Below are 288,358 nucleotides of genomic sequence, written 5' to 3'. Positions count from 1 at the left end.
GGCAGGGGTGGGGGATTGTCAGTGCCCTATTTAGCTGTGGACTGAAACAAATCCTAAGACAATGGTTTTTCAAACAAGGGTGCATTTGAATCTCAGTGCTTAATTATGATACAGCTGGGCCACACCCCCATAATTGGAATGAGTAGGTTTGGAGTGGGCCCCAAGAATTTGCATCTTCATCTTAAGTTCAGAGTTGCTGCTGGTGCTGCTGGTCCAGAGGGCCATACTTAGAGAATTACTGTCCTCAGTTACCACGGTGAAGCTCTCTGATGATTGCCTTGGGCTCCAGAAATTCAACAACTGGACCATTAATCTACCAACAAATTCTTCTTTTTCTAGACCTAAGACTTGATTGAATATTGAGCTGTTCAATCTGATAAGGAATACCAGACATGAATAAACAAGTAATTTTGAACACTACTACTTCTGAAGGATCAGCTAATAATATTTCCTTTGAAACAGTTATTGTAAAAGCCAAAATATCTGATTTGAAATGGCAGTAATATTAGAAGAGATTGAAAATGGGAACTTTGAGATGAGGGAAAATTGGTTTCAGATTGAAATATCAACATACAATGAATGTGGTATAATCAGTGGTCAAATCAGTCTGATAATTGAGCATAAACTTTACAAATTACTGGGGCACTGGAAGTTTATGAGGGACATAATGAAAAATAAATCCTGTAAGGAACAAGTAGTACAGTCCAATTTTTTCTTGATTATGTAAAATATGGATCATGTTACTGCAAAGTTAATTAAATGAAAGGATGAGTCCATTGCTGATGGGAGCCAGTTGCACTATATCTGAATTTATATAATCACACTGGGTTTCTTTTCATCTAAGAAAGGAAAAGAATGGAGTGCCAGAATGCAAAAGTAAATTGCCCAGAGCTGAAGAAAGATTCGAGTAGTAAGATGGGTAAAATTTACCAAACAAAAATGATTTTTCAAGTCACAGTGGCTGAACTAGAGTATAATTTTTTTTCTTTTCTACTAAGCATATTTCCCTAATAATTATGCTGAGTTTAAAATACTACTTTGTAATGTTGAAGCTTATGGACTGTGGCTCCTGTAAACCCCAGGTTATTTCCTACTGTTATGAATTCTGTGGTCTATAAGTACATTCTGCTTTTTGTTAGGCCATTGATGCTTCTTTTAACCTGTATGTTCTATATGTATAATACTGTTCTTGGTGCTAAATATACTTTCTTTTCTCTGATATTCAGGGTAATTTTTTTCTCTACATTTACAACTATTCACTTTCTTGAAGTTATCTGATTGTCACTTTATTAAAAATGTTCAATGTGTAATACAGAAAGGTAACCACTGAATATAAAGCAACACTAGTGAGGAATGACTATTGAAAGAAATGCCAGACATTTCCCACCCTACTTATTACATTACCTGTTAGAATCCAAAGACTTTTAAGGCCTGGCTTTAAAAATCAAAAACAAAACAAAACAAAAAAACCCTTGGCTAGTCACTTTGAAATAAGTTGTCACAAAGAAAATTTCTGGCTGGGGGAATTGGAAGTTCATGTAGACTCAAGGCTGATTACTACGATTGGCATCATGGAGCTTAATATAAGAGGAAGCAGCCAGTAGAAAAAGAGGATATAGGAACACATTCAGGAGAGAAAGAGCACAGAGCCACCTCAGTCCCTGCCATTTCTAAGACCTAGTTCTACTTTTCCCAGTTGGCATTTGTGAATAAAACCCAATTTGTCAGGCTCAGGATATAGCTCAGTTGGTAGAGTGTGTGCCTCATGTACACAAAAGGCCCTGGGTTCAGTCCCCAGCACGAGACACAACAAACACATACACAAACAAAAAAGCCCAATTTGTTCCTGGAGTAACCTGAAACTTAATAGAAAACCTCATTTAGATGCATCTTAGTGAGTCTTTAAGTTTCGAGATAGAGGAAAACTATTTTTTTGTTTTGTTTACTTCAGGGGGTTGTTTTGGCACCAAGGATTGAACTCAGGGACCACTGAACTACATCCCATGCCCTTTTGCCCTTTTAATTTATTTTTTTCTGGGGTGGGGGAATGAGAAAGGGTCTTAATAAATAACTTAATGCCTCATTAAAGTTGCTGAGGCTGGCCTCAAACTTGCAGTCCTCCTGCCTCAGCTTCCCCAGTCACAGAGATTACAGTTATGTACCACTATGCCCAGCTAGAGAAAAATGTAAAAATATTAGTGAAAATAGGTTGTCTTTCAAAAAAAAAAAAAAAAATCAGATTTCTGCAACACCAAATGGCAAAGAAGCACCACAAAACAGTGAAACAACATATGCAGCATTCAGAAACAAACAAAGTCTACCTAAGAATTCTGAGGCAAGCCAAACATTTCATTTAAATGAAGTACTTTTTTCATTTAGGATTCCTAAAGTTATTGGGGATGGAGAGGAAGATCTCTAAATGACAGGACACTTATTTAAAGAATATTAGGGGCTGAAGTTGTAGCTCAGAGGTAGAGTGCTTGCCTAGCACGTGTGAGGTACTGGGTTCAATCCTCAGCACCACATAAAAATAAATTAAAAAATAAAGGTATTGTGACCATATACAACTAAAAAAATTTTTATAAAAAAAATTAGGTAGCTCTCGGGATCTGTCTGAGGGCTAGGTAAGTCTTGAAAACTACATGGGAAACAATATCCATACTCTTGAGACTGCTTCAGTAAAATCCCACTTGCTGCTCCCAAACTCTGGTACCCTCTTGACATCAGTTCAATAAGACTACATGAGGTGGGCTGGGGATATAGCTCAGTTGGTAGAGTGCTTGCCTTGCAAGCACAAGGCCCTGGGTTCAATCACCAGCACCACAAAAAAAAAAAAAAAAAAGATTACATGAGGCAGTTCTGTCCTCTTACTGCTTGCTTCTAAAGTGAAGTCTTACTTGGTTTGGCGTAAAGGATACATTACATCCCTCTGTAGTCTGAGAAAGCCTATTATTGGTTTTTGAGTTTTGATTTGGTTTCTCCATTAAGGAGGCTGGATTCATAAAACATCAATTCCCCAAATCTTCAAGGGGCAAAGGCACTGGGCAACCAGAAACCAAGACATGTTTCTGTACCACTATCTCAGCTGCCCCAGCAATTAAAAATAAATGTAAAGGTATTAAGGAAACTGAGCAATAAAATTTCTAAACTTGAAAAAAAAAAGTGTAAATAATTGTGGTCATTCTGATAATGAATTGCACTGTAAATGTCCAACTAAAACAAAATTAAATGCTTAATAATTTTAATCTTAACTTCAAAATCATTCCAACACAAATAAGGAAACAAGTTAGAAGGTAGGGAAGTGGTGAAAACATGCTAAATAAGAAATGTCAATAGACACTATGTTATTTTTAACTTGGAAAAATATGAATTTATTTTTTTTCAATTTAGTGGTAACCCCAATGTTAAAAAGAAGTGGATTTCTTGGGCTGGGGTTGTGACTCAGTGGTAGCATGCTTGTCTAGCACACAGGATGCCCTGGGTTCCATCCTTAGCACTGCATAAAAATAAAGGTCCACCTATGACTAAATACATATATATATATATATATATATATATATATATATAAAGAAGTCAATATCTCCATCTATTAGCTAGTAAATCATTAACTAAAGATACTCAAATAAGATACTAAAGAACAAAGGGGAATTCAGGGAGAGTTAATCAAAGCATAAAGTTGAGGAACAGTACCAAATTATTAATCACATAATGTTTATATTTCATATCTTTGATTTTCTTTAGTTTATGTTAATTTAGCTTGGCTGAAGTGTTTCCTGTTATTTTTTCAGAAAAGCTAAGTTGGGGATATACTTTCTAAATCTATTCTTGGTTTAAAATTTCTTTTGCCTCCACACTAGGTATAATTTTGGTCACAATTTCTTTTCTGCAGAACTCTTGGCTTCTGATGTTTACTATTGCTGAAAAGTTTCAACCTTGGTCTGAGTTTTTAAATTATATATAAACTTGTGTTTCCTATTTGTATGTTTATAGGGTTTTGTTCTTAATCCTTGTAAAAAATAAATTTTCCTAAGTCTAGCTGTTTGAGGTTGTTTTTCCCACAATCCTGTCTTTTAATAGTAAATACTTTTAAGTCTTCAGCAAAAGTTTTATGTTATCTCTTTTATTATGGCTGCCCCTCCATCACGTTCTTTCTCTCACAAATCAAGCCTCTCTCCTTGTACAATATTTCAGCAATAGTGTAGGGTTAAATAGGAGAGTGGATCTGGCATAGAATTGGCACTAAATAACATTAGCTCCATCACCTCTGTGATTAATACCCCTAATGTGTATAAACCAGACAATGTAACCACCAATATTGCTCTTTTGTCCCCAATTATTTACATGGCTCTAAGAAAACAACTCCATGGTAATAAGGCTACTGCACCAAATCTCAAATAAATAAATATATATATATATATATATATCTCAATCATACACACACATATATAAATACACATATATGTATATATAGAGAGAACAAGAGAGCACTATATAGCGATATCAGTATACAGATAGATATAAAGATATACAGATAGAAAGGGAGAGAGACTGATGATGCCTTGAGCCATTATTAGTGCAAATGGGCAAATTATTCAACCTCACTGAGACTCCGCTTTTGGGGAGATTTCTATTTGTTTTTTCAGTTTGTTTGTTTGTTTCATCTATAAAAGTGAATGTCTTGGGGCTGGGTTGTGGCTCAGTGGCAGAGCACTTGCCTAGCATGTGTGAAGCACTAGGTTCGATTCTCAGTACCACAAATAAATAAACAAATAAAGGTCCATCAACAACTAAAAAATATTTTTTAAAAACGTTAATGTCTTACTTTGCCTGTTTCTTTGAAAAGCTCCATTATGGATATGGATTAAACAGCCACTGCTAATATAGGAATGAAGGTATGTTTAGTTTAATAGAAATGCTGTGAAGTAATGCTTTGCAACTGAAGAGGTTAAAATATGCTATTCTGACTAAGCTAGATACTTGAAAAATAGCATGTTCAAAACGATCACTTTCACCTATTTCTTAAAAGATAAAATTGCCATGTGAAAGACACTGTCCTTATCCTCAAGGATGAGAAGTTGAAACCAAGAGAATTCCATACAGATCTTGATAAAATAACTCATCTTTTAAGCCTACCCAAATGATTTAGTTACTTCTTCACAGTAACTAATCCAGTATATAAGTAAATGGCCCTGCTTCTTTGGGTCCTTATTTCCCTGTTAGTTTCCAGTACCACATTTGCACTATCCATTTCTCCTGTTAATCTATCTTTATGTCACTTTAATTCTAGGACCCAGCTGGAACCCTAAGAAAATGGAGGAGGAAGTTTTCCTCTTCCTAAACATCAACGAAGCATGTAAAATCATGATTTATTTTATATTATAAGGTGTCCTTCAGACGTTTTTAAAGGTGGGTAGTCAAGTTTCTAACATGCAGTACACTGAAACACAACTGCCAAAAATTTTCCTAATTCCATCACTTTAAAAAGTTCAATCTTGCCAAATTGAAAACAAGCTGTCCAGAAGCCTTCGGTTTCGGACTAGGGTGGCATCGCTGATCTCTCTTGTTCTGATTGTGCTGCTCCTGGTTCCTCCAGCTCTCCAGCCTGCAGATGGCCATTGTGGACTATCCTGATTGTGTAAGCCAACCTAATAAATCCCCTTTTTATAATCATAAAAAAAAAGCTGCAGGAGCCAGGAATGGATACAAAATTAAACATAAGGACATTTCCTTGCCTGCTCTAACCTATATTTCCACTTCAAACTACACTGACGCCCCTCAGCATACAGCCTTCACCCGCGGGCGAGCGTAAACAGTACCACCCAACTTTGGTGTGAAACGGGGAACAAGGAAACGTTAACTAACTAATTAATTAAACGACGGTGCACACTCCTGAAGCGCTCGAATGTGAGAAAAGTGGAAAAGAACCGTTCGTAGTCTTCTCGCGAGAATAAAGGTTAACAAGCCACGTCAGAGTCTAAACATCACGGCTTCGAGCGACAGGTGCTGGAACAAACCGGTGTTGAAAGACTGCCGGCGCGGGCCACTTTGGTGGGCAGGAGCTCCGCCGGAAGAGCGGTTGGTTTCGTAACTTCCGGCTGGTTTCCTGTGGGCGGGGTCCGCGCTGTGCGAGAACTCGAGTGGAAATGGCTTGCGCCGCTGCACGGTCTCCGGCAGACCAAGACCGGTGAGTCCTGAGGCGGGTAGAAAGGTGGGGGCTGCTTGCGATACCGCAGATGCTGTGCCGCCATTCCCCACCGTTAGGCCTAAAGAACCGCTTCGCCCCTTGCGCTCGGCGTGAGCCTCAGACTCCGCGCCTCTCCCGGGCCGGGAAGCCTGCAGTCCCAAGCTTTTCGCTGAAATCCCGAGCTTAGCTCAATCTTTGTATCTGAAAAAAAGGATTTAGGGTGCCTCGAGAACATGAGATAACAACGTTTTTAGTACTCCGACGCCGTGCTTTCGTGCAGTGGGTGGGTTCCACCCTCAGGAACTTCTGACAGGCCTCTGTGCCTAACGTAACAGTTACCGCATCCTTTTTGTTTTCGTTGTTGTTTTTAACCTTCCCAAACCAGTTATATTTTGTTTTTCCGTAAGGTAACCAATAGTTTTCTCTTTAGGTGAATTAAGTAAAAGGCAGTTTATACTATTACTATTAAGTAATAGTATAGACGTACCTGCCACGAAGATGCTGGCTGGATGCATGTTTTGAAACACTGCTCTAGTTATAACAGCTGTGCTTTCTGTGTGTCAGGTTTATTTGTATATATCCTGCTTACTTAAATAACAAGAAGACCATCGCGGAGGGAAGGAGGATCCCCATAAGTAAGGTGAGCGGTGGCTGGTACCTAGGATGGGGGAGGTTGTCCTCACAGGCCACAAAGTCGTCTTCTACTTCATTGCGTTTCTTAAAGGCCTGAGGAGAACAGCAACCAAAATTTGAGTGCTTTCCTTAATACTGGTGAAACCAGAGAGACGCCATTGCATAGGTTGAAGGGTTCTTTTTTTTTTTTTTTTTTTTTTTTTTTTCTGGTGTACCCAGGGCCAAGGCAAGCACTCTACTGACTGAGCTATCTCCCTAGCGGTTGAAGGGGTTTTTGAAATGGTTCATAATGAAGCTATGTTTGTAAAGAATAAAGTGGCGTGGGGGGTGTCTGGAGCATTTACACTTTTTTTTAACCATAATTATGACAACATTCTCCATTCTCCTTAATAAAGAAAATCAAAATTACTTCATTGTACAATAAAATGCCTTTGCAGTTGAGTTGGTGTTTTTTTGTTCTATTTTGGCCTCAGGGATTGAACCCAGGGTTTCTTAGCCACTGAGCCACATCCCAGCCCTATTTTTATTTTTTATTTTGAGACAGGGTCTAATTAGGGCCTCCCTCAGTTGCTGAGGCTGGCTTTATACCTTTGATCCTCCTGCTTCAGCCTCCCTAGTGGCTGCGATTACAGGCATATGCCAGTACAATCAGCTCTACAGTTGAGTTTCTTTAAATATGTGAATAAAGGCTTGTAGAAAATGCAGCCTTATTGAGTGTAGTCTTCATTATCTTTTTTCATTTAAAGGGGTAAATTCACTTTAAAATTAATACTTTTTAAAGGTAAGAAGCAGGAACTGGGGTTGTAGCTCAGTAGTAGAGTGCTTGCAACAGGGGGCGGAAAGGAAAGGAGGGAGTTATGAAGTCTTCATACTTTTTGAATAGGGAACTCAAGTTTTCAGGTGGTCTGTTGGCTTAAATTTGGAAAGTGCCTAATCCCAAATGAAAGACATATTCTTTTTTGTTTTGTTATGTTATGTTGTTTGTAATGGATATTGAACCTAGAGGTGCTTTACCACTAGTAAAAATTATTTTTAAAAAAATTATTTTTAATTTTGAGGCAGGGTCTCACTAAGTTTCTGAGGCTGGCCTCAAACATGGGATCCTCCTGCCTCAGCCTCCCCCGTTGCTGAGATTACAGGCCTGTACCACCATGCCCAGTGTGTCATATTCTATATTTATTTATTTATTGGTGGGGGGGGGGGTACCTGGGATTGAACTAAGGGGCACTCGACCACCGAGCCACATCTCCAGCCCTATTTTTTATTTTATTTAGAGATATCGAGTCTCACCAAGTTACTTAGCACTTTACTCTTGCTGAGGCTGGCTTTGAACTCACGATCCTCCTGCCTCAGCCCCCCCACACCCCCAGCCACTCGTATTACAGTCATGTGCTGCCGCGCCCAGCCATATTCTACATTTAAAGAGTCATTTACATTTTATAATCTAATGACAAGTTTAAGGCAACTTGGTCTGAAGCAATGAATTAAATATTTTTATATTATTTAATATCTCTCATTTTGCTGCTGCTTCAATATGTATAGTCTGCTTTGCTGCCTCAGGTGAGAAGAAAGATACTTTGGCACTTGTTCAGAACAATGCCAAACGTCAAGCCACTGTGACAGATTCTCTCTGAAGAATGACTGAATTTTTTTAAACTTTATATATAACATATAAACTTAATAGTTCAATTAATTTTCACAGTGGGAGGGTATCCAGTCCACAAACTTTAAAAACATTATCAGCTTATAGGAAGATTCTTTATGTCCCTTCTCACTCACTGTACCCTCCACATATGTTCACTTATATAAGTATAACCACTATCCTGATTTCTAGCATGGTATATTATACTTGTTTGTTCTTGAATTTTATGTAAATAGGATTATTCACTATGTACTTTTATGTCTTTTTATCACTGAACTTTAAGCTTATAAGATTGGTCCACATTTTTGAGTGTTGCCTTTTATTTTGATGTTTTATTGCTGGTGATTGAACCCAGGGCCTTGGGCATGCTTAAGCATGTGTTCTCTCATTGAGCTAACTCCTAAACCTTTGAGTGTAGTTTAATTCCCATTGCTCTATAGCAGTTTCTCAACAGCAGCATCATTGACACTTTGAGCCTGATAATTCTTTTTATAGCAGTGTGTCCTGTGCATTTTTTAATGTTTAGCAGCATCCCTGGCTTCTACCTACTAGATGATGGATACACCTCTCCCACAGTTATCTCCAAGCATTGCCAATTGTCTGTCTTTTGAAAGAAAGACACACAAGTATGAATCAGTGTAATTCCCAGGAATTTTTAAAATTAAAATTGAAGGGCCAGACAGCAGTGTTTATAGCAGCTTTATGCATAGTAGCTAACCTGTGTAATCAACCTAGATGCCCTTCAACAGATGAATGAATAAAGAAAATGTGGTACATATACACAGTGGAATATTGCTCAGCCTTAAAGAATGAAATTATGGCATTTGAAAGTAAAAGGATGGAACTAGAGAATATCATGCTAAGTGGAATAAGCCAATCCCAAAAAACCAAAGACCAAATGTTTGCTCTGATAAGCAGATGCTGATCCATAGTGGGGACATGCGGGGTAGGGAAGAATAAAGGAACTTGGGATTGTGCAGAGGGGAGTGATGAGTGGTTGGGGTGGTAGGGATGGGAAGGGTAGTAGAATGAGACAGACATTATTACCCTGTATACATGTAATGATTACTGGTGTGACTCAGCACCATATATAGTCAGAGGAATGAGAAGTTATGCTCCATTTGTGTACAGTGTGTCAAAATGCATTCTACTGTCATGAATAACCAGTTAAAACAAAAAAAAATTGAGGGCTGGGGTTTATAGCTCAGTGGTAGACCACTTGCCTAGCATGTGTGAAGCACTGGTTCAACTCGATTCTCAGCATCACATATAAATAAATATATAAAGTTCCATTAACAACTAAAATTATTTGAAAAAAAAATTTGAAAATGTTGTACCTACTAAGAAAAGATAGGGTTTAGGTACATATTTTGATCATAGTATTTTAAGTGATATACACAGTTGTATAGCAGTATTCTCTTAAAGCTAAACTATTTCGTGTTTTTGTTTTTATCTGTTCAGGCTGTTGAAAATCCTACAGCTACAGAGATTCAAGATGTATGCTCAGCAGTTGGACTTAATGTGTTTGTTGAGGTATGATGTGATTCTTCCTTCACTATTTTCTGTATTCATTTATATGATAATTTTCTTAAAAGCCTGTTTTTGTTTTATTTACATTAGAAAAATAAAATGTACTCTAGAGAATGGAATCGTGATGCTCAATACAGAGGCAGAGTCCGGGTCCAGCTCAGACAGGAAGACGGCAGCCTCTGTCTTGTACAGTTCCCATCACGTAAGCTTTTTTTAATGAATTCACTTTAGGAATGTGTTTTTTGTCTATGACACCAGAAGTTCTAAAACTGACCTTTTGAAAGATATAAAAGAATTTACATTCTACAAATTAATTTAGAGAAAGACTGCCACTGATGGAAAGAGGTATAACAGTAGTTTTAATTTCTTTTAGGTTAAAAACCTCTGAGAATGTGATGAAACTTTTTCTGAGCATTTTATAAACTTCTGAAAGACCATCACTGTTCCCAGGTTAAAAGTATAAAGTTAATAAATGGATGAATGTTAGTAGTTATTCCAGATCTTAGAGACCCTTGAAGTCTGTTGTTAATTTCTCTCATTAATAAATCTAAAGAGCAAGATTGAGTGAACAAACAGATAGTCATAGTATGGTATCACTCAGGTAAATTTAAAGATAAAATATTGCAGTTTATTGAAGATGAATATGTATGTTGCTTATAGAAATGTTTTTACAATATACTGGAGTGACTGGAGTTGTGGCTCAAAGGTAGAGTGCTTGCCTGGCATGTGTGAGGCACTAGATTCAATTCTCAGCACCACATAAAAATAAATAAACAAATAAAATAAAGGTCTATTGATAGCTAAAAAATGTATTTAAAAATGTACTGGAAAGAGCCCACTTTTAAAACTGTGAGCAATGGGAGTGGGGAGTGGAGACCTCAAGGGACTGTTAGCATCATGTCCAATACTTTATTTTTTGAAAAACAAAACAAAATAAACTAGACACCAGTATAACAAAATATTAGTTCTAGATATTGGTAAGGTAAGTGTTTATATGTTATTTATTTTTTTGAAATTTTTTTAGTTTTAAAACATACATTTTAATTTGAAGAAAGAGCTGTTTATTTTTTTTCCTTCAGTTTAATTAAACTGTTTAATTCAACTAAATACACTTTAGCAGGCAAATTGACAGTGTGATTGTTTTTAGTCAAACTCAGATAGATTAGTTCTCATAAACCAAATTCTGTCAGGATTGGTAGGTGTTGCTACATTTTAAGATTCTGACTCAAATGTGACAGATAATCTGATGTATTATTTTCTTCTCTTTGACATTTTCTTATACTGTCTCAAAAGACCAAAAGCAAAAATAGTTTTTGATTTAAAAATAGAGGTAAAAGTTTTGATTGAGGAAAAGGTTGCTTGTGGTTTCTAATTAGAAAATAGTAAGTCACTAAAAAGAGCAAAACTGAGGAGCTTGGTTTGTTGGAGTAGGGAAAGTACCTGGTTGGAGTGGGCATAGCAGTGGTGCATGTATGCATACATTGATTGGGCATGTGAGTCAGATCTGTTGAGCTTAATGACATTTGGGTTTTTGTTAAAAGGCTGAGAGACCCTGTGTCTTTAGAAGCTTAGATTACAATGGTAGTCTGACTCTTGTTTCCAGTTTGTTATATTTACATATATTCTTGATTGATCTTTCAGCCAATTACTAGAACCAAGACCATAATTTTTTTGTTTGTTGGGTTTTTCTTTTTGTTTTTTTGGTTGTGGGGTTGAACCCAGGAGCACTTTACCGCTGAGTTACATCCCCAGTCCTTTTAATTTTATATTTTTATAAAATAAAATAAGAAAGGGTCTTATTTGAGAAAGGGTCTCACTAAGTTTCTGAGGCTGGTCTCAAACTAGTGATCCTCCTGCCTCATCAGCCTCTCAGGTTGCTGGGATTATAGGTATGCATTACTACACCCAGCAAAACAGAATTTTTGTTTCAAACTTAATGTTTTATATTTTCATTTTGTTCACTTAATTATTTTTTTTGTTCTCAGTACATTTTCTCTAGCAGAAGCACTGATTTGAGCAACTTACTAACTTTATAATCATTTGATTATTTAAAATTATTCCCATTTTCTTGGACTTTATGATACTCAAGTTAATGATCTTTTATGTTTTATTTCTTAGTTTGTACACTAAACCTAACTTCTGATTCCTAGGTAAATCAGTAATGTTGTATGCAGCAGAAATGATACCGAAACTAAAAACAAGGACACAAAAAACAGGAGGTGGTGACCCAAGTCTTCAACAAGGAGAGGGAAGTAAAAAAGGGAAAGGAAAGAAGAAGAAGTGATCTGGTACGAGCAGCAAGTATATGGTCCTACTGTAAGAGATGTGAATGGAGACTTCTTTGTATCTGAGGGAAACAGCTTTTTGTTTGCATCATTTGACTGAATTGGGAACATTTATGCCTCCCATCTTCATCATCAGAGTTGACAATGAAATAAATCAGAAGTTTGCATCTAGCATTTATGCAGTATACAAGACAAGATTTTTTGTTGCTTTAGAGGTTTTGTTTTGTGTTTCAATGAAGAGGTTTTATGGAAGAAAGAATATTTTTAAATGAACAGTGGACTGTCTCATAATTTACTTGAAATCCTGTTTGTCCTCTATGTAAACGTATTATGTCGGATAAATGTTTAATAAGATTTGAAATACACATTTTGTTCTCCTTTTAAGTTAATGAAATAAAATTTTCAAAATGACTTTTGTAACTTTTGCCTATGAAACAATTAATGCCAGTAGATGAGGCATTAAAGGAGAGTAAAATAGGTAGTGTAAACTTGGACAGTGTGAACCTACAAGAGAAGAAAATGGTAACTCTTCTTATAAGAGTTTGGAGATCGTACTCTTTGAATAAGTTACAGTAATCAAATTGTTCAATTGCTGGAGTTTGTCATATGGAAAGTCCCTAAGCTTTAAATTTGCTGATTTTTTTAGGTTTAAAAATGTTTACACTGGAGTCCTAAAAATTATCTTGAAGTAACTGAATTGGAAAGGTCCTTCAGAATTTCAGAGTACTTCTCTAAAAGTGATGATTTTAAGCTATGCCAGTTCCTATTCTTCCTGAGGGAGAAGGAGCTCTTCCTTGATTTCTATGAGCTACTGCATCTACTTCCAGCACATCCATTTTCTGTGATTTTTATAACTTGTGATCAAACAATCCCAACTGATTCTGAAACAAGCAAACCCCAAGATTCCAGTTGCTCAGAATCCTGAACCCGGGCTATATAGCAAGATTCTGTCTAAAAAAACAAAAAAGTGTTTTCATTTGTTTAATATTTTGCTCCTTAAAAAATTATAGTGAAGATAATGTAGCAGATTACATAACTATATAAGTACTGGAGTTGGGGGGTATGTGTAAAACACGATTCGGGGCTTCCCTCTGTGGAAAGGTAGATCTCAGGAATATGATTGGCTGTGAAGTAGAAAACAATGAGTGGATGAGGAACATAAGCAGCACTTTTTTGGGAGGAGGTGGCAGCCGGAGGAGGGAGGCGCAACCACTGAGCTACATCCCCAGCCCTTTTTATTTCTGATTTTGAGACAGAATCTCACTAAGTTTCTGAGGATGGCCTCAGGTTTGCCATCCTGCCTCCACCTCCTAGGTTGCTGGGGTTACAGGCATGCACCACCACACCCAGCTGCTACCTTTTTTTTTGGATAACATAAACCCAAAGGAGGTTATTATAGTTGTTGGTTCAGCTCTTGGTGATGCCCTTTGTGTCTTTCCACTTTACTGTCAATGGCATGTTTCTGACATTCTTATGCTTGTCATTTTAAGCTTATGAAAGGGCTGACATGGCACCAAACTTTTACATGAGAGTGTAAGGCACGAAAAAAGAGCTATGCTAGCAACTTCTGGACCCCTTTAAAAAGAAGGCAAGCCAGGAACAATGGTACACCTGTAATCCCAGTGATGTGGGAGCCTGAGGCAGGAGAACAGCAAGTTCAAGGCCAGTCTCAGCAAGTTAGCGAGACCCTGGCTCAAGAAATAAAAAGGGTTGGGGATGTAGGTCAGTAGTAAAACTCTCCTGGGTTCAATTCTCAGTACCATAAATAAATAATAAATAGAATCAGGTGCAGTGGCACATCAGCAACTCAGGAAGATGAGTCAGGAGGATGGCAATTTCAAGGCCAGTTTCATTGACTTATTCAGACCGTCTCAAAATGTTTAAAAAAAATGGGGGGGGGGGTTGCTGCAGATATAGCTCAGTGATGAAGCACCCCAGGGTTCAACCCCCAGTACCAAATAAAAGGAAAGAAAGCCAAAAAATATTTAAAGTCCTTCCCAGAAGTCTTAAGTCTCAAGAGCTGTGGCACATGTCTATCTCTAGCTTCAAGGAAGGCTGGGAAAGTGAATATATAGCTTTTTCAACCCTATTAGTAGAGGCATCTAAGGAAGAAAGTAGTTGATGAATACTGAAGCAGCAAACTTGAAAATTGTCTCACAGAAAGATGACTGGAATCTAAACTTGTGGAGTAATAATATTTCCAAGTTTTAGAACTACTTCTGTAGCAATATATTGCTGTTACTTATGCAATTGGCACAGAAAGGAACTTTTCTCATTTGCCAATAGTAAGTTAAAAATGGGAGTCTTTTTTCCAATGAGCAAGGTTGAGCATTTGCTCATATGTTGAGATGCTGTTTGTATTTATTTCACTGTTATTATCCTTTGCCCACTTCTTAAGGATTTTATTATGAAAATTGTACAGAATTTGAAGAGCTAGCTAGTTTTCAGTTTTAGGCATTAACTTCCATCTGTACAAAAAGTTTTCCTTTCTCTCTTTTCTCCCATCACACATTTCCCATCTTACCTATATATTTCATAATTTTAGTTACTAGTCATAGTTTACATTCTTATCATACATTTCATTAATAGCCATACTTTTGCTACTCAAAAGTATGTTAAGGACTGGAGATGTAACTCAGTTGCGTGGTAGAGCACTTGCCTAGCATTCATAAAGACCTAGGTTTGATTCCCAACACCATCAAAAAAAAAAAAGAAAAAAAGAGATGGTCACGGGTCCAGCAGGACTGGGCTCCCTCGGGTACTTGTAAAAAATGCAATCTCTGGGCCAGCCCACAATTCAGATATATGTAGAGGGACCCCAGGTGATCCTTAGGCACATTAAACAGAAGAAGTATGCTAGGTTTGTTTCCTGGACTTACTTTTTCTTTTGAACTAGTTATTGGTTGTTCTTTCATTTGCTTAGTTTTAAAAATATTTTGTCACTAATTACAAATTGTCAATTATAAAAATGTCCTTTCAAAAAGTTTGTTCACATTAGGTAGTTTATTAATTTCATCTTTTTAAAGCTTCAGGAGCCCTTTGCCTGGCTCTGATCTCTTACCTTTCTGACCTAGTGCACAGCTGCTCTCAGGGTTCGCTCTCTGCCATCTTCTGGAATATGACTCATGTCACTGTGTTTTGGAAGTTAGTATATTCCTTGTATTCCTCTTTCTTCTATTATTGTGTTTGTGTGTAGCTTACCTTCATGATCTTCCTGAGGGGGAAAAATGGAAGGGAGATAACTGTTCCTAGACCTTGCATGTATGGAAATGCCATCCAAGCTAGTCATTTTATTTCAGAAAGTCAAAAGAATTTCTTTATGGTCTTCTGACCTCTGCTGTAGGTAAAGGGAAGTTCAAGCCATTCTAGTTCATGATCTTTTGTGACCCATGAAACTCATATCTGGGTCTCAGTATTCTGAAACGACAGGGTGCTTTGGGTCGTTTTTTTTTGTTTGTTTGTTTGTTTTTGTTTGTTTGTTTTTTGTCCATTGTTCTGAGTTAGCTAGCCAACCCTTTGAATTTGGAAACTTGGGTTCTTCAGTTCTGGGAAATTTTCTTGAAAATCTTGCTGATGATTTTTCTCTCATTTTTTACTCTTTTTTTGGAACTTATTTGAAACATTAGGCCTGCTGGACTAGTCCTCAAATTTTCCTTTTTTCCTCTTCCCTTTCTTTGCTTTTAAGTTCTACTACCTATATCTTCTCAGCTAATCTTTCAACCTTTCTTATTGAATTTTTCATTTATCTTTTCAATTTCTCTAAGCTCTTTTGGCATCTGCAAGTTTCCCTTTTCTAGCATTCTATTCTTATATATGTAATTCTTATTTCTCATGGTATAATTTATAGCCTTATGAAATTCCTTTTTTTGTTGTTTTTATTTTGATCCCTTTCATATTAAGTGACCTTTTTTCTTGGATTGCTGAGGTTATTTTAAGAGTGAAAGACCTTTTGGAACACTGAAGCAGGAAGATTGCAGATTTGAGGCCAGCCTGGGCAACTTAGTGAGACCATGTCTCAAAAAAGGCTAGGGATGTAGCTCAGTGGTAGAAAACTTATGTGTGAGGCCCTGAGTTCTATCCCCAGTTCAGCAAAAAAAATGACCAGAAGAAAAAGAGGAAGTTCTGAACACATATGCAGTTTTGCAGCCTATGAGCTTCACTAAGGCGATATCTTGCTCCTTTGCTATTGGAAGAATTTCCAGTATCAGAGATTGTAATTGACTTTTTCAGAAAGAAGTATTAAAGTATTTCATTAAGATGAAGGCCTGCTTGGATTCTAGTGAAAGAAAAAGCTGGGGAGGGAAAGTCAGTCTCAGCATTTAGCCATTCATTTAATACAATAGCTCTCCCTTAGCTCTGCCTGTGTCTCTCCTATTCTTATGGTCTCCAGAGGATAAACCTCCATTCTTTTACCTAGATGGGGAAAGGGTAGAGTTTCACCAATCCTCCTTATTTTAGCTCCCTCTTAAGATTACTTTGTGCAGTTAGTTTTTAATTTGTTCTAATTAGTTATCCATAACAGTAGAATGCACTTTTGACACATTGTGCACAAATGGAGCATAACTTCTCATTCCTCTGGTTAACAGACGCAGAGCCACAACAGTAGTGTAATCATACCTATATATATAGGGTAATTATGTCCATCTCATTTTTCCCATTCCACCACCCCACCCCCTCACTTCCCTCTGCACAATCCAAAGTTCCTTCATTCTTCCCTACCCACCCCCCACTAGGAATCACATCTGCTTATCAGAGAAAACATTTGGCCTTTGGGTTTTTTTACGATTGGCTTAATTTACTTAGCATGATATTCCCTAGTTCCATCCATTTACTTGCAAATGCCATAGTTTCATTCTTCTTTAAGGCTGAGTAATATTCCACTATGTATATGCCACATTTTCTTTATCCATTCATCTATTGAAGGGCATCTAGGTTGGTTCCATAGTTTAGCTATTGTGAATTGAGCTGCTATAAACATTGATGGGGCTATGTCACTGTAGTTTGGTGATTTTAAGTCCTTTGGGTATAGACCAATGAGTGGAATAGCTGAATCAAATGGTGTTTCCATTCCAAGTTTTCTAAGGAATCTCCATCCTGCTTTCCATAGTGGTTGCATCAATCTGCAATCCCACCAATAATGTATGAGTGTACCTTTCCCCCACATCCTCACCAACACTTATTATTGCTTATATTCTAGATAATTGCCATTCTGACTGGAGTGAGATGAAATCTTAGAGTAGTTTTGATTTGCATTTCTCTAATTGCTAGAGATGATGAACATTTTTTCATATGTTTATTGATCGATTGTATTTCTTCTGCAAAGTGTCCGTTCAGTTCCTTAGCCCATTTATTGATTGGATTATTTGGGTTCGTGTTAAGTTTTTTGAGTTCTTTATATATCCTGGAGATTAGTGCTCTATCTGAGGTGCGTGTGGTAAATATTCTCTCCCATTCTGCAGGCTCTCTCTTCACATTATTGTTTCCTTGCTGAGAAGAAGCTTTTTAGTTTGAAAACACCCATTTATTGATTCTTAATTTTATATGGTGTGCTTTAGGAGTCTTGTTAAGGAAATCAGGTCCTAAATGAATATGATGAAGATTTGGGCCTACTTTTTCTTCTGTTAGGTGCAGGGTCTCTGTTTCATTGCCTAAGCCTTTGATCCACTCTGAGTTGATTTTTGTGTAGGGGGAGAGATAGAGGTTTAGTTTCATTTTGTTACATATGGATTTCCAGTTTTCCCAGCACCATTTTTTGAACAGGCTATCTTTGCTCCAATGTATATTCTTGGCATCTTTGTCTAGTATGAGATACTGTATTTTTGTGGGTTTGTCTCTGTGTCTTCTATTTTATACCATTGGTCTACATGTCTATTTTGGTGCCAATACCGTGCTGTTTTTGTTACTATGGCTCTGTAGTGTAACTTAAGGTCTGGTAGTGTGATGCCTCCTGCTTCACTCTTCTTGCTAAGGATTGTCTTGGCTATTCTGGGTCTCATTTTTCCAAATGAATTTCATGATTGGTTTTTCAGTTTCTATGAAGAATGTCATTGGGATTTTAATAGGAATTGCATTGAATCTGTATAACACTTTTGTAGTATGGCCATTTTGACAGTATTAATTCTGCCTATCCAAGAGCATGGGAGATCTTTCCATCTTCTAAGGTCTTCAGTTTCTCTTGAGTGTCCTGTAGTTCCATTGTAGAGGTCTTCACCTCTTTTGTTAGATTGATTCCTGAGTTTTTTTTTTTTTTTTTTTTTTTTTTTTATTGTTGTTGTTGTTGTTGTTCAGTCTACTGTGAATGGGTAGTTTTCCTAATTTCTTTTGCAGTGGATTCATTCACTTATGTATAGAGATGCATTTGATTTATGGGTATTGATTTCATATCCTACTACTTTGCTGAATTCATTTATGAGTTCTAAAAGTTTTGGGTGGCATTTTTTGGATCTTCTAAATATAGAATCATGTTGTCAGCAAATAGTGATCGTTTGAGTTCTTTTCCTATTGGTATCCCTTCAATTTCTTTCATCTGTGTGGCAGGAGTTTCAAAGACTATGTTGAATAGAAGTGGTGAAAGAGGGCATCTCTGTCTTGTTCCAGTTCTTAGAGGGAATGCTTTCAATTTTTCTCTATTTAGAATGATGTTAGCTTTGGGCTTAGCAAAGATAGCTTTTATAATGTTGAGGTATGTTCCTACTATCCCTAGTTTCTCCAGTGTTTTGAACATGAAGAGGTGCTATATTTTGTCAAATGCATCTATTGAGAAAATCACATGATTCTCGCCTTTAAGTCTGTTAATGTGATGTTACTATGTTTATTGATTTCCATATGTTGAACCAACCTTGCATCCCAGAGATGAACCCCACTTGGTTGTGGTGAACTATCTTTTTAATATGTTTTTATATACAGTTTGCCAGAATTTTATTGAGAATTTTTGCATCTATGTTCATGAGGAATATTGGTCTGAAGTTTGCTTTCCTTGATGTGTCTTTGTTTGGTTTTGGTGTCAGGGTGATACTAGCCTCATAGAATGAATTTGGAAGGGTTCCTGCCTTTTCTGTTCCATGGAATAATTTGAGGAGTCTTGGTGTTCATTCTTGTTTGAAGGTCTTGTAGAACTCGACTGAGAATCCGTCTGGTCCTGGGCTTTTTTGGTTGGTAGGCTTTTGATGGCATCTTCTACTTCATTGCTTGAAATTGATCGGTTTAAATTGTGTGTGTCCTCCTGAATCAGTTTGGGTAGATCATATGTCTCTAGAAATTTGTCGATGTCTTCAAGTGTTTCTATTTTATTTGAGTATAACTTTTCAAAATAGTTTCTAATTATCGTCTTTCTTTCAGTAGTGTGTCTTGATATTTCCTTTTTCATCACAAATTTTAGTAATTTGAGCGTTCTTTCTTTCTCTTTGTTAGTGTGACTAAGGGCTTATCAATTTTGTTTATTTTTTCAAAGAATCAACTTTTTGTTTTGTCAATTTTTTCAGTTGTTTCTTTTGTTTCAATTTTATTGATTTCAGCTCTGATTTTAATTATTTTCTGTCTTCTAATTCTTTGGGTGTTGATTTGTTCTTTTTCTGGGGTCTTGAGATGTAATGTTAGGTCATTTATTTGTTGACTTTTTATTCTTTTAATGTATGAGATCAATGCAGTGAACATTCCTCTTAGCACTGCACTTCATAGTGTCCCAGAGATTTTGATATGTTGTATCAGTGTTCTCATTTACCTGTAAGTATTTTTTTAATTTCCTCCCTGATTTCTTGTGCTATCCATTCATCATTCAGTAGCATGCTTTTATTCTCCAGGTACTGGAGTATCTTCTATTTTTTTTTATTTTATTGTGGGTTTCTACTTTCATTCCATTATGGTCTGATAGAATGTAGGGTAAGATTTCTATTTTTTTATTTGCTGAGAGTTGGTTTGTGGCATAACATATGGTCTGTTTTAGAGAAGGATTCATGTGCTACTGAGAAGAAAGTTTAATGTGCTCGATGATGGATGAAATGCTCATGATGGATGAAATACTCTATATGTCTGTTAAGTCTAAAACACTGATTATATTATTTAGTGCTATAGTTTCTTTATTTAGTTTTTGCTTGAAAGATTTATCCAGTAGTGAGAGAGGTGTGTTAAAGTCACATAGTATTATTGTGTTGTGGTCTATTTAATTCTCAAAATTGAGAAAGGTTTGTTTAATGTACATAGATGCCCCATTGTTTGGGGCATATATATTTATGATTGTTATGTTTTGTTGATGTATGATTCCCTTAAGCAGTATGAAATGACCTTCTTTATCCCTTCTGACTAACTTTGGTTTGAAATCCACTTTGTCTGATGTGAGGATGGAAACCCCTTTTTGTTTACATAGTCCATGTGAGAGACATTTTTTTTTTCCCCAACCTTTCACCTTCAGTCTATGGATGTCTTTTCCTAGTGAGTCTCTTAAAGACAGCATATTATTAGGGTTTTTTTTTTTTTTTTAAATCCAATCTGCCAGTCTGTTTCTTCTGATTGATGAGTTTAGGCCATTACCATTCAGGGTTATAATGGAGATAGGACTTGTATTCCTGGTCATTTTATTTTATTTCTGTCTTTTAACTTAGTTTCTTCTTTGATTAAACTTTCCTTTAGTGTAGTTCATTCCTTTACTGGTTTTCAGTTTTGTTTTGTTTTGGTTTTTTCATTTCCTCATGGAATATTTTGCTGAGAATGTTCTGTAGTGCAGTCTTTCTAATTGTGAATTCTTTTAACTTTTGTTTATCATGGAAGGTTTTTATTTCATTTTCAAATCTGAAGCTTAATTTTGCTGGATATAAAATTATTGGTTGGCATCCATTTTTCTTTTAGAGCTTGTTATAGTTATTCCTCCTGGCATTGAGGGTCTGGGTTGAAAAATCAGCTAAGATCCAAATTGGTTTCCCCCATATGTAATTTGACTTTTTTCTCTCACAGTCTCTAACATTCTATCCTTATTTTGTATGTTAGTCATTCTCATATAATGTGCCTTGGTGTGGGTTTGATGTAATTTCGTACATTTGGGGTCCTGTAAGCCTCTTGTAGTTGATTTTCCATTTCATTCTTTAGATTTGGGAAGTTTTCTGATATTACATCATTGAAAAGATTGTGCTTTCCTTTGGTTTGTTTCCCCATGCCTTTGTCTATTCTGATAAATCTTAATTGTGGTCTTTTCATATTATCCCTCATTTCTTGGAAGTTCTGTTCATGTTTTCTTGCCACTTTCTCTATGAGGTCACCTTTATTTTCAAGAATGTATATTTTGTCTTCATTGTCTTAGATTCTGTCTTCCAAGTAGTCTAGTCTGTTGATGATACTTTTCATTGAATTTTTAATTCAGTTTATTGTTTCCTTCATTTTGATGATTTCTACTTGATTCTTTATAATCTCTTCCTCTTTATTGAAGTGATTTTCACTTCCTGTATTTTCTTTCCAAAACCATCTTTTATTTCAAAGATCAATCTGTGTATTTTCTAAACTCCATCTCTGACATATCTTCTACTGTGTTGGCTGGATTCTATTGTTGGAACATCTTGGTCTGTTTGAGGCACTCAGTTCCCTTGTTTTTTCACGTTATTTGTGTGCCTTCTCATCTAGCAGTATGGAGCTGAGGCAGTACAGATTCTACCCGGTAGTCTTATGGTGTCCCTAAAGGCTTCCAGCACCTCACATTTAAGAGGGTGATCAGTATTAGCAGCACCCAATGCAAATGATATACCACCTTAAACCAAATGACTCCCAGTAAGGCATTTACAGTTTTGTCACAATAGACAGAAATGAAGTGCTCAATTTTTGTCTAAAATATAAACAGTAAGTTTGCTAAAAGGGCTTACCATTTCAAATGATGGACAATGAAAGAACAGAAGTAGTGTAAGATGTGATGTTTGTGAGCGAGAGGGAGAGAAGATAGAGGTAAAAATTTATAGTAAGAGTGAGGGAGGAATTAATAGAGGTTGGCTTGTTAGTATGAGAGAAGTGAGAAAGAGAATCGAGGAAGATAGGTAGGTAAGACAAAAAAAATGTACATATTTTTTTAAAACAAATATAAGAATATACAACAAAACTAATGTACTATTTAGACATCCCATTTCTCAATAAATTGATGCATAAAAAATTTTGGATTCAAAGATTGTAGAGGTGTAAGACAGGGCAAAAAAAAAAAAAAAAAAAAAGAAGGAAAGTCACAATGGAAAATTGAATGATTGTTTCCATTGGCTTTCAAAATTTTCTCAGCTTCCCTTCTCCACCAATTGGTGGGATTGTCTGAAGTTTGATGTTAGCTCCAGTCCATTGGGTGCTGGACAGCAGATAGCAACATGCCTTCACACTCCCTTACAGTCTTCCCACGCGTTGTAGCTGGCCCCTTCCATCCCTGCACACTTCAGGACTCACTGAGCTGGAGGGAGCCCAGTTTTCTCCAGTTTCTTCAACTTGTGCTCCTCACAGGGAACTGCCCCTATTCTCCAGCTTACCACTGTCTTGCCAGTTGTTTGCAAACCCAGCTGCAATCTGATGGACCTGTCTTCAGTTTCCCCAGATTCTGCCTTGCTGCTGTCCCAAGATCTCAATGCCCTTTCAACTTGCAGAGACCACTACATAAAGGAGCAACCCTGCAAAAAGACAGCCAGAAGGCAACCACTACCACATGGAGCAGAAGAACCTCAGGTACAACTAGATCTGCAGGTACCCCAATATATCTCCAGACCATGGTGGCCATGCCCTGAGATGGCAGCAGCAAACCTGCAGGCCCTGACTGTTGTCCCAAGGTGGTGGCAGCTGCATGTAACCAAACCTGCTGATACTGTGACTATGGACTTCCTGGCAACAGCGGGCAGTGGGCAGTAGGTGATCTACTGGCAGTCTGCAGGCAATCTGCAGTTTAACAGCTGGTGGACATTTGTCAGTGGGTGACGGGCAGGCAAATGGCAGATGATAGGCTGTGATCAGCGAGTAATTGCGCTCGAAGGGCCAGGGATCACTGTGAATGAATGGGAGTAAATGCAGGGGATTGGTGGGCAGAGACAGTTGCCTTGCAGAGAAACTATTTCCTCTGCTTCAATCCTGAGTCACGGAGTGATAAGGAATGCAGGCTTCTTCTAGTTTGCCATCTTGGATCTACCCGGTTATGTTTTTTTCAAGTACATGAAATTTCCACTTTACTATACAGTTCCCACTAGTTCAAATGACTTTCTCTACAACTATTCTAATAAAGCTCCTTTAGAATTTTTTGAGTCATCCCTAACAGTGTGGCTTTACCATTGACCTTGAAGCTAAACAACAATAACAAAAAATTCCAAATGGCTAAACTTCTAAATGAATGGGATAAGAAATGGTCCTCAGATAATTAGGGGTGTTGATCTCCATCAAGTCAGAATCTTCAAAGAAAGAAGGGCAGAACAAAAATATAAAGAAGCTTATGCAGCTTAAACCTGCCATAGTCCTAAACCCAAGAGATGCAAGGTAAAGCAACTTGCCTGCAAGCTAAATGAGTCTCAAGTATTTTCATCTAGTTGAGCTTTCAGAGACACCTAAGACCTATCATTATTAATATGTTTACCATCTTAGCTGTTGTTGCATTATGTCTGAAGAGTTTAACACCTACTTCAAGTGAAAGGTAAAAGAACACTTGCATGAGTGTGGTTTTCAGCAAGAGCATATTATAAAAGCAAAGGCTAGCTGTACTAGTGCAGCCTTGAGGGAAGTTTCTCCCACGGAGCCAGAGTAGAACAGTCCTGCTAAAAAGAGCAGTGCAGCCGGACATAATGGCACATATGTGTAGTCCCAGCGACTCCAGAGACTGAGGTAGGAGGATCACAAATTAAGGGCTGGGGTTGTGGCTCAGTGATAAAGCACCCCTGGGTTAAATCCCTGGTACCTCCCAGTCTCCCAAAAAAGGTGGAATCCAAATAGTTAACGTAGGCAGAGACAGAAACATTCTTCCCCATTTACTAACTGCCTGCTTAAAAAGGTAGTATTAAAATTTGTTATTTTTTAAAATTATTAGTTGATGTTGATGTGTTGTCCTAGCTGCCTGTGGTATCATATTAGGAATCTCATCAGAAATTGTACTCAACTCTTCCTTAATCAATTCGTCTGTTGAGGCTTCACATCTGAGCAGCTTCTTGCAGAATGGGCACACCAGGAATTCCTGCAGCGCTGTGTGGAAGGTGCGGGGCAACTCTTTGGCCCTCCAGCTCTGATTTGCCAGCCCTATGCAGGTCAGTATAGGTCAACGAGGATGGCGACTAGTGAATGGCTGAGATGAGGCTGCAGCTGTGGTGTGCAGTCAGCAAACCGACCTCCCTGCGCCCTCCTCCGGCCAGCACACCTGCCACCCCTACCTGGTAATCCCCGGACAGTTATTTTCTGATATTTGGGGTGACTCTGTATGTCCTGAGACCAGGTATGGTAGGCAGACCACTGCCTTTCCCCAAAATATTAACATCCTAATCCCCACAACCTGTAAATAGGCTGGTTTGCTTGGCAAAACGGGCTTTGCAAATGTGATTTAAATTAAGAATCCTGAAGTATCCTGGAGTATCCAGGTGGACCCAATGTAATAAGGGTCATTATGGAGGGAGGCAGGAATGTCAGTTTAGAAGCAGCAGTGAAACCCAGTGCATGCCTGTAATTCTAGCAACACGGAGGCTGAGGCAGGTAGGAGGATCACAATTTCAAAGCCAGCTTCAGCAACTCAAATGCTGTTTCAAATAAATATTTTTCAAAGAGGAGGAAGGGGGACTGGAGATGTAGCTCAGTAATAAAGCTCTCGTGGGTTAACTCTCCAGTGCACCACCCCGCGCCCCCACCAAAAAGCAGCGGTGATGTTAGAAGCAGAGGTCACAATAAGAGAGACCCACAAGCCAAGGAATTCAGGCAACACCTAGAACCTGGAAAAAGGAAATGCAGGGCTGGGGTTGTACTCATGATGGAGTGCTCACCTAGCATGTGTGGGACCCTTGGTTCGATCCTCAGCACCACATAAAAGTAAAATAAAGGTATTGTGTCCACCTACCAAAAAAAAAAAACCCAAAATATTAAAAACAAACAAACAAACAAACTCCTCTGCAGTCTCCAGGAGGAATGCAGCCTAGTCAACTTACTTTGGACCTCCAGAACTGTAAGGTTATAAATATGTGTGGTTTTAAGCCACTAAATGTGGGTGTTTTGTTACAGCAGCAATGAGCAACTGATAAACCAGGTGAACTAACTAACTGGGATGAACTCTAACTTGGAATTCTTGGCATTTTCAGGTGTTGGGGATGGAACCCAGGGCCTTGTGCTTGTGAGGCAAACACTCTACCAACTGAGCTGTATACCCAGCCCTTTTTCAGTGATTTCTGTTAGTGGTTCTCAACACAGTTTTTATTTTTATGGATATATTTATTTATTTTACCCTGGATTGAAGCCAGGGGCATTTAGTCACTGATCCACATATCCAGACCTTTTTTATTTTTATCTTTATTTTATTTTTGAGAAGTGTCTTGCTAAGTTGTTGAGACGGCTTTAAACTTGAAATCCTCCTGCCTCGGCCTCCCAATTCTCTAGGGTTACAGGTGTGCACTGCCCACACCCAGCCAACACAAGTAGTTTTTAAAGCATATTGGTACTTGAGTACCATAGTAGATTAATTAAATGTGAATTACTGTTAGTGAAGGCAAATACTAGTATTTTTGGAAAGATTAGGTGATGATGATGATGGGTCTTGTTTTGTTACCCAGGCTGATCTCTTAACTCCTGGGCTAAGGCAAGCCTCCCACTTTAGCCTCCCAAGTAGTTGGGACTACAAGCATGCCTAACCCCTGACTCCTCAGGTCGCAGGTGATTCTTTTTTTTTTTTTTTTATACTGGGGATTGAACCCTGGGGCTCTCGGCCACTGAGCCACATCCCCAGCCCTGTTTTGTATTTTTATTTAGAGACAGGGTCTCACTGAGTTGCTTAGCGCCTCATTCTTGCTGAGGCTGGCTTTCACTTGTGATCCTCCTGCCTTGGCCTCCTGAGCCACTGGGATTACAGGCCTGCACCACCGCCTCACCTAGCACCTCAGTTGATTCTAATATTCATCCAGGTCTGAAAAGCTCTGTGCAAAGTGTAAAGATAGCATTTACCCAACCTAGTGTTTTTATGTCAGCACAGTCCCGGGGCTATGCACATTGCCTCAGACATTGGAATTAAAAAACATTTTGGGCCCCACCCCAGACTACTGAATCAGAAACTGGCCATAGGGCCCAGCCATATGTTTTAACAACAATCCCCTGCCTTGAAATGTGTTGCACACTAAGTTTGAGAACTACTGATCCAATCAAATAAACTTCTTATTGCTCTTGATTTGTTTTATTAGCACATATAAATTGTACATAGTAATGGGTTCAGTGTGATATTTGCATACATACATACAGCATGCACTGATCAAATCCAACCCACCTCACCACTCTTCCTTACTAATCCCTAGTATTCACTATTCTACTTTCAGTTTTTTTTTTTAATCTTCCACATATGTAAGGAATCTTTCCATGTAAGGTTTATTTCATTTGACATAGAATCCTCCATTTTCAACGATTTTACTGTAAATAACAATTCTTCTTTATGGCCGTATTTTCTTTATCCATCCTAGGCTCATTCCGTATCTTAACTATTGTGAATAGCGTAGCAATAATATGGGCATGCAGGTATTGCTTTGGTATGCTGACTCATGTCCTTTGGATATATGACCAGAAGTGGGAGAGCTAGATCATATAGTAGATCTATTTTTTGTTTTTTGAGAAAACTCCATACTTTTCTCTATAATGGCTATACTAATTTACATTCCCACCAACAGTTTATGAGTTCCTTTTTCTCCATATCCTTGGCAGCATATGTGATTTTTGTTTTTTTACTTTTTTATAACAGCAATTCTAACTGGGAGAGATGGTCTCTCTTGTAGTTTTTAAAAAAAATTTTTTAGTCGTTAATGAACATTTATTTATTTATTTATTTTTATTTATATGTGGTGCTGAGAATTGAACCCAGTGCCACACACCTGCTAGGCAAGTGCTCTACCACTGAGTGACAGCCCCAGTCCTCTTCGTAGTTTTTTTTTTTTTCTCTTTGTAGTTTTGATTTGCATTTTTCTTATGGTTGCACATTTCTTCATACACTTGTTGGCCATCTGTATTTCTTCTTTTTCCATATCTGCCCCCCAACCCCAACCCCACCCCAGTACTGGGGCCTCTTACATTCTAGGCAAGCACTTTGCCACTGATTTATGTCTACAGTCCTTGAGATGTGTCTATTGAGAGCATTTGCACATATTTAAAAAAAAATTTTTTTAAATTGTAGGTGGACACAGTATCTTTATTTTGTGTGTGTGTGGTGCTGAGGATCAAACCCAGTCCCTCACATATGCGGCAAGCACTTTACCACTGAGCTACAACACCAGTCCCTGAACATATTTTAATTGGATTGGTTTCTTTGTTAAGTGTTTTGGATTCTAATATAATCTGGATATTAACCCTCAGTCAGTCAAACAGTTGGTAAATATTTTCTCTTCACTCTTGATTTTCTGCATTGCTATGCAGAAGCTCTTCAGTTTGACGTAATCTCATTTGTCAATTTTTGCTTGTTTCCTGTGCTTTGGGGATTATACCCAGAAAATCATTGCCTGGACCAATGTCTTGAAGTTTTGAAGTTTCCCTCATTTTCTTTTAGTAGTTTCAGTTTTTGTTTTTGTTTTGTTTTTGTTTTGTACCAGGGATTGAATCCAGGAACATCTAACCACTGAGCCACATCCCTAGCCCTTTTTATTTTTTATTTTGAGACAGGGTCTTTCTGAGTTGTTGAGGTTGGCTTTAAACTTCCTATTTTTTTTGCCTCAGCCTCCTAAATCACTGGAATTACAGGTATTCAGTTTAGAGTTTCAGTTCTTACCTGTAGGTTTTTGGTCCACTCTGAGTTGATGTTTTATACAGGGTGACAGATAATGGTCAAGTTTCAGGCTTCTCTATATGGATATCCAAATTTCTCACTTATTGAAGAGGCTGTCCTTTCTCTAGTTTGTTTTTGGTGCCTTTGTTGATAATCAGTTATAGATGTATGGGGTTTATTTCTAGAACCTCTCTTCTGTTCCTTTGGTCTGTGTCTGTTTTTATGTGATACAATGTTGTCTGAGTTACTATAGCTCTGTACAATGTTTAGAAATCAGATATTGTGATGCCTGAGCTTTTTTTTGTTCAAGACTGATTTAGCTATTTGAAGCTTTTTGTGTTTCCATATGAACTTTAGGGTTGTTTTTTCTAGTTCTGTGAAGAATGTCCTTGATATTTTGATGGGAACTGCATTGAATCTGTAGATCACTTTGGATAGTATGGGTATTTAACAACATTAATCATTTAAATCCATGAACATGGGAGGTCTTTACATTTTTCTGTCTTTAGTTTCTTTTATCTGTTTCATCATTTTCATCATAGGGGTCTTTTACTTCCTTGTTTATTTCTAGGGTTGTTTTGTATTGATTTTTTATTGTAACTATTGAGAATGATCTCATTGCTTTCATGATTTCTTCCTCAACAAATTCATTATTGGTGTATAGAAAAGTTGCTAGGGTGTTTTTTTGTTTTTCTTTTTGCAACTGAACTTGGTAAAGTTGGTGGGGTTTGGGAGGGTGGTTGTACTGGGGATTGAATCCAGGGGTGCTTTACCATTGAGTCACATTCCCAGGCCTTTTAATTCTGAGATAGGTTCTCACTAAGTTACCTAGGATCTCATTAAACTGCTGAGGCAGGCTTTGAATTCGCAATCCTCCTGCTTCAATCTCCCAAATTGTTGGGATTACAGAACTATGCCACCGGGCCCAGTCAACACGGGTGATTTTTATATGTTGATTTTGTATGCTGCGACTTTTCTAAATTTGTTTATCAGTTCTAATAGTCTCTTGGTGGAGTCTTCATGTTTTCCTATATAGAGAGTTGTACTATCTGCAAACAGATACCATTTGATTTCCTTCCTTCCCATTTGTATGCCTTTTATTTTCCTTCTCTTGCCTAATTACTCTGGATAAAACTTCTGATACTACATTGATTAAGAGCAGTGAAAGTGGACCCGCTTGTCTTATTCCTGATGTTAGAAGAAATCTTTCAGCTTTTCCCCATTCCATGTGTTGACTGTGGGCTTGCCTTATATAGGCCTTATTAATTTGATGTATGATCTTTCTATACCTAATTTGTGTAGGGAGTCTTATCTTGAAGATATGTTGAATTTTATTAAATGTTCTTTCTACACATAAAAATCATAAGAAAATCTCAATATCCTTCAATCCATTATTGCTTTTACTGATTTGCACAAGTTGAACCCTCCTTGAGTCCCTGGATGAAACCAACTTGATCATAATGAATGGTCTTTTGAATGTGTTTTTGAATTCAATTTGCTCGTATTTTGTTGAGAATTTTTGCTTTTATGTTCATTGGGGACATTAATATATGCTTTCTTTTTTGGTTGAGTCATTGGTTTTATTAACAGGGTAATGCTGGCCTCCCAGGAGGAATTTGGAAAGTATCCCTCCTTTTTCATTATTTGGGAATATTTTGAGAAGAATTGGCTTTAGTTCTTCTTTAAAAATTTGGTAAAATTCACCAGTGAAGACATCTAGACCAGGGCTTGTCTTCACTGGGAGTATTTTATTACTAATTCAGCTTCATTACTTGTTATTGGTATTTAGGTTTAGTATGTCCTCATACTTCAATTTTGATTGGTCATATGTGTTCAGAAACTTGTCCCTTTCTTCAAGATTTTCCAATTTGTTAGCATATAGTTTTTCATCATACTCTTTAATAACCCTCTGTATTTTTGGTGGTATCAGTTTCTGGTGGTATTACTTCATATCTCTCTCTCTCTCTCTCTCTCTCTCTCTCTCCCCCCCCCCTTTTTTCTTTAGATTGAACCCAAGGCCTCGCACATGCTAGACAAGCACTCAACACTGATCTACACTTCCAGCCCTTTTATCTCTAATTTTATTTATTTGGTTCTCTGCCTCTGTCTCTGTCTCTCTCTTTCTCTCCTTTCTTTGTCGGTCTAAAGATTTGTCAATTTTATTCATCTTCACAAAAAAGCAACTTAGTTTCATTAATCTTTTGTGTTTTTCTTTTTCTTTTTTTTTTTTGGATTTTTTTATTGTAAACAAATGGGATACATGTTTCTCTGTTTGTACATGGCGTAAAGGCATACCATTTGTGTAATCATACATTTACACAGGGTATTGTTGTTTGATTCATTCTGTTATTTTTTCCCTTCCCCGCTCCCCTCTCACCCCTCTTTTCCCTCTATACAGACCTTCCTTCCTCCATTCTTGCCCACCTCCCTAACCCTAACTCTAACCCTAACACTAACCCCTTCCTCCCCCCATTATGTGTCCTCATCCACTTATTAGCGATATCATTCAACCTTTGGTTTTTTGAGATTGGCTTATCTCACTTAGCATGATATTCTCCAGTTTCATCCATTTGCCTGCAAGTGCCATAATTTTATCATTCTTTATGGCTGAGTAATATTCCATTGTATATATATATACCACAGTTGTGTTTTTCTTTTTCTAGTCTCAATTTTATTTATTTCTGCTCTGATTTTTGTTATTTTCTTTTAATAATCTTGGGTTTGGTTTGTTCTTGCTTTTCTAAGTCCTTAAGGTATATTTTTAGTTTATTTAATTTTTTTTTTCTTTTTGGTACTGTGAATTGAACCCAGGGGTGCTCTACCTTGATCTTACATCCACAAACCGTTTTTGTTTGTTTGGGGATTTGTTTCTTTGTTGATCCAACGTCTCACCAAGTTGCCCAGGCTTACCTTGTACTTGCAATCCTCCTGACTCAACCTCCCGTCGTGCCAACATGCCTAGCCAGTCTGTATCTTTTGTTTCTGTGCTAGGGATTGGGTCCAGGGCTTCATGTATACTGGTCACATGCTCTACCACTGAGCTACATTCCCAGCCCTATTTATTTATTTATTTATTTGTTTATTTATTTATTTATTTTTATTTTGAGACAGGTCTTGCTAAATTGCTGAAGCTGGCCTTGAACTTGTGATCCTCCTGCCTCAGAGGATAACAGACATGTGGTACCATACCCAAACTGTTTTATACTTTTAACAGCTGTGGTGAAGATCTTTTTTGGTCAGGTTTATTTGGGACATGTACAAGCCTTTTATGCATGTGTTGCCATATCTTTCCCAAGATTAGGGAAGTTTTCTGCTATTGTTTCATTGAATAGGTTTTCTATGCCCTTAGTAATTTTCTCCTCACCTTCAGGTATTCTGAAAATGTGGATGTTTGTTCATTAAATGGCATCCCAAAGGACTTGAATGCTCTCTTCTCTTTCTTTTTCTTTCCTTCCTTTCTCCCCACTTCTTTGTTTCATTCCTGGGATATTTCAGAAGACTGGTCTTCAAGTTCAGATATTCTTTCTTTGCTTGATCTATTCTTGTTGTTTAGGCTGTCATCTGTATTTTGTTGTTGTTTAAAGTACTTGGGATCAAACCCTAGACCTTACACATAATAGACAAGAGCTCTACCACTGAGCTATCACCCTGGTCCTTAAATTATATTATATTTAAATTATATTTTATTTTACTTGAACTTTTCATTTCCAAGATTTGTTTTATTGTTTTCCAAGTCCCTATGTCCTTGCTGAATTTCTCATTCACATCCTATATTATCTTCCTAATTTCATTTAACTGTTTATTTGTATTATCTTGGATTTCATTTATTTGTAAATAATCACTCTTTAAATTCCTTTTTTTAAAAAAAGACAGGGTCTCACTATGTTGCCCAGACTGACTTTGAACTCACTATCCTCCTGCCTCAGCCTCCAGAGTAAGCTGGGATTATAGGACTGTGCCACTGTACTCAGCTTCTTTCTTTTAAATTTTGTATCAAACATTTCATCCATTTCCCTTTCTTTGAATATGTTGCTATAGAGTTACTATGTCTTTTCAAGTGTCATGTGGCCTTATTTATTTCATATTCCTTGTGCTACTATGTTGAGTTGCACATTTATTGCGTCAGATATCTCTACCACTTTTATGGGGTGGCTTTCTTAGAAGGCAGCTTTCTCCTGAAGATGAGCTTAGAATATTGTTTTGTTATACAGTGTTGGCTTTGATTCTAGCTGGGCACGGTAGTGTAGTCTGCCTATAACCTCTTTGGCTTCAATGATGTTGAGCACAGTGCAAACTGTGGCACTCAGACCTGCTCTATCTTTGGGCCACACAAGGGTGAGGAAACTAGAAATTCAGGCAGGTGTGGTGTAGATAACAGTAATTGTGATATACTTGCAGTGTGACTCCTTCTACCATGGGAATGGCAGCCCCTGTTAGAAGATGCAGGTTTCCTCAGACACTGTTAATGTTAGTTCAGCTGCTAGCAAGTTCTTCCAGCACTGACAAGCCCAGAAGTGCTAAAGCACTCATCCTTTGATCAGTGGTACTGCTGCAGAGAGGGGATACCAAGGCTTTTAGCAGGAAGCAGCATTTATTAGTGCCCACACTGACTCAGGGAATTTGCATTCAAAGGCCGAGCCCTGAGCACAGCTGGGGCACTGCCTTATCTACCCTTGTTAGTTTCTTTTACTTGTTAGCCCCTTTGTCTCCCATTTATGTAATATACAGTTTGATTAGGTATCCTAGGCTACAGAGTTGCAACAAGTTGTGACAGAGTTACACTTGCACACATAGATACTGAATATGGTTGCCTTGTCCTTTGTTTTAGGCGCACCCTTTATTCTGGGAGCTGTTGCCACATTCCCCCTTTGATGGTCAGATCTTCTCAGGATCAAAGAGCATCATCCTGATTTAATGGCTTATATTTCCATAACATCATGACATGTGTGGCCATCTTTTTTTTTTTAAACGATAGCCTTCATGAGACTGTCTTACAACCAAGGGTAACAGGCAAGGTAGGAGTAAGCAAGGCCTCAGCATTAAAACCACAGCACCTGGGCTAGGCTGTGGCTCAGTGGTAAAGCTCTTGCCTAGCCTATAAGGCACTGAGTTCAATCCTCAGCACCACATAAAAATATAAATGAATAGAGTCAAAGAAAGAAAGAAAGAAAGCCCACAACACCTATAAAAGTTTTGAATTCCCAAAAAGTTGAAAACCATCCTCCAAATAATTCCCCAGGGTTCAATCTTTCCAGGTCTGGACCCAGACATGGGTGACCTTTCTATCCAAGCTGTAGTTTCCTGAGGCTGTTCCCTGGTAGAGACATGGGCATGACGAAGCAGGGTCGTCCCGATTGAGTCATATGAAGACACGGGCTACACGGTGAGGAGCTCAAGTCCACAAACGGGAGCCAGATCAAGCACAACCTATAATTATGAAGCATCCTGCAAAAGGAGGTAAAGACTGCCAATAGAAGTTTTTTAACCTAGTGCCAGCCAGTTGAATTAAATTCTTATGGCAAAAATTAAGGCTGATTTCAACAATAGAGAGGGGTAAGGGGCAACAGTGCCAAGGCATTGCAGTAAGGAGGCCAGTATAGGAAACAGTAAGTCCATTTATCTTGGCAGGTGGTTGATTCCTCAAGCTTCTGCCATGTGTAGCTTAATCAGCTCTCAGAATGACGAAAGCAAAGCTGTTGTCCTCAGTCTCTTGGGGTATGATTCACTGGTTTCAGATAGTCAGCCTGCATGGTGCACCTGGATCAGGAACACACTCCCAGTCATGAGAAGCTAGTTTCACTCTGCTGTTGTGAATTTGGGGGACTACCTCGGCCACCTTCACTACAGTAGGAGTTGATAAAATGACAGTGAATAGACTCCTCCAAAGAGGTCTTTAGGGTTGGACATTCCAGTCCTTTACCAAAATAGCATCTCCTGGTTTAAAGGGTGAGCATCTGTAGTCAGGCTCATAGGTAGCCAGGTGTTCCCTAACCCTGTAGTGTATAGTGGTCAGGGTCACGCCAAGAGCCTGCATCTGTCATCCCAGAATAACGTTTCCCAATTCATTTAGATCTCTTCGTATATCCCTTATAATGGGAGGAGAGCATCCATAAAGAATCTCTTAAGGGGAGAACCCTGTCTGTCTAGTAGAGTTAGACCCAGTCCTTAACAAAGCAGTTGGTGGTACTTGGTCCCAGTGTCTGTGGATTTCCTGACAGTTTACTTAGTGTAACTTCCATATGATCTTCAACCCCTTTGGTCACCAATTGCACAACCTCAGCCATGAACGCTGGCCCATGTATGACTGTGCTTTTGTTACAACTCTCCTGCCAGGTGTTTAAGACCAAGTTGGTCAGATTTGACCTTGTTCCTATCTACTGTGAAGTGTCAGCTGAGATTCCTCAGGGGGTTACTCTAAGGGATTAGTGAGAAGCCTCTTAGCTCCTCTAGCTTCTTCTACCAGTTGTGCCATCTGTCTGGATGTGTCAGTCTCCTGATCATTTGTGGCTTCCCTCTCCAGTGACCTTCCTCTCTGCAGCATGTTCATTGGTTGGCTTTCTGTTCTCTAGAGTCTTCTTGATTCCCGTGAGCGGGAGTTCAGAGTGACTCATCAGAGGTGCAAGGCCCACAGAAAGGTCCCCAAATTCCCTGGGTTCTGGCTGACCTTAAAGGAAAAGTGCCAAAATATTGGCTGTTTTTTCCTTGACCCTTTTACTTCCTCAGTTTTAGTCTCCATGTTTTGGGTTTAAATATCCAGCAGGCCAATTTCACCAGTCTTGGAGCAGGAATATGGGGTTTGAACTTTATTGTCTATAATTTTTCAGTTACTTAACACTTCCATTTAATTGGGGTTAGAGTAGTTCTGAAAGTCAGCATTATATCCTATCTTTTGTTTTTGAACCCAGGGGCACTTAACCACTGAGCCACATCCCCAGGGCTTTCATATATTTTATTTAGAGACAGGTCCTTGCTGAGTTGCTTAGGGCCTCGCTAAGTTGTTGAGGTTAGCTTCATCTATCTTATAGATGAAGGCTTATCATCTCAAATTAACTCAGGTTGTTATATTGGAAGTTGTAGTTCTGCAAACCACTAAAAGACAGCAGTTATAAAGTTTAAAAGGAAAATATAAAATGGAATTAATAAGAGAAAAACCATTTCAGTTTGTATAATAGCTATGAACCAAGAAACATAATTTCTATAATTCTAAACCTTTATTTAGTTAGATATTATATCCCCTATTTATTTTGAGATCACAGTAATCTTCACAACAAAAATCTACATTTTGAACTTTAAATGAACTTCAGTCTAACCTACTTTGGAGTCATCCATTATGGAATAACGTGAGAGGCAGAGTCTTGACTTGGGTGAGGTCACCTCTTGACAACTCTTAGGTAAAGTGTTTTATTTCTGAAATGGACCTTTGCCTCTTTTTTTATTTTTAGATTTTTTTTTAGATGTTAATGGACTTTATTTTATTCACTTATGTACATGCGGTGCTGAGAATTGAACTCAGTGCCTCACACATGCTAGGCAAGTGCTCTACCACGGAGCCATGACCCCAGCATGCCTTTTTTTTTTTTTTTTTTTTTTTGGTGCTGGGAATCAAACCCACGGCCATGTGCTTGCAAGGCAAGCACTTTACTGACTGAGCTATCTCCCCAGCCCGCCTTTTTTTTCTTTTAATGAACACAATACTTTTATTTATTTTATGTGGTGCTGAGGTTCAAACCCAATGCCTCCCGGGTGCAAGGCAAACACACCACTTCTGAGCCACAACCCCAGCCCCGATCTTTGCTTCTTGAATATTATTTTACAAAGTTCTCATATGTTGTTTTCTGAGTCTATATGAATATTAACACACTACACCATTTCATTGGAAACATGAATCAAACAAAAGCTAAGACAGCTTTTGCTTTTGTGGCAAAATAGCAAAATGCTTTTATGTTCCACATTGTCGACTTTTAAGCAAACCAGGCTCTCCTTATTATCTTCCAAAACTGCATTTAAATTCCTATTCCAGTGTAAAGAGTAACACAAAATTATATATAAGTCTGAAAGAGACTACTGCTACAGATGACTTTAGTTTGGAGAACCACCAGCTTAGAAAAGTGCTCTAAAAACACTTGTATATTTGGAAGACATGAATACATCTAATACACAAAGAAGCCAGTAACAGAATCACAATTACACTGATATCCTTATATTAACCAAGTTTGACTTTTAAAGAAAAATTTAGAATCCATAGTGTAGTGGAATAGCCTAAAATTTATTTGTTTAACCAGAGTTGTACAAACTCTAATTCCTTTAAGATTGCTCTGGTAAATAACAAAAACTAACAGGCAAGAAATTATCTTGAAAGATGTTTTAGTCAGCTTTTTTGCTGCTGTGACTAAAGGATCCAACCTGCACAATGGTTAAGGAGGAAAAGTTTACTTGGGGACTCATGGTTTCAGAGGTCTTAGTCCATAGAAGGCTGGCCACATTCCTCAGGGTGTGAGGTGAGGCTGAACAGCATGGTAGGAGAGTGTGACAGAGGGAAGCAGCTCACATCATGGTGATCAGGAAGCAGAAAGAGGTCTCTGCTTGCCAGATACAAATAGATACCCCAAAGCCATGCTCCAATTTCCACCTCCTCCAGCCACACCCTACCACTTTAGTTACCACTCAGTTAATCCCACCAGGGATTAATTCACTCATTAGTTGAAGGCTCTCATAACCTAATCATTTTCCCCTGAACCCTTTCACATTGTCTCACACATGAGCTTTTGGGGGACACCATATCTAAACCATAACAATAGATAAGATCAATGTTTGAAGAAATCCTTATTATTCTTTTTTTTATTTATTTATTTTTTAGTTCTCAATGGACCTTTATTTATTTATATGTGGTGCTGAGATTTGAACCCAGTGCCTCACACATGCTAGGCAAGCACTCTGCCACTGAGCTACAACTCTAGCACTTAAATTTATATTTTTTAAACAATGCTTGGAAATCTGAAATTAGACAAATTACTCCATTTTACTCCATTTTAATTTAACACAGCTAAAACCTTTGTATTCTTTGCATATAAATTTTATACCTGTTAGAATCTTAACTTTTAGTAACTAGTTTTAGTGAAGACCCAGAAACAAAGCAATCTTAAACTCCTTTTTCCATTTAATAATGTATAAAAACACATTTAATACTCAAATATATATTTACCTTAAGGAATTCAAGAAGTCAGGAGTACTTGAATTTGTATTTAGCAGTTGGTGTTTTGTATTTTAACTTTGTAAATTAATCAAACATCTCCTCTAACAAACACATTTATAAAGACTAATCCCATTTATGTTCAATCTAAATTACTCATTTTTAACCATTAACTTTAGGTTACCCATAAAAAACCAAGGTATCAGACAAGTGTAGTGAATAATATAAGCCATTCATTCCTGCTAAAGAAAAATCCTAGAAACAACGGATGTTACACTTTAAACATTTTATAGAAACCAACAATCAATTGCCTGACTGCCTAGAAATTTTAAAGACAGCTTTAATTTTATCTGCTCAACCAATTTAAACTTTTTCTTACATGTTTAAGTCACATGAATGAAAAGGTAGTTGGATCCATTTATTAAATTCATGAGTACCCCTTTATCTATAAGCCAGTTTTTTTTAATTGTAAACAAATGGGATACATGTTGTTTCTCTGTTTGTACACAGAGTCAAGGCATACCATTTGTGTAATCATAAACTTACATAAGATAATGTTGTTTGATTCATTCTGTTATTTTTTCCATTCCCCCTACCCCTCCTACCCCTCTTTTTCCCACTATACAGTCCTTTCTCTCCTCCATTCTTACCACCCACCTTATCCCAACCCTAACTTAACCCTAACCCTAACACTAATCCCTCCTAACCCCCCATGATATGTCCTCATTGGCTTATCAGCGAGATCATTTGTCCTTAGTTTTTTTGAGATTGGCTTATCTCACTTAACATGATATTCTCCAATTTCATCCATTGCCTGCAAATGCCATAATTTATCATTCTCTTATGGCTGAGTAATATTCCATTGTATATGCCACAGTTCTTTATCCATTCATCAACTGAAGGACATCTAGGTTGGTTCTATAATCTGGCTATGTGAATAAGCAGCTATGAACATTGATATGGCTGTTCTCTGTAGTATGCTGATTTATTTAAGTCCTTTGGGTATAGCCAAGGAGTGGGATAGCTGGGTCAAAGGTGGCTCCATTCCAGCTTTCTAAGGAATCTCCATACTGCTTTTCCAGAGTGGCTTGCACTAATTTGCAACTCCACCAGCAATATATGAGTGTAACCTTTTTCCCCACATCCTCTCAACACCTGTTGTTGCTTGTATTCTTGATAATCGCCATTCTATTTGGAGTGAGATGGAATCTTAGGGTAGTTTTGATTTGCATTTCTCTTATTACTAGAGACGTTGAACATTTTTCCATATATCTGTTGCTTGCTTGTATATCTTATTCGTGAAGTGTGTGTTTCATTTCCTTAAGCCCATTTGTTGATTGGATTATTTGTATTCTTGGTGTTAGAGGTTTTTTGAGTTCTTAGTAGATTCGGAAATTAGCGCTCTATCTGAAGTATGATGGCAAAGATTTCTCCCACTCTATAGCTCTCTCTTCACATACTGATAGTTTCCTTTGCTGAGAGAAAGCTTTTTATTTGAATCTATCCCAGTTGTTGATCTTGCTTTTATTTCTTGTGCTATGGGAGTCCCTATAAGGAAGTCTGATCCTAAGCCAAACAGTTGAAGATTTGGACCTACTTTTTCTTCTATAAGATGCAGGGTCTCTAGTCTGATTTCAAGGTCCTTGATCCATTTTGAGTTGAGTTTTGTGCAGGGTGAGAGATAGGGGTTTAATTTCATCTGTTGCATATGGTTTTCCAGTTTTCCCAGCACCATTTGTTGAAGAGGCTATCTTTCCTCCATTGCCATATTTTTGGCACCTTTGTCTAGTATGAGAAAATTGTATTTATTTAGGTTTGTGTTCATATCCTCTATTCTGTACCACTGCTTCTACCTGTCTATTTGGACCAATACCATGCCGTTTTTGTTACTATTGCTTTGTAGTGTAGTCGAAGATCTGTATTGCGATACTCTGCTTTGCTCTCTTTTACTGAGGATTGCTTTACGCTATTCTGGGTTTTTTATTCTTCCAGATGAATTTCACAATTGCTTGCTCTATTTCTGTAAAGTACATCATTGGGATTTTAATTGGAATTGCATTGAATCTGTATAGCACTTTAGGTAGTATGGCCATTTTGACAATATTAGTTCTGCCTATCCAAGAACATGGGAGATCTTCCATCTTCTAAGGTTTTCTTTAATTTCTTTCTTTAGTGTTCTGTAGTTCTCATTGTAGAGGTCTTTCACCTCTTTTGTCAGATTGATTCCCAAGTATTTTATTTTATTTTATTTTTATTTTTTTTTATTTTATTGTAAACAAATGGGATACATGTTTGCCTCTCTGTACATGGCGCAAAGGCATACCATTTGTGTAATCATAAATCCACATACAGTAATGTTGTTTGATTCATTCTGTTATTTTTTCCCCTTCCCCCCACCCCTCCCACCCCTCTTTACCCTCTATACAGTACTTTCTTCCTCCATACTTGCCCCCCTCCCTAACCCTAACTCTAACCCTAACACTAACCCTTCCCTCCCCCCAATTATGTGTCATCCTCCACTTATTAGCGATATCATTCGTCCCTTGTCTTTTTGAGATTGGCTTATCTCACTTAGCATGATATTCTCCAATTTCATCCATTTGCCTGCAAATGCCATAATTTTGTCATTCTTTATGGCTGAGTAATATTTCCATTGTGTATATATACCACAGTTTCTTTATCCACTAGTCAATTGAAGGGCATCTAGGTTGGTTCCATAGTCTGGCTATGTGAATTGAGCAGCTATGAACATTGATGTGGCTGTGTCTCTGTAGTATGCTGATTTTAGATCCTTTGGGTATAGGCCAAGGAGTGGGATAGCTGGGTCAAATGGAGGGTCCATTCCAAGTTTTCTAAGGAATCTCCATACTGCTTCCATGAGTGGCTGCACTAATTTGACAGCCCCACCAGCAATGTATGAGTGTACCTTTCTCCCCACATCCTCGCCAACACCTGTTGTTGCTCGTATTCTTGATAATCGCCATTCTAATTGGGGTGAGATGGAATCTTAGGGTGGTTTTGATTTGCATTTCTCTTATTACTAGAGATGTTGAACATTTTTTCATATGTTTATTGATTGCTTGTACATCTTCTTCTGTGAAGTGTCTGTTCATTTCCTTAGCCCATTTGTCGATTGGATTATTTGTATTCTTGGTGTAGAGTTTTTTGAGTTCTTTATAGATTCTGGAGATTAGTGCTCTATCTGAGTATGATTGGCAAAGATATTCTCCCACTCTGTAGGCTCTTTCTTCACATTACTGATAGTTTCCTTTGCTGAGAGAAAGCTTTTTAGTTTGAATCTATCCCAGTTATTGATTCTTGCTTTTATTTCTTGTGCTATGGGAGTCCTGTTGAGGAAGTCTGGTCCTAGGCCGACATGTTGAAGATCGGGACCTACTTTTTTCTTCTATAATCTGCAGAGTCTCTGGTCTGATTCCAAGGTCCTTAATCCATTTTGAGTTGAGTTTTGTGCAGGGTGAGACATAGGGGTTTAGTTTCATTCTGTTGCATATGGATTTCCAATTCTCCCAGCACCATTTGCTGAAGAGGCTATCTTTTCTCCATTGCATATTTTTGGCGCCTTTGTCTAGTATTAGAAAGTTGTATTTATTTGGGTTTGTGTCCGTGTCCTCTATTCTGTACCATTGATCTACCTGTCTATTTTTGGTACCGTACCATGCCGTCTTTGTTACTATTGCTTTGTAATAAAGTTGAAGTTCGGGTATTGTGATACCCCCTGCTTCATTTTTCCTGCGAAGGATTGCTTTAGCTATTCTGGGTTTCTTATTCTTCCAGATGAATTTCATGATTGCTTGCTCTATTTCTGTAAGGTACGTCATTGAGATTTTAATTGGGATTGCATTGAATCTGTATGTATTTTATTTTTTTCAATGCTATTGTGAATGGGGTAGTTTTCCTAATTTCTCTTTCTGAAGATTCATCACTTATGTATAAAAATGCATTGGATTTATGAGCATTGATCTTGTAACCGGCTACTTTACTGAATTCACTTATGAGTTCTAAAAGTTTTCTGGTGGAATTTCCAGGTTCCTCTAAATATATAATCATGTCATCAGCGAACAGGGATAGTTTGAGTTCTTCTTTTCCTATTTGTATCCCTTTAATTTCTTTGGTTTGTCAAATTGCTCTGGCTAGAGTTTCAAGGACAATGTTGAATAGAAGTGGTGAAAGAGGCATCCCTGCCTTGTTCCAGTTTTTAGGGGGAATGCTTTCAATTTTTCACCGTTTAGAATGATATTGGCCATGGGCTTAGCGTAGATGGCCTTTACAATGTATAGGAATGTTCCCATTACCCCAATTTTTTCTAGTGTTTTGAGCATGAAGGGATGCTGTATTTTATCGAATGCTTTTTCTGCATCTATTGAAATAATCATGTGATTCTTAACTTTAAGTCTATTGATATGGTAAATGACATTTATTGATTTCTGGATGTTGAACCAACCTTGCATCCCTGGGATAAAACTCAGGGATCGCGGTGCACTATATCTTTTTAATATATTTTTGTATGCGATTTGCTAAAACTTTGTTGAGAATTTTTGCGTCGATGTTTATTAAGGATATTGGTCAGAAATTTTCTTTCCTCGATGTGTCTCTGTCTGGTTTAGGTATCAGGGTGATATTGGCTTTATAGAATGAGTTTGGGAGGGTTCCCTCCTCTTCTATTTCATGGAATACTCTGAGGAGTATTGGAATGAGCTCTTCTTTAAAGGTTTTGTAGAACTCAGCTGAGAACCCATCTGGTCCCGGACTTTTCTTTGTTGGTAGGCTTTTGATGACCTCTTCTATTTCATTGCTTGAAATTGATTTATTTAAGTTGTGTATGTCCTCCTCGTTCAGTTTAGATAATTCGTATGTCTCTAGAAACTTGTAGATGTCTTCGAGGTTTTCTATTTTGATCGAGTATAGATTTTCAAAATAGCTTCTAATTATGTTTTGTATTTCACTCGTGTCTGTTGTGATATTTCCTTGTTCATTCCGAATTTTAGTAATTTGAGTTTTCTCCCTCTTTGTTAGTGTGGCTAAGGGTTTATCAATTTTGTTAATTTTTTCAAAGAACCAACTCTTTATTTTGTTAATTTTTTCAAGTGTTTCAATTTCATTGATTTCAGCTTTGATTTTAACTATTTCCTGTCTTCTACTACTTTTGGTGTTGGTCTGCTCTTCTTTTTCTAGGGCTTTGAGCTGTAGTGTTAAGTCGTTTATTTGTTGATTTCTACTTCTTTTGTTGAATGCGCCCCATGAAATAAATCTTCCTCTAAGTACTGCTTTCAAAGATATCAAAATCCAGAGATTTTGATATGATGTGTCTTTGTTCTCGTTTACTTCTAAGAATTTTTTTATTTCCCTCCTGATGTCTTCTGTTATCCATTCATCATATAATAGTGTATTATTTAATCTCCAGGTATTGTAGAAGTTTCTGTTTTTTATTCTGTCATTTATTTCTAATTTCAGTCCATTATGATCTGATAGAGTACAAGGTAGTATCTCTAACTTCTTATATTTGCTAACTAACTTTGTGGCATAAAATATGGTCTATTTTAGAGAAGGATCCATGTGCTGCTGAGAAGAAAGTGTATTCGTTCTTTGTTCTATATATATCCGTTAAGTCTAAACTGTTGATTGTGTTTTTGAGATCTATGGTTTCTTTATTCAATTTTTGTTTGGAAGATCTATCCAGTGGTGAGAGAGGTGTGTTAAAGTCACCTAGTATTATTGTGTTGTGGTCTATTTGATTTCTGGAATTGAGAAGGATTTGTTTGACATACATGGATGAGCCAATGTTCAGGGCATAGATATATGATTGTTATGTCTTGCTGATTTATGCTTCCCTTAAGCAGTATGTAATGTCCTTCTTTATCCCTTCTGACTAGTTTTGGCTTGAAGTCCACATTATCTGAAATGAGGATGGATACTCCAGCTTTTTTGCTGTGTCCATGTGCATGGTAAGTTTTTCCCATCCTTTCACCTTTAGTCTGTGGGTATCTCTCTCTATGAGATGAGTCTCTTGCAGGCAGCATATTGTTGGATTTTTCTTTTTAATCCAATCTGCCAGTCTATGTCTTTTGATTGATGAGGTTAGGACATTAACATTCAGGGTTATTATTGTGATATGATTTGTATTCCCAGTCATTGACTCATTTTTGTTTTTTGACATGATTTGGTTTCTCCTTTATTTGGCTATACCTTTAGGCTAGTTCTTCCCGTTGCTGATTTGCATCATTGTTTTTCATCTCTTCCTCATGGAATATTTTGCTGAGAATGTTCTGTAACGCCGGCTTTCTTTTTGTAAATTCCTTTAGCTTTTGTTTATCATGGAAGGATCTTATTTTGTCGTCAAATCTGAAAGTAAGTTTTGCTGGGTATAAGATTCTTGGTTGGCATCCGTTTTCTTTCAGGGCTTGGTAAATGTTGTTCCAGGCCCTTCTAGCTTTTAGGGTCTGGATTGAAAAATCTGATGATATTCTTATGGGTTTCCTTCTGAATGTAATTTGATTCTTTTCTCTAGTGGCCTTTAAAATTCTGTCTTTATTTTGTATGTTAAGTATTTTCATAATAATGTGCTTTGGTGTGGGTCTGTTGTAATTTTGTATATTTGGAGTCCTATAAGCCTCTTGTACTTGGTTTTCCATTTCATTCTTCAGATTTGGGAAATTTTCTTATAATATTTCATTGAATAGATTGTTCATTCCTTTGGTTTGTTTCTCTAAGCCTTCCTCAATCCCAATAATTCTTAAATTTGGCCTCTTCATGATATCCCATAATTCTTGTAGATTCTGTGCATGATTTCTTACCATCTTCTCTGTTTGTTCAACTTTGTTTTCAAGATTAGATTAAATATTTTATCTTCAATGTCTGAGGTTCTGTCTTCCAAGTCTTCTATCCTATTGGTTATGCTTTCTATGGAGTTTTTAATTTGTTTTATTGTTTCCTTCATTTCAAGGATTTCTGTTTGTTTGTTTTCAGTATCTCTAACTCTTTATTGAAATGATCTCTTGCTTCCCGTATTTGCTCTTTTTTTTTTTTTTGCTGCTATTGCAGTTTTTATTCATCACACCATTTTTTTAAAAGGAAAATCCCCTTTCAAATTGTAATAATATTCTATTGGATTATTTCCTGTAACCTTAAAACATATCTACTCGTTGGTTCATGTTTTCTTTATCTTTGTTATTGCTTCTGCACATTCCATATGTTCTATTGCATATGTAACTGGAATGCATATGCATTCCACTCTATCCATTTTGGATCACTCTTCACATTACTATGGTCATTTTATTTTTTATTTATTTTTATTGTAAACAAATGGGGTACATGTTGTTTCTCTGTTTGTACATGGCGTAAAGCCATACCATTTGTGTAGTCATAAATTTACATAGGGTAATGTTGTTTGATTCAAAAATATGGAACGCTTCACGAATTTGCGTATCATCCTTGCGCAGGGGCCATGCTAATCTTCTCTGTATCGTTCCAATTTTAGTATATGTGCTGCCGAAGCGAGCACCCATATTTGCTCTTTTAACTGTTGATTGGTGCGATCATTTAATGCCTGCATTTGCTCTTTCATCTCCTCCTTCAATGCCTGCATTTGCTCTTTCATCTCCTTGTTTTGCTTCCCTGATTGTTTTTAATTATGTACATTCTGAACTCCCTTTCTGACATTTCTTCTGCTGTGCTATCATTGGGTTTTATTGATATAGTATCTAAGTTTGTTGGGACATTTTTCTTCCCTTGTTTTCTCATATTGGTCAGATGTCAGTGGGACCTCTGAGATATTGAAGATTTCCTCTATGGTTTATAGTGTCCCTGTAGATTTCCAGTATATCTCCTCCCAGCCTTCAATAGCCTGAAGTCTTGGAGTAACTTGATAATGCAGTGCTTCCGAAGAAAGCTGCCCCTAGCTGCTACTGATTCCAGGGCTTGGAGCTGGCTCTGTGCGGAAAGGCTCTCACTGTGCAATCTGCTCCAAGAAGCTGGCTGTGAAAGGAACCTGCTGCCGGAGGGAGCAGGGCTGCTTGGGGAAGTCCCTGGCTGCCCTGTCCTGGTCCCTGAAGCTGCCTGAGAGCCGGAGCTCGCCGCTGGCTCCAGGACTTGGAGCTGGTTCTGTGCAGAAAGGCTCTCACTGGGTGGCCTGCTCCGAGAAGCTGGCCGTGTGGGAGGAGCCCACCACCAGAGGGAGCAGGGCTACCTGGGGAAGACTCTAGCTGCCCTGCCCTGCTCTGATAAGCCACCCCTATCCGGGTCTGCCGCCCAGGCTGAGCTTAACCGGTGGGGAAGACTCACCCCGTGGCTCTATTTTAGTCCAAGTCTCTCAATGCCTCCCTTCTTGAATCCTGGGTTCTGGAGTGACTGGAGATGCAGTCACCCTCTAGTCCGCCATCTTGGATCCCAGGTTTTTTTTATTGTAAACAAACGGGATACATGTTGTTTCTCTGTTTGTACACGGAGTCAAGGCATACCATTTGTGTAGTCATAAATTTACATAGGGTAATGTTGTTTGATTCATTGTTATTTTTTCCCTTCCCCCCACCCCTTCCACCCCTCTTTTCCCTCTATACAATCATTCCTTCCTCTATTCTTGCCACCCTCCTTAACCCTAACCCTAAACCTAACCCTAACCCTAACACTAACCCCTCCCACCCCCCATTATGTGTCATTATCTGCTATAAGCCAGTTTGGATACCATGCACATGATATAAACACAAGCATGTATATAGATGCATGACATACAATACACAGGTGTGCATACATACATAAAACAGGAAATGAAGATACTGTAGCTTTTTAGTAGGTACCAGATCTCCACAGGTAGGAGAAAAGAGCTATAAATGTTTATTAAAGTCTCTATTAGACTGTAAACACTTTAGAAATTAAAGCCTATCACAGATTTTTAAAGTATGACCCAGATATAAAAGAGGCCTGTGCAGTTGGCAACATTAGAAATAGAGTCTGCCAGCCATGGTGGACCCTGAAATCAAGGGTTCCAGTCATTCTTCATGGAGCAGATTTACTCCCACCATCACTGTTTATTTTTCCCTGCTTAGGACTCCTCAAAGGAGAACTTTCTTTTTCTAGTATATTTTAGAGTTAACTCTAAACAAATGGACTCTGAATAAAGATAGGAGAACGAAAAAGAGGGCAATAAACTTCAGCTAGATAAAGCAAGACTAATTGGTACAGAAGCAAAGGTGAATTTATCATTAAAAAAAAAAAAAACGAGCTCAAAAAGACAAAAACTGGGGGAAAAAAATGACATGGTCTTAATTATTCTACAAAAGGAGTGCATAGAAACACTTTAGTGGACCAGAGTGTACTTTTGGATCATATTAGAGTCATCCCAGATATTTAAAGAATGTGGGAGCCTGTGAAGTCCTCAGAAAAAGGTTTTTAAGAAAAAGAAAACTTGTACTTATGGAATCTTTCCATTATCCACCCCCCCTTATGGAGAAGAGAGGAAAATCGCAGAAAGTAGGGTGTCCCCTGGTATTCCCAGGTCCATCACTTTCTTATTAGGCATTTGCAGAAAATTGCAGAGCTGACCCCTACAGATTGGGGCACAGCCTGTATTGTCCCAAGGTACCATGCAGACCTCTTAAGCATCCTTAAAAGGTCCAGGACCTGGTCGGGTTGGCCTTTCCAGATCCCCTCTGTCTTTCCTGTTTTCTAGCGTTAGGAAGGCACTTAGCAGAATCCCAGAGTACAAGAGCAGATAAAACAATCATTTTTGTCCCATAGCAGTTTGGATTTAAAAATGACACTTTTCTTCTCTGGTCTCAAACTAATTTGGGCACTCGTTTATGTAGCTCTTTATCTAATGACCTCATGGAGGGCCAAGCTACTCTGAATGAAAACCAATCTATTTCACAGGAGGTCCGGGTTTTCTGGAAGTCAACTTAACTCCATAATCTCCAGAATATCCCTTTTGAAAAAAAAAATTTTAACATACACTCTTATGGGAGGGGGTAAGTTTATTCTGTTTGCCACCCAATTCCTCCCCCTAAAAGACAACAATCACAGGAAGGAGAAGGGAAAAGGGAAGGGTAAGCAATTCCTTTGTCTGTCTGCGGCCGCTCTCCTGGAGATATTCAGACGCCTCATCATGGCAGGTGGGTATAAACCCCAGACCTGGACCAGGTTCATAGACCTGGAGGAAAGCCTGGAGCTGCCCTAAGCCATAGGAGGATCACCATGGACCCGTGGAATAGGACTCTGCATTCACTCCAGGCTCAGCCAGTCTCTTTCAGTCACCATTCACTCACATTTAAACTGCATCTCCAGCCTGCCTAGTACCTTTAGAGTCTCGGTTTCATCTTATGCAGTCAAGACTACTTGGGGCAACTCTGGGAAGCCATCAGGCTCCCCTTCTGCCACTTAGGGGCAGGTCTACCTCTTGAATCCAGGTTTCTACCTGTCCAAAGGGCAGTCGGTACTCCCTGCACTGGTCCCTGAACTCCATCAGGTTCTTTTGTGTCCTGGGGTCCTTGCCCCAGCATGCCAGGAGAGCTAGTCCCCTATGGATCTACTGATGCCAGATGAGGTCACTTCTAGCATCCTAGTGCCCAAACCCGGGCAACAAGGGAGGTGAAATCACCATCTCGGAATCCCAGACTGAGCCCTCAAGAAATGTTGCAGGATTCTCACACAAACAACATAGAGGCTCTTAGCAGGAAGCAGTGTTTATTAGTGCAGGCACTGGCTCAGCAGATTTGCATCCAAAGGCTGAGCCAGAGCACAGCTGGGGCATTGCCTTACATACCCTTTGTTAGTTACTTCTACATGTTAGCCCCTTTGTCTCCCTTATAGTAACATAGTTTAATTAGGCTACAGAGTTGCAACAAAGTTGCAAGTTACAAATGTGCACATGTGCCATGTTGCCTTGTCCTTTATCTTAAGAGAGCCCCTTTATTCTGGGAGGGCTGTTTACCACAGTATGGGCCCAAATGCTGCAAAGGGAGAGGCTTAGTATTGGTTACTTCGGCACCCCTCAGTGACACTGGACACCCATCCTGACACCTCAGGACAAGGTGTATAGGTGGGCCTGTGGTGGGAACCACGTAGGTAGAGTCGGCAAGCAGCCTTTATCTCTGCATGCTTGGATGGCAGTGCTTGACTGGAACAGGACCTCAGCCAGAACCAAGCAAAGTTCTCTGGCGCCTCCTAACTGCGCCTGTGAAGGCACTGAGTTGCTCAGGGTTCTCTCCTTGCCCTTAGGCAGTAATGGGAACCAGTGTCTCCCTTTCTCCCATTTTATAGGGTCCTAAGCTGGGAGCAGAAAGGCAGGAGGAATCCGTGGGTCCCTGCCCTAGTCCTGGCACTGGGCTGAATTCACGTAGGACTGGTCATGCCCTTGTCTCAGAGGGCAAGTTCCCCGGGTCTCTATGACTCTTCAGGCTGTGTCCTCGTCTTCTACAAAAACTTTCTCCAAACACTGCAGAGCACCAGTGGCCTTGGGTCACAGTCACTCTGATGCACCAAATTGGCATCATGAGGCAGCTTCTTCCTGGCCCCTAGGGCAGTTTAAATTTAGATACTAGCTCCCTTTCAAGATGGTTCCTGGCTACAGCACCTTTGGGGTTTTGCTAGGAGATGCACAGTCCTTTCCCAAAGCCAGGCTACCATGCAGATTGCAGGTACTTATCTAAGTGGACTTCAGTCTGTGAGGATGTGAAACTTTCCGGTGTGCAGGATTGCTGGATCAGTTCTTGCCTGTATTACTCTCCCTCCCGGCAGCAGTGGAAACCGAGGTAGCAGATGCTGTGGAATTTTTTTTTTCTGTGCTGTTGGCCCAGTCTCTCTCATGCTGGATTTCCAGGGTTCTCCTATGGTCACTCATTTCAAAATGCAACTATGTATCTGTTAATTTGGTTTTTCTTTGGGGAAGATGGTGAGTGCTAAACCTATTCAGTCATCTGGTTCTCTTGCTCTTTGTGAATTGAGGTGCTACAACATTTGATGTTAATATTATAGTCAGGACCAGACAAACTTTAATTTTCAAATATATTTATTTTCCTGCATACTATATAGAACTATAAAATTTGTTGGCTAAGATTTGAATTGCCCCTGTTACCCTAAATGCCCATGATTACAGTACTAAAATCATGAACTATGACAACAGATGTAGGCAGACCATGACCTCCAGAAGTAGGCTGTGTTTAAGGTGCTAGGGATTAAAACCAGGGCCTCACACATGCCTGAGCACTGTGCTCTACCACAGAGCTACACCCCAGCCCAGCAGGTCTTTTAAATAACATTTTAAGTCCCTTCCCAACTTGGTCTCTTCATCTTAAAAGATACGGAATGATTTTTGGAGGCACATATTAGAAGTGCTATATGCAGGGAGAAAGCAGTTGGCTTGGGTTTCCTTATATCTAGTGCTAATATAGGTGTAAACTCTTTTGGTGTATCATGTCTTTGGAGAAAGTCTTCCTTGAGGTCAGTGTAATAGGTAAGTGAGGAAATGAGGTTAATAAAATTCAGTTCTCATTTAACTATTATATTTCATTTTATTTTGTGTGGCTTTTCACCTGTAACCCAACTTGAGCAAAAATTTAACACAGATAAATGAACATTATATACAGCAGTTCCCCCCCTTATCCATGGTTCCCTCAGTTTGTTACTCAAGATCAACCAGTCTGAAAACAGTACAGCAAATATTTTGATACCACATTCACATAACTTTTATTACAGTATAATTGTCCTATTTTATTACTTTACCTTATAAACTTTTGTCATAGGTATGTATATATAGGGTTCAGTACTATTTGAGGTTTCAGACATCCACTTGGGGTCTTGGAAACATATCCCTCTTAGATAGAGTAGGGAATATTAGGGCTGGAGAGAGAGCTCAGTTGGTAGAGTCCCTGCCTTGCAAACACAAAGCCCTGGGTTCAATCCCCAGCACCACACACAAAAAAGTGGGGGAGTATTGTACGTCTCTTTCTATTCTGTGGCACCTTCAGGATAGATGATAACTTATAAAAAGGGTGATTTTGTTGTTGTTTATTTTTCTTTATTTTTTGGTACCAAGGATTGAATCCAGGTACCACTGAGTTAAATTCCCAGCCCTTATTTTTTATTTTGAGACAGGGTCTTGCTAAGTTTCCCAGGCTGACCTTAAACTTATGATTTTCCTACTGCTAGCCTCCTGAGTTGCTGGGATTACAGGTGTGTGCCACCACATCCAGCAAGCTATGTTCATTTTCTGTAGGCTGTGGATAGAAGATTCTTCTCAGAATAGCAGTTATTTTGTTGATCTGAATGCTTGAAGCTTTCCAGTAAAGAAAGAATTACAGAATGAATTATTTTCTTCATCTTGAAGAATTTCAAATGTTTATTAGGAATTCTGTTACTTTATATGCTCCTAAATGCCCATTCAATAGTATAAATAAATGCTTTGTCTTCTAGCCAGAGATAGGCTTAATTAGTTTTCAAACACTCTAGTCATGGCAATATTTTATTTGGGAAGACAGAATTGTTTGACTTATAACTTCTGCCATTAATACACATTTCAAACTGCCCAAAACAAATTTCTTGCAGAGTACATTGTAGGAGAAAGGTATAGTATCAAGACAAACAAAAAAATTGCATTTAGAATACACTTTAATAGTTTTTTACATTGATATTCTTACATAATTTGTAATTATGAGCAATGTTTTCCCCATCTTGTCCTGATAATATTTTGTACACTAACAATCCGATTATATATTCTATGTGGTAGAAGTTGCTAGTTTTTCATTCCTCTGTCACCAAGGAAAGTGTTCCTTTATTTATGGGAATGGTTTTAAATTACTCTGAAATTTCTTTTTCATGGAGGCTTGATTTTTCTCATAATAAAAATTTACTTGGTTTTCTAAAAACGTTCATTTTTTTCTTTAAATTTAAGTAATAAGATGCCTAATAATCAATATTTTTCCCAGGAAAATAAATGCTCTGATCTATATTATTAGGGTGATAATTTTTTATATCATAATATATCATGATGAGAGCTATTCATATTTATTTGCTTTAAAAAATATTTAGTAGGCCAGGCACACTGATGCACACCTGGAATCTGGTGACTAGGGAGGCTGAAGCAGGAGGACTGCATGTTCAAGGTCAGCCTCAGCAACTTAATAAGACTGTCTCAAAATAAAAAGGGCTGAGGATGTAGCTCAGCTGTGAAGTGCTCCAGTTTAAAAAAAAAAAAAAAAGTTTACTGGCTGCATATTTAATCTTATTTTGTTATACATGTGTTTAAGTCTAGCTTAGTCTTAATTCAGAAGCATCCTAACAGAATGATGTGAAGTTCAGATTTTCTGCTCCAGAGCTCTATAAGCTGTTTGGCCATTCAAGTTGGAAGCATTCATTTAAACTTTTTTATTCTGTACTTAAACTATGTAGTCATAAGTCATTTATCATGAAGAAATTTAAATGGACAACAAATAATTCTGACTTGTCAACTTAAGAGGACTCTTAAGTTTGACCTCCAAAGCCAGAGAAAAAGTTAAAGGCAGTTAAATTTAAGCACTGCCAACCAGATTACAGGTTGCATACTTCCTTTTCATTCCACAGAACTGCTCTTAGAGCTAAGTGTCATCGCTGGTACATTGCTGCTCATGATATAAACAAGAACACAGTAACTCGGGGAAAGAAAAGACTAGACCAACTGTTACTCACCTCTGAGGTAAAACCAGGAATAGTTTTCACTTAAGCATCTTAAAACAGACAAATCTAAAGCTATTAGGCAGATAAGACAGTATTATTATTTCTATAGAAAACTGGGCATTACGGGTTACTAATGTACTATCACCAGTGACTGACTGCTCTGCAAAACTCCTGGTGGTATTCAGGGCTACAATATTAGGAAAATAACCAGGCTGACCTCCATTCAACCTCATTTCTCACTATTTTTAAAAAATATAACTGATGTGTATTCATTTTCTGAAGTATGTTTAACAGATCCAGCTTGTGGCAGGTGGTCTTACTGTACAGAAATTATAAACAGCATGTACAACCTCTTGACCCCTTCCCCATAAGCACTATGCATGTCATAGTCAGTAATGCTTCTGTCTATATATACATGTAAATACACTAAAAACATTTACATGAAGTAGAACCACGATGATTTCCTAAATGTTTAGAGAAAATGCATGCAGAGTGAGCCCAGTAAAGTACAGAGGCCTGTGGGATATATAAATTTTATTTTTAGTTTACATTTCCTGCAGGATAGTAACATACAAGTCTTTTCCTACCTAGAGGCAAAATATATTTTCAAAAATTAGATACTGCCACTACATTAAATTTAAATTAAATGCTCCCTATGTAATGTATATAGACAATAAAAGCAAAAAAAATCTTATAACACATTCCATTTTTTTAATATATCAAAAATGTTTCCAAGGCAACATTATTAAAATGATTATACCACAGTCCCTAAAATAAAGTCAAGCTCTAAGAGGAAGGTACAGGAGGCGGGGCAGGAAAGTTCCATCCATTCCAGGGTTAGGAACTCTTCTTTTTCTTCACCCAGTAAATTCACTGTAGCTTTCTTGGCTGTTAAAATGGTAAGAAAATGTTATTAAAACTTTTTGTAATAAAGATCTCTGCCTCAGGAGCTACTAAATAACCAAACCCAGATGACTCCTATGCACACTGAGGTTTGTGGTCAGGACTGGGGGTTTCCATGAAACAGACAAGGCCCTCTTCTGAGCACAAATCCTGAAGATGTAAGCAAAATACTTGAAGTCCATCTAGCCTTGCCTCTTTTTGTGTGACAGTGTCACCCACACTGTCCTCTGTCCTCCTTTCTGCATCTAAAGAAGCAGAGATTCCTTAGTAGTGTTCTTTGTATATTCAAATTCTCATTTGCATTTGGTACTTGTCTTTAAGATTTCACTAGTCATTAATCTGATAAGAACAAAGTTGTGGGCTGGGGCTGGGGCTCAGTGGCAGAGCACCTGCCTAGCACCTGTGAGGCCCTGGGTTCGTCCCTCAGCACCACATAAAGATAAATGAACTAAAGGTATCATGTCCACATACAACTAAAAATACACATTAAAAAAAACAAAACTAAGTTGTGTTATCTCATGATGACGAAAACTAGAATGTCTTCATTCCAGTACTACAAATATTTATACTAACCATGCCACCCCCCCCCCCATAATGGGAAGTGGCCTATAGGAAACCAGTGTGGTATGTGAGATGGAGGTGGGGGAGGCTTGTCTGAAGCCTCCAGTGAGATTCTAAACTGCAGCTGTTTTAGATGGAGCCCAGGGTCCTCTTAACTGCCCTGACTGCTGCTCTCCATTACTCAAATTGCTAAACAAAATTAAGAACTGCAGCCTCTTTCTTAATAGCCCTGTGTAAAAAGTAATAGTGAACTCAAAATCTGAAACACCTAAAGGTATCAAACATATAATTAATAATTCTTATGCCCCTGATTTGCATGTGTCATATCAAATTAAACTGAATTTTGGAGTACTGATATACTATATGAGCCAAGAGGCAATAAAATTGGTGAACTAGGCAGAAATGATATTACCCAGGTTGCCAACTCGCTATGGGCAAGGAAGAACAGAAGAGAAAGCTCTTAAAAACTGATGCCAGACTCCATGAGGCACTCCTGTAATCCCAGCTACTCAGGAGGCTGAAGTGGGTGGAATTGCAAGTTTGAGGCCAGTCTTAGCAATGAGCAAGACCCTGTCTCAAAATTTAAAAAAAATAGAAATAAAAAGGGCTGGGCTGGGGCTGGGGCTAACTGGTAAGGCACTTGCCTAGCATGTATAAGGCACTGGGTTCGATCCTCAGCACCACATAAAAATAAATAAAGGCATTCTGTCCATTTACAACTGCCTAAAAATAAAAAAATTAAAAAAATAGGGCTGAGGGGGTAGTTCAGTGGTAGAGCACCCCAGGGATTTTTCAACCCCCAGTACTGAAAAAGAGTAAAAATTGGCAATCTGCAAGTGAGAGGACATCAAGGCTGCAAGTTAGAACATACTTAAAATCACAGAAAATGTATTGAAGTAGAGTGTAGTTGTATGCTCAGAAACAGGAAACCAAAGAGAGAGGTCTGGGAGGGAGAAATGGGGTACAACCATCTTTGGGGCACGAGTGCTGTCTGGTGTGAAATCCGACTCCCTAGTTAGTGGTCAGGCCACCTCATCTCCCAGTCTACCAGAGAGCTCTGGAATGACTCCCTTAGACAACACCCACTGTCCACCTTTCTCCAGTTTCTCTGGAGGGGATGCTGGGATGGACCCCAGGGCCTTGAACGTGCTAGGCAAGAGCTCTACCACCGAACAATCCCCCAGCCCCGCTTCCTCCATTTCTAAAACTCTTGCTTGGCAAGAGTTAAGACTTAAGATTCATCAATAAAATCTCTCTTCCCCTCCTTTTCTCCAAGTGCTTCCTCTACCTTCCTGTCTTAGAACTGCTTTTTCAAGTGGTGGCTGATTTTCTTCCATACCCTGGTACCACTGCGTCTGGAGACCTGGTAGCTTCTGTCTTTGTTCTTCATTGCCACTTTCAGAATCTCGTGCCTTTGGATTACATCGCCCACTACCTTTCTTTTCCCAGTTGTCTCTGACTCTTGGGCCACTCTGCCTCAGTTCTTGAAGATTTTAGCTCCTAACCTCATGGCACTCTCCCATTTTAGTGATTTTAATGTAATTCATGCAGAAATCCTTCTAATATCCTAATATCTTAAATTTCTCCCCTCCAGTAACTTTTATGTTCCATCCTACGGCACTCACACCCATGATCCTTGTCACTACCAAAAACTGCAGTTCTTTCATGATCCTTTTAAGAATTTAACCTTATTTATTTGTTTTTTATGTGGTGCTGAGGCTCGAACCCAGTGCCTTATACATGCTAGGCAAGCGCTCTACCAGTGAGCCACAGCCCCAGCCCTCCCTCCATGATCTTATGCCAAGATCCCACTCTCCATCACCTTTTTAAAAAAAGTTTTATACATATATGTATATATTTTTTAGTTGTTGATGGACCTTTATTTACTTATTTGTGGTGCTGAGAATCAAACCCAGTGCCTCACACATGCTCTACCACTGAGCTACAACCCCAGCCCGCTCCATCACCTCATCTCTGCAGCTCACTCCCTCTACTGTCCTCACTCAGAGTCCCTCTCCCACCATTTCCCTCTTTCCCCAGTTTAACTGTCAGCATCCAACTTAGCCACAGTCCCACTCTGACTCACAAGTCTTGCTTAAATCATGCCTCTTGGGCTGGAGTTGTAGCTCTGCGATAAGAGCACTTGCCTATGTGAAAGGCACTGGGTTTGATCCTTAGCACTGCATAAAAATAAACAAAAGTATTGTGTCCATCTCTAAATTTTTTTCTAAAATCACACCTCTCCACCAACTCTGCAGATGAGCATGGCTATAGAAAAGCAAACATGAACTGCTCTCACTCTCAATTCATAATACAAATCTCGGGTGAGCCTTTGACACTGCCTGGAACCACATGACAGTGTCCATTTACTCTACCACTGTCCTAGAGGGGCCATCAAACTGCAGCCACACTCCAAAGTATTGTCTTGGGCTGCTGTCACATTACCATGGCAGAGCTGAGTACTGCCAACACAGACCCGATGGCCCATAAAACCTGAAATGTTTATTATGTAGCCCTTTACAGAAAGTCTGTCGGCCCTATCCTACATGACCATTCACACCTCTCCTCTTTTCCATCATCTTCCCCAACATCTCTCAGTTGGCCTTCTTTCTCCTCTTTACTGCGGAAGTTGAAGTAATCAGAAAACCACTTCTCGAAGCTCTCAGTCACACATACCCACCCCTACTAGCACCTCTACCAAAACCTTGATTTCTGTTATTGTAAAATGTTCCAGCTCTCTGCCAATGCCTCTATTTGTACACTCAATCCTATTTCTGGTCCAGTCAAGGACAGCAATTGCTCTCTACGCATCATTCCCATTAATTTTCAAACATGCTTCATTTTCTCCTACCTTACCAAGTTCTAACATTCTCAGGACCCTTGTTACTTATTCCAGTTACAGCCCCATGCTCCTCCCGGGTGCAGTAACTGTCTCAGGAGTTGTCCACGTTCTTCATGCCTTTTCCCATCTCTTTCAATCAGCATGCTGCAAAATCTGTTTTCCTCAAGATCACTAGTGTCTTTCCTCATTGCTAAGTACAATGGTTCCTCTCATCTTATTTTAACTTGGTCTACAGCACATGACAATGATCACTTCCTCCTTTGAAACATTGTTTTTACTTTGCCCCAAGGACCCTACCTCATCTTCCCTTTCCCTGTGAGTCTATTTAGCTGATTGCTTCTCAGCTCCCTTCTACTCACAATCCTCACCTGTCTTCTGAACTCTCAACATCTACATCCATCTGGCTGGCTGACTACTCCATATAGGTATCTAACAAACACAGCTCCAGAACAGAATCCTTACTTCCCCCACCTAAATCTGTACTATCCAGTCTTTCCCAGCTCAGTGGCAATCCTCTCCTTCCACCTGAGCAGGCTGAAATGTTTGTCCTTGAATTCTGACTCCATGCCTGATCTTTAAGCAAATCCTGCTGGCTCTAGCTTAGAAGTGAGTTGCTTCTTACCCCCTACTGCTCCTAGTACAAACCAAGGTGCTACCCTCATCTCTAAACAGGTCACTGCAGCGACCTTTTAACTATCTCCCAGTTTCCTTCCCTGCCTCCCTCCAGTCCATTCTTAATGCAGTCGCCAGTCATCTTGTTAATGCACAGGCCAGATCACGTTGCTCTTCTGCTCAAAATTTCCCGACAGTACCTTATCTTGCATGGAGTAAGAACCAAAGCCTTCCCGCTGACCTATAGGCATTATGTGATCTGTCTCCATGATGATCGTGCTGACCTTTCTCCTCCTGCTACCCTCGAGGTCACTTCCTTTCCTACAGCTCCTTCTGGGGCACTTGTTCCCATGGTTCCCTCCTTTACTATCTTCAAGTCTGACCCATACGGCCCTCTTGGTAAAGGTTTCCGGACTTTCCTTCTTAAAATCGTAATTATCCCTCCAGTCCCTGTCACTCCCTATCTTTCTAGCTGCTTAATTTTTCTCTACATTATCATATAACCTTTTAAATTGGGGGGCGGAGGTGGGTAACAGGGATTGAACTTGGGGGCACTCGACCACTGAGCAACATCCCCAGCTCTATGTTGTGTTTTATTTAGAGACAGGGTCTCCCTGAGTTACTTAGCACCTCGCCGTTGTTGAACTCACCACTTTGAACTTGTGATCCTCCTGCCTCAGCCTCCTGAGCTGCTGGGATTACAGGCATGCACCACTATGCCTGGCTAACCTTTTAATTTCATTGTCTCTTTCAACGAGACTGTAAGATTCAAGGAGTACGGTCTCTGGTTCACTGGTTCATTGCTAGTGCTATGGACATGTTTGGCACATACTAAACATCTCGATAAATAAGCATTTGAATAAATCAATCAGGGGAGCTGAGAAAAGGCATTCTCTGGGACCTAGAATAAAAATGATTTGAACAGCACACTTAGCAGGTCAGCTAGAACTGAATTAAAGAGACTATATATAAATGAATCTAAAATCTCTGCCTATTGTAGGCTGACTGAATGCTGCATTGAATGTGTCATGAGGAATCCTGGGAACAGTAAAGGGAAGCCCAGGAATAGTGGTACATGTCTGTAATCCCAGCAACTCAGGAGGTTGAGGCAGGAAGACTGCAAATTGGAGGCCACCCTCAACAGGGTGGGACAGGGAAAACCTGTCTCGAAACAGGCTGGGGATGTGGCTCAGTGGTTAAGCATCCCTAGGTTCAATCCTGGTCCAAAAATAAAATAGGCAAACTCTTCATAAGGAAATCCATTTAGTGGTCTTTGCATTTGGCTAAGGAAAGCTGGGAGGACAAGGCCATTAAGCCCATTATTTGACCCAGTGTATCACATCTCCTCCCTGTGTGGAACCAAGTTGTCCCTGACTCTTACCTTCTTTAGTGATGGCATCTGCAGTCTCTTTGGCTTTGTCCTTCAGGTCCTTCATCACACTGTCTACCTGAGACTGGTGCTTCAGGAAGAATGGACGAATGATGCGCTTGTAGAGCAGTTCAGCCCCATTAGAAGGACTTGGGGCCATGCACCACAACAGGAAGCCACACTGCGCAGAATGAGAAGCAGCATGGTAAGACGAGGGTGGGCATTCTGAGAACACACTCCCCCTCACCACCCCCGAGGTGTGTGCTGCCTGCCATTTTTGCCAGTGGTGTTCCCAGTATTTTCTGCAGGCTAATGGTAGGCTCTTTTCAGATGGAAAAACATGACGAGTAATGAGCTAGTAAGGAAAAGCTGAGACTGAAAAAGAAGGGTAAAACACACCAGATTTGGGAGCTTTTTAGTTTATAGCTATAAGAAAATTTATTATGTAACTTTTTTTTTTTTCAATATTTTTTAGTTGTAGATGGACACATACCTTTATTTTATTTACTTATTTCTATGTGGTGCTGAGAATTGAACCCAGTGCCTCACATGTGCAAGGCAAACACTCTACCACTGAGCTACAACCCCAGCCCTATTATGTAACTCTTAAAAATCAATGTAAGAAAATGTAGTATTTATCTGCATGTGTCAAGCCCTGTATAGATAAGCTTAATATCCATGAAGTTTGTTCTCCCTAGGCTTGTCTTGCTAAGTTTGTTACATTAATCTATTCCACCCACAGAATACATACTCTGGATAATCTTAGTTTTTAGATGTCAATGGACCTTTATTTTATTTTATTTATATGGGATGCTGAGAATTGAGCCCAGTGCCTCACATGTGCTAGGTAAGCGCACTACCACTGAGTCACACCCTAGCCCGAAACCTCTGTTTCTGGTAGAACTTTAGGCTTCAAGGATCTCTGTAGACAGTGTTAATCATTATTCCTGTTTCTTTAGGCTCTACTGAGATAAAAGTAGACAAGACTTTACCCTAAGAACTTAAAAAAAAATGTTTACCACTTATTTAAGTAAATACCAGCTGGGCACTTCAAGACATTCAAGCAATTTATCATCCTTCTATAAGAGTGAGCAAAAAAAAAAAAGGAAATATTCAGAAATATTCAGATTTGCTAATTTTCCTAGAAAGTTTAACAAACAACATACTGGTTATTTTAGTTAAAAGATTCTGACCATATTATATTCCACATAGTCCAGGTGACTCATCATAAAACAGAAATCACTTCCAGGGGTTCCAAAATCTGTATTTTTATCAGTTTTCTTAAAGTAAAAACCTTCTCAACTTCATACGCTTTAAATCAGAATCTATGGCTTAGTCATCATTATTCCAAACCAATGAATGCATTCAAACAATCAAGAAGTTGCAATGCCTTTCTAAAATAGTGTTTTAAAATTTGCTCTAGAGATGAAGAACTGGCAGCTCACAATGAGAACAGAGAGCTTGAACTCAGATGTACAAACAGCTCACTCCATTAGCAACATGTTGGCTCTGAAAAATTTCTACTACTTCTTTAAGTTGTATCACACTCAAAATATGAAACAAAACCTGGGCACAATGGGGGCACCTGGACTGCCAGCTATTTGGAGGCTGAAGTGGTGGAGGATAGCTCAGGAGTTGTAGACCAGCCTAGGTAACGTAGTGAGACTTGGTTTCAAAAAAAAAAAAAAAAAAAAAAACTTCAGGTTTTCAACAGATTAATCTCTGGATTTTCTCAACTATAAGACTCTGGAAAACTAATACTCATTAATTAAAATTTGTTATAGATACACAAGAGCTTTTAGAAGATAGAGGTTGACGCTTGTCAGTCTGTGAACATCCTAACTAGCTATTGGTTCATCAGTCAGCTTGCACGAATCCTTCTCAGTTATTGGTCCCCTGTTAGCCCGGCAGAATTCAACTGCTTCATGATAGCTACCCCGCCATCTTTTCTCATGCTTCTCTCTCTCCTACTTACTTTCTCTATCCTCTTCACTCTTCCACTCTCTCTAGCGCGTGCCCTTTCCCATTCCCTTTCTTTTCCTCTCATTTTCTCTCTTACCCTACAGGGAGATACTTTGTTTGCTTAATAAACTCCCTTATGTGAAAAAAAAAAAAAAAAGAGGAGGTTGAATTTTAAAAACATATATACAAAATAACTATACACTTCTTATAATAAACAAAACCAATCAGAAACAATGAAAATAAAGGTAAGAGAAAACATGTATCCAAGAGTGGGGTGCTGTAATGTCAGCTACTCAAGAGGCTGGGGCAGGAGACTGCAAGTATGAAGCAGCCTGGGCACCCCTGTCTCACAATAAAAAGGGCTGGGGACATAGCTGAGTGGCAGAGCACTTGCCTAGCGTGTGACAGGCTCCGAGTTTGATCCCTAGTGCCCCCCCCCACACACACACACACAAACACACACACACACAAACACACACACACACGCAAAATCAAATAATGCCCCAAATAGCTCGATACTAATATTAATAAACATGAACTTAAGGCAAAATAAGTAAACAGAATAAGGAAAACAATTCAAGAAGATTAGAATTCCTGAATTTATAAATTTATCTGAAATATGTTATAATTTTATATATACTTATAATTTTATAATTACCTTTATAATTCATATTTTATGATTATGTATCTTTCAAATTATTCTTAAAACAAATTAAAGTCAGAATTATATATAAATAGACTAAATCAGCATAGATATTAATACCTCCATCAGAAACTGAGATGTCAAAAAGAAGAACAAATCAATACCCAAAGCAGCAGAAGACAGGAAATGATTAAAATCAGAGCTGAAATCAATAAAACTGGAACAAAAGAAACAACTGAAAAAATTGACAAAACAAAAAGTTTGTTCTTAAAAAACAAATAAAATTGATAAAACCTTAGCCACACTAACAAAGAGAAAACTGAAATTACTTAAATTTGTGATGAAAAAGGAAATGTTGCGACAGACACTACTGAAATACAGATGATAATTAGGCATTATTTTGAAAATTTATACTCAAATGAAATAGAACAACTTGAAGACACTGACAAATTTCCAGAGGCATATGATCTACCCAAACTGATTCAGGAGGACACACACAATTTAAACCGATCAATTTCAAGCAATGAAGTAGAAGATGCCATCAAAAGCCTACCAACCAAGAAAAGCCCAGGACCAGACGGATTCTCAGTCGAGTTCTACAAGACCTTCACATAAGAATGAACACCAAGACGCCTCAAATTATTCCATGGAACAGAAAAGGCTGGAACCCTTCCAAATTCATTCTATGAAGCTAGTATCATCCTGATACCAAAACCAGACAAAGACACATCAAGGAAAGAAAACTTCAGACCAATATTCCTCATGAACATAGATGCAAAAATTCTCAATAAAATTCTGGCAAACTGTATATAAAATCATATTAAAAAGATAGTTCACCACAACCAAGTGGGGTTCATCTCTGGGATGCAAGGTTGGTTCAACATATGGAAATCAATAAACCTAGTAACATCACATTAACAGACTTAAAGGCGAGAATCATGTGATTTTCTCAATAGATGCATTTGACAAAATATAGCACCTCTTCATGTTCAAAACACTGGAGAAACTAGGAATAGTAGGAACATACCTCATCATTGTAAAAGCTATCTTTGCTAAGCCCAAAGCTAACATCATTCTAAATAGAGAAAAATTGAAAGCATTCCCTCTAAGAACTGGAACAAGACAGAGATGCCCTCTTTCACCACTTCTATTCAACATAGTCTTTGAAACTCCTGCCACACAGATGAAAGAAATTGAAGGGATACCAATAGGAAAAGAACTCAAACGATCACTATTTGCTGACAACATGATTCTATATTTAGAAGATCCAAAAAATTCCACCAAAAACTTTTAGAACTCATAAATGAATTCAGCAAAGTAGCAGGATATGAAATCAATACCCATAAATCAAATGCATCTCTATACATAAGTGATGAATCCACTGCAAAAGAAATTAGGAAAACTACCCATTCACAGTAGACTGAACAACAACAACAACAACAATAAAAAAAAAAAAAAAAAAAAAAAACTCAGGAATCAATCTAACAAAAGAGGTGAAAGACCTCTACAATGGAAACTACAGGACACTCAAGAGAAACTGAAGACCTTAGAAGATGGAAAGATCTCCCATGCTCTTGGATAGGCAGAATTAATACTGTCAAAATGGCCATACTACAAAAGTGTTATACAGATTCAATGCAATTCCTATTAAAATCCCAATGACATTCTTCATAGAAACTGAAAAACCAATCATGAAATTCATTTGGAAAAATGAGACCCAGAATAGCCAAGACAATCCTTAGCAAGAAGAGTGAAGCAGGAGGCATCACACTACCAGACCTTAAGTTACACTACAGAGCCATAGTAACAAAAACAGCACGGTATTGGCACCAAAATAGACATGTAGACCAATGGTATAAAATAGAAGACACAGAGACAAACCCACAAAAATACAGTTATCTCATACTAGACAAAGATGCCAAGAATATACATTGGAGCAAAGATAGCCTGTTCAAAAAATGGTGCTGGGAAAACTGGAAATCCATATGTAACAAAATGAAACTAAACCTCTATCTCTCCCCCTACACAAAAATCAACTCAGAGTGGATCAAAGGCTTAGGCAATGAAACAGAGACCCTGCACCTAACAGAAGAAAAAGTAGGCCCAAATCTTCATCATATTCATTTAGGACCTGATTTCCTTAACAAGACTCCTAAAGCACACCATATAAAATTAAGAATCAATAAATGGGGTGTTTTCAAACTAAAAAGCTTCTTCTCAGCAAAGGAAACAATAATGTGAAGAGAGAGCCTGCAGAATGGGAGAGAATATTTACCACATGCACCTCAGATAGAGCACTAATCTCCAGGATATATAAAGAACTCAAAAAACTTAACACGAACCCAAATAATCCAATCAATAAATGGGCTAAGGAACTGAACGGACACTTTGCAGAAGAAATACAATCGATCAATAAACATATGAAAAAATGTTCATCATCTCTAGCAATTAGAGAAATGCAAATCAAAACTACTCTAAGATTTCATCTCACTCCAGTCAGAATGGCAATTATCTAGAATACAAGCAATAATAAGTGTTGGTGAGGATGTGGGGGAAAGGTACACTCATACATTATTGGTGGGATTGCAGATTGATGCAACCACTATAGAAAGCAGGATGGAGATTTCTTAGAAAACATGGAATGGAACCACCATTTGACTCAGCTATCTCAGTCCTCAATTTAGAACCTAAGGACTTAAAATCAGCATGCTACAGTGATATAGCCACGTCAATGTTTATAGCAGCTCAAGTCACAATAGCTGAACTATGGAATCAACCTAGATGCCCTTCAATAGATGAATGGATAAACAAAATGTGGTACATATACACAATAGAATATTACTCAGCCTTAAAGAAGAATGAAACTACGACATTTGCAGATAAATGGGTGGAGTTAGAGAATATCATGCTAAGTGAAATAAGCCAATCGTAAAAAAGCCAAAAGGCCAAATGTTTTCTCTGATAAGCAGATGCTGATCCATAGTGGGGGATGGGTAGGGAAGAATGAAGGAACTGTGGATTTGCAGAGGGGAGTGAGGGGAATGGCACAGCTGTGGGGATAGGAAGGACAATAAAATGAGATGGATATTATTACATGTATGAAAACATTTTTTTTTTAATTTCCCTATTAAAAAAAGAAAAGAAATTGACATGTCAGCCAGGTGTGGTTGCACACACCTCTAATCCAGCAACTCAGGAGGCTGAGGCAGGAGGACTGCAAATTTCAGGTCAGCCTTGGCAACCTAGTGAGAACTTGTCACAAAAAATAAAGATTGAGGATGAAGCTCAGTGGTAAAGTGCCCTTGGGTTTAATATTCAGTAACACCAACAACAAAACAATTGATATATCAAACAGACTAGAAATTGGTAAGAATACAGAAGAACACAAAATTTAAATCTTATCTAAAGATATATCAGATCCCTTCAGCTAACAGATTTTTGTTTAATAGGTGGGGTCTTGCTATGTTATCCAGGCAGGTGAAGCAAACCTCCTGGCTCATGCAATCTTCCTGCCTTGGTTTCCCAAGGAGCTAGGACTACAGGCACACACAGATAGCACTGTGTCAAGGTACAAATAGGGATTCTACAAGTTGTGTAGTATCCAGTGGATAAGAGGATAGGCTCAGAGAAAGTGAGTTCTAATCCTGGTTGTACCACTTTTGCGCCTGACAAACTTTGTGCAAGTTACTTAATTGCTCAAGTCTGCTTTTTCCTGTATAAAGCAAGTATTGAAATTAAAAAAATCTATCTATTATAAGAGAAGGCTATGCTCTAAAATGGTCCACACATAGGAGTGGAAAAGAAATTCAACACAGAAATACAGAAAATATGAAGAAAACAAGATAATATGACACCTCCTGAAGTTCATAATTCACTAACAACTGACTACATAGATAACTGAAGTGAACGAAATACCAAATAAAGAATTCAAAATAATGATTATGTAAATGATCAATGAATTCCAAGAGAACACAGAAAAACAATGGAATGAATTAAGTCAGTCAGTATAGGATATGAAGGAGAAATTCAATAAGGAGATAGAGATATTGAAAAAGAACCAAACAAATCTTGGAAATGAAAGACACAATAAATCAAAAAGTTCAAATAAAAGTCTGACAGAGAGTAGACCATTCAGAAGGAATCTCAGAACTAGAAGAACAAGTGGCTGGCCTTAAAAATTCAGTATTAAAGAAAAAGAAGTAACCACAATCAGAATATGCAAGAACTCCAGGACAACATTAAGAGGCCAAATTTAAGAATCATTGGAATTGAAGAAGGTTGTGAGATGAATACAGGTTAATGGAATGCATAAACTCTTCAGGGAAGTAGTAAGAGAAAAATTTCTAAGCCTTGAGAATAAGGTAGAAATCCAGATACAGGAGGCATTCAGAACCCCAAATAGACAAGATCAAAAAGAACCTCTCTGTGACACAATATAATGAAAATATCTAACATACAGAACAAGGACAGTATTTAAAAAGTCTCAAGAGAAAAACATTGGGTCACATTTAGAGGCAAGACAATCAGAATTACTTTTGATTTCTCAGCACAAACTAAGGAGGGCTTAGAATGATTTGTTCCAAACCCTGAAGGAAAATAACTATTAACCAAGATTGTTATGTTAAGCAAAGCTATCCCTCAGAATCAAGGAAATAAAAACCTTCCGAGATAGGCAGAAACTAAAAGACCACATGACTATTAAGCTAGCCTATAGAAAATACTTAAGGTAATACTACATACAGAAGAAATAAAAGAGGATTCAAGATGGCGGACTAGAGGGTGGCTGCGTTTCGTGTTGCTCCAGGACTCAGGACTCAAGAAGAGGAGATATAGAGAGCCTTGGGACCAACTCAAAGCAGCCGGGCGAGAGTCCCCCACTGGGCAGGCGTCCCGGATGGGGCAGGAGTCCTGGACGGGGCGGTAGCCCCAAAAGCAGGGATCTTTGCAAAGTAGAACGGCCGGCGAGGCGCCCCTCCCCCCCGCCGGAGCAGTGATCGCAGACAGCTGGGAGCATTGAAGAGGGGGCTGCCCAGAGGAGAAGGAGAAATACGGGCTCCGCACGTCGCTTGGAATTGGATCAGCTGCGCCAGGGCTCCGGGCGGCTATCCGGAGGAGCAGCGTGGACTCAGGACTCAAGAAAAGGAGATATTGAGAGACTTGGGACCAACTCAAAGCAGCCGGGTGAGTGTTTCCCACTGGGCAGGCATCCCGGACGGGGCGGTAGCCCCCGGACAGGGCGGTAGCCCCGAAAGCAGGGATCTTTGCAAAGTAGAACTGCCGGCGAGGCGCCCCTCCCCCCGCCGAAGCAGTGATCGCACACAGCTGGGAGCATTGGAGAGGTGGCTGTTCACCACAGCGCTTGGACTCGGCGCAACCCACCTGGGCTCTGGGAGGCTGCCCAAAGGAGAAGGTGCTTGGTGAGCTGTTTGGACTGAATGTGACCACCCCTGAACACAGGGGGCTGCCCAGAGGAGAAGGAGAAATACGGGCTCCGCACGTCGCTTGGAATTGGAGCAGCTGCGCCAGGGCTCTGGGCGGCTATCCGGTGGAACAGCGTGGTGAGTGGTTTGGTCCCAGAGCATCCGCTCCTGAACATAGGGGGGTTGTCTGGAGAAGGAGGAGGAGCGCGGCGGGGTGCTTGGGCTCGAAGTGACTGCACCAGGGCTATGGGAGGCAGTAGGGACAAGAAGGTGCACAGTGAGTTCTTGGGACTCGTGATGCACCAGATCTCTGGGTGACTGCCTGGTGGAGAAAGTGGTGCGTGGTGGGTCACTTGGTCTTAGAGCGACCGCACGGAACAACAGGTGGCTGCCGGAGGAAAAGGCGTGTGGCGGATCACTGGGACTCGGAGCGATTGTAAGGGGCTCCAGGTGGCTGCTCAGAGGAGGGGCCGCATAGCCAGGCGAAAAGTGCAGAACAGGGTCCTAGACGGCTTCTTGGTGGAAGGGCCCCACAGACAAACTGAGGGGCAGAGCGAAGGCTCCAGGACTGCAGGCAGCTTCTCTGAGGAGAGGCACCTGAAGGAGATTCGTTTGCGAAGGGTGAGGCTTCCAGGCCCAGGAGGTAGGTCCGGGTCCCTGGGAACATTGCAGAAGAAGGCTGCCCAGCCCAGGCGGTAGTTGTGAATTGAACGGAACTTCTGGGAGGAAAACCGACCAGCGAGACCTCCCCACCGGGTGACTCCTCCCTGTTGGGTGAGGTTCTCCCAAAAGGACCGTAAAATCAGAGACACAGGCCCAAACTGGTCTTGCATCAGCCCATAACCTACTTCCCTTCTGGATGACCATTCATCAGCAAGTGAAGGTACCTCTGCCCACTAGCAGGGAATATACCCCACCAGAAGGCCACCACCCCTAGGGAGTCAGCTCCCTTGTGGAGCACTGCATTATCAACTTCCTCCAAGATTTCAGGCTACTGAAGACTAAGAGGGGATATAATAGAAATCTTCAGGGATATTATAAGACAATAGAGGAAATCTGCAATATCACAGCGGTCAACTGATACCTGAACAATATGAGAAAAACAAGGAAAGAAAATGCTGCAACAAATCTAGATGTTACATCAATGAAACCCAACGACAGCATGGCAGAAGAAATGACAGAAAGGGAGTTCAGAATGTACATAATTAAAATGCTCAGGGAAGCAAATGACGAGATGCAAGAGCAAATGCAGGCACTGAATGATCGCACCAATCGACAGTTAAAAGAGCAAATACAGGAAGCAAAAGATCACTTCAATAAAGAGTTAGAGATATTGAAAAAAAAACAAACAGAAATCCTTGAAATGAAGGAAACAATAAACCAAATTAAGAACTCCATAGAAAGCATAACCAATAGATAGAACACCTGGAAGACAGAACATCAGACATTGAAGATAAAATATTTAACCTTGAAAACAAAGTTGAACAAACAGAGAAGATGGTAAGAAATCATGAACAGAATCTCCAAGAACTATGGGATATCATGAAGAGGCCAAATTTGAGAATTATTGGAATTGAGGAAGGCTTAGAGAAACAGACCAAAGGAATGAACAATCTATTCAATGAAATACTATCAGAAAATTTCTCAAATCTGAAGAATGAAATGGAAGATCAAGTACAAGAGGCTTATAGGACTCCAAATATACAAAATTACAACAGACCCACACCAAGGCACATTATAATGAAAATGCCCAACATACAAATAAAGACAGAATTTTAAAGGCCGCAAGAGAGAGGAATCAAATTACATTCAGGGGGAAACCAATACGGATATCAGCAGATTTTTCAATCCAGACCCTAAAAGCTAGAAGGGCCTGGAACAACATTTTTCAAGCCCTGAAAGAAAATGGATGCCAACCAAGAATCTTATACCCAGCAAAACTTACCTTCAAATTTGATGATGAAATAAAATCCTTCCATGATAAACAAAAGCTAAAAGAATTTACAAAAAGAAAGCCAGCATTACAGAACATTCTCAGCAAAATATTCCATGAGGAAGAGATGAAAAACAAAGAACAAATCAGCAATGGGAGGAACCATCCTAAAGGAATTGTCAAATAAAGGAAGAACCAAGTCGTCTCAAAATAAATAAATAAATAAATAAATAAATAAATAAATAAATAAATAAAATGAACCAAACGACCGGGAATACTAATCATATCTCAATAATAACCCTGAATATTAATGGCCTGAACTCATCAATCAAAAGACATAGACTGGCAGATTGGATCAAAAAGAAAGATCCAACAATATGTTGCCTGCAAGAGACTCACCTCGTAGAAAGAGATACACATAGACTAAAGGTGAAAGGATGGGGGAAAACATATCATGCACATGGACTCAGCAAAAAAGCTGGGGTATCCATCCTCATTTCAGATAAGGTGGACTTCAAGTCAAAACTAGTCAAAAGGGATAAAGGAGGACATTACATACTGCTTAAGGGAACCATTAATCAGCAAGACATAACAATCATAAACATCTATGCCCCAAACAGTGGCTCATCCATGTATGTCAAACAAATCCTTCTCAATTTCAGAAACCAAATAGACCATAACACAATAATACTAGGTGATTTTAACACGCCTCTCTCACCACTGGACAGATCTTCCACACAAAAATTGAACAAAGAAACCATAGATCTCAATAACACAATCAATAATTTAGACTTAACGGACATTTATAGAATATATCATCCAACCAAGAGCGAATACACTTTCTTCTCAGCAGCACATGGATCCTTCTCTAAAATAGACCATATATTATGCCACAAAGCTAATGTAAGCAAATACAAGAAGATAGAGACACTACCTTGTATTCTATCAGATCATAATGGTTTGAAGGTAGAAATAAATGAAAGAGTAAAAAACAGAAGCTACTCCAACACCTGGAGATTAAACAATATGCTATTACATGATGAATGGATAACAGAAGATATTAGGAAGGAAATTAAAAAATTCCTAGAGGTAAATGAGAACAAAGAAACATCATATCAAAATCTTTGGGACACTATGAAAGCAGTACTTAGAGGAAAATTTATTTCATGGAGCGCATTCAATAAAAGAAGTAAAAATCAACAAATAAACAACCTAACACTTCAGCTCAAAGCCCTAGAAAAAGAAGAACAGACCAACACCAAAAGTAGTAGAAGACAGGAAATAGTTAAACTCAGAGCTGAAATCAACGAAACTGAAACAAAAGAAACTATACAAAAAATTGACAAAATAAATAGTTGGTTCTTTGAAAAAATAAACAAAATTGATAAACCCTTAGCCACTCTAACAAAGAGAAGACGAGAGAAAACACAAATCACCAAAATTCGGAATGAACAAGGAAATATCACAACAGACACGATTGAAATACAAAACATAATTAGAAGCTATTTTGAAAATCTATATTCTAACCAAATAGAAAATTTTGAAGACATCAACAGGTTTCTAGAGACATATGAATTGCCTAAATTGAACGAGGAGGACATACAAAATTTAAATAGATCAATTTCAAGTAATGAAGTAGAAGAGGTCATCAAAAGCCTACCAACAAAGAAAAGTCCAGGACCAGATGGGTTCTCAGCCGAGTTCTACAAAATCTTTAAAGAAGAGCTCATTCCAATACTTCTCAAAGTATTCCATGAAATAGAAGAGGAGGGTACCCTCCCAAACTCATTCTATGAAACCAATATTACCCTGATACCCAAGCCAGACAGAGATAATCGAGGAAAGAAAATTTCAGACCGATATCATTAATGAACATTGACGCAAAAATTCTCAATAAAATTTTAGCAAATCGCATACAAAAACATATTAAAAAGATAGTGCACCACGATCAAGTGGGTTTTATCCCAGGGATGCAAGGTTGGTTCAACATCCGGAAATCAATAAATGTAATTCACCATATCAATAGACTTAAAGTCAAGAACCACATGATTATTTCAATAGATGCAGAAAAAGCATTTGATAAAATACAACACCCCTTCATGCTCAAAACACTAGAAAAAATAGGGATAGTGGGAACATTCCTTAACATTGTAAAGGCCATCTATGCTAAGCCCATGGCTAATATCATTCTAAACGGTGAAAAACTGAAAGCATTCCCCCTAAAAACTGGAACAAGACAGGGATGCCCTCTTTCACCACTCCTATTCAATATCGTTCTTGAGACTCTAGCCAGAGCAATTAGACAGACCAAGGAAATTAAAGGAATACGAATAGGAAAAGAAGAACTCAAACTATCCCTATTTGCAGATGATATGATTATATACTTAGAGGAACCAGGAAATTCCACCAGAAAACTGTTAGAACTCATAAGTGAATTCAGTAAAGTAGCAGGTTACAAGATCAATGCTCATAAATCCAACGCATTTTTATACATAAGTGAGGAATCCTCAGAAAGAGAAATTATGAAAACTACCCCATTCACCATAGCATCAAAAAAAATAAAATACTTGGGAATCAATCTCACAAAAGAGGTAAAAGACCTCTACAATGAGAACTACAGGACACTAAAGAAAGAAATTAAAGAACACCTTAGAAGATGGAAAGATCTTCCATGTTCTTGGATAGGAAGAATTAATATTGTCAAAATGGCCATACTACCAAAAGTGCTATACAGATTCAATGCAATCCCAATTAAAATCCCAATGACGTACCTCACAGAAATAGAGCAAGCAATCATGAAATTCATCTGGAAGAATAAGAAACCCAGAATAGCTAAAGCAATCCTTCGCAGGAAAAATGAAGCAGGGGGTATCGCAATACCCGAACTTCAACTTTATTACAAAGCAATAGTAACAAAGACGGCATGGTACTGGTACCAAAATAGACAGGTAGATCAATGGTACAGAATAGAGGACACGGACACAAACCCAAATAAATACAACTTTCTAATACTAGACAAAGGCGCCAAAAATATGCAATGGAGAAAAGATAGCCTCTTCAACAAATGGTGCTGGGAGAATTGGAAATCCATATGCAACAGAATGAAACTAAACCCATATCTCTCACCCTGCACAAAACTCAACTCAAAATGGATTAAGGACCTTGGAATCAGACCAGAGACTCTGCAGATTATAGAAGAAAAAGTAGGTCCCGATCTTCAACATGTCGGCCTAGGACCAGACTTCCTCAACAGGACTCCCATAGCACAAGAAATAAAAGCAAGAATCAATAACTGGGATAGATTCAAACTAAAAAGCTTTCTCTCAGCAAAGGAAACTATCAGTAATGTGAAGAAAGAGCCTACAGAGTGGGAGAATATCTTTGCAATCATACTTCAGATAGAGCACTAATCTCCAGAATCTATAAAGAACTCAAAAAACTTACTCCAAGAATTCAAATAATCCAGTCGACAAATGGGCTAAGGAAATGAATAGACACTTCACAGAAGAAGATGTACAAGCAATCAATAAACATATGAAAAAATGTTCAACATCTCTAGTAATAAGAGAAATGCAAATCAAAACCACCCTAAGATTCCATCCCACCCCAATTAGAATGGCGATTATCAAGAATATGAGCAACAACAGGTGTTGGCGAGGATGTGGGGAGAAAGGTACACTCATACATTGCTGGTGGGGCTGCAAATTAGTGCAGCCACTCTGGAAAGCAGTGTGGAGATTCCTTAGAAAACTTGGAATGGACCCTCCATTTGACCCAGCTATCCCACTCCTTGGCCTATACCCAAAGGATCTAAAATCAGCATACTACAGAGATACAGCCACATCAATGTTCATAGCTGCTCAATTCACAATAGCCAGACTATGGAACCAACCTAGATGCCCTTCAATTGACGAGTGGATAAAGAAACTGTGGTATATATACACAATGGAATATTACTTAGCCATAAAGAATGACAAAATTATGGCATTTGCAGGCAAATGGATGAAATTGGAGAATATCATGCTAAGTGAGATAAGCCAATCTCAAAAAGACAAGGGACGAATGATATCGCTAATAAGTGGAGGATGACACATAATGGGGGGGAGGGAAGGGTTAGTGTTAGGGTTAGAGTTATTGTTAGGGAGGGGGGCAAGTATGGAGGAAGAAAGTACTGTATAGAGGGTAAAGAGGGGTGGGAGGGGTGGGGGGAAGGGGAAAAAAAATAACAGAATGAATCAAACAACATTACTGTATGTGGATTTATGATTACACAAATGGTATGCCTTTGCGCCATGTACAGAGAGGCAACATGTATCCCATTTGTTTACAATAAAATAAAAAAAAAAAGAAGAAATAAAAAACAAATGCCAGAGCTTAAATCTCATTTACAGATTAGCTAATCAAAAGAGAAAAAGGACCAAATTAAACATTAGAAATAAGTCAAATGGCAGATATTAATAAATCTCAATAAAAATGCTGAATGTAAGTAGTCTTAACTCTTCAACTAAAAGGCATAGGCTGGCAGAATGGATTGAAAAAGACCCAACTACATTATTTGCAAGAGACTCACAAAGAGCCGTAGACTGAAAGCAAAAGGATGGAAAATGATAGTCTATGTAAATGGAGTCCCCAAAACAAGCAGGATTAGTTACTCTCATATCCAACAAAGAAAATTTCAAGCCAAAATTAATAAGAGACAAAGAAGGTCACATCCTACTGGTAAAAGGAAGAGTTCAACAAGAAGACACAATGATAGTATTTATGCCCCAAACATGTTACACCTAGTTACATAAAACAGACACTACTCAAAGACTCAGACAGACCCCAGTACAATAATCCTGGGTAATTGTGACACATCTTTCTCACCAACAGATAGGTTATCTAGATGAAGTAATGACTCTTCAGACCTAAAAAATATTACAAATCAAAAGGACTTAACAGATACCTATAGAGTATTTCATCCAACAATAGCCAGGTTTACTTTCTTCTCAGCTGTACATAAAACCTTCTCCAAAACACACATCTTAGGCCACAAAGCAACTCTCAGCAAATTAAAAAAAAAAAAAAAATTAATGTAATTTCTTGAATATTATCAGATCCCAATGGAATAAAATTAAAAATCAACACCAAGAAATACTACAGAAACTATATAAACATATGGAGATTGAATAATATAATTCTGAATGATGAATGAGTGATAGAAAAATTAGGGAAAAAATTTTTTTAATTCTTCAAATCAAATAAGAATAGTGATACAACATACCAGAACCTCTGGACACTATGAAAATAGTTCTAAGAAGAAAGTTTGTAGCTATGAGCGCCTATATAAGAAAATCAGAAAGACACGCCCTCCCCAAATAACCTAAAGATGCATCTCAAGGTGCATCATAGAAAACCAAGAACAAACCAATTCCAAAACCAGTAGAAGGAAAGAAATAAGTAACATTAGAGCCAAAATTAATAAGATAATTAAAAAATACAAAGGATCAATGAAATGAAGAGCTGATTCTTTTGAAAAGATAAACAAAATTAATAAACCTACAGTCAACTTAACCAAAAGAAAAAGAAGATCCAACTCAATACAATTAGAGATGAAAAGGAGATATCACCACAGATATTACAGAAATTCCAGAGGATAATTATGGAGTATTTTGAAAACTTATACTCCACTAAATTGGAAAATCTAGAAGAAATGGATACATATTTCTAGACACATATGACCTGCCAAAATTGAACCAAGAGGATATAGAAAAACCTAAACAAAGAACAGGCAATGAGACTGAAGCAATAAGAAAAATCCTTCCAAAAAAGAAAATTGTGGGATCAGATGGATTCTCAGCTGAATTCTAAGACCTTTAAACTAGAACTAATGCCAATGCTCCTCATATTGTTCCATGAAATAGAAAGGGGTGGAACACTTCAGAATTCATTCTATGAAGTCATTATCACTCTGATACCAAAACCAGGCAAGGATAAATCAAGGAAAGAAAACTACAGACCAATACCTTCATGAACATTGATGGAAACTCTTTAATAAAATATTATAAATCTTATTCTACAACATATTAAGATTTTTACATCATGACTAAGTTGGCTTCATTCCAGGGATGCAAGGATGGTTTAATGTATGCAAATCAATTAATGTAATTCACCACATAAATAGAATTAAAGACAAAAATCACAAGTCATTTCAATATATGCAGAGGAAGTCTTCAGCAAAATTCAGTACCCATTCATGATGAAAATACTGAAGAAACTAGGGACAAATGGGACTTACCACAACATCATAAAGGTTATGTATGACAAACCTAAAGCCAACATTATAGTGAATGAGGAAAGACTGGAAACATTTTCCTTAAAATCTGGAACAAGACAAGGATGTCCATTCTTACCACTTTTATTCAATATAGTACTAGAAATTCTAGCCAAAGCAATTAGGCAAGAGAAAGAAGTAAGAGGGATAAAAATAGAAAAGGAAGAAGTCAAATCATCACTTTTTACAGATGATACAATCCTATATTAGAAGACCAAAAAAGCTCCACTAGAAGACTGCGAGAGCTAATAAATTCAACGAAGTAGCAGGATACAAAATTGACATATAAAAATTAATAGCTTTCCTATACACCAGTAACGAATCTGCTAAGGAAAGAACTCAGGAAAATAATTCCATTTGAAAGGAAGGGAATGGAAGAAAGAAACAATAAATGGATAAAAGGAAAGGAAGAAAGCAAAGGGAAAGGAGGGGAAAAGAAGGACATAGAGCTGACTGACAGGGCAAATGAATAACAAAGAATTGATAAAAAAAAAAAAAAAAAGTGGTGTCAGATTAGGTGTGGTGGTGCGTGCCTATAATCCTAGAACTTGGAAGGGAGAGGCAGGAGGATTGTAAGTTTGAGGCCAGGCTCAGCAACTTAGCAAGATCCTAAATTACTTAGCAAGACACTGTCTCAAAAGAAAAAAGTAAGGGCTGGGGATGTAACTTAGTTGTAAGCACCCCGGGTTCAATCCCTGGTACTGAAAAAAAAAAAAAAAAAAAAAAAAACCTGGTGATGTCAGGATATAAAATTAACATACAAAAATCAATTGTTTCCTATACATCAATAACAAATTTGCTGAAAAAGAAATCAGGAAAATAATTTCATTCACAATAGCCCCCCAAAATAAAATGCCTAGGAATAAACCTTACTAAGGAGGTGAAAGACCTCTACAATGAAAATTCAGAACACTGAAGAAAGAAATTGAAGAAGATATTAGAAGATAGAAAGGCCTCCCATGTTCATGCATAGGTAAAATTAATGTTAAAATGACCAAATTATCAAAAGCAAAGTACAGATTCAATGTACTTCCCATCAAAATACCAATGACATTCTTCATAGAACTAGAAAACAGTCCTAAAATCCATTTGGAAAAATAAAAGACCCAGAATACTCAAGGCACTTCTAAGCCAAAAAAATAATGCTAGAGTTATCATAATATCTCACTTCAAATTGTATTACAGAGCTATATAACACAAACTGCATGGTACTGTCATAAAAACATACATAGACCAATAGTACAAAATAGGAGACTCAGACAAACCCACACAGATTCAGTCATTTGATCCTTAACAAAGGTGTCAAAAATACACATTGGAGAAAAGACAGCCTTTTTAACAAATGGTTCTAGGAAAACTGGCTATCCATATGTAGAAGAATGAAACTAGATCCCTATTGCTCACTCTGCACAAATGTTAACTCAAAATGGATCAAAGACCTAAGAAAACATAGGGCCAACACTTCAACATATAAGCACAGACAATGACTTCCTCAATTCCCTAATCCTCAGGAAATAATACCAAGAATTAATAAATGAGATGTGATCAAATTAGAAAGCTTCTGCACAGCAAAGGAAATAAGAGTGTGAAGAGAGAACCTATAGAATAGGAGAAAATCCTCGCTAGCTACACTTCTGACAGAGTATTAATATCCAAAACACAAAAAGAACTCTCAAAAAACCCACAAAAACCAAATAACACAATCAGTAAATGGGCAAATGAACTAAACCAAGAGTTCTCAAAAGAAGAAATAGAACCAGGCATGGTGGCACATGCCTATAATCCCAGAGACTCAGAGGGTTGAGGCAGGAGGATCACAGATTCAAGGCCAGCCTCAGCAACTTAGAGAGGCCCTATCTCAAAACAAAAAATAAAAAGAAGGGCTGGGGATATGGCCCAGTGGTTAAGTGCCCCTGAGTTCAGTCCTTGTTACCACAAAAGAAGAAATAGAAATAGCCAACAAATATATGAAAAATTGTTCTATATCTTTAGCAATTAGGGAAATGCAAATCAAAACTACACAGCTTTTATCTCATTCCAGTAAGAATGACAACCATCAGCAATTCAAATAACAATAAGTAATGGCAAGGATGTGGGGGATACAGGAACACTTTCACATTGTTGGTGGGATTGTAAATTAGTACAACCACTATGGAACTCAATATGAAGGTTCCTCAAAAGACTAGGAATGGAACTGCCATACAACCCAGCTATATTACTCCTTGATAATTATCCTAAGTCTTGTGGTTGTATACAGACATTTGCCAGTAAATGGATGGATCTAGAGACTATCGTGCTAAGTGAAATAGAGAATCCCAAAAAACCAGTGGGTGAATGTTTTCTCTGACATGTAGATGCTAACACACAAGTGTGTGTGGGCAGGGATAGAAGTTCAGTGGATTAGATGGAAGGGGAATGAAGGGAAGAGAGGGGACAGGAATAGGAAAGACAGTGGAATGAATCTGACACAACTTTCCTATGTACATATACAAACACACCACAGGGAATCTCCACATCATATACAACCACAAGACTGGGATCCTAATTAGAATAAGATATACTCCATGTTTGTATAAATATATCAAAATATACTCGACTGTCATGTATATCTAAAGAGAACAAATAAAATTTAAAAAAAGAAAATGTCCTTTTTAATAAACATTGGAGCTTTATTCAGCCATAAAGAAGAATAAAATGTCATTTTCTGGTAAACAGATGGAACTAGAGAACATCCTAAGAAAAATAAGCCAAACTCAGAAAGTCAAGGTTGTATGTTTTTTCTCATATGTGGAAGCTAGAGAGCAAAAGGGGGAGAAAAAAAGTATGAAAGGGGAAATCCCATGAAAACAGAAGGGAGATCAGTAGAGGAGAGGACAGGAACCAGGGAGTGGGAGGAGCAAAGGGAAAGGGGATAATTTGGGAATGTTACTGACCAAATGATATTATATCTAGGACATGTACAAATATGTGACAACAAATCCCATTAAGCATGATTATAAAGCACCAATAAAAAATATGGGAAAAAATGCCAATTTGCCCTCATACTCAATGACCTGTTGTTAAAGGTCCAGCATTTTCATGACGCCATGGGTAGTTCCACGTTCACTGCTTTTTCTAGCAACTCTGCTCCAGCAGCCCTGGGCTTGGCCAGCAGCAGATCTCAGAGAATTATAAGAATTCTGCCAGGAAAAAAACCCTGTTTTTATGAAATACACATTTGCATTAAGCCAAAATGGAGAACTAAGTGACTACTTCCCCACCACCCCGTCCCTCAGGGCCTCACACATGCCAGGCAAGCCCTCTACCACTGGCCTACGCCCCCAGCTTTTTTTTTTTTTTTTTTTTTTTTTTTTTTAAAGACAGAGTTTTACTGGCCTTGAACTTGCAATCCTTCTGTCTCAGTCTCCCAAACAGCTGGAATCAGGGGCAGGCACTGTTGCACCAGACAAGTAACTGCATTTTTCCCTGGCTATAGGTTTCATTTCTGTGGCTTAGTGCTAGGTTAATCACAGCACACCTTGAAGACCATCTCTCCAGATAACATTTCCCTGTAGAGGCCTTTAGATTTTCAATGTCCAAGCTTCATATGACATTATTGTGTGCTTATATAGAAAACCCTAGTACATACATAAGCAAAACTCAATACGATATTCTAAACAAAATGGTGTACAATGTAAGTCCTGAGCTGTGTGTCTGACAGAATGTTAGAATTTCTTGTGAACATTTTAAAGAGCACACAGGTATCAAAGGGGATGTGCTACACAGTATTAATACACCAAGCAATTGTTTCTTACCAACTATATTAACTATTTGAAAAAAAGAAAGTATTTTTGGCATCTAATATTATAATATGATATTTGCTACTTATAGGTAGATATTTTGCTACTTTAATAGGCTGGAAATTGGTTGAGTTTTAGATGACATGTAATACATTTAAATATTTCTCAATTAAAATAATGAAATCAAGTTGAGTGATGTTGGCCTGTGGTCCCAGCTACTCCAGAGGCTGAGGCAAGAGGATTGCTTGAGCCCAGGAGTGTGATGCCAGCATGGGCAACACAGCAAGACCACATGTCAAAAAAGAAAGAAAATAGGCTTCTGGCTGGCATTCCTACATAGAATGTCTGATTTTCAGGAATGAATTATGCCCACATCAGAACCACAGCTTCATGGTGAAGTGAAAATGACTTCCTGGTTTAAGAATCAGGAGGGGCAAGGTTTTTTTGTTTTTCGTTTTTATTTTTTGGTCAAATTTCTCTTCTGTAGGGTTTTAGGAAAGTCACAAACTGATGTACTTGAAGAAAGCATATTAGATAGGAGTAGTATTACCAAGTAGTAAAGTTCTTACTATGGTTGAATATCTCTGAAACACTATCTACCTATGCAGCAGACGCCAATGCTTCAGCAATCCAGCCAGGCTGATTATCTTACCTGAGTAAAATAAAGCAAGACTACCAGCATTAAGTTTCTGCATTGTTGTACCTCTTCAATGTGATTACTTTGTAGGTTACAGTCCAGATTTAATTTAGTACTTTCTGGTTCCCTCTAGGTATCCTCTAGAGATAGTAAAATAATTACTGCCCTCTACCTACATCCTTAACATTATCCAGTTCTCAACTGAAATCATATTAAAAATAAAGTTAATTACCAGAAAACTCTCAAAGTGATACTCAGAGGCCAGTTTTTATGACTCCCTTTTCTTAATCTATATGACTCTTCTACAGCCCAGGAACACCCTGAGTTTATTAAAATCGCTCACATAGATTGCAGATCTGGCTGTTCTTTTCACCAAGCTTCCCCAGAGCACCAGCCCACTCTTGCCTGAAGCTCAGACAAAAAGCACATGTGATTTTAACTGGACCCTTCTGATTATCAACACTGACACAATGCACTCATAAAGTACAAGCCAGACGATTATGTCTGTGATTCCAATGCTATCTCCATCCAGTTTTCCTCCAGAAGAAATATTTCCAAGGTAGAGATATACTTATCACTAAGTATATCTTAGTGGGAATCTTAATGTGATATCTTAGTGGGAATATCCTGGTTAGAACTGAGAGTTCATGTCAGAAAAAATATATCACAACATTTATTTCCTAATATTTTGCAATGACTAGATCAGAAACCTGAATCTTAGAAAGCCTCTGCAATGTTGTCAACCAGAATAGCAACAGGCTAAATTTAAAAGCAATTGCTCAAGGTGAGAGAGGAGCTGCATTTCTATAATCCCAGCCTAATCAGGAAGGGCTAAGGTAGGAAACCAATTGAGCTCAAGAGTTCTAGTCCAGGGCTTGTAGCTCAATGGTAGAATGCTTGCCTAGCATGTTTGGGGCACTGGATTAAAATATATAAATATAAAAACAGAAAAATACATATATATTTTTAGTTCTTGATGTTATAGATATAGATAATAAGAGTTCCAGGTCAGGCCTGGGCAACATAGCAAAAACCCCATCTCGAGAGGGAGAATAATTGCTCAGCTGCATAAATAAAAGCAAAAAAAGAAAATGTTAAGGGGAAGGGGAAGTTTTCCCTTTATGGTCTCTCACAAAGACTAAAAAGAGAGTCAGTGGGAGGAACAGCAAAGGCGACTATCTGGATTAAGACTTAATTAGGACTAAACCTGCCTGAGTTTACTTGGATATGAGGTATTCCCCCAAAGCTCTGTGTTAATGCAGCAACGTTCAGAGGTAAGTGATTGGATTGTGGAGAGCTGTGACCCTAATTAGTCCACCTTAATTTGAACAGACTGAGTAGGTGGTGACTGTGGGCAGGTGGGTATGGCTGGAGGAGATGGGTCACTGGTGGTATGCCTTAGAAGTGCTGTTCTTCCCCCTGGCTCCACCCTCTCTCTCTTGGCTTCCTGACCCTGCCATGAGCTGAGGAGTTTTCCCCCGGTTGGACATTTCCACTATGATGTGCTGCCTTACCTTGGGCCCAAAGCAATGGAGTCAGCCATTTATGGACCCAGACATCTGAAACTGTGAGCCCCAAATAAAGTTTTCCTCCTCTAAGTTGTTCTTGTTGGGTATTTTGGTCATAACACATAAAGCTGACTAACATATTACTCAATCTTGTTTCTAGAAATAAATCTAGAAATAATTTAAGTGGGTAAACATGAGGCACAAGGATATTCATTGCAACATTATTTATAATGGCAAGATAAATGTCCTAAATGTTTCTCATTAAGGAAATGAGTAAATTATCTATAATAAATTACACAGCTATGTCAAAGAATATTGAATAACATGAAAAAAACTCAATACTGCATCAATTGAAAAATGAGAGATGCAGAATCATGTGTCATATATGGTCTCAATCATATGTGCATGGTTAAGACAAATATGTTTCTGAGTATAAACTTACATACCCAGATCAATATACATGTACACTAAAAAAAATAGGAAGACTATCCTAAGACATTAATAGTGATAAGATTACATGTTATTTTCTTCCCTAAAACATGCCCCTGCTCAATGAAATAATACGGCAGCAAGGACTTTGTTTTAGTCACCAAGTGTCCCCTAGACCTAGCACAGACTCTGGCACGTAGAGATTCTAAATAAATATCTGCTGAATAAAAGAATAAGCATATACAAATTTCCTAATCAGAGAAAAGAGAACTTTAAATTTATTTTTCACTGGGCATGGTGGCACACCCCTGTAATCCCAGCAACTCAGGAGGCCGAGGCAGGAAGATTGCAAGTTCAAGGCCTTGTCTCAAAATAAAAAATAAAAAGGGCTGAAGATTTAGCTCAGTAGTAGAACACCCCTGGGTTCAATCCCCAGCACCATCAAAGTGTGTGCACGTGCATGCGAGTGTGTGTGTGTGTGTGTGTGTGTGTGTGTGTGCATTTTCAACACTCCTGCTTAAGGACAAATCTCACAGCAAAGCTTGGGACATGCATGATCTAGTTTCTAACTATATATATTATATATTATTTCTTCAAACAAGCTTTTATGCCTAGTATTTGATTCCTCCTATTTTCATCCAATCTTATAAAAGGCCGTTTTATAAAAATGAAAAAAGCCAACAATATTAATTCTGCAAAAGATAAAATATTAAATATCCTCATTTGAAGGTCTCTTTCTCATGTGGTAATTGTTGCATGGCATAGTAAGATATATGCTAGTCCTTAAAATGTGAAATTGTCCAAAAACTTCTATAGACTTTGCAATTCAGGCCCATTTTTTTCTCAATCTGTTCACTGAAGCTATTCAGAATATGCCCATTAACACAGGAAGAAAGCATTTTTATTGCCTGCATCAATTTTTAATCATCTCAACTATATTATCTACTTGGAACATGCAGTAAATTCACTCTCATTGACACCATAATGCTAGGCAGCTGGAGACTAATGGGTGCACATTCATTTTACTATTAGGGAAGAAAATTTGCTACAAAGCAACTTTTTAAATGTACTTCAAAACCAAATATAAATGACTCAGTGATTGTCTCTTTTTTAGGGGGGTTGGATGGAAGGATTGAACCCAGGGCCTTTTGCATGCTACGCAAGCACTCTGCTACTGAGCTACTCCACAGTGCTCTAGTGACTATCTTATTCTGGACTCTGTCCCTATCTCTGTGGTTTCCATTAGCAGAGGTGATGAGGAGCAGGTTAGAAGTAAGACTTGTTTGTGTTTTGGAAGCTTGAGGTCAGATACTGCTGGAGGTGGTTCTGCAGACAGGATCCTATTTGTTGCAGCAAGTAGGTAGGCGTCAGAAAAAGTTTCTTTCCAATGCCATGAGATGGATCTTATTAAAGGCCTCAAAATTATCCGAAGTTTAAAATATGCTGCATGTAAATTAAAGATTATAAATATATACTCACATTTTTTTGGTATCAGGGATTAAACTCAGAGGCACTTAACCATGAGCCACATCCCCAGCCTTTTTTCTTTATTGTTTGAAACAGGGTTTCTCTAAGTCCCTAAGTTGCTGAGGCTGGCTTTGAATTTGCAATCTTCCTGCCTCAGCCTCCAAAGCTGCTGGGATTACAAATGTGTGCCACCACATCAGGTTTATAAAAATATTTTTACAAATGCTAAGTATCTTCGAATAACAAAAAACACAAAAATCCAGCAATCTTTGAAATCTTCAATCTTTCCACAGACCAATTTTCTTGTTTCTTTTGAGAGGAAATTCTTTGTCTTATAAGGTATTCTATGGTGACATCATTTAAATGAAAACAATCTATATAGATATGTTTTCATTTAATCTTTTAAACTTTATTTACCACCTTGTCTTTTTTAACCAGTGTTGCACTATATGTAAGTCTTATAATTTTTCATTAAGAATGAATTATGTAGAACTTTCTATATTTATACATATGTATCTATTTCAGTCTACATTATTCCACTTAACTGTATAGATATTCTATTAATCATTTACCTATTGATGGACTTGACAGTTCACAATTTTTAATTATGACAAAAGTGTCTACAATTAATATCTATGTGCAGTCCTTATGCACTATGAATATTTCCTTAGGATTGAATGGTTAGAGTATCATTTTTTAATTCAACAAAAAACTGTCAAGTGGTTTCATAAAAAGGTCATTCTAAGCCAGTTGTGGTACCAACACCTATGATGCCAGCTACTTGGGAGACTGAGAAAGGAGGATCGCAAACAATTTAGCAAGACCCTCAGCAACTGAGTGAGACCCTGTCTCAAAATTTTTAAAAAAAGGGGGGCTATGAATATAGCTCAGTTGTAGTGTGTTCGCCTCACACGTACAAGGTCACAAGTTCAATCCCCAGCACCATAAAAAAAAAAAAAAAAAAAAAAATTGAAAAAATTGAAAAAAAGGCTAAAAAGTGTTGGAGATGTACCTCTATGATAAAGTACCCCAGGGTTCAGTCCCCAGTACAAAAAAAAAAACACAAGAAAAAACTATTGTAATTTATACCACTACCCATTAACCAGAACCACTATTATTGAAGCTGCACCCTGATTAAGTGTTTTTCCTCTCTTCCTTCTTTTCAAGCATGACAGCTTTCATCCTGCATCCTGCTCCACATCTTAAAGGCTAACTGTAGAGTTAGTTAAAAGAGTAACCCTCTCACGCGTGCTCCCCCTTCCCAGGTAACAGTAATGGTCCCAATTAAAAGGTAGTTGTACAAGGCAGAGCAGACTGGCTGTGACGGAGAGCAGGTATACAGACCTTCAAGTAGCAAACCTCAAAACAACCTTACGCCTTAGAGTCACAGGTCCAGGACGACTCGGTGACCTCAAAACCATATGAATCACTCACAACACACGTTCCAGAGCTGCCTCATTTCTCAAGACTAGTGAACTACCCTGGCACCCACCTGTCTGAAACTGAGGTAACATTCCCACAAAAAGAGCTACATAAACTTTGTCTTGATGCTAGATAAGAACCCAGCAGCTAGCTGGTCATCTTCCAGCATTCCAGCTTGTTGCTAAAAACCTCTTCTCCCTCCACTGTCTCTCACATTATTGGCTCTCTCAGGCAGCAAAAGAAAATTGGACTGTTCAGAATAACACAACCATGTCCATTTCCCTATACACTCGTCAATATCAGGTATTTTCAATCTTTAAAATATCTGCCAACTTAATAACAAAATATGGATTTCCCTAATGTAAGTCACACTTCCTAGATCACTAGTTACACGTTCCCTTGGCAAATCTTATTTTTTCTTTATAAAAATATCTATATAGAAACTTTGTCCATTCTTCTTTTTACTTGTAGAAATTTTTATATACTCTGGGTATAAGAGTTCCTTACTTGGTGTATATGTTGTGAATACATCCTCCTAACCTATCATTATTTTAACTTTGTTTATGCTGGCCACTTCATAAAGAAATTTAATTTTTAAAAATTTTAGTCAAATTTGTCAATCTTTTTCTTTGTGATCTTTGCATTTTATCTAGATTCCATACCTTGAAGTTAAAAAAATAATAATAATATCCTATACTTTTTTATAACTCCAAGGTTTTAGAATAGATGACCTGTGAGGTACTAAGGAAAACAGGTAGAGACTAACCAAGGGCAGCAGCTGCACCACCCCTCCTGCTCCAATGCCTGGACCTGTGAATTACCATTCAGGACTATCTCCAATGTTACTGCAGGATGGCAGCGGGAGGGTGAAGCCTACGCTGAGGAGCTGCCCTGTGAGTAAAGAGTCATTAAGTGTTCTTCTGTTGCCTGAGGCCCCAATCCCAGGACTCATCCATCCCCTACCCAGAGCTGACTAAGACCAGCAACGACTGGGTATGGCCTTCCTCCCATGCCTGACAGAGTATCTGAAAGCCCAGGAGGAAAATGAGTTTGCAATCCAAGATAATATGGTATTTTGATAAATACAACCATTTCAAAAGAAAAACAACATAATCAACTACAGATTCTGTCAGGAACAAAATATAACAATGAACCAAGAATTTTAAAATAGATTTCTAACTATAGTAAATGAAACAAAAGAAAACACTAACAACATAAAATAAGAACAAAAAAACAATGAAAAGAACCAAGTGAAAATATTAGGTTTGGGGCTGGGGTTGTGGCTCAGTGGTAGGGCACTTGCCTCACATGTTTGATGTTCTGGGCTCGATCCTCAGTACCACATAAAATAAATGAATAAAATAAAGGTAATTGTGTCCATAAAAAAAAAAAAAATAGATTTGAAAAATATAGTAGTTGAAACAAAAATCACAATATGTGGCATCAATTGGAGAATGGTTGTAGTATAACCGTGGAATAAATGTGAAAATTGCAAGGTCAGATTGAGAAATCTCCCAGGAAGAAGGAAAGCACAAACAGATTTAAAACACACACAGACACACACACACAGACACACACACACACCCCTACCAAGTATTAAAAATCAAGATAATTTCAATGCAATGGTGAGGGAGATTATAGAATGAGACTAAAAATTGGGTGTGGTGGCACATGCCTATAATCTCAGCCACCTGGGAAACTGAGGCAGGAGTCACAAGTTTCAAACCAGCCTCTAACTTGACAAGACCCTGTCTCAAAATAAAAAAAATAAAAAGGTATGGGGTTATAGCTCAGAGCTAAAGCATTAGCACTAAAAAGCTAATGTATAAAACAGTAAAAGGTAACTAAACCAAGCATATTCTTTAAAAACACAGAGGTAAGTGACAAATTGCCACAAGTAAAGTAACAGTGACTGCTTTTAAAATCTTACAGAACTATTTGAACCTTTAAGTATGTCATGTGTAGCTTTTATTAAAATGAATACTAATAAAAAGAAGACAACCCAGAAATCCTATGGGCTCAACACACTACCTCTCCTGCTTGTTCAGTTTGTGAGTCTGGCTCTGAGGATTGGAGGCAGTGCTTATATCACATCCACAAGCTGGAAATAGGGCCTCTTCTTGTGGAAGACACCTGAAGAATCATCTGAAGACAAACTGTCCCTTTCAGTGAAAAAGAACCACTCTACTTATTAAAAGTGTGAAGTTTTTAATTTTCACCCACCTCTAGTGCAAGTCAGGAGTTCACAGAAGTCTTACAGGAATAAGTTACAACATCCAACCTCTTTTCCCCAATCCTATGCCCCACACAAGGTTTGGCAGGGCTGACTCCTGACTACCTCACTTGCCCACATCATTAAAGTGACTTTCTCAGAAAGCCAACTTCACATCTTCTCCAAACCTATAATAAGCATTTTTTCCTTTAAGAAAAAAATGACTCCTGCTTGCCAACGTAAATAATTGATGACCTGCTAAAATTTGCAACACTTCCACATTGAACGTCAACAATACTGCATGAAGACAGGATCTTAGCAAATCAACAGCAATACTTGTGCTAAGTTATAGTATTTCTATCCTTTGTCATTACTGCTCTGGCTGTTTCCAAGACAAAGGAAGTCACAAGTTGAATCTTGTCTTCTTATTTGTAATCTGAGACACAGCCACAGATATGCAACATTAAAGCATTTGTTCCTATATTTCGTTTACAGGTACTGGGGCTTTAGTGGAAGGAAACAGAGAGGTCTAGAAGCCAACATACCTTAAGCATGTAGTAGAAGGGGAACCATGACAGGAAGAGGTCGGAGAAGAATTCAGCAATGCTGAACACACCATACACTACCCAGTAGGTCAGCCACTGGGTATCATCATCCTTGTTAGGACTCTCTATGGCTTTCATTCTGCAAGGCAATACAAGAGAAAGCAACATTTAGTAAGATCTCAAAGAAACACAAATATTACACTTTTTACAGCCTGCTCTCCAATACTGAGAAACTCAGGCAAATGTATGTATATGCACTGTGGCACCAACTGCAAGAGTACACTATAAAGACAATGTGAAGACATGAGAACAAACTGTTATCACCACTTGTTCCCAGTCTTCTGGTCACTGGAGAAATCAGCACGAGCTGTTACTGCCCACACATATCCAGTCTGCTAGAGCTGCCACCCAGGCCCTGGGAGGTACTGTCAGTGATTGGCTACTAAAGCAACACCCACTCCCAGGTTGGCTTCTGCCACCAGGGATAAATCAGGAAGAATTCCCTCATGGTAACTAAGTTCTTAAGCTGAAGTACATCACAGGTAGTAGGAGTTTCTCATAAAGAAACTCATGGAACACGTGTTAGGCACTGTTCCACGTCCACAGCGCAGACCATAACAAATAGGTGAAAACCACCATCGCAGTGTCCATTTGGTTCAGACTGACTTGGGTGATCCCCAGGCTGTGGCTCCTCCCCTTGTCAGTTAATAACATTTCCAGTCCTAACTACTACTTAGACAAAATTCAGCAAACGGATGGAAAAATTTTAAAAATAATAATCTTCTTTTACTTCTGTATCACAGGAATTCCCTTCAGTTTAGGAGTCTCTGTACTCTAAACCTGAAGCTCCAGAACACCTTATCCTATCCTAACATATACCTGTACATTTATCATAACTGAGCTGGACTAAAACCATAAATTGAAAGAAATCTGAATTCCGTTTAGCCTTTAAGAGAGATTAATTACTAAAAGTATACTGGTTATGCTGCAAAATTCAGCTCCCCAAAGACAGGCTGCTGAATCATGCTGAGTCATCCACTAAGAAAGCCTGGTGAAGTTAATCAGGAGCAGTTGTGCGTGTGCACATGGTTGTATTTTAAAAAAGGGGAAAGGTTATAGCTGAGCAAGATGATTACTAATGATATATGGAAAAGATGAAGAGGCAGAAGCGATGAAGTAAGTGCTGCTTTGAACTTCAAGACTGCAAAAGTCGGACCCAGTGGTGCATACCTATAATCCCAGCACTTCAGGAGGCTAAGCGAGCTTCACAAGGCCAGCCTCAACAAGTTAGCGAGACCTGTCTCAAAAATTAAAAATAAAAAAGGGCTGGGGATGTAGATCAGTGGTTAAGCACCCCTGGGTTCAATCCCTGGTACCAAAAGAGATTTTCACTTTATCCACTTTAAGCAGAAGAATCATATTAAATGAATTTAAGAAAGCTGCTTATAGAATGACTTCTAACATGTGAACTAAGTCTGTTTTAGTCCACAGACAGAACCCAGCTAATACAATAGGAAGGAAAAGTGTAGGCAAGCAGGTTAACCAAAGAATGAATATACATAAGATTTTTTTTTCCTTTGTGCTTTATTTGGTTTTGTTTGGCTTATCTATTTATATTTAGGTGGATTTTAAAGTCATTACTATAATAAAAATTTGTTTCTTACATATTCATCCTGGGCAGAGGGGATAATTCTATTTCACTTAAGGTTTTAAGCTATTCCATGATTAAACTATCAACAAAATGAATTCAAAAGTTTCTGTGTGAGTACATTGAAAGACTATATAGGAAAACCACAGAATGGAAATAAAATACCTCAAAATTGAACACACATTGATCATAACTGTCGAAATCCAAAGAACATGAAAGAACTGAGGAAAAGAAGAGTCTTACTAAGCTAAAAAATTTTTCACAGAACTTCATATTATTGAAGCATTTAGTTGTTGTTTAAAACAAGACAGTACAAAATGTTTTTAAAATATATCTCCGGTCTCCTAACATCATAAGCCACTTAAAACAAGAAAGACACTAAGAGATAGTCTAGCCATTCAGGAACCTGAGTTGCAGAAAGGGGAGGTGCTGGGCTAGGGGGGCCTTGCCTAGCATGTTTGAATTCCTGGATTCAATAATCACATCACATCACCTCATCTCACCTCACCACACACACACAAGACAATAAGGTGCTCCAACACAGTCATGGTGAAAGAACTAGAGAGGTTAAAAATGGAGTTACCCAAATGCTATTTACTTAACTAGATTCTGAACAGATTTCCCTGTCCACGTGAATGGACAGAAGTGATTCTCCAACAATACATTCTACTGCCTGGTACATATACAGAATCATATATTTTTTACTACCTTTCCTAGGTGGATGTGAATGATCCACGTTCTCCAACAGACGTGTGCTCTTAGAAAGTTGTACAGATGATCCTAATGCAGAACCAAACTTGAGAACCATCAGCTCAAATTTCAGTCTTAGCAGCACCAACTCTACTACTCATTACTAGGAAAGAAAATCTAAATGACCCATATGGGTTCAATGGGCTGCAGTCAGGAGACAAGCTAACCCTTTCCAACAATGAGTGAGAGGTGGGGAGAGAAAAGTTATGTGTACAGAGCAAACTGAATGATGTCTCTACTACAAATAGAATAAGCCAACTCTCTACTACAATTAGAATAAGTCAATATGACCTAGAACATTCATGTGAACATTCAGAATAAAAACACTTTTTTTAAATTCTGGGGTTTTTTTAAATTGTAGATGGACACAATACCTTTATTTTATTATTTATGTGGTGCTGAGGATTGAACCCAGTGCCTCATGCATGCAAGGCAAGTACTCAAAATATAGTGTTGAGTGTAACAGATTCTTATATACAATGAAGTACCACTGAGCTACAACCCTAGCCCAAGATAAAAACATTTAAACAAATTTTTTGTTGTTGTCAAGAACTGCACCTAAAAGACCTATACTTGTGTTGCTGAACATCAACCTCTCCAGTCCTCAGGCCTGGACTACTATGATATGGGCTCCTCTCCCTCTAGTACTATCTCCTCCTCAAGCGGCAGGCACTGATCCTTAGCTCTGAACTCCAGGGGTACACATCCACATACTGCTTCTCTGGACAAACACCACGGTTTACAAGTCCATTTTTCTTTGCAGAACCTTACTGCCATATTTTCACCACTGACCCAAAGCCTGACCACCTAGGCAATGTTTCCTTGCTCTCTTTCCTGAGCCACCTACCAGGGCTTCACTTCTCTGTAGAGATGGTCAGTTCTAAAATTTCACGGAGCAGAATTAGGAATCACAGAAAGCTGAGTTGGAGATATTGCAGAGATGAACAAGTTCAAAGAAAGTGGTGTCAAATTCTAATTCATCAAACTACAAGATTATAGAGGTCATATATTTATACATTTCAAAGGCATATACTATTTAAATATTCTGAAGCTTTTCAAAGTGATAACAGGGAAAGATAACCAAAATATAGTGTTGAGTATAACAGATTCTTATACACAACGAAGTTCTATTCAGTCATAAAGAAGAATGAAATTATGGCATTTGCTGATAAATGGATGGAACTGGGGAACATCACACTAAGTGAAATAAGCCAGACTGAGCAAGTCATAGTCAAATGTTTTTCATATGCAGAAACTAGAGAGAAAAAAAGGGAAAAAGGGGGAATCCTGTGAAAATAGAAGGAAGATCAGAAAGCAGAAGCAGGGGACCAAGAGGAAAGGAGTCGGGGAGGGAAAGGGAAAAATACTAAGAAATAAAGTTGACCAAGTTATACCAGGAGCATGTATGACTCTGCCATAATGCATTCCAATTTTATATATAACCATAATGCATCAATTAAAAAGTAAATAAATAGAAGGAAGACCAAGACAGTAGAGGAAGAGGATCAGGGGGCGGGGGAGAAAGAGGAGAGGGAAGTGGGTAGTACTGGGCAATGAAATGGAGAAAACTACATTATATGCATTTATGAATATGTCAAAATGAATCCCACTATTATGTATAACTAAAATGAATTAAATTTTTTAAAAGAAAGGTAGATTCTAATTTTGTGTTAAAGAAAAAAAAGAGGCAGATGTGTTTGTGTAGAAAGATCAAGAATTGTATTCAGAAGATATATTTCAAAGTTAATCCTGGATACTAGGATGATGGAAGTTTTTTAAGGTCTTGGCATTGAGCATGTACTATTTTTCAATAATGAAAGAACAGGGGAGATTTATATTTAGAAAGAAAAAAAGGGCACTAAACTTTCTATAACTACTTCCTCCTATGAGACTAGCTCTCTCTTTAGGGCTTTGTTAAACACTAAATGAACATCAGACAATTTCATTTAATTTCTCTCTTGAGGAAACTAGTGATTTTCTTACAAACAAACTTCTCTAACAATAGTCAGAAAGAATCTGTTGTGTTTCAGAGTTTCAAAGGTTTTCAAAGGCTGGGAACTGTGACAGATACCTGTAATCCCAGTAAAAGGCTGAGGCAAGAAGATCTAGGTTCGAGGTCAGCCTCAGCAACTTAGAAAGACCTGTCTCGAAAAATAAAAAGGGGGTGCTGGGGTTGTAGTTCAGTGGTAGAGCACTTGACCAGCACATGGGAGGCACTGGGTTCAATCCTCAGCACCACATAAAAATAAATAAATAAAATAAAGGTATAGTGTCTATCTACAACTAAAAAAAAAAAAAAAATTTAATAAAAATTAAAAAATAAAAAGGGGCTGGAGATGTAACTTGGTGGTAAAGCAAGCACCCCTAGGTTTAATTACCAGTTAAAAAAAGAAAATAAAAGGAAAAAAAATTATCAAGGGTTGGGCATACGGCTCAATGGTAGAACACCTGCCTGCATATGCGAGGCCCTGGGTTCATCCCAAGTACTGCAGGGAGCAGGGAGCTTTCAAGAGCCAGGTGCAGTGGCATGCACCTATAAACCCCAGATGTTCAGGAGCCTGAGGCATGAGAATTGCAAGTTTGAGACCAGTCTGGGCATTTAGCCAGACCCTACAACAAAATAAAAATTAAAAAGGGCTGGGGTGTAGCTCAGTGGTAGAGTACCCTGGGTTCAATTCCCAGAACCACACAAAAATAAGTAAATAATTAAAATTCTTTTTTAAATTTAAAAAAAGAAAAATAAATAAATAATATTGGGTAAGTTATTCAATCTCTCTAGGCCTTAGCTTGCTCATCTGTCAAGTAGGATTATAAAACTCATTATGCTTATATGAAGATTAAAGTAGTTAATACATGTAAAGCACTTAGAAACACTGAATGGCATAAAGTAAGCACTTGGTAAATATTTTATTAATAGGTCATAATTATAGTATGGTAACAATTTATTATTAAAGGAAGGTAAGAGATTAAAAAGAAAAGAGGAAAAAGACTCTAGTCTGTCTGCTAAGCAGAGCTGGTATAGGCTTCATTATCAGTTAATATGACTAAAAAGGGATTAGAGCATTAGCCATGGATTTTAACTATACCCTAAATCTCAGATGTTTCAAATCCCAAATGCTACAATAGTAAGAGCTGAAATCCAAAAAAATCCTCCATGCAGGTTAATAGGAAAAAAATCTGGATACTGGTGAAAACATTTTTGGGGCCCACCCTAAAAGATGTACTGGCAAGAAGTCTTTTCTTTGGTACTGAATTGTTACTGATATACCCATGACTCACTGGCCAACCCTCTTCCAGTCACTGGACCCCAGTAATTGGTACCAGCTGACTCTGCTTTGGTTGACTCATCTGCTTGTTCACATCTTGGCTGCTATTTTCCAACAGAGGCAAGAACCAACGATGGTCAAAGGATAGCACTGAACATACATGAAGAAAACAGGTTGAACAGAGATGCCCTGGGCTACCAATATTCACCTAAGGACTTTAGGTGATATGCAAGTTCATCAACTGAACAAATACCACTCTGGTAGGGATGGTAATAGGAGAGGCCATGCAAGGGTGGGCAAGGGGCATACAAAAAAATCTTTGTACCTTCTACTCAATTTTGCTGTGAATCTAAAATTGCTTTAAATAATAATCTACTTTAAAAAACACTTTACTGCTGGGGATATAGCTCAGTTGGTAGAGTGCTTGCCTTGCATGCACAAGGCCCTGGGGTCAATCCCCAGCACCACCAAAAAAAAACAAAAAACAAAACAAAACAAAAAAAAACTTTACTTAGCAATTAGGCATCCTATAAGACCAGATTTTTTAAATTCTTATATTATCATTGTGCCCGGTTGTTTTGATAGGAACAGAGTATATCTCTTCCCATTAACCTAGACACTATTTATATACTAACAACTTCCAAATTTGTTTCTGCAGCTCAAACTCTCCTTAGCACACAGGTGCTCAGTTAAGTATTCACTGATAAATGACAATCCCCTTCCTCATCTGATTTTTGCAGTAACATTGCTGCTTCGGGAATACTAATAAAGCAGTGAGTCACTATCATTGCCCAATGAAGGCTCACTTCACATGCAGTGGACACTGTTCACTACCAATCAGCCATTCCTTCCTCTTTTTACTCTCAGGGCTCTGATTATGTGTGTATGTACCTAGTGGTGATGCCTTGACTCAGAGAAGCTAGGCTCCTGCCTCAGGCAATGAACTAAGGTTTATCTAAACCTGTCATGGTAATCCTAATGTCTTTGCCTAATACTAACTTTTATAGACCTCTGCTATTAAGGATGTCCATGCAGTAAAGTTCTCCAATGAAACACAGATGGAAATAGGCAGGAACACTTTGGTATATATTTTTCTTTTGTTGATAAAATTAAAGAACCTTACAAGTAAAATATTTTGTAAATGTTTTTCTTGTTGTTTTGTTTGTTTTGTTCTTGATATTCCAGCTTCCAGCTCCCCAAAGCCTTGGAGCACCAGGCATGGTGGTGCACACCTGTAATCCTAGCCGTTCAGGAGGCTGAGGCAGGAGGACTGCAAGTTCAAAGTCAGCCTCAGCAACTTAGCAAGGCCCTAAGTAACTTAGAGAAACTCTGTCTCAAAATAAAAAATAAAAAGGGGGCTGGCGAGAGAGCTCAGTTGATAGAGTGCTTGCCTTGCAAGCATAAAGCCCTAGGTTTGATCCCCAGCAACACACACACAAAAAAACAAACAAACAAAAAAAAACAAATAAATAAATAAAAAGGGCTGAGTATGTGACTCAGTGGTTAAGTATTGTTGGGTTCAATCCCTAGTACCAAGGAAAAAAAAAAAGTACAAAGACAGAGCTACACAGTCACAGACCATGCTGAGCACTGAGGCAACAGAATGAGAAAAGCAAGCACTCCACAGCTGCTGGAAAAGAGCCTGGATCTCTGCTGCACCAGCCCTATAATACCAACCTCCAGACTTCTTACACTAGACAATTCAAGGTCATTACTACTTAGGCCACTCTTAATGACTTCTGGTATGAATGGTGTGCACTGTCCCCAAAGGTTTTCTAAACCAAGCTGTTGCTTCTTGCTACAGTTTCTTCTCAGAACAGCTCTTCTATTGCTAAGGCTTCACCTACCAGTTACAATATCTGGGTGTTTACAACTATTGCTCTCACGTGGGGAACCAGAAAGACAACAACCCTTCATATTTCAAAGAGTATTTCAGACACAACAGATCCATCTGAGAAACTATGCATTTCTACATGCTCTTAATGCAGATCTACTTTGTTCTTGGTAAGAAATATAGATAAAAATGCTTTCCATACATGTACTGTACAACCTATTTGAATTTCTGCGCTGAGTTCTTATCTTTTTTTAGGACAGAGTCTCTCTTTCTAAAGTGTAACAACAGCATTCAAAAGTTTAAGCAGGGGCTGAAGATGTAGAGTACAGCAATTCCCCAGCATGCACAAAGCCCTGGGTTCCATCTCCAGCACAGCAAAAAGAAAAAACGAAGTTGTTTAAGTAATTTAGAAAGTATCATAAATAACATACTAAATAATATACTACTCAACTTTTATATTGATTACTCTAAGTATTCTATTGTTACAGCATTGAAAAATGAAAACTAGCAAATAGGAAAAGCAGATGTGGGAGGAAAAAAATCTTATCCCTTTTTTTTTTTTGGTACAGGGAATTGCACTCAGGGACACTCGACCACTGAGCCACATCCCCAGCCCTATTTTGTTTATTAGTTAGAGACAGGGTCTCACTGAGTTGCTTAGTGCCTCACTTTTGCTGAGGCTGGCTTTGAACTCTCAATCCTCCTGCCTCAGCTTCCCAGACCCCAGGATTACAGGTGTGCGCCACTGTGCCCAGAAAAACTGAAATGTCTTTAAGCTATTTCTGTCTAGTTTCAACTGAGATTTTCTTCTTCCAACAATGATGATTCAATTAAATTGCATTTTGGGGACAGACATTACATTGTCTTACTTATACATAGCTATAAATTAAGCATTTCTGACACTGCATTAACTCAGACTCAAAAGGTTACTCCTGCTTAGTAGACATTTCAACAACTTCCTTTTTGTCATTAAATTTGAAAATGTCAATTTCCTGCATTAGAATGAAGTATTTATGTGTGTGTATGTCCATGTATTTATATATATATATATATACACACACACACACACGTTATACACAATGAAAGGTGATCACATAGAAGACCCTTCCAAAAAATTCATTTTAGAAGTTTTATAAATATTCATTCTACATTCTGTATTCCAAATGATACACTTGAAAGGTAGTTCCTCAAGATTCTTTTCCAGAGAGAAACAGGATCTCTGTCTGGGTGATTCACCACAAAACATCAGTACTGGCACATATCCAGCACTTACAGCACCCCTGACACTATACTTAACCCATGGTTCCAAGGACCTAAATGACACTCAAGGGCCTAAATTCTAGTTTTAAAAAAAAAAAAAGTTTCACTCCTAACTCACCAGCACCTGAGTGCTTGGGGATGGAGCCCTACAAAGAAGAGTTAACAGAGTTAAGAAAACTACAAACCTTCATGGAAACAAAACTAAGTAAAAAATTTTAAAAAAGGATTCAATATTAAAAAATCATTAGTCTAAATTATACCCAGTGCTTAGGAACATGTACTCTGTTGTACAAAAACAAGAAATCCACTAACCGAACAACATACTTGCAACTTTGAAGAATAAACTTTGTTGTTTTATTGTTCTTTGAATAATAATGCTTTAAGCTACTGATTTTAATACAGAAAAAAAAAAAAAAAAAAAAAAAACAGGACAAGGAACAACAACAAAAAAGAGTGAGGGGAAAATAAAGAAAATACTGAGCGTGAGGGATATAGCTCAGTTTGTAGAGTGCTTGCCTCAAACGTACTAGACCCTGGGTTCAATCCCCAGCACCACAAAAATAAATAAATAAAATCTCCTTTGGGGCTGGGGTTGTGGCTCAGTAGTGGAGCATTTTCCTGCCATGTGTGAGGCCCTGAGTTCAATCCTCTGCACCACATGAAAATAAACAGAGCTGGAGCTGGAGCTCAGTGGCAGAGCACTTGCCTAGCATGTGTGAGGCCCTGGGTTCGATCCTAGCACCATATAAAATTAACAAATAAAATAAAGGCACACTGTCCACCTACAACTACAAAAAAAAAAAATTAAAAAATAAATAAACAAAATAAAGGCAGCTTGTCCACCTACAAACTAAAAATAAATTTAAAAAAAATACTGTTTGGGAAAATTTTTCTTTATGTCCTTTAAAAGCTCAATGACATAAAGTTAGACAATCATGACTATGATTATGTTCATTTTCCTTCATCCGTTAATGAAAATAACCACACTTAATTAAGCACTTAAAGAACACCTGATTTTGTATAGTTAAACATGCTATCCTCCCTGCTATAATATATGAGAAATGGAGTTTTATAAAAGTTATTTGCTCAAGGGGTGATAAAACTAGTAATTATCAGCTCCATATAAATATGCTTCTGAACACTCAAACCCAAGATAGTTAGATACATACTACATGTACTGTATGTGGTTCATCAACAACTCAGTTCCTGTAATTCACATAAAACTAAGTAATTTGTCTTCAAAGCACTGACTTTATTATTAAAACCAAATGTACCCATCAATAAGGACTTTAATTTTTTTTAATATTTGTTTGTAGGTGGACACATACCTTTATTTTATTTATTTATATATGGTATTGAGCATTGAACCCAGTGCCTCACACATACTAGGTAAGCATTCTAGCACTGAGTCACAACCCCAACCTCAGATTTTAATTTTAACAAGTCAATTATATTACCAGAGAATGACAGTATTTCCAAAATAGCAGTTCGTTAAAAAAAAAAGAAGAAGAAGAAGATAAGTTTGTGCTGTTGGTAGAGAACAGAAAGAAATCTACTTCCCGTCCATCTGCTTTGTTTTATTTTAATGTGATAAGTAATGTTTAAATAACAAATACTCCTGAGTTCAAGGTAGAGTCTTTGAAGTATGTGGATCATGTTTATTATCCTTTTGTTATAGCAGATATGTAACACAACCACCCATGCCGCCCACCATGTACAGGACTGTTTTTGCCTGAATTTTTCAGAGAATGATGTAGGAATTCTTGATAATTAAAAATGGTTTTCCTATTATCAGTGCTTTACACAAGAAGAGGGGGAATCACACACATTTTAAGACATAAATGCTAGTTTGTTTCTATGTCAATAAATTTCTTCTTCATAGAAAACAAAGGCAGAAAAGTATGGATAATCAGAAAGTTACATGTATTTTTTTCACTGTAAAGTATGTGTGCTTTCAATGCAACGGAGAAGACCAATAGAGCAAGAGAGACTAAGGAAAGAATAGGATGGCTGGGGATATAGCTCAGCTGGTAGAGTGCCTGCTTTGCTTGCACAAGGCCCTGGGTTCAATCCCCAGTACCACAAGAAAAAAAAAAAAAAAAAAAAAAAAAAAAGGAAAGAATAGGAATCATAACACTTAAACAACGCTTATTTACTGTTTACACCATGGGCTTCCACACCAAACAAAACTAAACCCATGAGATATCTAGAGGTCAATATGATTTTTCACTATCTAGAAAATAATAGCCAGACACAGTGATGAACACTTGTAACCCCAGCAACTTGGGAGGCTGAGGCAAGATCATAAGTACAAGACCAGCCTCCACAAATTTAGCAAGACCCTGTCTCAAAATTTAAAAATTTAAAAATGGACTGGGGATATAGCTCAGTGGTTAAGCACCCCTGGGTTTAATTCCCAGTAAAAAAAAAAAAAAAACAAAAAAAAAACAATAAATAGAAAATATCTTCTAAGATGACTATGCAAACACAAGGAGCATATACCATGCTCCTTTGCTTTTTTTTTTTTTTTTGTAGTTGTAGATAGACAGCATGCCTTTATTTTATTTGTTTATTTTTATGCAGTGTGAAGGATTGAACCCAGTGCCTCACATATGCTAGGCAAGTGCTCTGCCACAGAGCTACAGCCCCAGCCCCTCCTTCACTTTTTAATTTTTTAAATATTTTTTAGTTGCCAATGGATATTTATTTATTTATTTGCTTATTTATTTATTTGTGTTGCTGAGAATTGAACCCAGTGCCTCACACATGCTAGGCAAACACTCTACCACCCTCTCCTTTGCTTTTTAATATAGTATTTTCCTATAGTATCAAATGACCAATGTAATAACAAGCATACTACACAATAAGTTAAATTCACAGGCAAATTCTACTAAGACAACCTAGTTAGTAGAATTCCACTAGAACAACCCTATGTCAATAAAGTTAATTACTCTATAAATATATTATCTATGTTAAGTATGGTATCATAAAGTATAACTTGCTTAAGTATCTTACAACTTAGATAGGAAACAACCTACTCCATCCTTTCCTACATGAGAGGGCCACATCAAGAGGCAGCCTAGAGTTACCTCTAATATGTAAGTGATCCCTTAACTAGATCACCCAGCCTAACTATCAGAAGCTGCAGGATATATATATATATATAGCAGCTGTGTGACTGAGAGGGATGATGATAAGCTCTACACCCAGGAATCAGAAGAATGACCTAGTGACAGAATGAACTCAGGGCAGGTTTCTGTTTTTTAACTGCTACAAAAATTGATTTCATTAGCAATTCTGAAATTGTTTTTAAATTTGTTATAATCTCTAAATACCTTAAGATCATATTTGTACTTATACTTGTTTTAAATACTATATGATGAGACTAAGTTGAAAACTGAATTCTCAAGCAAAGTCAGTCCTGAGAAAGATATTTTCAGGACAGAGAAGAAATGAGAAGATGGAAAGGTGGACAAATAAACCAAATTCCCAGGTCCTTCATCAAGAGGCAGGAAGAGTTCATAAAAGTTCATAGGGGGGCTGGGGTTGTGGCTCAGTGGTAGAGCACTTGCCTAGCATGTGTGAGACAATGGGTTTGATTCTCAGCACCACATAAAAGTAAATAAAGATCCATCAACAACTAAAAAAAAAAAAAATTGTTTTTTTTAAATGTTCATAGGGAACATTCTAGAATATAGTTCATAGGGAATATTTTAGAAAAAATGGGATCCCTTCCACACCTTCTTTAGAATGCAGAAACTCAGATCATGAATAAATAATTTAAGTCATTCATTTTACTTGCTTCTCAAACTTCCTTTTTTTTTTATGACACAGGGAGAAAAAAAGCCCCTAATTACTGACTACAATTAATAAAAAAAAAAGTCACAAATTATTATAGGAACATTTTATTATATTTTAAGTTTTCTCCATACCACCTTTATCCTAAAATAGTTCAGCAATATTAGCAGTAGTACCAAGTGAAAACACAGCCAGTAGGAAAATGGCAAAAGTGAAATGTTTAGAATTTCAGTATTAAGGGTACAATTTGCAGAATACCAAAAATCAATTTTTGATCAAAGTGCACAGTCAGCAGAAGGCCACATTTGCTTGTGCTTCGTAATGGGCAGAGAAGACAAAGCATGGACATGCTTTGCTCTGCTTTTAAGCAGTTTAACAAAAGACTATAGAGAGAAAAGTTAATGTAAAAGGAACATAAGCAACTTAGTAGAAAATATATTTGATCCTAAGTTCTCAAGAGAGAAAAAGAAGAAAATGTAAGATAATTACAGGTTCTCAGAAAACACAAGAAAACAAACACACCCCTTACTAATGACTCCAAGAAAAAAGCTACAAATGCACACCCTCCAGTACCAGGAAGAAGGCTTAGTTCTGCTTCAGAGGACCAGCTGCAAACAAAGTATCTGGTTCACAACTGTCAGTCATACCACTGTGCTGGCATCTCAAACACTCCTCTGGGTAATGAACCTCTAGAGGACTGTCATTGCAAACCTTAAACAAGTAGACTGCCACTCTGTTTAACCTATGTTCCCTAAAATGCATTCTTACTTTTTTTTTTTTGCATTTTCACTTTAACTGCTATGTGTCACTAGTTAAAAAGGTGATGCACCTTTTACTTAAGGTTCCTGTATTATAACTCTTGTAAATATTCTGACAGTGTCTTGTTTTTTTTTTTTTTTTTAAATTACCCCTCAAATCTCCTTTCTGATCTGACCAAGGATCTCCCATTGACATCTGTTGCCTCTTGACACAAAACTAAAGGCAAGGTTGCATCCTTTTAAGAAATCCAACTCTATGTGCCATTTTCATTTCAGATAGGAGTGAACTAGTAAATCAGAGCAAGTCTCTGCAAATAGCTATACATATTGCTGCCATCATAAATCAGAGCTACATAACATATAACAAGAGAAGTGAATTAGTAACACTGCTAATGTTCACAAAACACTGCATATGTTTTTGTGGGCAGGTATGAAATTTGGAAGAGCTGCACCTCATTTGAGAGAGAAAAATACGCTGCAGGAAGGTAAATGTGTTGACAGTCAACTTGACAAAAGAAAAAGTTAACACCAACAGTTTAATTTTCTCCTCTATGAAAGGTCACAACATATATCTGGAGAACACTCAAAGAGCCACATGGGAAATAGTGTAACAAAAATTAAAAATATTGACTTTGGAATCCGCATGCTGGCATATCCCTGTAATCCCAGTGACTTGGAAAATTAGGCAGGAGGATACAGGTTTGAGGCCACACTCAGCAATTTAGTGACACCCTATCTCAAAATAAAATGAAGGAGGCTGGGGACATAGCTCATGTATATGATGACCCTGGATTCAATCTCCAGTACCAAAAAAATAAAAATAAAAAAGACTTTGGAGCCATGCTCCTTGGGTCCAAATACAAGTTTCAACATCAACTGTGAGATCTTGATCAAATTACTTGTTTCCCTGTCTGTAAAAATGGGAATAATCATAGCACTTACATAATAGGGTTGATACAAACACTAAATGAGCTACATTTGTAACGCCCTTAGACAGGATACATGTGTTTATTAAATAAAGTGCTGTACACGTGTCCAGCAGCCATGTAAAAGGTTAAAAGCAATAAAATCCTTTGTACTGGTGGCTAGGTTTAAAATGGGCTGGTGACGGCACACAGAAAATAACACATCACTGAGGTGGGTATGAAATTTCAAGTGTTTCCAAACATTAAATTAATATAGATTCTACAGTGTTGAATTCTAAACAATTTGATCTTTCCAAGATGGGCAATAAAACATGCTGAAATGTACTTTTACATTCCTGTGTAGATACTGAGGCCTCCAGACCAAGTCTGGCCTTTGAGTGACCTTGGGAAACACACTTCACCTCTCTGTCCCAGGACTGTTATTTCAAAACTAAAGGGGGTTGGGGGTGTAGCTCAATGGTAGAGCACTTGCCTGGCATGTCCAAGAACCTGGGTTTAATCTCCAGCACAGCATAAAACAAAACAAAACAAAACAAAACAAGAGGAACCAAACTACACACCTGAACTGTAAGGCCCAGGAAGGCAGCAACCTGATTCACAAGAAAAATATGAGATAGAAACTTTAGGAGACAGGGCCTACCTGGAGGAAGCAGGTCCCTGGGGGTATGTCCTTGAAGGCTACATCTTGTCCTGGACCCTTTTTCTTTTTTCTCTCTCTCTCTCTCTCTGCTTCCTGGTCACCATGAAGTGAGTAGCTGCATTCTGCCATACCCTCCCTGCCATGATGTTCTGCTCACCATATCCCCAGAAACAACAGTGTCAAGTGACCACAGACTGAAACCTCTGAAACCCTGAGAAAAATAAATCCTTCCACTTTCAAACTAGTTTTCTCAGGTATTTTGTCATGGCAACAGAAAGATGACTAACACAGGATTATCTTTGTCTTAGGCAATAGACTTTGTATATGTAGGTTCAGCATATTCCCTAGAGATCTCAGAGGAAGACACTTACTTAAGCAATACCATTAAAAATAGGGCTGCATCAGATACAAAAGGCTATACACAAAGTGTATCATTCCTTTTATGTGACATGTCCAAAATAGGTAGATCCATAAAGGCAGGAATTAGTGGTTTCCAGGATCTGGGATAGGAGGAATGGGAATGACTGCTGATGGCTTTCTTTTGGGGCAATGAAAATGTTTTAGAATTAAATAGTAGTGATGTTTGTACAACTTTGTAAACATACTGGCCAATGAACTGTATACTTTAAAAAGGTTGTACAGGGGTTGGGGTTGTGGCTCAGTGACAGAATGCTTGCCTGGTATGTATGATGCCCTCAGCACCATAAAAAAAATAAAATAAATAAATAAATAAAGCCTTATATTATTAAAAAAATAAAATAAAAGGGTAGTATGTAAATTATATCTCAGCAATAGGGGAAGGGGCAGGTCTACCTTTATAATAGAGGTTCCTATTGTTATTCCAGTAGTCTGCCTTCTCTTATCAGTAAGTAAGTAGAAATAATTTCTGTCAACAGTTCTTGATAACAAGAAGGATGGAATTAGATTTCAAATTGCTTATACAGGATGGACAAAAAGTGTGGAAACCCAGGTTGGGGATTAAAGGTCCTATTTTCAAGGAGCTCAAAGAGAAATTATGTACATGGAAAATAAGAATAACATGTAGGAAGGACATTGCACAATAAGGCCCTGGTTGGCCACGTACAGTAGCACATGCCTATAATCCTGGCAACTCAGGAGGCTGAGGCAGAAGAACTTCAAGTTCAAGCCAGCCTCAGCAATTTAGAGAGACCCTCGGCAACTTAGGGAGACTCTATCTCAAAATAAAAAATAAAAAGGACGAGAATGTAGCCCAGTGGTAAAGTGCTCCTGGATTCAATCCCTAGTACCAATAAATAAGTAAGTAAATAAACAAATAAATAAATAAGGCACTAGTTGTCCCCAATGATCACTGGTCAAGCCTTTAGCTGTCTACTTGCTCCAATATTCAGTAAAGCCTACCCTGGAGCTGGGCACACTTGAGCCTCACCAGCATTTCCCATGAGGGTGAGTGATGAGAAGCTAGGAAGTCAAATCAGCTTTTCTGTATTTCATTTCTGTACCCAGCAGGCTCTGAGCCCAGTACCAACCATTGCATACAATCTGTGGTGCCGCTACCTAAGATGGTCCAAAGAGAGGAAACAGCAAGAACGAAAGATGAAAAGTGAGTAAAGAAGGAAATATACTTCTGGCAAGAGTTTACCAGGATGGGGCTGGGGGTGTAGCTCAGCAATACACCCCTAACATGCCTAGTGTGCATGAAGCCCTAGTTCAATCCCTTGCACTGCAAAAAAAAAAAAAAAAAAAAAAAAAAAAAAAAAAAAAAAAAGAATGTTTGACAGGATTGCCAACTCCTTCCAGATATTAAAACAGCCATTTACATTTTACCTAACCTAAAATGTAAATCATGTCACATTACCTCCTATTTAATACCCATTTGAGGCAATCAAGAAAAATGCACACTCCCTACAACCATCTGGAATGAAATGTGCTACACTTGGTTCTCTGTCCCAGCCCTGCCAACTGACACACCTGTACCTCGAGATACCTCCCTCTCCACTCTTTACCAGTCACAGACCTGCTGCTTCAGGGCCGGTCCACTTCATTTCCTCTGCCTGGCTCTCCCCTTGGCTGGCCCCTTCACAACTCAAAGAGTACTTCAGATAAATATTCAGAGTCTTCCTATCATCCTCTACCACAGAACTTCCAATTCATTTTCTTTGAAGGGTTACCACATTGTCACTATTTACCTATTTCTTGCCTATTTACCCAGGCAGATTATTCAAGACAGAGGCTGGGAACAAGTAGTTCAGTGGTAAAACACTTGCATAGCATATGCGAAAATCCCAGTTCAATCCCCAACCCAACAACAACAAAAGAACCACACATCTAAAGTGCTACTACAACCATACAGGTGTTGATATTTGTTAAATAGATAAACTTGTATTTTTAAAAATAACTGGGTGCAGTGGTACACACCTGTAATCCAAGCAACACAGGAAGATCACAAGTTCAAGGATAGCCTCGGCAATTTAGCAAGACCCTGTCTAAAAATAATAAAATAAAAAGGACTGGGGATGTAGCTCAGTGGTAAAGCACTCCTGGGATCAATTCCTAGCACCCAAAAAAAAAAAAAAAAATTAAAATTAAAATTTAAAAAACACCATTTTCAAGGACTTTCTTCTGGACAATTATACAATCACACTGGTTAAGCAATGAATAGAGCTGCTTAGACCAATGATTCTAACTGCTTGAAATTTTACTAATTAGGACTCTATATGCTTTTTTGGGCATACAATCCAAGTTTTCCTTGACTTTGCTGCACAAAAGAACCCCAGGTAGGCTTCTGGACTATTCCCAGGGTCAGTAAGTCATTCTTCTCATTCGGTAAGCTCCCTCGCACCCAGTCTTCAAATGCCAAAATCACAGATTATTACTACCACTGTACACCACACTGACTGCATATTAGAATCCTTTAAAAATTATAAAAGTTTGAGGAAGCTTTAAAATCCCCCAAACTTAGGCCATAGCCCAGACCAATGATACAATAGGAATTATGATTCAGGCATTCATGAATAAATAACAATCTAGAAATACTCAATAAATATAATTTCCTGAATTTGCTTAAATCACTACATTCCCTTTATCACCTTTTTTTCTTCCCCCAATACTGAGGACTGAACCCAGGAGCAGTTTTTCACTGAGTGATAACCACAATGCTTTCTTTAAATTTTGAGGCAAAGTCTCACTAAGTTGCTGAGGCTGGCCTAGAACTTGCAATCCTCCTGCCTCAGCCTCTCAAATTCTTGGGATTATGGGTCTGTGCTACTGCACTCAGCTAGATTTTTAGTATTTTTCCAACTCCTATTAAGGTGTATTACAAACACCATTTTGTCTCAGAATACTCGAATTTAAAAGAAAATAAAGTGTATATACTAGGTGAGCAGAATTCTAAAATATGCAAAATCCACCTTTCTGCATTACTCAGAAATAGGATTAGCTCTACTGTTTCACAAATTTCTAGCAAAAGACAAAAATATTTAGCTTCTTGTAAGCAAAAAGAGCCAACAATATGCAAACGACGAAGCAGAAGTTGGCTAACTTGAAAACACTTTGAAATACGACTGAAAATGGCCCCTTGCTAGAATTAATTCACTTTCAGTCAAGGAAAAACATGTTCTGGTTCTGTCCACATCTTCAGTCACACCCTCTTCCACGCATTCACAGATTCATATGTCCCTCTAGAAAGAGATTTTTAACTTTCTACAGTTCACACAGATACTCACACCTAAAGAGAATGTCATTTTTCTCACATGATTAGGTACCAAATGCCACTGATGTAGGGGAAAAAAGTCTATGTTATTTGGTATTTTTAAAAGTTCACATTGTTTGCTGGTTTAATAGCAAACAAGGCAGTTACTAAACTGCCATTCAAGATTTGTTCCACATGTGATCCATGACATCTAAAGCACATCCCTGACAAAACCTTTTAAAAGATTTTGAAGTAGAAATCGGACTCGATGGCACATGCCTGTAATTCCAGAAACTCAGGAGGCTGAAGCAGGATAAAATTTGAGGATAGCCTCAGCAAATTAGCGAGGCCCTAAGCAACTTAGTGAGACCCTGTCTCAAAATAAAAAGGGCTGCGGATGTAGCTCTGTGCTAGAGTACCACTGGGTTCAATTCTAGTAAGAAAAAAAAAAAAAGAATCAGAAGAAGAACTGCAAGTGAATACACAAACTAAAAGAGGAAATCAAAGGAGTATATTACAGGATTATTTTGTCTGTTACACTGACATAGCAATGTGCAAGTCATTTTGAATCAGGGTTGCCCACACACTTCCAGTATACCATCTAACAGTAGATTCAACTTTAAGGAAAATTGATATTATTGTATCTTTCACCTGATTAAAAGCCAAACCAGTTTTCCTGATCTGACTTCAGGAACTCTTGGTATAGATAACCTGGTTTGTGCATTAGGAGGTAATGCTGAGGAGGATAAAAGCTACTCTCAACTTGAAAATTAAGGATCTCTAGTTTTACGAGCAGGTAGTGTCCTGGAAGTAAACAATTGGCTATACCAGTCTAATACACTAACAACTACTTATGCAACTGCAGTTTAATTGTTCAAATCAGACCTATTTCTAAAATGTTTCCTCCCTTCTAGTCATGTATTAAACTCTAGACTGACCAATGACAGACACAATGTGTAATAATGTTTTATCTGTGTCTTAGTTTCTCAGCTGAAAATTTTTTCTTTATTTTTATCCCTACAGATAAGGAAAGTTCCAGAAATCAACTGAATGAAGATAAAACCCACCAGTTTTCTTACAGAATAAAACAAAATACATTTGTGGAGAGGAATAATTCCTATTTGAAAAAATGGAAATAGAGTGTAGAATATTTTCAAAATAACACATAATAAAATAAAAATCTCATTAGTTCTCAATCTTATAAGATTTCTTTTTAATATAGTTCAATCATAAAAATGAGTCATTTATACAATCGAGGTACATTATGGATGCATTTTATAAGGTTTGAACATTTCCTAAGTTTGCTGGTGTTCAAAAGAATGAACATTTCCTAAGTTTGCTGGTGATAATTGGCCTTTCATAAAATCAAAAAGTTAAAATTCTCCCTCTTGTCTAAATTAACAATTCTCAATTAAGGAAGTCCTACTGGATGGGTTTTGCATTCTATGTATTTAGACATGTGGTGAAATATCCATGATAATAATTGCTGGGGGAAAGCAATCAGCTCCCTATACCTCCTGTGACCTCCCCATTGGAAAAAGAAGTATGACTGAGCTCTATCTAACACCCATTTGTGCATCCTTAAGAGGGCATACACCCCACCAGTATAATCTGATGAAAAATATCTTTCCTAGGAGTGGCCAGATCAGGAACCAAGTTAAGGCTCAAAAATGTGTAACCTTAAGCAGTCAGTACTACCTGTGTCACTTTTTTACTGCTCTCTCGGAAAATGGGGATGGACGGACAGAAAGACATACAGATATTTAGGTATGTATTCTATATAGCAGTCTTAAATGGGGAGAAGGGAGCGGACAGGAAGGGATGGTTGCAGGGTGAGCCACTTACGAGATGTATGCTGGGTAGCCAAATCCTATCAGATTGCAGAGGAGAGAGGCTCCATAACCGAACACCAGGTACAAGGCCACTAGCCCGATGACACCTTGAGGGAGACACGATGAGAAAAGTGGGTCGGGTGGCAATAGTGGATCTCAAGTGGTGCAGCTCCCGCCCAAACGACTTGGCCTATTCTAGACGTTTGGCTCCAGACTCGATTAAAGGAGAAAAACAAACCACACGAAGGTTGGGCCTGCGCCTCCGCGGGGCGCTGCCTCGGTTCTAGGGACACCGGGCAACCCTCATCCCTGTGCTTTTCTTCCTCCCTCAGGGTGCTCCCGCCGCTCCGCGTACGCACCCCCAGCACCCCCGCGAGCCGTCCCGCAGGAGCCCCGCCGCGCTGCGCACCGGCGACAAGCCCCGCTCTGCGGAGGGTCTGGAGAGACTGGGATTCCCTCACCTGCTCGCGGTCCCGCCCTCCAAAGCGGAGACTGCCTCGAACGCGGAGCTCTGGTTAAGGTCTGCACACCACCAGATACTTCCTATACCAAGCCTGCTCGCAGGGCCCCGGCGCTGGGCGCGAACCCCGCGCGGAGACACTCGCCCAGCCATGGGTCAGACACGTCAGCGCTGGCCCTCTCCCGCTCCCCGGAGGCAAACGCCGCCCTCCCTGCCCCGCTACCTGGCCCGCAAGGCAAAGGCCCACGACCCCGCAGGCCGGCCAGCCCTGGGCTTTCAAGACCAGCTTGGTCCCCAGGAATGCTGCTCGCCCCGTCTGTCACCGACACCGCCTTTGCGGAACTCTCGCCCCGCGTCCTAAACCAGCAGCTGGTGCAGGGCGATTTCCCAGGGCCAGGCCAGAGGCGGCGACCCTCGGCGGACCGAGACCACCCACCGAGCGCTATGAAGCTCCGATTCACGCCGGTCTTGGCCTCCAGCTTGGCCAGGAGGTCAGTCATGCAATTCTTCTCGTGCAAGAACCGGTCGAACCTCTCCCTCATGGCTGCAGACATGGCGGGGACTGTCTCGCAGCCGCCGGGGTTGCTCCGAGTGCCAGGTGGACGCGGAACGAGGCAGGCTGGGGCGGGGGCGACGGCGGGCGGGGACCGCTGCGCGTTTACGCGTCTCCGGGCGCGCGCCCTGCTCGCCCCGCCCGGCCGGCGCGGCCCCCTTACCCTCCCCCGCCCCGCGCTAGGCTGCAAGCGCCACGCCCTGGACGCAGCCCGGCCAGCATCTCTCCCCGGTGCCGGGAGGAACCCAGCTGTTAACAGCCTCAAACCAATGGGCCATAAAAAGAGTGAAGGAGAGGAGGCGTATTTTGTGGGCTCATTTTAAAATCCAGTTAGTACAAAAACACAAAAAGAAGGCAGGCGTCCCCGCTGTGATTTAGTGGGACTGCTTTGGTGTACCTACATCGTCCTGCTAAACCTGCTAAGGCGTTTTTAGTTTAAAAATGGAAACGTATGACCATCCTGAAAGAACTCTGCATGTAGGCCTGCTTTCCTTCCTGTGCCAGGATTCGGCATAGTTTTTCTCACATACAGCTTGAAAAGACCGTCGGAGAAAGCTAACAGGCTCTCCTCTTAGGCACCCCTTTTCCAAGTACTGCATTTCTGAAACCTCTTGGTGGGTTTGCTTGGCTTGATATCAGATATCCTGGAAATGTTTCCAAATCCTCCCAGTGGAAACAAAAGTCTGTACTTTCCTACAAACAAAATTACCCTGCAGAAGAAGAAGATTGTAAGGTCCAAACCTTAGGGCAGGACCTCCCTTTGCTTCCTTCATAATGTGGTGCCCATACTCTTCCTCTACCTACACCTCACAGCTCAACTCTTGAGGTCTCTCACCTATACTATTTCCGGACATACCTTTTGAAATTACTCTGACTCCTATTCTGCATACTGATGCCGAGTTTTCCTGTTGCACAAGCTCAGACTCCCTGTTACTGACAGACTAGAGTTCTAATTTCTCAGTATTCCTGGCTCTGTGGCACAAACTGGCCCCCCAACATAGTCCCTTTTTGTTTTTTCGGTGTGTGTGTGGGGGGGGGCGGTGTACAGAGGATTGAATTCAGGAGCACTCAACTTCTAAGACACATCCCCAGCCCTATTTTCTGTATTTTATTTAGAGACAGGGTCTCACTGAGTTGATCTTCCTGAAGCTGGCTTTGAACTTGCAATCCTCCTGCCTCAGCCTTCCCGAGCCCCTGGGATTAAGGTGTGCACCACAGAACCCTGCACCTTATTCCCTCTTTGTCTTACACAACCCTTTGCTTTCAAATTGACTTAATTACCATACTGCCTTTTCTTCCGCAGAGCATCTTAGCTCAGTTTTCTCAGCTGCTCCCATCAACAACCAGGCAAATCAATGAACAAGTTAAACTATGGAGAAAAATCAATGGCATTATTATAATTTTCCAATCCTGCTGTCCGTTTCTGTCTTTTCACCTATATAGTAAATTCTCAATCAGGCAGTTAGAGGGTTTTTTTATTTTTTTTTTTAATTTTAAATACCGGTCACTGTTGTGCTTTTTGCTAGTAATCTCCAAGTGGTTTCCCATCTGTCTAAATAGTGGTCTCCAGGTCATAGGTGATGTTCTTCATCCCTCACCTTTCTGATACACCCTCATCCCCCACTGCCTGCCTCCTTGCTTTGCCTCCATCAAGCTCCAATATCTGGGCTTTCACTTTTCTTCTCTTACTGGTTCTCAACCAGGAATAATTTGCCCCCTAGAGGATATGTGGTGATATCCAGAGACATTTTGATGATCAGACTGTCAGAGCAGAAAGATACAGAGAGGAGGGCTGCTAGCATCTAGTGTGTAGAGACTAAGGATACTGTTAAATAGCCTACAATGCACAGGACAGCCCCACAACAGAATTATCCAGGCCCAAACGTCAAGGATGCTGAGGTACAGAAACCCTCTCCTATCAAAAAAAAAAAAAAAAAAAAAAAAAAGAAAAAAAAAAAAAGAAACAAAAACAAAACAAAACAAAACAAAAACTTTCCACAGAAAACTACTTGTCTCCTCCCATTATGAGGTTTTTGCTCAAATGTACCCCTAATCCCAGATTGCATCCCTCAATGGTCTCTAGGCCCTATCTTGCTGAATTTTTCTCCACAGCACTTCCATTGGCTGATATTCTATGTGTTCTCACTTTTTAATTTTCTTTCTTTCCCCACCAGTTTATAAGCTCCATGAAGGTAGATATTTTTATCCATTTTCTTTGCTTCTGTATTTCAAACAGCTCAAACAATGCCTGGAACATGGAGTAGATATTTGATAACTATTTTTTAAATGAATGAACATTTCACATGTATTTTATCATCCAGAATTCTAAGTATTACCTAGACTAATTTCTTTAATTCTCATAACAGCATGAGGAAGATTCTATCTATCTTATCCTCATTTAAAGGAAGGAAATAAGAATAGCAAGGTCTCACAGTTAATAAAAGAAGAGCTAGAATTCAGACCCAGAATCTTACCTTCCCCCAAGCTTAACTGTCTCACCAAATAACGGATTTTTAAACTTTTTTTGGTTCTGGGAAGAGACTGAATCCAGGAATGCTGTATCACTGAGTTATATCCCCAGCACTTTTTTTTTTTTAATTCATTAGTTGTAGATGGACACAATGTCTTTATTTTATTTCTTTATGTGGTGCTGAGGATCGAACCCAGTGCCCCATGCATGCAAGGCAAGCATTCTACCACTGACCTATAATCCCAGCCCCCCAGTGCTTTTTCTTTCTTTCTTTCTTTCTTTTTTTTTTTTTAATTTTGAGACAGGGTCTTTGCTAAGTTGCTAAGACTGGCCTCAAACTTGCAATCCTCCTGCCTCAGACTCATAAGTAGGTGGGATTACCGGTGAGTATCACCCCACCTAGCTAATTTTGAGCTTCTAACAAGTTGTGAGTTTGTATAATTTCCTGCTGAGGATGTAAGTCACATATGGAAATTGAGATTTTATTTGAGTACTTAAAGTGACTCACCAATTTGATAGTTTTATTTATTATTTTTAGCCAAGAAGTAAAATCCTCTTCAAAAATTCAAATTAGCCTAGGTTTTATCACTACATTTTATATAGTTATAGTAATGACTATAATCTTAGACTTTTTCATAGATGAGAAAAGAGACACAGAAGATAAGAGTCCTGCTTTAGGTTTCAGACAACTCATGCACTCCTCTTTATAAGTATATCCTATGTGCCAGATACTGTTAGACCTGGGAACCAGACTGACCAGATTTCTTTCTGGGAAGCCATGGAGCAGGCTGGCCTGGAGCTGGGGCAAGTTGACTTTGGCAATTCCTAAGAGGGAAGTCAGACCATTTTGGGATGATGCAAAATGCTATTACTATATATTCCATGAGCTAGAGAAGAAGATTGTGGTGAAGAACTGTGATCAGGTCACTTTGGTTCTGTATAAGCGATTTGTTTAGGATAAAATTAGTCATAACAATTTTTTTGGGGGTGGGGACAGGTACTGGGTATTGAACCAGGGGCACTTTAGCACTGAGCTACATCCCCAGACCTTTTTATTTTGAGACAGGGTCTTGCTAAGTTGCTGAGAGTCTCACTAAATTACTGAGACTGGTCTTGAACTTGTGGTCCTTCTGCCTTAACCTCCCAAGTCACTAGGATTACAGGTGTGCCCCTGCACCCTCCTATAACAGACTTTTGTTTTCTCTTTGTTAGGAAGAAGTAGAGTGTTATTTGTTGGGTGGATAATATCTTCATCACTCTCCCCGACTGGCACATTTGTAGGGTGACATCGCTTCTATTGGTGCATGGCATCAATGAGGCAGCCAACCTTCTCCATCAGAAGACCCACACCCCCACAAACACAACTGAGTAGGCACATGCCCCCTCCATCTGCCAGAGAAGGCTTAAGATGCCAAGTCATTTATATAAAGGGAAAAAGGCATAATAAATAAAACCTGAGACACAGACTTGCCAGACTGTGGAAGGAAAATGTAGAGGCTGAATATAATTTCAGAAACAGTATTAAAAGTAGTAAAATGTAAAAATTACCATGTTTCATTGAATATATTTAATTACATCTTGTTTGCTTCATTGCTTTATTTTTAAACATTTCATACTGAAAATATGGACAAAGTAGTTTATTTTATTCATTTATCAAATATGAAGTTGAATTTTAGAAAATTACTGCTCACAATTGAGAATAAACCAACCTAGGAATATTCTTTAGTTTAGCAAAAGTATTTTTATCCTGAAATGAAATACCATCTGTAATTACTACTGTACATAAATCTAGAGATTTTCTGCAGACATAAAAATGTCCTCTATTTCATCCTTTCATTTCTCTAATGGCACTGTACAGGGACAAACTGTAGAAAATAAGTCATTGGCAGGTTGTTTCTGTATGTTCACAACTAGTTAGTCCAGTTCTAGACAAACCTTGGAGTTTTGATTTCATACCAGGGTGGTACTGTGTTCACTGGCCCTGGGTTAAGGCTCCAACCACAGAGAATGATCTGAATTTGCCTTACAGCCTATAAGGCAGCTTGCAATTTTGCTTTCCTTTCCTTGTAAGAAAACCAAAAGAAATTAGAAAAATTTGTGCATGGCCCTTCATAACAAGACATCAGGAAAATTTAGTTAACTTGAGTAGTTAACTTGTATCAGTTTCTATTGCTACTGTACTAAATTAGCACAAACTTGGTGATTTAAAATAACATAAGTTTATCTTCTAGATTTCTCTATGTTGAAAGGCAGACACGAATCTCATTGGGTTGTAGTCAAGGTGATATTGTTCCTTTCTGTAAGCTTAGGAAAAGATCTGTTTCTTTGCTCATTGTGGTGGCTGGCAAAATTTAGTTCCTTGTGGTTATAAGACTGAGATCCCCATTTCCTTCCTCACTTTCAAAGTCAGCAGCAGTGGGTTGAATTCCTCTCATACTTCCAATCTCTCTTCCTTTTCTTCTCTCATCTCTCTGACACATCTACTTTCCACTTCTACTTTTTAAGGACTTGTGATTAGATTGGACCCACGTAGATAATCCAGGATAACACCCCTCTCCCTTTTTAAGGTCTGTAACCTTAACCACACATGCCAAGTATTTTTGCCATGTGCTAGCTTGGATCTGAAACATCCCCCAAAGGCCCATGTTAAAAATGTGGTCCCCAGGCTGAGTTTTATTGGGAGGTGATGGAAACTTTAAGAGGTGGAGCCTCATGGGATGTTTTAAGTCACTGTGGGGCAGGTCTTTGAAGGGGATTGTGGGACCTCAGTCTCATATTCTCTCTTTCTGGTCACCATAAAGTGAGCAGTTCCCTATCACCATGTGCTGCCTCATCACAGGCCCCAAATCAAAGGGACTAATTGATCATAGGCTGAAGCCTCCAAAACTAAACCAAAATAAACCTTCCTTCTTTTTAAGATGATTTATCTCCAGTGTTTTCTATAGTAATGGAAAGCTGACTAACATGCTATGTAAGATAGCATATTCATAGATTCTGGATATTAGGATATGGACACTTCAGGGAGAGATGTGTTATTTTACTTACCATAATGGCCTTATGTGGAGGACCCATTTTTAGCCTCAGGTTCCTAGAAAGAATAAATATGTTGAGATCAGACAGCTAGTGAAATCTGTTCATTCACATCAAGGGCCAACCCAGAACATGGCACAGGATTAAGGCCCAGGCCCTAGGGGAGATCCCTTAGCTCCATTACTTAGTGGCTTGTGCTCATAGGAAAATCTCAACTTCCAAGAGCACCACTTTTCTCAGCCTATAAAATGAGGATAATGTTAGTGTCTATCTCACAGGTTGTTGGAATAAATAAATACTCAATATAAGGTACTTTACAGTGGGCCTGGCTTCATGGAGTACTGAAAAAGCATTAGCTAATCTGAAAGACTTATAAATACATAAAGTAGACAATCACAAGAGTTGATGCCTAAAATTTCAACATCCTGTCTGGTTACTTTGATTCATTGATTTGGTATCTGTGAAAATCACAATACTCTTTCTAGGAGAAGTAAGAGTACATTTTCATCATTATTTTGACTACAGTAATGAAAGAGGAAAATGAAAATACTAATCAGCTATCTTGTTCAGTTTATATGTATGAAGAACTTGAAGAGCATATTTTGATGGGACAGGGAGTGGCAGGTGCCTGAGGACTAAAGCAGTAGGCTTTCCCAAGATACAAAGAAGAGAAACAAAGTTGTTTAGTTTCTTGGACTAGCCTGTGGGCAAGAGAAATGGACCATCCAGGCTTATCACAGATGTGATCAAGGAACTGACCTAAAAACATGTCAGAGCAAAGTCAAGCTGTTCTCTGCCACGCAGCAAGTTGACTGATGCAGCTCTATCACTCAGCAGTCTCTAAAGCAGTCTCTCCTTGGTCTCTGACTTTCAGCCTTTTTTGGAGACCTTCTGGCCCACACTCTTCCAGCTCTTGGACATTGATCATCCTATGACCACACTGGTTGACTCAAGGTCATGATTTTTCTTTTGATTACTTAAATAACTTTTGACCTAGGATGAGCTCTGCCATGCAGTTAGGTAAGAATGACCTGACCACATAAGTTTTTTTGCTTTTTACTCAGATTGGTCTCTCTAAAATAAGTACTGATGGAGATTTGTAACTAGTTAGTATTGGGATTTTGGAATAGATTTGAAGAGACAGGCTTGGTTTTTTTTTTGTTGTTTGTTTGTTTGTTTTTGATTTTCCACATCTTTTTTCCTAACAACTTTTATCTGTTTGCCACCATAAGAAAAATACCTTGCTATAGTGAGAATTCATTAATCTAAAAAAAAAATGATGTATACTGTCTCTAAACAACACCAACTATAGTGTATATTATCTTAACCAACTTTGTAAAATTTACCGAGTCATAAGTGGGTCTCTAATTTGATCCTTTTGTGTGTGTGTTTGCACAAGTGTGTGTGCTATACCTGAAGACTGAACCCAGGGCACTCTACCACTGAACTACATCCCCTGCCCCTTTGTATTTTTTTTTTTTTATTTTGAGACAGGATCTTGCTAAATTGCCCAGACTGGGCTGGAACTTGTGATCCTCCAGTCTCAGCCTCCCAAGTTGCTGAGATACACCACTTTGCCCTGCCAATTTGATACTTTTGACTGATCATTCTTATACAAATAATTTGGAATTGGAAACATCAATAATTATAATTGCAACTTCTAACTTGTATACAATAGTCACTGAATTGACATTTAATACAATATACCCAGTCTATATCACATATAAATATATGGTATGTTTATAACCCAATATACTGGAATACAGAATAATAGATCAATGGCGGGGGAGTGGGTCTCTGTTTCTGAATTCTTTGAGGATGTGATTACATATAATTTGTATCTTTGATGTGTAAGAAGACCTTTATACTTAGATTATTTGATATCAAGTTCACAGCTTTTATTTAATATTAATGACATCGATTGGGCTAGATGCAAATATCCTAAATAAACCACTAAAGACTTAGGTGTAAATTTAAGTGGTGAATAGCAGTTATCCTGATAAAACAGAAACTAATACTGGCTCAATTTCAGAACAATAGTTTTAAAATAAATTATAAAAAGAATCATTATTCAATGTGTAATAATTCAGAGAAATATTTTTTAAAAGTCACCTTAGGCTGAACACCACCATCAGTTTATATAGTATGACTGCATTTGCCTTAGATTACATCTACACTGACAGAGAAAAGTGGAAGTTTAAGCCATTCTTTTAGGATTTTACTAGTAAAAAAAAAAATGCCAATAATTAGCTGGCGTAGACAGTCCAGACATGACCTTTCAACAGAATACAAATGAACATGGGTAGATTTTTCAGAGTGCTTAATTTGAGACTAAGGAATAGTGCTCTTTTTGTCAAGTGCAAAACAGATACTAGAATATACTCCTCCACCCTTAAGTTCCTTCTTATTAATACTGAACCCAATGATTTAGATTTAATTTGTTAAATGTTTTACAATATTTGCAGAAGGCTAATGAGTCATGAGTGTTTAATATTCATTCATTAATTTAATAACTGTTCACTGAGTAACTACTATCTACTAGGCTCTGAAGATGTAACAGGAATCAAGATAAATGAGGTCCAAGCTTTACAGATCACACAGTAGATAATAACCATAGTAACATTTGATATCTATCATTGAGAGTTTGAAAGAAACTTTAATATCTTAGTCTAATATTTATATTTTTCTTATCACTAAGAAAAACCTATTATTAGTTAAAATACTCAGTTTGACTCTTTTTTAATTTTCTGATATCATTTGCTCTCTCTTTACCAGTAACTCTACTCTGCTAGCAGCAATCCCAAATCCTTTTCAACTTCATCAACTTTTTTCCTAATCCCCTAGGAGTTGGGAGAGCAAAGGCTTCCTGGTTAAGTCATCATTTTGCTATATTACATAATAAATTCACATATACTAACAGTGGAAAAAAAACAAACAGTAGAGAAAAAATCCACAATTCATCCTTCACGTTTCAGTGTTACAGAACCTCTCTTAGGGTGTTAACTGTGAAATGATCAGACCCATAGGAGTAGGAAAGAGCTAATCATTGCTCTGACCAAGCATCTGATGATGTGTCTTTTTATTGCATAGGGAGATACTTAAAACTATATAAAAAAGACACTATGTTGTTTTATTTGAGTGCGAAGTATCTTAGCAGTGATTGTTTCTTATACCACAGATTTAACATCCGTCAACAATAAGATTTGGCATACCATCCCACATTAGTAATTCTGAGGAAAGGAAGCTGTAGTAGCAGAGTCCTGGTCATCCCCAAATACCCTAGGACCAAGGCATGATGGTGCAGGCCTATAATCCCAGCTACTCAGAAAGTTGAGGCAGGAGGATCACGAATTCAAGTTCACCTTGGGCAATTTAGTAAGACCTGGTCTCAAAACAAAAATAAAAAGGGATCAGGATGTAGATGTAGCAAAGAGCCCCTGAGTTTAATCCCCAGTACCTACCAAACAAACAAAACGGAAAAGATTACTGTATATAAAGTTAGTTGTGAGTACATTCAGAATTTCGAGAGGAGATGGTTTATTTTTGTGGTTTTATTGATTTCATTTTCTAATAAATCCAGGAAGAACAAGACAAACTGATGCTACCGCAAGGGGAAGAAATCAACCATAATCTTTTTTTTTTTTTTTTTTGCCATTTTTGTTATTGCTTATGGGGTTAAGATTGATTTCCTTTCTGCATCCAGAGAAATGCACTACAAACTAACCTTCCGCGGCAGAGGACAGTAGCAGCCCTTACCCCGCCTCAGGAGAAGCGCTGCCCTCAGGTCGTACTGCGCAGGCGTACTTGCAGTTTGTCTGGTAGCTTGGTCCCTGGGGAGCAGAGCTCGCGCAGGCGCATGAACTAGGTTAGTGCACGCAGGCGCTACAGACCCGGGTCCGACGAACTGACTGTGTAATGTGGATCCGCCATGCCGGAGGCGTCCCGGTGGCACCGAGGAGGTGGGGATATGTCTAGGGCCTGTTTGGCAATTTCAAGTGCCGGGAAAGGCCCTCTTTAGCCCCAGATCTCTTCTGTATGAGAGATTTGCCCGCGGCACGTTTAGCCCTCACTCCCTCTAGAGAAGCTGAGAGTCGCAGTACCATTTCACAGATGGAAAAAACGAATCCCTGAGAAGACCTGGCACTCGCCCTGTGCGAGGCTCTAACGGGGCTCTTCTGCTGCTGTACAATGACCGTCGCTAGGCAGGTCCCCGAAGTGTTGGTTGATCCAGGGAACCGTGGCCTTGACAGAACTCCAGCGCCACACCCCCAGTCGCGGAAGTCGGCTTTGACGAGTGGAGAAGGCGATTAGGGACTGAATAGGGAGTTTTGTTTGTTCTTTTGCATTTCACTTTTTTAAGCCAGGACTGGTGAGGAAACATCCGTGTTATAAAACCTCTGAAAATATAGTCATTAAATGACTACCCATTTACCCCAATAGGAAAATTCCATAATTACCTCTGCCCCATAAAAGTGAGAATTTAAAAATAACCAGAAACCATTGCAGCTTTCCATCACACAGTGCAACAATAGTTGTTTTTCCATCATTGTTACTTATATATGTTATAAATGGCATAATAAAGAAATTTGTTTTATATCTCACAGGGACTTCGAAGCCTAAGCTGTATTACAGAAAGGAAGTAGAAATTAGAACCACACTTCAGGAATTGTTACTCTACTTTATTTTTTTAATAAATCTATGTATATGTAAGTACACGGATATAGACAAAGATACTGATTGAACTAGAAGTTAAAATGTGGAGATGAAAAATAAAAGACCATAAAATCATAGGTTGTCACAAAATTTCTCAAAAAACAGTGACACATTTTAGGCCTTATCCTATTTTTATTTCTTTTTTATGGTGCTCGGGGATTGAACCCAGGGCCTTGTGCTTAACAGGCAAACACTTTACCAACTGAACTACATCCCCAGCCCTCCTATTCTTGATACTATTTCTAGGTTTTAAGTGGCAAAACTTTATGGCACTTTTTTTTTTTTTTTTTTTTTAGGTCATAAATGTAATAAGACGCTTCCATAGGCAATGTTGGTTGAATATAATTATTCTCTTCGTTGGCAGATCTATTTTGAACATAATCCCTTGGGGGTTGGCAATTGTAATTTGCTTTCTTTTGTAGCCTATAGGTGCATTAACTCAGTTTCATGAAGTACAAAGACAGAAGTTTGTCTTCGTGTCTACCATTAACTTTGTTCTTTTCATTGACCTGTTGCATAAAATAGTTAAATATTCTTGTGCTGAATCAATGCAAATCTTTGAGGAAGACTGGTAAAACTTCTTGACCTGCAGTTCCCATATTTGTGAGTCAATAGCATTGACAAAGTAAGTGAAGAGCCTGTTAAGGAGCATTTTGGGCTGGGGTTGTGGCTCAGTGGTGGAGCACTTGCCTAGCACGTTTGAGGTACTGGGTTTGATTCTTAACACTGCATATAAATAAATAAATAAAAATAAAGGTCTATCAACAACTAAAAAAGTATTTTAAAAAAGAGCATTTTGTCTTTAGGGCACCCAACATTAGTAGCTGTAAGCTCATTTACAGGATTTATCTCATGTTGTTATGTGCTGCACACTGTTGATGGTATACTAATTAATTAATTGGTGTTATAGGGAAAAGTTTAGTCAGAGCTCAATTAAAGGCTCTGTAGTCGACTTTATAAATGAAGATAGGCTGGTTTATAAAACGTTAGTTGCAAAAAACAATACATGCTTATTACAGAACATTTTGAAAATGGAAAAAATATAATTCCACTAAGATTTTATATATATATAATTTTATATTTTATAATAATTTAAAAATTATATTAATAATTTTTATTATTACATATTTATAATAATATATAATATATTATTATATTTATATATCATATATATTATATATATTTTATATATATAATAATTTTTATTTCAAGATAGGGTCTCACAAAGTTGCTCAAGCTCAAACTTGGAATCCTCCTGCCTCAGCTTCCTGAGACGCTGAGATTACAAGTGCAGGCCACCACACCTGGCCCATTAAAAGATATTTTTACTACTTTTCTTATGATAAAGAAAAACTGAAAACAAATTGAATCTCTCCCAATAAGGGGATTTAACATTATGAAATAAATGCAACTGTTACAGAGGCTCTTATAGGCTTATGTGTGCCATGGACTGATGTTGAAGATACATGGTTTTTAAAAAGTAAGAGCTTCTGGGATTAAGAATGTGCTTGCGTAGCATACACAAGGCCCTGGATTTTACCTCTAGCACAACAAAACAACCCAAACAAAATTAAGTGCTTCCTAGCAAAAAAAATGAAAAGCTGTATTTAGTCTATATTCCACTCTAAAACTCACCAACCCCAAAATAGAAAGAATACTAGCTAATATATTTTAAAACTTTTACTACGTGCCAAAGGATGGTTTTAAATGTTCTATCATCATTTAGTCTCTCACAGCAAAACTAGGAGGTAGGAGATATTATCCCTACAATGGGTATCAGACCCTTACCAGACTGAATTCAAAGTCTTTAGCCTTAACTGCCCACCATACTTTATTACCTATTCTCAACATAGGGAAAAACCCAACTTGCAGAATAGTGGATATGCTTTGACCTCATTTTTATAAAGATAGAATTATTTTCTGTATGAGTGTATATGCATGAAACCCAATGAATCTATGTCCAACTTTAGTAGTAGGATTATAAGAAATTTCTTTCTGCCTTGAATATTTCCATTTTAGATTTTTAAAAACGAATACTTTTATAATTAGACAAAACAAGCCAAATTTTCAAAAGAAAATTGGGAACAAATTATAACATTTTAAATTCTGATAAACTGAGTTTTCAAGCATAAAGTTTTGACCAAAAAATTCTTCTCTTTAGTGACTTTTGGGATGGTAAACCCACATATGTATTACTTAAACAAGGTTATGTCATCTCTGTTTTTGGATACTTCTGTACCTGGTGATGAAAGAACCAACTTTAAGTCTATTCGCAGCACAACTGATTTTTGGAAGGTAAGGTGTCATGTGACTGTGGATTAAGTAGTTTTAGGTATTCCATAAATTCTTGGCACACATAGTAAGCACTGGGGAAACATTCATTGAATGAATGAGTAAAAATGAAAAAATTAAAATCAAATCAACATTTAGCATTTATTGTATTGAGAACTGATATTTGCACTGTGATAATGTTATTATAACTTTACATTTAAAAAAATTTTTAAATAGTTATAGATGGACACAATACCTTTTTTTATTTTTATGTGGTGCTGAGGATCAAACCTAGTGCCTCACACATGCTAGGCAAGCTCTCCACCACTGAGCCACAACCCCAGCTCTAAAATTTTTGATAGTTTTTTAAATAGTTCTATTACATTTGGAAAATATAAGACTTGCTTTTTTGTTTTGTTTTTTGTAATGGGGATTGAACCCAGGGTCACTTAACCATTGTGTCACATGCTTTGCCCTTTTTGTTTTTTGAGAGATTGACTCCCTAGGGTATTGATGATCTTGCTGAGGCTGACCTCAAATTTGAGATCCTCCTGCCTTGGCCTCCAAAGTTTCTGAGATTACAAGCGTGTACCACCTCACCCAGTTGGGAGTACAAGATATTTTTATGAGGATTAGGATCTAAAGTTAATCTATAATTGTGTATATAAAATTCACATGAATGACAGTTGCTCTGAAAAATTCTTAAATTACCTAGGAAGTGCAATATACATGATTTTGATATGCAACTGGTGTATTCCCCTGTTTGTGTATTCACCCATACTGTATATGGTACAGTAATGTCAATAAATATGTAGAGAATTTATATTATTTTTAATTATATAAGAGAATCATTCCTTCAGCTTTGAAATAGACTTTTGTTTTTGCATAATACTTAACATAGCAAGATGCTCACATCACAAAGAATAAACAATTAAGGAAACAGCAATTTTAGGTATCCCATGTCACAGCCATTTGAGCATAAAGGACAAAGCATTTAGGGAAAACTTCTCAGTTTTCTTCTCAACAGTGCTGTTGAGTTTTAAAGGATGAATAAGGGGCTGGGTGTGGTGTTGCACACCTGTAATCCCAGATATTCAGGAGGCTGAGACTGCATTGCAAGCCCAAGGCAAGCCTAGAGAACAGCATGACCTTATTAAAAAAAAAAAAAAAAAGAAAAGAAAGAAAAAAAGAAAAAAGGTCTAGGGATGTAGCTCAGTGATTTAGTACTAGCCGAGTATGTGTGAGGAGGTGCAGATTCAGTCTATGTTGGGGAAAAAAAGAAAAGATGAATACAGGAAGGGCATTCTAGGAAAAAGGAACAGAGAAGTGCTACAAGCAATCTTCCCTGTGCAGCTGTTTGGCATTGTGGGCATATGGAAGTAGAAAAACCAGATTATGCATTGAACAGAGTTCACATCAAGAATGCCATGCTATGAATTTGAAACTTATCAAGAAGACAAGGTCATTTCCTGAGAGTGAGAGTGTGAGATAAGGCCTAAATGATCATAGATCATTGGTTTTGACCAAAGGAAATATGAAAGAATGGTAGGAGAATTAGTGGAGCTCATCCTGCCACTTTTTTATTACACTATCTTGAAATGTGTACATGGTCAATGGCAAAGAAGACAAAGGGAGGAAATTTAAAATGAACCCTGGGCCAGTGGGGGTTGCACATACCTGTAATCCCAGTGGGTTTGGAGGCTGAGACAGAGAATCAAAAGGTCAAGGCCAACCTCAGCAACTTAGACCCTGTCTAAAAATTTTTTTAAAAGTTGAGGGGATGGGGAGTAGCGCACACACACACACACACACACACACACACACACACACACGAGAAAAAGAAAGAAAAGAAAAATAAAAATGAACCCTGGGCTTAGGATCTCTTAGAATGAGGAGACAGGGATAGAGCCAGATTAGTCATCATGGCCAGAATTGGTGGGGGGGAATCAGAGGAGGGCACAGACAACTCTGGGGTAAAGTCATGATGTGTGGCTATGACCAACTCTGATACTCATGTAATATTAATGTTGCCCAATAATTTTTTTTTTAAAATTTTTTAGTAATAGATGGACACAAAACCGTTATTTTATTTATTTATGTGGTGCTGAGGACTGAACCCAGTGCCTCACATGTGCTAGGCAAATGCTCTACCACTGAACTACAACCCCAGCCCAATAATTTTATTTTCATACTCGATATCTCTTATGTAGTTATGAATGTAGATTCTGTTGATGTGAAAATATTTTTCCTATGCCATTTATCTTTCTCTCTGAAGTTTATGGAAGGACCTCTTTTGGAAGGTTTGTACTGGGACTCATGGTATAATAACCAGGAGCTGTATAATTTAAAGAACAGCAGTCGCATCTACTATGAGAACATAATTCTAGGAGTTCCCAGAGTCCGACAACTAAAAGTCCGCAATAATACATGTAAGATCTATTCATCCTTTGAGTCTCTGATGAGTGAATGTTATGACAAATATACTGCTGAAAATGAAGACCTGTCTGATTTTGGCCTCCAACCCAATATTGAGTAAGTATAAAATTATACAGTAACCATTGCATCTTTTAAAATTGTGAAGATATGTGTATTTTCCAAGTGGAAATGGAATGGGCCTGGCAGGTAAGATGAAACAATAGTATCAAAAGTAGACTTTTGGATATAGCAGTGTCTAGAAAAGGAGGAGTGAACCTATTTGGGTTTGTTTTTTGCTTATCTTAGGATGCTTTAATATATGACATGCTTAATTATAGTGCATGCAGGGCAAAACATCATTGTTTTGCTTCTACAACAGTCATCAGTTTTTCTGGTTCTGGCCAGGAGCCCTCAAACACACCCCAAAAACGTCATGAGATCCTTAGGAAATACCTTACGTGTGCTCTGCCACTTTCCTCTTTCCTCACTCTTACTTCAGTGATATCTTTTGTGACTACCAACACTAAAAAGGGGTAGTTTGGCTCTGCAGGTGCTACATCCAGTGACACCTGACAAAGATCCTGTGGCTTTTATTCTCCAATGTAGCTGAGGCTGATGGTGGTGTTGACTCCAGCTACACTTTATATTGAAAATGTAAAAGCCTAAAGCTCCTGGTATCACCACCTTCCTTTGTCTGCACTTTGTGCTTTTGCAGTCCTATGAAAATTGGAGAAAGAATAAGCTCCCTGCCACCCAGCACTGGTGACTGAACCCAGCGCCTCACACATGCTAGGCAAGCATTCTTCCTCTGAGCTACATACAGCCCTACTTTTTTGTATTTAGTATTTTCCAAAGTGATAACAAATGTTTACAAAGGTCTACCATTTCCCACTCATAATTCCTACTCCCCAGAAATGGCTACTCTTTGATCTTTTAGTTGTTTCTTGTGGTATATGTATTTCTAAATAATATCCTCACTGTTATTACTTGATTTTACAGTTTATGGATCTATTGTTTTCTATGGTAGGTGATCTTTCATTTAGCTCTCATATGCTACTCCTTTACACACTCTTTCTGCTCAGTTTCATCTCTCAATACAGTTATACCATGACTATTTTAAAATTATTAGTCAATATTTATGTTATAAATATTAATTATATTTCCTTTCTTGAATAGCTTCCACAGAACCTTCCAGGATGAATAATTGCTTTATGCCAGGTGTGGTGGCTCATTTCTGTAATCCCAGCAGCTTGGGAGGCTGAGACAGGAGGATTGCAAGTTTGAGGCCAGCCTCAGCAACTTAGTGAGACCCTTTCTCAAAATAAAAAATAGAAAGGGCTAAGGATATAGTTGGTGGTTAAGCACCCTGGGTTCAATTCTTAGGACCAAAAATAATAATAATGACAATTGCTTTGTGGTTTCTTTTGACTTATTTATTTCTTCCTTACATGAGTTTTGGACATTCTTAAGGGATTGTATAATTCTTATAAATCTAATAAATTCATAAGTATAATAATACATTCTATTAAATATTATTCACCCCTTCAATTCAGAATTATAAGATAAATCAATTATTTAATTACACATGCTAAATTGGAATCTTAAGACCAATCTTTTAGTTATTCTAATATTCCATATTCTCATAACGACTACAAATACTTTGAATACCAATCATGATTTGGATTATAATCCCTGTACTTAATTGGAATTGTGAGTTAAGACCTGTCATTCTTCCACAACCAAAGTAAGAAACAATTTGTGCTTGTCTATCTGAAGTATAAAATTCATTAATTTGAAATATTACCTATTAAAAACTGGACACCAATAGAGACAGGGCATAGCAAAATTTTCTGTTTCAGTTTAACAGTCATACAGAAAATACTAAAAAATACAACTGTGAACCTTTCATAAAAGAATAAAGACTTTTTCGTAGTGACATTAGTACCCCCCCAAAAAGAAAACCCATAGTATTATTACTAGATAAACACATTTAAACAATTTAAGCAATAATCTTTGAATAGCCTTTCAAATATGTTTTGAGGGAATAAAATTTAGTTGTACACATTGCAGTTTGAGTAATCTTTTTTTTTGGTGTGTGTGTGGTACGGAAATTGAACTCAGGGGGGCTCCCTAATTACATAAATCACATCCTCAGTTTTTTTGTTTTGGTTTTTTAAATTTTGAGACAGGGTCTTGCTAAATTGCCCAGGTGGTCCTTGAACTTGCACTCCTGCCGAAGACTCCTGAGGGGTTGGGATTACAGATGTACACCAACCACTACACGGGGCACGATGTGTGTACTTTAATTAAAATAAGATAGGTACGTAACAATGCAGACATTGAACAAGGTTTTTACTTATCAGACATTTATAATGATCTCTGACTTCAGCAAGACAAACTGTGAAGCACCTTTGCCCACATTCGTGTTCCAAAGACTAAACATCTCATAAGACAACAGATAGAGCATGTTTAAAAAAAAAACCAAACACCTTATCATTTGTAGATTTTAAGTTCCCAGAGGCAACAGATCATTTTTGAAATATTTTTTCATAGCGCCTAGTCCTTTCAACTTAATCCTTAACTCCTTGTGTTGCTTAAGAATTACTGTAATACTTATGAATTTTCTACTACAACTTTTTAAAACTGCTACATGTAAACCAAAGGTTGGTTTAAATTCTTAAAAGGCTTTTCAATTAGGCTTTCTCTTCTCTTCATTAATCTTTTTATGTCTAACAGATGGAAGTATTCTAGGTCTAATGCCAATTCTCCTTGGCACTGGGGATTTGTTGGTGTTTACCGAAATGGAGGATATATTTTCACTTTATCAAAATCAAAATCTGAAACCAAAAGCAAGTTCATTGACCTTCGATTGAACAGCTGGATCACAAGAGGGACCAGAGTTATTTTCATTGATTTTTCACTGTACAATGCTAATGTCAATCTGTTTTGCATCATCAGGTGAGTGATTTGAAAGCTCTATATTAGCAAATTGAATTTTGAAAGCATCCAGAGCCCTCACTGGGGTTTCCAGTTTGTGCATGCTTGTGCTAATTGATATTAAAATCATGGGCTTTAAATATAATGTAGTTCCATGCCAAAAATGAAAAAGAAGTTAATGGAACATTGTATTGGTTGTTTCATTATTTGCATATTATTATAAATAATGTTTGTATATATTATTTATATATTAATATATTTAGGAAGATGGAGAATTATGTTAGTTTTATATTGCTTAAGAACATATAGTCTAATGTCTTATAATTCTGTAGTTGCACAGATCTAACATGCAGTGTTGACAATTTCCCTCTTAACAGATTATTAAAATCTTTTGATTTCCCTTCAGAATGGGCTGATTTATTAAGTTATTCATTTTTGTCTCAAGAATGAACAATTTAAATTTCGAACTATATGTAATGGTAGTAGCCAGCATCCCAGAAATTATTAGAACCTGTGGTATATTGCAAAAATGGTCTCAAGTTTTCATATATTTGCCTGCCACCCTGGGCAGGGTACCCTGCTCCAGCCCTTGATGCAGGGTTCAACCATGTGACTTTCTTTGGCCAATGAAAGAGTAGCATATATGATATAAGTAGAAGTTGAAATGAGTTTGTACATTAGGACTTGTTCTCTTGCACTTCTATAGTAGCCATGAGAGGGATATGTATAGGCTGACTTATTGGAACCAGGAGGAGAATGAGAAACATGTAGAATGGAGCCAACTCAAAGACGCATGAATGGGTCCAGGCGAGTGGCAGATATAGTACTAAACTAGCTGAGATGGGCCAAGTGCAGCTGGATCAACTGAACTCTGCAAACAATTAAGAATATTTATCGTAAGCCACTACATTTTACTAGATTTTTGTCTAGTAAAGGCTAATTGACAGTAGGCCTAACTTGGGTCTCAGTTCTTTAGCTCTGAATCATTTAAGAGTCTTTTGCTTTAACAGAAAATACCGACTTAAACAATAAAGAAATTTATTTCTACCATATAGCAGCAATTTCACTGTCAGGAAAATACCTTTTGCAATAAGGTCAAGGGTCTTGCTCTGTTTCTTTGAGATGCTGCAGTTTTGTGCTCTTTCGTGTTAAGCTTCCCCAAGATGGTTGTGTACAAGCAGCAACTGTAGTTATATGTTGTTCATGTCTTTGAAGGAAAACACCAAACAGAAAAAAAATTCTCTCTGCTTGTCTGATTTGGTTACCCTTAGGTCACCTACTAACCTGGATCATGCTAATGGATGGAACTGATGGGGCTGTAGCATGAAATACTGGGAAAGGAAATAGGATTACCATGATTAGATCTGTCTGGTGATTTAATCAGCTTCCCCTAAATGATCTGGGATGACTGAATACAATTAGGGTTCTGTTAGAAAGAAGGGATGGGAAAATATCTGCTAGAGAGGCAAAATTTCAGTGAGCCACCTTTCTCTAATAGGTCTTACATTTTTTTTCTGAATGGAATGTGGAACTAGAGTTTTCTCAGACTAGGGAATTTTGCTCTTGTGCAAAAGCAGCAAACAAACAAAGAAAACATGGTGAAATACACCACGGCCATTAAACTTTGTATAAATGAATAAAACGAACTCTTACATAGTCTGTGGACATTTTATCTTTCATTCTGTAGTTCTTATTTTTTTCCTCAGGGAATCAGAATTTTTTACCAATATCAATCACCCTCCCAATAGTCTTGATCAGGATAAAGTAAAGAATGTAATCATTTCTATGACCCAAATAAGAGTGGAAGCATCATTAACTGCCTTAAAGTTAAATGAAGAACTCTTTGTAATATGAGATTAAGTCCAGATATCCTATTTCTAAATGTTATGTTTATTCTGTTACCTTTATTAAAAAATATTTTTTAGAAACTTCAGATTTTGAAACTGTTAACTGAAATATCTAATTAGTAATTCTATAGAAGCATATTGTTAAAAAAAGAAGCATGTTGTCTACACTAAGACAGGCTTTTGTATCAAACTAAATAGAACTTTGAATTTCCCTTTATCATTATTAGTCTGCACTTCAGATCATAATATTGGATTTCTTTGATTTCACTCACCAATCCAACATGAAACAACCATGTACAAGATGTAACAGTTCTGTTTGTTACTGGGATTGTCTGTTCTTGTTTGTTTTGGCAGTATTTTATTCCATTACCAATACATTTTGCTAATATCTTTTTTATTTTAGATGTTGATAGACCTTTATTTTATTCATTTTTTTCTTGTATGTGGTGCTGAGAATCAAACCCAGTGCTTCACACATGCTAGGCAAGTGCTCTACCACAACCCCAGCCCCAGATTTTGCTAATATATTTAAGTGGGAATAACTGCATTATAATATTGTGATAGAAATGCTGGTTCCTTAAATTACTGCCAATTCCAAATTACCTAAGATTTTGAACTACATTAGAAATATAGTGAACAACCTCCAAATCTTTTTATATTTAATGATGGAATTAATTTGGCAAGGGAAGTACTGGGAATTGAACCCAGGGCCTTGCACATGGTAGGCAAGCACTCTACCACTGAGTTATGTCCCCAGCCATGGATTATTATTATTATTATTATTATTATTATTTTTGGTACCAGGAATTGAACTCAGGGGCACTTGACCACTGAGCCACGTCCCCAGCCCTATTTTCTGTTTTATTTAGAGATAAGGTCTCACTTAATTGCTTAGCACCTTGCTTTTGCTGAGGCTGGCTTTGAACTTGAGATCCTCCTGCCTCATCTTCCTGAGCTGCTGGGATTACAGGCATATGCCACCACACCTGGCTATGGATTTTTTTTAAAAACTAGTTTTTTAGTTGTAGACGGACACAATTCCTTTATTTTGTTTATTTTTATGTGGTGCTGAGGATCGAACCCAGTGCCTCACACATGCTAGGCAAGCACTCTGCCACTGAGCTATAACTTCAGCCCCTGGATTAATTTTTATACTTCTGCTTACATAAATCTTTGTATTCAACATCAAATGTTAAGTAAACAGAAAATATTTGTTTTAGTAGAATATATGAGTTTGACATTTAGAAGCTAGTTTTCTCTGATAAATTGATGGGGGAGACTATATTTCCTCCTTTGAAATATTCAAGTATTGTGTATTTGGAAGAGAGTTCTAACTAACAGTACAGCATTTTCTTGAACAACATCTCATCCTGTGGAGATAAGTTAGTATTCCCAGTTACAAACAAGCAAGCCGAATAAAAAGTAGAATAAATGTCTGACTAAAATTACTTCTCACTTACATTGCTTTTTATTTTTTGATATTGGGAATTGAACTCAGGGGCACTTAATCACTTAGCCACATTCCCAGACCTTTTTTATATTTTATTTAGAGACAGGGTCTCACTGAATTGCTTAGGGCCTCACTAAGTTGCTGAGGCTGGCTTTGAACTCAATATCCTCCTGCCTCAGCCTTCCAAGCTGTTGGGGTTACAGGTGTGCGCCACCATGCCCAGCTAAAAAAGTTTTAATTGAACTTATGACCCTAAGGAAATGTATAAAATATATGGTTCTCATTAAAGAATAAATCAAATATTAAATAGAAATTTCACATTGAGTACCAAATATAATTACTTGAAATGCATACTTTCACAAACCTAATTTTACAGATTGGTGGCAGAATTTCCTGCAACTGGAGGAATACTTACTTCATGGCAGTTTTACTCTGTGAAGCTCCTCAGATATGTTAGCTACTATGATTATTTTATTGCTTCCTGTGAAGTCACATTTTGTATTTTTCTTATTGTTTTCACAACACAAGAAATCAAGAAAGTAAAAGAATTTAAGTCTGCCTATTTAAAAAGTATTTGGAACTGGCTAGAATTACTACTTTTGTTGGTGAGTATATATATTAATGTGTATCATTGAAGGGAATCACATCTGAACCTACCAGTGAGGGAGTGTGTAAAAAACAGAATTTTCTATTCACCTGGGACTTATTTTGAAAGCTATAACTATCAAACATAAAATGAACTGCCACAGCACATACTAACAATAAGCCCCTAAAAGGCAGAATTTTTTTAAAAATTTGGTATTTGGGAGGGCCAGCATAAACCGAGAACAGGTGTTAAGCATGGTGGTACATGCCTATAATCTCAAGGATGCAGAAGGATCACAAATTCAGAGGCCAGTCTCAGCAACTTAGTGAGACCCTGTCATAAAAGGAAAAATAAAAAGGACAGAATGTAGCTCAGTAGCAAATGCTTTTTATACCATGGACTTGACATCTATTAACAATAAGATTCTGGCATACCATTCCACATTAGTAATTTTGAAGAAAGGAAACCAGAGTAGTGGAGTACTGATCACCCCATAATAACCCTGGGGCCAGGCACAATGTTACAGGCTACAAAATCCCAGTTACTTAGGAAGCTGAGTCAGGAGGGTCACAAATTCAAGGTCAACCTGGGCAATTTAGCAAGACCTGGTCTCAAAACAAACAAAATAGTGGGCTGGGGGTGTAGACCAGAGGAAGAGAGCTAGGGTTCAATCCCTAGTCAAAAACAAGAAGAGGAAGAAGAAAACAAAAACTCTAGAATAAGTGATTGATTCCATAAATATGATTTAATGCATATAGTGGGTTTCTCTACCCACACTCAAAAACAAGTATTCTTGCTGGTTTGATGATGAGTGCCTGAAGTCCCAGCTGCTTGAAAATGTGAGGTCAGAGGATCACTTGAGTTCAAGATGAGGCAAATGTGGGTAACATAGTGAGACTTCTTTAAAAAAATTTTTTTACAGGGTCTCATGTGTCACTTATCATGAATCTTTTGGAGCAAGTTTATTATTTTTTCAGGTTTCTTTAAAATGTATTCTTTGATGTTGACTAAATCTGCTTTCCTCCTCACTAAATTGGGAAACTATAGGTGAAAGACAAAACTAGGCAAAAACTGAAGGTGAGGAGGGGCTTGGGCAACCAGAGGATACCTTATGGACACAAAGGGCACCAAGACTGGAGAAATAGTCCCTTAAGAAATGCCAAAGACTGGGCTGGGGTTGTGGCTTAGTAGTAGGGAGCTTGCCTAACATGTATGAGGCACTGGATTTGATCCTCAGAACCACATAAAAATAAACAAGATAAAGGTATTGTCCATCTACAACTAAAAATATTTTTTTAATATAACACTAAAGACTGTTGGGTCCTGCGATGGGAATGTACAAAAATAAACAGATTTAGGCAGGGCAAAACAAAATGTTATGAGCTTGAGTTTAGGAGTAATCAATGAACAAACATGTCTGGCTTTTATAATATGATTTTTTCCCTTTTGGGCCTGTAGTTATATCCAATCTAGTACCCAAGGCTTTTTTCACAAAACCAGATTGAAAGTTTCTCAGAAAGCGTGCCACCTATCTCTCCAGTCTCCTCAGTAATGTTTAACAAAGGGCACAGCATTACATGTTTAACCATGTGGGTATTTCAAGCAAGGAAAGTCAAAGGAAACATTTGTTTCACGGCAGTTATGAAGCTCTGATATGTAAGATAATCTGGACCTGAAACCTTCTTTTAAAAGGGTTAAGACAGGTTTTTGGGTTTTTTTTTTTTTTTTTGGTAGCATTACATAGTAGAAAATAGTCAACTTTTAGGTATTATATAGATCAGAAACCCTTACAGCCTAGGCAGAGTAACATAAATAATTTTTATACATTTGTGCTTTGACTCAAAAAAGAAGGTAGATTAGGATGGTCAGGAAATCAATGTCTCCATGTTTATGAGAATCATGCTACTTTCAATTTCTATACATTAAGGATTATAAAAATATATCTTTCCTTCTCTTTTTGTTAAACTTTTTTTCTTTTTTTTCTTGCAGTACTGGGGATTGAATTCAGGGGCATTCTACCACTAAGCTACATCTCCAGCCCTTTTTATTTTTTGAGACAGGGTTGAAGTTGCCTAGGTTGACCTCAAAGCCTCCCAAGTTGTTCAAAACTTATCAACTTTTTTTTTGTTGCTGTTCTGGGAATTGAACCCAGGAACCCTCTGCCACTGAGCTATTCCCCCAGCCCTTTTTATTTTTTAAATTTTCAGACAGGGTCTTACTAAATTGCCGAGGATGGACCCAAACTTGTGGTCCTCCTACTTCAGGCTCCAAAGTCACTGGGGTTACAGGCATACACAACTGTGCCTGAACTTTTTCAAGTGTTTCTTCATAGACTGCAAGGTATTTAGAGGTAGAAATAATTTCTAACTTAACCTTTCTTATTTTCCCATTTAGTTGTGTTTTACGGCTGTTTTCTTCAACATATACTGTAATGTACAACTCTTTCTCTTACTTGGACAGCTGTTGGAAAATACTGAAAAATATTCAGATTTCTATTTTCTTGCATACTGGCACATTTATTACAACAATATAATTGCTGTTACCATCTTCTTTGCATGGATAAAGGTATTTATATTTTATTAGATTACATAAGACAATAGTATAGTAGTATAATAGCAAGTTAAACTATAAAGTTGTGAAAGAAAAAATATTTTCTGAACGGTGATTTTAAAAGTAGTTGGCCTTCCATGATGGCTGCAAATCCTCAAACACCCTTATTATTGTTTCACCTTTAATTTGAAGCACAGTTCTTCTCAATTTAATTAAAAATCTTTGATATTCTATTTCAATTAAATTTGTTCTTTTTCAGATATTCAAATTCATAAGCTTTAATAAGACAATGTCTCAGCTGTCATCAACTTTGTCCCGCTGTATCAAAGACATAGTAGGATTTGCCATCATGTTTTTTATAATATTCTTTGCTTACGCCCAGTTAGGATTTCTTGTTTTTGGATCACAGGTTGACGACTTTTCCACTTTTCAAAATTCCATGTAAGCTCTTAGTGTAATTATATTTTCTGTATATCTAACCCCAAATCATGGAAAGGCCCATGATAATTGGTAATATAATTTAAACTTGGTTCCAATATTTTCATTGAAGTCTAACTATCATATTCAAAGTAAGGTTTGGAATTGAAGGATCCAAATGGATGGTGATATCTATTTTCAGTGTTATTAAGTTAGAAAAAATAATTTTATTCTACTGGAAGTGAGAATTTTACCTAAGAAAATAGTAGATGGCTTCCAGGTCTCTAGTATTTATTCTTTGGGCAAAAGAAATCCTAAGTGTTTTTTTCTTTAAAGAGCTCTGTCTTAATCTTTAAATTGATATTGACTTGACTATCCTATGTTGATCTGTCAAAGATGTATTTTAAAAAATCACTTTATGTGCATAAATCAGTAAGAAATAGGCAACAAATTTATAGAAGTGAATAGACAGACTCCCTAGAAAAGTATTCAGGCTTTTTATTAAAAGCAACTTATTTTTGTAGATTTACTAAGTAAACAAAGCAACTATAATCTGTGTGAAAAATTATAATAATTCTTAAAATTTGTTCTGTGGAATTCTAGATCAAAATTGGGAGAAATGGCTTTATATTTAAATAAGTTTGGGAAATTTTGCATTCATTTTGGATATTTGCAGTGTATATTTAATTTTGGCTCTAAGAAATCCTGCAAGAGGTTTATTTGTTTTAATTAGGAGTTCTGAAAATTGATTTGCCCATGACCTTTCACTAAATTTTGAGAAACTAAAGAAATGTCTGAGGTTGCCTTCTTTTTTCAATCCACATGTAAATAACTGAAGTAAAAATGTATAAATTTCACATTTTTCTGCATTAATCCTTTACCAAATTAGTAATAGAAAGAATGGACTAGGAACCAAGAGTATAATTCTAGTTTCTAATTCTGTAAGTGCTCTACCATGGACCTATATTCCCAGCCCTTTAATTTTTTTAATTTTCATCTTTAAAATGAGAAAAATGAAGGTTTACAATATTTTAAATGGTATTTCACATTGAAACTGAGTTCTTAAGAGTTATTTAAAAGGATAAAATAAACCCCAGGGCCATGTTGAGGATCATTACCAGCACTTTGAGACTTACCAAGAGACAAATTATTGGAATCCTATTTTAATAGAAGTTGAAGTAGTTAAGACAAAAATTAAACACATAATTGACATTACAACCTTTAGGGCTCTTGGGTTGAAAATCAGTGGTGGATAAAGTATTCTCAATTCTAGAAGGGCACAGAAATGGCCAAGGAAGTCACTACCAAAACCGTTCGTAAATAGTTAACTCAAGGTTCAAATCTTGTAGGTGAACACTGAATTCACATTGGTTAAATAAATTGAAGCCTGTCATTTCCTTAACTACCTGTTTAGCAATTGGGGTGACTCAAGTCTTGCCTTAAGGGGAATTTTCTACATCATTTTGTAGAACCCTGTAGTAATAATTAAAATCAGAGCGTATATGCCAGATGTAGCTACTTTCCTAGAGATATCAGTAACTCCCAATAGTTGTCATGTATGTACAGGAAAGGAGGTAATATTTTCTAATGTTCTTCTTTCTTCTTACCAAAGATTTACACAATTTCGAATTGTTCTTGGGGATTTTAATTTTGCTGGTATTCAGCAAGCCAACTGGATCTTGGGACCCATTTACTTCATCACTTTTATCTTTTTTGTGTTCTTTGTCTTGCTGGTAAGAATGACTTTTATATTCTCTCCTCTCTGCGGTTTTCCTATTTTTTTTTTTTTTTTGTTTTTGAAAAATGGAATTACTCATTTAGAGAAAATTGTAGTATTACTGCTTATCTGTTAGAAAACTTGACATTTAAGAATGGCATGGATGCCTAGTAATCCATTTTTCTGGACTAATGACTACTAATATTTTAAGTTGTTAAATGGGAAATGAGATCATTAATAAGTGTTTGTTTTAGCCAGGAATATGCTAAGTCCTTTAAATAAAACTTGAAAGTCCCATGTATTTTCAGGCTGGGACAATCCATACCAGGAGATAAGAATTCAGCTATTCTCATATTACAATGTCTTATGATCCTTATGGCTAAAAATGCACCTCTTTGTGATTTCCAGGAGTCACAAAGATGGGCCTCTCAGATATGCTCAGAACAAAGTCTCTGAGCTTCCTATTCAAGGAAACTTGCCTCCCAGTCAAGGAATTGATAATGTCCTCCATGAAAATACTTTTTGTTATGCATAAAAGTTATTTCTCAGTGATATCCAAGGGTCCTTGGGGTGAGAGCTGTACCAGAGTTAAAAGGTGGAAAGCTGGACTAGGGGTGACAACATTATCTCTACATTTATGTTATCTGGTCATTAGTAGTTGCAGAAGCCTCAGTCAGTTTGGAAATTTAAGCAACTTTGTAGAACTTAAAAACAAACAATAAACCCCTTATGAACATGTAATTATTTTTTCTTCTGATATGTAATATTGATAAATTATAACATTAGTAACCAGTTCATATCCTATTTTACATTGTCTTTCTCATTATCGTATTTGCCTATATCCACAAGGCTATACATGTTCCATTGTACTCTGTGGCAGTCTGCATAGCCACTTGTCTTATTGAGTATATGGGCTGCTTTTTGTTTTTGGTAGTGTAGGGGATCTCATGCATGTGAGGCAAGTGCCACATCCCCAGCCCCACATGGGTTACTTTTAAATTCCAGTAGTTTTAAAGTCACCCTTTCTTGTTGCTGTTGAGACAAAGTTTGCTGTTTTGCCAAGGCTGGTCTCATACTCCTGGGCTTAAGTGATTCTTCTCCATCAGCCTCCCAAGTAGTTGGAACTGCAGGAAGATGCTACTGAACCTGCTTTAAAATCAATAACATTTAAACAAAAATTTTAGCCCAGCATGGTGGCACATGCCTGTAATCCCAGCAACTTGAGAGGCTGAGGCAGGGGAGAGTGCAAGTTCAAGGCCAACCTAAGCAACCAAGTGAAACTGTATCTCAAAATAAGAATTAAAAAGGGCTGGGGATGTAGCTCAATGGTAAAGTACCCCTGGGTTCAATCACTAGTACAACAACAAAAGTTTTTATTAAAATAATTGTGTGACTATTTCTCCCTAGAACATGTTCTTGGCAATAATTAATGATACCTATTCTGAAGTGAAAGCTGATTATTCAATAGGCAGAAGACCAGATTTTGAACTTGGTAAAATGATTAAAAAGGTATGTCAATTTTTTTTCCTAACTACTAAAGCAAATTATATTCATAACTTATACCCTTAGGTTAAATAACACTTGAACCCCAAGTGGTGGTGGTCTTTCTTCTTGGGGTTTTGTTTTTTGATCCAGTGTTACTCATATTTGTTCTACTTTACTAGGGAAGGTGAAGTATTCTCTCTGGCTTAAAAAATGTAGCTAAAATTATGTCAGAGCTCCATATATTAAATAGTAATAGGATTATTTAATATTGTAAATCCATCTTGGGCATTATTATAAAACTACTTCCCTCCCCAAAGTTTTCAATTTAAAGACTGGCAAATTTCTTAAATCTATCTAAACTGAGAACTCCAATTGCCTTGTTTTCATCTCCTGTTTCTATTCATTGTAATAATATTCTCAGTTACTCCTGGCTCAAGACTCATTCCCTTTGTATATATAGTCTCTTGACTTTTAGTCATATAGTTTCTTGTCATGGCCCATGTGTATTCTCCCTGCAGATCTTGCTAAACCTTGTAGAATCCATGGATCCTTTGAATGCTCACTAGATTAGAGCTTTCTGTAGATTTCACTGTCCTTCCCTATGGTAGCTGTTCATAACTGTTCTAGCCTTTTCCCCATGCCATTCCCAGTTTGATCCTATCAGTTTCTCTGACCTTGAAAAATAGATCCAAAGTCTTTACTCAAGGACTCCAAGCCCTAGTCAAGTCTCACAGTCACAACCCATCTTCCTTAACTAGTTATTTTGCCCTGTGTCCCAGGTAATTTGAGCATTGTGCTGTACACAATGCTTGCTTTCACTTTCCTCTGGGCCTCTGCTCATGTTGTTCCTGAAATATCCTCCTAGCTCCTGGCTTTCTTGCCAACATTCTGTTCTCCTTGATAAAGTGGAATCTGCCTTTCCTCTAGACATCTCTGCATATCCCATGGGTCTAAGCATAGCACTTCACAGAGAAAAGGTCCGAGTAGTTTTGGAGCTAGTGGAACTACTTCTTCCAAGAACTTATCTGTAAAAGACAACTATTGATGACCCCCCTGTAATGAGGTTAATTGTGGATTATTTTTCATCTTTTATCCAGAGTATGCTGTTGGATACACGTATTAAAAGTGTTAATATCCTTAATACATGTTAATACTTAAAAAAAAAAAAATCTTTTATAAGTATGATGCCCTCATGAGAGCACAAAGGCAAAAACCAAAGGTGGTGGCGAGGTGAAAAGATAAACATGACATTTTGCCTTCACGTTTGTTTCGGGCAAGAGTCCCTAGAGTTAAATATTTCATATTTAATTTATTTGAGCAGCCATTAATAATACAGGATATTTTTTTTATAATTTTTTAAACTATTTTTAATTATGTACAGGGTTGTTTTAATGCTCTTGAGAAACTCAAACTGAAGAAAGCTCCAAAAGATGAAGACCTGATTATGTAAGATGACTTTTCTTAAATCTTTTTTTTTTTTTTTTTTTTTTGTACCAGGGATTGAATTCAGGGGCCTACAATTGGGCAAAATCATCTAACACAAAGTTGTTTTTATAGTAAAGTGTTACACCTGGATCCAAAAAAATACTGGCAACACAGTTATTTCCCTTTGTGATTGACTGGGAGATACAGCTCACTGCCACTCCCCAGCATAGAAAGAGAGTTCTTAGCATGTATCACCAGCTGAGGAAATGACCAAAATTCAAAGAGTTTCTACTGAATGTATATCACTTTTATATCATAATAAAGTCAAAAAATCATAAGTTAATCCATGGTTAAGTCAGGAACCAGGGGTATTATGGGAGAAACTTAAAAGTGAGAGTTAAGGTTTTTATTTCAAAACCACCAACATCCAATGTAGTGATTCTAAATATATCATTACATTCAGTAGTGCCTAATTTCTGAGGATGTCATGAAACTCTTAAGCTAATTTAAAATTAATATAACTAGGTGCTGTGGCACATACCTATAATCTAGTGACTCAGCAGGCTGAGGCTGGGGAAATGCCAGCCTCAGCAATTTAGCGAGACCCTGTCTCCAAAAAACAAACAAACAAACAAACAAACTGGGGATGTAACTCTGTAGTAAAATGCCCTGGGTTCAATTCTTAGTACCACAGAAAATAAAATATAAATTATATTAATGTAGACCTGTTATGTAGCTCAGTGGTAGAGCCTAGCATACAGGAGGCCCTGGGTTCAATGCCTGGCATCACTAAAAAAAATTTATGTAATGCCTCACTCAGATAAAGTTTTCTTTTCCTTTTTTTGCAGTGCTGGGGATTGAACCACAGCCTTGTGCACAGTAGGAAACTGTTCTACCACTGAGCTACACCCCTGGCCCCAGAAAAAAGCTTTATAGGAAGTTGGGAGAGTCTTATAATGGTAGAAAACTTGAGTGTATATTAAGCACACTTATTTAGATATCTAAAATAAAAATGTTTTACACACAACACTTATGGATAATACTGTACTTAACAAGACTGACAATTACTCCATGATTTGTGTCAAAATGCTTCCCAAACTCAGACCTCTGGCAAAAAAGTAAACTTTTTTTTCAATTTTTAGTTGTAGATGAACACAATGCCTTTATTTTACTTATTTTTATGCGGTGCTGAGGATCGAACCCTGTGCCTCATGAATCCTAGGCAAGGGCTCTACCACTGAGCCACAATTGCAGCCCCTCTTTTTTTTAACAGCTGAAGAATGTGATACTCTGGAGAACCTACTAATGATCATACTTTCCAAATAATTAGCATTTGTTATCATAAAAAACAAAGAATGTGTTTTATGGCATCACTTCCCTTTTTTACTTTCATATGCCTCCGATTTTTGTATTTCCAATAGCAAAAGCAGTGATTTGGCTGAAGAAGCCAGAAGACAAGGCTTTGATGAAAATGTAAGATTTTAATTTTTTTCATAAATAAGTGGTAGCTTTATTAGAAATCTGCTTACAAAAAAGTTCTGGTTAGGAATTGTAATCATTTTCCCAGAATTGAGAACCTTTCTTATTTAGGACACACCATTTGGATTCCAGGTGCTTCCTCTCTCCTACTGGTACTCTCAGCCAGATCCACTGGTTCTATGGGTGTACACTCACTGTAGGATTTATTTATTTAGAGTGTACACACACTATATTAATGTGATGACTTATTTCAGTGATTCTTATATTTCAAAAATTATAGCATAAATATTCAATAAATATAAATTAATTTAAGGTATATCTAGGTGGAGTTTAAGGAATAGCTATCTCTGCTACTAGCTTTGTCCACTGAGAGGTCTAGAGGAAATAATATACTAGTAGCAATGAGTACAACTAAATACCCCCTCCAAAAAATACCATTCTTTGCTAAAAGGAGCCAGGGCTCCTTGGAGATCCTACTAACTGTAGGCTGGAAAGTACAAACGAGTCTGGAATATCCTGTTGAGCCAGAAAGTAAAACTGTTCAAAGATGGACAGAGACTTGTTAAAAGGACACAGGAGCTGCGCATGGTGGATCATGCCTATAATCCCAGCTACTTGAGATGCTGAGGCAGGAAGACCACAAGTTCAAACCCATCTCAGCAATTTAGTGAGACACTCTCAAAATAAAAAAAATTAAAAAGGGTGGGAGTAGAGCTCGGTGAAGTGCCCCTGGGTGCTTCAATCTCCAGCACTGCAAGGAGGAAAAACAAACCCTCAAGAATCAGTTTGAGGGCTCAAACTAGCCAAACTGGGAATACTGGAGCACTGTAATGAATACTGATTTATAACCCATTGATTGAAATAGGATTTCATGAGTCCAAGGTATTTATATACCTCTCCACAAAACACTAGTTATAAAAAGAAAAGCAATAATGTTAGGGTGAAGTCTAACCAATAGCATCTTTAAAAAAAATTTTTTTTTAGATGTCGATGGACCTTTATTTATTTATATGTGGTGCTGAGAATCAAACCCAATGCCTTACACATTTTAGGCAAGTGCTCCATCACTACGCCACAACCCCAGCCCCCAGCAGCATCTTAAACAATCAAAAGCAACCACAATCATTACTGGAACAAATTGAAATCATGCTACCTGACAGGATGCCATTAAATCAACATCCCTTCTGCAACATCCCAGTCAAATATGTATAACTTGTATCTAATCATAATGAAATGTCACACAAAACTAAACTGAAGGACATTCCACAAAATAACTGACCTGTATTCTTCAAAAGTGTCAAGGTTACAAAAGTCAAGGTAAACATGAGGAACTATTCCAGAATAAATAAGATTTAAAACATAAGTATATACAATGCATAATCCTGAACTAGATCCTTTTCCTATAAGAGCATCATTAGGACCACTGGTAAACTGAGGATTTAATAATTTATCAATATTAATTTTCTGATTCTGATTGTTATAATTATAAAAGGCAACTTCCTTGTATGTAGGAAATACATACTGAAGTATTCAGAAATGATGAAACATTCATGTTGGCAAGGTACCCCTAAAGACTTCAGGGAAAAAAAAAATGTATTTGACTTGTTCTTTTAACTTTTCCCTAAGTTTGAAATTCTTTTTTTTTTTTTTTTTTTTTTTTGGCACATTGTGGGCAGGATGGGGGAGAGGTACCAGGGATTGAACTCAGGTCACTTGACCACTGAGACACAACCTCAGCTCTATTTTGTATTTTATTTAGAGACAGAGTCTCACTTTTCCTGAGGCTGACTTTGAACTCCAGATCCTCCTGCCTCAACCTCCTGGAGCCACTGGGATTACAGGCATTTGCCACCACACCTGGCTTAAGAAACAATTTTGAGCCATTTAAGCCATTCAGAGCAAAAAGGGAAACTTCTACATTATTCTTATAAAGTAACTGTATATTGAGCCAAAAAGAAAGACAAAAAAGCTAATTTCACAATTTTGAAGCAAAAATCTTAAGTAAAATATGAGCAAATAGAATCTAACAACACACAATATAGCTCAAGGGTAGAGCATCTGCTTAAAATGCATGAGGCCCCGAGTTCAATAGCTAGTGCCAAAAACAAAACAAAACAGTACATAATGACACATAATTCATATAGGGCTTATTCAGGAATGAAAGAATGGTTCAAAATTGGGTAATCAACATAATTATATTAAAAGAGGAAAATTACACAATCATTTTCCATATTTGCTGGGTATTTAATAAGTTTCAACACTCAGTCTTGCAGAGGAAAACAAAATTAAACAGAAATCAGTAACACTTTCTTTTTCTTTTGGTTCTGGGGATTGAACCCCAGGGGCACCTTACTACTGAGCTACATCCCTAGCCCTTTTTATTTTTTAAGATAGGGACTGAGTTGCCCAGGCTGGCCTCAAACTTGAGATCCTCCTGCCTTAGCTTCCTGAGTTGCTGGGATAAAATAAAAACATATTTACCTTATCCTTTAAGCTGTCACCTTAATAGGAATATGCTAGACATGTTGAGGACAAGATATTGATGTATTGAAGGGGAGGTCAATCAAAATGATTAGGTAAGAGAAATGCATTAGAGGTCTGAGAATTGAAAAGAGGTAAAACTGCCTCTATTTGGGATATGATTCTCTTAAGTTTTCTAGATATATGGTGATCTGAAAATTACAATAAAAAGAATTGAATAAAGTAGTTGGAAAATAATTTCTATAAATACTATATCATGTATGCAGATATCAGTTTATTAAAAATTACAATGGCACATTCCATTATAATGGTAACAAAAGTTGATAATGCCCAGCAATTAATGTACATGTTCAAAACCAAGATAAGGAAAAATGTTAACATTCTTTAAAGATGCTGCTGATTACTTCTGAGGGAATGTGATGAGGTAAATTCTGGGTATGCCAGAAGATGCTGGATGCTACAGCCTTGAGCCACTAAGTTATGTCCACTGCTGCTGGACATAACTACTACAGCATTAAAAAGTACTACTAGAAACAAAAAATTCCTAGAAGACCCTTCTCTCCTCTGTTCCCCAAATACTGGCAGAATCTTAACAGAAATCCAGCTAGCAAGAGTCGGAATGAGGGTGCAAAGTTTAAGACCCAGCATCAAAGAGTAGAGTTTAACAAGGTAAAATTCTGAGTTCAGGGACATTAGCTTAATAGCCTAATCTATTCTTTTGACTATTTAACATGTACATTTACAATTCCATATAATAACTATTTCAAGCCAAGATGGAGCTATTCTTTATACAAAGGAAGATACTTTTGTCCTAGCAGCACAACTTTTCTGGAATGAGGGAATTGTTTGGGAGTACATGGACAGATTGTGAAGTATGCAGATTGACTAATGCAGTAACACAGTAATTACTTAGGATTTAGTTAAGTCTACATTAGTCTGGCTAAGAAGCTGCTGGAATGGCAAATACCTACGGATGTATTCTGAAGTACATTTGCTACCTTAAAAAACAGAGGTATAGGCTGGGCATATAGCTCAGTGGTAGAACACTGGCCTAGAATGCACAAGGCCCTGGGTTCAATCCCTAGCACTGCAAAAAGCTGAAATAAAGAACAAAGATACAGAATGAACATCTCAGGTTTGACCAATTAAGGACAAAAATCAGGAAGCAACTCAGATGGAGATGCAAAAGGAAAAGGCAATGAAATGAGAAAAATTTATAAACAAAACCAAAAAAACCCCCATACTTCCCTAAAAATGCTTAACAGTTCTTGTACCAAGTCCTCTCAAGTGTCTTTGCTGATACACAGACCTAAACACCAGGCAGGGCAAAAAACCAATCAGGCTCAAAACTAAACCCTGTGATGCTTGTGTTCCTAAGATTTGAAATAGAAAACTAAATATGGCAGCTTATATTTGTCCTCTAAACTGACAGGAGATTGAAAGAGCAGAGAAAATGAAAAAATGGAAGGAGCGGCTTGAGAAGAAGTATTATTCTACTGAAACTGAAGATGACTACCAGCCTGTCACTCAACAAGAATTTCAAGAGTAAGCATTTGTTTTAACCAGGGTACTATCAGTTATCTTGACATGGGGATTACATAAGTTACATTATTTTTCTGAAGCCAGAACTTTATTCTCCTAAGATGCCACTTTTTAAATTTTTTCTACCCAATTTTAAAAATCAAAGCATGACTCCATTTGCTTAAAAAAATGAGACCAATTGTTTTTATCCCTACATCTCTAAATGATAGAAACTGCCATTTATATTTGATAAATATGACAAATAACTACTTTCCATGCAGCTTTAGAATTTTAGAGCCACAATTAGCCACGCAAGGCATGTTTTAGTTCACCATACTATCTTTCCTGTCAGAGCAATTCACACTAATAACTTATCTTCAAACACAAAAGTGTATTACTAAGTCACTCTCCACTAACTTCTAATTATCTTCTAGACTCTTTCTATATGCTGTGGAGCTGGAGAAGGAATTACACTATGTCAGTTTAAAACTAAACCGAGTAATGAGAAAGCTTTCAGCTCTACAAAAATGAGACAAGTGGAGGTGAGAATCTGTGATGCAATCATAGAGCATTTCTGACAGACTTACTCAGGTACTAAATTATTTCCTAAACTTGCCCTAATTTTAGACACTCTGAAAGCACTAAACTTTCAAATCATCAAATTATCCTCATTTATAATAATCAGGTGATTTCCAGGAATTAAGTGCTGCCAAATATGACTCACTATACAATTCATTTCATATGTGTCACAACATGCCTCCCAGTATATACACACTGGTACATGCATAAATTTTTATAATATGTATTATTCAATTCTAGAAATGTGAAGGGAAAGTGCAAAATAATGTTTATAATTCATGGGCTAGGTCTCTAACAGCTCAATATAAAGAGCGGGGAGAAAGACAGTTTTTCTTTTTCAAGCACCTCACTGTGTTCTGACTTCCTTTGGCCACAGACATATTGATAAAGGTTTAGAGTTCTGAAAAACCATTGTATTAGACCTAAGTAAAAAAAAAAAAAAATTTTTTTCCCCATTCTTCAGAATTTAAAGTACCCTGGAAAAAGCCTAAGGGCAGAAGAGCAGACTTCCCAGACAAGTAGAGAAATCTCCCTGGTATCTTCAAACTGGAAATTCATCTAGACAGTTTCTAAAGTAGCACACTTAAAGTTCCCCGAAAATAAAATAAAGAACAAGGTGCAGGTGTGTATCAGGATCACCATATCAGGGTCACAGGAAGTCATGCTTTGGAAATGTAAATAAGGATGCTTCAAGAGCCTTGTATGAATGGTTGGAAAACTGTGTATGACTAGTATTACAAAAATAGAGGGAAACTTTTATACTTTTTTTTAGAATAGTCATATTTCTTTTGGCACAAGCACATCATTTGGCCATAGCAACCATCTTACACATTTTTTTTCTCCTGTTTTTGAGGTAGGATCATTTTATGTTGCTTAGACAGGCTTCCAACTCCTTAGCTCAAAGTAGCTGGGACTACAGGCACATGCCACCATGCCCAGTGAATAAAGGAATTTTGTTTTGTTTGTTTGTTTTTATTTTTTGGGTGGTGCTAGGGATTGAACCCAGGGCCTTGTGCTTGCGAGGCAAGCACTCTACCAACTGAGCTATCTCCCCAGCCCATGTTTGGTTATTTTAAAGTACTGAGGAATGAACCCAGGGGCGCTTAACCACTGAGGCACATCCCCGAACTTTCTTACATTTTGTTTTGAGACAGGGACTTGCTAAGTTGCTGAAGATGGCCTCAAACTTGAAATCCTCCTGCCCAGACTCCTGAATAGCTGGGGCTTGTAGGTATGTCCTACTTAGGAGACTGAGGCAGGAGGATCTCAAGTTCAAGTAAGCCTGGGCAACTTACAGAGACCCTATCTCAAAAACAGGATGTGGATGTAGCTCAAAGGTAGAACATTTGGTCATTAAGCATGAGGCCCTGGCTTTAAATCTCCAACACTGCAGAAAAGAAAAAAAAAAAAAAAAAAAAAAATAAAATACTACATACTTTCTTCTCTTAGAAATTATGCATTGAGTTTTCTTATTAGGATAATTCACTGAAATAAGAAACACTATTCTGCAGCTTCTCCATAGGTTTCCCAAGGAAACCTTTCCCTGCTTTACTCTCCCCATAACTCCCTGCTTTACTCTCCCCATAACTGGTGTCCCCTAATGGGGTCCCTGGGTGAGACTAAAAACATTAAGGGAACATTTAAGATCAACTTCTTTTTTAACACCTACTGGAAAAACACATTTACAAGGACTTAGAACATTAAAGTTCTTTTATTACAAAAGTTTATACAATGAAGCTCCAGACACAGCAATGCAATTATACTGATAGATATATCTATATACTTGTATATAGATATACAGTGTTTATTTGTACCAAAGTAAAACTATCACGAACTGCCTAATTGTACCACCTACTACTCAACCATGACACAATACTATCACGTAGAGTAAGTGCTGCTATGCCTATTTCTACTCACAGCCAAAAATTAACATTGAATAACCAACATCATGAAGCAGCTATTAATTCTAAAATGAAATCAGTCAGGGCACTGACTTATAAAAATATGGTACTCACATAGATTTAGCATTATAAAGAAGGAATATATTATTTAAAACATTTAAATAGTGCATATGGACATTTTTGCATGTGGTATATAAAATAAAACATTCATACAAAAAACAATATACAGTGCACATAAATTAGATGTTAGACCCCTATCTGAAAACCTAAAGAAATTTAACTGAAATGTACACTGCATGATGGATTCAAATAAAAGTGATACATCTTTTGGCATTCAATTTTACTAGGAATACATTATGAATAACCTAGTTATATCAAAAGGAAACACAAAAAGGGCTGGGTTTAGTGCTTTATTCCTCAACTACATGTTTACTGCCACTGGATTTTTCCTCCCTCCCAAAAAAGGCATTGCACACACAAGTGAAATGTGAAATACTAGAAATACTATTTTCAAGCTACTTCATGTGCTTACTATGTAATAATGCCAGAAGTTTGAGGTTCATGCTTCCCTCACCTTATTAAAGGATGTTGCAAATCCCAATTTTATATAAAACATATTTTTAATATAAGCTAGTAAGAAAACCATGCATGAGTCATTGCATGCAAAACAAGGGCACAAAGTGAGACACTCATCAATCCAAAAAAGCACCAGGAAAAAACAAAAACAAAAACAAAAAACCAGATTTAAGTCTGACACAAACTGCTATTGTGTTTTTAACAAAAATGGTATCACCATTCCATAAAAATGATTAGCAGAATGATACCTAAAGAAAAGTCATGCAAAGCAAGAGAAATAAGACATGCTAAGAGCATATGACAAGGGGCATACCACTACATATCTTGTAAACAGCTGCTTTAAACAGCATGTAATTGAGGAAAAGGTGGGTTCTATTTTAGAGAATGTTAGAGAATGTTTTTCCTATGGATTTTGCTGATTAAAAAAAAAAAAAAAAAAGATGTAGCCCCTTGAAGGTAAAAATGCAGTGGTATAGCCCTTGTTAAGAACAGATTTACTTAGGCATAATGATTATTTTGCCAATTTAGGCCCATTTGACTAAACATACAAATCTGAGCACCATCAGAGTTCCTACATACTGACATGGCTACTTTCTCACATTATCTGGAGGTGGGTGGGGAGGGTAAGAGCACAGAATCCAATTCAGACAAATCACATCATCACCAGCTGATTAAACACTAATTTCGGAACCAACAGTAACTTAAGTCCCATAGGCAGCATGTGATGTGATTCAGTTCTGTGTGATGTGTGGTAATGTGTTTCTTAATAGACTAAGCAAGGTCACTTTTTGGTCTACCCACTGTTATCTTCATCCAAGAGCTGTGTGACCACTTAATTATAAAATTTTGCTAACATACTACCTGTGAGGTGACACTTTGGGAATTACACAGAAACGTGTTCCACAACAGGACTTAAAATTTCAGTTTGATTTTGGTTTTCTAGGAAAACAACACAGTTGCATATGTGCACTTGTATAGGCTTTTCTTTTCAGTCATTCTGTGAGAAAAAGGCAACTGAAGAATTCAGTGAAGATGATTTCCTCTCAATTTTCTTCAGTAATGAAAAAAAATTATAACAAAACACACTTTGTATTTCCAAAGTTCTTGAAGTTGAAAGGATAAAATTCTAGTCTTTTGCTAACAGGATGTATCTGTAGTACAAAACAATGAAGGAAGCTGCATGTTTGCTAAAGCTGGAGAGGACAGTCTGTGGTTAGTATGGAATATCAAACTCCCTAGAGAGGGCCTACTTACCCTTGCATTATTTGTTTAGTGGCATCGCAATCAAGTACAAAATGAGATTCTGAGTGCCTGACAAAATGAACTCAAGTACCAGCCAAGTACACATGATGATAGCTTCAAGGAATACAAGTGACTTTATGATGTGAATTTTCAAGGAGCACATTTTATATGGATTTTGAAGAATCTTGTTTGCTGATAAGAACTTCAAGAAGCCTAAGTTTTGCTTTGATTTTCTTGTATTCCCTATATTCCTCAAGCACTGGAACACGATCCTCCTTCTGGGCATTCCTAGGGAAGAAAATCACTAATTATATATTCAAATAAAAAGTTTATCTGCAAGAAAAAAAGGTGATTGGACCAATTCTCTCATCCCCAAAGAACATTCCTAAAATACTTCTATTTTTGATGGACTCTGCTCTGCTCTGCTAACAGATTAAATAATGCTATACTTCTTTTATTGATGATCAGTGGGGAAAACTAGGTGACCCAATATTTCATAAGATACTGTCTATTAAACTCTGCCAGGTCTGTCTATTTAGTGTTAGAAAATCACCCAGAGTCATTTCATATATTAGTTAAAAACTGTGGCTCCAGTGAACAATGTAAAAAGTAAACCAGTGCCTGTAACAATAATAATAATAATGGTCCAACGCAATTCAGTTTGATCACCAGCTACAGTGTCGTATCATCCCAACCATAATTATAAGTAAAATTTTCTTCTGATGATAATATAAAGAAGTAGAAGGTACCTGGAAAATGCATTCCTGCACTTTAGATTTTCCTAATCATATATACCAACCTATTCAAAAGACTATCTTAATTCTCAGAATTAATTAAACACATTTTGGAATTTGTAATGGTAAGACCACTCAATTACTTGAAAAAAAAGCATTTCCGAGGTTTAAGATAATTTAATCCTCATTTCTGTCCACCATTTGAATTGGAATATATTTTTCTCATTTTAAAAGACTGCAGGAGCTAGGCCTGGTAGTGCTCTCCTATAATATCAGCTGCTTACTGAAGCTGAGGCAAGAAGATCCTGTGTCAAAATTTTAAAAAGGGCTGGAGATGTGCTCAGCAGTTGCCTAGCAGATGTGAGGCCCTGAGTCTGATTCCCAATACTGCCTGCCCTCTTGGCAAAAAACCACACAAAACCCAGGTTCAGCTATACAGTCAGTTAGATACATGACTGCCACATCTTAGAAACAATGATATCAATATAAAAATTGAGAATCCAAACTAGTTGAGAATACCACTCTTATATTGTAACCCTTTCTAAAAAGAGAAACATCTCATTTTATAACCATTCCTAAATGGTAAGAATGTAGAATAAAGACAAAATCACTGCAGCTCAGTGGCGTAGTGTTTGCCAAGCAAGTGCAAAGTTTTGATTCCCAGCACTACACACACACATCACTGTTGTCCTATACTTCTGAGGACAACTATATATATAACACTATATATAACTATATATATATTGGCATCGCAATCAAGTACAAAATGAGATTCTGAGTGCCTGACAAAATGAACTCAAGTACCAGTCAAGTACACATGCTTCAAGGAATACAAGTGACTTTATGATGTGAATTTTCAAGGAGCATATTTTATATGGATTTTGAAGAATCTTGTTTGCTGATATATAATATTATTATATATAATATATATATATTAGATATATATATTTTTTTTGGTTATAGGGGATGGAAGCCAGGGACACTTAACCACTGAGTGACACCCCCACCCCCAATTTATTATTTTGACACAGGGTCTTGCTAAATTTCTGATGCTGGCCTTGAATTTTTATCTCCCTGCCTCGCCCTCCTGAGTCACTGGGATTACTGGCATGTACCACTGTGCATATCAAAATATTTTATTAAATGTTGTTTCCTCCAGCTCTGAATTTCCTTGCAATTAATTAGTAGAGCTTCAGAGCATTAAAAAATGTTATAAAATTTAATTTTCAATGTTAACATCTCATAAGCAAAATTTATTTATAATTGTATGTATTCCACTATTCTAACAAATGCACATTTTGTGAGTTAATAGAGAAAGATAACAATATTATGACACTTGACAAACCTTCCATTTTGTTGATAAAATGCCTCTTCAAATTCCCGTAATGTTTTACGGAGTTTCTTTTTTTCAGCTCTGGCTTTCCAAAGTTGTTCCAGTAATTCAGGCCTAAAATTGAAATGAAAGGAAAACATTATTAAAAGGGCACAGGTGACTCATTATGTTCCACAGTAGTTCTAGCCTTGGCTCTAAGTTAAAATCAGCTAAGGAGCTTGTAGAGCATACCAATGCCTAACTTCACCTCCAAACCAATTAAATTAGAAAAGATGAAGGTAGGCCTTACTATTAATAGTACTAAAAAACAAAACAAAACAAAACAAAAAAACCAGAAAACTTTATAGTTAATTGTAATGTGAAGTAAGGGTTGAGAACCACCCCCCCTTCACTTTACTGAGCTCATGTTTTCAGGTAATAAAGAAGAAACTGAAAACTCTCAGATGGTTTGTGTGCTTTTACTTTAAAAATTTTTTTGAAACACACTATTTTGGGCAGGTGGGGTCACTTTACCACTGGGCTATATCCCCAAGCCCTCATGATTTGCCCAGGCTGGCCTCAAATTTGGAATCCTCCTGCCTCAGCCTCCTGAGTCACTGGGATTACAGGCATGTGCCACCAAGCCCAGCTGAAACACACTATATTTAATAAAAGAAAATGGGAATGACAACGTGAATTTGTAAATCACTTTTTAAGGGTGTATCTAGCTCATGGTTAATTCTTAATCACTTGTATTAATATACCTTGAAATTACTAACATTATTTTACAAAAAATTCTTATATTTTATTATACACATAGGCTAAAATCCCAAATCAGACTACATACATAGAAGCTGCACGAGTACTTGACAAACGGAGATCCAGAGCCAATTTTTCTTGATTTTCTTCAACGTCAGATTCTGAGTTTTCCAATGAAGTCTGGGCTTGTACAGCTGTTTTCAAGATATCACTTAACTCAGAGGATAGACTAACACCATCTTCTTCTTCTTCCTAAAAAGACATTCAAACAGAGAATAAAACAAGCTATGGCTTTTAACTTTCTCTTTAGGAAATCAATTACAGAATGAGTAAAGGATTACCTTGATTTCTTCAAAAAAATGTGCAGTTTCTCCTTCTATGATTGGCTGTAACATCTGACCCCTTCGCTTGGTGGAGGGAGATCCCTGTAACAATCAATAATACAGCTTTAAAGTATTTAGTGATGCTTCATTATGGTACAAATATTAAACTTTATTGGAAAAAGTCTTAAGCATATGCTTTTATATTTTCAGAATTTCCTTTTTGAATAAATTTTGTTTATATTTTCCTTTTTATTTATGCATAAGGGTGATAAATCAATTATATTTAGAAAAACCTAACTAAAAGAGCTCATTCACTAAGTATTTTACTATTTTAAATAAGAAAGTGTTACATATAGTTTAACTGGAAGCACTTATATTTTTTTGTTTCTTTTTTTATTGTAAACAAATGGGATACATGTTGTTTCTCTGTATACGGAGTAAAGGCGTACCATTTGTGTAATCATAAATTTACATAGGGTAATGTTGTTTGATTCATTCTGTTATTTTTTCCTTCCCCCCCACCCCTCCCACCCCTCTTTTCCCTCTATACAGTCCTTCCTTCCTCCATTCTTGCCACCTTCCTAAACCCTAACCCTAACCCTAACCCCTCCCGCCCCCCATTATATGTCATTATCCGCTTATCAGGGAGATCATTTGTCCTTTGGTTTTTTGAGATTGGCTTCTCTCACTTAGCATGATATTCTCCAATTTCATCCACTTGCCTACAAATGCCATAATTTTATCATTCTTTATGGCTGAGTAATATTCCATTGTATATTTATGCCACAGTTTCTTTATCCATTCATCAATTGAAGGACATCTGGTTGGTTCCACGATCTGGCTATTATGAACTGAGCAGCTATGAACATTGATGTGGCTGTATCTCTGTAGTATGCTGATTTTAAGTCCTTTGGGTATAGGCCAAGGAGTGGGATAGCTGGGTCAAATGGTAGGTCCATTCCAAGCTTTCTGAGGAATCTCCATACTGCTTTCTAGAGTGGCTGCACTAATTTGCAACCCCACCAGCAATGTATGAGTGTACCTTTTTCCCCACATCCTCACCAACACCTATTGTTGCTAGTGTTCTTGATAATCGCCATTCTAATTGGGGTGAGATGGAATCTTAGGGTAGTTTTGATTTGCATTTCTTTTATTACTAGAGATGTTGAACATTTTTTCATATATCTGTTGATTGCTAGTACATCTTCTTCTGTGAACTGTCCATTTCCTTAGCCCTTTTGTTGATTGAGTTATTTGCATTCTTCGTGTAGAGTTTTTTGAGTTCTTTATATATTCTGGAAATTAGTGCTCTATCTGAAGTATGAGTGGCAAAGATATTCTCCCACTCTGTAGGCTCTCTCCTCACATTACTGATAGTTTCCTTTGCTGAGAGAAAGCTTTTTAGTTTGAATCTATCCTAGTTGTTGATTCTTGCTTTTATTTCTTGGGCTATGGGAGTCCTGTTAAGGGAGTCTGATCCTAAGCCAACAAGTTGAAGATTTGGACCTACTCTTTCTTCTGTAAGATGCAGGGTCTCTGGTCTGATTCCGAAGTCCTTGATCCATTGTGAGTTGAGTTTTGTGCAGGGTGAGAGATAGGGGTTTAGTTTCATTCTGTTGCATATGGATTTCCAGTTTTCCCAGCATCATTTGTTGAAGAGATGCTATCTTTTCTCCATTGCATATTTTTGGCACCTTTGTCTGGTATGAGAAAATTGTATTTATTTGGGTTTTTGTCCATGTCCTCTATTCTGTACCACTGATCTACCTGTCTATTTTGGTGCCAATACCATGCCGTTTTTGTTACTACTGCTTTGTAGTGGAGCTGAAGATCTGGTATTGCGATATCCCCTGCTTCGCTCTTTCTGCTACTTCGCTCTTTCTGCTAAGGATTGCTTTAGCTATTCTGGGTTTCTTATTCTTCCAGATAAATTTCATGATTGCTTCCTCTATTTCTGTAAGGTACATCACTGGAATTGCATTGAATCTGTATAGCACTTTTGGTAGTATGGCCATTTTGACAATATTAATTCTGCCTATCCAAGAACATGGGAAATCTTTCCATCTTTTAAGGTTTTAATTTCTTTCTATAGTGTTCTGTAGTTCTCATTGTAGAGGTCTTTCACCTCTTTTGTGAGAAGCAATTTTATTTTTAAAACAGCTGTCAAGCATACCACATCAATGTTTATAGTAGTTCAATTCACAATAGCTAAACTATGGAACCAACTTAGATGCCCTTCAAGAGATGAATGGATAAAGAAACTGTGGCACATATACACAGTGGAATATTACTCAGCCGTAAAGAAGAATGAAATTATGGCATTTGCTGGTTAATGGCTGGAACTGGAGAATATTATGCTAAGCGAAATAAGTCAATCCTAAAGAACCAAAGGTCAAATATTTTCCCTGATATGCAGATGCTAATTCACAATAAGGGGGGCAGGGAAGAAACAGCAGTATTCTGGACTAGACACGGGGGAGTGAAAGGAGGGGAGAGGACATGGGGGTAGAAATGACAGAAGAATGAATTGGGCATTATTATCCTATGTGCACATATGATTACGTGACCTATGTAACTCTCCATCACATATAACCAAATGAGAAGTTATACTCCATTTATATATGATAAATGCATTCTACTATCATGTATAACTAATCAGAATAAAATATATAAAAAGATAGCTGTCAAATTTTTTTGACCTGAGAATATTTTTTAAAATATTTTTTATAGTTGTAGGTGGACATAGTATCTTTATTTATTTTTATATGGTGCTGAGGATTGAACCCAGTGTCTTGCACGTGGGAGGCAAGTGCTCGACCACTGAGCCACAGCCACAGTCACAGCCCCAGCCCCAAGAACATTTTTTTTTTTTTTGGTACTGGGAATTGAACTCAGGGATACTTGACCACTGAGCCACATTCCCAGCCCTATTTTCTTAATTTTATTTAGAGACAGGGTCTCACTGAGTTGCTTAGAGCCTTGCTTTTGCTGAGACTGACTTTAAACTCTGGATCCTCCTGCCTCAACCTCCTGAGCCTCTTGGATTATCGGAGTGCACCACAGAGCTTGGCCGTTTTTCATTCTTTATTTAAAAAAAGGAGGTGGGCGTGTTGGGGTTGTAGCTCAGTAGAACAATTGCCTAGCACACATGAACAGGGTTCGATCCTCAGCACCACATAAAATTAGATCAATAAAATAAAGGTATTGTGTCCACCTACAACTAAAATACACACACAAAAACCAGCTTTATTAAAATAAAATATCAAAGAGATAATATTATATATCATAAAATTCATTCTTTAAAAACAGACAGTTCCATCACCATTAATTCCAGAACATTTCATCACCTCAAAAGAAACCCACTAGATATACTTCATTTTCCTTGCCCCACAGTCCTTGGCAAATACTCATCTATATTTTGTCTTTATGGGCTTGCCTATTCCTAAAATTTCATATAAATAGGACTATATAATATGTGGCCTTTTGTATCTAGTTAATTTCATTCAGCATAATGTTTTTACGGTTTACCCATGCTGAAGCATATATCAGTATTCCATTCCTTTTTGCTGTATAATATTCTAGTGAATTTCGGATATACCATATTTTATTTATCCATTTATCAGCTGACAGACATTTTGGCTATTATGAATAATACTGCTGTGAACACTTGTGTACAAGTTTTTTATGGACATTTCCACTTCCTCTGAGTATCAAATAGTAGCTACACCAGTTTATATTCCCACCCAGCAGCATATGAAGGTTCCAATTTATCCAGATTCTTACCACTATTGTTATCATCTTTTTCATTTATTAGAGTCATACCAATGGATGTGGAATGGCACTTCAAGGTGGTTTTATTTGCACTTCCCTAATGACATTGAACATCTTTTTTGTTTGCTCACTGGCCATTTATAAATGCTCTCTGGAGAAAAGTCTGTTCAAATCTTTTTATTTTTGAGTTGTAAGAACTTTTAAGTATATTCTGGATATAAGTCCCTTATAGGATCTGTAAATATTTCTTGCGTTCTGTGGGTTGTCTTTTCACAAGTGTTTGCACATAGTTCTAACTTTTTCTTTCTGTGGTGGCAGTACTGGGGGATTAAACCAAGAGCCTTGTACATACTAAAGAAGAACTCCTATGTGTTCTAAAAGTTTTACAGTTTCAGCTTTTACATTTAGGCCTATAATCTGTTCTGACTTAGTTTTTACCTGTGGTATAAGGTAAGGACCCAACATCTCTTTTTTTCCCCAGTGCTAAGAATGGAACCCAAAGTACCTCTGGGTTACATTCCCAGTCCTTTATTTTGAGACAGGGTCTCACTTGGTTGCTTAGTTACTGACACAAGCATAAATGCAAATGCTAACAAAGATTCCTGCCAAATATTCCTAGGCACTTATTAGTTTCCTATCTTTTTAAAATCAGTAATTTCAACTTAGAATTACTACTATTCTTTGTACCTTGGCTATAGATTTCTTCAACATACTACCAAAAGAAAAATTTTCTGACATCTTGATAAAGTGAACTAGAGAAATATTTGTTTGTTTTACTTACAAGAACAGGAATGATGCTAGCTCTTGTCAGCATCTGTTTAACAAGCCGGTATCTATCATACAGAGGTTTAACAATATGCCTTTCTTCCCTGGTCACCTGAAGCCAAAAATAAAAATGAAGTCCCCTAGTCATCAGAAATCTAAAATGTCCAAAACATTAAGCAATTGTATCTTCCCACCACACATTTAAAATTTTACATTAAATAAGTAGGTAGTCTCCCAAATATAAGAAGCAATGCTCTATATAAAACAGCTCTGAGGAATTAAGTTTCAAAAGTGATTCATGCTCTATAGGTGCAGGTACTGACTTCCTCAACAAGAGCTCAGGAAATAAAATCAAGAGCCGGCCTATGGAACAGAAGAAAATCTTTGCCAGCAGCTTGTCTGCCAGGGAATTAATATCCAGAACTGAAAAAATTTAATGCAATCAGGGAAATGCAAATAAAAACTATAGTAAGGGCTGGGGTTGTGGCTCAGTGGTAGAGCGCTTACCTAGAACAGGTGAGGCACTGGGTTCAATCCTCAGCACCACAAAAAATAAATAAAGCAAAGGTATTGTGTCCATCTATATCAAAGTATTTTTTAGACATACAAAACTACACTACATTCCATTTCACTCCAAGGCAGAATGTTAGTTATCTAAGAACATAAATAATAATAAATGCTTGTAAGGATGTGGAGGAAAAGAGAGGAACTGCAAATTAGGACCATCACACTGGAAAGCAATATGGAGATTCCTTAAAAAAGTAGAAATAGAACTACCATATGACCCAGCTATCCTATTCCTTGGTATTTTTCCAAAAGAACTAAAATCAGCATACTACAGTAATAGGGCTACTTGAATGTTTATAGCAGCACAATTCACAATAGCCAAACTATGAAATCAGTCCAGATGGCTGTCAGTAAATGAATGAGTCAAGAAAAGGTGTTATATGTATACAAATGGAGTTTTACTCAGCCACAAAGAATGAAATTATGACATTTGCCAGCAAATGGATGGAAATGTAGAACATCATGATAAATAAGCCAGACTCAGAAAAACAAAGGTTGAATTTTTTTTTTTTTTTAATATGTGGAAGCTAGAGAAAAATAAGGGCAGGGGATCAGATATCATAAATACATAGGAAATATCATGCAGCAGGAGGAGGTTGAGAGCGAGAGAAGGAAAGGGGAAATGAAAAGAAATATGGAATGAATTTATTAACAAAACTGTGTTATATGGGGACTGGGGTTGTGGCTTAGTGGTAGAGCACTTGCCTCGCATGTGTGAAGCACTGGGTTCAATTCTCAGCACCACATATAAATAAATGAAATAAAGGTCCACTGACAACTAAAAAAATTGTGTTATATGTGTATATATAAATTTACTACAAGGAATTTTACCTTTATGTATATGAAGAAAAGTACCAATCAAAAATAAATAAATAAATGAGCAAAAGGAAGATCAGTAGAGGAAGGAGAATAGGGGGAAGGAAAGCAAGGGAAACAGGGACTGAAACCAAATTCCATGCATTTTGTCAAAATGAACCCAACTACTATGTAGTGTCATAATAAAAACATAAAAAAAAAAATTGAAATAAAGAATAAAAGTGATTTATGCTTTTATAAGATAGAAAACCAAATCTTTTTATCAAGTGAGACATTACCGGTCTTCCATGTTGACTTTCATAGTAAAGAAGACTCTTCTGGAGAGAAGTTTTTTCTTCTATCAAATGATCTTTTGTCATTTTCTAGAATCAGGGGGAAAAACTCACTGGCATCATTATTATTTTCCTCACTCCTACAATTTAAGTAATTAAGCTGAAAGGGCAGATCATCACCAGTCTAATACAGGCTAATGCAATCTTTACTTATTCACTTGCAAGCAACATTTTTTGTCTCCTGCAGAATCTGGTTTTCTAACACACAGGTGTCAACTCCTTTGATAGCTTGATTTATATTTTATTTGAATAAATTATGAATACTAGCTTGGGAAGTTACTTAACCTCTTCAATATCCCAATATGTGTAAAATGGGGACACTTCATTCTACCTCAAAGGATTCAAATAAGGACATTCATATATGTAAAACATTTGTAACAGTACCTACCTAATACACAGTAAGCATATATAAATGTTTGTTAATTTACTTAATATTGCATAGTCTTTTATTAGCATTAAGACTAGTGGACACCGACACACTCTCACATACATGTCTATGTCTCCTAAGCTTATTAAGAAAATCTTACAGCAGTATAGTGGAAAAAGCCTAGAAAAAATTCAAACAGTGTCAATTTGTAACCTTAAGACTTTTCTCTGACCTGAGTTTCCCTTCCATCTGAGATGGCACATTCTTTACCCTGCAATATAATCATCATACCTTTCAGTATTCTAAATGGTGGAATAAGCAGAACTCCACAGAACCTTTCCCTTTGTTCCATAAGATCACATATTATCATTTCAATGAACCAATGTTCCACAGAACACCCTCCAACTAGACCAAATAAAACCTACTTATTTCCATGAGTAGTTAATACTACCTTTTCACTAGAATGAAATCAGATAGAAAAAAAAAAAAAAAAAAAAAAAAAACACTGGGCTGGTGGTAGAGTGCTTGCCTAATGTGTTCAAGGACCTAGGTCCAATCTAGTACCGTTTAACAACAAAAAAACATGTTTCTGAATCTGCAAACCTGGGGAGTAGGTAGGCTAGTTGGACTATTCAAATATCTCTGTCATGCTATGATAATTACTTTGTTTCAGGAATTTTAAAGGCCAGCCTGGGCAAAAATCATAGCTAACATTACCTTGATATCTTCTGGAAGACATCTCTCAACACGTTTTTCTTTCAGTCTCTTCAGAATAAGTTCAAGGGTTGCTTCCTTAGATGACTTCTTCTCCTTCTGAATAACTCTGGATTCATCTTCATTCTCTTCATCTTCATGGTCTAAAGAAGAGCCAAAACTTTTTGGAAGAGTGTTACTACGTGGGCGTGTCTGAGGTACAAATTCTCCATCAGAGTTTTTATGTTTTGCATCTGTATTTCAGAAACAGGAGGAAAGATTAGGTTGATTATTAGCAAGTATACATTAACAGCACAAATGCACAGATATGTCAAAGTAACAAAGTAACCAAATTATACGTACAGCAAGAGAGTTTTCTATTCATTCTATCAAAATTCATAGAAACCATAATATAACATAAGACACTGTCATACACAGTAGTAAACAAGAGACATCTGTCTCTATTTTCATGGAGTATATATTCAGGGAAGAAAAAACAATAATCAAATCATCAGATTAATAAATGAAATAACTTCAAAAAAAGGCTAAGTGCTATAAAAAAGATCTAATAGGATGGAATCACAGTGCTAAAAGGAGTGTGCTTTATGGAGGAGCAATTACACCAGTTAGGATTGACAAAGAAGGACTTTTGAATGGTGTCATTCCAGTTAAATATGGAATGATAAGGAAACGACATAGCATAGAAGGTTTAGAGGAAAAGCATTCACTCCCAGTTGAGGCAACAGTCCATGCAAAGGCCCTAAAGTTATAAATGTCTGAAGAACAGAAAATAAGAGTTGAGTCTGCCATGTGCAGTGTATGTAAGCCATTGAAAACCATGGCAAAGAATTTGGACTCAGAAAAATTCTAAGTGGAAAGCGAAACCCACTGAAATTTCTTCTTGAGTCATAAATTAGGTCTTGCATTTCTGGATATCAGCTCAGTGTTAACAAGGGAGTAACATGATTTTTTTTTTAATAGATAATTTTGGTTGCTGGACAGAACATAAGACTATAGAACAGTTAAGAAAAGAAAATTGGGAAATGAGGAAGCTGTTAATTTAATGATGGTAACTGATGGCTGGAAACCAGAATTTAAACAAGGCAATGCTTTGCAGAACTGTAGACAGGGAGGAAGTAATTTTCTAAAGAGTTAAGAGAAAGTATCTTTTTTTTTTTTTTATTAGAACTTTATAATTATACATAGTAGCTGGGTTCATCACAATATCATACATGCATGGAAATTGATTTCAGTTCATGAAACCCTCTTTTAAGAGGATTTATTCTTAAACCACAAGAATAAAAAAAAACTCTACAATTATAGGGATGTGTGAGTACTTGATACTTATGAGCTACTAAGAATTTCACTGAATAAGTTCAAATGAATAAATCACATGATCCAAATTATAAGCCATACTCAGCAGAGGTAATGATAAAAATCATTAAAAAGCATATTCACTAGGGGTTAGGGTTGTGGTTCAGTGGTAGAACACTTGCCTAGCATGTGTGAGGTAATGGGTTTGATTCTCAGCACCACATATAAATAAATAAAATAAAGGTCCATCAACTAAAATATACATATAAATTTAAAAAATTAAAGTATATTTACTAAACACAGAGTAAATATACCTTAACAACAGCTTACATTTGGTGGACAATCAGAAATACAAGGCCTATGACTCAAGGTTTATGACTCAAGACTTACAATTTAGTCTTTACAGTGTCAAAAGTTCACTAGGACTAGATCCACCCCTGTCCCCTGCGCCCCCCACCCCTGCTGAGGATCAAACCTAAGCCTCCCACATGCTAGGCTGCTAGGCAAGTGCTCTATCACTGGAGCTATATACCCCAGTCCCTGACTAGCTATTCTTAGTCTTTACATAAAATATCCACCAACAAAATCTTAATGAACTACCTTCCAAAAACCCAAACTGCTTAATTTCTAGAATATATTTCAGATAAATTTTACTCTACCAGACAGAGTTCACCTTCATGATGCAGGGTACCTTTCAAAAGAATACTAATAAAAACAAAAAAAGGACTTTTTTTTTTGGTACCAGAGATGGATCCCAGGGGTGCTTTACTACTGAGTTATATACCCAGTCCTCCTTATTTTGTATTTTGAGACAGAGTCTTGCTAAGTTGCTCAGCCCCCCAAGTTGCTGGGATTATAGGCATGTGTGACTTCACCTGAAAAGAAGGGACATTTGATAGACTATGATAAAGTACTACAAAATTCCAGCTCTTAGTATGCAATTACAACCTTAACTAAAAAAAGAATAAAAGGAAGCTTATTTTTGCCAAAAGTCCCAAGTCACAACTATAATTCTCATGCAAATTACATACAACGTTTTAAAACTGCAAATATATTACAAAATGGCACATCTTATACCTTTAATTTGCTTCCGCAGTTTGGTAAGTTCTGTCATCCATTTTAATACCTTTGGATTGGCTGCAATATCACTGTAAGAGGGCTGAAAATTAAGAAGTAGAAAACTGACATTTTTGTGGTAAGCAATAGTTTCATTAAGTCCCATTATATTCTACTGTTCTCACAGTAGATTTCATTCAATCCTCAATCCAGATCATTTTATCTTAATTATATAGGACAGAATATTAAGTAAAAGTTCTCCCAGAACAGGGTCAGATAACTAGAAGAAGGCAGATTTGAACATGAGTCTTCCATCTCTAAATATAGGACTCTCTTCTACTTCACATGTTCTAATTATTAAAATACATTCTTTTCCCTTCTATTCCTTCCTTCACTTCTTTGGGAACTCTTAGAACTTGTAATTTTTTGAAAGAGCAGAAATAACAGCATGATTTCCAAAGTGAAGAATTTGCTTTAAAAACTCTACAAGCTGTTTTACAAAGGAAAATATAGAGACAGAGTTGCAATGGCAAGAATACTGACCTAGAAATCAAGAGGCTAAGGATCTATTTGCTTTCAGATCTATATGATTACTTTTCTGGTGTGTGTGGCAATACCAGATATTGAACCCAAGGCCTTGCACATGCTAGACAAGCTCTTTTTTAATAAAAAGAATTTAAGACAGGGTCTAAGTTGCCCAGGCTGAACTTAAACTTGTAGTCCTCCTGCTTAAGCCTCCCCAAGTACCTGGGATTATAGGCATGTGCCACCATACCCAGTTTGTATGATCACTATTTCTCTTGGCACCTTAGATTTGTTCACAGAGAAGAGCTGAACTGATGCTCTTCAAAGACCCTCCTCCAGGTTCTAATAAAACTTTTTTTTTTTTTTTTTTTGTACTGGAGATTGAACCCAACGGTGCTTCACCACTGAGCTACATTCCCAGACCCTTTTACTTTTTTTGCTTTTTTGTTTTTTTTAAATTTATTTTTATTGTAGACAAATGGGATACATGTTGTTTCTGTTTGTACATGGAGTAACACCATACCATGTGTGTAATCATACATTACATAGGGTAAGGATGTTTGATTCATTCCGTTATTTTTTTTCCTTCCCCCCTACTCCTCCCACCTCTCTTTTCCCTCTATACAGTCCCTCCTTCCTCCATTCTTGTCCCCCTTCCCACCCCCCATTAAGTGTCATCATCCGCTTATCAGTGAGATCATTCCTCTTTTGCATTTTTGAGATTGGCTTATCTCACTTAACATGATATTCTCTAATTTCATCCATTTGCCTGCAAATTCCATAATTTTATTATTCTTCATAGCTGAGTAATATTCCATTGTATATATATATATATATACCACAGTTTCTTTATCCATTCATCAACCGAAGGGCATCTAGGTTGGTTCCATAGTCTGGCTATTGTGAATTGAGCAGCTATGAACATTGATGTGGCTGTATCTCTGTAGTATGCTGATTTTAAGTCCTTTGGGTATAGGCCGAGGAGTGGAATAGCTGGGTCAAATGGTAGGTCCATTCCAAGCTTTCTGAGGAATCTCCATACTGCTTTCCAGAGTGGCTGCACTAATTTGCAGTCCCACCAGCAATGTATGAGTGTACCTTTCTCCCCACATCCTCACCAACACCTGTTGTTGGTTGTGTTCTTGATAATCGCCATTCTAATTGGGGTGAGATGGAATCTTAGGGTGGTTTTGATTTGCATTTCTCTTATTTCATATATGTGTTGATTGCTAGTACATCTTCTTTTGTGAAGTGTACGTTCATTTCCTTAGTCCATTTGTTGATTGGGTTATTTGTATTCTTGGTGTAGAGTTTTTTGAGTTCTTTATATATTCTGGAAATTAGTGCTCTATCTGAAGTATGAGTGGCAAAGATATTCTCCCACTCTGTAGGCTCTCTCTTCACATTACTGATACTTTCCTTTACTGAGAGAAAGCTATTTAGTTTGAATCTATCCCAGTTATTGATTCTTGCTTTTATTTCTTGTGCTATGGGAGTCCTGTTAAGGAAGTCTGATCCTAAGCCAACAAGGTGAAGATGTGGACCTACATTTTCTTCTATAATCTTCAGGGTCTCTGGTCTGATTTCAAGGTCCTTGATCCATTGTGAGTTGAGTTTTGTGCAGGGTGAGACATAGGGGTTTAGTTTCATTCTGTTGCACATGGATTTCCAGTTTTCCCAGCACCATTTGTTGAAGAGGCTATCTTTTCTCCATTGCATATTTTTGGCACCTTTGTCTAGTATGAGAAAATTGTATTTATTTGGGTTTGTGTCTGTGTCCTCTATTCTGTACCATTGATCTACCTGTCTATTTTGGTGCCAATACCATACTGTTTTTGTTACTATTGCTTTGTAGTAGAGTTGAAGTTCTGGTATTGCGATACCCCCTGCTTCGCTCTTTCTGCTAAGGATTGCTTTAGCTATTCTGGGTTTCTTATTCTTCCAGATGAATTTCATGATTGCTTGCTCTATTTCTGTGAGGTACGTCATTGGGATTTTAATTGGAATTGCATTGAATCTGTATAGCACTTTTGGTAGTATGGCCATTTTGACAATATTAATTCTGCCTATCCAAGACCATGGGAGATCTTTCCATCTTCTAAGGTCTTCCTTAATTTCTTTCTTCAGTGTTTTGTAGTTTTCATTATAGAGATCTTTTACCTCTTTGGTTAGATTGATACCCAAGTATTTTATTTTTTTTGAGGCTATTGCAAATGGAGTTGTTTTCCTCATTTCCCTTTCAGCTGTTTTATTTTATTTTATTTTTTTTTTTGCTTTTGAGACAGGGTCTCACTAAATTGCTAAGACTGGCCTAGAACTTGCAATCCTCCTGCCTCAGCCTCCCAAGTCACTGGGATTACCAGTGCCACAGCACCCAACGATATAGCTTAATCTGGGCAATGGTACAAACTTACCTTACTATTTCTGTCTCTTTCAAACTGCTCCTCGAATTGTCTGATTTTCTTCTGAAGTTTCTTAACCAACTGGTAAGGTGTTCTATCTTCCCTTTTTTCATCTTTTGAACTGAAGGATGATCTTCTAATCCTGAATTTAAATGGAGGTCAACAGTCTTAAATTTTCAATGATCAACACTACTACCAGTAAGTATATCTTGAAAGAGCAGTTAAGTCCCTAACACTAAAGAACAGCTTAGTAAAAAATACTACAGTGTTACAGATCACAAAATTAGTGAACACAGTGGTGGAATCATTTAAAACTTGTTTGGACAGAGGCAAAAAAGAAAGAAACTGAGCAGCTCTGAGTTCTTTTAAGTGTTCAAACTGAAGAAAAAAAAAGTTTTTGGCATTCACAATCAACTTTAACAAAAGTTATTAGGTTAATCAGTCAGCTTCACTGGCTGCTTCCCTTTCAATTCTGTATCACAGTCATGAATGAATAAACAAACAATTACACCATGCAGAAATGTCCATTTGAAAGCAAACCCCAAGCACCACATACACCTCAATGAACTCAGAATTCAATAGCAGGGCAAAACTTGCTTCAGGAAATAGGGGAGATAGGGGACAAGACTTGGACCTATAGGTCTAGAAAACTAAATCTCTCAGAAGATTTGGGTACATAATAGAAATTACCTCTTATAAGTACATTTAAAAAACACATACCTAGCAAAAGAAAGTGCTTTAGACGAGGAATCCAGCATTTCTGGATCATGTAGGAAACGCTGGCTTTGTCCAAAATCTAAACTGCGGTGTGATAATACTGGAGGACCATCCTCTTCCATGGGATGGTGATTCATTCTTCCAGCTTGTGGAGACAGCTGAGCTTCTCCAGACTCAGAGTCCTCCTGCCAAGACTTAAAAGCAGGAAATGGCTCTGTAAAACACAAAGAACAGTATGATGGATCTCTTCAGTCCATAAGGGAAAAAAAAGTCACAAAATGTAGTCTATACTTCTTTAAATTGTATCATTGTGTAGTGTTAAATATCTATTGCATATATTTTTAAATGAAACAAGACATATTAGGATCTTTATAATGCCAACTATATTTTAAAATTATCCAAGATTAACTTTTTAGCTTAGAGTTTTCTATTTTCACAAAAGGAGCTAGAGTTTAAATTGCTGAACCCAGTGGCAAAACAAGAAAGGACACTGTCAAGTTCTCTAAAATTTAATTCTAATTAGGTGTGATCCCAGTTACTTGAGGCAAGAAGGATTCCAAGTTCAAAGGACAGCTAGGAAACTAAGCAATACACTGTCTCAAAAAGGGCTGGGGATGTAGCTCAGTGGTAGAAAGTCTGCCTAGCATAGGGGAAGCCCTGAGTTTGATTCCCAGGAGGAAGGAAAGGAAGGAAGGGAGGGAGAGAAGGAAAGGAAAGGAATGGAGATATTATTTCATATAATTCTAACCTAATATTCTAAACATATTATAAGGAAAATTATTTTTCAAGTAAAGAAAAAAGTTTTATTTAGAAACAGTGAATACTCAACAGTTCTTAGTTAGGAGCTTAACATAAAAGCCAAATACTGCCAGGTGTATGATTTGTCCTTCATTATCAAGAGGTTACGTTAAGATGTAGAAGCTCTTCCCCATGCTACTCAGAAATGGAGTTCTCTGATTCCTTAAGAATTCTAACATTTCTAAAAGAGGAGCTAATTCACCTGTCAGCATCTGGTCTCTTAACATGAAACTATAGTGGTTATTTTCCATTACAGGATTTCCATGTATAATATATAATTTAATAATTGAACACCCACAAGAGCATCATGAAGAAAAAACTTAACAGCACTGGTCCTTTGTAAGCACATTTATTTTATTAAAGTTATCCTGAATGCTCTCAAATGAAATCATGTTACTATAACTGGTATCTTTGCACATAGAGAACATATACAAATCATACACATAACGCACAAATATAATCCAAATACAATAAATAAAATTAACTTTTAAGTATCACTGAACACAGGGGCCAAAAATAAAAAAAATAAAAACTAATAAAAAAATTTGCCACTAAACATTAGCATTATTTTTAACTAATAATTTGCTTAATTGGGGAGAGAGGTTTATAGGGGACAGACCCAGGGACACTTTACCACCGAGCTACATCCCCTCATTGTTTTTTTTTTTTTTTTTTTTTTTTAATTTTCAGACATGGTCTCGCTAGGTTGCTTAGGGCCTCACTAAGTTGCTGAGGCTGGCCTTCAACTTGTGATCCTCCTGCCTCAGCCTCCCAAATTGCTGGGATTATAGGCATGTGCCACCATGCCTGGATTGTAACTAAAATTAAAATCTTGATGCTTTGGTTATTAATAATAGCAAAAACAAAATGAAAAGATGGCTCAACAGTGTCAAAATTAAAAAATCATGTTTTCTTTTTTCTTTACACAATAGTTAATATCACTACTATAATAATTTTGTTTAATTTTATGTATGAGTTATATAAAGCACTGCCTGTTTTTCAGGGTAATAAGAACAAAATTTAGTGTTATTTGAAGCCCAAATCAATCTCGGAACTAAAAATTGGGTACTCAGTGTGCAATTCCACAATAAACCCAGTAATAAAGTGATCTCAAAGCAACCCTTGTACCTGTGTCCCAGAAATTAATTAACTTATAATAAACATTTTATGAGAAATCTGTTTTAAGAAAAGAAGGAAATAACAAAAACAATTATTTTTCTGGGTATCAGTTTTAACCCAAGACAATTATTCCTAAGATTTGGGGACAGCAGGAGAAGGGCTAAAAAAGACAGACAAAGTGAACCATAAAAAGGCAAGAAAACTAAACTATGGTGAACCATACTTACCCTCCCCATCTCTCTGCAGATGCATTGTTTTGAAATCAATGAGGGGAAAAGTGATAGGGCATGACGCTAATAAAATGGAAAAAATGGCAAAAAATACTAAAGTGAACACACGGCACAGTCAGAACAAACCATACACATAACACAAAGCCAAAGATACCAAAAACATTTCCCTAAAACTAGTTAGGCAATCTGCTCAAAAACTTTATTCCAAAAAATTACTATTAACCAAACTTTAACAAATGCAAGCATACATTTCCATTTCAGCAAGCAAGACAAGAAAAAAAAAATTTTTTTTAACTCAAACTGAGGAAATGGAAACTCTTAACTAGCTACTGTTTGAAGCTTTTCAATGTCACTGATTTAACAGAAAATAAAATCATGCTTTTCAAAGATCCCACTACTATATTTTGTTCCAGAATTAGCAGAAGAAAATTTTAAGGAAATGTAGGGTTCACTTCCATTGAAAGACAGGTCATTTTGAATAGCTGTCACAAATTCATACTAGCAGTAGTAATGTGCTGCTACCTGTTTGCTGTGTTCTGCTGGTAATTCTTTGAGAAAAACAAAAACCATGTACTAGACAATAATGAGGTTGGCCTCTATTTGGAGTCATTCCCACTTCTCTCCTAGGGGTCATGTAAACAAAATGTCTTTAATTCCAAAGTATCCAAAGTAATCTGAACTAATCTGTTTGTTCTTTTAAGGAAGAAATTTTATTTAGAATGTCACAACACCTAACTGTGAAAAGTCAATGTTAGTACTAGTGGCAAGGCTGAAAGGAACAATGCAGTCTCCCAAGCACATGCACAGCCAACAAGTGCACTCAGCTGTCTACTACCACTGACTTTCTAAAGATCTGACTATTCCTCTTCTTGGAATAGTCAGCAGGAAAGTAACATGGACTTGTCATGGCCGTTGAAACTCATGGAGGAGAGGACAGCTCAGGCACTGAAAATCAGGGATCAGTAAGGCATAGGTAACCTCCTTTCCCTACAATAAGATATAGGGGTTGGCCAGTGGTGTGGGAGGTTGAGGCAGGAGGATCATGAATTCAAAGACAGTCTCAGCAACTTTAGTGATTGGATTCAGACATGGGTTGGGGGAGAGAGTCCAGCATCAGGTTCTCTTTGGGGGAGCTTTCAGAAAGCTGAAGAGACAGAGAATGTCCAATCTCTCAGACAATGGAAAACAATTACTCGTCTATGCCTAAATAGGATTAGGAGCCCCCTTTCCCCACCAGGCCAAAGATCATCAATGGCTATTTATCTGCATCTTCTAAGAGGCAGAAGCAAAAATGCTTTATCAGAATCCGGATGTGCTATTAATCACTGCCCCTTTTCAATGATTATACCTCAATAAACAACTAAAAAGGACATTTGATCTTCACGGTCATCAATATGCTAACATATCCTCTAACTCTGCAGAGTATCTTCATAAACTCCAGAAATCCTGAATAACCCAGGACAAAATGACAAATAACTTTCTGGTTTAGTCTGTTAAAACTTCTGTCTTAGGGCAGGTCAAAAACCTAGATCTAAAAACTGGGGAAGGAGGACAAAAATAAAGACTGGTACAGATGATGTTTTGGTTAGAGCTTTAAAAAAACACCTAGACTAAGCCAGGCATGGTGGTGCACACCTGTAACCCCAGTGATTCAGAAGGCTGAGGCAGGAGGATCCCAAGTTTAAGGCCAGCCTTAGCAACTTAGCAAGAAGGCCCCAAGTAACTTAGTGAGACAATGTCTCAAATGAAGAGATTGTGGATGTAGTTCAGTGGTAGAGTGCCCCTGGGTTCAATCTCCAGTCCCAAAAACCCCTTCTAGACCTTACACACAGACACACGCGTGCACACACACACACACACACACACACACACCTATGATCAGGTGAACAGATTTACAGTGGCAAAAGGAGCCCATGACATGGGCACTGTAGTTCTTATTGCCACTGTATATCATAACCTGCCAAAGGTGAGATAACTCAGGAATCTTCATCCAGCTGAACAATATGTAACTAGGCTTAAGATTCCTAGAAAGGTATATGATACAGAAAGAATCCTAGATCCAAATTTGTTGATCATTCCCTATTCCTCTAACATTTTACTTCGAAGTGCACAAAATTACAGCAAAGTTGAATTTTACAATGGCCACTCATATATTAATCATCTAGATTCTACCATTAACATTTTATTATACTTGCTTTATAACATTTATCCATCTTATTAATCATCTTTTTTTAATGAATTTCAAAGTAAACTGGAGATATTGGTATATATCCCCATAAATAATTTGATAGGTAAATCATTCATCAAAGGTCAGTATTTGTTTAGTTTCTTATTCTCTTAATGTAAAAAGAAAACTTTACATACAATGAAATGCAAAAATCTTAAGTATACACTTGCTAAGTTTTGAGAAATGCATACACCCACACTGCCTGCTTATTAAACTTCTTCGTACGAATTGTTAGCCACCCCCATCATATTTTCTTAACCTAATAGAGACAGGGATATGATACAATATTTGCTTACATATGTCCTTGAAGATCACTTTAAAGTGTTCCTGATGATCATAAGAAAGATAGCTAAATGCTCTGTGTTTAAACTGACAAGGTCCTCAAGTGCTAACACCAGGTTTTCAAGGACTGAAGACAGCATCTGGTTTAACAATTTTTAAAATCCTGGGTGATTTTATTTTTTTAACAAATTCTAACATCCATTTTCAAAGTGAATGGATCAGACAAATGCTAATTCATATAAGACAACTGCCGCATAATCTTATTACTATATCTGAGTAAAATGCACTCAACTCCCTCAGCTTATATGAAACAGAAAACAAAAATCAAGATGAATAAAACTGTCCAGAAAAGGGCAGCAGTTTCATTACTTCCTTGGGTTATTTGAGTTACAAATAACAGTATCAGAAAAATAATGTATGTGGATAAAGTTACCTTCCCATTTATCACCATCAGAAACATTCTTCAGATCTAAATGTGGAATCGGAACACTTGCTGCTTCCCCTTGAACACCAACACTTTGACCTCCTGGCACTTCTGATTCGGTGTTGGCATTTAAATCACATATCTTGTTACTACAATCCTATATTTTAAAATAAAGAATACATTTCACAATCATGAAATTTTTCATAACCATCTTAAAGATAACCAGCACACATCCTTAAGTAGTCTATATTCGTTTACTATACCTAAATAGTCAACTGTTTTACTATCCAATTTTCAAACATAAACTTGCAATTTTACAATATGTCTCATTGGGAAACAAAGTTGGGAATTCAAATTCAAGAAAGTATTTTCAAATAAGCCAATCCCAAAAAAACAATGGTGGAATGTTCTCTCTGATATGCAGATGCTGACTCACAATAAGCAGAGTAGGGGGTGGAGATAGAGGTTAACCCGATTGGACAGTGGGGCATGGGGACAAGGGAGGCAGGTTAGAATGGGAAAGACAGTAGAAAGAATTGGACATAACTTTCTTATGTTTATATATGAATATACAACCAGTGTAACTCCACATCATGTACAACCACAGGAATGGGAATTTATATTCCATGTGTGTATTGTTATGTCAACGTACATTCTACTGTCATGTATAACTAAAAAAATTTTTAAATAAAACTGAATTTCACACACACACACACACACACACACACACACACACACAAAGTATTTCCAAGGGTGCTGTAATGTACACTTGTAATTCCAGCTACTTGGGAAGGTGAGGCAGGAGGATCCCAAGTTCAAGGCCAATCTCATCCATGTAGCAAGGTCCTGTCTTAAAATGAAAATAAAAAGGGCTGGGGATGGCCAGGCACAATGGTGCACACCTGTAATCCCAGGAGCTCAGGGGGCTGAGGCAGGAGGACTGAGTTCAAAGCCAGCCTCAGTAACTTAGTGCAGGCCCTTAATAACTCAGGGAGACCCTGTCTCTAAGTAAAATATATAAAAGGGCTGGGGATGTAACTAAGTGGTTAAGTGCCCATGAGTTTAATCCCCAGTTTTTTTTATTTGTTTTTTTTTAAAGGGATGATGATGCAGTTCAGTGGTAAGGCACCCCTGAGGTTAGATTCCCAGTACCAAAAAAAAAAAAAAGTGTTTCCATAACCAAGAATCTTATAACCAAAACTGGCAAATAAGTTACCGATTAACTACAAAACATCTAACAAAAGTATTTATATTTACATCTCCTTTAAACCTATCCAATATAAGAACTGAAGTCCAAATATAACTGGCATGTTAAACTCCAGCAATTTGGGAAGCACAGATTGTAGGATCACAAGTTCAAGGACAACCTCGGCAGCTTTTTTAGACCCTGTCTCAGAAAAAGAAAAGGGCAGGAGGCTGAGGCAGGAAGATCTTGAGTTCAAAGCCAGCCTCAGGAAAAGCAAGGTGCTAAGCAACTTGGTGAGACCCTGTCTCTAAATAAAATGCAAAAAAAATTGGGTTGGGGCTGTGACTCAGTGGTCAAGTGCCCCTGAGTTCAATCCCTGGCATGCCATTGCCCCCTCCCCCACAAGAAAAAACAAAAACAGAAAAGAAAAAGAAAGAAAAGGGGTAGGGATATAGCTTACTGGTAGAGCTCCCCTGGGTTCAACCCCCAATACCACAAAACAAAAAAATAATAATAATGATAAAGATAATGATAATATTTGGTACATTAAGCCTTGGTAATTTTAAGAACCGTAAGATAAAAGTATTTCTTACCAGAATCAAGTGTGACAATTTATCACTGTCAAATAACAAATATTCTTTCCTAAAAATACAAGTAAAGTTATTAGTATATTAAGAATACAAAGGTTACTATTACTACATATTTCTTACCTAGATTCCTCTCTTCCCCAATATAATCAGCATTTAAAATGTGAGAGGTGAGAATGACCATTGGGCGAAAGCCCATTCTTTGGAGCCCTATATCTGAAAATCACACAATACTGAAAAGATCCACAGAATCACTTCAGATTTAGAAAAATTAAGTAATGCTCCCCACCTCCCTGTCAACACACAAAACCACCCCCCAAAAAGAAAAACTTTTATAGAAGGGAAATTAAAATCCATAATAAATAGAAATAAACATAAACAAAAAAAAAAAAAGCACAATGGGATTTTGTAAAATAAATATTAGTTTTAACCAAACAGCTTTATTCTCCCCACTTTGAGACTTCTAAAATTTTTTTAAAAAGGTATAGCTATGTTCTTTACTTTAAATGTTTTCTATCACAAGGTTATGTTGTAATCAAAGGTTACTAGTTCTAAAACTTTCCCTCCTCTAAATATGAGTAAAATAAAAAAGGAAATTTAAAAAATTTTTAGTTTACATTTTATCCCCCCAGAAAAACTCACCCCTATTAAGAACAGGTGTTCACAACAAGTTATCACAAATGATTTCTACCTATTCGACCAATCAACAGAGCATCTGCTATTATGCAGTAGGTTATCAATATGCCTACTTTGAGAAACTTCTTTTCCCCAAAAACACTTGTAAAAATTTACAATACAATCAAGTGCCACTTCTAACTTGATCTAAAGATGGCAATTCATCTCCTCAGACACATAATCATCTTATTCTTGCTGAGCATAAGAAACGAACTAAATTCCCTGAAAAGCTCAAGGCCTTTCTTTGCTTAGGTAGGATGAGTAGATTCTAGGCTAGCTGACCAAAACACCTAATCACTTAAAATTTAAGAAACGTGAGTGTTTTAAACATGCAAAATGTAATCCACCTAAGCAAGGTACTTTTTGGATCTAAGAACAAGTTTGCTAACCTATACAAGTTGAAGAGGAAAGAGCTTTTTCCAAAAACATTTGAGTCCTCACTAAATGGATCCTTATTGTTCTACCAAATCCAGATGTCATCATTCTGGGGATGCCTGTTAATGTTGTTAATCTTAATTCTTCAGCCCATAGCTCCAAAACTCCCTGGGCTGGAAGAGGATCATTCCTGCCTCCTGAAAGGAAGCACAAGGAACTGCTGTAAGCAGGAAATCTGTGGACCTTCAGAGTATGGGGACGCTCCAGAGACATGGCTCCAAAGAATTTACTTACCTTTAGAGAACAGGTTTCCTACTCACAATTAAGAGACAATGGTATTAACACAAGTTTACCCTGGTCAACAGGCTATCAGCAAATTAGTAATGCTGTTTTGGATCTCCAAATATTTACAATCTAGTTTGCAACTTCATTATTGGTATGTTTTCAGTATATCAAATCATCTTTCCTAAGAAAGCTATTATGCACTTCTTGGCATGTCTGAAAGAAGGCTGCAAAGAGACCCAAATCCTTTAAAAGGATAAGAAAGCTTTAACTCAAAGGGTTTCTATCTACTGAAACTCTACATTTAGTTGACATCTCACTGTTTCAGGCATTGCTTGCTCTATCACAGCTGGCCAAGGAGGTGAACAAGTACCAACTGCTTAAGACTAGAGTGGAACACACCAAGAATGAGTTCAAATGGGAAGTGAAGTATTCTGTACATTATCTGTAGAAGCCAATACGTTATAATCTTTTGGTTAGCTAGTCACAGCTGCGAGATCATGAATTAACTCACTGACCGGTATATTCTGAGTATCAATAAATTTTCAATTGTTCTGTAAATCAACTATAAGTTTTAGGTGTCTCCAACGGTGTGTTCTTTTCACTGAATGTTTTCTAAGTTATAACTAATGTTTGTCTAAAGTTGTTTCAACTCTGAAGATTTGTGGACATTTAATGTGTTATCCTACTACTTAAAATAAGAAGTCTGAATTTCTTTTAGACTGCCTAAACTGTATGTCATAAAAGAAATTCATCTGAACACTCCACCCCAAAATCTCTGAAGAGCTATAAATATAAGAATGATTTATTAGCTAAAAACAACAAGAGAAATACTTACCTTGCAAGATGGCCTTCCTCACTATCACCATGGTCACTGCATGGCTCTAACAGTATATCTACAGACTAGAAAAAAGAATACCATCACTGTATTAATGGAGCTCCCATCATTCATATGACAAAAAGTTGCCAATGGAATTAAGATATTAGATTATGGGTTAGTCAGACACCCTTTTTAGCTATCATTTAAAATAACAGCCTGTGGGAATTGGTATTTCTTTGTACAGACAGTATCTTATTGTCCCTCAAAATCTGAATCATATTAAGCATAGTAGGGACCCTGATTTCTCAGGTACCACCATTACTCTTCCTCTCCTTTAAAAATTATGGCCTTCAGCCTGGGGTTGTAGCTCAGTGGTAGAACACTTGTATGGCATGAATGGGGTACTGGGTTCAATCCTCAGTACCACATACAAATAAATAAATAAAATAAAGGTATTATGTCCATCTATGACTTAAAAAATAAAAGGTGGCCTTCTGATCTTGCTCATCTATTACTGTTTGCTTTGTTTTTCCTCAGCTATAACCATAAAAGTTGGTGACTTCCTAGCAGAAAAGAGTTCTGGTGAACTTCGTCAAATTCCTTTATCATGTGCATTTAAAATAACAACTGCTTTCCACTCAGGGGGCCCCTCAAGAAACAGAACAATGCCCCCCACACCACACCGTTTTCCAATGAGCTTAGTTACATCACTTCATCACAATTCCCCCCACAAATTTAAAAACCTCAAGTCTAATGCTAATGTCTTGAGCATTACTAAAAAGTGTATTAAATTATTGGTGTTTTTGATGATCATCTCTAAAATCAACAAGAACCTGTATTTTCTTCTCAGATTCTTTAGAAACTACCACGTGTCCAGTTTTGTTTAGTATGAAAGAGTTCATAATTAACTGAAAAAAGTTAATGAACTACTTTTTCCCTTTTCTAACTACTTATCTCCATGAAGCTGAACTGTCATACTCTTCTAAAACAATCTACAGCAGTAGACTGAAATTAGAAGCAAATGTGAGAATCCAGCTGTCTTCTAAGTCAGACAGGCACTAAATATATATGCAAACATAAAATAATGCAACTCTTTAAACTAAAAAATGATTATGAATAGTTGTTTATTAAGAAAAAAGTGGCCAGGAATGGTGGTATGTGTCTGTAGTTCCAGCTACTCAAGAGGCTGAGGCAACAGGAGAGCTTGAGACCAAAGCTCAAGGCCAGCCTGAGTAACAGAGTGGAAAAAAAGGTGGAAAGACGGAAAAAGCAACCTTATTAATATTTTATTATTATGTTTAAGTGAATTAATATTTTAAAAATTTTTTGTTTTTATTTCTAATATGGTAAATACTGATGGATATACCTACACAAACAAAAGCTCTCTGGAATCCTCAATAATTTTTAAGAGTAAAGGGGTCCCAAGACCCAAAGTGTGAGAACTGATCTAAAAGTTGGACTTTAGTAAACTTTAAGCTATAGAACGTAGCCTTACATTCTGAAGGTTTCTAGGCACATTAAAACAACAACAACAACAACAACAACAAAAAAAAAACAAGTATTTAAAATATTACCTGACCAAATGCTTAAAATGAGCCTTGGTATCTTAAAGAACCAAACTCAAGTTCCAGCTCTAACTTCACATCACAAATGTGAGAATAAGAAGTAACTTGTCTACCTTAAGGGTTATTATGAAAGAAGCAACAGAAATATACTAAAATCAATAAACCTATATTTAAAAGACATACTATTCCATTGTCAATTCTTATTTAACCTATAATTCTTTACCATGAAATAACTGAAACAAAATACAAAGACTAATATAATTAATATCCGCATAGCTAGAGTCAGCTTTAGGCAACATAATTCTTAAATTTGCTTTCCAAATAGTGAAAATCAGTAAACAAAAAGGCAATTGGAGGCAATGTATAAGATAAAGTGACAAAAAAAAAAAAAAAAAAAAAAAAAAAGATAAAGTGACAGAAGTAAAACCTGACTGCCTAGCAGTAAAGGAGATGAAATGTAAAACCAGGTGCCAAACTGTGCTCTATATTATGCCTCAGGACAAAGAAATTAAGTAAGAGTCATCAAAGTCAGATTAGAATGTAGTCAGAGTTCAATTATAGACAACGAAATATATACTTTCTTTAAGTAAAAGAAAAAATGTATGTTTCATTGCTTCACATTTACTTCCTCAGAATTCATTCAAAATCAAACATTCATTCATGTGTGGGTAGAGAAGAGCTTGGTCATTGGCTAAAATATCAGCTGGCAAAATAACATATCTTCTCCCTTTCTTCTCCCTCCCCATTGTGCCTTTCCACAAACATCAGAGTCCTCAAAAGGAAGTAAGCCACTCTGGTCTCAAAAGTAAGCTAGAGACCTTTTGTAGTAAGCAGTGATAGTAGTAGTAGAAGTTGCACCACAGGGTTACTGTCAGGAATTAATTAAGGCCTGGTGGGCATTTCTAGTAATTGTTCTCTACCTATGCCTTAGTCATCAATAATTGGTGCGTCTACATTGCTTGGTTTTGCTTCTTCCCATCTCCACTTACCTAGCTCTGTTCAAGCACGCTAGTTACTTGTTTTAAATAGGTTAAAGTTCCTTACTCCATTCTGCACATTTAATGTGTTCCACAAATCCTTAAAAAACTGCATATTAAGAAAATTCAATCTTGTCCACTTTCTTTTACTGAATTAATATGATGAAAACTGATAAGGTCCCATAATAGAATAAGTCAAATGACAGTCATCTCTTCCTCTAGGCTGCCTGCTAGTTTCTCCAAATATAACCTCCACTTCAGAAGTGAGATGACTCTATTTTAGCACTTTCTCAGTGTTTGCAATACATGAATAATTTCAACTTTTAGAGAGTACCACCAATGAATGTACTCTGCAATGGATGAATTTTATGGAGGTTTACTGATAAATCCAGATATTCTGATGTAAGCTTGGATCAGACTAATGATCTACACACAGTTGCAAATCCCAAAAACAGCCCAAATGACTGTACAACTTGCTGTATCTACTAAGAATCTACAGAGACAAATTTCAAATGAAACTGAAAAAAATATTGATTTGTAAAACATATATATTTTGAGGGGAGGGAGAGTAGGACATCCAGGGGTGTTGTATTTCTAAGCTAAATCCCAGCCCTTTTAAAAAGTGTTTATTTTGAAACAGGTCTAAGTTGCCTGGGCAAACTTGGAATTTCTCTTCTTCCTGCCTCAGCCTCCTGAATGGCTGCACCAGCATACCTAACTTATGACATATCTGTTACCCAAAATATACATATAACCCAAACTCAACAAGAAGAAAACAGTCTAATTTTAAAATGGGCAAAACACACACCAAAGAAAATATATGCATGACAAACACACAAAAAGATGCTCAATATCACATCATTAGGGAATTCAAGATTCAAACAATGATATACCACTATATACCTATCAGAACAGCCCAAATCCAAAACACTAACACCACCCATGGTGGCAAGGATGTGCAGTTTTCATCTGCTGCTGGAAAAATGAATGAGACACTAATCTAAATTTATGTAGGCATTTAGATTATACTACAGGTGATATTCAGATCAGTGGGGAAAAGATAGGTAATTAAAAAATTTATGTGTTAACTAGGTAAATGTCTAGAAAAAAAGTAAAATTCACTCTACACCTTATACCATAATAAATTTCTAAGGGGTTAAATATTTCAAAGTTGAAAATAAAGTCACAGAAGTATTTTTAAAAAGAAAAGTAATTTAGAATTTCAGAGTAGGGAAGGACTTTTCAACTATGATGTAAAACCTAAAAAAAGAAAAAGAAAAAAGAAAGATAAAACTGAATACTGACAAAAATGAACTTAAGCAGCTCAAAAGACAAATTTAAAATATTTTTAGTTAATCACAAAAAAGGCGTATTTCCTTAATAAATAAAAGTGCCTATAAATCAAAAAGGAAAAAACCCAACCATCCAACAGAAAAATGCCTAAAGTATACAGGCAACTAGAAATAAAAAAGACACTGATCATTTTTACAAAAATATCAATGGCGGATTGGGAATCTAGCTCAATGGTAGAGTACTTGCTTGGCAGTCATGAGGCCCAGAGTTTGATCAGCAACACTGCCCCCCAAAAAGTGCAAAATGTCAATGGAGGGCTGGGGTTGTAGCTCAGTGGTAGAGTGCTGGCCTAGCATGTGTGAGGTATTGGATTCGATTCTCAGCACTGCATATAAATAAAATAAAGGTTCACTGACAACTAGAAAAATATTTGAAAACAAAAGGTCAATGAAAACTATAATTTACAAGTTTCACTAATCAGGGTATAATAAAAAATCTGCCAAGAGCATAGTGAAATAGGTACTAGTACACATTGCTAGTGATTGATAGTATAAACTTGGTTCAATGGAGGACAATTTGGCAATATATAACAAAATTACAATTGTAGGTTCTAGCAGGGGAGCGCAGCTACTCGTATACCCTTGACCGAAGAACGGTCCTCCTCTATCGGGGAAGGTCGCCGAGCACGCAGCTTCGGGAGGGACGCACATGGAGCGGTGAGGGAGGAAGGGGACACCTGCCTAGCCAACCAGATCAGCCGAATCAACCCTGGCGATCAATGGGGTGACAGATGTCGCAGCCAGATCGCCCTCACATCCTACAATTGTATACAAATAAATATACTTTAATTTTTCTTATCTAAGCAGTATCTTTTCAGAAGTAAATATTTTAAAATTCTATAAAACAAAAATCAGTTACCTATACACAAAGTTTTTTAAAAAATTGGTGCTGGGGACTGAACCCAGGGCCTTGCCATACTAAGCAAATTCTATAGCCCCATATAGCATTTAATCACTAGAAGTCCCAAGATTAATTTCATACTGGCTAATCAACCACTGTGGTACTAGGGTTTGAGTAGCTCCTAGTATTCTTCAGTTTATGTGATTTTAATAGCTTTGGTTAAAATGCTAAAAAATAATCTGATTTCCTTATATTGCAAGTCAATTTCAGAGACACAACCTTCTTGCTAGGGATGTAGTTCAGTGGTAAAGTACTTTTCCAGCATGTGCAAGCCCCTGGGTTCAATCCCCAGTCCCAAGAGCAGGGAAAAAATTATTTTTTGAAGCAATCTTCAAAATTATTTTTGGTAGCTAAAACCTTGATCTCTTTATAATATTCTAACCCAGGAGTGGCAAACTACAGTCTACTAGCCAAATCCAGCTCAATGCCACTTTTTGTATGGTTAGTAATATGAGAATGGTTTTTACATTTTTTTTCCCTCCCTGGTACTAGGGATAAAACCTAGCCGTGCTTTACCACTGAGCTACATCCATAGTTACTTTTTTTATTCGAGACAGGGTCTCACTAAGTTTTTGAGACTGGCCTTGGAATTTGCCTCACGTCCCTGAGTTGTTGGGATTATAGGTTGCCCAACTGCACTGGGGCAGGGGCGTTCACATTTTTAAATGATTGTATGTGTATGGGGGGAGGGGATCAAAAGAATATATAACAACATAAAAATTTATAAATCCAAATTTAGGGACCATAAATAAAGTTTTTGGGTTTTTTTTTTTTTTTTTTTTGGCAGTGCTAGAAATCAAACCCAGGATGTTTTGTACACTCGGCAAGCCTCTACCAATGAGCTACGCCCCCATCAGCCCTAAAATAAAGTTTTATTGGCATACAGCCATGCTCATTTGTTTATATATTTTCTCTGGCTGCTTTCATGCTATCACAACAGAATTAATTAGTTGTGACAGAACTATACCCACAAAACCTAAAATATTTACTATCTGACCCTTTACAAAAAGTTTGCTGACCTCTACTTTAATTAGCCTTACACTTTCCTTAACTTCAGTTACCACTTAAATCATGCCATAAGACACATGAAACTCATACGTCCTCTCCAACTCATATTCCCCTCTTCTGGCAACTTCTTCACCTTGCTGCCACACTAAAAGCCTCATTTCAAGTTTCCAACCCACTTAGCATGTACTCTGCACACTGGTCAACTATTTCAAACATATTTTTATCAAAGCCCTTACCAAGGTTGTCAAGTTTACTATCAGTTTTCTGTCTTCCAGGTAGAAAAATGTTAAAAGATGATGTTACACCACGTACACTGCTAGTTTAGTTTACTACAAACTCATGCTACCAAACATCAGCTAGACCTCCACTGGTTCTTGAGTATCTACTGATTTCTACTTGTTTTATTTGATTTTCTTTCCCATGGAGGATCTTGAAAAACTACCTGTTTCTTGAAACTGCAAACCCTATTCTATCTCTTCACCCTCTGCAAATGAGGCATTTCATTTTAAAATAAAACAATCTCAAATAATAAGCCCAAACCACCTTCTGGTTCAAAAGCATTATGTATCTCCCCTTGAACGGCAGATTAAAAGCAACTGTTCCTATTTAGAAATAATCACTCAACCTGTACCCTCTGAAACATCTTTCCTCTCTCTCTCACTGCCACCACCCAGCAGTGTTACACAAATTTTCCTATTTTTTGACATTTTAAAATCTCTACTTATCTAGAGACTGATTCTCACCTACTACTGACATACAAAAATTACCATGTGATAGAAAAGGGGGTCAGAGAGCTATACCCCAACCAGGCTATGCAATTATTCTCTTTCTTTTTATTCTCAAAACAAAATTGTACTTGTTTAAAAAATATTCCAGCCAGGTACAGTGGAACATACCTGCAATCCCAGCAGCTCCAGAGGCTGAGGCAGGAAGATCCCAAGTTCAACGCTAACCTCGGCAATGTGGCAAGGGTCTAAGCAACTTAGCAAGACCCTGTCTCAAAATAAAAAATAAAAAGGGCTAGGATGCCTGTAATCCCAGCAGTTCAGGAGGCTGAGACAGGAGGATTGTGAGTTCAAAGCCAGCCTCAGCAAAAGCAAGGCACTAAGCAACTTAGTGAGACCTTGTCTCTAAATAAAAATATAAAATAGGGCTGGGAATGTGGCTTAGTGGTCAAGTGCCCTGAGTTCAATCCCCAGTATATGGCTGGGGGATGGGGAGCCTGGGGATGTGGCTCAGCGTATTGGTTAAACATCCCTGCATTCAATCCCTGGTCAAAAAAAAAAAAAAAAAAATCCACACTTCACTGTTTCTACCTGCTCATTTGATACTCAACGTCGATCACTAACATCGGTCTTCTTCCATGACATCCACCACCCTACAAACCTTCTTTAACAATCTTTAAATGGAATTTAATTTTTATGTTTAGACTGTAAATCAATAGAAACTGCCAAAATCTAAATATAAAAGAACTTAAGAAAAGTAAAATCACCTGTAACCCATCAGCCAGATGGCCACTGGAGTATTTTGCTATATTTCTTACACACACAAAAATTCATTAGGCCAAGTAATCTACACTTAGATTTTTTAAAAAATAACTTTACATGATGACTATTACCCATACCTTTAAAACAATTTCAAATAATTCAGTAATACTCAATTATATGGATTTGCCATGATTTGACTTTTTCCCAGTTACTGAAAATTTTTAATGTCTCTCATTTTTTTTCTCTTGCAAATAAACCCTCAATGAGAATTCTACTAGGCAAATTTTTGCATGCATCTCTGATTTGTGTACATTTCCTTAGGATATACTCCAAGATTTTGATATTTCTATCTATAAGGTTTAATGTCTTTTGTTATAAATGCTATAAATGTGTTTTTGGTTTTTAAATGTTTAAAACCTATTATAAATGTGTTTCCAGGAAAATATGTAGCAGTTTATACTTCCACTGTCTGTATGAGAGTGCCAATCTCAGTTTGCCATCAACAGCATTAAATACATTGCTCCTAGGTTATTTTCTACTTTTTTTTTTTTTTGTTCAATAGTGAGGCAAAGAAAGAGCTACCACTTTGGACTTTTAACCTCACTAGTAAGCAAATAAAAGAAAATTAAACATTCTCTTCCTACTTTATTTTAACACATTTGCCTTTCACCTGTTAACTTTTTAGTTTCACAAAATTCTTAAGGGAAAAATTCCTTTTTGACATTCCCAACCTTAATAAGCTGCTTCCTCCTCCAAGAATACAGAAATTACACAGGGGTTTCCTCAACCTGCTTTTCCTCTTGTAAGTCAGTGGTTGGACAATTCCATTTGCTCATAACCAAAGAAGCCCCATTATCAACCAAAGTTTATAAAGATTGAATTTTAAAGGCTATGAGAGAGAAAAATCAAATTACAAATTACATATAGGGGGAAACAGATTTGGATCTTAGCTGATTTCTCAACCCAGACCCTCACTGCCAGGAGGTCCTGGAATAACATGTATCAAGCTCTGAAAGAAAATGGATGCCAAACTAGATTTCTTATCCAGCAAAATTAAGCTTCAGATTTGAAGATGAAATAAAGACCTTCCATGATAAACAAAGTTAAAAGAATTCACTACTAGAAAGCCTGCACTACAGAACATTCTCAGCAAAATATTCCATGTGAAGGAAACGAAAAAAAAAAAAAAAAAAAAAAAAAGAAAACCAGCAAAGGGAGGAACTACACTAAAGTAAAGGTCAATTAAAGGAGCAACTAAGTCAAGTTAAAAACCAAAAATAAACCAAAGTAACAAGGAATAAAAATCAGATCTCAATAATAACCCTGTATGTTAATGGCCTAAACTCATCACTCAAAAGACATAGACTGGGGCTGGGGAGATAGCTCAGTCGGTAGAGTGCTTGCCTTGTAAGCACAAGGCCCTGGGTTCGATCACCAGCACATCCTCCCTCCCACCAAAAAAAAAAAAAAAAAAAAAAAAAAAAAAAAGGCATAGACTGACAGATTGGATTTAAAAAACAACAACCAAAACACAATATGCCACAATATGCTGTCCTAGGAAGATGAAAGGTTGGGAAAACGCATGTCACTCACATGGAGTGTGTAAACAAGCAAGGGTTTTCCATCCTCAAATCAGACAAAGCAGACTTCAAATCAAAGTTAGTCAGAAGAGATAAAGAAGGTCATTTCATACTGCTTAAGGAAACCATACACCAACAAGACAGAACAATTGTATATATATATATATGCCCCAAACAACGGAGCATCTGTGTATATCAAACAAACCCTTCTCAATTTCAAGAATCAAACAGATCACAACACAGTAATACTAGGTGACTTCAACATACCTCTCTCACCACTAGATGTATCTTCCAGACAAAAACTAAACAAACCATAGAATTAAATGATACAATCAATGATTTAGACTTAACACATATATAATTTCATCCATCATCCAGTGAATACATTTTCTTCTCAGCAGCACATGAATTCTTCTCTGAAACAGACCATATGTTATGCCACAAAGCAACACCCAGCAAATGAAAAAAAAAAAGAAAAAAGAAATACCCAGCATTCTATCAGATCATAATGGAATGAAACTAAAAACCAACGATAAGATAAAAAACAGAAGCTACTCCAACATCTGCAGAATAAATAGCATGGTAACGAATGATGAATGGATAGCAGAAGAAATCAGGGAGGTAATTAAAAAATACTTAGAGACAAATGAGAACACCGAAACAATATATCAAAATCTCTGGGACACTATGAAGGAGGTGCTAAAAGGAAAGGTCATTGCATTGAACTCATAAGTTAAAAGTGTAAAATGTCAATAAATAAATGACCTAACAAACATCTCAAAGTCCTAGAAAAAGAAGAACAAATCAACACCCAAAACAGCAGAAGACAGGAAATGATTAAAATCAGAGCTGAAATCAATAAAATTGAAACAAAGCACAGAATTGAAAAAAATTGACAAAACAAAAAATTGGTTCTTTCAAAAAAAAAAAAATTGATAAGCCCTTAGTCACACTAACAAAGAAAAAAAAAAGAAAGCTCAAATTACTAAAATTTGTGATGAAAAAGGAAATATTGAGACACACTACTGAAAGAAAGATGATAATTAGAAACTATTTTGAAAAGTTATACTCAAATAAAATAGAAACACTTGAAGACATCGACAAATTTCTACACATATGATCTACCCAAACTGATTCAGGAGGACATACACAATTTAAACTCATCAATTTCAAGCAATGAAGTAGAAGATGCCATCAAAAGCTTACCAACCAAGAAAAGCCCAAGAAGAGACGGATTCTCAGTCGAGTTCTACAAGACCTTCACATAAGAATGAACACCAAGACTCCTCAAATTATTCCATGGAACAGAAAAGGCAGAAACCCTTCCAAACTCATTCTATGAGGCTAGTATCACCCTGACACCAAAACCAGACAAAGACACAGCAAGGAAAGAAAACCTCAGACCAATATCCCTCATGAACACAGATGCAATCTAATCTCAATAAAACTCTGGCGAACTGCATACAAAAACATATTAAAAAGATAGTGTGCCACGATCACGCGGTTCTTTCCTAGGATGCGAGGTTGGTTCAACATATGGAAATCAATCGAATCAACAGACAAAGACAAGAATCATGATTATCTCAACAGATGCAGAGAAAGCATCTGACAAAATACAGCACTTCTTCATGTTCAAAACCCTAGAAAAATGAGGGGTAGTAGAAACATACCTCAACATTATAAAATCTATCGATGCTAAGCCCATGATCAACATCATTCTAAATGGAGAAAAATGTGAAAGTATTCCCTCTAAGAACTGGAACAAGACAGGGATGCCTTCTTTCACCACTTCTATTCAACATCGTCCTTGATACCCTAGCCAGAGCAATCAGACAAAAGAAATTAAAGGACTATCACTATGCTGACAACATGATTCTGTATCTGGAAGATCCAAAAAATTCCACCAGAAAACGTCTAGGACTCATAAATGAATTTGGCAAACTCGCAGGATATAAAATCAATACCCATAAATCAAGAGCATTTCTATACATAAGTGAAAAATCCACTGCAAGAGAAATTAGGAAAACTACCCCATTCGCAATAGACTCCAAAAACAAACAAACAAAAAAAACAAATAAAAAAACAACAAAAAAAAAACCAAAAACCAAAAAACAAAAACCCAACAACAACTTGGGAATCAATCTAACAAAAGAGGTGAAAGACCTCTACAATGAGAACTATAGGACACTAAAGAAAGAAACTGAAGAAGACCTTAGAAGATGGAAAGATCTCCCATGCTCTTGCACAGGCAGAATTAATAGTTAAAATGGCCACACTGCCAAAATTGTTATACAGATTCAAAGCAATTCCTATTAAAATCCCAATGACATTCTTCATAGAACTAGAAACAGCAATCATGAAATACATCTGGAAGAACAAAAGACCCAGAATAGCCAAAGCACTCCTGGGCAGGAAGAGTGATGCAGGAGGTATCAAAATATCAGACCTTAAACTATACCACACAGCAACTGTAATGAAAACGGTATAGTACTAACACCAAAATAGACAGGTAGACCAATGGTACAGCATAGAAGACAGGGAGACATACCCATATAAGTACAGTTATCTCATACTAGATAAAGGTGCCAAAAATATACATTGGACAAGAGGTAACCTATTCAACAAATGGTGCTGGGAAAATTGGAATTCATATGTAGCAAAATGAAAATAAATCCTATCTCTCACCCTGCGTAAAACTCAACTGAAAGTGGATCAAAGAATTAGGCACAGCCATTTTCTCTCCTGAAAATGTGCCATTCCGCTGCTTAATAAAACCTGCTGATTTGTTGAGGTCTGTCCCCCTTTTCAGTTATTTTTGCTTTCATTTTTTATATTTTATTTAGAGATAGGATCTGGCTATGTTGCCAGGCCTTACTAAGTTGCTGAGGCAGGCTTTGAACTTGAGATCCTCCTGCCTCAGCCTCCCAAGGCACTGGGATTACAGGCATGGACCTTGGTGCACTTAATTCTTACACAATTTGATTGATTTGATTTTTGTCCAAATCATATTTTTCTTCTTTACTGGCAAGATTAGGATTATGGGGATCCAAGATGGCGGTCTAGAGGGAGGCTGCGTTCCTTGTAGCTCCGCAACGCTGCATTCAAGCAGAGGATATCTGCTTCTCGGTGAGGTAGTTTTTGCTGCTTAACGATCCCCTGCTCTTTACCCCATTTGTCTGCTGTGATTACCTGCAGTCTGCCAGCATATCAAGGCCTTTTTTGAGAGCAGATTGCTCACTGTCAGGCGTCTATCATCCGCCATTTGCCTGCCTCTCGCCTGTCCATCACCTGCCTTACCCCTATCCGTCACCCAACGCTCGAGGTTCACCTCCGGATTGTCCGACAGCTGCCAGCAGACTGACCTCGGACCACCAGTGGAGAACCAGCTGCCTGCTGCTGCCTGGAAGTTCACAGTTGCAGTACCTGCAGGTTTGATTACATGTGGCTGCCGCCATTTTGAGACAACACCAGGCCCTGTAGGACCCCTGGCTGGACTGATCGAGTCCCATCTCCAGGATCCCTCAGCCCGACCGATCACTCCCTGCCTCTGGGGCCCTCACATCAACTGACTGCTCCTGCCACCAGGACCGCCAGACCAACTGACTGTGCCCTATCACCAGGACCCCAGATCGACTGATTGCACCTGGCCTCCAGGATTCCACAACCACACAAACACACCGGACCTCCAGGACCCCTGCCAGACCAACTGCATCCTGTCTCCAGGACCCCCAGCTGACCACGTCCACCCCTGAGCTGCAGCTCCCCATTTGCCAACACATTTGGAAGCCAGAGCAGCCAACTTGGATAATCCTGAAAGCCGTAGCTCCGATCTTCGAGTGGGGCAAATCCCATCCTGCTACGCCTGCAGGAAGCTTGAAGCTCATTCTCAGGTACCTCTCATACATTGGGCTACTGAACACTGGGAGGTTTCATTACAATATGACTATTATACAGTAGATTTTCTTTTTTCTCCTTTTGTAAAAAAAAATTTAAGTTTTTATTTCTTTACGATTCTTGCTTTCTATTCCTTCTGTTTACTTGTTCCCTCAGAGTCGCTTTCTCCCTTATTTACATGATGTTATTGTCCCCATAGGGGCTATTTGGTCTAGGATTGCACAGTGTCTGGTTTGGGCACTGCTAATATTGAGCTCCCCTTAAAGAATGGGTTTTGAAAACCTATAGGGCCACTATAACCCTATAGGGGGAAATCTGCAATACCCCCAGATTTGCAGTGCTAGAGGGGAAGATACATGAACAACATGAAAAAACAAGGGAAGAAAATGATCCAAACAAGTCTAGATTCTATAGTAATAGAATCCAATGACAGTATGTTAGAAAAAATGTCAGAAAAGGACTTCAGACTATACATGATTAAGATGATTCGAGAAGCAAAGGATGAGATAAGAGAGCAAATGCAGGCAAAGAATGATGATACCAATAAGCTGAAAGAGCACCTGCAGGAAGCAAACGATCATTTCAACAAAGAGATAGACATTCTCAAAAAAAAAAAACCAAACGGAAATCCTTGAAATGAAGGAGACAATAAACCAAATAAAAAACTCAAAGGAAAGCATCACCAACAGACCAGACCACTTGGAAGACAGAACCTCAGACAATGAAGACAAAATATTTAATCTTGAAAATAAAGTCGCCCAAACAGAGAAGATGGTAAGAAATCATGAACAGAATCTCCAAGACCTATGGGACACCATGAAAAGACCAAATTTAAGAATTATTGGGATTGAGGAAGGCACAGAGATACAAACCAAAGGAATGAACAACCTATTCAATGAAATAATATCAGAAAATTTCCCAAACCTGAAGAATGAAATGGAAAATCAAATACAAGAGGTTTAGAGAACACCAAATGCACAGAATCACAAAAGATCTACACCAAGGCACATTATAATGAAAATACCTAACATTCAAAATAAAGATAGGAATTTGAAGGCCACGAGAGAAAAGCATCAGATTACATATGGGGGGGACCAATACGAACAGCAGCCGACTTCTCAACCCAGACTCTAAGAGCTAGAAGGGCCTGGAACAACATATTTCAAGCTCTGAAAGAACATGGTTGCCAATCAAGAATCCTATGCCCAGTGAAACTAACCTTCAGATTTGAAGATGAAATAAAATCCTTCCATGATAAACAAAAGTTAAAAGAATTTACAAATAGAAAGCCTGCACTACAGAATGTTCTCAATAAAATATGCCATGAGGAGGAAATGAAAAACAACAATGGAGGTCAGCAAAGGGAGGAACTACCTTAGAGAAAAACCACTCAAAGGAAAAACCAAGCCAACTTAAAAACCAAAAATAAGCCAAGTGACTGGGAATACAAATCATTTCTCAATAATAACCCTGAATGGTAATGGCCTAAACTCATCAATCAAAAGACATAGACTGGCAGAATGGATTAAAAAGAAAGACCCAACAATAGGCTGCCTGTAAGAGACTCATCTCATAGAAAAAGACATCCACAGACTAAAGGTGAAAGGATGGGAAAAAACCTACCATGCACATGGACCCAGTAAAAAAGCGGGGGTTTCCATCCTTATATAAGATAAAGTGGACTTCAAGCCAAAGTTAGTCAGAAGGGATAAAGAAGGACATTTCATACTGCTTAAGGGAACCATAAATCAGGAAGACATAACAATAGTAAATATTTATGCCCCAAACAATGGTGCATCCCTGGACATCAAACAAATCCTTCTCAATTTCAAGAATCACATAGACCACAACACAATAATTCTGGGCGACTTTAACGCACCGCTGTCACCACTTGATATATCTTCCAAAGAAAATCCAACCAAAGAAACCATAGAACTCAATAACACAATCAATAACCTAGACTTAATAGACATATATAGAATATTCCATCCATCAACGAGCGGATATACTTTCTTCTCAGCAGCACATGGAACCTTCTCAAAAACAGACCATATGTTATGCCACAAAGGAGCCCGTGGGAAATGCAAAAAAATAGAGATACTGCCTTATGTTCTATCAGATCATAATGGACTGAGAGTAGAAATCAATGATATACTAAAAAAAGGAAATTACTCTAACACTTGGAGACTAAATAATATGCTATTGAATGAAACGTGGATAACAAAAAACATCAGGGAGGAGATTAAAAAATTCTTAGGGGTCAATGAGAAGGACAATACAAAATATCAAAATCTCTGGGACACTATGAAAGCTGTACTAAGAGGAAAATTCATTGCATGTAGCACATTCCAGAAAAGAATGAAAAGTCAACAACTGAATGACCTAACATTACAGCTCAAAGCCCCAGAAAAAGAAGAACAGAATAACAGCAAAAGTAGTAGAAGACAGGAAATAATTAAAATCAGAGCTGAAGTCAATGAAATTGAAACAAAATAAACTATTCAAAAAATTGACATAACAAAAAGTTGGTTCTTTGAGAAAGTAAACAAAATAGATAAACCCTTAGCCACACTAACAAAGAGAAGGAGAGAGAAGACTCAAATTACTAAAATTCGTGCTGAAAAAGGAAATATGACAGACACCACTGAGATACAGAACATAATGAGAAGCTACTTTGAAAATCTGTATTCCAACAAAATAGAAAGTACCGAAGACATTGACAAATTTCTAGAGACATATGCTCCTCCCAAACTGAACCAGGAGGACATACACGATTTAAACAGATCAATATCAAGCAATGAAATAGAAGAAGCCATTAAAAACCTACCATCCAAGAGAATCGAAGACCAGACAGATTCTCAGCCGAGTTCTAGAAGACCTTCAAAGATGAACTCATTCCAATACTTCTCAAAGTATTCCAGGAAATAGAAAAGAAGGGTACCCTACCAAACTCATTCTATGAAGCTAATATCACCCTCATACCCAAACCAGGAAAAGACACATCAAGGAAAGAAAATTTTAGACCAATATCCTTGATGAATATAGATGCTAAGATCCTTAACAAAATATTGGCAAACCGTATCCAAAAACATATTAAGAAAATTGTGCACCACGATCAAGTGGGGTTCATTCCTGGAATGCAAGGATGGTTTAACATCCGTAAATCAATAAACGTAATCCATCATGTCAATAGACTTAAGGATAAGAATCATATGGTTATTCCAATTGACGTAGAAAAAGCATTTGACAATATACAACACCCCTTCATGCTGAAAACTCTAGAAAAAATTGGGACAGTAGAAACATACCTGAACATTGTAAAGGTTATTTATGCTAAGCCCATGGCCAACATCATTCTTAATGGAGAAAAACGGAAACCATTCACTTTAAAAAGAGGAACAAGACAGAAATGTCCTCTTTCACCACTTCTATTCAACATTGTCCTCGAAACTCCAGCCAGAGCAATTAGGCAGACTAAAGAAATTAAAGGGATACGAATAGGAAAAGAGGAACTTAAGCTGTCACTATTTACGGATGACATGATTCTATATTTAGAGGATCCAAAATCTTCCACCAGAAAACTTCTAGACCTCATCAATGAATTCAGCAAAATAGCAGGCTGTAAAATCAACACACATAAATCTACAGCATTTTTATATGCAAGAGACGAAACAGCTGAAAGGGAAATGGGGAAAACAACTCCATTTGCAATAGTCTCAAAGAAAATAAAATACTTGGGTATCAATCTCACAAAAAAGGTAAAAGAACTCTACAATGAAAACTACAAAACACTGAAGAAAGAAATTGAGGAAGTCCTCAGAAGATGGAAAGATCTCCCATGTTCTTGGATAGGCAGAATTAATATTGTCAAAATGGCCATACTACCAAAAGTGCTATACAGATTCAATGCAATTCCAATTAAAATCCCAATGACGTACCTCACAGAAATAGAGCAAGCAATCATGAAATTCATCTGGAAGAATAAGAAACCCAGAATAGCTAAAGCAATCCTTAGCAAGAAGAATGAAACAGGGGGTATTGCAATACCAGAACTTCAACTCTACTACAAAGTAATAGTAACAAAAACAGCATGGTATTGGCACCAAAATAGACAGGTAGATCAATGGTACAGAATAGAGGACAGGGACACAAACTTAAATAAATACAATTTTCTAATACTAGACAAAGGTGCCAAAAATATGCAATGGAGAAAAGATAGCCTCTTCAACAAATGATGCTGGGAAAACAGGAAATCCATATGCAACAGAATGAAACTAAACCCCTATGTCTCACCCTGCACAAAACTCAACTCACAATGGATCAAGGACCTTGAAATCAGACCAGAGACCCTGAAGATTATAGAAGAAAAAGTAGGTCCACATCTTCACCTTGTTGGCTTAGGATCAGACTTCCTTAACAGGACTCCCATAGCACAAGAAATAAAAGCAAGAATCAATAACTGGGATAGATCAAACTAAATAGCTTTCTCTCAACAAAGGAAACTATCAGCAATGCGAAGAGAGAGCCTACAGAGTGGGAGAATATCTTTGCCACCTATACTTCAAATAGAGCACTAATTTCCAGAATATATAAAGAACTCAAAAAACTCTACACGAAGAATACAAATAACCCAATCAACAAATGGGCTAAGGAAATGAACAGACACTTCATAGAAGAAGATCTACAAGCATTCAACAGATATATGAAAAAATGTTCAACATCTTTAGTAATAAGAGAAATGCAAATCAAAACTACACTAAGATTCCATCTCACCCCAATTAGAATGGCGATTATCAAGAACACAACCAACAATAGGTGTTGGAGAGGATGTGGGGAAAAAGATACACTCATACATTGCTGGTGGGACTGCAAATTAGTGCAGCCACTCTGGAAAGCAGTGTGGAGATTCCTTACAAAACATGGAATGGACCTACCATTTGACCCAGCTATCCCACTCCTCGGCCTATACCCAAAGGACTGAAAATCAGCACACTACAGAGATGCAGCCACATCAATGTTCATAGCGGCTCAATTCACAATAGCCAGACTATGGAACCAACCTAGATGCCCTTCAATTGATGAATGGATAAAGAAACTGTGGTATATATATATATATATATATATGTATATATATATATATATATACAATGGAATATTACTCAGCTATAGAGAATAATAAAATTATGGCATTTGCAGGCAAATGGATGAAATTGGAGAATATCATGTTAAGTGAGATAAGCCAATCTCGAAAATCCAAAAGAGGAATGATCTCACTGATAAGCGAATGATGACTCTTAATGGGGGGTGGGAGTGGGACAAGAATGGAGGAAGGAGGGACTGTATAGAGGGAAAAGAGAGGTGGGAGGGGTGGGGGGCAAGGAAAAAAATAATGTAATGAATCAAACATCATTACTCTATGTAAATTTATGAATATGCAAATGGTATGCTGTTACTCCATGTACAAACAGAAACAACATGTATCCCATTTGTTTACAATAAAAATAAATTAAAAAAAAAAAAAAAAAAAGAATTAGGCACTAGAACAGAGACCCTGCAACTGACAGAAGAAAAAGTAGGCTCAAATCTTTATCATGTCAGCTTAGGACCTGATTTCCTTAACAACACTCCTAAAGCACAAGAAGTAAAATTAAGAATCAATAAGTGGGATGGATTCAAACTAAAAGGCTGCTTCTCAGCGAAAGAAACAATAAAGTGAAGAGAGAGTCTACAGAATGGGGAAAAATTCTTTACCACACGCACCTCAGTTAGAGCACTAATCTCCAAGATACATAAAGAACTCCAACAACTAAACACCAAAAAAACAAAGAACCGAATCAATGAATGGGCTAAAAAATGGAGAGACACTTCACAGAAGAAGAAATACAAATGATCAACAAATGTGAAAAAATGTCCCAACATCTACTGCAATTAGAGAAATGCAAATCAAAACTACTCTAAGATTTCATCTCACTTCAGTCACAATGGCAATACAAGCAACAATAAATGTTGGCAAGGACGTGGGAGAAAAAGTAAATTCATATATTGCTGGTGGGACTCCAGATTGATGCAGCCACTCTGGAAAGGAGCATGGAGATTCCTCAGAAAACTTTGAATGGAACCACCATTTGACCAACCTATTCCACTCCTTGGTCTATACACAAAGGACTTAAAATCAGCATACTACAGTGACACAGCTATATCAATATTTTTTTTTAAGAGTAAAAATTATTTACTGTATTGATTTACATACCAAGGTGGTTGCCCCCCTAGGCAGAATAGCAAGGAAATCAAGAGATGAACAGTATATATAAGGTTTGGGGGCTAGAAATGAACACATTCATAGCTGGGCACAGTGGTGCATACCTGTAACCCCAACAATTTGGGAAGCTCATGCAGGAGGATCAAAGTTAGACGACAGTCTCAGGTGTTACGGAGTGCACGAGATTTACAAACCACCATGAATATTGAACCAAATTGAAAGGGAAAAAGGTTTTTTTTTGTTTTTTTTTTTTTTAAATAAATAACACTAAACACTATTTATTAACAGATACCAGATTGTATGATAAGAAATTTACTTTTGTTAACTGTCATCTTCAAAAATATTTTTTAAAATTTATTTTTATTGTAAACGAATGGGATATATACTGTTTCTCATTTTACATGGAGTAACAACATACCATTTGTGTAATCATACATTTACATAGGGTAATGATGTTTGAATCATTCTGTTATTTTTTCCTCATCCCCACCCCTCCCACCCCTCTTTTCCCACTATAAGTCCCTCCTTCCTCCATTCTTGCACCCCTCCCACCCCCCATTAAGTGTCATCATCTGCTTATCAGTGAGATCATTCCTCCTTTGGATTTTTCAGATTGGCTTATCTCACTTAGCATGATGTTCTCCAATTTCATCCATTTACCTGCAAATGCCATAATTTTATTATTCTCTATAGCTGAGTAATATTCCATTGTATATATATATACCACAGTTTCTTTATCCATTCATCAACTGAAGGGCATCTAGGTTGGTTCCACAGACTGGCTATTGTGAATTGAGCAGCTATGAACATTGATGTGGCTGTATCTCTGAAATATGCTGATTTTAAGTCCTTTGGGTATAGGCCAAGGAGTGGGATAGCTGGGTCAAATGGTAGGTCCATTCCAAGCTTTCTAAGGAATCTCCACACTGCTTTCCAGAGTGGCTGCACTAATTTGCAGCCCCACCCGCAATGTATGAGTGCACCTTTTCCCCACATCCTCTCCAACACCTATTGTTGCTTGTATTCTAGATAATTGCCATTCTAATTGGGGTGAGATGGAATCTTAGGGTAGTTTTGATTTGCATTCTCTTGTTACTAAAGATGTTGAACATTTTTTCATATATCTGTTGATTGCTTGTAGATCTTCTTCTGTGAAGTGTCTGATCATATCCTTAGCCCATTTGTTGATTGGGTTATTTGTATTCTTGGTGTAGAGTTTTTGGAGTTCTTTATAGATTCTGGAAATTAGTACTCTATATGAAGTATGAGTAGCAAAGATATTCTCCCACTCTGTATGCTCTCTTCGCACTGCTGATAGTTTTCTTTGCTGAGAGAAAGCTATTTAGTTTGAATCTGTCCCAGTTATTGCTTCTTGCTTTTATTTCTTGTGCTATGGGAGTCCTGTTAAGGAAGTCTGATCCTAAGCCAACAAGGTGAAGATGTGGACCTACTTTTTCTTCTATAATCTTCAGGGTCTCTGGTCTGATTTCAAGGTCCTTGATCCATTGTGAGTTGAGTTTTGTGCAGGGTGAGACATAGGGGTTTAGTTTCATTCTGTTGCTTGCATATGGATTTCCAGTTTTCCCAAGCACCATTTGTTGAACAGGCTATCTTTTCTCCATTGCATATTTTTGCACCTTTGTGTAGTATGAGAAAATTATATTTATTCGGGTTCGTGTCCATGTCATCTATTCTGTACCATTGATCTACCTGTCTATTTTGGTGCCAATACCATGCTGTTTTTGTTACTATTGCTTTGTAGTATAGTTGAAGTTTTGGTATTGCGATACCCTGTTTCATTCTTCCTGCTAAGGATTGCTTTAGCTATTCTGGGTTTCTTATTCTTCCAGATGAATTTCACGATTGCTTGCTCTATTTGTGTAAGGTACATCACTGGGATTTTAATTGGAATTGCATTGAATCTACATAGCACTTTTGGTTGTATGGACATTTTGATAATATTAATTCTGCCTATCCAAGAACATAGGAGATCTTTCCATCTTCTAAGGTCTTCCTCAATTTCTTTCTTCAATATTTTGTAGTTTTCATTGTAGAGATCTTTTACCTCTTTGGTTAGATTGATACCCAAGTATTTTATTTTCTTTGAGGCTATTGCAAATGGAGTTGTTTTCCTCATTTCCCTTTCAGCTGTTCCATCACTTGTGTATAAAAATGCTTTAGATTTATGCGTGTTGATTTTATAGCCTGCTAGTTTGCTGAATTCATTCATGAGGTCTGGAAGCTTTCTGGCGGAGCTTTTTGGATCCTCTAAATATAGAATCATGTCTTCAGGAAATCCTGACTGTTTAAGTTCCTCTTTTCCAATTCGTATCCCTTTAATTTCTTTAGTCTGCCTAATTGCTCTGGCTAGAGTTTCAAGGACAATGTTGAATAGAAGTGGTGAAAGAGGACATTCCTGTCTTGTTCCTGTTTTTAAAGGGAATGCTTGCAGTTTTTCTCCATTAAGAATGATGTTGGCCATGGGCTTAGCATAAATAGCCTTTGCAATGTTCACGTATGTTCCTACTATCCCTATTCTTTCTAGTGTTTTGAGCATGAAGGGGTGTTGTATTTTGTCAAAGACTTTTTCTACATCAATTGAAATAACCATATGATTCTTATCCTTAAGTCTATTGATATGATGGATTATGTTTATTGATTTACAGATGTTAAACCATCCGTGCATTCCAGGAATGAACCCCACTTGATCGTGTTGCACGATTTTCTTTATATATTTTTGGATAAGGTTTACCAGTATTTTGTTAAGGATCTTTGCATCTATATTTATAAGGATATTGGTCTAAAATTTTCTGTCCTTGATGTGTCTTTTCCTGGTTTGGGTATGAGGGTGATATTAGCTTCATAGAATGAGTTTGGTAGGGTACCCTCCTTTTCTATTTCCTGGAATACTTTGAGAAGTATTGGAATGAGTTCTTCTTTGAAGGTCTTCTAGAACTCGGCTGAGAATCCGTCTGGTCTTCGATTCTCTTGGATGGTAGGTTTTTAATGGCTTCTTCTATTTCATTGCTTGATATTGATCTGTTTAAATTGTGTATGTCCTCTTGGTTCAGTTTGGGAGGAAAAATTTGTCTCTAGAAATTTGTCAATGTTTCGGTAGTTTCTATTTTGTTGGAATACAGATTTTCAAAGTAGCTTCTCATTATGTTCTGTATCTCAGTGGTGTCTGTTGTGATATTTCCTTTTTCATCACAAATTTTAGTAATTTAAGTTTTCTCTCTCCTCCTCTTCGTTAGTGTGGCTAAGAGTTTGTCTATTTTGTTTACTTTCTCAAAGAACCAACTTTTTGTTATGTCAATTTTTTGAATTGTTTCTTTTGTTTCAATTTCATTCATTTCCGCTCTGATTCTAATTATTTCCTGTCTTCTACTACTTTTGCTGTAATTCTGTTCTTTTTCTAGGGCTTTGAGCTGTAATGTTAGGTCATTTAGTTGTTGACTTTTCATTCTTTTCTGGAATGTGCTCCATGCAATGAATTTTCCTCTTAATACCGCTTTCATAGTGTCCCAGAGATTTTGATATGTTGTATTGTCGTTCTCATTGACCTCTAAGAATTTTTTTTATCTTCTCCCTGATGTTTTCTGTTATCCATGTTTCATTCAATAACATATTATTTAGTCTCCAGGTGTTGGAATAATTTGTGTTTTTTATTTTGTCATTGATTTATACTCTCAGTCCATTATGATCTGATAGAACACAAGGCAGTATCTCTATTTTTTTGCATTTCCTAAGGGCTCCTTTGTGGCATAACATATGGTCTGTTTTTGAGAAGGTTCCATGTGCTGCTGAGAAGAAAGTGTATCCGCTCGTTGATGGATGGAATATTCTATTAAGTCTAGGTTATTGATTGTGTTATTGAATTCCATGGTTTCTTTATTTGGTTTTGTTTGGAAGATCTATCAAGTGGTGACAGTGGTGTGTTTAAATCACCCAGAATTATTGTGTTGTGCTCTATGTGATTCCTGAAATTGAGAAGGATTTGTTTGATGTCCGGGGATGCGCCATTGTTTGGGGCATAAATATTTACTATCGTTATGTCTTCCTGATTTATGGTTCCCTTAAGCAGTATGAAATGTCCTTCTTTATCCCTTCTGACTAACTTTGGCTTGAAGTCCACTTTATCTTATATAAGGATGGAAACCCCCGCTTTTTTACTGGGTCCATGTGCATGGTAGGTTTTTTCCCATCCTTTCACCTTTAGTCTGTGGATGTCTTTTTCTATGAGATGAGTCTCTTACAGGCAGCCTATTGTTGGGTCTTTCTTTTTAATCCATTCTGCCAGTCTATGTCTTTTGATTGATGAGTTTAGGCCATTAACATTCAGGTTCATGATTGAGATATGATTTGTATTCCCAGTCATTTGGGCTTATTTTTGGCTTTTAAGTTGGCTTGGTTTTTCCTTTGAGTGGTTTTTCTCTAAGGTAGTTCCTCCCTTTGCTGATCTACATTGTTGTTTTTCATTTCCTCCTCATGGAACATTTTGTTGAGAACATTCTGTAGTGCAGGCTTTCGATTTGTAAATTCTTTTAACTTTTGTTTATCATGGTAGGATTTTATTTCATCTTCAAATCTGAAGGTTACTTTTGCTGGGTATAGGATTCTTGTTTGGCAACCATGTTCTTTCAGAGCTTGAAATGCGTTGTTCCAGGCCCTTCTAGCTTTTAGAGTCTGGGTTGAGAAGTCGGCTGCTATCTGTATTGGTCTCCCCCTATATGTAATATCCTTTTCTCTCGTGGCCTTCAAATTCCTATCTTTATTTTGAATGTTAGGCATTTTCATTATAATGTGCCTTGGTGTGGATCTGTTGTGATTCTGTGCATCTGGTGTTCTGTAAGCCCCTTGTATTTGATCTTCCAGATCATTGTTCAGGTTTGGGAAATTTTCTGATATTATTTCATTGAATAGGTTGTTCATTCCTTTGGTTTATATCTCTTGCCTTCCTCAATCCCAATAATTCTTAAATTTGGTCTTTTCATGATGTCCCATAGTTCTTTGAGATTTTATTCATGATTTCTTACCATCTTCTCTGTTTGGGCGACTTTATTTTCAAGATTAAATATTTTGTCTTCATTGTCTGAGGTTCTGTCTTCCAAGTGGTCTAGTCTTTCGGTGATGTTTTCCATTGAGTTTTTTATTTGGTTTATTGTTTCCTTCATTTCAAGTATTTCTGTTTGTTTTTTTTTTTGAGAATCTCTATCTCTTTATTGAAATGATCGTTTGCTTCTTGCACTTGCTCTTTCAGCTTATTGGTATTATCGTTCTTTGCCTGCATTTGCTCTCTTATCTCATCCTTTGCTTCACGAATCATCTTAATCATGTATACTATGAAGTCCTTTTCTGACATTTCTTCTAACATACTGTCATGGGATTCTATTAATATAGAATCTAGACTTGTTTGGATCATTTTCTTCCCTTGTTTTTTCACGTTGTTCATGTATCTTCCCCTCTTGCAGTGCAGATCTGAGGTGTTGCAGTTCCCCCCTATAGGCTTATTGTGGCCTTACAGGTTTCCAAAACCCGTTCTTTAAGGAGAGATCAATATTAGCAGTGCACAATTCAGACAATATGCAATCCTAGACCAAATAGCCCCTATGAGGACAATAACAAAATTGTCATAATAAACAGAATGGGTTCAAATATTATCTTCAGTAAAACAAACAAATCTGCAATAAGGTCTGCAGTTTCTAATGGAGGACAAAGAGGATTCAGAGGGATGTAGAATGTGGCTGTTAATGAGATAAGAAAAGAATATACAGAAGTTCTAGATAATAGAAAGGGTGAGAGTGTAATCAAAAGAAATCGGATGTTAGCATGCAAAACAGGGAGAAAGAGACTCTGAGGGAACAGGTAAACAAAAGGAAAAGAGAGCAAGAAAAGTAAAGAAATAAAAACTTAAAACTTTTTCAGTAAGTAGAGAAAAGAAAATCTACAGTATAACAGTCATAGAGTAATGAAACCTCCCAGAGTTCAGTAGCCTGATGCAGGAGAGGTACCTGACAATGAGCTTCAAGCCTCCAGCAGGCTTCTCAGGATGGGATTTGCCCCACCTAAAGATCGGAACCATGGCTTCCAGGATTATCCAAGATGGCCACTCTGGCTTCGAAATGTGTTAGCAAATGGGGAGCTGCAGCTCAGGGTGTGGCCGAGGTCAGCAGGAGGTCCTGGAGGCCGGGTGTGTTTGTTGTGGTTGTGGGATCCTGGAGGCTGGTTGCAATCAGTTGGTCTGGGGTCCCGGTAATATGGCGCAGTCAGTTGGTCTGGGGGTCCTGGTGGCAGGGAGCAGTCAGTCGATGTGAGGGCCCAAGAGTGATCGGCCAGGGAGTGATCGGATGGGCTGAGGGATCCTGGAGATGGGGCTCAGTCAGTCCAGCCAGGGGTCCTACAGGGCCTGGCTGTTGTCTCAAAATGGCGGCAGCCACGTGTAATCTAACCTGTAGGTACTGTAACAGTGACCTTCCAGGCAACAGCGGGCAGAGACAGGCGAGAGGCAGGTGAGAGGCAGGCAAATGGCAGATGATAGGTGCCTAGAAACAGATATCCTCTGCTTGAAACCGGTGTTATGGAGCGACAAGGAACGCAGCCTCCCTCTAGTCCTCCATCTTGGATCTCCCGGAAAAACTACATCAATATTTATAGGAGCTAAATTCACAACAGTAAAACTATGGAACTAATCTTGATGCTCTTCAACAGATGAATGGATAAAGAAACTGTGGTACATATACACAATGGAATATTACTCAGCCTTAAAGAAGAATGAAATTACAATTCGGTATTTGCAAGTAAATGGATGAAACTAGAGAATATCATGCTAAGAGAAGTAAGTCAATCCCAAAAACCAAAGGCCAAATCTTTACTCTGATTAGCAGATGGTGATCCATAGTGGGGGTGGGGGTATGGCAAAGAATGAAGGAACTCTGGATTGTGCAGCGGGGAATAAGTGATGGTGGGGTGGTGGGAATGGGAGGGGCCGTGGGAATGGGAGGGACGGCAGAATGAGACACACGTTATTACCCTATGGACATGTGTTGTATTACCAGTATGACTCTGAATCATGTATAGCCAGAGGAATGAGAAGTTGTGCTCCATTTGTGTATAAGTATCCAAATGCCTTCTATTGTCATGTACAAGAAATTAGAATTTTAAAAAAATTTAAATTTTCATTTATGAAGGCACTCATTCATGTAAAACTTTCATTAAATAAAGGTCTACACTTTTTTTCTTGTTAACCTGTCTTCTGATGGGTGTCTTAGCCGCAAATCTACTGATGGGTAAGAAAAGAAATCTTTCCTTCCCTATATATGGTATAAGATATTCCAGGGGAAATGTTGAGTGGAGGAGATGGACATAGGAATCTAAAGTTTGAAGACACAGAGGTCTGGAGACTCCAAATCAGCAACATATAGATGATACTTAGAATCATTAGACTAAATTAAATTATCAAGGGAATGAATGAAAATAAGCAATATGAGAACTGGGTTCTGGGCTACTGCAAATTTCAGAGATCCAAAAGATAAAAAGCCATCAGTCAGGTGTGGTGGCACAGGCCTGTAATCCCAGCAGCTGGAGGTTGAGTCAGAAGGATCACAAGTTCAAAGTCAGCTTCAGTAACTTAAGCAAGGCCCTAAAACAACTTAGCAAGACCCTGTCTCAAAAACAAAAAAAAAAAAAAAGGGGGGGGGGGATGTGTCTCAGTGTTAAAGTACCATGGGACTCAATCCCTGGTACCCAATAAAAAAAGCAACCAGCAAAGATATGACAGCCAGTGGAGGGCAGGGGGAAGAGTAGTAAGATATCCTAAAAGCCAAATGGAAAAAAATTATCAGAGCAACAGGATTAATAACATAATTCAATCAAATTTTGCTATTAGGTCAAGTAGAATTTTGTACAGACATCATTGGTGATTTCCAAGAGAAGTTCCAACAAAAGGGATGGGCAAAATTGTAGCTGAAGTGAGGTTATGAGAATAAAAAGAGCCAGGCATAGTGGTGCACACCTGTAATCTCAGTGATCTGGGAAACTGAGGCAAGAGGATCATGAGTTTGAGGCCAGTCTCAACAATTTAGCAAGGTCCCTAGCAACTTTAGGAGACCCTGTCTCAAAATAAATAGTAAAAAATGGTTAAGTGCTCCTGGCTTCAGTCCTTGGTACCAAATTAAATAAATAATAGTAGGATGCCACCTATCTATGACATGTTCTAGACAAAACTGTACTATGCTTCAGAACACAGACATAGACAAGTCCTTCCAGAAATTTTATTATAAATAGAAACAATTATCTTGTTGGGATGAAGGGCCAAGAGAGTCTTTTTTTTTTTTCCTGAACAGGAGAGAAATTACAGTATAAAAAATTGTTTTATGGGACTTGGGTTATGGTTCAGTGGTAGAGCTCTTGCCTAGCATGTGTGAGGTACAGGGTTTGATTCTCAGCACCACACATAAATAAATGAATAAAATAACAGTCTATTGACATCTAAAGAAAATTTTTTTTAAAAAAGAATACTTGTAAAAAATTATTTTATACTGATGGGAATAATTCAGTAGACAGGCAGAAACTGACAGTCTAGAAAAGGGCAATGATAAAAGTACTAACTGAATAGGTAAAAAGGGATTAATCTAATAAATACAAATCCAGTGGCAGTAACAACAGAAGCTGAACTTCTGGGAATAGTTTTCTAGTTAATAAAATTAAAATTCTTTTACTTCTCCCCCCACCTTCCATTCCTTCTGATTCTTACTGGGTACTGAACCTAGGGACAGTCTACCACTGATCTATATCCCAACTCTTGATATTCTTTTTAAGACAGGGTCTTACCAAGTTACCCAGGCTGGCTTCCTGAGTAAGGGGATTGCAGGTTTGCACCACCAAGCCCAGATACTTTTACTTCTCTTTATCGTCATAATAATTCTCTAATGTAGGTATTAACCCCACTTGTTTATAGGAAAGCAAAAAGTAGCTCAGAAGCCAGGTAACTTGGCCAAAGTAACAAATTATAATACTATTAATTAGTAAAGACAGGGCTGGAATATAGCTCAGTGGAAGAGCACTTGCCATGAATGTGTGAGGCCCTGGGTTTAATTCCCACCACTACCTTCGCCCACCCCACCCCACCCCCAAAAAAAGAAAAAGCCTACATTCTCCCTTGAATGTATACTCCTTGCATTCCTAAATTAATCCATCTCAATTAAAAAAAAAATCAAGTGTGTTGATTCTGAATTCCTTATTATACCTACCTTCTTGTATGGATTAGATTGTAAACATGAAGAAAACTTCCTTAACTGTTCATTTAGTATCTTATGATAAACTTATCAAAACCACACTTAGACATATGTTTTAGACGTGTCCTTTTGTACTTCTGATTGCAATTAATTATTTTTAAAAACAATGCTACCACCAACAAATGTGACAGTGACAATTTTTAGTTTTAAAACATGTTCACGAGTTTTATCTAATTTCTGTATAAAGATCCCAGTAATAGGGTTCAGAATATGCCACCCTAAAATATGCTTCTTTTGTGTAATGATTATGTTGAGCTGATTATTTTGTGAAACAGCAAACACAAAAGTGCTGAGGAGTACAAGACCAGCACTCAACTATAAAGCTACAACTCCCCACCAGACATTACCCTTTAAGAGAAGTGTTCTTATATAATGGAAATATTCATTCCTAAGGATATCTCCTCAGTGCCAGGAAGAGAAGGATGAATAAATCACTAGAAACTTATCAGTCAGCCTCTCCAACCTAACTTTTCTTTAGGGTGCTTTTCCTAGTCATCTCATTATAACCAGGTCTTTTCCATACCCTTCTTTCTTTATCTTAAGAGGATGCTGGTATTTAAGCTGCCCCTTAGGAGATTTACTGTTTCCCCTATCTCCCATGTTTATACAAGGTATTAAACTTACTCATTTATCTTTCCTTTTTTACAGTGTTTGCCCTAACTACTACAAAGAGAAGAGAGAAAATCATTTTTCCTCTCTGTACTATGTTCCTCAGGAAAACTGAAAACTACGGAAAAGCTTTGAAAAATAAAATTCAACCACAAATACCACCTACTTACCTCAGCCGGCATCATAATTTATTTATTTCAATAATACATTAAAATACAGTATCTACTTCTCTACTCAAGATGGTTCCTAAATTTTTCTGAAAAAAATGCATATTCTTGGAGATTTAAAATCATGACAAATCAGGGTGTCAATAAATATACTAAACTATTATTTCTGATATCAAAAGAATATGTGATACAACCAGAGGTATACATCTAGCAGGCTTAACATATTTTTTTACATTTCTTACCTGGTTATTTTCTTTATCCTCAAATATAAAATCTTGCTGCATAACTTCATTGTCTAAATTAGCGCCAGTCACAGGTTCTGAACAGTCTCTGTTACAATTACTGGCATTAATAATATCATCCGCAATATCAACCCTAATAATGAAGATTAAAAAATAATCAGATCAGGTCAAATGATAACCATAACTCCTTTAAAAAATAAATAAATATCAATAATGATCTGAAAACTTTTTACTTATTAAAGAAAGTATGTCCTGGGGCTAGGGCTGTGGCTCAGTGACAGAGCACTCACGTAGCACACATGAGGCCCTGGGTTCAATCCTCAGCACCACATAAAAATGAAATAAAGATACTGTATCCACCTACAACTAAAAATAGATTTATATATTATATATGTAAAAGAAAGTATATCCTTTTCATAAAAATCCACACGTTTTATCTTTTTAAAAAAATATTTTTAGTTGTATTTGGACACAATATTTTCATTTTATTTATTTATTTTTATGTGGTGCTGCAGATTGAACCCAGTGCCTTACACATGCCAGGCAAGTGCGCTACCACTGAGCTACAACCCCAACCCTTGTCTTACTAACTTGAATTATAAAATCTACTGGTTTTTTTTTTTTTTTTTCCCCTCTACTTGGGATGTTGTAAGGCACTTTGAAAATTTTCACAGGCAAATGGCTTCTAAAAAAGAGAACTACACACACGCACATATATGTCAAAACAATTTCCCTTCTAATTTACACTGCCACATAATGACCTATTTGTCCTTATTATGTATACTCTGTACTAGAGATCATAGTGTTCAATACCTTATCCAAGTACAACAAGAGTAGCTTCCTACTACACGTTTTCCAACCTACACAGTTTAGAATATGCAAAATATTGCAGCTTTGGTTTACAAAATGAAACTACCACCAATAATGGAACATGAGTCATTTCCCCAGTGGTGAAAATATGAGTACTGACTAAGCAAAAGGCGAAAGTTTCCAGGATCCCAAGCTAAGCTAAAAACAAGGAATTTGCTATTATATCCTCAAAACATTTCCTATTTCCAACTTTTAGTACCACTGTTCCTTTCAAATACTCCTTATAGATCCAGCTATATAAGTTCTAATTAAATCTTCAAAGCACACAAATCAGGGCCCATCAGCACACAGAGCTGCAGTGCCATCCAAGGCATACATGCACTTGTACAATAGAGTATTCCTAAAATTCCAACCATGCACTGTACAATACAGCATTCCTAAAATTCAAACTACTGGATTTCATATCCATTAATATTTTTCATTTCATAATTAACAGCTATTCTAGTTAGCTCTTTTAAAATAATCTTTTAAAATAAAGTCACATCTGTAGTCCAGTTATTCAGGAGGCTGAGGAAGGCGGACTGCAAGTTTGAGGATAGTCTGGGAAATTTAGCAAAGGTCTGTCTCAAAATTAAAAATGAAAAAGGGTTTGGAGTATAGTTCAGTGATAGTGTCTCCTTGGGTTCAATTCCTACTACCACAAAAGGAAAGAAGTCACTCCACCCAAATAACTTATTTTACTTTCCTACAAATACTCCAAATTTGGACATAACTCACACATCTGTCTCTATAATACAAATGATACATTAAAAAATATGAAATCATTTCATTGAGGTCTCTGAGTTAGGCACACATATATCCTAAGTGTAGGAATGAGGTCACAGAAAAGGAAGCTAAGTTTTTCCCCCATAAAAGGTAGCAATAAGTAAAATGTCAGATAAACAATGGACTTAATATTATATATTACAGGTACTTTTATACTAATTCACCTATCATCAGTTAATCTAAAAATCATGTGGGAAGGGGAAAGGCTAGTGGCAAAGGATAACAATTTAAACAGCAAAGGATGATTTTGTCCACCATTACAAAATGACCACATGCACTAGACTAATATTAACCTGTTGTACCTTTACCTATCTGTCTAGATTACAGCATGACCATCTCTTACACAGAGTATGAGTCTAATTTATTTAAGTTATTTTACATACAACATACTTAGCTTTAAAGGTAAATTTATTGCTTTATCCAGTGTTCAAGGAGGAAACACTACGTTAACTTACACTTTATGGAAGAGTTACAAGACTTACAATGTTAACTAAGTATGCACAATTTACATATAAGTATTTATAAAGTCACTATTACACTGACTTTTCCCAAGTAAAAGCTCCATTATTTAAGAAATAGTGCATAAGAAAAATTTTGTAATGCTCAATAAAAAACATTAAAATGTTTCTTACTGGTTATTAGGTCTTTCCTCAACACAATTAATACTTCCTGCTTCATTATTACATATCAGACTTTGCTGCTGTAGATTCTTAAGATCCTGATCTATGCTGCTCTGCAGATCAAAAAGGTGCTGTTCCACAGCTGCTCTAATTGTTCTTTCTAAAATGCTAAAAAACAGAACACATGTTAGTGAGAACCAGTCAACCTAACTGGGTATCTGGTCACATAAATATTAAAACCTATCACAAATAAAATAAATTATTATGGCACTTAAATGGGTAATCCAAAGTATAAGAAGAAATACTTAAAAGAATACATGATAATACCTTAAATTTTAAAGTGAAAAAGATGATCCAGACAATCAAGCATAATGTCACAATTAGTACTAGATTAGGAAGACTAATCCAATAATTCATTCCTGACTTACATAGGAAACCATTTTATATAGACTTTTCAAACCTAAGTTTTACATGAATTCTACTTTTTAAAGAAAACTTAATGAAAGCTCTATTAACATTTTTCAATTATTCCAGAGGAATAAAAAAATCTTCTGAAGAAAGCTCATCTTTTATTTGTGTATCAGTACAAGGGTTTCTTCATCATTTGTTCCTATTATAGTACATAAAATTATAACTAGTTTACTGCCTATATGTAATTTCTCTTCTAAAGGGAACACAATCATGATTCTTATTTCTATGGTTTAGTAACATTTTAAAATCTTAAAAAATTGTCTTCTGTATTACTTACTCTGCAGAGGCTGGTAAGATGCTGGTGGGAGATATATGGGCACTGAAATCAAAGAAAGAAATAAGTTACAGAATTTTTCAATACTATACATTTTTTTCACTATAAATGACTACACAATGTGCTAAAAAACTGTCATGTTTGCATTACCTTGATACAACCAGAAGAGCACGCACAAAGTTTCATGTTTTCAATTACATATTGGGTTGGAAGCATTTTCTGAATCTTGCTGGTAAAGGTTTCAAATATTAATAAAATAAATCTGAGGGATGGGTCTGAGGCTCAGTGGTAGAGCACTTGCCTAGCACTGTGAGTGGGAGGCCTTGGATTTAATCCCCAATTAAAAAAAAGAAAGACAGAAATTTGAAATAACAAATTACTAATAAGACAAAAATTTTAACAGTATTTATTGAATATTAATATGAGCCAGAAACTTGCCATGCATTTATCTCGATAACTCTCAATAGCCTAGAATTATAATTATTTTCCCTTTTCCACAAAACTGAAGCTCAAAGATGTTACTTACCTTGCCCAAATGCACAAAGCCCCAGTTTGGGGACCCCAAATCACTTGCTATTAACAAAGATGTTCTTTTGCCTTCAAAAACTAAAACAGTGATTAAAAACAACAAAAGTAGAAAACAGCATAGTATGAACAAATATTTCTAGCAGAGACTTTTTCTAATTTTCTAAAGAAACTATTTTTTACACAAAAGACCTTTAAAACTATATAGTTAGGGGAGGGCAGGATATGCAACTACTTCATTTGGTACTCACTTGGAGAAACAATGACCTATTCCAAGGCTGAAGGAAAAATCAGTTGTATTGAATTCAACTAAACAGTAGTAGCACTGCATTTCGTAAATACAGGTGACTTTTAAAAAAAAATCATCTATGAGGTAAGGTACATTTAAATGACATTGTAGGCCTAAGCACATTGGACATCTGAGCCATCACTTAGTCACTGGGAGGAGTGACCCTTGCACTAGGCACCCTCTTAACCTATATACCACATCTGTAGCTACCTTGTCATTTTAAAAGTTTAAATTACAGGTAGATCAATGGTACAGGATAGAAGACACGAAGACATACCCACATAAGTACAGTTATCTCATACTAGACAAAGGTGCCAAAAACTCACAATGGAGAAAAGCCTCTTCAACAAATGGTGCCAGCAAAACTGGAAATCCATATGCAGTAAAATGAAATTAAAACCCTATCTCTCACCCTGTACAAAACGCGACTCGAAATGGATCAAGGATCTAGGAATTAGTCCTTAGACCCTTCACCAAATAGTAGAAGAAAAAGTAGGCTTCAATCTTCATCGCACTGGCCTAGGACCAGACAGACTTCCTTAACAAGGCCCTCACAGTGTAAGAAATAAAAGCAAGAATCAATAAATGGGATTCATTCAAATTAAAAAGTTTTTTCTCAGCACAGAAAACAATCAGTAATGTGAAAAGAGAGCCTACAGAGTGAGAGAAAATCTTTTCCACACACACTTCAGACAGAGCACTAATCTCCAAAGTTTATAAAGAACTTAAAAAACTTTACACCCAAAATACAAAGAATCCAGTCAATAAATGGGCTAAGGAACTGGGTAGACACCTCACAGAAGAGGCTATACAGGTAATAAATATATGAAAAACTGTTCATAATCTCTAGTAATTAGAGAAATGCAAATTAAAACCATCCTAAGATTTCATCGAACTCCAATTAGAATGGCTATTATCAAGAACACAAGCAATAATAAATACTGGCGTGGATGTGGGGAAAAAGGCACTCATACATTGCTGGTGGAGTTGCTAATTGGTGCAGCCACTCTGGAAAGCAGTATGGAGATTCCTCAGAACACTTGGAATGGACCCACCATTTGCCCCAGCTATCCCACTCCTTGGTTTATACCCAAAGGACTTAAAATCAGCATACTACAGTGATGCAGCCACATCAATGTTCACAGCAGCTCAATTCACAATAGCTAGATTGTGGAACCAACCAAGATGCCCTTCATTTGACAAATGGATAAAGAAACTGTGGTATTTGTACACAATGGCATATTAGTCATAAAGAAGAATAAATTTATGGCATTTGCTGGTAAATGGATGAAGTTGGAAAATACCATGCTAAGTAAAATAGACCAAGCCCAAAAAACCAAAGGCTGAATGTTTTCTCTGATAAGTGCATTACAATATATAATGAGGTGGGGTGGAGGGGGAAGAGAAGAGTGAAGGAACTTTGGAAGGTGTAGAGGAAAACGGGGTAGAAGGGGATGGAGGATAGAAAAACAGAATAAAACAGTATTACCCTACGTATATGTATGATTACATGAAAGGTGTGAATCTACATTGTGTACAACTAGAGAAATGAAAAGTTGTACCCCATTTGTGTAAAATGAATCAAAATGCAGTCCGTAAAAACAAAAAATATTTTTAAAAAAAATTTAAATTAGTTCCATGAAGATCCTCTAAAAAAAAAAAAAAAAATACAATCTCTAACCATTATGAAGAGCAGTCAATAATCAAGCTAACATTCCCGTGATTCACTGAGATTCACATTTACCATTCACTCCCAAATCTCCATGTCTCCCTTGGAAAAGTATATCACTAGCAAATTGCAAAAGTGCTTCATCAGACAATATAGTTAAGTCATCTTCGTTTGACAGACACAATGTCCTCCTTTGCTTAAGAACATACTTTAAGGAAGCCCTTTAGAACTTCATTTCAGAAATCAGAAAAGGCTGGGGAGAAAAATCACATACATGTGCATAAAGAAAAATGTAGCCATCAGTCTTATTTCTAGTAGTTTCATGCAAGTTACAAGTTTAAATATTTAGTGACTTCTGTAGCCCAAAAAAAAAAGATAAATGAGGCTTTTCTGGAAGAGTTTTGATGCCAACTAGGATATTTTCCTGATATTTTGCTATAATTACCTAATGCTTATATTTTAAATTTTAGTTATGCGTTGCTATTTTAATCATACAAGTTAAATCATCCATTTTCCTCATTAACATCTACAGTCTACTGAATTTTGAGATACATACATTTTAGCTTTAAATATTTTTAAAATTTATTTATTTTAATTAAAAATCATAAATTTACATAGGGCAATGTTGTTTGGTTCATTCTGTTATTTTTTCCCTTCCCCCCAACCCCTCCCACCCCTCTTTTCCTTCTATACAGTCCTTCCTTCCTCCATTCTTACCACCCTCCTTATCCCTAACCCTAAACCTAACCCTAACCCTAACGCTAACCCCTCCTACCCCCCCTTATATGTCCTCATCCGCTTATCAGGGAGATCATTCGTCCTTTAGTTTTTTGAGATTGGCTTATCTCACTTAGCATGATATCCTCCAATTTCATCCATTTGCCTGCAAATGCCATAATTTTATCATTCTTCATGGCGGAGTAATATTCCATTGTGTATATATGCCACAGTTTCTTTATCCATTCATCAACTGAAGGACATTTGGTTGGTTCCACAATCTGGCTATAGTGAATTGAGCAGCTATGAACATTGATGTGGCTGTATCTCTGTAGTATGCTGATTTTAAGTCCTTTGGGTATAGGCCAAGGAGTGGGATAGCTGGGTCAAATGGTGGGTCCATTCCAAGCTTTCTGAGGAATCTCCATACTGCTTTCCAGAGTGGCTGCACTAATTTGCAACCCCACCAGCAATGTATGAGTGTACCTTTTTCCCCACATCCTCGCCAACACCTATTGTTGCTTGTGTTCTTGATAATCGCCATTCTAATTGGGGTGAGATGAAATCTTAGGGTAGTTTTGATTTGCATTTCTCTTATTACTAGAGATGTTGAACGTCTTTTCATATATCTGTTGATTGCTTGTAGATCTTCTTCTGTAAAGTGTCTGTTCATTTCCTTAGCCCATTTGTTGATTGAATTATTTGTATTCTTGGTGTAGAGTTTTTTGAGTTCTTTATAGATTCTGGAAATTAGCGCTCTATCTGAAGTATGAGTGGCAAAGATATTCTCCCACTCTGTAGGCTCTCTCTTCACATTACTGATAGTTTCTTTTGCTGAGAGAAAGCTTTTTAGTTTGAATCTATCCCAGTGGTTGATTCTAGCTTTTATTTCTTGTGCTATGGGAGTTAGCTTTAAATATTAATCATAATTCACTGACAATGTAGTATATATTGAATGCTGTAGGGAAAATTTATAAAATTTGTAAAAGTCATTCGCCAGAAATCATACTATTAGAAGGAAATGGTATGCTCTAAAGTGGGAAGAAGAGGTCTATCTGCAATACATATTTAAAAAGTTATTTAAAAAAAAACTCCATGTCAGTAAGAAAAAGACAACCCAATAGAAAATTAGGCAACAGATCTGAACAGGCATTTCATAAAAGGAGGAATAAGTCAATACATGTATAAAAAGGGGAGAGATCCTTTATAAAATGACAATGAAATACTATTACATATGTACCAGATTAATTCAAACCAAATATTAACAAAGACACAAAGCAATGGAAAGTCTTACACTGCTAGTACTAGAGTGAGTACTCTCTGAAAAATAATCTGGCAGAATATATTGAACTGAACACTGGTATATGTCTTTACATGCAAGCATGGACATGTATACCAAAAGATGTATAAACAAATGTCACAGCAATATCATTAATAATGGTCAAAGTAAAAACACATTATACAAAAATGTATTATAGTCTTAATAGGCAAAAAGTTAAAATAATCCAATTGCCCACTAATGGTAAAATGGGTAATTGTGGTATAATCATATAACAGAATGACTTACAATGAAATGACTTCCTCACCTAAGTGGGAAGGAAGGGGGTCAGAATTTTGAGCTACTGTGCTACTATTAGTGTTTATTTCTAGATGTGGGTAGTGGTTACATGGATATTTGCTTTTTACTGATTTATCTGCTGTATGTTTTATGCCAATTTCTATATGTAGGATTTATTTTCCAATTTAAAAAGGAGAAGAATAAAAAAAGTAGACACCAGGGCCTTCCCTTCACATGTCTAAGGTAGCACCCAAAAGTCTACACATTTAACAAATATCAATGGTGATTTCATCCATACAGTACGTTTGAACACCAGCCTAGATCTATACCAGTCTTTAGTTATTCAAAAGAGCCACAAAGAAGTTGTTCTGATGACTTTCAATTGTATGAACAGGCAGAGTAGTTCATCTTTTTGTTTCCTACCCCTTTTGTTACTGAAAAAAGACAAGTATATATAAAAGCAGTAATGAGAGACCTACATTACTGGCAGAACAGTAACAATTCATTAGCCCTGAAGAATATGCTGAGACAACCCAATAACAGCTACTTTTAATAAGGGCCACTTCCTTAAAAAAAAATTTGAGTGTTAGTAAGGACCCCTCCCAAATTCACAGTAAAATGAAACAATCCTTAACAATCAGATTACCACCTGCAAGGCTACACATAAAACTGTACAACTTTGTTTTCTGAGCTTCTGAAAGACAAAGGACTGATTTAGTTAAGGCACAGTGGCACATGCCAGTAATCCCAGTGACACAGGAGGCTGAGGCAGGAGGATCGCAACTTAGGGTCTCAGGCCCTAAGCAACTTTGGTAATATCCAAAACAACAACAAAAAAAAACCCAAAAAACAGATTTCACAGAATTTGACTATTCTTTATTTTCAAATTTGAGCCAAATTCTGTGAATAAAAGCCCTCATAAACAACCAGGGCTCAACAAACATACAATGAAAAAGCAACCTGACAATATAGCTATATGTCCACAGCTAAATAGCATAACTATAAGGAGGATGTGAATTCTGATTAATAAAGATACAAAAAAAACCCCACAAAACCCTGCTAATATATAAGATCAAATTTCTTTAGTACCTATGTCATAAAAAAGTACCTGAAAATGTTGTGTTTATTAAAACCTCCCAGACCAAAAAGATCAGACTAAAAGATCAAAAAAATAAATCACAAAGGACATACATAAAGTCTTCAGTCAAATATAATGTTAAGGACTATAGCCATTCTTTGACCTTTTCCCCCTTTGCTGTTAACTCTAATTTTAAATTTGCCTATAATTACATCATGTTCTTTGAAAAAAAAAGTCAATTTTCTTTTTTTTTTTTAATCTTTATTTTATGTTTTTATGTGGTGCTGAGGATTGAACCCAATGCCTCATGCATGCTAGGCAAGTGCTCTACCACTGAGCCACAACCACAGCCCTCTATTTTCTTTTTTAAGGATCATAAAATATAAATCAGGACAGTATTACAAGTAAAAGCAGAGTAAATTAGAAACCTAGTGCTAAACTTTTTTTTTTTTTTTTTTTTTGGCGGTGCTGGGGATTGAACCCAGGGCCTTGTGCTTGCAAGGCAAGCACTCTACCGACTGAGCTATCTCCCCAGCCTAAGTGCTAAACTTTTGAGGATGTGAAATCAAATGAAGCTGTCACATACATCACACATCATGTTCTTGAGAGCATAAAATCAACTGTACAATAATTTAATTCTTATTACTAAATTTTTAATAATTCAAATACGAAGATCATAGGGAACTATTATTATTTTAATTGGCCAATTGCAAATATATAACGCTACAAAAAATATCTGAATAAAAGTATTACAGCTCAACCTCAACTTTGAAAATGATCACAATACCTGTTCAACAGAGCCTTGCAAGTCATTCTGAATACCCTTGTAATTCCCAACAAAACTATCGGCAAAAAAAATCACTTTAAATATAATAAAGGATGGTGATGGGCTTATAAAAACTGCTGAGCAATAATCATTGCTGAGTCCTCCAAAAAAGAGGAGACTGCAACATGAAGTCACCTCTGACAAGGAGTTACCCAGGTGACTGTCCACAAATTTTATCCTAAGTACTTTGCAACTTTTCAGCGAGGTGGGAAAGATTCTGAATCTGACTAGGACTCCTACAAAAATATTTATACCTGCTCTAGTTTGGATGTTGAATGTCCCCCAAAGGTCCATGTGTCTCCAAGGAAGTCCCATCTTCCACAAAACATTAAAATAACCAAAATTCAGTTGGTAGTTGGTGAAGGGGGGGCACCACAGGGATTGTGGGAACCTGATCTCTTCCCTCTTCTTTGCTTCCTGGCTCACGAGATGAGCCGTTTGTTCACCATGTGCTCCCACCATTATGTGCTACCTTGGAAGAAGGCCAAATCCATGGGGCCAGTTTAGAACCTCCCAAACCATAAGCTGAAATAAAGCTTTCATTTTTATAAGTTAATTATCATGGATATTTCCTTACAGTGATGGAAAGCTGGTTAATACAAAGCCTAACATAATATAGAAAGGGAAACCAATCTGTTTTCATTAGTCACACTGCCACACCCAATTATTACAAATGCAAAATTGCTGAAATAGATGTAAAATAAATAGAGTGCTAATGTTTATATATAATATCTACTTTCAGAAAAGCATTAATGGTTAATATTTCAAGTCTAAAAATTGAATGACTTCAGATAAATCATGTAAAATGACACCAAAATTATCATTTAAAAAACTGTGGTTTCAAAAAATAAGCACATAAAACAAAATCATATCCTTTTAAAACCACAAGTGAAAATCCTTTTCCCCTCTGCCTGCTAACACAGGAGTCCTCTACATTTGTTACAATAGATAGAGAATACTGGAAGATTTCTCACTACTACAGTTGGTCAATAGGTCAGATATAACAAACTTTTGAAATATCAAATGTATCATTTATAGGGTACAGAAAGGGAAGGAGAGAAACTACCAATGTCTATCATGCTCTGGTACTTAAAAACAGGGAATTAGTAAAGTTTGTCAATTGAAATATTTTACAAACTACCTGACTCAATGAATGAAATAAAAGCAAAATGATTCTACAATAATTCACATGCCTGTCCACTCAGCTAACAGCACATTTTCTGAATAAAAAGGCAGTTCAAGTTGAACCATCAGGAACAAACGAACTCCAAAGAACCAAGTCCTAGCTTCAGTGACCTACAGGAAATTATCAATTTCTCATTCTTTCTAATTTCTGAGTTTTACAAGACGTTAAAAGCACTTTAAATGAGTTTTATAATAACAAGGAATTGTTTTTTTTTTCTTTCTTTGTCTTAGATAATAGGCCATTCAGCCAGCGAATCCCCTCATCAGATGGTAGTATGGCCACACCCTTAGTGTTCCCTCCCTAACATGCATTCTTTTTTATAGTATGGATAGGCTGAGAATTTTTCAAATAACAGTTGTTTCCCTTTTAATAATTCCATCTTCATTTCTTTCTCCTCATATTTTACTATTAAAAGAGTCAAGAGAAACCAGGCAGCTCCTTCAAAACTTTGCTTAGATATTCCTCAGCCAAAAACCCAAAATTGTGACTCTAAAGTCCCATCTTCCACGAAGTATCAACATGAACACAATTCAGTCAGGTTCTTTGCCACTTTATAACCAGGATGGCAGATGAGCATCTGGTGAGGGCCCATTCAGGTTGTCCTTTTACTGGGCATAGCAGAAGGAGTGCAGAGTCTCTTTCAGGTCACTTTATAAGGTCACTGTTCCCATCCCTGAGGGTTACCTTCATCCCAAACATACCTAATCACCTCCCAAAAGCCCCACCCTCCTACTAATACCATCACCTTGATGATTAGGATTTCAATAAAAGAATTTTGAGAAGTCATCAACATTCAGATCATAATAGAAACAGATTAAATGCAGAAGAAACTATGAGAATCCATTAAGCCAGACATTAAAGATATTAGGTAAATATTGAAAAGGTGGGAGGGACACAGTCACTTTTCATTAAAAGTGTTTTACCTTAGCTAGGTGCCGTGACACACAACTGAGAGGCTGAGGCATGAACTCCAGAGGCTGAGGCATGAACTCAAGAGGCTGAGGCAGGAGAATTGTCAAATACGAGGCCGGCCTCAGTAACTAAGCAAGGCTCTGACTCAACATAAAAAAAGGGGGTGGGGGGGCAGGTGTGGTGGTGCATACCTGTAATCCCAGCAATTTGGAAGGCTGAGGCACCAGGATCTCAAGTTCAAGACCAACCTCAGCAACTTAGTGAGACCCTGTCTCAAAATAAAAAAGGGCTGGGGATGTGGCTCTGTGGTTAAGCACTCCTGGGTCCAATCTCCAGTACCAAAACTAAAAATAAACAAATAAAAAGGGGGTGGGGGGCTGGGAACTTAGCTCAGCTCAGTGGTAAAGCACTCCTGGGTTAAATTACCAGTACAAAAAAAAATTAAATTGTGTTTAATTCTAATTAGTTTAAGCATATACAATTGTTAGTGGCCACCTTATTGGAGAGCATAGCTCTAACTCCCCCCCCCCACCACACACACACACAAAACCACTCACTTAAATCTATTGTTGTCATTTCCTCAAGAAAATACTGCTAGTCTGGCTAGGTGTTCAAGGCTACTCTCCACAACTTAGCAAAACCCAGTCTTAAACCAAAAAATGAAAAGGGCTGGGAACAGGGTGGGATTGTGGCTCAGTGGTGGAGTGCTTGCCTAGCATGCATGGGACACTGGGTTTGATCCTCAGCACCACATACAAAACTAAATAAAGTTAAAAAAGAAAAAGCTGAAATTCTTTTTTAAAAATTTTTTTAGTTATAGATGGACACAATACCTTTATTTTATTTATTCATCTTTTAAATGTGGTGCTGAGAATTGAACCCAGTGCCCCACACATGCTAAGCAAACGCTCTATCACTGAGTCACATCCCCAGCCCCAAAAGCTGAAATTCATTTTTTTTAAGTCAAGAACTTATTTATTTTAAAATAAACACTGAAGATCCCCCATTACCCACCACCCTACAAAACTTGTGAATGTGGAATGTTCAACAAAAAAAAAATGAAATTCTTCAAAAAAACAAAGTGGAGTTGGGGGCTGGAAACATAGCTTATTGGTAGAGCATACCTGGGTTCAATCTTCAGCATGAGAGTTAAGAATGGTGAGGGGAACTTATGTATATGTACTACTAAGAGCAATTTAAATTGAATCGAGTTTTTTTTAAGTGGTTTGGAAATGCCAAAAACCATAAAGGTACATTCCTTGAGGCTAAAGAATCCAACCAAATAATTCAAAAGAAGGAGAAAGGGGTCAATGAATAAAGGTTTATTTTCTAGCAGTACAGTACTGACAAGTTAGCTAACTCTAAATGTCAAAAAAATAATAAGACCATTAAAAGTCAAATGGTCATTAAGTTACAGATCTTAATATACAGTGAATAAATACCTCAATATGTAATTATAATTCAGTTAAGAAATCAGCATAAATTAGAAGGTCACATAAGCAACCAGAAAAGCACAAACAAAATATTAAAATGGATAAGTAAGTAATAAACATGTTAATATATCATAATCATGTTTGAAAAATTATAAAATTATACATATTACAAAGATAAGGAGCCCTGCAACGAAAAGTAATAGTTGTACTCTGCAGCATGCATTTTAAATTATTTCATAATTTTTCTCAATAACTTTGGATAGTTCCTCCTCTAGACATTTTCAGACATTTTTGTTAGCAGACTGGTTCTTCTAGTTGATTTCATTTTCCAAATTCTTACTAACAGTGTTCAGGCATACTAGACAAGGGCTCCACCACTGAGCTACATCCCTAGCCCTTCATTTTATTTTAAGACAGGATCTCTCTAATATGTCCAGGCTAGCCTTGAACTTTCTTCTTTTTTTTATTTAATACTTTTTAGTTGTAGATGGACATAATACCTTTATTTTATTTATTTACTTTTATGTAGTACTGAGGATCAAACCTAATGCCTCACATGTGCTAGGCAAGCACTCTACCACTGAGCTACAATCCCAGCCCTAGCCTTGAACTTTCAATTCTCCTATCTTGGCCTCCTGAGTAGTTGGGATTACAGGCATGAGCCACCGTGCTTGGCATTACCACTTATTTTTAAATTTTGCTCCCTAACTCAAATTATTATTTCCTCTGCTTTTTATTATTATTATTTTTTAAATACTTTTTTACTTGTCAATGGATCTTTATTTTATTTATATGCAGTGCTAAGAATCAAACCCAGTGCCTCACACATGCTAGGCAAGTGCTCTACCACAGAGCTACAACCCCAACCCATTCCCTCTGCTTTTTAATCAGCACTGAATCAAAATAAACATAAGGAAAAATACCTAATAGATACTAAATAGATAGCTTTGTTCTTCTAATTAAAAGGAATTAGTAAACCATGGAGCTTTACAGAAAATCAGCACGAAATTTAGCAAATCCAAACCTATATATCCAAAGTTCTTGAATTCTCTATAGCTTCCTAAATAGTGCACAACAGTCCTGGATATCTGATGAGATGGTGCTTTAAGCCTACCCCATTTTTCAGCATGTCATATAAATACTGTCATTTTATCACAAAAAGGATTAGAAAGCTCTATCTTAATGAAATCAGACTTCAACATAGTTGTAGCCTACAAGCTGGAAAAACAAGTAAATTTAATCACTATATGCTTCTAGCAATTCTACCTCTATAAGTTCCAAAATATTACCAAGGTAACAGAAAATTATAATTTTACATATTTAACAAGCTAATATAAAAATATATTTTAAGGAAAAATATGTAAGATTGATTGATTATTTACATAGTTAAGTTTTACGGTGCCAGGGGTTGAACCCAGGGCCTCAAACATGTTAGGCAAGTGCTCTACCACTGAGATACAACCCCAGCCAAAGAGATTTTATATTTGAAGGACAGTATAACATGAATAACTGAATATTCCTTAGTAAGGGTGCTGCCTTAAATTTTCTTCTTGTTTTCATACAAAAATTTCAATCATTTACATATAATTTGTGTACAGTCTATAGTCTACATTTAGAAAGAAATGCTCAAAAGGTAAAGTTCATTCATGTGAAATATTTACCTTGTTGATGCTGTTACACTACTTGATTCTAGGATGTTTTCAGTTATTCTTAATTGTACCACCTCTGGCATGTCATTTGATTTTTCTGTACCCTCTTCTGGAAGTTCTTCTATATGTTCCAGCTTTTCATCTTCCTCTTCTTCCTCAGAAAGTTCATTAACCTATATAAATAAAAATAAGATCATAATTAAAATGTAATGAAACTTTTAATTAACATATCTGAGTCATACCAGTCTAAGAAAATTATAAACACAAACTTTTTTAATTTCTTCATTTCTTAGGGCCAATCTCTCTTATGAACGACTGCCAATTTTTTTATACAAAAAAATTTAAGAAGCAGGGTGCAATCTCAGCTACACAGAAGGTTGAGGTAGGGGCGTCATAAGTTCCAAGCCAGCATGGACAATGTTTCTAAACCCTATCTCAAAATAAAGGCTGGCAGTGGTAGAGGGAGATAGAGTGATTCAATGAAGAATGCCTGCCTATTATTATGCATGAGGCCCTAAATTCAAACCTAGAAAATAAAATTATAAACCATGAAAGCATAATATTTTGAAGCAGGAAGTAATGACTACATAACTACATCACTAGGAATATGAATCAGACTGCAAATTAATTAAAAGTCTGCACACTGTAGTTAACATTAAGAAAGTTTCACTTTCTAACTGGATTTGTAAATATAATAGTTACAAAAGACTTCTAATTTATCTGGTTTCCAGGTATAGTAAACAAGTCATTTTGATACAAAGTAAGTATAAAAACAGAAAGGCACAAAACGTTTGTATCAAGATACTAGCTCTGTTGTAGAAAACATCAGCAAACTTCTAAAGTCAGATTAAATTTTTCATGAATAAACTGAACCTGTAACAAGAATTTATATTCTGAACATTAAGCACAAGTTATAAAATGTTCTCCATTATCAAACTGGCTTTATTAGGAAATCACTCAAATAAAAAGACACTAAAATACTAAAGAAGGAAAATCAATTAATTTTTTTTTCTTTTCTTTTTTTTGAGGTACTGGGATTCAACCCAGGGCCTTGTGCTTCCAAGGTAAGCACTCTATCAACTGAACTATTTCCCTAGCCCAGTTAAAATTTTTGAATGGGAAATATTTTTAAGTTATCCCAAAGAAGCAATGACATATATATTGTCATAATATCTTTTATAAGCAAATACTCTTCATTAAAAACATGAGCAAGCTAGCATTGTGGCTCAGTGGCAGAGCACTGGGAGGCACTGGGTTCAATCCCAGCACCACATAAAAATAATTAAAGTTATTAAAAAAAAAAAAAAAACATGAGCAAGAAAAGTACACTTTTGGGGGCTGTGGGTATAGCTCAGTGGTAGAGCATGTGCAATCCCCAGCACCAAAATTTTTTTTAAAAGTACACTTCCAGTCCATTCTAGCCAAACACAATGGAAATATCTAGAATAAATTTATTTAGTTACTACATATATCAGTTTAAATTTAGTTACTACATGTATCAGTGTATTCCTGGTGGAGATACAAATATAGCTGGTAGAATACTGTGAGAAAGTAGAACCGAAACCAAAGAGTTAATTAGTTAATTATGCTGATTTTCCTAATCAATAAATACACTATCTACTTTAAAGTATAACATGATAGTTAAAAGTCAGGCTTTAGAGGCAGAAAGACAGAGAGTATATCTTCATTTCACGTCTAAGACTTAGAGAAGTTATAGTGGCTAGAATCAAAGTGTGAATATAGATATACTACTTACCTCACAGAATTGGATTGAAAGATTTAAATAATACATGTAAACACTTCAGCAGGAAGAGAACACCTACCATCCAAACCATAAGCAAAACTGTAAACCACTGGTGTATCAAAGTCATTAGTCAGAAGGGTCACTAAAAATTCATTACTAACAATTTATGACCTCAATTTATAAACTATTTACTTCTTATATAAAGTATATGCAGTAGATTGCTAAATTTGTTAGGCTTATAAATGCCATCCTTCATCTATCACATATCATGTATAGTTGTGACAAAAAAAAAAACTGCAAATCACTGGCCTAAGTGGTTATTAACCAAGAACTTAAGATTTATACATAAAGGAAGCTGGGTATATAGCTCAATGGTACAACACTTGCCTCTCATGCACAAGGCCCTGTGTTCAATTTCTGGTATTGCCAAGAGAAAAAGAAAAAAAGATTTATATACAAAGATGAAAACTTCAAATGACAGATCAATTTTTAAAGAATTAAAATTACTGTTCTTTCTCATCTACAAAATTAATTAGTAAAAGTCAAGAGAATGTACTTAAGAAACATTTACCTGGTAACGTAAGCAAGAAAAATACCTGGGGGAAAACAATACTGTTTTCAGAAGTATAAAATGGGAATGAATGGGGCTGGGGTCGTAGCTCAGTGGTGGAGTGCTTGCCTCACACATGTGAGGCACTGGGTTCGATCCTCAGCACCACATAAATATAAATAAATAAACAAAACAAAGGTATTGTGTTCTTCTATAACTATTTTTTTTAAATGGGAATGATTGCAGATGATTAATAAGTTTGAATATAACTGCAGAATATCAAAATATTTAAGATGGGTTTTTAAACTTGAGAATAAATACTTAATCAGTCCACACATTTTTAGTATAGACACTACTACTATAACACTGCCATATCACACTTTTTAAAATCATTTTGTTCCTACAGTCAATAGCTCTTAGGAACTACAAAGACCACTCCACTATACTGACTGTTATATTCAATTCAACACGTTTTACATAAATTAACTGACATTCTCCAATATTTTCACCAATAGTCTACTAAGATATGGCATGAATGGCAACTCCCAGGCTTTCCAATGTAATTTCCTCTGTAGGAATTCAACTCAATTATTGTGAGCAAGAATAAGCATTAGACAGAGTAAAATGCTCTTTCACACTAATCAAGAGTTTTTCTTGATCTTCTCCTGGTTAACTTCACCTTCTTACCAATACCCTATTCCGTTAAGTTACTTTGAATTTGCCCTCTGTATGCAGCAGCCTCAACTTCACTTATGGAAAACCCTCCTCCATACTTACATCTCTTCTTTCTTTGACTGCTGTAATTCCCTTCTCTAGGGCCTCGTGAAATGCCTGCTCTCCAGACTCCAGTTTGTGGAGAACGCTGCTACCTGCCTTCTCAAATGTACAAAGAAACATAATTATCACCTCCATCTTCAAATCACTATACTGGATTTGTATTCATTTAAGGATTTCATACAAAGTCCACTTAGACTCTGGGTCGTTTCTTAAACACTACCTATTAATCATCTCCAACCATCTCTCTCATATAATTAATAAAAATATCTACTACTCTGAGAGGGTTTTAACAGTCAAGTACTTGTATTAATGGAATGAAATGCCAAAAGAAGTGCTACATAAATTTTTGCTTCCTTCAAATACAAAATCAGGAGAAAAAGCAAAGCACTGCCAGATGGGCCATGTTTCTCTACATCTTCAAATATGTGAATAAGACATTAGGAGCATTTAAGTTAGACCAACTTAAACACACAAGCAAATTATGCTACATGTGAGGATATTTTACTTTTTCTCAACTACTTTCACAGAATTACATTATCAGATCATTATGCTTCACAAATCAAATTGAAATTATCAAATCTGCTTTAAAAAGACCAAACTTTACAATCAGTACTTTTGTTACTTTGCAACCCATTTGAACTCAGAAATTAAAAAAAATGGTTAAGAAAATGGATTCTGGTAATTAGCAACATGAGTCAAGGATATATATACACATCACAGTCACTTAGGACCTCTGCCACAATCTCATTTATTGGACATATTCTACTCAAAAAGCTAAGATGTTCTTTTATATATCCATGGGCAAATCTGCAGAATTCACTATATTTAACATAAAACAACAAATTTTAAGTCAATTTTATTAGCGCTTAAAAAAATACAAAAACACTGATGCAATACAGATAAGCTACAGATATATTTGAGCACCCATCAGGAAACCATATGATAATTCTATCACAATATAAAAAACAAGGCATACCCTGTGGATTTTAGGAGTCAAGATATTAGGTCAAATTGGCATCATCAGTTTCTCACAAGTCAAATCATCTTAGAAATGTGGAAATTAATGACACAAATATGTATATTATTTCACTTTGAGCAGCCATTAATTTTACTTAAAAAAAAATGCTGACTTAAAACATAATTTAAGAACAGAAAGGTGATATGCAAATTTTCTCAATAGATGGGATTACTTACAGGCATGGAAATATATTAAGGTTTAAGGCACATCTATCTACTTGTCTTCTTGTCATTTTCTTTAAGCAAGAATAATTTGTATAGTAGTTTTGTTTTTTGATTTTCTTGTGGTACTAAGAATTAAACTCAGGGCTTCATACATACTAGGTAAGTGCTCTATCACTGAGCTATATTCCCAGCCCTAAGCAAGAATAATTTAGGGGCTAGGGATACACCTCAGTTGGTAGAGCGCTTACCTTGCATGCACAAAGCCCTGGGTTCAACCCCCAGCAGCAAAAAAAAAAAAAAAAAAAAAAAAAAGAAATAATTTAGAAGAGACATATCAGCTCTCTGATTAAGTTTTAAGTCAGGTACTATGTATGATAACTGGAAACCTTAGAAAAATATGTCAAGGAAACCAGCACAGTGGTACATGCCTGTAATCCCAGTAACTCGGGAAGCTGAGGCAGCAGGATCAAGACCAGCCTGGACAACTTAATCGAAGCCCTGTCTCAAAATAAAACATTTTAAAAAGGCATGGGGATATAGCCCAGTGTTAAAGCACCCCTGGGTTTAATCCCCAGTACCAAAAAAAGTTAAGTGTCAAGTGACTAGAAATAATACCTCAGTAGCAAAGCGCTTGCCTAGCACACAAAAGGCCCTAGGTTCAATCCTCACAGACAGACTGTCAAGATATTAACATATTGCCAAGAACTGTGGCACATGCCTGTAATCCTAATGACTTGGGAGGTTGAGGAAGGAGGGCCACAAGTTCAAGACCAGCCTCAGCAACTTAGCAAGACCCTGTCTCACAATAAAACATAAAGAAGGGCTGGGGCTGTAGTTCAGTGGTGAAGTGCCCTGGGTTCAATCACCACTACAAAAAAAAAAAAAAAAACCCCAAAAAACAAAAAACTAAGTATTACTGATTCAGACCATAAATTCTACCCATTTATTTCAGGTATAAATATACATGTGTATACACACACACACACACACACACACACACAGATATCATCCTCAGCTTACACCTTATAAACTGTTATCTGGCATCTGTTACTATTTCTTTTTTTTGGGTGGTGGTGCTGGGGATTGAACCCAGAGCCTTGTGCATGCTAGGCAAGCACTGTGCCAAATGAGCTATATCCTCAGCCCCCTTGTTACTTTCTTTAAAGTCACTGAGTCCTGAAAGATGGAGATGGAAAAGCAGAAACAAAGAGGAAAGAGAAGGAAGGAATTCAGAAGAGAAGAAAGGAAAGAGAACGTGAAGGAAATGAAAAATAAAAATGCTTACCTCAACAACTAAGGTATAACCCCAACTATTAAAAAGTATTACCCATAAAAGTTTACAAAAGTATAGAAAATATTTTAAACAAAAACTCTAAGTAAATCCCAGGGGCTCGGGAGGCTGAGGCAGGAGGATTGAGAGTTCAAAGCTAGTCTCAGCAAAAGCAAAGACTCTAAGCAACTCAGTGAGACCCTGTCTCTAAATGAAATACAAAATAGGGCTGAGGATGTGGCTCGATAGTACAGTGCCCAAGTTCAATCCCTGGTACTCCCCTCTCCCCCCAAAAAATCTCTAAGTACTCAGAAATAAAACTCCTAATTCACATAATCATATATAAGAACTATGAGAACTAATGAAATTCTGTATGATGAGGTTGGACACATATCTCAGAGACAGAGTGCTTTCCAGGCATGAACAAGGCCTGGGTTCAATCCCAAGCACTGGCCCTCACCAAAAAAAAAAAAAAAAAAAAAAAAAAGATGATCTGTATAATAAACTACCTTTCAAGAGCTGCTGCTTGCTGCTTTAATTTTACAGCCAAAGGGACCAACCTGTGTCCATCACCTAATAGTGCATAAACAGAAATGACAATTCACACCTATATTTCCAGCTACCAGGGAGGCTGAGGCAGGAGGATTACAAGTTTGAGGCCACCTTGGACAACTGAGACTGTGTCTCAAAATAAAATTTTTAATAAAGAGCTGAGGATATTGCTCAGAGACAGAATGCTACTAGGTTAATTCCCCAGTACTGCAAAATTAACAAATAAAATGTAATTCATTTAATTACATTTAATAAGTAGTGTGGCCATATAATTTATCATTAAAACCTGGACACATCTGATACTAACAGATGGAGTTACTAAATATCATACTAGAAATGGATATAAATCAGAACTGTTCTAAGAAAATCTTCACAAGTGGAGATAGGACTATAAAATCAAGTGCTAACATTCTATCTATACAATAGGAAATTACAGAGGTAAAAATAAAAGAACATGCTCTCTATATATAAGTAATAAAAATCTACAAGACATACTATTAAATGATATAAAACAAGGTACAGATCAGTGTATACGCTATGCTACTTTTCTGTTAAAAAACCATGAGAAAATATCTACTTGTATTTATATTAAAATACTCTGGGAAAATGTAAGAAACTAGTGGAGGAGCAGGGAAAAGTATATTTTACTTTTTTTGAACCAGATATATTATTATCCATAAAAGAATAATGTAGGAGTCCCACACCCCACACCCAAAATATAAATAACTTCATAGATTTTTAACTTAACAAAAGTTTGGTGGCAAACCACCTAAGTGCAAAAGAAAAACCTAATAGATCTAAATCAAAAATTCTAAACTTGAGGACTCCGAACTAACATGGCTTTATAATGAATTGCAAATACTCAGCTTCAATATTCCCATTTCATAAAGGGAAAAAGTAGGATCCTTGAACAGTCTCAATCTAGTCATCAGAGCATAGCAATAACAACAAAGAGCAAAAATAGCCTTAGAAATGAATCTCCCCCCTTTCTCTGGGGGTGGGGGGTACTAGAGATTGAACCCAGGGGCCCTTTACCACTGAGCCCCATCCCCAGACTATTTTTCTTTCTTTTTATTTATTTATTTTTTTTAGACCAGCTCTCACTAAGTTGCAATCCTCTTGCATCAGCCCCCCGAGCTGCTGGGATTACAAGAATGCTCCACCACATCCAGCTTTTTATTTAAAAATAAAAAGGTGAGGGCTGGGGATATAGCTCAGTTGGTAGAGTGCTTGCCTTGCAAGCACAAGGCCCTGGGTTTGATCCCCAGCACCGCAAAAAAAAAAAAAAAAAGGTGAGACAGGGTCTCACTAAATTGCTGAGGTTGGTCTCAAACTTGTGCTCCACCTCCCTCAGTCTCCCACATTGCTGGGATTACAGGCATGCACTACCCATGCCATTTGGAAATGGATTTTGATACTCTAGCATCAACAGAATTAAAAAATTACCTGCAACCTAACCTATGACTTTCCAGATGCTTCCAATTAGTGACAATGATTACAATACTATCTTGACCTATTATTTTAATCCAGAAAAATTTCAAATTTCTGTAAGTTTGTATGGAGTTGAAGATGCAGTTCAGGGATAGAGCTCTTGCCTGGCATGTACAAGGTCCTAGGTTCAATCCCTACCACTGCAAAAAAATAAAATAAAAATGCCTTTCCCTGTTGCCCAAATTGAGGACAGAAAGTCTTTTGGGCAACCAAAAAAAAAGAAAAACATTCAAATATGAATATGTCACCTACTGTCTACATACTAATTAAGAGAACTATCTCCAGTGCAGTACTTAAATTATGCATAAGCTTATGTCAAACCCATAAAGATCATATTCTTAAAAACAAAAATTCTCATTTCAAATAGAATTTAAAAATTTTCTCACCTGTTCTGTAATTGAACTCAAATCATTTGATGAAAAATCTTCCTCTTCATTTTCAAAAAACTCATAGTAATTTTCCAGAAGTCCCGCCATTATCCTGCTCACAATTTCTTGCTCTTTCATATCTTCCACATCTGTATAAACGCTAAGAATAAAAGTTTACATTGAGCTATTAAATTAATCATAAAGTTAGAAAAGAACCAATGAGTCACTTTATAAACCTGAGTAATTTATGACATTATTCTGTGCCTCAGTTTTCCCATCTGTAAAACCAACCTAATTTGTACTCTGTTCACAGAAATGATGGAAGGATTAATCAGATCTACTATAAAAGATAATAGTTAATCAGGTATCCTATGATCTTTTGGAGAAAATATAATGATTCTTTCCCACAAAACCATTTTAAAAAATTAAACAAAATTTTGTGAAAAAACTTACTGGAAGACATCTGGACCAAAGACAGCAGCCAAAGAATTCGCAGACCAAATTTCTTCATGATGTGATGCTACGTTGGCTAAAAATCTACACAGAAACTTTAACAAACTGTAATTAACAGGTGGAAGCTGTTGCAAGAGGAATCTCAACTTTCTTCCAAACTCATCTTCATTATTATAATCTATAAAAACATAATGATAGGTTTTCTTAATGAAGTAAAAAGTAAAGCTCAGATACTTTGCCAGATTCACATTACTCCACCCACATCACCTTTTTACGATAATAACTCAAAAACCTCTTCACTTCCTCTACTAGAAGCCAAATGCCTTAGGGATTTGCATTTCACTTATTAAGTAGAAGTGTTGGAAACAGGAGGTGGAGAAAGGAACTCAAGCTCCCAATTGCTGGGGGATGTTTTCCTCAACTATTACTCATTGGCCCCAATTCTCTAATTTTTAAAAAAATACTCATCATACTGTCTCTTGCATGACTGTACCTGTGTTTCCAAACTAATGCCAAATATAAGAAGTCAAAAAGCACTGGCCATGCCAGTCAATGCATACTAATAATGAGGAAAGTAGAGATGCAATTCAACAAACTAATAGTATCAGTGATACTTTCCCACTTGGATGAATAGGAAAACAAGGAATGAACAGGAAAACAAGTGTTTCTTTCTTCTTCCCCTAACATTCTAAAAAGAACAATTAACTTCAGTATTATCAAAAGAACTAAATTAAAAGGTTTTATGTGTCTCATTTAGTTTTCACCCTTAAATAGATGCTGGGTTTTGGAAGGACTGAGCCCAGGGTGTCGCACATGCTATACAAGTACTCTACTACTGAGGTGGGGCTCCCTAGCATTTTGATCTTAGGATAAGCACTTGGCTAAGTTGCTGAGGCTGGCCTTGAACTTGCAATCCTCCTACCTCAGTCTCCCAGTCTCCTGAATTACTGGGATTACAGGCATGAACCATTATGCCCCTGGATGCTAATTTCTTTCTTTCTATTCTAGCAACTCAGAAGGTTGCAGCAGAAGGATAACAAATTGGAGGCCAGCCTCCACAATTCAGCAAGACCCAGTCTCAAAATATAATAAAAAGGGACTGGGGATGTAGCTGAGAGGTAGAATGCTCCTGGTTCCATCACCAATATTGTAAAAGAATAAATAAAGTTAAAAAAAAGTGAGCCAGGAGTGGTGGCGCATGCCTTTGCTCCCAGATGCTTGGAAGACTGGGGCGGGAGGATTGTGGGTTCAAAGCCAGCCTCATAAGTGCTAAGTAACTCAGTGAGACCCCGTCTCTAAATAAAATACAAAATAGGGGTGGCGATGCGGCTCAGTGGTCAAGTAACCCTGAGTTCAATCCCCGGTACCATCACCACCACCACCCTGATGCCAAAAAAGTCAATTTCATCACCAAAGCAAGGCCTTGTGTTTATCATGTCAATAAGTTTTCAATAACATAACACAGGCTTATATTAACCCCCAGGGATTTGTGAGAGTCCCATTTAGGACAGGTAATTTCTCAAAGATGCTAGTAAATGTAAAATAATTTCTTTGGTAATGACTATCAGTCCAATAGTATTTCATCTTGTATTTTTCAGCAGGTCCTAAAAATTAAAATTACAGAAAAACTCCCCCCCCCACATTCTATGGATTCATTATAGCTGTATGTAATGATGGAAATTGTTGTTACACATTTGTACATGCACACGACATAATAAAATTTGGGCAATATCATTGCCCAGTACAGAAAAACTTGGTAAAAGTCTATGGCATGGGCTGGGGTTGTAGCTCAGTGGCAGAGCACTTGCCTAGCATGTGTAGGGCATTGGGTTCGATTCTTAGCACCACATATAATATAAATGAATTAAATAAAGGTCCATCAGCAAATAAAAAAAATATTTAAAAAAAAAAGGTCATGGTCATGATATTGGCCATCTGCAAAATTAAGAAGTTTATCAAGGAAAGGCTATCATCACAAGTTTACTTAAAATTTAAAATGCAATCAGTAACAACTTTTCTATGCTTTGTAATATTAGCAAGTGTCCATTCGAATGGCCCAGTACTTTGACCTTGTAATTAAGTAGAACTTCGCTTGGATTTAAAATGTGTTTTAAAACCCTGTATCTATAATTGGTAGAAAATAAAATTGTTAGATTTAACAATCTAAACATTTAGCAGAAAAGGGTTAAGAAAATCATAAATAACAAGAAAATTATAAGCAAAAAGAAATACAAGCAATTAATATTATATAATGACTATACCAACACTGACAAATTCTACATAACATTTTTTCCAGCTTTGTAGTATTTATCATCTTGTACCATAATTGCATAATTTTGTTTATCGTCTATTTCTCCTCTACCTCCCCTTAAAATTTTAGCTCCATGAGGACGGAGATTTTTAACTAGTTTTGTTCAGTGATGGATTCCCAGCATCTCGAATAGTGACTAGCATAGAGAAAGTATTCAATGAACTGTTGAAGTAGCTAAATGAATACACAATAACAATATTTACCTACAATAAATGGAGAGATGTATCACCTTCCCAAAAGAATAAACAAAACAGGTAATATTCTCCTTTTCCTCCTCTTTTGCCTGTATCTTTGACTTAATAAGATCATAAAAAAGTAAAAAGTACTACAGAGACCCAAAAAGTTGCCATCCCCGTGACTAGACCATGCAGCCCAAAAGAGCAAATGAGAAAACAAGGAATTATCCTCTGTATTACATGTCAAGATTCCTAAAAGGCCCCAGCAACTTGAGGGGCTAAGGCAGGAGGATCACAAGTTTGAAGCCAGCTCAACAATTTAGCAAGGACCTAATGCAAATTAGCAAGACCCTTTCTCAAAATAAAAAAAGGCTGGGGATGTAGCTCAGAGGTAAAGCACTCCTGGGTTCAACCTTCAGCAAATCAGTCTCCCCCCTCCCCCCCCAAAAAAAAACTTCTAAAAGGCAAGGACTCTAAAAATAATAATAAATGACTGATTGATAAGAATAAAATCATTTTACCTTGAGAAAGTTGCATCAGGTGAATATGCAAATTGCCAGGAATAACAGGTTCAGGAAGTTCTTGAAGGAAAAACCTAAGAAGACTAATAGCTGAGGGAACATCTGCTTCCTTAACCAAATCCACCTCTTCTCCACTGTCGTATCTCTGCCGAAGCCACTCCACTGTCTCAGCATTTCCATTGACTTGAAAAAGTCCTTGTTGCTCCAGACCGCCTACATTAGTTCAAAGCAAAAATTAAATAAGCTGCAACTTCAACTACTTAGCCAAATATATTCTTTCTACAATCAACTTAAAATACTCATACTCTTGGAAAGCCTCTCTTGGCTCCCCAAATTTGGATTAAAACACACTACGTGAGGGATATTCTATTTCATCCCACCCCTTATATTCATTAAAGACATTTCTATCACCCCCACTAAAAACTGTTCTAGGCTGAGCAACCATCATTTCTAGGTATATGAATTTAAGTAAGAAACATGTTAAAACCTTAAAAAGAATTTCTATTTTTTATCCTATTTTGCATTTTTCATACCAAAAAAATTTTTAATCCAAGATCAAAAAGGGATAAGTTGTTTTTATTAAAATAAAAGCTAGCCCTCAAAGTAAGGAAATGTATACCATGTTCCTCAATATAGTCCACAACGTGGCGGACTATGAACGGAACCTCATTGTCTGGATGTCCTCCCTGCTGCAGCTCATCAAGTGGAATTCCAAATATTTTGTTAGCAAGAACGGAGTTGCAGTTACTCAAGGAAGGGGAGGAGCTCTTCCTCATATCTTTTTTGCAGCCAGAAATCAAAGCTGTCTTTTCTGCCAAATAAAAGACAAAAAAAAAAAAAAAAGGAAAAAAAGAAAAAAAGACTATAATGATTAACAGGTGGCAATATGACTATATACGTTATAAAGAAAAATCCTTTACCTGAATGTGTTTTCATCTATTTAAAGATGTTCCAGTTACCAGATCAATAATAAATTCTACAAATAAATTTAACTCAATACAATTATCTAAGTATTTTCTCTACTCTGCAGTTAGTTCTGAATGCTTTTAGTGTTTGCACATTTAACAACAATGGCAAAACTGATCACTCAAAATTTAGCAATGAACATGAATGTCCCAAAGACAAAGTAAGGGACAAATCTGGCTCCTAAAGACCTTTACTGACCAAGCTTATTAATGACACAATTAAAAAGTCAAACCCAATCCACCTTTGGAATATGCTATGTGAAGCTCATCTAAGTCCTCAATTCATAAACACCCAAACAGGAGAGAACAACTTTTTAGAAATGATGGGCTAATAAGAACAAGATTAATCAGTTCTTATTTAAATAAGTCAAAGCAGCTGTAACACATTTAAAAAAAAATTTCCAGAATCAGTCTCATTCAGAGGAAATACTTATTTGCTTTCACTTTCTAGGAACTAGGATTGGTAAAAATGCAATGGGAGGAAGCAATGCCTCAGGTGACTGTCTCTAATAATTTGTGGCATTAAAAAAGTAGTAGTCAATAAAAATTCATTCTCTAAACATTTATGATTTTATGAGGGAAAGAATTTTAAAAGAAAGATCTTTTTATAATGAAAAATGACACTAACTCTAGATCACAAAGATGTATCTTAAGATTCTCAAGTTTACTAAAATAAGGCCACTGGATCAACTACATACCCCTAGATCAAGAGAAGATTACAACATGATTAGTAAACAACCCAGCCAATTCATAGAACAGTAGAAATTTTAGGGACAAGAAAATGATATAAATTTACACAGTCTTGGAGCAAAATCCATTCTTCAACACCTCTTGTAGCATCTACAAGAATAACTGATAGTACAAAAAAATAGCAGCTGCAGAGGGCAAACTTCGAAAATCTCTGTGGATTTATAGAGCATGAGATGGTACCATTTTGAAAACTTACCTTTGAGTACTTAAACACCTAAGTTTAAAAAATTGCTTCTGCACCAGCTACCCTCACTGAGCAAGCATTCTTTTGTCATTTATGGTTGTTTAAGATTATGGCAGAAGATCAGCCTGTAGTTCCTCATTGAAGAAACGCAGAACTCGATCAGTACTTCAGCAGTTAATCTAGAAAGAAAAACAATTATTTCAATTTCCCACATCTTCAGCTGTAAAGACAGACTAGAATAAGCAGTAAAATCTACCACTTAGGAGGTTATTAATCCTAAAAGGCACTTTTCTGCCTGAAAAATGTGTCATCTACTTAAAAGGAAAAATCTTGCAAAGGTTTCAAATTATGATAGCTAAACTGAATAAGAATCCTTCTGCTAAAGATGAATAAATAAAGGAATTGCAAGGGAAAATCTTTTGACAGATTGCACCAAATGATCCCTTTTCCTCAACGGACACTTTACTTACACACAAACAACTGAACTCATTCCTTATTTCCTTACGTACTCAGAATTATTTCCAGAAGATCAAACAATCAACATGATAGGGGCTGAGATTTTGATTTGGAAACCCAACAACACATGGAAAAACAGCAGAAAGAACAGAGCTCAGTGACTGACTGCTTGTCTAGTATGCACTAAGGCCCCAGGTTCTGCACCCAACACAAGTGAAAGAATGAATCAGAAAGAGGGACGAAGGACCAGAAAGATTCTGTTCTGATATTTGAATGCCGAACCCACCATTTTATAGATATAGCACACCCCAAACAATTTCCATGTCTTTATGCCTAGGTTTCCTATGAAATAAAATGCCTACACAACTACAAAATTTAACTAAGATAATACATGCATGTAGTAGTGAGCTGGGCATGGTGGCACACACCTGTAATTCCAGCAACTTGGGAGGTTGAGGCAGGAGAATTGCAGATTCAAGGGCAGCCTCAGCAATTTAGTGAGGCCCTCAGCAACTTAGTGAGACCCTGTCTCAATTCAAAAAACATAAATAAAAATAAAAAGGGCTGGGGACATAACTCAGTGGTAAAGCACTAAAGTTCAATCCTCAGTACCAAAAAACAAAAATTATATATGTGCATATATAAATTTTATGTAAATTATATATATATGTATGTGTGAACAGAGTAAGTCTTCTTTGCATAATGCTAAATGCTAATAAATAGGCTAAGGAAGGAAAAGCTTGTTCAGCAATTTATTTAATGTTTAGTCTGATCAGCTTCTGTGAATTCTATTAACAAATCTTTTAATAAGCTTGGTAAACTACACTGCAACACTCTGCCCAAGATTCAGGTAAACAGAAGAGTCGTATCATTCAGTATAGTTTTCAGTCTCATTAGCGGTATATACGTTGGTGAGGAACATCAAAAACCTGAGGCGAAGGAAAATCACACTCCCACAACAAATCTTTTTAGTAGATGATTACTTCAAAAACAGCCTGAAATGCCTGCTAAAACACGTAGTTCATCTACCTATCTATTCATCTAAAAAACAACTTCAAAGTTAAGTTATATTAAAGATCCTTTAGGGAAATTAACCTTAAGGACTTGTTTAACCAACCTCCATTAAAAGTCAGGTTGATACCTATGCAATAAGAAAAGGGGGATTTTTGTGATTAAAGATAAAATAAAGACTCATTAACTCCCGTTAGCTGGGGGTAAAGGCTCAGTGGTAGAAAGCATACCACATGCAGGTAAGACTCTGGGTTCAATGACCAGTGCAAAAAAAAAAAAAAAATTTTTTTTTCTAAAGATTCTGTCAAAGATAAAAAACTAAAATAGTTACTCAGTGTGTAGGGTACCTTGTTAGTGAAACCAGGAACCTATTATCTCAGGTCCTCTACTACTCCCAACCTCTAACCAGACAATCTGAAAAGCCTATCATTCCTACTTTGAGGCTGGGTAAAACCCTACGAACTCATCAGTAAAATGTTATTCTCTACTAGAAAAAAAAGTCAATCTTTCAGATGAGTTTCTCTACCTCCTGAAGATCATCAATGAAGATAAAAACAGCAATAGCTAATGTTAATGAGCAGTTACTATGTTCCATAAAGTTTCACACACTTTACATGTGCTGAGAAAGTACTATAATCTTTATTTTAATAAGACACTGCAGAGAAGTTCTCCAATTTATCCACACTCCATCCAACCAGTAAGAGGGAGACAGGATTTGAACCCAGTGAATCTGACTCCCAAAGTCCTTCTCTTCAGGGCTAGGATCAGTGGTAAGAGGACTTATCCATCAGACACAAAGCCCTGGGTTCATCTCCAAAACTGTCAAAAAAAAAAAAAAAAAAGGTTCTTGGTCTCAATCACTGTATTATCTCCCCATGTAAATCCTCACAATTTACAGTACCACCGAATCTCTCATTTTCAAATTGATGAGAGTCTCATACACATTTTAGGAGGTCATTTATTCTTAGTTTGCTAATAGATGCTTAATAAGGACAAGCCTATGCTCCAAGCAAGCCAGCTAATTATTCACTTGGGACTTCTACCTAGAGCACACTGCTGAGAGCACTCAGACTGGAGAATGGTCCAAACAAAACAAAACAAAAAACCCGTTAAAATAAAGTTTTGTTGCAGGGCTGGGGTTGCAGCTCAGTGGTACAGCACTTGCCTGGCACATATGAGGCACTGGGTTCAAGTCTCATTTTATTGTTGTTATTTTGTGTGGGTTTTTTTTTTTTTTTTTTTTTTGTATTTTGTTTTTATTTTATCTTTGCCATTTAGGTCTTTTTCCCACCCTTTTCCAAAGTTTAAGTCATAAATATTTCTTGCACATGTCTAGTGGGTTGAATAGTGTTCCCCTAAAACTCATGTCAATCCAGAACCTCAGAAAATAACCTTATATGGAAATAAGGCCTTTGCAGATATAATTACTTAAGGATCTCAAAATGAATCATCTGAGATTTAGGGCCAGACCCAAATCCAATGACTGGTGTCCTTTTAAGAGGACTGAACAGAGACACACAGAGAGGAAGAAAGCCATATGAAGAAGACAAGGACAAAAATTGAGTTATGCTACCAGAAGACAAGGAACATGGGCGGTGGGGCAGGGGATGAATAGAGGTACTTTGGACTAGACAGAGAGGAGTGAAGGGAGGGGAGAGGGCATAGGGGTAGGAACAAAAGTAGAATCAATCAAACATTATTACCCTATGTGCATATATGATTACAACCTGTGTAACTCTACATGGAGGACAACCAGAACAATGAAAAGTTACACTTAATGTATATAAGATGTGTCAAAATGCATTCTACACATCTGTATAACTAATGAAAACAACCAGAACTATGAGAAGTTATACTTAATGTATGTATGATGTGTCAAAATGCATTCTACTGTCTGTATAATTAATGAAAACAAATAAGAAAAAATGTTTAAAAAAGGAACACCAGAAGCCATAAGAAACTGGAAAAGGCAGAGAAAGATTCTTCCCTAGAATCTTCTGCAACAATTTCACTTTAGACTTTTAGCCCCTGAACTGTAAGAGAAAGTTTCCTATTATTTTAGAATCATCTAGTTTGTATTAATTTGTCAAGGAAGCCCTAAAAACAAATGCAACATCTAAACTACATTATTAAATTCTCAAGAGAAAGAGGTTGGGCACAGTGGCACATGCCTGTAATCTCACCAACTCAGGAGGCTTAGGAAAAAGGATCACAAGTTTGAGGACAGCCTCAGCAACTCAACAAACTAAGGGTTCAACTAGACTGAAGTGTGTGGCTCAGTGGTAGAGTGCCCCTGGTTCAATCTCTAATACGGCCCCAAAAAGGAAATTTTTAAAAAGGGTGTGGCTGAAACACAGTGGTAGAGCACCTGCCTAGCATGCACAAGGTCCTATGTTCAATTCCCAGTACTGTAAATATTTAAAAAAAAAAAAAAAATGCTTTTCTAACACAAAATAAAAGATTTTTTAAAACATATTTCAAGAACCTACTCTGTTGGCCATACTTTGCTATCCAGCACAACCAGAAATTATTAAATTTTATATTCAGCATAACTAAATAAAACAGAATTAAAGTTGTATTAAAGACATTTTTAGGGCTGGGCACAGTGGCTTACACCTTTGATCCCAGCGACTGAGGAGGCTGAGGCAGATTACAAGTTCAAGGCCAGCCTTAGGAACTTAGTGAGACCCTGCCTCAAAATAAAATTGTAAAAAAGGGCAGGGGATGTGACTCAGTAATGGAGTAAACCTGGACAATTTCTCAATACCAAAAAAAAAAAAAAAGAAAAAGAAAAAAAAAAGGCATTATTACAACTAGGGAGGTAGCTTAGTGATAAAGCGCTTACTAGTCTATAACAGGCCTGGGCTTGATCCTCAGCGCCACCAAAATAAATGAATAAATAAATAAATAAGATATTATTGATTTAATTTTAGACACAAGTATAAAGCCTCCTCAAAGCAATTTAAAAAATATTACAGAAAGATTAGATCAGCTATAGTCTAATTATCAGCAATAGTTTAACTTTTGGTAAAAACAGCATCTGCCAAGATACACTGTCATTTTCACGTGAATAGTTCTACCTTCAAAGGGAACAGAAAGGAATAATGAAACAGCTGCACATAAAATGCTTTGAGAAAATAGAAGACAATTCACATAAAGGTTTTAAAAAGCTATCTTATTAATTGTTAAGGCCAATAAATAAATCCCTGTATCACTGGTACACAAAGATAAAAAAGCTAGGAGCTAGGTCTCAATAAAGATGATAAACATTGAGAACAGAATCTAAGTTGTAGAGCATTGCTGTCTAACTCTACATAACAATCAAAATTATGCAAAACTAAAATTTATCCCTGTTCTATTCAGTGAGCTTTTCACTATCCCAGGGTCTTTAAAAAATAAATAAATAAATAAATAAATAAATAAATCACTGTAGATAAGGAACAAGCACCTCTTTCAAACTAAATCACATTATTAAATTCTCAAAAGAAAGAAAACAGTTTCTCCTGCTTTGGGAAACTGACAAAAGCCTAAGTTGAAATATTTTATACAAAGGCTAACAAGCAAATGTCAACTGCCCATACACATTTTTTGTTTTTTTGGTGGTACAGGGGATCTAACACATGCTAGGCAAGCGCTCTACCACTAAGCTACCTCTTCAAACCACACACACACTTATTATCCAAAGTTCATAGATGCTACTTAGATTAGAATAACAGTCATTTGGATTTATTATTAAATCATGCTCACTTTGTTAAGTAATTTATTTATTAAAATCACACTTTGTTAAGTAATTTATCACATACTAATACAGAATTCAGGACTAGAAAATAATAAAGGGCTCTACTATTCAAAAAACTGAGGATTTCTCTGCCTTAAACGACAAAACAAAAAAGTATAAACTATTTCAACACTGAGGAAATACTGGTATCCTTAAACTAAGAATCTGTTCACCTGTATACATTTTAACATGCTACCTACACATCCTCCATGGTGATTCCACAGAACTATAAAGAACAAAGGAATCAAGTATATTTTGTAGGACAATAGTTAGATATACCAAATATATTTCATAGATTGCCACCACTAAATGTAAAGTATTTCATGTAGACAGTTCATTATTCCATTCTTATTCAAAATAGTCAAACAAAAATTGGTTTCACCTGGAGATAATCTATTGCTAGATTGCCTGGCTAGTTTTGAGACACTGTTAAAAGGGTTTGGGGGCCAGTTAATTTTATAACCTCCAATCATAATTTAAGGCAATTTAAATCAAAACAAAAGTAACAGTCACAAAAGTGGATAAAATCCTCAGTGCCTAAATCCTCTCATGTCTCCTAACTGATCTCATTCTACTAAGTAATCTACATTCTTCTGCTCGGTATTCCCCAATTTTTTCCACTGTCTAAAGCTCTGGACTCCAAACTAGGAAAAAAGTTATGAGGATAGAGTGGGGAGGATGGGACAGAAAGGGGAGATCATGAACTAAAATCAATTTCTATGCATGTATGAGTTTGTCAGAATGAACCCAACTACTATGTATAACCAACTGTAAAGATCTAATTAAAAAGAAAAACATAAACAATTGATTTTTCAAACAATATTTCTACTACTATTTCACTAAGTCAGTCTCTTCAATTTTATTTTCCGTACAAACTCTAAAGCTACAAATTGCATTGTATCTTGATCATTAACAAAAAGCATTTTTTGAATATCATACATTTTCAGACTTTGCTAACTACAAAGAATAGAAATTCATATAAATGCCTTAAAAACTCCAAAATTTACCAGACATGGTGGCACATGCTTGTAATCCCAGTGGTTTGGGAGGTTAAGGCAGGATGACTGCAAGTTCAAAGCCAGCCTCTGCAACTTACCAAAGCCCTAAGTAACTTAGTAAAACCCTGTATCAAAATAAAAACTCATAAAAAGGATTGGAAATGTGGCTAAGTGGTTAGGGGGCCCTGGGTTCAATCCCCAGTACCAACTGAAGGAGTTAAAATTTAAGTGCCCATAATTAAAGCACAGAATCTGTAGTCTAGCAAATGAACTTAGGAAAAGAAACAAAGAGGGACAGGCCTGAGGCCTGAACATACCTAAACAAGCCTAAAATAAGACTGCCAAAACATCAAAATCTAACTGGCCATGGAGGATAAACAATCTCCACAAGGCCGTGGACCATCTGGTGTCACCCACTTTCCCCCTTCTTCCCTTTTCTTTAAGGTTAACTTGACCCCTGCTAACCAAAATAAACTGCCCTACCACATTGCTGGAATGTCAATTTGCACGTACTACTTGCTGATGTAATCAATGTAGTCATGTGCCCGCTTATGTTTGAATCAGCCAATTATGTGTACCCATGCCAAACTCCCTAACTTTTCCTATATAAACCCCTGACTTCTGAGCCTCGTGGTCAACTCCTCTATCTCCTGCGTGAGATGCGTGTTGGCCCGGAGCTCCGTTATTAAAGTGCCTCGTGCTTTTGCATCAAGCCGGTCTCTCGTGCTTCCTGGAGCGCGCCATCCTGAGACTCGAGTAAGGGTCTTCCTTTTGGGGGGGTCCTACACAACCAACCAACAAACAAAACAAAAAGAAACAAAAAACAAAATAAAACAAAACAAAAAAGCTCCAAAACTTATGATTTTCTTTCATATGTGTTTATGATCAAAGAAATACATGCGCAATAAAAAAACATTGGGGAAGGGGTACTGGGGATTGAACTCAAGGGCACTTGATCACTGAGCCACATCCCTAGACCTATTTTGTATTTTATTTACAGACAGGGTTTCAATGAGCTGCTTAGCACCTCACTTTGGCTGAGGCTGGCTTTGAACTCCAAATCTTCCGGCCTTAGCCTCTCAAGTAGATGGGATTATAGGCATATACCACTGCACCCAGTTCAATATAATAATTTTAAAAGACAGAAATATAGAAATGTTAAATTCTCAAGTTTGTATGCTAATTTTGGCATATAACCACCCCATCTAATTTTAACAATTATAGGCACTCATTTACTGCTTCCAATACTACAAAAGTCCATGAGAAGACCACATCTGTTTTGTTATTCTATATAAATCAAATTCTTATACTAGGATCTTAAAAATGTTTGTTGAGTTGGTGCCATTACTTTTTAACTATATCAAGCCTCCATTAAGGGTTAGGTCTGTGCACAAACCAGGTCTGTTTCACAGGGAATTTCTTGGTGTAAGGAAAACTAACAAATTTAGTATGTGTAATTTATTGGTAAACATTCCTAGTTCAAATTTTAATTTTATTTCTATTGGTTTCAGGATGCATTGTTTCTAATTTTATGTACTGAAAGACTTTGTTTTAATAACAAATTTCTTAATAATTTCTTTTTAAATTATGAGCATGTCTCCATGTACCTAAAATAAAGTGTGAGTCAGGCCCATGATGGCATACACTTGTAATCCAAGAGACTCAGGAGGCTGAAGAAAGAGGATTGCAAGTTCAAAAGCAGACTTGGCAACTTAGCAAGACTTATCTCAAAAAGTAAAAAGGGCTAGAGATGGGGCTGGAGTTGCCACTCAGTGATAGAGCACTTCACTAGCATGTGTGAGGCCCTGGGTTCGATACTCAGCACCACAAACAAATAAATAAAATAAAAGATCCCTTAACAACTAAAAGGGCAAGAGATGGAGCTCAGTGGTAAACCAACCCTAGTTTCAATCCCTAGTACAAAATTTTAGTAAAGTAGAATACACTAATATGTATTACATAATAAGCACACATAAAAGTAACGTTTTAAAAACATTAAATGTTTTAAAATTATTAATATTTGTTAAAAATAAATTGAAGCATCAATTTTAATACTGCACACACACACACTTAATAGGTCATCCTGCCCAACCAAAGTACCAGCACCTCACTTTTGAGACCAGTAACTTCAAATAACTTCAGTGTTTACCAGAACCATCTGAGGATAGTACAGATTGGAAAGCCTCAATGCCTCAATCAAAATGTAGCATCCATGAAAGTGTGGCCTGTGCCTCTGTATATTTAACAAGTATTTAAAGGTGACTGTGATGCATACAAAGTTTTAAGAACCTCTGGCTGGGGCTGTAGCTCCATGGCAGAGCACCTGCCTAGCATGTGTGAGGTACCGGATTCAAACCCTAGCACCACATAAAAATAAACAAATAAAGGCATGTTGTTCATCTACAACTACAAAATAAATAAATAAATAAATAAATAAATAAATAAATAAATAAATAGTTTTAAGAACCTGTGGGGGGCTGGGGAGATAGCTCAGTTGGAAGAGTGCCTGCCTCACAAGCATAAGGCCCTGGGTTCAATCACCACATTAAAATAAAAAAAGGAACCTATGGCATACAATATAAACTTTAAATTGCTTTGCATGACCTAGGAGTGTATCAATTACTAGTAAAATCTCCTTTCTTGTCATTCCTCTAGGTCAATCTACTTCCCAGCAATACTTAATTACTTCAAGTTTATAAGTTTACAGTTTTCCCACACTTTGAACATACCATTCATTATTCTATGCTTTGAGCCCTTAAACATAACACCATGACCAACCCAAACTTGTTCATCAAACTTCTTCTGATCTTCCAGTCAAAACTTCAACTTCCCATGTCAAGCAATCCATGACTTGCTGAGGCAAACAGTTCTCCTATATTCCTAATTTGTACTCTTACCCTTTTAGCAATTACCCCATAGAATTTAAAAACACATCTGTCTCTCATAAAAGAAGCTTGAATGCTGGGATGCTGTCATTCAATCTTTGTATCCCCAGAGGCCTTGAACAACACCTGACACCTAATTTACTTTTCAAAATATGGGCGATCCAAGATGGCGGACTAGAGGAAGCCCCTATTTCTTGTCGCTCCATAAATCAGAATTTAAGCAGAGGAAATACTGTTTCTCTGAGAGGCAGTCATTGCTGCCCTAATCCCCTGCTGTTTACCCTATTTGTCCACCACAATCACCCGTCATCTGCCAACATATAGTCTGCCTTTGGAGTGCGGATTTCTCACTGATTGCCGCCGATCATTTGCCATTTGCTGGTTTACTTGCCTCTTGTCTGCCCATGGCACACCACCTGAGTTCCACCCGCCCATCGTCCTCCATTAGCCTGCAGATCACTTTCAGACCACCAGCGGACAGACGCTGGCCTCTGCTGCCTGAAGTCCACTGTCACAGTACCTGCAAGTCTGGATACATGTGACTGCTGTCATTTTGGGACAACACTCAGGACCTGCAGATTTACCTCTATTGCCACCACCATCTCAGGGCGTGGCCAACTCCATCTCGGGACTCAGGCGAGGGCCATGAGATATACTGGGATACTTGCAGTTCTGGCTGCACCTGAGTCTTTCTGTTTGCTGTGGTAGTGGCTGACATCTGAATGCCTCTTTACAGGGTTGCTCCTTTGTGTGAGTACAACCCTGGTGGTGTCTCTGAAAGCTGAAAGGGCATTGAGATCTTGGGACTGCAGCAAGACAGGGTCAGAGGAAGCTGAGCCCAGGCCCATCAGATTGCAGTCAGGTTTGCATGAGGCAGTCTGGGTCTGGCAAGGCTGTGGAAAGCTGGAGACTAGGGGTGGTACCCTGTGAGGAGCACAAATTGAAGTAACTGGAGAAAACTGGGCTCTCTCCAGCTCAGTGAGTCCTGAAGTGTGCAGGGATGGAAGGAGCCAGCTACAATGGGTGGGAAGACTGTAAGAGGGTGTGAAGGCATCTTGCCATCGTCTCACCCACCCAACCAGTCCTGCACTCAATGGACTGGGGTTAACAACAAACTTCTGACAACCCCACTACTGGTGGAGAAGGGAAGCTAAGAAAAATTTTGAAAGTCAACAGAAGCAATCATTCAATTTTCTATTGCGACTTTCCTCCTTTTTTATTTTCCTTTTCTTTATTCACCCTCTATCTCAAACCTCCGCCATCTTTGAATCCAAATATTTTTCATGCATCAATTTAGAGGAATGGGATGTCTGAGTAGGATATGATAGTTCTGTTGTGTATTTTATATTTTTACTTTTTTAAAAAAATATGTACATGTTTATTTCTCTTACCTACCTCTTCCTCGATTCTCTTTCTCACTTCTCTCATACTAACAGCCAACTTCCATTAATTCCTCCCACACTCTTACTATCGATTTTTACTTCTATCTTTTCTCCCTCTCTCTCATAAACATCACATCTTACACTACTTCTGTTCCTTCACTGTACATCATTTGAAATGGTAAAACCTTTTATCAAACTTTCTGTTTATATTATAGACAATAATAGAGCACTTCATTTCTGTCTATTGTGACAAAACTGTAAATGCCTTAATAGGAGCCATTTGGTTTAAGGTGTTATATGGTTTGCCTTGGGTGCTGTTAATACTGGTCACCCTCTTAAAGGTGAGGTACTGGAAGCCTTCAGGGACACCATAAGACTATGGGGTAGAATCTGTACTGCCTCAGCTCCATACTGCTAGATGAGAAGACACACAAATAACATGAAAAAAAAAAAAAAAAAAACACGGGAACTGAGTGCCTCAAACAGACCAAGATGTTCCAACAACAGAATCCATAGCCAACACAGTAGAAGATATGTCAGAGATGGAGTTTAGAAAATACACAGATTGATTTTTTAAATAAATGATGGTTTTGGAAAGAAAATACAGGAAGTGAAAGATTACTTCAATAAAGACACAGAGATTATAAAGAATCAAGGAGAAATCAAATGAAGGAAACAATAAACCAAATTAAAAATGGAGGGGTTGGGATTGTGGGTCAGTTGTAGAGTGCTTGCCTGGCATGTATGAGGCACTGGGTTCAATTCTTGGCACCACATATAAATAAATAAAATAAAGGTCCACTGACAACCAAAATGTATTTAAAATAAAATTCAAAGGAAAGAATCACCAACACACTAGACCCACCTGGAAGACAACCTCAGAAAATGAAGACAAAATATACTCTCTTGAAAATATAGTTGACCTCACAGAGAAGATAGTAAGAAACAGAACTTCCAAGAAATATGGGATAATATGAAAAGATTACATTTGAGATTTATCAGAATAGACAAAGGCATGGAGATACAAACCAAAGAAAGCACAATCTTTTCAATGACATAATATCAGAAAACTTCCCAAATCTAAAGATTGAAATGGAAAATCAACTAAAAGAGGCTTACAGAACCCCAAATGCACAAAATTACAGCAGACCCACATCAAGGCACATTATAATGAGAATGACTAAAATACAAAATAAGGATAGAATGTTAAAGGCTGTGAGAGAAAAAAATCAAATTACATATGGGGAAAATCACTTTGGATCTCAGTGGATTTCTCAACCCAGATCTTCAACACCAGGAGGGCCTAGAATAACATATATCAAGCTCTGAAAGAAAATGGATGCCAACTGAGAATTTTATATTCAGCAAAATTAAGCTTCAGATTTGAAGATGAAATAAAAACCTTCCATGATAAACAAAAGTCAAAAGAATTCACAACTAGAAAGCTGCATTATAGAATATTCTCAGGAAAATATTCCATGAGGAGGAAATGAAAAAAAAAAATCAATGAAACCAACAAAAGGAGAAAATTACACTAATGGAAAGGTCAATCAAAGGAGAAACTAAGTCAAGTTAAAAACCAAATATAAACCAAACTGACTGGGAATACAATTCATATCTCAATTATAACCCTAAATGTTAATGGCCTAAACTCATCAATAAAAAGACATAGACTGGCAGAATGAATTAAAAAAAAAAAGACCCAACAATATGCTGTCTTCAAGATCTCACCTCCTAGGAAAAGCCAAACTGAAGGTGAAAGACTGAGAAAAACTACCACTCACACGGACTATGCAGAAAAGCAGGGGGGCTGTGGTTGTGGCTCAGGGGTAGAGGACTGGTCTAGCATGTGTGAGGCACTAGGTTTGATTCTCAGTACAGCATACAAATAAATGAGTAAAATAAAGGTCCAAGACCAACCAAAAAAAAAAAAAAAAAAAAAAAGCAGGGGTTTCCATCCTCCTATCAGACAAAGTAGACTTCAAATCAAAGTTAGTCAGAAGAGATAAAGAAGGTCATTTCATACTGCTTAAGGAAACCATACACCAACAAGACAGAACAATTGTATATATATATATATGCCCCAAACAACGGAGCATCTGTGTATATCAAACAAACCCTTCTCAATTTCAAGAATCAAACAGATCACAACACAGTAATACTAGGTGACTTCAACATACCTCTCTCACCACTAGATGTATCTTCCAGACAAAAACTAAACAAACCATAGAATTAAATGATACAATCAATGATTTAGACTTAACACATATATAATTTCATCCATCATCCAGTGAATACATTTTCTTCTCAGCAGCACATGAATTCTTCTCTGAAACAGACCATATGTTATGCCACAAAGCAACACCCAGCAAATGAAAAAAAAAAAGAAAAAAGAAATACCCAGCATTCTATCAGATCATAATGGAATGAAACTAAAAACCAACGATAAGATAAAAAACAGAAGCTACTCCAACATCTGCAGAATAAATAGCATGGTAACGAATGATGAATGGATAGCAGAAGAAATCAGGGAGGTAATTAAAAAATACTTAGAGACAAATGAGAACACCGAAACAATATATCAAAATCTCTGGGACACTATGAAGGAGGTGCTAAAAGGAAAGGTCATTGCATTGAACTCATAAGTTAAAAGTGTAAAATGTCAATAAATAAATGACCTAACAAACATCTCAAAGTCCTAGAAAAAGAAGAACAAATCAACACCCAAAACAGCAGAAGACAGGAAATGATTAAAATCAGAGCTGAAATCAATAAAATTGAAACAAAACACAGAACTGAAAAAAAATGACAAAACAAAAAGTTATTTGAAAAAAATAAAGATTGATAAGCCCTTAGTCACACTAACAAAGAGAAAAAAAGAAAGCTCAAATTACTAAAATTTGTGATGAAAAAGGAAATATCGAGACACACTACTGAAAGACGATAATTAGACACTATTTTGAAAAGTTATACTCAAATAAAATAGAAACACTTGAAGACATCGACAAATTTCTAGAGACATATGATCTACCCAAACTGATTCAGGAGGACATACACAATTTAAACTCATCAATTTCAAGCAATGAAGTAGAAGATGCCATCAAAAGCTTACCAACCAAGAAAAGCCCAGGACCAGATGGATTCTCAGTCGAGTTCTACAAGACCTTCACATAAGAATGAATACCAAGACTCCTCAAATTATTCCATGAAACAAAAAAGGAGGGAACCCTTCCAAACTCATTCTATGAGGCTAGTATCACCCTGACACCAAAACCAGACAAAGACACAGCAAGGAAAGAAAACCTCAGACCAATATCCCTCATGAACACAGATGCAAAAATTCTCAATAAAATTCTGGCGAACTGCATACAAAAACATATTAAAAAGATAGTGTGCCATGATCATGCGGTTCATTCCTAGGATGCGAGGTTGGTTCAACATATGGAAATCAATCGCATCAACAGACAAAGACAAGAATCATGATTATCTCAACAGATGCAGAGAAAGAAAGCATCTGACAAAATACAGCACTTCTTCATGTTCAAAACCCTAGAAAAATGAGGGGTAGTAGAAACATACCTCAACATTGTAAAAAATCTATCAATGCTAACCCCATGATCAACATCATTCTAAATGGAGAAAAATGTGAAAGTATTCCCTCTAAGAACTGGAACAAGACAAGGATGCCTTCTTTCACCACTTCTATTCAACATCGTCCTTGATACCCTAGCCAGAGCAATCAGACAAAAGAAATTAAAGGGATACGAATAGGAAAAGAAGAACTCAATCTATCACTATGCTGACAACATGATTCTGTATCTGGAAGATCCAAAAAATTCCACCAGAAAATGTCTAGGACTCATAAATGAATTTGGCAAACTCGCAGGATATAAAATCAATACCCATAAATCAAGTGCATTTCTATACATAAGTGAAAAATCCACTGCAAGAGAAATTAGGAAAACTACCCCATTTGCAATAGACTCCAAAAAAAACAAAAACAAAACCAAAAAACAAAAACCCAACAACTTGGGAATCAATCTAACAAAAGAGGTGAAAGACCTCTACAATGAGAACTATAGGACACTAAAGAAAGAAACTGAAGAAGACCTTAGAAGATGGAAAGATCTCCCATGCTCTTGCACAGGCAGAATTAATAGTTAAAATGGCCACACTGCCAAAATTGTTATACAGATTCAAAGCAATTCCTATTAAAATCCCAATGACATTCTTCATAGAACTAGAAATAGCAATCATGAAATACATCTGGAAGAACAAAAGACCCAGAATAGCCAAAGCACTCCTGGGCAGGAAGAGTGATGCAGGAGGTATCAAAATACCAGACCTTAAACTACAGAGCAATAGTAATGAAAATGGTATAGTACTGACACCAAAATAAACAGGTAGACCAATGGTACAGCATAGAAGCCATGGAGACATACCCAAATAAATATAGTTATCTCATACTAGATAAAGGTGCCAAAAATATACATTGGACAAGAGGTAACCTATTCAACAAATGGTGCTGGGGAAACTGGAATTCATATGTAGCAAAATGAAATTAAACTCCTCTATCTCACCCTGCACAAAACTCAACTCAAAATGGATCAATGATCCAGTAATTAGTCCTGAGACCCTTCACCAAATAGAAGAAAAAGCAGGCCCGAATCTCCATCACGTTGGCTTAGTACCAGACTTCCTTAACAAGACCCCCATAGCGTAGGAAATAAAAGTAAGAATCAATAAATGGGATACATTCAAATTAAAAAGTTTTTTCTCAGCACAGAAAACAATCAGTAATGTGAAAAGAGAGCCTACAGAGTGAGAGAAAATCTTTTCCACACACACTTCAGACAGAGCACTAATCTCCAAAGTTTATAAAGAACTTAAAAAACTTTACACCCAAAATACAAAGAATCCAGTCAATAAATGGGCTAAGGAACTGGGTAGACACTTCACAGAAGAGGCTACACAGGTAATAAATATATGAAAAACTGTTCATCATCTCTAGTAATTAGAGAAATGCAAATTAAAATCATCCTAAGATTTCATCGAACTCCATAATAGAATAATATCGATAATAGAATGGCTATTATCAAGAACACAAGCAATAAGTACTGGCGTGGATGTGGGGAAAAAGGCACACTCATACATTGCTGGTGGAGCCTCTAATTGGTGCAGCCACTCTGGAAAGCAATATGGAGACTCTCAGAAAACTTGGAATGGACCTACCATTTGACCCAGTTATCCCACTCCTCAGTTTATACTCAAAGGACTTAAAATCAGCATACTACAGTGATGCAGCCACATCGTTGTTCACGGCAGCTCAATTTACAATAGTTAGATTGCAGAACCAACCAAGATGCCCTTCAATTGATGAATGGATAAAGACACTGTGGTATATATACACAATGGAATATTATTTGGCCATAAAGAAGAATGAAATTATGGCATTTGTTGGTAAATGGATGAAGTCGGAAAAAAATGCTAAGTGAAATAGGCCAAGCCCAAAAAAACCAAAGGCCAAATGTTTTCTCTGATAAGTGCATGATAATATATAAGGGGGGGCGGTAAAGGAACTTTGGATGGTGTATAGGAAAATGGGGTGGGAGGGGGTGGAGGATAATAGAATGAAACAGACAGTATTACCCTATGTATATGTACGATTACATGAATGGTGTGAATCTACATTGTGTACAACCATAGAAATGAAAAGTTGTACACCATTTGTGTACAAGAATCAAAATGTCTGTATAAATAAATTAATAAAAAAATATACTTATCACTGTCAAAAACAAGATAATCAAAAAATAAAAATTTAAATAATTAAAAATAAAATATAGATTTGCAAAAAAAATTACAAATATACTGAATAAAGACATAAATGAGAAGGAAACAATATTGGTTACACCAAAGATAAGATTTACAAGAAGAGGCATTCCAAGTGATTAAAAACTGAATAAAATATCAAAAATGGCTGTCCAATCTACTTTAATAAATAACCAGACACAAATCGAGGAAGGAAGAAAACTTGGGATGCAGCTCAGCAGCAGAGCTCTTGACTATCAGGCTCCAAGTATGGGGTTCAATCCCCAATACCACAAAAAGATAGTAACGCAACTATCACTTAAAGAATCTCTATAAGCACCTTCACAAGTTATTTCTCATAACTGGAACAATGTTGTGAAGAAGCACTTTTACGAATATGAAAAACAAAAGTATTGTGAACCACAAATCACACATCTAAACTTCAGAATTTGTAAAAAATGGTGATTCCAGAATTTTCCACTGGATCTCTCTGCAAATTTTTCCTTTTTTTTCTTTTTCTTCCCTGAAAATCCTTTTAATCAAAGTTTATATCTTAAGAAACCAGATATTTATAATAAGAACTACAACAAGGGCAAAATTTTATTTACATCTCCACCTAGAAATCATTCACAATCCTTAAAAGCCAAGGACATTGATATTGTAGGATACCTAGATTTGGTCTCCAAGACCAGATGAAGAAAGTTTCCCAAAGACTGACCTCTTGAGATATCTGCCAACAGACATGTAGAGTTCTATCTGGTTCACGTATCACTATGTGGCAGGCAGATATGGGGAAGACAGGAAACCGTGGTAGAAGAATGAGGAATGTTTAATACTCCCCCCCTCCCCAAAACCAGGGATTAAACCTGGGTGCTTTAGCATTGAGTTATATCCCCAGCCCTTTTTATTTTGAGATATGGTCTCTATTAGGTTGCTTAGGGCCGCAACAAATTTCTGAGGCTGGCCTGGAACTTGTAATCCTCTGTCTCAGCCTCCCAGGTGACTGAGATTATAGGCAAGCACCATCACACCTGGCTTAATACTATTCATGAAGGTATGAGGAAAGGTGCAATTCAAAGTCTTGTCATCTTATTTAAAGAGTTAGCTTGCAGGGTTAAAAAAAAAAAAAAAAAAAATTAGCTTGCAATGTGCTAGAGCAAGATGGTTCCCAACAGGTTCCCTTCCTTTACATCCCTTACAGTGTCACTAATCCACTAATTCAGCATGATTTTCTATTTAAATCAAAGAGAGTTTGCTAAATTAGCTTTTCCCACATGTATCAACACAATTACTGACCCTTTAAAAAAAAAAAAAACCTGATTTCCATGCTGATACTCGAGCCTATATAACTCCAACTACTCAGGAGGTCAAGTAAGAGAATTCCAAATTCAAGGCCAGTCCCTGCAATTTAGCAAGGCCCTGTCTCAAAATAAGAAATACAAAGGGCTGGAGATATAATATAGTTCAGTGGTAGAGTAGCCCTGAGTTCAATCCACAACCAAAATGAATTTTTTAAATCCTCATACATCTTCAAAATGTTAGGTTTTTTGAATAAAACGTTTAACTCATGTAAAAAAAAAACAAAAAAAAAAAAACAAAAAAAAACTAACTTTAGAAAGACTTGCCAGAATCATGAAATTCATTTGGAAAAATAAGAGACCCAGAATAGACAAAGTAATCCTTAGCAAGAATTACTAACAAAATTACTAACAAAAACAGCATGGTATTGGCATCAAAATTGATCAATGGTACAAAACAGAAGACACAGAGACAAACCCATATAAATATAGTTATCTCATACTACACAAAGGCACCAAAAACATATATTAGAGAAGAGATAGCCTCTTCAACGAATGGTGCTAGGAAAATTGGAAATCCATATATAACAAAATGATATTAAGCCTCTATCTCTCACTCTGCACAAAAATCAACTCAAAGTAGATCAAAGAATTAGGCACTAGAACAGAGACCCTGTGACTAAAAGAAGAAAAAGTAGACCCAAATCTTCTTCATGTTGACTTAGGACTTGACTTCCTTAACAAGACTCCTAAGGCACAAGAAGCAAAAACAAGATTCAATAAATGGGATAGAATCAAACTAAAAAGCTGCTTCTCAGCAAAGGAAACAAATCAATAAAGTGAAGAGAAAGCCTACAGAATGGGAAAAAATCTTTACCACATGCACCTATAATGGAGCACTAATCTCCAAGATTATAAAGAACTCAAAAAACACCAAAAAACCAAATAACTCAATGAGTTAAGGAACTGAACAGACACTTCACAAAAGAAATAAAGTCAATCAACAAATATATGAAAAAATGTTCATCATTTGCAGCAATTAGAGAAATGCAAATCAAAACTAAGATTTCATCTCACTCCGGTCAGAATGGCAATTATCAAGAATATAACCAACAATGTTGGCAAAGATGTGGGGTTAAGGTACACTCATTCATTGCTGGTGAGACTGCAAATTGGTGCAACCACTATGGAAAGCAGTATGGAGATTCCTAAAAACACTTGGAATGGAGCCACCATTTGACCCAGATAACCCACTCCTCGGTTTATACTTAAAATCAGCATACTACAGTGATACAGCCACATCAATGTTTATAGCAGCTCAACTCACAATAAACTATGGAACCAACAATCTAGGTGCCCTTCAACAGATGAATGCATAAAAAAATGTGGTATATATACACAATAGACTATTACTCAGCCTTAAAGAATGAAATTATGGCTTTTTCAGGTAAATGGATGGAGCTGGAGAATATCATGCTAAGAGAAATAAGCCAATCCCAATGAATTAAGGGCCAAATGTTTTCTCTGATATGCAGATACTAATTCACAGTAAGGGAGCGGAGGTTAGGAAAGAATAAAGATACTTTGGATTAGACAGAGGGGAGTGAAGGGAGGGGAGGGGGTACCGGGGTAGGAAGGATAGAATCAATCAGACATTATTACCCTATGTGCATATATGAATACATGACCATTATAATTCTATATCATGTACAACCAGAAGAATGAGAAGTTATACTTCTTTGACATAGTGTGTGTCAAAATGTATTCTACCATCATGTATAACCAATTAGAACAACAACAACAAAAAGATGTGCCAGGCAGGGTGGCACACGCCTGTAATCCCAGCAACTTGAGAGGATGAGACAGGAGGATCACAAGTTCAAGGCCAGCCTCAGCAACTTACTGAGGCACTAAGCAACTCAGTAAGACCCTGTCTCAAAATAAAAAATAAGAGGCTGGAGCTACAGCTCAGTGGTACACGTGTGGGGCGCTGAGTTCAAACCTCTGCACCACAAAAATAAATAAATAAGGGTACTGTGACCATCCACAACTAAACATTTTTTAAATAATAAATAATAAAAATAAAAAATAAAAAATAAACAGATCTGGGAAAGTTCAGGGTTAAATCCCCAGTACCATAATAATAATAACAACAATGAAAATAATAATTTTTGAAAAGAGCTGGGGATGTAGCTCAGTGTACAGTACCTCTGGGTTCAATTCCCAGGACTGCCAAAAAAAGACTGGCTATACCTACAACTCAACAACTATGAGAACAACCAATTCAAAATTGAGCAAAAATACCTGAATTGACACTTCTCCAAAGAAGTAATTGATATGCACATGACAAAAGAATATGCACATGAAAAGATGTCCACCACTAGCTGTTAGGGAAATGCAAATCAAAAATATAACAACCAAATGCTGGTGGGAACAACTAGGAAAGCTTAAAAGAAAAAAAAAAAAGGATCACAAATTCAAGGCCACCTTGATCAACTTAGCAAGACTCTGTCTCAAAGTAAAAGATACTGGCGATGTAGCACAGTAGTACAAGACCCTGGGTTCAATTTCCAGTACCTGGGGCAGGAGGGGGAGGCTATGTTACAAATGAGATTCAAGTTTACAATCAATAGGATTATAAATAAACCAACTAACAAAGTAAAGCTGTCATGATGTTGGAACCCTTATGCATTGCTGGTGGGGATAAAAAAATGGTCCTGTCACTTTGGAAAACAGTATGATAGTTGAAGGATATGGAACTGACAACCCCCCAAAACAGCATGGCCTGGGAAGAGGGAGGGAGGAAGAAGGCAACACATTGATAACATTGATTCTTTCCCAATACATCCTTTCCCAGTGACAAGACAATACCTGGGAAGAAGGAAGCATCACCCAGTGACAAGACAATCACTGGGAAGTAGATATCCATCAAGCCTAAGAATGACAGTCTCTGGGAAGGAGTCTAAACATTGATCCTTCACCCAAATAAAGCCTTCCCAATGATAATACAACAGACCCTGAAGGGAAAGAGATAAGCACTGAATGCTGAACTCTGGACCCTCCATTCTTGCCCAGTAAAAACAAATTTCAAATTCTTACAACCTGTTTCCTGAATGCCCAAACTGTTATGTTCTATTAAAGTCTTCAATTATTAAGTCATCTCCCAGTGTATGAATTATATAAACTCAGACCTCTCCTGTAATTGGGGGCCATTTTTCTACAAAGAAAGTGAGCTCCTCCTGTATCTGAATGACTCCACTGAGGAATACAGGAAAGCTTGCTGATCCGTTTGAAGTCTGCTTCTGTCCTGGTTATTTGTCCCTTCATAATGGTGCCAAAACCATTTTGGTTATTTTTGCTTACAGTAGTCCCTCAAAATAGTAAATAATATTTAACATAAAAATTATCACATGATCCAGTAATTCCAATTCTGGGTACATAAGGACTGACAGCAAAGACTTGAAAAGTTATCCTTATATCCATATACTGACAGCATAATTGTGAACATTATTCACAATTACCAAAAAGGATAAACCACCCAAATATCCATCAACAGATGAATGGATAAACAAAACATGATATATACATACAATGATTACTCAGCCTTATGAAAAAAGGAAATACTGACACACACTCAAACATGGATGAACCTGTCTACCTGTCTAGGGATGTAGCTCTGTAGCTCTATGGTATAGCATTTGTGTAGCATGTGAAGCCCTGGGTTCAATTTCCAGCAAGGGCAGGCGGCTATGGATGAACCTGAGCTGGGACTGTACCTCAGTGACAGACTACATGCATACCATGCCCATGATTTAAAAAAAAAAAAAAAAAAAGTGGATGAACCTTAAAAGCATTATGCTAAGAGCCTAGGTGCAGCAGTACATGCCTCTAATTCCCCAGGGACCTGGGAGGCTGAGGTAGGAGGATCACAGGTTCAAGGACAGCCCTGGCAATTAAGGGAGACCGTGTCTGAAAGTAAATATTTTAAAAAGGATTGGATCCAGAGACAGATGCCCAAACCTGTAATCCCAGAAACTCGGGAGGGTAAGGAAAGAGGATCCCAAGTTTGAGGTCAGCCTTAGCAACTACTTAGCAAGACCCTATCTCAACAAAAGAGGGCTAGGGATGGGGCCCAGTGATTAAGCACCCCCAGGTTCAATTCCCAGTCAAAAAAAAAAAAAAAAAAAAAAGAGCCAAACACAAAGGGATAAATGTCATACAATCTCTCCTTATGTGGAACCTAGACTAGACAAATTCACAAAGAAAGAACATAGAATAGAAGCTACCAGTGGTAACATTTTGAGGAAAAGAGGAGGTACTGTCTAATGGGTACAGAAATTTCTGTGTGAAAAAGTTATGGAGCTGGACACAGTGGCACACGACTATAATCCCAGTGACCTGGGAGGCTAAGGCAGCAACTTGGTGAGACCCTGTCTCAAAAACCAAAAAAAAAAAAAAAAAAATTTTTTTAAGGATTGGGGATGTAGCGCAGTGATAAAGTGCCTCTGGATTCAATCTCCAGTACTCAAAAAAAAAAAAAAGGTTCTGGAAATAGCGGTGATGGTTATACCACACTGTTTTGTACTTAATGCCACTGAATTACACATTGAAAAATGGTTACAAGTGCGGTATAACAGATCTATAATCCCAGATATCTGGGAGGCTAAAGAAGAAGGATCACAAGTTTGGGCCAGCCAAAATAATTTAGCAAGACACTGTCTCCAAGTAAAAATGGTTACAGTTGTAGCTCAGTGGTAGCAAGCCTGCTACCATGAGAGAGGCCCTGAGTTCAATCCCAGGTACTGAGGAGGGGAAGAATTAAAATGGTAAATTCTATTGTATGGTGTGTTTTATCACAATAAATGGTTCACAATAATGGTAAAATGGTAAAGTTTTAGGCTATGCATATTTTACCACAATTCTTTAAAAAATTAGTTGGGAGACTAGGGGTGTCATTCAGTGGTAGAGGGTTTGCCTAATATATGCAAGGCCCTGGGGTTCCATTCCCAGCAACACATTTTTTAAAAATTAATTTTTTTTTTCAGTACTGGGGATTGAAACCAGAGACTCTCTACCACTGATCCACAGCCCAAACCCTAAAATTTAGACTGACACAATAGCACAGGTCAGTAAGCCCAACAATTCAGGAGGCTGAAGCAGAAGATCCCAAGGTGAAGGACAGCCTATCTCAAAATTTGTGCTGAGGGTGTGGCTCCAGTGGTACAGTACCCAGTACTGCAAAAGAAAAAAATCTTAGTCACTTATAAGGTAATTTACACAAAAGAGCCCCCAACTTGGAAATTGGTATACATTGGGGTAGCCAAGCACAGATGGATCAAGGTTATTTGCACATAATAATAAAGTAGTTGTTGCCAGGCATGGGGGTGCATGCCTGCAATCCCAGTGGCTAGAGAGGCTGAAGCAAGAGGATCACAAGTTCAAAGTCAGCCTCAGCAATTTTAGTCAGGCCCTGAGCAACTTAGCAAGACCCTGTCTTAAAATAAAAAATTTTAAAAAGGGCTCGGATGTAGCTCAATGATTAAGCACCCTTGGGTTTCATCCCTGGTACCAAAAAAAAAAAAAAAAAAAAAAGGTAGTCTTTTTATTGGTAGAGAAACACAAGTCATTATATTCATTTCAGCCATTTTCTCTCAAAAGGACATTCTAATAAAACCACAATGTAATAGTCACTGCACCCTATGAAAAATTTTATGCCACTATGCTATGCCCTTCTACATCTTCCAAGGACTTAAGCTGTGTCACACAGATGCCTAATTGGGACGACATTAAACTGGAGAAATTACCACCCTAACATTAAAAAACGCACAGATTAAGAAAGTAAAGGGCACCTAATGGATATACAAAAGAATGACCTTTCAGTTCCATTCAACAAGTATTTACCATGTACAGAGTACCTTGAGACCCAGGCAAACAAGTATTTCAAGATTACAAAAAGACATGAAGATATAAATTCACATGAATGAATCCCGCCGCCGAAAGTCAAGTAATTCAAAATTATCTTTTAATGCCTACTTCTATAAACAAACACACCCCAGTTATTTAATGTTAACAGACTGCATTACAGTGGTTCTGGTTGCCATTTTTTAGCTTAGATCCTTGAAAGTATGGTAAATGTCCAACTTTTTTCACTGATGAGACGATGTAATGGGGAACCGAATAAAATTATGCAACCATTTTTATAAAAGTCAGTTTGGTTTTAATAGATTACAAAAAAAACATGTTTAACAATTTCCTAATGGACAAGTGTGCCAACCGATTCAATTTCCTACAAACCTTATCTAGGAAATCAGGCGCCCCATCTGAAACGTAATGCCCTACTACAAAGGGCCCTCTCTGGCCTGGTTTCTGCAGACGGCATTCTACACGAAGCCCAGTGCACCAACAGACCAATTTTGGCTATATTCTCTGGGCGATTTAAGGAAGTCAACAACCACTAGTCTCACGTGACCTCTAAAAGGGGCGCAGCTGAGCCCGGAATAAACCACACTAATTTTTTTTTCCTGCATCAACCTCACATTGCCCAGCATGAAAGAAGTGGGCGCGGAGGTAGTGCAGGCCTAAGGGGAGGGGAAGGTAGCAAACAAACATGGGGCGTTGTGTCTTCTACTTGGAGGACCTAGGAGATGAGGGGCGCACACGTTCACGCGCACTGCAACGGCTGAAAATCGAAGGCTGCCACACCCCCCGACAACCCCACCTTCTTCTTTCTCCACCAGAACGGGGGTCCTCTCTACCGAATGCCCACCAGAATGGGCATTGCCCAGGTCCGGTACACCAAAACGCAACACAGTGGAGCCCGCGCGGGTGGGACTCGGCGCTGGGGGGCGGCAAAGAGAGGAGGGCCGCAACGAGGGGCGACCCGCGCATGCGCAGATCCCAGTACCCGCCCGTTTACTTACCGTTGGAACCGCGAAGCCCCGTTTCCCGGCCGCGGCCGCTTCTCCAGGACCCGCGGCGATAGCAAGAGAGCGAGAACTGAGGCCCCAAGTGGCTCCGCGGTCGGCAAGCCTCTTCCTGAGGCGGCCGCTGGGGGGAAGCTGAAGCGACGGCTGTGGCACGGGGCCAGCACGGTAGCGACCCCCGGATTTCCCCGGCGGTGGCAGCGGCGGAGACGCGGAAGGAGGGGCAGGAGCGGCGACCGAGGCAGCGGCTGAGGCGCAGAGCCTCCCAAACGGCGAGCGAGAGGAGAGCGCAGGGCGGGGACCTGGCCGGACGTGACGTGCGTGGGAGGGGGCGGGGCGAGTGCGCCGCCAGGGCGGTGATGTGTCCCACGCCCCCTGGCCGTGGCGCTGCACTCCGCCGGCTTGTGGACTCAGTTGTTTCCCAGTTGCTTCCAGCCCCCAAATGAATTCTTGAGTTAGGGTGTGAGAAGCCAAGCGCGTGCCTGACCGAGGGAAGGAAAAAGGAAACTGGAAAAGGGACGTACGGGGATAAAGGGGAAATCCGGAAGTCTGAGGGCGCTGCTGGTCTCTGCCGAGGGAGCCGTGCCCCCTCAGAAGGCCACAAAAGCTTGAGGACCTTGATGAGGAGTACGGAGACCTTAACAGGAAGCTGCCCAGCAGGCCTGAGTGGTAACTCACGTCCCATTCCCAGCTGTGTGGGTTAAATGGGGACTACTGGTCTGCACCTGCGCCTTGCTCGCCTCCCCCCGCCCTGTTCACCGAAAGACCTGACCTAGACTCCGGAGAGATCATAGAGCTCTGTTGCCGAGAGGGTTCGGGAATGTGGAAGTCGCTATGCGGCTTGCTTACAGGGAACTTCCTATACTAAACTGGAGCTTCAGCAGCAGAACTGAAAAGGAGCAGAAAGAATGAAGAGTTCTCTGAGTCTAGGAGTCTGTCCTTGCTTACGTAGCCACCCAGACCAACCCTGCGGCTCCTTCAGGCTCACAACCATATGAATAGTCAATCAGCCAATCTCTGCTTTGCTTTGCTTTGAGATCTTCCATTGAGAAAAACGCAGTGTTCAGCCTTTGGACTCCTTGAGGGCGAGTAGATCCACACTTACACAAAAAACTCTGGCGGGGGTCTGTAAAAATATGAACTACCACAATTCGGTGGTCCCCTACCTGCCTGAGCTGCAAGTCAGTAACCTGGAAAATGTAAAACAAGAACCCTCACAGAACTCGGGAAAAGATTTATAAAAATAAAAATTCACCCTATGAGATGATCTGTAAATGGGTTACAGAGACCAGGGTGGCTCACAAATTTCATCAGAGAGACTAAAATAAATCATCTGTAACCTAATTGTCACATGCCCAATTGATGCTGTCATAACTGAAGGGTGGGGTCCACAAAGAGTCTAGAACCAGCAGAATCTGAATAAGAATGTGTTGTGAGGCTCCCACTCTGTCCGGGAGAGAGGTAACTGGTTCTAATGACTAAGACCAAATATCTATTTCCAGGGCAATTAAAAATCTTAATTCAGGAATGGGGATATAGTTCAGTGGTAGAGCACTTACCTACCATGGGCAGGGCCCTGGGTTTGATTCTCAGCACCAGGGAGGCAGGAAGAAAGAAAGATTTTGTGTGTGTATGATATATGCACATATATCACATATATATGTGTGTGAGTGTATATGTATATGCATACATATATATATAAATTCTGATTCAGTCACTCCTTCAACAGATAGTGCTTATTGTGTTCTGGCCTCTTAAGGTAATATCAGCAAATAAGATCTCTGCCTTCATGAAATTTATATCCTAGCAAATTTAAATTCACTTTATTCTTTATGAACATACAAAGATCCACTCTCTGATTCCAAACTTCAACAAGTAGCCTTTTCATCACTCAGAAGTTCTCTTAAGTAAATCAAGACACCCAATAAGAAGTGATTGTCCAAGGCACATGACCAGGACTAATTGTACTGTCTCTATAGCCTTTGTCAATTAATAAATTCACAGCATTGATTTCTAAATTAGCTTATGTTTACTGGGTTGAATTATGAAGTTGTTTTATCCAAATGAATTTCTCAGAGCCTGATTAAACTTGCGTGAAGTGAAATGTAAGTTTTTTTTAATCTGCTATACTGAAGACAAAAGCCTGGTTTCATTGCAGCCCTATCAAGTTGTAGTCTGTGCATTTGGCCTTGTATCTTTCTCTAAACGTCTAAAATAGAAGCTTTACTCTGTGCTTGGAGAATAGGGGCAATATTATTGCTTCAAAATATTAATTATAAGGACTGGGGATGTGGCTCAGTGGTACAGTGCTTGCCTAGCATGCCCAAGGTCCTGGGTTCAATCCCTAGCACAAAAAAATAAAAATAAAAATAAAAATTATGAGTGAATCCTTAGAATCAAAACCCTCCTAATCATTCTTCACTTAAGCAACACAGGCCCCTTGTTGACATAACTATTAAAGTTTATAACATACTTTGTATGAAACCCAAGATGTAAGCTCCCAGAGGGCAAAGATGTCCTTGCATTTATGTACCTTAAGCCTGAGAGTATGGATTCTCAGAAAACAAATGAATTGATTCAATGTTCATTTTCCCCCTCCAAAATGCAAGTATATGTTCTTGTAAGATAGATTTTGTAGATCTACTTGATGATATGGAACCAATATGTTCAATATTATAGGGCTCAATTTTTTTAATTAAAAAAAAAAAAACTTTAATCTTTGGCCATCCCTTTAAACTCATACCAGTGGGAATAGATCTTTCATGCACCTAACTGATAACTCAGGTAGATTCCATGTGTTCTAGGGTCTCCCCTAAAATAGATGGTCACCAGGCACCATGGAGCAAGTTCCCAGCAGCTCAGAAGGCTGAGACAGGAGGATTGTGAGTTCAAAGCGCTCAGCAACTTGGCGAGGCCTAAACAACTCACTGAGACCTGTCTCTAAATAATATATATATATATATATATATATATATTTTTTTTTTTTTTTTTTTTAAAGGGCTGGGGATATGCCTCAGTAGTTAAATGCCCCTGGGTTCAATCCCCAGTACAAAAAAAAAAAAAAGTTCTATGGTCATTGAGTCACAAAGAGTGAAACCTTTCCCTCTTCTCCAGATGGGGACAGCTGGCTCACTGCTTGCTCTAGAGAGGGGAACTTAGTCTTCTCTAACTCTGCCTAGTCTTTCTCCTTCTGTCCCAGCTTACTAACACAAGCCAAAGGGAAGGGGAGAGAGGAAAGGAAAGAAGAACAGGAAAGTTCTTAACTTTTACCCCCAGCTGATGGCTTAACACTTTTTGATGTTTAAAACTGACTTTTTCTTTTTTACTTTTTTCTTTTGGTATTGGGGATTGAACCAAGGGCCATTTTACTGCTAAGCTTTGTTATCAGCCATTTTTATTTTTTATTTTGGGATGGAGTTTCACTAAGTTGATTAGGGCCTCATGAAGTTACTGAGGCTAATCTTGAACTTGCTATCCTCCTGCCTCAGCCTGCGGAGTCGCTGAGATTACATGCATGCATCACCACACCCAGCTAAAACTGATTTTTTTTTCTTATGTATAGTTTCATGGTTACTCAGATATCAGCACCATCCCCCTTCTCTGGTGGTTTCTCACCTATAATTCCCTTGATATAGACAAAAGCATGCTATTCCAGCAGTTTTGACTTCTCCTTTCAGCCCCAAAGAATCTGGTAGCCCACCTCCAAACACTTGTGCGTTAAAGCCTATTCATTTCTGTAAGAGCCCTATCACGTAGAGTCTAGGGTAAATCTCACTCTGGTCCATTTGTAAGAGATTCTGGGGCCACCCCTTTTTGTTGTACAAAACTGAGCTCTCCATACCCTAGGGGAGTGCCTTTCATATTCCTCTTTATAGATTTATATATGTATTTATTTTAACAGTTTCCCAGCTGGTGTCAGTAAATTGTTTTATTCAAATTGATATGACTTTTTCAGTAGATCGAAGTAAAAAAAAGTGACTGGAAGAAGAGCTTTTTTTTCTGATGGTGCTGTTAGGCTAGTGGCAACTCTTTTTTTTTTTTTTTTTTTTTTTTTTTGGTACTGAGAATTGAACCCAGGGGTGCTTAACCTCTGAGCCACATTCCTAGCCCCCCCGCCACTTTTTAATATGTTTTTAGTTGTAGATGGGCACAATACCTTTATTTTTTTTTTTTTTAATGTGCTGCTGAGGATCAAACCCAGCGCCTTACACATGCTAGGCAAAGTGCTCTACCACTGAGCTATAACTCCAGCCCATCTCAGCCTTTTTTTATATTTTATTTAGAGACAGGGTCTCGCTGAGTTGCTTAGGGCCTCAATATATTGCTGAGGCTTTGAACTCCTGATCCTCCTGCCTCAACCTCCCAAACCACTGGGTAATAGCAACTCTTTATGGCCCACGCCTGGTACATAGGAAGCTCACTTGAATCGCCTCCCCCAACTATGCTGGGGATCAAACCCAGAGGTTCTCTACCACTGAGCTACATCCCCAGCCCTTTTTCATTTTATTTATTTTGAGACAGGTCTCACTGAGACGTCCAGGCTGGCTTTGAAATAGTGATCCTCTCACCTCAGCCTCCTCTGAGTAGATGAGATTACAGGTGTGTGCACCACCATGCCCAGCTCCTCAATAATTCATATTTGACCTTTTATAACTGACTGTATTTAGAGTTATCTTCCTGCTTTTCTCAAAATCCTCTAGTTTCAAGGGAGAATCCATTTCAGAAATCATTTTGGTAAGTCTTTTTTTTTTTTTTTTTTTTTTTTAGGGGAAGTAGGTTGTGGGTTTTTTGTTTGTTTCTAATATCTTGGTGCTTCAGTGCAAACAGTAGTTCTCAACAAGATGATTTTGGGAACAATGTCTGGAGATATATATCATGGAGACTTACAAAACCCTCAGGGAAAAACGGAGCACAGCTCTGACCTGTCACAATCTCCCTTATCTGCCAAAATTCCTCTGCACATTGAAAGTAAGCCCATCAAAAGTAACTGACCAACTCCTCCCATGACTCGCCCTGCTAAACCCTATAAAATTCAGACCCTTGTAGCCCATCACCATTTTCCCTCTTGAAAATATGCCCCTCTGCTGCTTAATAAAGCATCACTGATCTATCGAGGTCTGTCTCCCTTTTTCTTTTTGTACTCTCTTTTATTTGCTTCCATTTGGTGCCAAAACCCAGGACAGGGTTTGGGGCTCTCTACCCGTTCCTGTCCTAATGAACCTCTACTGTCTTCTCTCCTCTCATCTCCCTTCCATTTCTTTCCTTCTTTCCTCCTGATAGAAGGAGGCCCTTCACACTCTTTGAGTCCACTATTGCTCAATGACAGCCAGTTCACGACCCAATCCTGAGCTACATTTTTGCTGCCTTACTGCCATGTGGATGGAACAAGGACCTGAACTGGATCCTTTATTGGTGTTGGAGGCATCCTCCTTCTAACCCTATCCTATCCAAATTCTTCCTTTTCTTATGTATTCAGACCTCCAGCTCAGAGGTCACTTTCTGCCATTTTGTTCCCACAGGCAACACCGGCCTTCTCATTCTTCAGAGAAGTAAGATCCCTTCTGGTCTCTCATAGAGCTGCCCTTTCTAAGACCCTCGCCTTTTGGCTCATTCAGATCCACCATTGGGATTACAGGAGGGGACACCCTTTTATTCTCTGGTAGAACTCTGTCTGATGATGGAAAACATCAAGGGACACTTTGATCTCAACCATCACCCCATTCAAACCTCTCCAACATGGGGGCTACTCTCCCTTAGGTTGTCTCATTAAAAATGTCAAAATCCTCCATCTCCAATCTGGCCTCAAAAGCAAATGCCTTATTAGGCTAAGTACCCAGATCTGGCTGCAATCTAAATTAGACAACCTAAATCAATGGCCCAAATTTGGAATTAGGGACCTTTGACCCAAAAATCCTCTAAGACATAGACAATTTCCTTCAATGGAATGGCAAATGGCCTGAGGTTCCTTACCTTCAAGCTTTCTTTTACCTTCACAAGGCCCTCATTATAACAACTTTGCTCTGCTCTACAATTAATCCTTCCTGACTCCCCACTCCATAAGCCCCTTAGATCGGGTCCTAACCCCCAGCCCTCTTCTCATTTACTGCCCCTGAAATAGCAGGTAAACTCCCACCAAAAGTAAGTAAAGTTCGAGGCTACAAAGGAAAGTTTCATAGACAGGAGTGCCTGATAACTATCAAAAGAGACTGTTAGAGTCACAAACTCTTTTCTGAGTCAGTTTGAGACCTACAAATCTTCTTAACCTCCTACATAGATAGGCTTGATCTGTTTCTGTGTTTACTAGTATGATTATCTAGCCTCAACATTTATCCCTCATATTGGTCTAAAAGATGTAATGCGGCACATAAAAGTCCTAACTAAATTTTACTAAGAAAACCCTGGAGAGGGGGTTTTCAAGGTGGCAGACCAGAGGGTGGCTGCATTTCATGTTGTTCCAGGACTCAGGATTCAAAAGAGGAGATATTGAGAGTCTTGGGACCAACTCAAAGCAGCCAGGGGAGTCTCTCCCGTTGGGGAGGTGTCCCGGATGGGGCGGTAGTCCCAGAACGCAGGGAACTTTGTGAAGTAGAGCTGCCGGCGAGACACCCCTCTCCCCGCTGGAGCAGTGAACTTGGACAACTGGGAGCATCGGAGAGGAGGCCCCTCAGCACAGTACTTGGACTCGGAGCAACCACTGGGGCTCTGGGCAGCGGCCCAGAGGAGTAGCTGTGGGGCGAGCTGTTTGGACTCAGAGCAACCGCTCCTGAACACTGGGGCCTGCCCTGAGGAGGAGGAGGAGCAGGAGCAAGGCGGGTCACTTGGACTCAGAGTGACTACACCAGAGCTATAGGCGGTGGCCAGAGGAGGAACTGTGTGGTGAGCTGTTTGGACTCAGAGAGACCACTTCTGAACACCGGGGGGCTGCTCGGAGGAGGAGGAGGAGGAGCGCGGCAGGTCTCTTAGACTCACAGTGACTTCATCAGAGCTCTAGGCGGCTGCTCAGAGGAGGAGGCGAGTGGTGAGTTGTTTGTACTCAAAGCGACTGCTCCTGAACACTGGGGGGCTGCCGGAAGGAGGAGCGCGGTGGGTTGCTTGGTCTCGGAGTAGCCACACCAGAGCTCCAGGCAGCTGCCGGAAGGAGGTGTGTAGCGGGTCACGTAGACTCAGAGCGACTGCTCCTGAACACCGGGGGGCTGCCCGGAAGAGGAGGAGGAAGGGGGCAAGTCACTTGGACTCGGAGTGACTGCCGAGGGCTATGGGCAGTTAGCGGGAGGAGGAGGCACGCAGTGAGTTGCTTGGACTCCTAGTGACCACACCGGAACAACAGGCAGGTGTCTGGAGGAAGAGGCGTGCGGCAGGTCACTGGGACTCGGAGCGATTGTATGGGGCTCCAGGTGGCTGCTCAGAGGAGGGGCCGTATAGCCAGGCAATTAGGTGCAGAGCAGGGTCCCAGGACCTAGGAGGTTTCTTGGTGGAAGAGCTGCACAGAAACAAGCTGAGGGGAGGAGCAAAGGTTCCAGGACTGTGGGCAGATTCTCTGAGGAGAGGCAGCTTAAGGAGACTCGTCTACGAAGGGTGAGGCTCCCAGGCCCAGGAGGTAGGTCCGGGCCCCTGGGAACATTGCAGAGGAAGGAAGCCCAGCCCAGGTGGTAGCTGGAGATTGAGGGAAACCTCTAGGAGGAGAACTGACCAGCGAGACCTCACCACCACATGAGTTTTCCCTGCCGGGTGAGGTTTCCCCACAAGGACGGAAAAACCAGAGACACAGGCCCAAACAGGCCTTGCCTCAGCCCTCAGCCTAGTTCCCCTTTGGATGACCATTGGTCAACAAGTGGAGGCACCTCTGCCCACTAGCAGGGAATATACACCACCTGAAGACCACCACTCCTAGAGAGGCAGCTTCCTTGTGGAGCATCGCACTATCGACTTCCTCCAAGACTTCAGCCTACTGAAGGCTAAGAGGGGATATACTAGAAATCTTCAGGGACATTATAAGTCAATAGAGGAAATCTGCAATATCTCAGCGTTCCACTGATACCTGAACAATATGAGAAAACAAGGGAAGAAAATGCCCCAAACAAATCTAGATGTTACATCAATAAAACCCAATGACAGCATGGCAGAAGAAATGACAGAAAAGGAGATCAGAATGTACATAACTAAAATGATCAGGGAAGCAAACTATGAGATGAAAGCAAATGCAGGCACTGAATGATGAGATGAAAGAGCAAATGCAGGCATTGAATGATCGCACCAATCGACAGTTAAAACAGCAAATACGGGAAGCAAAAGATCATTTCAGTAAAGACTTAGAGATATTGACAAAAAACCAAACAGAAATCCTTGAAATGAAGGAAACAATAAACCAAATTAAGAACTCCATAGAGAGCATAACCAATAGGATACAACACCTAGAAGACAGAACCTCAGATATTGAAGACAAAATATTTAACCTTGAAAACAAAGTTGAACAAACAGAGAAGATGATAAGAAATCATGAACAGAATCTGCAAGAACTATGGGATATCATGAAAAGGCCAAACTTAAGAATTATTGGGATTGAGGAAGGCTTAGAGAAACAAACCAAAGGAATGAACAATCTATTCAATGAAATAATATCAGAAAATTTCCCAAATCTGAAGAATGAAATGGAAAATCAAGTTCAAGAGGTTTATAGGACTCCAAATATACAAAATTACAACAGACCCACACCAAGGCACATTATAATGAAAATACCTAACATACAAAATAAAGACAGAATTTTAAAGGCTGTGAGAGAAAAGAACCAAATTACATTCAGGGGGAAACCAATACGGATATCAGCAGATTTTTCAATCCAGATCCTAAAAGCTAGAAGGGCCTGGAACAACATTTTTCAAGCCCTGAAAGAAAATGGATGCCAACCAAGAATCTGATACCCAGCAAAACTTACCTTCAAATTTGACGATGAAATAAAATCCTTCCAGGATAAACAAAAGCTAAAAGAATTTACAAAAAGAAAGCCAGCATTACAGAACATTCTCAGCAAAATATTCCATGAGGCAGAGATGAAAAACAAAGAAGCAAATCAGCAAAGGGAGGAATTATCCTAAAGGAATTATCAAATAAAGGAGGAACCAAGTCATGTCAAATAAATAAATAAATAAATTAAATAAATAAAATGAACCAAATGACCGGGAAACCAAATCATATCCAATAATAACCCTGAATGTTATTATTGAATTCATCAATCAAAAGACATAGACTGGCAGATTGGATTAAAAAGAAAGATCCAACAATATGTTGCCTACAAGAGACTCACCTCATAGAAAAAGATACCCATAGACTAAAGGTGAAAGGATGGGGAAAAACATACCATGCACATGGACTCAGCAAAAAAGCTGGAGTATCCATCCTCATTTCAGATAATGTGGACTTCAAGCCAAAGTTAGTCAGAAGGGATAAAGAAGGACATTTCATACTGCTTAAGGGAAGCATAAATCAGCAAGATATAACAATCATAAACATCTATGCCCCAAACAGTGGCTCATCCATGTATGTCAAACAAATCCTTCTCAATTTCAGAAACCAAATAGACCATAACACAATAATACTAGGTGATTTTAACACGCCTCTCTCACCACTGGACAGATCTTCCAAACAAAAATTGAACAAAGAAACCATAGAACTCAATAACACAATCAATAATTTAGACTTAACCAACATTTATAGAGTATACCATCCAACCAAGAGCGAATACACTTTCTTCTCAGCAGCACATGGATCCTTCTCTAAAATAGACCATATATTATGCCACAAAGCTAATGTAAGCAAATACAAGAAGATAGAGACATTACCTTGTATTCTATCAGATCATAATGGATTGAAGTTAGAAATAAATGAAAGAGTAAAAAACAGAAACTACTCCAACACCTGGAGATTAAACAATATGCTATTATATGATGAATGGATAACAGAAGATATTAGGAAGGAAATTAAAAAATTCTTAGAGGTAAATGAGAACAAAGAAACATCATATCAAAATCTCTGGGACACTATGAAAGCAGTACTTAGAGGGAAATTTATTTCATGGAGCACATTTAATAAAAGAAGTAAAACTCAACAAATAAACAACCTAACACTACAGCTCAAAGTCCTAGAAAAAGAAGAACAGACCAGCACCAAAAGTAGTAGAAGACAGGAAATAGTTAAACTCAGAGCTGAAATCAACGAAATTGAAACAAAAGAAACAATACAAAAAATTGACAAATAGTTGGTTGTTCAAAAAAAAAAAAAAACAAACAAAATTGATAAACCTTTAGCCACACTAACAAAGAGAAGACGAGAGAAAACCCAAATCACTAAAATTCAGAATGAACAAGGAAATATCACAACAGACAGGATTGAAATACAAAACATAATTAGAAGCTATTTTGAAAATCTATACTCCAACAAAATAGAAAATTTTGAAGACATCAACAGGTTTCTAGAGACATATGAATTGCCTAAACTGAATGAGGAGGACATAAACAATTTAAATAGACCAATTTCAAGTACTAAAATAGAAGAAGTCATCAAAAGCCTTCCAACAAAGAAAAGTCCGAGACCAGGTGGGTTCTCAGCCGAGTTCTACAAAACCTTTAAAGAAGAGCTCATTCCAATACTTCTCAAAGTATTCCATAAAGTAGAAGAGGAGGGAACCCTCCCAAACTCATTCTATGAAGCCAATATCACCCTGATACCTAAACCAGACAGAGACATATCGAGGAAAGAAAATTTCAGACCAATATCCTTAATGAACATCAACGCAAAAATTCTCAACAAAATTTTAGCAAATCGCATACAAAAACATATTAAAAAGATAGTGCACCATGATCAAGTGGGTTTCATCCCAGGGATGCAAGGTTGGTTCAACATCAGGAAATCAATAAATGTAATTCACCATATCAATAGACTTAAAGTCAAGAATCACATGATTATTTCAATAGATGCAGAAAAAGCATTTGATAAAATACAGCACCCCTTCATGCTCAAAACACTAGAAATTATAGGGATAGTGAGAACATTCCTTAACATCGTAAAGGCCATTTATGCTAAGCCCATGGCTAATATCATTCTAAATGGTGAAAAACTGAAAGCATTCCCCCTAAAAACTGGAACAAGGCAGGGATGCCCTCTTTCACCACTTCTATTCAATATCGTCCTTGAAACTCTAGCCAGAGTAATTAGACCAAAGAAATTAAAGGGATACGAATTGGAAAAGAAGAACTCAAACTATCCTTATTTGCTGATGATATGATTATATACTTAGAGGAACCAGGAAATTCCACCAGAAAACTTTTAGAACTCATGAGTGAAATCAGTAAAGTAGCGGGATATAAGATCAATGCACTTAAGTCTAATGCATTTTTATACATAAGTGATGAATCTTTGGAAAGAATAATCAGAAAAACTACCCCATTCACAATAGCCTCGAAAAAAATAAAATACTTGGGAATCAATCTCACAAAAGGGGTGAAAGGCCTCTACAATGAGAACTACAGAACACTAAAGAAAGAAATTAAAGAAAACCTTAGAAGATGGAAAGATCTCCCATGTTCTTGGATAGGCAGAATTAATATTGTCAAAATGGCCATACTATCTAAAGTGCTATATAGATTCAATGCAATTCCTATTAAAATCCCAATGACGTACCTCACAGAAATAGAGCAAGCAATTATGAAATTCATCTGGAATAATAAAAAACCCAGACTAGCTAAAGCAATCCTTAGCAGGAAGAGTGAAGCAGAGGGTATCGCAATACCAGATCTTCAACTCTACTACAAAGCAATAGTAACAAAAACGGCATGGTATTAGTACCAAAATAGAAAGGTAGATCAATGGTACAGAATAGAGGATATGGACACAAACCCAAATAAATACAATTTTCTCATACTAGACAAAGGGGCCAAAAATATGCAATGGAGAAAAGATAGCCTCTTCAACAAATGGTGCTGGGAGAATTGGAAAACCATATGCAACAGAATGAAACTAAACCCATATCTCTCACTATGCATGAAACTAAACTCAAAATGGATTAAGGACCTTGAAATCAGACCAGAGACCCTGAAGATTATAGAAGAAAAAGTAGGTCCAGATCTTCAACATGTCGGCTTAGGATCAGACTTCCTCAACAGGACTCCCATAGCAAAAGAAATAAAAGCAAGAATCAATAACTGGGATAAATTCAAAGTAAAAAGCTTTCTCTCAGCAAAGAAAACTATCACCAATGCAAAGAAAGAGCCTACAGAGTGGGAGAAAATCTTTGCCACTCATACTTCAGATAGAGCACTAATTTCCAGAATCTATAAAGAACTCAAAAAACTCTACTCCAAGAATACAAATAATCCAATCGACAAATGGGCTAAGGAAATGAATAGACACTTCACAGAAGATCTACAAGCAATCAACAAACATATGGAAAAATGTTCAACATCTCTAGTAATAAGAGAAATGCAAATCAAAATCACCCTAAGATTCCATCTCACCCCAATTAGAATGTCGATTATCAAGAATACAAGCAACAATAGGTGTTGGCGAGGATGTGGGGAGAAAGGTACACTCATACATTGCTGGTGGGCTGCAAATTAGTGCAGCCACTCTGGAAAGCAGTGTGGAGATTCCTTAGAAAACTTGGAATGGAACCACCATTTGACCCAGCTATCCCACTCCTTGGCCTATACCCAAAGGACTTAAAATCAGCATAGTAGAGAGATACAGCCACATCAATGTTCATAGCAGCTCAATTCACAATAGCCAGACTATGGAACCAACCTAGATGCCCTTCAATTGATGAATGGATAAGGAAACTGTGATATATATATATATATATACACACAATGGAATATTACTCAGCCATAAAGAATGGTAAAATTATGGCATTTGTAGGCAAATGGATGAAATTGGAGAATATCATGCTAAGTGAGATAAGCCAATCTCAAAAATCCAAAAGAGGAATGATCTCACTGATAAGCGGATGATGACACTTAATGGGGGGTGGGAGTGGGACAAGAATGGAGGAAGGAGGGACTGTATAGAGGGAAAAGAGAGGTGGGAGGGGTGGGGGGGAAGGAAAAAATAACAGAATGAATCAAACATCATTACTCTATGTAAATATATGAATATGCAAATGATATGCTGTTACTCCATGTACAAACTGAAACAACATGTATCCCATTTGTTTACAATAAAAATAAATTTAAAAAAAAAAAGAATACAAGCAACACCAGGTGTTTGCGAGGATGTGGGGAGAAAGGTACACTCATACATTGCTGGTGGGGCTGCAAATTAGTGCAGCCACTCTGGAAAGCAGTGTGGAGATTCCTTAGAAAACTTGGAATGGAACCACCATTTGACCCAGCTATCCCACTCCTTGGCCTATACCCAAACGACTTAAAATCAGCATACTACAGAGATACAGCCACATCAATGTTCATAGCTGCCCAATTCAGAATAGCCAGATTGTGGAACCAACCTAGATATCCTTCAATTGATGAATGGATAAAGAAACTGTGATACACACACACACACACACACACACACACACACACACACACACAATGGAATATTACTCAGCCATGAAGAATGATAAAAGTATGGCATTTGCAGGCAAATGTATGAAATTGGAGAATATCATGCTAAGTGAGATAAGCCAATATCAAAAAACTAAAGGACGAATGATCTCGCTGATAAGCGGATGATGACACATAATGGGGGATGGGAGGGGTTAGTGTTAGGGTTAGGCTTAGGGTTAGGGAGGGGGGCAAGAATGGAGGAAGGAAGGACTGTATAAAGGGAAAAGAGGGGTGGGAGGAGTGGGGTGAAGGGAAAAAAATAACAGAATGAATCAAACAACATTACCCTATGTAAATTTATGATTACACAAATGGTATGCCTTTACGCCATGTACAGAGAAACAACATGTATCCCATTTGTTTACAATCAAAAAAGAAAAAGAAAACCCTAACTGATACAGATAAAGGGATCTTTATTAAACACAGAGGTAATACCAAAAGAGAGATATCTTACAAAAATCAAATGGCATGAGACATCTTAAATTCAGTTTATGAGGACATCTGTGACATTATAAAAGCCAAATGTTGTGTATAATAATTCTATCAAATGGGCCCGCTGTGCTGACCCCCCCATCTCCGCATGCTTTCTTTTCCAAGAAGAAATTTATCTGAATCCCTGCCTGGCCTCTGTGGACAGGATATGTCACGTTCCTTAGCAAACTACCTATTCACTGTGGGTGAAGTGCAGGCCCAAAATAATGTTGATAAGAGGAACCCAGGTTTCCATGGAGGAGACTTTTGTGATCAGATCCTGAAACTCTGGGAGATAACAGATACTTCCTCCTAGCCATAAAATCTGTAAGAATATATGGTTTGGAATCCAATTAGAAATGGTCAGCATGGGCCAAGGTGACCTAGAGTTGGCAAGACAGTGGGGACTTGAAAGTCTGATGTCACCCTGCTGTCAGCCAAAACTCAAGAGGTGGGTTGAATCCCCCTTGGCCCAGGTGTTGGGAATGTCGGTCCTGACTAGCTTCAGTTCCTTTTCTTTTCTTTTCTTTTCTTTTCTTTTCTTTTTTCAGTTCCTTTTCTGTGGAAGAAATTTGGTACTTGGGACAGAGGAAGGCTTGAGATAACTGAAGGCAGCTGGTCAAGGCCATTCTCCCGTGCTGCATGAAAGTGTCATGTCCTGAATCTGACCCTGATAGCCTTCAGGGGGACCAAATATTGACCACTATCTGTTTCTCTGTTTCTAATTGACTTGGCCCAATGGTGGAGGGCATCCTCACCCAATGAATCTTGGATTATGAGATGAAATCTCAGTCTGGTCTGAGGTCTTTGGAAAAGAGGTGACCTATTAATTGCCAGAGCATGAGCCAAGCAATCTTTCTCTCTTCAGAAATGCTTCCACCCCAATTCTGTCCACACTGTCTGCCTCTTAAACATAAACCCATTATGAGAGATTCTCAAGATAGAGTTCCACTAGCTTTAAAATTAGACTACCTTCTCTAGACTCATAAGACACATTTTCTTCTGTACTCCTCTCATCTGGCAGGAAAATCTGTCTCAGTTAATTGGAGTAAAACTACCCCTCTTTTGTCCTAGTTCAGGAATCCAAATTATTTATTTTCTCTAGTGGAGATATTACCCAGAGCACTAACAGCCTTACCTCCCACTTCAAATGGGGGAGCATAATATGAAATCATGGTCCTGTGAGTATGAGGACACAAAAGGACAAAAAAAAAAAAAAAAAACTGTACAAAATTTTAAGGGCACAACTAGCTGGCAAATGTCCTCCCTTAAATTAAAATAGTTACCAAGAAGTTAGCTGTATCCTCCATTCTGAGTGAGGCCTCAGCCTCATTCATGATCTCATGAGTGAGGTCATGGAAGAAAAGGCAGAAACTGCTGACCCCTAGAGGCTCTGGGATCAGGGAGATGTCCCCTAGTCAAAGAGACCATTTTAACAGCACAGGTGCCAAAGAGACTATTTTAACAGCACAGGCACCAAAGAGACCATTTTAACAACACAGGCACCCATATTCTGTTTTCTCTCTCTCTCTTTTTTTTTTTTTTTTTGGTTCAGAGGGACCCTCACCCTTAAAAGTAATAGTAGGGGATGACCTAATCAGCTAATCACAGTTGAGATAAAGGAGATGTCTAATAATTTCCCACATCCAACCTGGCCTGATTAATAAAAGCACCCAGAAACCACTTCGAATGTGGGAACTCACAAAAGATTTTATTATTTTATTAAGCAAACAGGTAGAGTGTCTCCCTGCAGGGTGAGAGAGAGAAAATGAGGGGTGGGGGAAGAGAGAGAGAGAGAGAGAGAGAGAGAGAGAAAACCAGGAGGAGAGAGCATGAAAGTGAGAAAGAGAAAATGGCGGGGTAGCTATTCTTAGGCTAATAACAGACCTATGACTGACGAGAATGTTCACAGGCTGATGAGTGGACCAATGATTGGCTAGGATGTTCACAGGCTGACAATTTTGACCAATGATTGCCAAGAATGTTCACAGGCTGACAAGTGGACCAATAGCTGGCTGGAATGTTCACAGACTGACAATTTGGGTAGTAAAATGATGTGGGGAAGGGAGAATAATAGCAGATATGATGCCAACAATTACCTACTGGGAAAATGAAAAAGGATCTATGGAGGGGATATAAACTATAAAACCACACCTTAACAGACTGATTTTATGAAAAAAAAATGCTTAAAATGCCCTATATACGAGATTTTATTTCTCAAGCTCAAAACAGCAGCTTCCCTTATTTCTTAGCCTCTGCCAGATCTCTATCTCTCCAAGGCTTACAGAGCTTGCACAGCTTGCAAGACTTACAAGGCTTGCAGAAGTGATTACCCCAAACTGGTGAGACAAAAAAAAAGTCACTTTTAAATTCAAGCCTAATTGGCTGAATATCTTATCTGCTCTTGCACTCTACCACCCTGCTTTCTTAACAAGTTCCTCTCTAAACACTAAGCACAGGGAGGAAAAATGGAATGATCAAGTGTTCTTTACCTTGAGATTCTTTATTTAAGGATATCAGGGTTCTCTTATTCTTTCAATGTCTAAACTGACTCTGAGCCAAAAGTGCACTCTGAGCTAATAAAGATGTTCTGCATGATTACTTACTAATAACAACTGTAAAATTTTTTTAGAACTCCTGTTTTGTTTTTTTAATTCTATTTTTGAGCTTATGGTTTTTTGTTTAATTCACATTTGATCCTGCGCAACTAAGTTAATATCTTTTTCTGATCAGCCTTATTTAACTCTAGAGGTTTTTGGTTTTTTTTTTTTTTCCACATAAGGGAGTTTATTAAGCAAACAGAGTGTCTCCCTGAAGGGTAAGAGAGAAAATGAAAGGAAAAGAAAGAGAATGAGAAAGGGCATGCGCTAGAGAGAGTGTGAGAGCCAGGAGGATAGAGAAAGTGAGGAGGAGAAACAGAAGGATGAGAAAAGATGGTGGGGTAGCTACAGTAAAGCAATTGAATTCTGCTGGGCTAACAGGGGACCAATATCGGACAAGGATACTTGCAAGCTGACTGATGAACCAATAGCTAGCTAGGATGTTCACAGATTGACAAGTGGTTGGGTGGCGGGGAAAATGGCTGCACTGGAAAGGTCAGGGGGAGCAGCTTTGTACATTACATTCCCCTGTTTCTGTTTTTATAAGAAAATCTTTTGTTCTCCAGTTCTTTCTGAAGACTTCTCTCTCCTTCCTGCCTAAGTGACTGGGTCTGGTTTTGCAGGTGAGATGTAAAAAGTCCATTCTCCCAGAGGCAGTCTTCAACTTGCAAACTTCCAGAGGCAGATGGTTTTCATGGGCTTCATTTCCTTGATTTGACTGATCCCCCATCTCTACACTAACTGCCTGTCCCCAATTCTGGCTTCATTCACACCTCTAATTTTAGGAACTCCTTTGCTGTATGGAAAGGGGGCGATGACCGCTCTGGCTTCTTCAAGCTGGAAGGAGGCAGTGTGGGGCAAGCAGTTTGGAGTTCCCTTTTTAGAAATCGGGTCAATTGAGGGGTCCAACGTAGAAGTCCAGTTGGGGAAGAGCAGGTTGTAAAGGCATCTGGGGATGGGTGCTTCTTGGAGCCATTCTAACGTGCAGCAGGGTTGTGAGGCAGAGCCTTATCTCAGGTAAGGTGGGGCTTTTCCTAAAGCTAATTTTTTCCTCTTTTGCCATGACCAGCATGACCAAATTATCAAGTTCAGTGAGGGGCAAAGGAGTATTAGAAAATAAATATTTAGGGCTGCGGATATAGCTCAGTTGGTAGCATGCTTGCCTCCTAAGTACAAGGCCCTGGGTTCATTCCCCAGCACCGAGGGAAAAAAAAAAAAAAAAACAAATGTTTATAAACATAGCTTTTGAAGATTAAGCTGAGATCAGATGGAGCTCTGTTCTCTGATGGAAATGCAGATCTAAAGAATTATGTCAGCAACTTTTATATATGTATGTAAGCATTATTCTTGGTTTTCAGGAAAGTTACAGACACTAGGACATTAACGTAACTTGTTTCAGAGCTGCAAAGTGCAATGTTAGGAGCTCTGTGTAGCTCTCAAGGAAGTCCACTGTCCAAAGTCATGATGTCAGAGACCCCAATCTCAATCACTGTTGTCCCATTTTTGCTACTGTGCATTATACTCTTTCTTAAATGTCATTTTAAGAAATTTATATATATTGACTCCTGAGTCTAAATGAACATTAGTTAACACAACTTAACATTATATCTAAAACATGAATTAAAGAAGGGCTGAGAGAGCTTTTAAGTTTCCTTTTGTGTGGCAAAGTGGTAAAATGCTTTCATGCTTAACCTTTAAACAAATCAGGCTCTCAATAACTTTTAGAAATACATTTAACAGATTTTAAATATATCCTGTTGATGACAGGTTCTATAATAGAACATTATTGTATGATAGGTTTACCATTACAGACAAGTTTAATTTGGAGAATAGCAGCTTGATAAATTTTCTGCTTTAAAGGCTTATATACCTGGAAAATATGAAAACATTTAATATACAAAGAATATATATATATATATTTATATATTCAAAGAATAATATATACAAAAAATTTAATATACAAAGAATAATGTTTTTAAGTATGTTACTCCATGGAATAACTTTGTAAATTAATTAGATGTCTCTAACAAACACGTTTGAGTAATCCCATACGTGTCAACTCTAATTCACTCATCTTATTGTAAAAAAGACCAAGATATCAGACAAGTGTAAAATAAACAAGATGTCAGACAAGTGTAAACAGAATTTGCTGTCTCTTTCCTGTTGAAGAAAGTCCTAGAAAAATTGATGTTAGACATTTTATAAACATTAACATTTTATTAGTTTGACCACCTAGAGACTTGTGAGTTAATTTTAAAGACATTTTACTTCTATTAGTTTACCCAATTTAAATTGAACCTTTTTAAATCACGTGAATTAAAAGTATTTGGGTCCATTTTTTTAAATTTTAATTTTTATGTGTGCTTATATTTAACACAAAAGTAAAGGCCTTGTAATGTTTATCTCCATTGCAATGTAACAGATGTTCAAAAATAACTCTAGAGTTGGATAAAAAGAACTGATCAAATATCATTAACCTAGGTATGTAGGATCAAAATTGTGAGCTCAAAAATATGGTATTTAAGAAAAACAAAAGTCCTAGAAGAAAAATGATAATGGACATTAATTATAGCATAAGAAAATGAGAAAGAGAGAAGAGGTGAAAGGGAGAAAAAGTATTCTGAGTTACAGCCCAGGAGAAATTTAAAATGGACAGTTTTTTCCTTGGGTTTGAGACTGGTCTCCCACTGAGCATTTTGGCTTCCTCCATTTACATTCCAATGTAAGCCTTGACTCAGATCTGAAAGCAGCTAACAGGTCATGCTCCTTACTGGGACATGCCACTGGTGGTTGGGCTGGTTACTCCCTCCACACTGGCATATATGGAACCTTGTGGCAGGGGGACTAGGTGGGCTGGGCTGGGGAATGGAAGCAGATGGAGAAGCAGGGGAAGATGGAGAAGCAGGGTCTGGAGGCACCTGAGCCTGCAGGAAGAGCCAACAAGCAAGAAAGAAGAGACTTGAAGATAAGGAATCCCTTTCCATCTGCTCGCTCACTCACGGAAGCTGTGTGTCATTACACAAACGAATTTTGATGGCTTTAAGTCGGGGCTCAGGCAAAGGGTTCCCAGGGTTCAATCTGCCAGATTGGAGGACCCAGATTCCGTGGTGGGGACTGATACAGCGGAGTCTGTGGCCAGGGCGTATGCAGCTATTTTGGATTGATTATCTAAAGGGCACTGTGGCCAAATATAAACTGGGAGTCAGGCAAGGGGTTGAATCAGGAATGGAGGACCTAGATCCCATGGTGGAGACTGATACAGCCGAGTCTGTGCCCCGGCGTCCCGAGGCCACAGAGTAGTGGACTGGAGAAGAGAAGGCAGCACATAGATGGTGTCATCACACAAACATCAATGTGGGGCCAGGAAAAAGCCGAGAAGAGTTGAGGACCTGATATCAGGGTTTTCGAGTATGAGTGCAAGTGTGATCGCAAGATGAGCCTCAACCCTGAGAGAGAATCTCCACCATAAAATTAGGAATCCACCTGGCAGATAAGACCGACTATAGGGGCCAGCCATAACTATAAAAGTTGTGCAATGAATCCAAAAAGTTTCAGCTGTGTTTCAATTAAAGTACTGTAAACAGCATAAAGTACTTGGAAAAATTCAGAAATTTCTAAGGATTGTTTCAGAATGTGAATTTTAAATGACATCAACAGCTAGAAAAAAGGTATAAGAAGGTTCTAGATATGGAACTGTGTTTTAGTATGAAAGTAGAAGGAAAAGTTGTAGAATGTCTAAGTTGCAGAAGGTTTGTGGAAGGTAAATTTGAAAAAGTTTGTGTGTAACTAAATTAGTTATGTAAAACAATCAGTTAAAGTTATTCAAGACTTTTTCCTAAGGTCAAATATAAATGTCCTGATATAAACCAAAGTTTAATACTCTAAAGGTTGAAGTAACAAGGATTTCTTAAAACTTTAGTCTGCTTTTACCTATCATGATAATTTCTTGTGTCTGTTAAGTTTAATTAATTAGAGAAACTAGTCTTAAATTAGGGTTTGTACAACTCTGATTAAAAAACAACTGTTATTTTAGAGTATTAGTCTACACTACAGATTTTGAATTTTTCTTTATGTTTTCATATCTTCCGAGTATGCAAGTCTTCAAAATACAAGATACAGAAGAGGATTTTACCAAGCTGGTGTTCTTCAAACTAAAGTTTACGATTATGTTTCTTGGTTCATAGCTATTATATAAACTTAATATGTTTTTACTCTTGTTAATTTCATTTTGTATTTTCCTTGTAAACTTATAACTATTATCTCTTAGTGCCTTACTTTTGCACAACATTTCGTATAACAACCTGACTTAATTTGAAATAATAAGCCATCACTTATAGGGCAGACAAAATGAAAGGCTGACTTCCAGTACTAATACTGACCTCAATTAAACAGAAGGGGTAAAATAACTATAAAGTTATAGACATTAAAGGTAAAATGCACTACTCTTACTTTGATGAAACTGGCTTGCTGGATGTTTAAAACCAAAGCTTAGAGATTAAAGTTAATGAAATAAATGGGCCAAGAAAGGAAAAATAAGCCAAAATATGGCTCTTGTTCTCTGAGGTCAACTCAGACCCAGAGAATGACTGAACTTCTAAAAGGGCTTTGTGATTCTGGGCCACACAGCCTCCCAGTCAGGGGGACCAATAAGACCCTGGAAAACAGAAAGCTGACAGTGCACATGCTGCAAAGAGGAAGATCATTGGAGAGGGAGATGTCCCTGATGTTTCCAAGGGAAGCCATATGGTCAACAAGACTCCCACCCATCGTGGCAGATGGCATTAGAGGAGCTAAGAGGCTTCTTGAAAGTTACCAAGAGTGACCTTGTATTAGTCAAAGTTCTCTAGAGGAACAGAATCAACAGGAAGTATTATACTTTATTTATTAGACTGGCTTACATGACCAGAAGCTGGATAGTCCATAATGGTCATCTGCAGGCTAGAGAGCTGGAAGAACCAGTAGCTGTGCAATCCAAGAGGTGGAAGCCCCAGAACAAGAAGGATCAACAGTGCTACCCTAATCCAAGATTAAGGTTTCTGGAAATTACCTGAAGAATCAATGGCAGAGTTCACTTTGAAAGAGTGAAGAAGTGAGAGTCCGATATCCTCAGATGATCGAAGCAGCAATCAAGAACCCATTCAAGAAGTTGAGTTTGCATCTGCATCTGCTTCCTTGTTCTTCCAACTTTTATCCCATCCAAGCCACCATCCTATTGGGCGATGCTGCCCATGCTTAGGGAGGGTCTCCACTTCAGTTCACTATCCCACATTCCAATCATTCCTAGACACACCCTCATTGACACACCCAGAAGCCTCTTAATCATTGACATCTCTTAATCCAATCAGGTTGACAATATGAATTAACCATTACAGACTCCCTGAGGGAACTCAACTGACTCTTAACAGTAGATAGGAACAAGGTTAATTTGACCAGCTTGGTCTTAAACATCTAGCAAAACAGTTATAACCAAAGTATAACCATACCCGGCATTTTAAAAAAAAGATAATAGTTCTTTTAATGGAACTTAAGATGTACACTTGGGCCCCACAACCCTGGTGTCCCCCAAATTCTGAGGCATTTTTCAAGGCTCATATTTGCCCCTGCCTACAAAGAAATTGGACTAGTCTATGTACCATGGTCTTCCTTCTTCCTCAAATTGATGTTTTATCTAACAACCAAAGTTTGTCTATCCCAATAACAATGCACAACAGACACAGAAGAGTCCTTCAATTTATTCCCTTACTTAGAGGGCTAGAAATATCTGCAGGAATTGACACAGAAGCACAGGATTAGGAACCTCCATTCACTACTATAAAAATTGTAAGTACAGGTTATTGAAGATATCCAACAGGTCACCAATTCAGTACTGACTTTACAAAATCAATTGGATTCTCTGACATCTGGCATCCTGCAAAATCATTGGGGCCTAGATCTCCTTACTGCAGAATGAGGTGGCCTCTGCCTATTCCTCAGGGAAGAATGTTGCTTCTATGTTAATAAATCAGGAATAGTAAGGGATAAGATGAGAAAGCTAAATGAACAAGGAACTGAAGGAACAAGCTGCTAACCTAAAACTATCTCCTCCTTCCCTGGATGGTTGGGAGGACTCCTGACCCAGATGTAGCCCATTATGACCCCCATTCTCCTGATGATCTTATTTCTCTCCCTTCCATGTTTCATTAACCTTTTCCAGAGGTTTCTGACAGAACATGTCTCCACCATCTTCAGGGCTACCAACCAAAAACATGTGAAAGCTATGTTCCTCCTTCAGACTCTAGAAGATGTCCCAGCATGCCCCTCCTCAGTAGGAAGTAGACAGAAATAATGGTCACCCAACTCATTATACCCCTTTTAGAATCTGGAACGAAGGAAATGGAGACTTAAAAACCCTCAGAGGAAAAGGGAGCTCAGGAATCAGACCTGTCACAACTCCCTTATCTGCCCAAATCCCCCTGCTTGCCAAAAGTAAACCCACCAAAAGTAACTGACCAACTCCTCTCATGACTGGCCCGCTAAACCCTATCAAACTCCAACCCTTGTTGTAGCTTATCTCTATTTTCCCTCTTGAAAACATGCCTCTCTGCTGCTTAATAAAGTATCATTCATCTGTTGAGGTCTGTCTCCCTTTCTTTTTCTTTTTTTATTCTTTCTAATTTGCTTTTAATTCTTGCTTGTCAAAACTGGAGAGATGGCTGTGGCAACTAGTAAGGATGCTACTAAACATTCTACATTGCACAGAATAGCCCCCCAAACAAACAAAAACTCTAGTAAAAAATATAACTTCTGGATTAACTTTTTTTTTCTAGTACTGGGGATTGACCCCAGGGCCTCACACATAGTAGTCAAGTGCTCTACTACTGAGCAACATCCCCAACCCCTTTTATTTTTTACTCTAAGATAGGTCTTGCAAAGTTTCCCAGACTGGCCTTGAATTTGAGATCCTCCTGCCTCAGCCTCTCGAGTAGCTGGAATTACAGGTGTGCATCAACGCACCCAACTCATTTCACATCTTGTAACAAATAGAATTTATAAATTTGTAGTCACTAAGAATATCTCAAAATTTTTTCCTCTTTACCTGTAGGTATAGAGATGCACATTTTAATATATTATTAGGGACAAACACAGTATTTCAGATACCTGTTTACCAGGATAAGAAGTAACTGATATACACCATCTGTGGGTTTCTTTCTTTTCTTTTCTTTTCTTTTTTTTTTTTTTTTTTTGGCATCCTGGATTGAAGATTGAACTCAGGGGCATTTAAAATACCACTGAACCACAGCCACAGTCCCTTTTTATTTTTTAATTTGAGACAGGATCTCATTAAGTTGCTCAGGACCTAGCAAAATTGCTGAGTCTGGCTTTGAACTTGTGATCCTTCCTGTCTCAGCCTCCCAAGCTGCTGGGATTACAGGTGTGCACTCCCATGCCCTGCACCAGTCTATTTCTAAGGATTCCTCTGAGTTAGACCAGGCCAGGAAATTTGCTTGAGGTGGGATTTTTTTCAGTTGTTTTTTTTTTTTTTCAAGATAACTTTAAAGTCTGAGAACATGAGCATTCTACCCAATTCCTCTGAACAGAGACTTTGTCTCTCAGAAGAAAGGTCATGAATCAAATCACTGTAGAAAGAACCCAGACTATCTCCTAGATGCCAGGGAGGAGCTCAGCATATCTGCCTCCCCAGGGTTTCCAATATCACTGGAATGAGACTTGAAGTCAAGGAGTCATACTCTGTTTTTACTGTCACTTTATAACTCAGGCTCTCATTTCCAGGCACAGTGGTGCAGTCCTGTTATCCCACTGACTCAGGAGCATCAGGCAGGAGGATCTCAAGTTCAATGCCAGTCTCAGAATCTTAATGAGACCCTGTCTCAAAATAAAAAATAAAACATTGGAAGTCTTAAGCAGGAGGATTGCAAGTTTGAGGCCAGCCTCATCAACTTTGTGAGGCCCTAAAGAACTTAGTGAGACCCTGTCTCAAACAATAAAATTTAAAAATTTAAAGGATTGGGGATGTGGCTCAGTGGGTGCCCTCATTATTCACAGAGAATACAAATGAACTCCCCCACTCCTTTATATTCTTCTCTCCCTCTCTCTCTCTCTCTCTCTCTCTCTCTCTCTCTCTCTCTCTCTCTCTCTCTCTCTCTCTCTCTTGCACTGGGAATTTAACCTTAAACTTAGGGGTGTTTTGCCACACAGCTACATCTGTTTTTTTAATTTTTTGTTTTTTCCTTTTGGGTGTGGGGCATTAAACTCAGGGGCACTGGACCACTGAGCCACATCCCCAGTCCTATTTTACATTTTATTTAGAAACAGGGTCTCACTGAGTAGCTTAGCGCTTCACTTTTGATGAGGCTGGCTTTGGACTCATGATCTTCCTGTCTCAGTCTCCCTAGCTGCTGGGATTGCAGGCACATGCCACTGCGCCAGTGTTTTTTTGTTTGTTTGTTTGTTTTTGTTTTTTTTAAAGACAGGGTTTTGCTAAATTGCCTAGGAGGCTGGCCTTGAATTTATGATCCTCCTGTCTCAGCCTCCAGAACCACTAGGATAAGAGGAACGTGCCACCACTCCTCACTCCCTTTACATTCTTTTTATTGAATTCAACTCTTCCCAGATGTAGCAGGATGTAGAGTCCATCTCTTGTGACATCAATAAGGAGACTTTCATTAATTGTGTGTCCTCCTTACCTTTACTGAGCTTGACTCCAAGGATATGGATTAATATTTGTTCGGTCAAGATTGCTGTTATTGTTTTTAATATAATGTTAACAAGAAATCATAGATACAGTATCCAGCAAGAGTCAAAAACACATATTCTATTCCCAACATTCTATCATTTAAAAAGTAAAATGTGAGATGGGCACCGTGGCACACACCTATAATACCAGCAACTTGGGAGGCTGAGGTAGGAGCATTGCAATTTTGAGGAGCTTAGCAACTTAGTGAGGTCCTGTCAAATTAAAAGTTAAAAGGGCTGGGAATGTGACTCAGTGCTAAAGTGCCCCTGGGTTCAATTCCCAGTACCAAAAAAAAAAAAAATTAATAGAAACATTTAGTACTTACGAATTGTATCTTGGAATAAGAAAAACTGCATTTGAGTTCTAGACCTGTTTCGAGCCCTGTGACTCTGCTCAGGTAACAACCTAATTGTACCTTAGGGTCCCCAATGGTAAAATAGGAAAACTAATAAGAACTGGTACGGAAAGAAGTGTTTCATAAACTTTATATTATAATTCTTTCATTTCCCACACCTATTCTTTTAGAAACCTAAAGAAGTCTCTGGAAATGTTTTCCTTCCATATCTAGATTTTTTTAATGTGGTACTGGGAATTGAAGGCAGGGCCTTGCACATTCTAGACAAGGGCTCTAGCAATGAGTTATGCCCCCAGCCCCTATATCTAAATTTTTATTGCTAGGGATGAGGCAGAAATTGTCCAATTCTTGTTAATTTGCTTGGTGCTGGGATTGAACTCAGGATTGGGATTGGTCATCCTAAGCATGGCTCTACCACTGAGTTATACTCCCAGCCCCTTGGGAATTTGTTTTTAAGTGAACTCCAAGAACCCCTAAGGATGTCCTAAACTCTTGGTGCCATTTTTAATATCTTTTGAACATTGTAAGTTACAATAAATACAAGCACACTTCTTCCCTAATTAGAAGCATGGTTACACTGCCTACTTATAAAATATGACTTGGATGTCAATTACAATGGGGAAATATATGCTGTTTTGTATTCAGGAATGGGGACAGGGGAGATTACTGCATAAAGAGAGGAGGCTGGAATTACTCTGATTGTCGCTGGGCAGTAGAATGCTATAAAATTCAATTAAATGTAACTAGTCGATTTTCTCTTTCTTGAAGTACTCATTTCTACTGTGACCAAAAAAAAAAAAGAAAAGAAAAGAAAGAAAGAAAAGAGAAGAAAAAAAACCAAAGAACTAAAAACATCAAAATTAAATCCTCTGATAAAGGAGAAGCAACTCACCATTAGCAGTGTTGCTGGCTCTTCTGAGGAATGCACTGGAAATCTGTCTGTGCCCCTTTGCCCAGGACTACTTTACCAATGTGCAAGAAAGTGTGTTTTTCATAAACAGAAAAAATATTACTAGCTGCAAAGAGAAGAAGCTGTTCCAGAGTGTACAAATCCCACGCCAACATCCAAATAATTGCAAACACTGTTCTGCTCTTAGCAACCCAAAGTAACCTTTGTGTCATGTATTTATTCAACACATATTTCTTGAACTACTATTATGGGCCAGGCACTGTGCTGGGGAATATAATCATGATCTCTGCCCTGAAAAAACTTCATCTTCTGTATCTCTAAAATAGAATGCTTTTGGAATAGCACCAAAGTTAACATAATGTAAACTTTAGCTTCTGTATTCACTCCCATATTCCCTGGTGCCAGTCATATCTAGTTTGGAGAAATAGAACAATTGACAATAGCTCTCATCTTTGCCAAGTCCACATTTTTGGCCTGATAACTTGGAATTCAGTATATGACAAAAATGTAAGGCAATGTGATTCTTAGCTATAAGAGTAATTTGGTTTCTTGATTAAATTTCTACAATCAGCTAGATACTTTTTCCACAATCAGAACTTTTATTGTTAGAAATAAATACATAACAAAGAATAGATATTTCTTTCTTCACTCCCCTCTCCCTGTGTCCATGTAGGTAAAAGAAAAAATGCTCAGTGTTTCAGTGAGATTATGACCTTCACAAAACCATGAACCTTCTGCTGCCCTCTTAACCAGAAATCCGGCCAGGATTGTTTGCCACTCTGCATACCCCACCTCTTCCCTTCTTCAGAGGCCTTAGGCCTTTGGACCTTCCCATCATGTGAATGCCAGGTTTCTTTCCACACATCTTTCACTGGGACTACAACTTCTATGGCAAACTGACAGCCCAAATGTTTGCAGATTGCAATCTAGCTACAATCTTAAATTTAGCCAAACATTACACCTGACTGTTCTTTCCCACCAATGACAAGGGTATAATGATTTGCAGAAGCATCTGATGTTTTCCGGATTTCCAAACTCATTAGCAGAGAAGCTCTGAAGCAAAAAGGCTTACACTGTAAAACCACTCATTGAAAAAAGAGATGATGCCGGTCATGATGGAGCACACCAGTAATCCCAGCAGCGTGGGAGGCTGAGGCAGGAAAATCACAGATTCGAAGGCAGACTCAGTGAGGCTGTAAGCACCCTAGGGAGACCCTGTCTCCAAATAGAAAATAAAAAGGGCTGTGGCTCAGTGGTAAAACTCCCCTGGGTTCAATCCATGGTCCCCCACCCCCACCTCAAAAAAAAGCGAATAGTTTAACCACATGTGTTACTTTTTAGTAAGGTTATGCTACTTATTTCTTCTTACTGGCTTTTTTTTTTTTTTTTTTTTTTTTTTTTTTTATGGTATTGGAGATTGAACTCAGGGGCACCCTATCACTCAACTATATTCCCAGCCCTTTTTAAAAATTTCAAGACAGTGTCTCACTAAGCTGCCCAAGCAGACCTTGAACTTGTGATGTTCTTGCCTCAGCCTCTGGAGTAACAGGATTACAGGCATAAACCACCTTGCCTGGCTTTCGTTTCCTTTATATGCATTGTTTATGCATTGGAAACACTCTGAAATTTTTTATTCATATAATAAAAATGTTGATTGAGCACCTCCTATGTGTCAGGTACTGCTGGAGACCCAGCAGTGAACATTGCACTTGATTTGTAGCCCTCATGTCATGGTTTCTGTCTTGTGGTAAATGCAGTGTTGTATGCTATGGCATAATAGACTACTGCTTATTGTTCACTAATCTAAATTCAGCCAGGTGCAGTGGCACACACCTGTAATCCCAGCAACTCAGGAAGCTGAGACCGGAGGCCAAACTTAGCAATTTAGTGAGGTCCTAAACCAACTTAGAGAGACCCTGCCTCAATAAAAATAAAAAGGGCTGGGGATGTGACTCAGTGGTAAATCTCCCCTGGGATCAATTCCAGTGCCAAATAAATAAGTAAACTAAATTCAGCTTATGTGTCATTTTATCTGGGAAACCTTCTGTGACCTCTTCTAAGTAGACTAAGGGATCTCTACTTCTGTTGGTCCTTAGCCTGTTGCCCATATATCAAGTTGGCAACCTCCCCAACACTGGGATCCCTGAAGGGCCATATCCTCTGTAGAAGAAGAAAAGAGGGGGAAAAAAAACTGACCTGTATAGGGAAAGGGGAAGGACACCTGAGTGTCTTCACCTTAACAGGATGAAATTGAAAAAAGGGAAAAACAAAAACAAAAGTCTCTGAGCATTCCTAAAAAAAAAGTTTGTAAGAAGTATAATGTGAGGGGCTAGAATTTCACACTACCTGTGTGACCCAGAAGTCCCTGAGCTGAAAATTAGTTCCACCAGACATCTGGTATAAGCAAAAATAAATCCTCTCTGAAATGCCTACAGGTAAGGTTCCAAGAAATATACCCTAAAATAAATGTTAGTGATAAAGTATCATGAAAAACACAGGGAAATAACTTTAGAATAATACCTACAATGACTGCAAGTATTCGACAAGCCTCTAGTTAAGAGTTCAATGAGGAGATAATGAAATAAAGGAAAGATGATATTTCAAGAATAGTGGTTGAACATTTTCCAGAATTAATGACAAATATCCTAAATAGGGCTGGGGAGATAGCTCAGTTGGTAGAGTGCTTGCCTCATGAGCACAAGGCCCTGGGTTCAAACACCAGTAAAGCAAAAAAAAAAAAAAAAAAAAAAAAAAAAAAAAAAAAAATCCTAAATATTGGAAGGTGAAAAGTTGTTATGCTGAAAAATTTAAAATTAGACAGCAAGAAAAGACCTTGAAAAAAATGATAATTAGGCTAACAGCAGACCTGTTGACAGTAACAGTGGAAGCCAAAAGAGATTGGAATGTATCTTCAAAATGTTAAGAAAAAAATTACCATCAACCCTGAATTTTTTTTTATTGTGGTGTTGAGGACCAAACTCAGGTCCTTGTGCAACTGACAGGATTGAAATACAAAACATAATTAAAAGCTATTTTGAAAATCTATACTCCAACAAAATAGAAAATTTTGAAGACATCAACAGGTTTCTAGAGACATATGAATTGCCTAAACTGAATGAGGAGGACATAAACAATTTAAATAGACCAATTTCAAGTACTGAAATAGAAGAAGTCATCAAAAGCCTTCCAACAAAGAAAAGTCCGAGACCAGGTGGGTTCTCAGCCGAGTTCTACAAAACCTTTAAAGAAGAGCTCATTCCAATACTTCTCAAAGTATTCCATAAAGTAGAAGAGGAGGGAACCCTCCCAAACTCATTCTATGAAGCCAATATCACCCTGATACCTAAACCAGACAGAGACACATCGAGGAAAGAAAATTTCAGACCAATATCCTTAATGAACATCAACGCAAAACTTCTCAACAAAATATTAGCAAATTGCATACAAAAACATATTAAAAAGATAGTGCACCATGATCAAGTGGGTTTCATCCCAGGGATGCAAGGTTGGTTCAACATCAGGAAATCAATAAATGTAATTCACCACATCAATAGACTTAAAGTCAAGAATCACATGATTATTTCAATAGATGCAGAGAAAGCATTTGATAAAATACAGCACCCCTTCATGCTCAAAACACTAGAAAAAATAGGGATAGTGGGAACATTCCTTAACATTGTAAAGGCCATCTATGCTAAGCCCATGGCCAATATCATTCTAAATGATGAAAAACTGAAAGCATTCCCCCTAAAAACTGGAACAAGGCAGGGATGCCCTCTTTCACCACTTCTATTCAACATCGTCCTTGAAACTCTAGCCAGAGAAATTAGACAAACCAAAGAAATTAAAGGGATACGAATTGGAAAAGAAGAACTCAAACTATCCCTGTTCACTGATGACATGATTATATACTTAGAGGAACCAGGAAATTCCACCAGAAAACTTTTAGAACTCATGAGTGAAATCAGTAAAGTAGCGGGATATAAGATCAATGCACTTAAGTCTAATGCATTTTTATACATAAGTGATGAATCTTTGGAAAGAATAATCAGGAAAACTACCCCATTCACAATAGCCTCAAAAAAAATAAAATACTTGGGAATCAATCTCACAAAAGAGATGAAAGACCTCTACAATGAGAACTACAGAACACTAAAGAAAGAAATTAAAGAAAACCTTAGAAGATGGAAAGATCTTCCATGTTCTTGGATAGAAAGAATTAATATTGTCAAAATGGCCATACTACCAAAAGTGCTTTACAGATTCAATGCAATTCCAATTAAAATCCCAATGATGTACCTTACAGAAATAGAGCAAGCAATTATGAAATTCATCTGGAATAATAAAAAACCCAGACTAGCTAAAGCAATCCTTAGCAGAAAGAGCGAAGCAGGGGGTATGGCAATACCAGATCTTCAACTCTATTACAAAGCAATAGTAACAAAAACGGCATGGTATTGGTACCAAAATAGAAAGGTAGATCAATGGTACAGAATAGAGGACAGGGACACAAACCCAAATAAATACAATTTTCTCATACTAGACAAAGGGGCCAAAAATATGCAATGGAGAAAAGATAGCCTCTTCAACAAATGGTGCTGGGAAAACTGGAAATCCATATGCAACAGAATGAAACTAAACCCATATCTCTCACCATGCACGAAATTAAACTCAAAATGGATCAAGGACCTCAGAATCAGACCAGAGACTCTGCAGATTATAGAAGAAAAAGTAGGTCCAAATCTTCAACATGTCGGCTTAGAAACAGACTTCCTCAACAGGACTCCCATAGCACAAGAAATAAAAGCAAGAATCAATAACTGGGATAATTCAAACTAAAAAGCTTTCTCTGAGCAAAGGAAGCTATCAGCAATGCGAAGAGAGAGCCTACAGAGTGGGAGAATATCTTTGCTACTCATACTTCAGATAGAGCACTAATCTCCAGAATATATAAAGAACTCAAAAAACTCTACTCCAAGAATACAAATAATCCTGTCGACAAATAGGCTAAGGAAATGAATAGACACTTCACAGAAGAAGATCTACAAGCAATCAACAAACATATGGAAAAATGTTCAACATCTCTAGTAATAAGAGAAATGCAAATCAAAACTACCCTAAGATTCCATCTCACCCCAATTAGAATGGCGATTATCAAGAACATAAGCAACAATAGGTGTTGGCGAGGATGTGGGGAGAAAGGTACACTCATACATTGCTGGTGGGGTTGCAAACTAGTGCAACCACTCTGGAAAGCAGTATGGAGATTCCTCAGAAAGCTTGGAATGGAACCACCATTTGACCCAGCTATCCCACTCCTTGGCCTATACCCAAAGGACTTAAAATCAGCATACTACAGAGATACAGCCACATCAATGTTCATAGCTGCTCAATTCACAATAGCCAGACTGTGGTACCAACCTAAATGTCCTTCAATTGATGAATGGATAAAGAAACGTGGTATATATATATACAACGGAATATTACTCAGCCATAAAGAATGATAAAATTATGGCATTTGCAGGCAAATGGATGAAATTGGAGAATATCATGCTAAGTGAGATAAGCCAATCTCAAAAAGCCAAAGGACGAATGATATCGCTAATAAGTGGAGGATGACACATAATGGGGGGAGGGAAGGGTTAGTGTTAGGGTTAGAGTTAGGGTTTGGAGGGGGGCAAGTATGGAGGAAGGAAGGACTGTATTAAAGGGAAAAGAGGGGTGGGACTGGTGGGGGGAAGGGAAAAAATAACAGAATGAATCAAACAACATTACTCTATGTAAATTTATGATTACACAAATGGTACGCCTTTATTCTGTGTACAAACAGAGAAACACCATGTATCCCATTTGTTTACAATTTAAAAAAATACATTAAAAATAAATAAATAAAATAAAAAATAGGCTGGGAGGACTGTGACTATAATAGTGCTCAGTGGTAGAGCACTTGCTTAGCATGTTTGAGGCCCTGGGTTCAATCCCCAGCACCACAAAAATAAACAAAATAAAAAGTAAAATTCTCTTTAGCCCCTAATCTTACTCTTTTCTCCTCAAAAATAAACCTTGTAGCTGGGCACAGTGGCGCAGTCCCAGAATCTCAGAAGCTTAAGAGGCTGAGGCAGGTAGGATCACGAGTTCAAAGCTAGCCTCATCTATTTAGGAAGGCCCTAAGCAACAGAGTGAGGGTCTGTCTCAAAAGTAAAAATAATAAGGGCTGGGGATGTAGCTCAGTGGTGAAGGGCCTCTGGGTTCAGTCACCAGTACCAAAAATACATAAGGCTTTTTTTTTTTTTGCAGTGCTGGGGATCAAACCCAGGGTCTTGTGCTTGTAAGGCAAGCACTCTACCAACTGAGCTATCTCCCCAGCCCCATAAGTTTTTAAAAATAAAATTCACTTAAACTTTTAGCAACAATGTATATTATTATGTATGTGTATGCATATAGATATATATCTTTTTTTACCAATCTGATAGACAAAAACAATGGTACACGTTATTTAACTTGCTGTTCCCTAATTACAAATGTGATCAAGTATCATGCTGCCCTGTCACTTGTATCACTTATTCAGTGAATTATTTGTCCATCTTTGTTGCCTTTTTTCTGCTTTCAATTTCCTCATTTTTGATCACTTGTTATTACATATTGATCATTTGGGTATGTGTCACATACTACTAGGTGTTTTAAAATAAATTGCCTTTTTTTTTTTTTTGGTAGTGGAGATTGAACCCAAGGGCACTTTACAGCTGAGCTACATCTCCAGTCCTTTTCACATTTTATTTTGGGAAAGCTTCTCTCTTGAGATTATCCTGCTTCCTGAGTTGCTGAGATTACAAACATGCACCACCACACTTGGTTTAAAATAAATTACTTCTTAAAACAACCTATTTTGCAGATGAGAAATCTGAGAAACATACAGAAATGAAATTCAAACCCTAGTGAATTTTACTCTAAAAGCTGCACTTTCTCCATTATACCAAAAAGCCTCATTTTACCTGAGTGTGGAAATCCCCCTGAGAAGTGACTCACCCCAACACTCAGTCCTGTTAGGTGCCCATTGCAATCCACACTACCCGTGGCCTTTCCACCACCCTGTTCTTCCTAGGAAACAAGGTTGAAAGCTGCCCAAAAGGCTGTTCAGGCAAACTTGGCT

At 37.6% G+C, this 288,358-nt stretch overlaps 4 protein-coding genes across 12 annotated transcripts; 2 read left to right on the top strand and 2 right to left on the bottom strand.

Annotated features, from left to right (window-relative positions):
- The first annotated feature begins 6,047 nt into the window (after nt 1-6,047).
- Nucleotides 6,048-12,685, top strand: SRP19 (signal recognition particle 19). Of its 2 annotated transcripts, none has more exons than XM_079143543.1 (5): nt 6,048-6,184; nt 6,749-6,824; nt 9,921-9,992; nt 10,080-10,191; nt 10,363-10,488. In XM_079143543.1, the coding sequence occupies exons 1-5, from the start codon at nt 6,144-6,146 to the stop codon at nt 10,365-10,367; spliced, it is 306 nt and encodes a 101-aa protein (XP_078999669.1). In that variant the 5' UTR covers nt 6,048-6,143; the 3' UTR covers nt 10,368-10,488. The 2 variants fall into 2 exon arrangements, with proteins under 2 accessions (XP_078999669.1, XP_078999668.1); XM_079143542.1 differs by lacking the exon at nt 10,363-10,488 and adding an exon at nt 12,140-12,685 and having other exon boundaries at nt 6,051-6,184.
- Nucleotides 12,686-49,875: 37,190 nt separating this feature from the next.
- Nucleotides 49,876-108,090, bottom strand: REEP5 (receptor accessory protein 5). Its single transcript, XM_079143538.1, has 5 exons — nt 107,871-108,090; nt 106,988-107,081; nt 86,593-86,731; nt 58,335-58,503; nt 49,876-52,923 (listed from the first exon to the last, which is right to left on the bottom strand). The coding sequence occupies exons 1-5, from the start codon at nt 107,986-107,988 to the stop codon at nt 52,790-52,792; spliced, it is 654 nt and encodes a 217-aa protein (XP_078999664.1). The 5' UTR covers nt 107,989-108,090; the 3' UTR covers nt 49,876-52,789.
- An 8,537-nt stretch (nt 108,091-116,627) lies between these two features.
- Nucleotides 116,628-144,294, top strand: PKD2L2 (polycystin 2 like 2, transient receptor potential cation channel). Its single transcript, XM_079143544.1, has 14 exons — nt 116,628-117,446; nt 118,092-118,193; nt 120,362-120,495; nt 122,747-123,003; nt 125,623-125,844; nt 129,497-129,725; nt 132,101-132,271; nt 132,516-132,697; nt 134,286-134,406; nt 135,798-135,899; nt 137,257-137,321; nt 138,722-138,773; nt 142,693-142,805; nt 143,216-144,294. The coding sequence occupies exons 1-14, from the start codon at nt 117,416-117,418 to the stop codon at nt 143,310-143,312; spliced, it is 1,878 nt and encodes a 625-aa protein (XP_078999670.1). The 5' UTR covers nt 116,628-117,415; the 3' UTR covers nt 143,313-144,294.
- A 758-nt stretch (nt 144,295-145,052) lies between these two features.
- Nucleotides 145,053-256,777, bottom strand: FAM13B (family with sequence similarity 13 member B). 8 transcript variants are annotated; one of them, XM_079143502.1, is made up of 25 exons: nt 254,544-256,774; nt 230,020-230,186; nt 228,728-228,919; nt 228,109-228,321; nt 225,101-225,278; nt 224,666-224,807; nt 219,785-219,880; nt 216,726-216,886; nt 204,875-204,916; nt 204,139-204,294; nt 201,872-202,004; nt 172,556-172,620; nt 170,392-170,440; nt 168,622-168,769; nt 165,677-165,742; nt 163,536-163,746; nt 162,828-162,957; nt 159,910-159,991; nt 157,543-157,772; nt 156,405-156,488; nt 154,760-154,855; nt 150,226-150,309; nt 149,973-150,136; nt 149,159-149,260; nt 145,053-147,367 (listed from the first exon to the last, which is right to left on the bottom strand). In XM_079143502.1, exons 3-25 carry the CDS (start codon nt 228,882-228,884, stop codon nt 147,244-147,246), a joined length of 2,913 nt encoding a protein of 970 aa, XP_078999628.1. In that variant the 5' UTR covers nt 228,885-228,919; nt 230,020-230,186; nt 254,544-256,774; the 3' UTR covers nt 145,053-147,243. The 8 variants fall into 8 exon arrangements, with proteins under 8 accessions (XP_078999628.1, XP_078999631.1, XP_078999634.1 ...); XM_079143505.1 differs by lacking the exon at nt 154,760-154,855 and having other exon boundaries at nt 254,544-256,777; XM_079143508.1 differs by lacking the exon at nt 228,728-228,919.
- Nucleotides 256,778-288,358: the final 31,581 nt, after the last annotated feature.

This window comes from Sciurus vulgaris, assembly GCF_902686455.1.
Source record: "Sciurus vulgaris genome assembly, chromosome: 6".
In the NCBI taxonomy this organism is placed as follows: Eukaryota; Metazoa; Chordata; class Mammalia; order Rodentia; family Sciuridae; genus Sciurus; species Sciurus vulgaris.
The sequence above is the reverse complement of the archived record's forward strand: the minus strand, read 5'-3'. Positions and strand labels throughout refer to the sequence as shown.

Bases quoted from the DNA above. Each gene is read 5' to 3' on its own strand.
- SRP19 (XM_079143542.1), top strand. From the start codon at position 6,144: ATGGCTTGCGCCGCTGCACGGTCTCCGGCAGACCAAGACCG. The intron at 6,185-6,748 runs GTGAGTCCTGAG...TCTGTGTGTCAG, and splicing joins TCTCCGGCAGACCAAGACCG to GTTTATTTGTATATATCCTG. The intron at 10,192-12,139 runs GTAAGCTTTTTT...TCTGATTCCTAG, and splicing joins TCTTGTACAGTTCCCATCAC to GTAAATCAGTAATGTTGTAT.
- REEP5 (XM_079143538.1), bottom strand. From the start codon at position 107,988: ATGTCTGCAGCCATGAGGGAGAGGTTCGACCGGTTCTTGCACGAGAAG. The intron at 107,082-107,870 runs GTGGGTGGTCTC...GTCTCCCTCAAG, and splicing joins TCGGAGCTTCATAGCGCTCG to GTGTCATCGGGCTAGTGGCC. The intron at 86,732-106,987 runs GTAAGTGGCTCA...ATTGCCTTGCAG, and splicing joins GGCTACCCAGCATACATCTC to AATGAAAGCCATAGAGAGTC.
- PKD2L2 (XM_079143544.1), top strand. From the start codon at position 117,416: ATGCCGGAGGCGTCCCGGTGGCACCGAGGAG. The intron at 135,900-137,256 runs GTATGTCAATTT...AATTATGTACAG, and splicing joins TTGGTAAAATGATTAAAAAG to GGTTGTTTTAATGCTCTTGA. The intron at 142,806-143,215 runs GTAAGCATTTGT...ATTATCTTCTAG, and splicing joins ACTCAACAAGAATTTCAAGA to ACTCTTTCTATATGCTGTGG.
- FAM13B (XM_079143502.1), bottom strand. From the start codon at position 228,884: ATGAGGAAGAGCTCCTCCCCTTCCTTGAGTAACTGCAACTCCGTTCTT. The intron at 154,856-156,404 runs GTAATGTCTCAC...TTTTGGCTTCAG, and splicing joins AAAGTCAACATGGAAGACCG to GTGACCAGGGAAGAAAGGCA. The intron at 149,261-149,972 runs GTATGTAGTCTG...TTTCAATTTTAG, and splicing joins AGTACTCGTGCAGCTTCTAT to GCCTGAATTACTGGAACAAC.